Source organism: Trichosurus vulpecula, chromosome 6 (genome assembly GCF_011100635.1).
Source record: "Trichosurus vulpecula isolate mTriVul1 chromosome 6, mTriVul1.pri, whole genome shotgun sequence".
Classification (NCBI taxonomy): Eukaryota; Metazoa; Chordata; class Mammalia; order Diprotodontia; family Phalangeridae; genus Trichosurus; species Trichosurus vulpecula.
Genome location: NC_050578.1, coordinates 244,564,894 through 244,853,251, shown reverse-complemented (window position 1 = coordinate 244,853,251; position 288,358 = coordinate 244,564,894). Strand labels below are relative to the sequence as shown.

General features: G+C 39.4%; 1 protein-coding gene across 7 annotated transcripts; it reads right to left on the bottom strand.

The window, feature by feature from the left end:
* Positions 1 to 99,075: 99,075 nt before the first annotated feature.
* Positions 99,076 to 201,666, bottom strand: HIPK3 (homeodomain interacting protein kinase 3). Of its 7 annotated transcripts, none has more exons than XM_036765581.1 (18): positions 201,317 to 201,666; positions 162,603 to 163,680; positions 135,876 to 135,999; positions 131,544 to 131,663; positions 130,579 to 130,665; positions 129,414 to 129,598; positions 127,720 to 127,879; positions 127,298 to 127,397; positions 112,509 to 112,604; positions 110,640 to 110,761; positions 110,297 to 110,421; positions 110,049 to 110,210; positions 109,839 to 109,901; positions 109,257 to 109,550; positions 108,399 to 108,539; positions 106,088 to 106,323; positions 105,678 to 105,805; positions 99,076 to 103,117 (listed from the first exon to the last, which is right to left on the bottom strand). In XM_036765581.1, exons 2-18 carry the CDS (start codon positions 163,676 to 163,678, stop codon positions 102,641 to 102,643), a joined length of 3,696 nt encoding a protein of 1,231 aa, XP_036621476.1. In that variant the 5' UTR covers positions 163,679 to 163,680; positions 201,317 to 201,666; the 3' UTR covers positions 99,076 to 102,640. The 7 variants fall into 7 exon arrangements, with proteins under 7 accessions (XP_036621476.1, XP_036621475.1, XP_036621477.1 ...); XM_036765580.1 differs by having other exon boundaries at positions 110,297 to 110,424; positions 201,317 to 201,535; XM_036765582.1 differs by lacking the exon at positions 109,839 to 109,901 and having other exon boundaries at positions 110,297 to 110,424; positions 201,317 to 201,535.
* Between the last annotated feature and the right edge of the window lie 86,692 nt (positions 201,667 to 288,358).

Here is a 288,358-nt window from a genome sequence, read left to right as displayed (position 1 = left end):
TTGTCGGCAAGTTGTCCCTCTGACTATCCTTACTAAAATGATCTATAGAAATGCTGTATCTACAGCAACTTCTATAAAATGTATACACACACGTACACATACACACGCATGCATGCATACATGAACTCTACCAACATCTGGATTACCAGTCCCATCAGCTTCCCTTACCTTTCTTTAGACCAAATGTCCTCTCTTTCCCCATGCTGGATGGCCTTTGAAAGCATTGAACTTAATTAGAGCAGGTCAGTGCACTAATACCCAGAACATCAGCCTTCGGAGCTAATTAGCCCAATATAATTCAATTTTTCCTAACTGGGCAAATCAGAGAAATACCCTTATTACAAAATAGCCATAAAAAGGGACCTCCTTATTCTCTGCTGAATCAAAGCTATGGAACTAGGGAGAGCCCCACTAGTCGGTGTCTGGGGCTTTTTCCAAGGGGCTTCATGATTCTTTGCTTCCAGGTACAGGGCACTCACACTCTCAATCCCTCTGTAGGGAGAAAAACAAAGATCAAACATGAAACGATACTTCTGGCTAACTTCAAATGCTGCCATCCTTCCCTAGTCAAAAGGCTGCAGAGAGCTCTGTTAATTCATCTGAACAACCTTTGCACAGTCATCAGACAAGCTGCTTTCAGGCCAATCTGGTGACTTTTAAATTAGGTACTGTTTTGAAATCTTTGGGGGAAAAGAAAAAAGGCTGTTGGTTGAAAAAATAACATGTCTGGAGATGTCCGTGGAAGAAATATCACACTTTGTGGCTTTAGATACCAGAAATAGTAGCTGTTATTAACTTTTGTTTTAAAAAAAGATATTTCAGTTTCCACTTGGGAACTTAGTGGTACAAAGGAAGCCCAAAGCTAGCAAGGTACCCAGAAAGTATGACTGAGGAATTCTACATACAGGTTTTTCCTCATGATGATAACTTTACCTTCTTTTTATGAAATGGGAGATAAATGATTAAATGAATCTGAGAATTAATTAGAGTTCACTTGAAGCAGGTACTCCTATTCTGGGGTTCATTAATGTGTTTTTAAAAATATTTTGATAAGTGTATTTCAATAAAATTGGTTTCCCCTATAATCTTCTGCATTTTATTTTATGCCTTTCAAAACATGATTCTGGGAATGGGCCCATAGACTTCACTAAGCTGTCTGCCAAAGAAGTCCATGATGCACAAAACAGGTTAGAATATAACCTCACTGCTGACTCCCTGACCTGAGGCATACAAGGTGAACATTGATACCTGGAGTCTGAGGACAGCTGGATTCAAACCCTGCCTCTGACAGGGTCTCATTATATGGGAGACCAGGGCATATCACCTCTCTGAACTGCAGTCTATTTGTAAACTTCAGGTCATGACATCTGTAGTATCTACCTGGGTGACTAGGTGGCACAGTGGATAGAGCAGTGGGCCTAGATTCAGGAAGACCTGAGTTCAAATCCAATCTCAGACACTTACTAGCTTTGTGACCCTGGGCAAGTCACTTAACCTCTGTCTACCACTGTTTCCTTATCTGTAAAATGAGTTGGAGAAGGAAAGGGCAAAACACTCCAGCATCATTGCCAAGAAAACCCCAATGGGGTTGCAAAAAGTCTAAAATGACTGAACAACAGGAAATAATATCTACCTACCACACAGGGTTGTTGGTAGGGTTTGATGGTCAATAGCTAGATGTAGATCTGAATCTGGGTCTGGAGAGAGAGACAGAGACAGAGACAGAGAGATCATGGGACCAGGGATAGGGATGGAGATGGGGGGCAGAGCAGAAGAGGCTGAGATGAGACAGAGAGAAAGAGATATAGATACAGATAGTACAAAGTGGGTACTCATCATTGGGAACGGCTGAACAAATTCTGGCCTATGAGTCATAGATAATCATAAGTAACGCGTAGAGGCTGGGCGTGGTGTTCTGGCAAATCCAGGGACGCTGGACACCCAGGTGATGCTTACTGTACATGCCTATGAATGTAATACTAATACGCCACGGGAAACAATGAATAGGAAGAATTCCCAAAACACTTGGGAAGATTCCTATGAAGTGATATAATAATTCTAATATAACAACTCTTAGTATTTCTAGAGCCCTTTAAGGTTTGCAAAACACTTTACAAATGTTATCTCATATGATCCTTATAACAACCCTGAGAGTCAGGTCCTATTACTTATTATGCACATTTTATAGATGAGGAAACTGAGTCAGAGGTTAAGTGACTTGCCCAGGGTCACACAGCTAATTAGTGTCTGAGACCAACTTCAATCTCATGGCTTGCTGACTCCAGGTCCAGGGCTCTATCCCTGCACCCCACAGCTGCCTAGGGCAAGAAAGGCAGAACCGAGAAGAATATATATATTATATATAGTTTCTCTGCATATTATATCATATATATATTATATATATAATGATTATTTATCTTACATCATAAGGACATAAGAGCCAACAATACCAAATATGTATATACATATATACCGAATATATATATATATACATATATACCAAATATACATATATATGTATATATATATTTTTTTTTCTTCTCTTGGTGTACCTATGCGCGCGCACACACACACACACACACACACTACAATGTAATCCTAAGGCTATAAGAGCCAACAATACCAAATATGTATATACATATATACCGAATATATATATACATATACATATATACCAAATATACATATATATGTATATATATATATTTTTTTCTTCTCTTGGTGTACCTATGCGCACGCACGCGCACACGCACGCACACACACACACACACACACACACACACACACAACAATGTAATCCTAAGGCTATAAGAGCCAACAATACCAAATATGTATATACATATATACCGAATATATATATACATATACATATATACCAAATATACATATATATGTATATATATATATTTTTTTCTTCTCTTGGTGTACCTATGCGCACGCACGCGCACACGCACACACACACACACACACACACACACACACACACTACAATGTAATCCTAAGGCTATAAGAGCCAACAATACCAAATATGTATATACATATATACCGAATATATATATACATATACATATATACCAAATATACATATATATGTATATATATATATTTTTTTCTTCTCTTGGTGTACCTATGCGCACGCACGCGCACACGCACGCACACACACACACACACACACACACACACACACTACAATGTAATCCTAAGGCTATAAGAGCCAACAATACCAAATATGTATATACATATATACCGAATATATATATACATATACATATATACCAAATATACATATATATGTGTATATATATATATATTTTCTTCTCTTGGTGTACCTATGCGCGCGCACGCGCACGCACGCACACACACACACACACACACACTACAATGTAATCCTAAGGCTATAAGAGCCAACAATACCAAATATGTATATACATATATACCGAATTATATATACATATACATATATACCAAATATACATATATATGTATATATATTTTTTTTTCTTCTCTTGGCGTACCTATGCGCACGCGCACGCACGCGCACACGCACACACACACACACACACACACACACACTACAATGTAATCCTAAGGCTATAAGAGCCAACAATACCAAAATATCCCTGGACTAAAATTAATTGCCATGAACTCTCTCGATTCCAGAGAGCACAGGATGAAACTCATATCCTTCTTCAGGACAGAAGTCACATTTTGCCTCCCTCTTTCAGTTTGTTACATGGGATAGTTCACGAAGGAGCAAGGAACACATTGGGAAATGAATGTGATACGCAATAATAAAAAAGAGAAAGAAAAATTGCTGTCAGCACCTCTGTGAGATGCTAGGAAGGAGGAAGTCTTTGCCATTGAGCTACCCTGGCAAAATAAAAGAGAAAATTGAGGTCATCTAAGTAGCTCAGACAAAAGCCTGAAGGGGGCGTTTCAACTCTCCAAGTGATTCCCTGAAAAATTGCCTTTACTTTGTAGGTTTAGATCTGACCTCTGCTAACATACCCAAATGTAAAACTATTTTTAATACAGAACAAGAAATAGTAGGCCAGATCTTGCCAGGCTAGCAAAGTATACCTTAGAGGTAAATTCAGACTTATTTTTTGAGGGGAAGGAGAGTGGATCACGGCGCATTAGAGCAGAAAGGAACCTTAAAGCTCATCTGACCCAAATGCTTCCCTTTTTTGTTGTTGTCGTTAAGTCATTTCAATCACGTTGGACTCATTGTGACCCCATTTGGGGTTTTCTTGGCAAAGATACTGGAGTGGTTTGCCATTTCCTTCTCTAGACCATTTTGCAGATGAGGAAAATGAGGCAAACAGGGTTAAGTGACTTGCCCAGGGTCACACAGCTAGTACGTATCTAAGGCTGGATTTGAACTCAGGAAGATGAGTCTTCCTTACCTCAGGCCCAGCGCTCTATGCACTATGGTACCAGTACCACCTAGCTGCCCACCCTTCCCTTTACAGATAAGGAAACTGAAGCCTAGAAGACCCAGAGGAAATTTGGCCCAAGATCCCACAGCTAGTAAGTGGCCATCCCAGCCCTTGGACTCTGGTTTTCTGACACCAAGCCCAATGCTCTTTCCACTCTACGCATCCAACCTATTTAGCAACAGACTGTGGGAACACTCTTCTGCCCATTATCCACTGCAATGACTTTAGGGTCCAAGGACCTGGGTTCAAATCTCAGCCCAGACATCAGCTGATGTCTGTTAAACCTCAGGCAAAGCTTTTAACCTCTGTGGGCCTCAGTTTCCTTATTTGTAAAAGAGGGGTAGGTAGGAGGGACCAGATGATCTTTAAGATTCCTTCTGGGGACAGATAGGTGGTGCAATGAGTAGAGCACCGGCCCTGGAGTCAGGAGGACCTGAGTTCAAATCCAGCCTCAGACACTTGACACATTTACTAGCTGTGTGACCTTGGGCAAGTCACTTAACCCCAATTGCCCTGCCAAAAAGCAAAAAAAAAATTCCTTCTGGCTTTAAATCTATGATCCCATGAACAACTCCTGGTGTATCAATGAGTTTAGAGCTAGTGCAAGGGTTCCTAACCTGGGTGAACCTGGATGGAGAAAAAAATCTTTATTTTCATTAATCTCTCATTGAAATTGAGGGTTTCCTTCAATCATCTAGAACCATTATTCTGAGAAGGTATTCACAGGCTTCACCGGACTGCCACAATACAAAGGCACACACAAAAAAAGTAAATTTAGGAACTCCGTTTTGAGTGGAAAAGTGAAAGCTTTTAAAATATATCCTTTTAAAATTTAAATTTTCTGTTATATTTGAATTCCAAGCTGTTTCCTTCTCTCCCTCTCAACCTCGCACTAGAGAAGGCCAACAATTGCCACAGACACATATGTGAAACTATGTAATACATCCTTCTCTGTATCAGTTCTTTCTCTGGAGGTGGACAGCTGCTTCCTTCATAGGTCCTTTGCAGTTGATTTGAATATTTATATAACTCAGAATAGCTTAGTCATCTACATTTACTCTTCCAACAATATTGCTGTTGTTGCATATGACATTCTCTTGATTTTGTTCATTTCACTCTTCCTTATTTCATGTGAATCTTTGTTTTCCTAAAAATCAACCTGCTTGTCATTTCTTATAGCATAGTAGCATTCCATCACAGCTACTCAAATATCCTTAGATTTTTTGGATATATCCAACGTCTAACCTCTTGGCCTGTGATCCCCTAAACTTTCCAACTGGAACCACTTCTCCCTATCGGTAGGGTCAATGTCATCCCTGGCTGTGGGACTGTAGGATCATAGCCCTAGAGCTGAAGGGGCACCTGCTCCAGTCTTTTCATTTTATAGATGAAGAAGCAAGAGCTAAGGGAGCCTGGGAGGACTTGTGCATTCAAGCAGTAAGGGTCAGAGAGGCAGGATTTGTACCCAGATTCTCCAACTCCAGAGTCATTGCTCTTTCCCCTGCTGGCCCTTGGTAGGTGGCATCTAAGGAATACTAACCAGGTGAATAGCTCACAGTCTTACTCTTGCCCCTGCTCTGATTTCAGCATCCCAGACTCTTTCCCTTGCCTCTCTCCAGGGGTTCCAAAGTGGTTTAAAACAAAAAGTAATTTCTACAGGTTTAAATACTTTTATTCCCACCTGCATTCACATACCCCAACTTCTCTTCCAAAGTCAGCTCTTTGAGAAGAAGAAGGAGGAGAAGGAGGAGGAAGAGGAGGAGGAGGAAGAGGAGGAGGAGCAGGAGAAGGAGAAGGAGCAGGAGGAAGAGGAGGAGCAGGAGAAGAAAGAGAAGAAGGAGAAGAAAGAGAAGAAGGAGAAGAAAGAGAAGAAGGAAGGAGAAGAAGGAGAAGAAGAAGAAGGAGAAGAAAGAGAAGAAGGAGAAGAAAGAGAAGAAGGAGAAGAAAGAGAAGAAGGAGAAGAAGAAGGTTGATGATAATGATCTTCACAACAACCTTTCTAGGTAGGTGCTATTATTCCCCCCATTTTACAGATAAGGAAACTGAGGCAAGTTAAGTGACATGTCCAGAGTCACACAGCTACTAAGTGTCTGAGGCTAGATTTGACCTTAGGTCTTCCCAAATTTAGACTCTATCCATTAAACCACTAAAAGAAGACCTGGAAACAAAGTTCTCAGGACCTTCAGTCATGGTGGTGACACTGACATTTTCAACAAAACTGATCACACTACATTCCAGCCAATCTCCACCCACTGCCTCCAAACCAGAGCTCAAATATTAGACAATCCATGGCTTCAGGAAGGTATTCAGCCCACATTACCCATAGCCCCATTCATATTTGCCAACCCTATTCTCTCACAAAGCCCAATCTACCTTGAACCTGCCACCTTACTCTCTCCAATTTGTATCCAGGAGAATACTCATTCTCCAGTCTCTGCTCATAGGACACATATGAAAGAGACACCAAAGCATTATATGACCTATTCTCCCACATCAGGGAAGAGGGCCCTGGGACCATCACCTTGACCTTGGAGATCAGTATGGGGTAACAGATAGTTCTCACTTTTGGGTATCAAACAGTACTATAGTTTACTACATTATGTAGATTTCTGGTAAAATATGAGTTCCTGACTTGTATGGACTGATGCAGAGAGAAATAAACAAACCAAGAGTACAATCTACGTGGTAACAATGACATGATAAAAACTAAACAACTTAGAAAGACTTAAGAACTTTCATCAGTGTAATGACCAACCAAAATTCCAGAGGAGTGATGATGAAGAATGCTCCCACTTCTTGACAGAAAGGTCATGAACTCAAAAGAGGATATAGATTTTTTTGGATATGGCCAGTGGCGGGGGTGGGGGGCAGGGCAGGTTTGTTTTACATGACTACAAATGTTTCTTACAAGGGTTTCGTTTTACTTCTTTTTTCAACTTACAGGAGGTGGGATGGATTAATGCTTGTTAATTGAAAACAAATTAATTAAAATTACTACTTGTTAATAGAAAAAAGTAAAGTAAAATTTACCCACAAAATAATAAAATATGGGGGAGGTGGGAGGGATTAATGCTTATTAATTAAAAAAAATAAATTAAAACTACTAAATTAAAAGTAATGCTTGTTAATAGAAAAAAGTAAAATAAAATTTCCCCAACAAATAATAAAATATGAACTCTTTGAGAATAGAAACTGGTTCATTTTTCTATTTATGTCCCCAGAACTTAGAACACTTCCTTGAGCAGAGTAGACATTTAATAGTTTTTTAATTAAACTGAATTGAATCAAGGCCCAGCTGACTTACTCCCACAATAGGCCTTTCTCAGTTTCCCTAGTTGTTAGATTTCTCATCGCTGGAAAATAAAAAAGTTTTACTGTATACTTTGTATTTGGTTCACATTTACTTATGTGTGAAGTTCTTATACTTCTGAAGTTGGTTTTTTGAACCCAAGTGCAGAATTTAACATTTATCTCTATTAAATTTCATCTTACTGAGTTAGCCCAAACTTTGGGCTTGTCAATTATCTTTCTGGATCCTGATTCTGTCTTCCAACATGTTAGCTAGCTTTCCCAGATAACTCACTTGCTCTCTCTATGGCCCTATTCCACCTTTCAGGAGTGTATAGACCCTGGGAAGGATACAGCTGAAAGGTATGGAACACTGGGGCTGATTACAAGGAGTCTCAGGCTCTAATTCCCTTCTAGTTCCCACGCTACTTGAGGGAAGAGACTGCTTCATTAGTACCTTTGTTTTTCAGTATCAAGGACAGCACCTTGGCACATCCTAAATGCTCACTGGATTGAACAATGCCTTTATGATCTCCAAAGGTTAAACACTCTTTTTTTCAAAGCCACCAGCATCTAGCTTGAGAGCTCACAAAGCACAATATGGCAGAGGGTTTCAGCTCAGGAATAAGCCTTGGGCTCCTGTCTGCTGAGTTAATGAGCAACAAAATGAAATAAACTACACCCTTCGTGAAAAGAGGCCTGTCTTTGGGAGGGTTCCCTGGAACATAATCGCTTTCTATGTCTTGTGAAAACAAACACCAGCCTTTCCCTAAACATAATGCAACCCAGCAGATGTTCCAAACTACATTTCTATATCTGTACGGATAGTAAGATGTAGCGTCACTTGAGTATCCAGAGACAGTTTTTAGCACATTCTAATTTATTTTTAGCTCAAACCTTTGAGGAAGGAGAGAGAAGAATTAGAGTTGGCAGCAGGGTAGAGGGGAAGGAACAGTAGACCAGATCTCAGGAGACTGGGGGGTTAACTCTAGCTCTGACACTTACTAGCTGTGTGACCTTGGACGAATCAGGCATCCTTTGGGGGCCCTAGTTTCTCCAGTGAAAAAAGGGGGGAATTCATTCACTCATTTAGCACTCATTTAATAAGTACCTACTATGTGCCAGGCACTGGGCTAGGCCCTATGCATACAAAGATTAAAAAAAATTAAACAGCCCCTACAAGTAGCCCTCAGAGCAGCTAGTGGATAGAGTGTCAGTCCTGGAATCAGGAAGACTCAGCTTCCTGAGTTCAATTCTGGCTTTAGACACTTACTAGCTGTGTAACCCTGGGCAAGTCATTTCACCCTGTTTGCTCAGTTTCCTCATCTGTAAAATGAGCTAGAGAATGAAATGGCAAACCACTGCAGTATCTGTGCCAAGAAAACCCCAAATGAGTTCACAAAGTCAGACACAACTGAAATGACTGAACAACAACAAGTGGCCCTCAAAGGACTAATGTAGAGATTGGATGTGATGATAATTTACATAAAGTGCTGTATAAACATAAAGGATTTCACAATTATCAGTTGTGATTATTGCTACTAGTTCAATTCAAGCCCACAAGCATTTGTTAAGTACCCACTATATGCCAACCACTGAACTAGGTGCTTAGGATAAAATGACAAAAAGAAAGAAATATTCCCTGCCCTCAAGGAGCTCACATCTGTGTGTGTTTTTTAATTAAATTCCATTTTTCATTAAGAAAAAATTGATTTTCTCTCTCTCCCACAGGAAAAACAAAGCCCTGGTAACAAAAGTGCAATTAAGCAAAACAAATTCCCACAAGAGCCATGTCCAAAAAATGTCTCATTTCACATCCTGAGTTCAACACCTCTGTCAGGAAGGGAGGAACATGCTTCACCATTGGTTCTCTGGAATCATCTGTCATTGCATCAATCAGAATTCTTACTGTGGCACAACAGTATTCCATTTCATTCACATATCATAATTTGTTCAGGCATTCCTCAATTGATGCAACCCCCTTAGTTTCCAGTTCTTTGCTACCTCAAAAAGAGCTCACAAATTTTCTTGTACATACAGTTTTTTTTCTTCTTTCTTTGATCTTTTTGGGGTGTAGGCCTAGTACTGTATCACTAGGTCAAAGGATATACACAGTTACTAACTTTTGGGGCATCACTCTCAATTATTTTCTAAAAAGGCTGGACCAAATCACAGCTCCACCATCAGCCAAACAATGTGTCTACTTTTCTGTAGCCCCTCCAACATTTGTCATTTTCTTTTTTCTCAACTTTACCACTCTGATGGGTATGAAGTGAAACCTCAGGTTGCTTTCATTTGAATTTCTCTAATTATTAGTGATTTGAATCTTTTTTTCAAGTGACTATTGATAGTTTGAAAGGATTTTACTTTGATTGCACCCACTTTGGACCACCCTGGAATAAAGCACTCACATTCACAGACTAGATCCTCAATGGGGCCACTATCTCAGGTTCAAGGTGTTCTGTCAGTCTGTACAGATTGAGTCCCCACCAGCACAGTTACCTTTAATAGTCAGCCAGGAGACCCAATCAGGTCAAAGCAAAGGCATTTACTGAGAGTAAGAACAATTTTCATAAAATAATTCCTTCCATAAATCCGAGGTACACTGTCTCCCAACCACATAAGTGAGAAGAATAGTCACAGATTCAGAGCATACTAGTAGAGAAATACAAATACAAAAGAAACTGTATGTACAAGAAGATTTAGAAAACACATGTGACCATGGCAACTCACACCTGTGGCCCTGCAAGACTCTAATTTTTTTTTCTTTTTATGGTACACTCATGTTGCTCCTCTTGGGTGCAGTTCTGCTATGAAAATCCCCCAGATGGTCACCCCCAAACCTGTTTTTATCTATAGTTCAACCTTTAAGAGACAAGCCTAACTCTCTTCTTGACTCACAGAGGTCACAGTCCTCAGAACTAACTCTTGCCTAGATTCTCTCTTAGGGATCACATCTAGATTTTTAAAGGGCAACCATGGGCAAGGGTGATCATTTGCCAGCCTGTAATGGCAACCACACTGGCATACTCAGGATGGCTGCTAGCACAGGTTCTTAGATCTGCTTTACTAGGAAAGATAGCTGTTTCAGGGGTCAACAATCTTTTTTAATTACATAAAATAAAAACAGAAAATACAGAACAGAGAAATGAAGACCAACAGACATGGCTCTACTGCATGCATCAAAGCAATATTGCTATATACTTTACATCCACCACTGAATCAAGAGAGCCTTTACCTCTAAGCAGTCTGGGAGCTCTGAGCATATGGTCACTCAGAGTCTTGACCAGGGAATCACAAGATCCTTCTCATAAGTGAGCCCTCAAAGCAAAAGCTCACCTCTCAGGATATATACTCTTTTGGCTAATAGGCTCAGAGCCAGTAGGTATCACAGCCCTCAAGATTCAGTGCCTAATTAGCTTAGTACCAAAAGGTATGAAAGCTTTCCTACAAGCAAGTTTCTACTAAGCAAGCTTCCCTTAATGTGAGGCCTATTGATGGTCAGGAAAGATCTCATTCCCTATTAACCTTACACTCCCCTCTAAGTTTATCAAGGAGAATATCACATCTCATAAAGAGATAACAAAGTGAAAATCCTTTTTTCCTTTAAGACTTTAACATGTCATTTGTCTCTGTTATCAAATCTTTATATAATTTCATCAACTGGACTGGTGAGGTTGGGGGAGTGAAGAGCAAGAAATGAGTTGGTCAGTGGTATCCTGGTCAACTCTTCCCCACTCCACAAATCCACCTAAGTGAGGAAACTGTGGAGTCCAACTCTCCTTCTACCAGTCCAGGGTTCTTTATATTATACCATGTTGGTTTCTCCATACTCCAAGCTATATTATTCTGAGGGTCTGTATATGCCCTAAGTCTGGAGCAGATGTACAGAAAAAAAATGTGTTTTGTGTCAAAAATAGCTAACATGTTGGAAGACAAAATCAAGATCCAAACCCCTTTCCCCCATGCAATTCCCCCCTCATTCAAAAGGAACCTTCACATCAACCTCCCAGCTACTATGCTAGCTTAGAGTTTATCTTAGGCAGGTAGAGTCAATCTGGTCACCCCTTATAGAAAGGCTTAGCCACTGCCTGTTTAGCCTACTCCCTACCTCCATCATCTTCCCCACCTCCTTTCCATCCTTCATGCTGCTCTCAAAAATGACTGCTTTTATTAAGTCATTCCCCTGCCCCAGTGGTTACTAATTGCCTACTTCATCAACTCAAAATATCTCTGCCTGGCTTTTGAGGTCCTCCACAATCTGGCCCCAGCCTACCTTATTTCCCACTTCTCCCAACAGGAAACCTTTCAGCCACCATTCTGAAAGCACTACTCACTGACACTCCCTCTTCAGAGTCTTTGCTCATGCCTTTCCTCATAATTGGAATGCCTTTTGCTTATACAAATCTTTACAGAATTATAGAACTTGAAAGTTGGAAGAGATTTTAGAGGCCATCTAGTATAATCCATGCACAAAGGATTCCTCACTAGAGAACATACTACATATCCTTTAAGACCTATCTCATAAAACCTTTTCCAGGAAGTATGGATATATGTCTTTGTCATTGGGCCCTGAAAAGCCCCTTCTCCTTCTAAGCTAATAGAAACTTAAAATTGACAAGCAGGCATAGAGAACCAGGAGAACTGGAAGGCACCATGCTAGAAGGGAGAAGACTAGAATCACCAAGACACCTTCTCAAATCCCCTCCACTACCTTCTTAGCACTGTGGTAAGGCACTGGGCTGGTCTCTGCACAAGCTGAGAGAGTTAATGCACTTCCCCCAAGTTACTAACCTGCTTATAGGAAGCAATCTGGGCATATGAAAGTGTCAGGCTCAGTCCTTTTTATTTATTTATCTTAAGCATTTAAACCACACACTATTAAGTTGGGCTCGATTGAAGGTAGCAAATCAATAACACTCTCTCAGGGGCTGATTGGAGCCTGTGCTTGTCTCTGATAAGCTCCATCAGTCAAGAGTAGCCAAGTTCACATCTGCAACTGTAGTGTTTCCTTGGTAAAATACCAAGTCTATATATAAATATGCTTGGGAGAAGCAGTCCCCTAAAAAAAAAGAAAGCGAACAGATATATTCTGCTGTCCATGGTACCAGGCTCATCCAGTATTCTGTGATTATGGAATATTTATGCTAACAATCCACAACCCTGCAGCAAATGACTGTGCTGCCAATAGACATTCAGCACCACTGAGCAACTCCTTACACCAGAGCCTTTTTACTTGTTTTTAATGTTGGGAGTGGGAAGGGTGCGTAACTCCCCACCCTCTTTCATATTTCACTAAGAAAGGCAGTTCCTGGCATGAAGACATTTTTATTATAACCCATTGTTGTCTTTTTCTTTGTCCCCAAATCCTCCCTTCTAATAGACTTTCCTATTTCTCCCAAATCCTCCCTTCTAACAGACTTTCCTATTTCTCCCAAATGAGAGACTGCCCAAGACACAAGTCAGGATTCTCTCCAACATCAGTATCTGCTAGGTGGGGACCTGCTCTGCATTTGCTCTTCCTATATACAAGATCAAAAAGTGGTGATGTAATCACTAAAAGATGTTAGTCATAAACAGTGTCAGAGATTGCCCTGGAGGACTAATGATGGTTCAAAAGCTCCTGTGTAGAACCATTTCATGAAATAGTTGGAATTATGTGAAAAGTCACCAAACAATTCATAGCCTTTGAACCAGAAACTCCACTATGGAGCATTTACTCCAAGGAGATCAGAGATGGAAAGAAGGTCCTATAGATACCAAAATATTAATAGTGCCTCTCTTCATGTGACTGAATTTTTCAAATTGGGGGAAAATGAGTTCATTGGCTGATGAATGGTCAAACAATGTTATATGATGCACAACATAGGCTTCTACAGAGCAGATGTAATTACCCTAAGAAATTATGCCCATGAAGAATTTAGAGAATCATAAGATTAAAGAATCATAGATTTAGAGCTAGAAGGGCTCACCTTAGAGGGAAACAATTTTAACTCCTTTATTTTACAGATGAGGAAACTGAGGCAGACAGAGATTGAGTGACTTGTCCAGGGTCAAACAGCTGGTAAGTAGCAGAGGCAGGACCTCAACTGAGTCTTTCCCAGCTACAACTCCAGCGCTCTACCCACTATACCACACAACCTCATGGGAAGCATGAAAAGACTTGTATGAAGTGACATTGAGAGAAGAAAAACAGAACCAGGAGAGTATACTCAATAATGACCGTAATAATGTTGCTGCTAAATGGATGTGTTTAATGATGGGGTAAACATTAATAAAGTATCAAGAATAGCCTCAGTCCAGGGGAAATTATCAGAAACCATACCTCCCTCCTCCCAGGAGGGGAATGGGGACTATGGATGTGGAAGGCACTTTATATTGTCAGAAGGGGGTGCTATGTCAGTTGGCTTTGCTCCAATAGTATTCTTTGTTATAAGGAAAGGGTCAAAGGTAAGGGAAAAGGTTAAAGGGAAATGTTATACATAAAACCAAGAGGCAACAATAACATTTTTTTGAAAAAGCAATTATTTTAAAAATAAATTCAAGCATTGATGCATAATATAAAAATGGTTGCTGTAGCTACTACACATTCACTGGCTCACCAGAATTCTTTTCTAGACCAGGGTCTGGTACACAGTAGGCACTTAATAAATGACTGTGATTGATTACTGGAAAGATGCATAGTGTAACTTGTCCTACTTTGATGATTATCTGCTGAAAGAATGAACAAATCAACAAATTATGCTTAATAGGTACAGTCAGTGAGAGAAAGGAAAAAGACGGCATCACCCTAATGAATCTCCGAAGGGAAAAACCCAAGAATGAAGTTGGTTTATAACCAAAAAAGCAGAGGGAGGGGGAGAATGGATCAAGAATAGAGAGCAATGCTCTGCATGTCCAAAGCAGCTTGGAGTCCTAACATTTGTAGAGTATGCAGAAACAAGTAATCAGATTGACAAATCCAAGTTTCTAGCAATGATTATAATCAGGCAGCTGCACACTGGGCCAGTTATTCAGATCTCATAAACCTTACCACAGAGCACCAATACAGTTAAAAGAAAACATAAAGAAAGATGCCTATTTTCTATTATATATGGAAAGAAAAAAGCCATAATGTGACTCCAGGAAAAGCTGCTGGTGAGGGCTGGGGGGCACCTGTAGCCCCCACAGGCTAGAGACTCAGACTCCACCCAGTCTCAGCTTTTCAACCTGTGGCTGTTTCTGCAGGCATGAGAGGAGAAGAAATCCTGATGAACATTCCACATGCCCAACGCACCAGTGTCTCTGTTTCAGATGTCCAAGGTTCTCATGCATTCTAGAGCTGACAGGAGCTTTAGAAGCCACCTCATTCAACTCCTTCACTTTACAGATGAGGAAACTGAGGTCCACTGAGGTTTAGTGCCTTGCCAAAGGTTACACAGGAAGTTAAATGGCTGAGATGGATGCCAAACCAGGTCCTCTGGTTCAAAATTTGCTGATCCTTCAATATCACATAAGAGCAAAATTTAAGTTCTGGCCTCAGCTTCACGACTGCAGGCAAACCTTTATCCTCACTGAGCTTCAGTTTCCTCAGATGGAAGAGGGATAAAGGTGAGTCAGACCAAATGATCTCTGAGATCCCCTCTGGATCTAAGTCCGAGGAGTCCACACTCTCTTTCTTGGTGACCTTCTCGGCTTCCATGGGTTTAATTACCATCTCCATGCTGAGGACTCCCAGATCTATATATCCAGTCCCTGTCTCTCTACTGAGAACATTCCCCATTACCAACCAACTATTGAGTTTGAAAGTAGATGTTCTGGGGACATCCAAAACTCAAAATTATCTTTGCCCCCAAATCCTCCCTTCTAATAGACTTTGCTATTTCTCCCAAATCCTCCCTTCTAACAGACTTTCCTATTTCTCCCAAATCTTCCCTTCTAACAGACTTTGCTATTTCTCCCAAATTCTCCCTTCTGATAGACTTTCTATTTCTTTTAGGGATACTATCATTCTTCTAGTCTGGAGTTTTTAATCTTGGCATTATCATGACTCCTCACTCTGCCTCACTCCACATAGCCAACCAGTTGCCAAATCTTGGTATTTCTACCTCCGCAACATCTCTCACATCTGACTCCTTCCCCACTGATCACTCATCTACCACCTTAGTTCATACTCTTGTTACCTCTTGCACAAACTACTAATTGTTCTCTCTCTTACCCCCCAAACCATCTTCCACACTGCTGCCAAATGAATTTCATGAGCAGAACAATGACCAGGTCACTCCCCTACTTAGTAAACTTGGATGAGTCCCTGTAGCTTCTAGGATAAAATGCACATTCTTCTATTTGGCTTTTAAAGCTCCTCAAAAATAAGTTTTGCACAATTGCACATCTATAACCTCTATCAAATTGCTTGCCATCTAAGAGAGGAGAGAAGGGGGTAAGGAGGGAGAGAGGGAGGGAGGGAGAAAGGAAGGGAGAGAGGGAGGGAGAGAGAGAATGAATGAATGAATGAATTTGGAACTCAACATTTTTTTAAAAAGAATGTTAAAATTGTTTTTACATGTAATTGAAAACATAAACTAACATTACAAATAAAATAAAATAAAGCCCCTTACAACTTGGCCCCAAACTATCTCTCCAGCTTCATACATTGAAGTCTTGTCCATTACTCCCCTTCTTACACTCTATGGTCCATTCCATATGGCCATATATTCTTCTTATATTGCAATCCATCTCTCCTCTCCATGACTTTGCATAGGCTGGCTCTCATGCCTAGAACACCCTCCTCACCTTAGCCTCATAGAAATCCTCACTTCCTTCAAGACAACTCAAACATTATCTTCTACACAAATCCCTTCCTCACTCTCTCAACTGCCCAATGCCTTCCTTTCCTTCATAGCTACCCTGTGTTTAACTACACTGTATTACTTCTTATTCATCCTGCCTATACCTGTATGCATATGTATGTAAATAAGGCACATCATCTCTCTCAGTGGAATTTAAACTCCTTGAAAGAAGGGATTGTTTCATTTTCTTGTCTTTGTGTCACAGTCCCTGTTTCTAGCACAGTGCCTGGCACACAATAGGTGCTTAATAAATGCTTGATTGATTAATCTTGCATCAGCCACTTACTATCTACATGACCCTTGTCACTTAACCTCTCTCAGCCTCAGTTTCCTCATCTGTAAAACGAGCTGGAGGAGAAGATGGCAAACCACTCCAGCATCTTTGCCAAGAAAAACCAAAATGGGGTCATGAAGAGTCAGACATGACTGAACAACAAGTCATTTACATATTGTCTCCTTCATAGCACATTATGTTCTAGAGCAGGGACTGTTTTTGCCTTTCTTTGTATCCCTAGTACTTAGCCCCATGGCTGGCACAGAGTAAGGGCTTAATAAATGTTTGCTTGACCTCCCAAAACTACCCGAACAACTTTTGTACAGTTCCAAATGAAATATTTCCTTATATCAAACCTAAATCTGACTCCCTGAAATTCCACCCATTATTCCTTGTCCTTGTGTCCTCAAGTCAAGATGACTGGGTCTATCTTCCCTCCCCTCCCCAGGCAGCTATCACATTGTCCTCATCCCATTTCCCCCTTTAGCACTAGAAGGCATGCCAGCCAGAGGATGCCTCAGCTAATGTGACAGCTGGAAAATGTCACAGCACTTACAATACACCGAATACCGATAAAGGCCAAATCCTCACCATGAGGGCATTCAACAGTTCTCCCATTTGGAAGGAGCTTTGAAAAATCCCATCACCAATCCCTGTTCCCTGCTCCTCCACCCTGGCATAGCTCCCCTATAACAGATGCATGAGCAGACGCCTACAGACTGGGGAGGCCAATGTCATGCCGCTCAGACCTGCTGTAGCTTCGGCAATGGCAAAACGGCTGGGCCAGCCTTGGGAAGGCATAAGATTAGGAGAAGGGTTACTCCAAAACCCGCACGTTTTCACTGGAGAGGACTCGGAAATGGTCATGCCTGCTCTGTCAGGATGGGGGCAAGGGAGAAGGGACAAAAATCCGATGTTCTAAGGCCTTTTCTCTCATCAGGGGCCTGAGCTGCCCCATTACCAGCTGGAATGCTGTATGTGTCTCCTAGGGACACTTGTAGGTGCAGACTGATGTCTGATGGGCATCATTCACAGAGGAAGGCTGCTCAGAGAAATACCAACAAGTTCACATGTAATTACAGAGCTAGAACAGGAAGGCCCTTTGGGTCATTTTATCCAACTCCCTCATTTTACAGATGAGCGAGCCAAGACCTAGAGAGGGGATGGGACTGGCCCAAGGTCACACAAGTGTTAGGTGACAGGGCTGAGATACACTCAGGTCCTCCGATGTTCTGATCATGCTATCCCCCAAAACCATACTTTACAAAGCCCTTAAGGCCTATTACCTCATCTGATGATAACAAGAGCTCCACGAAGGCCAATAACCTCCCCAGCTCAGGTCAATAACTATGCCGAGTACATAGTAGGTGCTTAATAAACGTTCATTGACTGTTCATTGACAGTAGGACAAGTGAGATGGCACCCATTTTGCAGGTAAGGAAATGAGCTTATTAAGAGATATTAAGGGGCTTGCCAACATCAATTGGGTGACCCTACTCTGTATCCGACAGTCAAAAAGGCTGGACCTCTAACACTAGTACAGCAGCCAGAGTGTTAGGGGAACAAACTCAAGCCTGAGAGTCAGGAGAGCTGGGAGTTAAATATCACCTTGGGAGGGGTCCCAGGGCTAGCTCACCTCAGGACCTTCCTGGCTACTAGGTGAGTCTGGGCAAGGCCCACAACCTCTCCGGGCTTCACTATTCCCTTCAATAAAACAAGGATAAGAATTCCTGTAGCACTGAGCTTCCACATGATTATTATGATGTTCAGATGAGGTCATGCCTAGAAAACACTTTGTAGACTTTCAGGCACTATGGAAATGCCAGTTATTATTATTATAACAGAAAAAGCATTCTTCTAACAACAAGAAGGAGCATTTATTATGTACCTACTTGTTCCAGGCACTGTGCTAAGCACTGGGGATACAAAGAAGGCAAAACCACAGTCCGTGGCCTCTAGGAGATTATGTTCTAATGATGGTGGGGGATGGGAGAGAGACAACTCACAAACAATGATGCATGAGCAAGATAGAAATGGGATAAACTGGAGGTAGCCTCAGGGGGGAGGCACTTCTTATTCTGTGTGATGGAACTGAGTGAGAAACGGCCCGGAGACAAACTATTTGCCTGCTATTATATGGGGTGTCCCAAAAGTCTGAGTGCAGTTTTAAGTGTTACTAGCTTAACACCGGACTCAGGCCAACAGTTTGTCTCTCCTAATAATGCTGAAAACTGCACTAAGACTTTTGGGACGCTCCATGTATTAGCAGGCAAACCATTTGTCTCTCCTGATAATGCTGAAAACCGCACTCAGACTTTTGGGACACCCTGTATTTAATGTTCTATGGGCTATAGTGCACGAGAAGACAAAATAAGCCACTTTTTGTAGCCGAATATAAATATCAGGATGTGAGCTTATCTTCTGCATCCTCCCTGAAGGCTTCTAAAATACAGAATATTCTTTCTAGTGTTATCGTTCATTATATATTCTTTATATAAAGGTTTATTCTTATCTTTTTTGATGGAATTCAGCTAGAAACAGTCCAAGAACCAGTCACCTTCCTTCTATTATCCTTCTGTGCGGCGTGCACTACAAACTATTGCCCAGGCGGAGAAAATGGCTGTTTCTGTAATTGAAGAAGAATATTGGGATGTAAACTCATCTCCTACAAAGCCACTGAGAGCACCACAGGGACAACTCCGAGAGCCAGCAGGATAATGGGGATGATCCGTGCCTCGTCTTGCTCCCACACAGCTGTAATTTCTTCCCGTCCATGTGGGGTGGCCCAAAATCTTAGCGCAGTTTCAAGGCATTAAAGCTTAAATGGGGATGAGCTGTATTTTGAACGCTCATCATTCCACAGACTTTTGAGGTGGTGCATGTTCAGCACAGTGACGTCGATGAAAAATCCTATCATTAAAAGTTTATGGATCCATGTTATATAGAGGGGCAGTTGGGAGCAACAGTTCTCTCTGGGTTATTATTGTTATCATTAGTATCTTCAATAGCACTCCCATTTAAGAAAGGGTGATTTAAAATCTCAGCTTCCCCCCTCCTGGCACATTTACCTTGCAGATGGCAGCTAGGGAGTAGATAGAGCACTGGACCTGGAGTCAGGAAGACCTGAATTCAGATCTCACCTCAGACACTTCCTAGCTGTAGACAAATCACTTAACATCTGTCTGCCTCTGTTTCTTCATCTGTAAAATAAGGATTATAATATAGCCTGGTCCTCCAGGGTTGGTTTAAGGATCAAAAGGGATAAAAATTGCAAAGTGCTTTGCAAACATTAAAGTGCGATGCCGTAGTAGTAGTAGTAGTAGTCATCGTCGTCCTCATCATCGTGGGGTACGAAGATGTCCAGTTACAAGCTAAGGCACCTAGGTAAGTATATCGGCTGGAGTGTGGGACTTGGGGTCAGGAAGACCTAAGCTCAAATCCTCCCACCTTAGATACTTCTAAGCTGTGCGACCCTGGAAAAGTCACTTAACCTCTGCCTCAGTTTCCTCATCTGTAAAATGAGGATTAATAATAACACTTACTTCACAGGTTTGTTGTGAGGACCAAATGAGAAAACATATATAAAGTGCTTTGCAAACCTTGAGGTGCTACATAAATGCTAGGTATTATTATTACAAAATGACCAAGGAGTTATAAACTGATCCAACCATTCTGGAGAGCCATTTGGATCTATGCCTAAAGGGCTATGAAATTGTGCATACCCTTTGATCCAGGGATACCACTGCTAGGTCTATATCCCAAAGACATAAAAAAGGGAAAGGGACCTATTTGTGCAAAAATATGTATAGCAGCTTTTTTTGCAGTGGCTAAGAATTGGAAATCAAAGGGATGCCCATCAATTGGGGAATGGCTAAAGAAGTTGTGGTATATGATTGTAACGGAATATTATTGAGCTGTAAGAAATGACAAGCAGGATAGTTTTAGAAAACCTGGACTTACATGAACTGATGCACAGTGAACTGAACAGAACCAGGAGGTTATACATAGTAACAGCAATATTGTTCAATGAAGAACTGTGAATGACTTAGCTATTCTCAGCAATATAATGATCCACGACAATCCCAAAGGACTAACAATGACAGCATACTGCCCACCTCCAGAGAAAGAACTGATACTGTCTGAATACAGACTGAAGCATGCTATTTTCACTTTCTTTCTTTCATTTTTCTTTTATTTAAATCTTCTTATACAAAATGACTAATTACCAAAATGTTTCACATGATTACACATGTATAACCTATATCTGATTGCTTACCATCTCAAACAGGGAAGAGGGGAGGGGAAGAGGAAAGGATAGAATTTGGAACTCAAAATTTTAAAAAGAATGTTAAAAATGTTTTAACATGTAATGGGGGAAAACTGTGTGCGTTTGTGTATATGTCTGTCTGTATGTGTGTGTATACACACACACACACACACACACACACATATTTTTTAAAACCAAAGTGACTAAGAAGAATTCACACCTTGATCTTAAAGGACACAGCACAGTGTAGACAGGCACATGGTTAGTAAAGCCTGGTTTATTTGTCTGACTCCAAACCCACTTTTCACAAGCTCCCAGTTGAAATGTAGAAGACACATTGACAAAGGATCCCTTAGGCTCAGAATTAAGGCAGGTTTGCTTCCCACTGAGGAGATCTTGATATATTTGTATTCTAGCTCAGCCACAAGATTCCCTGTCATGAATGCTAGCTCTGGAAGGAACCTTAGAGACTACCTGGTCCAGTACTCTTATTTGGCAGATGCCCAGGGAGAAGTAACCTGTCTAAGGTTAGACAGTTAAGTTAATAGATGGATTCTGCTTGAACAAAGTCCTTGAGAAAGAAGCAAATAATTCAAGTCAAAATAGACCTTAGCTTTAAGGGAGATTCATCTCCTTCAAAGGTGTATTTTATCGGGAAATAGGCTGGTTCTAGTTAAGCCAAATATCCCGGTTAACTGAAAATTACCAGATATCTTATTATTGAATCCCGTGTCTCAAGAGCTAGGACACGATTTCACACCAAGACTTATCCTGAGCATAACTTAATCTGTCTTTGATGATTCAGAAGGCACGTAAGGGACTTGAAGTTTTACATGGTGACAGTAATCTTCATGGATGTTAATTATCGTCATAATTGATGTGTGAGCACACAGGTTAATTGAAATTCCATTTAACAGAATGCCAAATAATCACCATTATTATTAAGAACTCCCAACACGGCAGGCTTTCTACTGAACCACCCCAGCGACACAAGACCTTTTCAATTATCCCTGCCCTGGAGATCCCTACTTTCAAAAGGGACAGATGTAGAAAACAAGATGTAGAATCTGGCCCAAGGTATGACTCAGAGGAAACTCACATCATAGTCCACCCCTATTATGACTGATGGTGTTCATATTATTCTCATAATTGTTATTGAATATACCTTGAGTACCTAGAAGGTACTAGCAATGAGAATCAAAAGGCCAAAGTAATAGGGAATTTCCACTTATTTACATAGCTAGTGAAGTACTGGAGGCAATCACTTGTGAGAGGTAAGCAGCGCAAATTTTGTTACCCCCATTTCGCTGATAAGGGAACTGAGGTTCTAAGGGACTGAGTGGCTGGCCAATGGCCATATAGCTAGTAAGCATCTGAGGCAGCTTTGGAACTGGCGTCCTCCTCAGTCCAAGTCTGGCAGATAGCTAGGTGGCTCAGTGGACAGAGTGCTTGGCCTGGAATCAGGAAGACCTGAGTTTAATTAAATGTGACCCCAGATACTTACTGTGTGACCCTGGGCAAGTCATTTAACCTCTGTTTTCCTTAATCCACTGGATAAGGAAATGGCAAACCACCCCAGGATCCATGCCAAGAAAACCCCATGAACAGTATGGGTCCACGAGGTCATGAAGAGTTGGACATGACCGAACCACAACTTAAGGTTTGAAAAATGCTTTACATATGTGATCCTCACAATAACCCTATGAAGTAGGTACTATTATTAAGCCCCATTTTACTGATGAGGAAACAGGAAGGTCAGCCCAACAAAGTTAAGTGACTCTCCTAAGGTCATACAGACAGTAATCCCCAGAGGTAGTATTTGAACCCAGGTCTTCTGGCACAAAAGCCAGTGTGTGAAGCCTCTTTAACCCAAAATGGGACTGATCTACAACCCTAAAAATCATGGTGAAAAGAAGGGGACAAAATGGCCCACTTCTTGCTCACTGGAGGAAGTTCAATCCTTTTGAGACATTTCTTTCTCAGACAATCCCAAGTACGAAAAATTACTAAACCCAGATGTGCTTATGTTTATAAGACTTCCCTAATACTGTGCAGTGGGAAGAACAATATATTTGGAATCAGAAGGCCTGAGTTCAAATCTCTCCTCTGTCACTTACTAGCTCTGTATTAGTAGGCAAGTCCCTTAACTTCTCGGGGATCTCAATTGCTTCATTTGTCATATGAGGGGGTCAGATTTGATGATCCCTGAGGTGCCTCCCAGCTCCAAATCTATGAGCTTATATCTATCTGGACCATTAACTCCCAAGAATAACACACTTAACTGTCTTCACCACCTACACAAATCAAGTAATAGCTCTTCTTATGATAACCTAAGAAGACACATTTCCAATATCTACTAGAGATAATGTCATGTATACATATGGATTTTTTTCTTCCTGAGTTGGTTTACATAAAATATTCATGCAAAATAGTATAGGCTGATTTAAAACATCATCACTTGCCCTGGTGATTCTTCCAACACAGGAATGATTAAAAGTCAGCAGCTGATGGAAATTAAATGCCCCTCGTTTAAAATGTCTGATGGATCAACCTTGAACTTGAAAACAACTCTAAGCAGCATACAGCTGAAGCTAATGTGTTTCTTTATTATAAGCTACCACACCTTTTCAGACTTACATTTATAAATGAAGAGATCTTTCTTCCTCCCTCTAAGGTTGGAGAATAAGGCATGATTCCTCCAGCATTGGTTGGCAGGCTCATCTGAACCCCCAGCATCACAAATAAAATAGGGGAGGGGGAATATCCCCATAGAGGCACTATATGCCCTTTATTTTAACTATTTCTGAGGCTTTTCCCTCCTTTCACACTTTTCCTTAGCCCTTCTCATTTGATTACAAAAGTGTACCACAATTTATACAAAACACCCATTCCTGTAAAGTATGGTGTAAATTAAACCGGATTTTAGAGGAGCCAGTTGGGAGAACATGCTATTTTTTAATCCTATGGCTAAATCTTTTGTAAAGTTAACATCCAACTCTCCTGCATCTCTTGCACAAAGCTTCATTTTCATATATCACTTAAATCAGGAAAAATCCCCACAACTATAGGAACTAGCAGAAAGAATGATCACCCAGGGAGAAAAAAACACAAAATTTATAGATGTGTTTAGAGAAGTATAGCATCATGGGAATAACAGAATGTCAGAGCTGGAAGGAAGCTTCAAACTGTATTTCTTCAAACCTAACATGCCATCGTGGCATGATGGATAAAGCCCTAGGGAAAGAGTCAGAAGACCAGGATTTGAATCCCAAACTGCCTACTGATGAGGATGATGAAGATGATCATGATGAAGAAGATGACGACAAAGACGACGACGATGACGACGATGAAGATGATGACGATGAAGAAGAAGATGATGATGATAATGAAAAGGATGAGAACAATGAAGATGAAGGTAGTGATGATGAAGATGAGGAGAAGGAGAAGGATAACTAGCATTTATATAGCACCTGCTACTGTGCTCGACACTTTCAAAGTCTTCATTTGATGATGATGATGATGATGATGGGAAAACTATAATTAGTAGTTATAGCACTTTAAGGTTCACAAAACACTTTATACATGTTACCTAATTTGAGGCATGTGCTGTTATTATCCCTGTTTTACTGAAGAGGGAACTGAGACTCAGAGAGTGAGTGACTTGCCCAGGGTTCTGTGCCTTCTCAGTGTCTTCGGGGAGGGGGAGGGGTCTTCCTGATTCCAAATCCAGTAGTTTAGCATTTCCCCTTTCTTGTGCCTTTGGTCCTCATTTTATAAAATGAAGTGGTTAAACTAGATGACCTAGATGGTTAGAGCCTTCTGAGTTCAAAAATAGTACAAGTCTATGAAAAAATGACAGTCAATAAACATTTATCATGTGCCAGGCATTGTGCTAAGTACTGGGGATACAAAGAAAGGCAAAAGACAAACCTTGCCCTTAAGGAGCTCATAATCTAGTTAGTGGGGAGGTAAATACATGACAGAAACCCCACCACTGGAGGGGGAAAAGCAAAGATAAGAGGTACAGATTTATTCTTGTTATTGTGCAGTCATGTCTGACTCTTTATGACTCCATTTGGGGTTTTCTTGGCCAAGATACTAGAGTGGTTTGCCAACTCCTTGTCCAATTCATTTTACAAATGAGGAAACTGAGGCAAACAGGGTTAAATGACTCGCCCAAGGTTACACAGCTAGCGTCTGAGGCCAGATTTGAACTCAGGAAGATGAGTCTTCCTGACTCCAGTCCCAGCACTCTATCCACTGTGCCACCTAACTGCCCCAGAGATAGAGAGAGACACATGGCAAATGATTATGGGATTTGGAGGTTAGAGGAAGCATTTTGATCATCTATCTCACCTCTACAGTTTTACAGATGAGACGACTGAGTCCCAGAAAGGATTAGTACCGAACAAGGTACTCAGGGCACCCAGCATCCTTCCAGTCACACAGGTTCGCAACCGTGGAGCATCCTTGGCTCTTCCTTCCCCCCAGTCTCCCATGTCTCCTCAGCTACCAGGCCTTATCTATTCTGCTTTTACAACATCTCATATCTGTAGCCTGTTTCCTACTGCACCACAACCACCCTAGTTCAAGCCCTGATCTACTATTTTTTACTCCTAATTAGTCTCCCTGCTTCCAGTTTCTTCCCTCTTCAATCTATCTGCCAGAGAACTGCAAAATTTCCTTTTCTAAAACAGATGTCTAATCATGTAGCCCCCTCCTCAGAAATCGTTGATAGTGCCCCACTGTCCCTAGGATCAAGGTTCTTAACCAGATGTCCACAGATAGATTTCAGAGAATGAGTGAACTTAGATGGGAAAAAAAATCACATCTTCACTTTCACCTACCTTTGGCTTCCTTTGTAATCCTCTGAACTTTATTTTATACATTTAAAAACATTATTCTGAGCAGTCTATAGGCTTCATCAAACTGCCAAAGGTGTCAGTGACATATAAACAGTCAAGAACCCCTGTCTTAGCTTCAATTCTGTTTGGGGGGCTGGGAAGGGGAGAGGGTCGGATCACTTAAGGTACTTCCCTTTATAACACTGTGATTTGCTGTCTGTGTGACCTTGGGCATATAACCTTAACCCTGAAGTAGCTTAATTTTTCCAGGCCTCACTAATATCCACAAAATGGGGACTTGGACTAAATTGGGATATTATAGTATTAGGACTAATATTGCTGGTGTTGTTATCATTGTTGGTGGTGGTGGTGGTCTTTCATTTTCAGAGGACCAATGACATGCCAGGGTAATGTCTTGACTTGGACATGAAATGAATTTAGGTGAAGCAGAGTTGCACAAAGTCATCAGCCTCACTCTCTTTTCCAGAGTCATCAAAGTCTGGTGGCAAGACACAAGTCAGGACATTGGTGATGGCCCGGGATACGGTGGATGACCTTGGCACCTTCAGTGTCCGACCAAGCTCTGGGTGCTCCACAGTTCTGCTTCAGTTGCCTTCGTGTCCATTGGAACAAATTGTTCTCATCCACCCATTCCACCTGGGAAGTCTGCATGCATGGGTTGACACCCCACTAACTCACCAATAGGTTTGAGGCCTGTGGGTTACCCTCAACCAGGTTTAGCCCATTTGCCAATATAGTTTGCCACGCCACTGCCCATGCTACAAGGTCTTGGAGCCATAGGTGAGAGTTGGGTAACAAATGGACCCCAAAGGTGGATAAGCAGCCTTGCAAAGTGGTGCTGGTCCTCCCTGAACACCCCATACATGTCATCTCTAAGGGCCTTCACAACTCTAAATCACCTTATCCTATGAAATGAGGAGTCCAACCCATAAACAGAGAGAGCTCAAGAAGAAATCAATCTCAGCACTCCAATACAAGGTTACAATAGAGTTCTGTGGATTCTTTTCAACTCCCATCCCCAATTGTCCTGTGAATGGATCTTTAAAAAAAACTGTTATGGAAGTAAAGCACAAAGGCAGGGGGAAACTGAAATGGACAGATGTGCTATTAAAGGCTTTTACATTTCCAAGGAAAGAAATGCTCCTACCAGAGATGGAGACTGTTGGAGGGAGGAGAGGGACACAGAAGCGAGGAGGAGGAAGAAGAAGAGAAAAAGGGGAGGAGGAGGGGGAGGAGAAGGAAGAAAAGAAGAAGGAAGAGGAAGAAGAAAAGGAGGAGGAGGGGGAGGAAGAGAAGAAAGAAAGAAGAAAAAGTGAAGGAAGAGGAGGGGGAAGAGGAGGGGGAGGAGGAGGGGGAGGAGGAGGGGGAGGAGGAGGGGGAGGAGAAGGAAGAAAAGGAGAAGGAAGGGGAAAAAGAGGGGAGGAGTAAAAGGAGGAGGTAAAGGGGGAGAAAAAGGAGGAGGGGGGGAAGAAGAGGAGGAGGGGAAAGGTGAGGAGGTAAAGGAGGGGGAGGAAGAGGGGAAGAAAAGGAGGAAGAAGATGGGGGAGGGGGAGAAGGACCACACAGGCTGGGAAAATGACCTTGGATTCACTTCTGTAAGATTAATGCTGTTTGACAATTTAGTTTCACCTTCTGCTTCATCCCAGTAAAATCATAATCCAGGGCTGGGTGACAACCTGGCCTGGCCCCTAATGAAATTATAGTGTTAACAATAGCTCCAGTAGAGAGCAGGGAAGGAAGAGGCTCTTTCAGGGGTGCTCTGACATCCTTAATCTTTAGGAAAATAGGTAGGGAGAAGGGGAATCAATGTTTGAAAGTCTTGAGAGTGGATGCGTAACACCATTATCTAATGTGAAAACCGTGACTGATGGGTCACTATCTTCTTGACAAGGGACAGTGCACTCGGCTAAGTACGGTGACCAGGATAAGGCAAAGAGAACACCAGGGATGAAAGCCAAGAGGTCGACCTTGGAATCCCTCTCTGCTTCTTGCAGCCTGCTCGGAGGAGGCTCAGATTTCAGAGAGGGATCAGTTTAGACATCCCATAAGGTCTCTGCCAGCTAGGAAATTCTACAATGATTTTATAGCTAAGAAATCTCTGCTTCCATCAAGCCAGTGACCTTGGACAGGTACTCAGTCAACTCCTGTCAAGTAACGGATCCTAACAATAACTGACATTTATATAGTGTTTTCCATGTAATAATAATAAACAATATTTACATGGTACTTACTATGTGCCAGGCACTGGTCTAAGCATTTACAATTATTATCTCACCTAATCATGAGAATAATGGCTAACATGTATATAGCACTCACTATGTGCTAGGCACTTTACAATTATTGTCTCATTTGAGCCTTAACACCCCAGGGAGGTCGGTGGTATCATTAGTCTCATTTTACAGATGTGGAAACTGAGGCAGGCAGCAATTAAGTGACTTGTCCAGGGTCCTTCCTGACGCCCCACCAGAGCTTGGTGCACTATGGCGCCCCCTAGCTGCCCCCTAGTGCAGATTGCCATGTGCTCTGCAAGTTGTGAGTTCCCTAGGGTCCCGAGAAGGTAAGGGTCTTGTCCAGGATCCAATGGTCAGTCCATGCCAGAGGTAGTACTTGAATCCAGATCTTCCAGACTCTGAGCCTGACTCTCTTTCTATTCTGCCAATTAGTCTTGAGGGTCACAAGAGAAAACACCTGAAATCAAAATCAGCCCTCAAGGTTATCTATCGTGAAGGCTTCACTTTACAAAGGAGGAAGATCACACCAAAAGATAACTAGGAACCCAGGTCTCCTCACATCCAGTGCTCGACACTATACAGAGTGTTCCTAAAGCCTGGACATGTAGGACACGTAGGCAATTGACAGCAATGTGGAGTTATGCATCAAGTTCACATGAATCTTACAAAGCGCATCACAAATGATGGAAATCATATTGAAGATGTTATTTGTTAATATTCCAATTAAATAAAATGTTGTTGAAATTTCATTCATTTCATTTCTTGAAAATAAGTATTTTGCCTATGAGTCCAGACTTTAGGAACACCCTGTATTACACTGCACCCCTTCTCAAGGACTTGGCTTCCCCATCTGTAAAATGGGGCTGATACAGATTATACAATGAACATCATATAAGCAAAGTGGCTTTTAGACTGCTAGGAATCAAAACAAAAGACAGATGCAAGTGTATTTTTAGATTATGATTTCCCATAATGTCATCGAAAATGGAGCTCCCATTTAACTATCAAATTTCTAAACCTATAATACAAAATAAATCCTCCCCCTAGGGTCCTTCAACTGATCTTCTGCCTTCCTATATGCATGAGAGATTCAAAGTATCTCTGTTATTCTCTTTGAGCTGCTGAAAACATTCATCTCCTTAAGGAACCCAAAAGAGGCTGTACATGTTAAGACTAACAAAAGCCACAAGCCTGGCATTAGTGGCCCTCATTCCAACAATGATTCACTAACTAGGGAGATGAAATAGATGGGAACTGGCCTGGCAGAGGGGCAAGAATGAAGGCCATGAAGCCAAGAAAGAGCTGGGTATGAATCTCACCCTGATACTGACTGCCTGTGTGATGAAGAAAGGAGAAGGGAAGGGAAGACAATAAGCATCTACATGGCACTTCCTCCATACCAGGCACTGTGCTAAATGCTTTACAAATATCTCATTTGCTCCTCACAACAACTGTGAGGTAGGTGCTGTGGTTATCCCCATTTCACGGTTGAGGAAATAAGGCAGACGTAGGTTAAGTGACTTGCCCAGGGTCACATAGCTAATGAGAGTCTGAGGCAGGATTTGAACTCAGGTCTTCCTGACTGTGGACCTGGTGCTCTGTGCAACTTTGGCTGAATTCCTTCACTTCTCTCTGCCTTGGTTGTATCATCTAGTGAGAGTACTTCATTTGATCTCTGAAATCACTTCTAGCGGCTAATAGTCTAGGATTCCAACTCAGAAGAACTTGGTTTATCTAGCTGTGTGCCCTTGGGGAAGTCACTTATCCTGTGTCTCATTTTGCTCATCTATAAAAAGGGAATAATATCTGCTCCATCTACTTCATAGAGTTGTTGTGAGTATAAAATGAGATCATGAACGCTGAAAGTGTCTTTAAAAAGCAATGCCAGGCTCTCAAAGCCAAAGTGATTACTGAGCTTTGAAGTGGTTGCCAATTCATCTGGATTCACTCAATTTAAACAAATGTCATATGTCAACACAGCAGCTCTTTAAGCATGAAATAGGTCTTCTCATTGGTCCTCTTCATGATCTCTATGAGGGGACACAAGCACCTTGTAGACTTGGTGGTCTCTCTTTAGCTAATGAGGCTGTCCTGGGAAACGGGCCGGGTTGTTGTTGTTCGTCCTTCACTTTCAAAGAGGACCAATGACATTATGTGGGATGTCTTGACTTGCTCATGCATTGGATTTAAATGAGGCAGAGCTGTGTGAAGTCATCAGCCTCACTCTCTCTTCCAGAGTCATTGAAGGCCAGTGGCAGAACAAAAGTCAGAATGACTGGCAATGGCCCAGGACACAGTGGATGACTTTGGTGTCTTTGATGTCTGTCTAATTCAGCAAAATATATATTAAGCACCTGCTACATGCAAGGCACTGAGAATACCAAGACGAAAACAAAGCAGCTCCTGCCCTTGCAAAGCCTACATTCTACTGAAGGCAGATAGTACGATAGAAAGAGGGCTGGATTTAGAATCAAAGGCCTGGGTTCGAATTCTGCATAGGAGGTGGTGTTGGAGCTGTGCTTTGATGGAAGCCAGTGATTCTATCAGGCGGAAGGGAGGAAGAAAAGCCCTCCAGATCTGCTAAGATACAGAGGTGGGAGGTGACATGCCACATAAGAGAGAGAAGATCTAAGTATATGGGGACATACAAACCCCTAAGGAAATTTCCACAGAGAATGTATAAAAGGTGTAGGAAATCCTCAGACAGCTATTTTGGCCTCGCCTCTAACACCGGGCAATAAATTGATGACAATTCCATAAAGGGTGAGATGGAAACCACCAACCCAGCTCTTCAGTATTACCAGTATGTGAAATACAGCCGGTGATCAGGGACAGGAAAAATGGAGGGTCCCCGGGACAGATTCATAACTCACTGAACTCAAAGGGCAAAGTCAGAGCCCAGTCCTATGGCAGGAATATAAAAATATGAATTCTATTAGAGGCGGCTAAGCAGTGAATCATGTCTCTGGTTTTCTGCTTGTCACTTGTAAGCCTGAACCAAAATGAATGAGCTTGATTTATCAAAAGAAAAATAGTTTGCTATTTCTCCTATGTAAATCTGGGAGCTTCAGTAAAAAAAATATTCTTAGATGCTAAATTTTTTCAAGCACTGCACCAGAAAATGGTGTAGGGGGCGGGGAGGTATGAAGAAGGGAAATAAACACCAAAAAATTCACAATGTGGTAGAAGGAGTACTGGACTTGAAGTCACAAGACCTGGGTTCAGTTCCTGACTCTGCCGCTTAATACACCTGTGACCCTGAGCAAATCATATTCTTTGAGCATCAGTTTCCTCACTTGTAAAATGAGGGAATAGATGTGACTAGATGACCTCAAAGTTTCCTTTCACCTTTAAATCTATGATTTGATGAGTCTATAATTATTTGTGATAGTGGAGGGGCACAAATAAACAAAATTCTTCCCCAAAAGATCCATCATGTATCTGGAGGGAAGAGTTGTTCTTGTTCAGTGGTTTGTCATTTTCTTGTCCAGCTCATTTTACAGATGAGGAAACTGAGGCAAACAGAGTTAAGCAATTTGCCCAGGGTCACGTGGGTAGTAAGTGTCTGAGGCCAGATTTGAACTCACAAAGGAAAAGATACACACCTATATCCAATCTGATCTACACATCCTCCAACAGTTACACACTTAACCAAAAGCGCCCTGAAGGCAAGGGGTGTCATTTTTTTTTGCAACCTCAGCACCTGACACGGTGCCTAGCATCTTGCATGTACCTAATAAACCCTTCTTGACTGATTTAGCTTCCTCTGCATTCGGGCCCCACCTTCAGCAACCTGGGAACTTTTCAGTCAGTTTGGATTCCTTTCTCCCCAGCATCCATATGCTATGTTGACAGATTCCAATAGTTCTACCTCTCTGATCTTGCTTGTATCTGTCACCTCTCCTATCCATCCCCACTGGCACCACCCTTGTTCTGGCCATCATTACCTCTCATCTGGACTACTACAATGGCTCTCTGAATAGCCTCCCAGCCTCCAATCCCTCTACTCTCCAATGCATCCTGTACGCAACGCCAGAGGAATCTTTATACTACTTTGCTTTTATTAAGCACTTAATAAACAGTTGTTGCAGTGAGTTAATCATAGCTCTTACAGCACTCCCTCGCCCCCTAGGGGAAAAAGCCTTCAATAGCTCCCCATTGCCTAGCCAAATAAAATAAAAACTTTTTAACTTGGCATTCTACCTACTATGACTAACTCACTGCAACTTTGCTGGTATCTGTTCTATGCCTTCATGGGATCAGAGACCTGGAGGTGCTAGAGGTCATTGTACATATAAGGCAATTGAGGCCCAGAGGAAACAAGACTGTCCAGCTAGTAAGTTGTGCATTAGCACAATTCAAATCCAGGACTTCTGACTACAAATCCAGTGGACTTCCCACTATGCTGCACTGCCTCTATACTGATCAGATCCTATTTTAAATGATATTTATTTGGATGCCTGTCTAATCTCCCCTAGTAGAGCCTAAGTCCTTTGCAGACAGGGATGGCTTACTCATCTTTCTAGATCCCAGAAGGGGATCGTCATAATCTATATCTCGCCACTGGACCCAGGTGGCTCAAGAGGATAAAGTGAGGCTAGTGACCTTGCACAGCCCTCCCTCACTTAAATCCAAATTTGCAAGTCATAGCATTACCTTCTTGATGTCATAGTCCTCTTGCAGAACGAAGGACAAACAACCACCTTCCCCAGAGCACCTAATTATAGTGCCTTGCATGTAGTAGGTGATCAATCAATGTTTGTTCAGTGGATGAATAAATAATGAAGACATGATGGGAATGCATTTCATAAAGTTCATATATGCATTTCTTTCACACTCTTGTTTCTTTGTGCCTCTAAATCCCAATGGCAGAATGGGCAGATGAGAATAATTTGTTCCAGGGGCCATGAAAGTAGCTGAAGCAGATGCTGTGGAGTGCTTAGAGCTTGGTCAGACATCCAAGATGCCAAGATCATCCACTGCATCCTGGGCTATCACTAGTCACTCTGACTTTTGTCTTGCCACTGGCCTTCACTGACTCTGGAAGTGAGATTAAGGCTGATGACTTTGTGTAACTCTGCCTCACTTCAATCCAATTTACAGGCAAGTCAAGATGTCACCCTTGATATCACTGATAGTCTTTGAGAATGAAGGATCAATAGCAACTCCCAATGACCCCCAGTGAGGCCCCTTCATGGGATCAACAGTCCTCAGACCAGGAAGGAAGCTTAGGAGCCACCTAGGCTACCCCATATTTGAACAAGAATCCCCTCTAAAACATTCCAAACAAGTGTCATTGAGCCCTTGTTTGAAGACCTCAAGCAATGAGAAACTCACCACTTCCAAGACCCTTTCTCCTTTGGGGTACTTCCAGTGCATGGGAAGATTTTCCTTACACCAAGCCTCAGTACCTCTTCTACTCATTGCTCCTCATTGTGCTATCTGGGTCAACCAAGACAAGTCTAATCCTTATTTCACCGGTACTCAAAGACAGCTACCATGTCCCCTCTAAGTCTCTCGGCTAAGCCAGAACTCTACCCCCAATTCTTTCAACTGATCTTCATATGGTTTAATCACAATGTAATTTACCATCATCATAGGTCAATGAAAAGAATACTAGTTTTGGAGTCAGAGAGCCTGAGTTCAAATCCTAGCTTTGCCATTTACAGGCTGGATGACCTAAGCGACTAAGTGGCACAATGGATAAAATACTGGGCCTGGAGTCAGGAAGATTTGAGTTCAAGTTTGACTTAAGATTCTTACTAGCTATGTGACCCTGAGCAAGTCACTTAACTTCTATCTGCTCAGTTTATTCAACTGTAAAATGGGAATCATAATAGCATGTCCCTCATAGGATTGTTGAGAGGATCGACTAAGATAATATTTGTAAAGTGCTTAGCACATTGCCTGCCACGCAGTAGGCACTTAACAAAGGCTTAAGAAGGAAGGAAAGAAAGAAAGGAGAGAGGAAGGAAGGAAGGAAGGAAGGAAGGAAGGAAGGAAGGAAGGAAGGAAGGGAGGGAGGGAGGGAGGGAGGAGATAAGGACTCATTTAAATCAGGAAGCATTCTAAGAGCTTAGGAAAGACCCAGAAAGTGCAAGGGTGACACAGGTGTCTCAGAAATGCTTTTGGTGCCAAGCAAAAATGAACCAAATAAGAAAAGGGTAATTCTGGAGGACGAACAACAGATGGCCAGATTGCAGGAAGAGGAGGCTTGAGAATGATGGCACTTTGGCCAGGATTCCATGATGAGAGAAGGATTTTTGAATGGGATGATCTCAGTTTCACCAGATGGCCAGCTAAACTCCTGGGTCCTGAACTGCTGTGGTCAGTTGATTCAGCATTAACCATAAAAAGTCTGGAGAATTTTACCCATCTGATTTAATCTGAGATTGTACTAATGAATGGGGCAGTGGAGAGAAGGATATGACCCTAAGCAAAAATATTCATGAAGACAATCAGGGGTGAGGCCACAGGATGGGGAAAGACTTCTTTTACCTAAGTGACCATATCAGAGCTGAGCTCTATAATAAGAAAAGCCAGGAAAGCTGAGAGAGAGGGGGAGAGAGGGGGAGGGAGGGGGAGGGAGGGAGAGGGAGAATCAGAGAGACACGGGGGGAGGGGGGGATGGGGGGAGGGGGAGAGAGACAGAGACAGAGACAGAGAGAGAGAGAGACAGAGAGACACAGAGAGACGCAGGAGCTAGAAGACTAACTAAAGAGTAGCTCTGAGATAAGAAAGGATAGAAGGAAATCCATCATTCCCCCAGATTTTTAAATGGCAGATGCTAGGCTCAGTGCACTAGACTGGAAGCCAGGATGACTGGGATCGGATCCCCCCTACACACACACACACACACACACACTGGCTCTTTTATCCTTGACAAGTTATTTGTCTTCTCAGGCCCCAGTTCACTACCTCCTCACAGAATGGGGATAATGCAGGAAAAAGTCTTTGTATCCTTAAGGCAGGATGAAAAATATTAATAAATAACTCTCTTGAAGAGAAAAGCTGAGGTTTCTTTCTTTGTCTTGTTCTGTTTTGGACAGCGAGTTCAATGAATCAACCGTGTAATAGCCAATGAGATCTTAGGAATCAGTAAAGTGATTCCCGCTTTGTTCTCTGTTCTCTGTGGTGGCCAGGTCCCTTCTAGGTGGCTGTGTTCAGGTGTGCGGGCCATATTTAAGGAGAGAAGCCACCATAAGCAGATATGAGGATGGTAAAGGGTGGGGTGGGAGGTATGCTGGAGAAACCTGCTCCCAGGGGATTGTTTAACCAGGAGGAGAGCACCAAAGGGGGAGGGGGCAGCAAGACAATCCATCCTCCCCTAGAGCGCAGAAGGATGATTGAAGAGTGGAGAAAAGTGGTGAAACAAAGAATATTGGATCTGAACCTAGAAGACCTGGACTTGAACCCCAGCTCTGTCATGCGCTGCTCATGTGACCTTGGACGGAGTCACTTGGCCTTTCTGAGCTTCAGTGTCCTCATCTACAAAAAGATGAGCTTGGATCAGATGATACCCAAGATTCCTCCCAGCTCTGTGACCTATGACCCCATGAAGACAAAAAAAAAGAGACGGGTGGCAATTTCATAGAAGGAAAAATGTCAAAATTGTAAAAAAGTGAAAGGGACTTGGAGTGGAGAATGTAGAAGAAGGTGGGTCTCCCTTACTAGGTCTCCAAGCAAAAGCTGAAGTGCCCCTTGGCGGGGAGGGGGGGGGCAGGAATTGAAGCAGAAATTCCTGTTCACAGAATGAACTGGATGGCCCTTGAAATGACTTTCCAACTCTGAGATCAGAGACTTTAATTACTTCACCAATGACCAATGACCAAATTATTTTACCAAGAAAGGAACTGAAAACCATTGGCAGTATGATGATAAACTAGTTCTATTCAGCAACACCAGGGCAAATTTCCCCAGCACCCAGTAAGGGGGCAGCTAGATTTCAAAAAATCAGAATTTGGAAAGAGATAGCAATAGAAGGCAGTATCCAAACCCAGTGGACGAGAAGCAGCTGAAGAATCCTAAAATATGATCATCAAGGGCACATAGTAGGTATTTAATAAATGCTTGTTGCTTTGGCTTGACCTTAACAGAAAATAAGACAAGACAAGAAGGGGTGGGGAGTAAAAGAGCAAGCAGGTATGTAGTAACCACTTGGGCAGCTAGGTGGCAAAATAGATAGAGGACTGGGCTTGAAATCAGGAAGATTCATCCTCTTGAGTTCACGTCTGCCCTCCAGACACTTCTTAGTTATATGACCCTGGGCAAATCACTTAATCCTGTTTGCCTTGCTTTCCCCATCTATAAAATGAGATGGATAAGGAAATGGCAAACTATTCCAACATCTTTGTCCAGAAAAACCCCAAATGGAGTCAGGGGGAGAGTTGGACATGACAGAAATGACTCAACAACATAGTCCTGCTATGTACCAGGCACTAAGCTAAGCACTTTACAATTAGCTCACTTTATCTTCGCAACAGCCTTGGGAGATAGGTACCATTTTACAGTTGAGGAAACTGAGGCAGGCAGAGGTTGAGTGACTTGCCCAAGGTCACACAGCTATTAAGTGTCTAAGGCCACATTGGAATTCAGGTCTTCCTGACTCTAGGTCCACTGCACTATCCAGTTGCATCACCAATGCCTCAGATTAGGGCACACATACATACATATGTAAGAATACAAAAATTAAGAAATCATGATGAAATATAGGAAAGAAAGGAAGTGTTCAAACAAAAAATACGGGGAGAGTTAAGAATAGTTTTCCTTTAACAAATATATATTAAGCACAGGGAACCTGTGTATAATTTAAAGTCCTGGGAGTTGATTAGTGTACATAGAATAAGAATGACTTGCCAAGGACCACCAAGTTAACAGGTGTCACAGGCAGGATTTGAACCCAGACCTTCTGACTTCCAGACCCAGGACTCTGTTCACTATGCCATGCGACCTCTCTTATTAAGAAGGGAAAGTGTGAACAGCAGACCTCATAGGGTTGTTCTGAGAATCAAACAAGACAATAATTGTAAGGCACTTAGCACAATACCTGACACATAGAAAGCAATATAGCACATTTAGCTATTATTATTATACAAAAATGGTGGAGACAACAAAAGGAGTCAACAATCTTCAGTGGTACCCTCCCGTTAACCAGTCACGGAATCACAGACCTAGAGCTATAAGAGGCTTCCTATTCTAACCCCATTTATTTTAGAAATGAGGAAACTGAGACCCAAGGAGCTTAAGTGAATTTCTGAAGCTAGCAAGCACCAGATGCAAAATTCGAACCCAGGTCCATTGACTTTAGAGCCAGATCTCCTTCTCACTATAGTCATCCTTAATCTGCTGCTTGAGCCGCATAGATACAATATCCCAAATGCCTAGCCCTAGCGCCTGAAACTTGTTCAATAAGATTGTGTTGCTGATTGTCTAAGAGAGAGGTAAAATTGGGAAGGATATCATGGGATCTCTGAACTGCTATTGGGGCATGTATAGCTCCACAGGGAAGGGATCTAGAAATTCTGCTTGGAGAAGGGGATCTGAGGGCTCGACCTATAAACTTGAAAAATCTTGTGGAAAAGTAGGACCAGAAAGCATTTCCATACAAAGGGCTACATAGCATCTGTAGCATTGCCGAAGTTTTCTTCCAATGATCTTTAACAAAATGAAAGCACAGTTTCATTAATTAGAAAGTAATGATGCTACCACGATGATGGTTTTTTGCTAGAGAAACATGAATTGTACATGTTCTGGTCGTAAAGAGTACCAAGTTTAAGCTAAAAAGGAATTTATTTGAGAATGAACCATAATCCCTTTTTTGCATAGTTATGAAGACACTGGATACATCTGGCAAAGAACCCTCAATTAAACAAGTAAGAATGATCTTCTAAATCAGGCCCCTGCAGATCCCCAGGGAATTGCCAGCAAAGCTCTGTATTGATGGAGCTAATGGCTGTGTTCTAGGAGAAGTGATGGGCTTGCTCGAGGGCCACCTGTGGATTCCTCCCCAAGTTCCCCTAGTGACTGTAGAGTGAATTTTCAAGACGGGTCTTCTTGGAGGAGGAGAGATTCAGCTCACCAATGGGAATGTTAGCAGTGGGCAGTCCCTGGCTTTAGGACCCTCTTGCTAATATCATAGAAAGGAGCGAGCAAGAACCAGACACTTATGGGACCTCTAGCTTGTGTCTAACATAGTATCACGTCATGCTAGTCAGGAAATCAGAAAAGGAATTGGATTTGGATTCACATCCTCCCCCTTCTACTATTCTTTGGGTATTATTTCACTTCTGGAGGCTTCAGTTTCCTCGTCCAGAAAATGAGGGAGCCAAACTCAGTGGCAATCTCTGCTTAGACTACAATTGTGTGGGCTGAAAATTGGCTCATTGACCATGAATGAAGGGCAATGATGAGTAACATAGGATATTTGGCTGAAGGTAAAATTTAGTGGCAGCTAAGTGGTGCAGAGCTGGAATCAGGAGGACCTGAGTTCAAATCCAGTCTCAGACATTTACTAGCTGTGTGACCCTGGACAAGTCACTTAACCCTGTTTGCTTCCATTTCCTCATCTGTAAAATGAGCTGGAGAAGGAAATGGCAAAGCACTCCAGTATCTTTGCCAAGAAAACCCCAAATGGCACCCCAAAGAGTTAGATACAACTGAAATGACGGAACAATGATAACACAACACAGATCACAGAGTCAGAAAAGACTTGCAGGGCAGATAGTCCAGTCGACCCTTTTTAGAGACACCCAAGATCAGACTGTCCAAAAGGCTTAGTGCAGTTTCGATTTTTCATCACTTTCAGGACAACCTCTATAATAATCTTTCCACACCACTACTTTGCATCACAAATAATTTGAATTTTTATTTTTATTAACAATAATAATAATAGCTGATATTAATGTAGCACTTTAGTATTTGTAGCGTGTCTTATGCACTTTATCTCATTCACTAGAAACTGCACGAGGAGAGACTGATTTTGCCTTTCTTTATATCCCCAGATCTGAGCCTAGTGCCTGACCTGAAGTGAGCACTTAATAAATGTTCACTGACTGAGTATCGCTGCCCACAAACCTTTGAAAGAGGGACTAGTATCATGTCCATTTTCCTGACATGGAAGCTGAGGCTCGGAGAGGTTTCTGACTTGCTGAGAGCCACAGAGTTTTGAGTGACTGAGGAAGGATTCAAGCCCACGTCTTTCTAAAGTCCTGCACTCTCTCCACTGTGCAGAGAAAAACTACACTGAGAGACTCTAGGTGGGTCTGAGTGTTGCTTCCTATGAAAATCAAGTCTGATGTAGATGTCTTAAAATAGGCAGAAGAGTTAACAACATACAGTAAATTTGGTATGAATATGCAAAACAAGGTGATGGCAGCCAGAAGATGGAGCGGTATTATTATCCCTAATTTACTGATAAGAAAATTGTGCCTCAGAGGGAAAGGGGGTTAGGCAGCTATCTCTGAGATCCAGTTCTATAACATAGGGTATATGATATAGGCAGTGAGGTCGAATAGTGGAGGGGGCACTAGCCCTGAGTTCAAATCCAGCCTCAGATTCTTATTAGCTGTGTGACCCTGGGCAAGTCACTTAACCTGTCTATCTCAGTTTCCTCAACTGTAAAACCTACTCCCCCCCCCAGGGGAGGGATCAAATGTAAGGATCAAATGAGATAATGTTTGTAAGGCGCTATGCAAATTTCTAGCTATTATTATTACAAAGAGCAAACAAGACCACTGGGTTGTAGATTTAGACACTTTGCAAACCTTAAAGTGCTACATAAATACTAACTTACTATCATGATAATGAAACAGAAATGGAAGAAACACTTTCTGAAACACGGAGTTAATGTAATCCCACATAAAACAACACTGTTTACTTCTAGATAGCTCAAGGAAAGTTTTTGTTTTGTTTTAAGGTCAACCCAAACAGTGACTGGCATTGAGAATTTCCTTTTGGCTTTTTATGAATCGATAGAGAAAAAGGAAATGATAATTATTAATAACATACTATTAGCAACCAAATACTCTATTTCCAAGCAGCATGGAATGAAAAGCCTTCAAAATATAGAGATCTAGCCAAAGGATTCAAAGCCATGAGGGAAGAGAAGGAGGTGTATAGGATCCCCACCATCTTCTCTACTGCTGGAGTTATGCTAAGGATGCTTTCAGCAAGCCAACTGAGACTGAGCTAATACTATAACTACAAAATTATTCTATCCACCTGTACAACAGTCCACCAAACATTAAATATTAATGAATAATAGCAGGATAGTGACTTGCCCCAGCACCATTTCTATCTGAACTCCATTGAAGTAGATGAGAACAATCTTTTGAAAATGATCATAACAACAATAATATGGTTTATTAAACACTTCCCTCCCAATAGAGCTCTAAGGTATATAATCTCTATAATCTCCATTTTACAGATGAGGAAATTGAGGCTTAGTGAGGTTGTATGAATTACCCAAATGGGGTCACAAAGAATCAGATACAACTGAACAGCAACCACAACCAGGCTAATAAAGGGCAGTGTCAGGCCTCAAACTCAGCTCTTCCAATTCAGACAATCAAATCATGCTCTCCAACCTTACCAAAACAGGCCTTAGAAAGGAAAAAAGCAATGAGCAGAAATGTTTCTTTCAACCCAGTGAGAAGAAATGTTTCTTACTGATCACCGTTAATTCTGTATAATTGAGCCTATGAATAAAAGAATCTGACTTCTTCTAATGAATTGTGCTCAGTTGAGAATCATTGGCCATGATACAATGTGCTAGTAGAGAAATCCTTAAGAGATTCAGCCCCATCACTAGCCCATTGCACACTTGTGTGACCACAGGATTCTTGTCAGACCATCAATCACAGCTTTGCATGGAATTTCTGCCCATTTCCCAGAAATGCAGAGTGACCTGAAGTTGTTATACCCTGCCGGTATCCACTGACATGCTTCCCCAGGCCATGTTTCTGGGCACAGGCTCCCCTTGGCATAAGAAAACTAGAAGCATTGGGCATTTGGAGTACCCCAAATGGACACCAACCAACCAACCAACCAACCAACCTGTATTCATTAAAGGCCTGTTATGTGCCAGGCTCTTTGTTAGCTGCTAGGGATGCAAGTGTGTAACGGCAACCACACTGGCATACTCAGGATGGCTGCTAGTGCAGGTTCTTAGATTTGCTTGAGTAAGGAAAGATAGCTGTTTCAGGGGTCAACAATCTTTTTTAATTAAACAAAATACAAACAGAAATAAAGACCAACAGATAGGGCTCTACTGCCTGAATTAAAGCATTACATCCACCGCTGAATCGAGAGAGCCTTTACCTCTGAGGGTTCAAGGGGTTCTGAACATACAGCCACTCAGAGTCTCGACCAGGGAATCACAACATCCTTCTCACAAGCAAGCCCCCAAAGCAAAAGCTCACCTCTTGGGATATATACTCCTTCAGCTAATAGGCTCAGAGACAGAAGGCATCACAACCGACTCATTGCTTAATTAGCTTATTAACAAAGGGTGTGCAAGCCTTCCTATAAGCAAGGTTCCCTTAATGGGCTCCATGTGAGGCCTATTAATGGGCAGGAAAGCTCTGACACCCCCTCCATTAACATTACAAAGCACCAAAAATGAAATGGTCCCTACTCTGAGAGACCTCATTCCCCGGGGCTGCCAAGGTGGGGCTGCCAAGATCACAGAAGCAGGGATTTAGAGCTGAAAGACCATCAAAGGCAACTCCCCCATTTTCCAGCTGAGGAGCCTGAGGCCCAGAGATGTAAGGTGATTTACCCAAGGTGATGCAGGTAGGAAGTACAAGAGGTAGAATTTAAACTCAGGTCCTCCGATGCCAAATCCAACCCTCTTGCCATTTCATTCTGCTGCCCTTGATGTTATGTTTACTTGCCTCTTTGACCTTGGAAAAGTTGCTTAATCTCCCTGGGACTCAGTTTCCTCATCTGTAAAATGAGCTGGAGAAGGAAATGGCAAACCACTCCAGTATCTTTGCCAAGAATATCCCCAAATGGGGTCACAACTCAAAGCGACTAAACACCAATAACATGAGTACCTACCTCAAAGGGCTATTTCGAGAATCAAAGAGATAATGTTTTGTAAACTTTAACATGCTTTGTAAACGCTACCAATGTCTGGTAGCACTGGATTCTGCAGGGCAAGGTGACTGGCCTAGGGTCACCCAACTAGCAAGTTTTAGAACCTAGAAGCCAGCCTAGACCTCTTCACTCCAAGGCTGATGTCATTTCATTAACCCCACTGCTATTGCAAAGCAACTTAGAAATTTGTCTTAATGAAAGCAGTCTTTGCTGGGCCAGGGGAAATGTCATCTTCTTACACTGCAAACCCCCCCCACACACACACACACACTTCCATTCTGTTGGTCTTTCCCCAACAATAATACTCAGACACCTCAGTTATTAATAAGATCAAAATGGAAAATTACAAACGATGACTCCAGGATGCTGACTTTTAAATAAGCTTTTCATCTGGTTTAATCATATGCAAAATTAAGCTCATAATCCAGATTTCACTATTCTATTCCAAACAAAGCCTCATTATTTGATAATGAAATACCCAGGTTCTCGGAGATCTGTTTTTACTCTGGGTTCTTTTCCACAAGCACTTATGGGCTGTTCCTCCTCTTAACATATTTTCTTTTTTTTTAACATTCTTTTTTAAATTTTGAGTTCCAAATTCTCTCCAGCCCCTCCCCCTCACTGAGAAGCCAGGCATTATTATACATTTTAACATATTTTCTGCCTAAGATTCATATTTTATCTTCAGAGTTCTTCAGCTTGCAGCTTCCATACTCTTAATAAAATGAAGACAATGAAATATTTTTTCTTTTCCCCAGCAAACTAAGTATGGGTAGTGAAGGTTTATGAAGCACCTACTGTGTGCCAGGCACTGCACTAATGCTAGGGATACAAAAAGAGGCAAAAGACAGTCCCTGCCCACAAGGAGCTCACAATCTGGATTAGAAGTGAGGAGACCAGGGTTCAAATCCTGACTCTGCTCATGAGCAGCCACACGACCATGGGCCAATCATTTTACTTCCCTCCTCTCTCATCCCCTCTTCACTCTTTCTTTCCTTTTCAATTACAAAATGCGTCCAAAAAAACCCTTTTGCTCATGATAAAAACTGCTCTCTACCTTCACAGAGAGAACTGATGAATTCTGAGTGCAGATTGAGGCAGATTGGTTTTTTTTCTCTTTCATCTTTTTTCTTGTCTTTTTTTATTTTTGGCAACATTGCTAATATGAAAATACATTTCGTATGACTTCACATGTATAATGGATATCATATTGCTTGCCTCCTCAATGATGGGGGAGGGGCTGGAGGGAAGAAGGGAGAGAATTTGGAACTCAAAGTTTTAAAATGAATGTTAAAAAAATAAATTTTAAAAAACCTTTTTTCCCAATTAATTTCCTCTCTTTCCCCTAGACCACTTTACCTGATCTCTGCCTTGACCAGTCAATAATCTGCCTGGTGGTGTCCTCCTCCCTGTACACACAGAAATGTAAGCTCCCTGAGGACAGGAACAGTTTCATTTGGGGCAGCGCCTGATGCACAGTAGGCATCTAAAAAACGTTTGTTGAATAAAATTCAATTTGGAAAACTTGGCCCTCATAGCTCCTAAGCATCTCCTGGTTGGCTCTTCCTCACACAGTAACCATGGTCTATCCCCATGGCAGAATTCAATGCTTTGAAGCTGGATAAAACTCTCCACAGCATTGGTGTAGCCTTCGTTCCAGACCTGGGTTACTTCCCTCCACCCCAAAATGAAGCATTACAGGAGGACTTTGCAATAACAGCCAATGAATTCTTGACTTTTAAAACAAATTCCTTCCTCCCCTCATCTGTTGTGTTTTCATATGTACTCTTTCATCAGGAAAAAGTATCATGGCACAGGGGAAGCAGTGAAAACTTGGAGTTCAGAGACCTGATTTTGAAACCCACCTCAGCTATGTGACCATTGTCAAGTAGCTTAACCTCTCTTCCACCTCCGTAACTACAATATGAGGGTTTGGACCTGGACTGCATAGCATCTGAGGATCCTTTCAGCCCTAGCCTATGATCAGGAATTTGGGGGCCATAATAATTGGACTGTCTTCTTCACTGGTGAGGAAGATATTGTGTTGTGGTTGTTGTTATTTAGTCCTGCCTGGGGTTTTCTTGGCAAAGATCCTGGAACGGCTCATTTCACAAATAAGGAAACTGAGGCAAACAGGATGAAGTTACTTGCCTAGGGTCATACAGCTAATTAGTAAGCATCTAAGGCTGGATCTGAACTCAAATCTCCCTGACTCCAGGCTTGGCATTCTTTCCACTGTCCCCACCTTAGCAAACCTCAAAATCCTATAAACCTATAACTAACTAACTTGCAGGCAGGGGTTAAATTAAAGTTTCCTAAGCAATATCCAATCCAACTAAACACTCATTTATTAAGCACCTACTATGTATGTAAGTCACTGTGCTAGCTACTCGGGATGGAAAGACAAGATTAAAAATAAACTTTGCCCTCAAGGGGCTTGTGTTCTTCTGAGGGGATAAACTCATTTAGAGGCAAAAGTAAACATAATACAGTTTGAGGAAGGAGGGAACGGTAACAACTAGGGGGCTCAAGAAAGGCTTCTTTTGGGAGATTGCATCTGAGTTAAGCCTTGAAGACAGCTAAAGATTCTAAAAGGCAGAGGTGGGGAAGGAGTGAGTGCATTCCAGGCACTGGGTAGGCACAGCCTAAGCAAATGCACAGACATGGAATACCATATTCAAGGAACAGCAAATGGCCAGGTTTCCTAGGATGCAGAGTGCATGACAGGGGAGTAATGTGAAATCAAGTTGGAAAGGTAAGCCAGAACCACAGCATGAAGGGCCCAAGCCATCAAGCTTAGGAGTCTGAATTTTACCCCATCGATCAGAGGGAGTCAGTAACTTCTTGAGTAAGGAGTGCCATGGTCACTCCTGTACTTTAAGAAGATTGCTGCAGCAGCCCTGTGGAAAAGGGGCTGGAAATGGCAGAAGCTAGAAGTGATATGGATACAAACGGTGCCCTAAAGGTTAAAAAGCCCCGTAGCTTATCCTGTAACTTGAGAGTGTCCTAAAGTCCTTTCTCCCTTATCTTGAAATACCATAAAACTTCTCCTTAACCTGTACCAAAAGAATTGCTTTTGTGTCCCTTACCCTGTGTCCCCCTGTCCTTTAAGCTTTAACCTGTGTCCCCTGCCATCTTTAAATCTTTAAATCATAAAGAATTCCCTTTGTCTCCCTAATCCTATGTCATAAAATCCTTTCTTGTCCTGGGTCTTTAATCTTCAACCCCTATAAAAACCTCTAAAACCACATCATTATGCTGAAACCTCTATATAAGCGTAACTTCCCCAAATATTGGGGTCTTACTTAGCTTTCTTGCTAAGGAGGCCTGTGTTGCTCTCATATAATAAAGCTCCCATTGGCTAGAGAGAAGGCCTAAGTGAATTCTTTCACACAGAACCACTCTCCCAAATCTGACCTCAACAGAAGCAGGGAGACCAATTAAGAAGCATGACCATGGATTGTTAGAGCCAGAGGAACATTAGACATTGTTATTCAGATGGTGACATTCACCTTTCTCCTCTTAGTGGAGAAGTGGGGGGGGGGGGGGTTGCAGGTACAAAATGTCATATTTATTGACACTTTGAAGAAAGAAGCTGGAGTATATCTGGAAACAGCTATTATAAAACCAAAAGGCATCAACTAAACTTACTTTTTTAAAAGAATTTTTAAAAAACAGATTATCGATTTCAATAGGTTTTTTATCATATCATGAATAGACTGGATCTACCTAAAACCAAACGAAGATAACCTCCCCATGCTACCCCAAGGTAGGACCTTGTGAGCCCAAGTAAGACTGGAGAAATGACCTAAGGCTTGAGGTAGCTCAGAAGGCTTATTTACATTGACGAAACTTGGCTTAATATGAGGCTTACTCTGATACTAGACAGTATTTAAAGGGGCTTCTGATTTCCCCACTAAACATCTGGGAAAATTTCCTGATAAGTTAAAGGAGAAAAAAAGCAAGGGAATACAGAAAGGAAAAGAGGAGAGAAGAGCAGATTTAACAATGTGTATAGTTCTGGCTTATAAAAATTAGGGGGAAAATGTATTGGCGGACCCTAAAATGAGGCATTTCTTTGAATGAAATGCATGCACATGTGTACACACATACACACACAACTCCATTATAGAAAAGATACTCCAGGCAGAGGGCACAGCCTGTAGAAAGGTTGGGGGGACGGTGAGAGAAAGGGTTAGGGGAGGGGAGAAAATAGAATGCTCCAATGTGCAAATAAATTGATGTGTTAATGATCCAGCTTCTGGTCATATTATATACATATACATATACGTACATGCACACATATATAGATACATATATGAATATATCATACTTCTTTGAACTAGAGTAATATGAGTTTAGAAATCCAAGAAAAATGTTTTAGCTTAACTCCAACTATTCTCATCCACATAAGAGAGGCAGCATGATATAGTAAATTAAAAACTGGCATTACAGTCAACACACATATTGGCTGTGAAACCTTGGCAAGGTCAGGACTCTAGGCAACTCCAGTGCTTTAATGCAGAAATGGTGCCCACTGCACTGGCAGAGGGAGCTTCCTCACTGGGGAGTTCCTATACCTGTGAAATCACAGATTCAGTCATCATCCTTATCCTCTTCCACACAGACCCCAGTTTGGAGACCTTTGTCACCAGAGCCAGGGCTGCCAGGCAGTTCATAAAGTCCATCTACCCAAGGAGTAGCAAGACTGCAGACTATATCCAGAAGTATATAACTCCATGAAGGCAGTAATTGTTCTTTGCTTTGTCTTTGCACCCAAGGCACCTAGCCCAATACCTTGCACACAGCAGATACTTAATAAATGCTGGTTGAATTGCCTTGGTGGAGAGGGTACCACTCCCATGAAATCACAGCTCCTCCTAAGCAAAGTCCTGAGTATTCATGGGAGCACAGATTTAGAGCTGAAGGGACCTTAGAAATCATGTAGTTGGGGCGGAGCCAAGATGGCCGCATGAAGGCAGCATCTTACTGGAGCTCTCTCACAAGGTCTGTCAGATTCCCATAAAAAAGTGAATTTGAGCAGATCTGAGAGAGTCAGAAACCGCGAGCAGTCTGCGTGGGGCAAATTTCCGAGCCGGGAGAGTCTGAAAGGCCGGAGGAACGAACCTGTAGGCTCGGAGAGTGCTCGGTGCGGAGCTGCTCCAGACCAAGGCGGAAGTGACTGGCCGGGAAATCCACGTGGGAGACGGGCTAGGAGAAAGCTGGGCGCCCGAAACCGGCGGAGATCCCCAGGACTCCCAACACAGGACGGCAGTCTGTGGAAGGACGAGAGGCAGCGCAACGCCACCGGCCGTGAAAACACCCACTCCTGACGCTTGCAAAACCCAGGAACTCGGCTTCTTGAACTTCCGGAAGACTCAATGACCAGGTAAAAGGCTCTAATCCCTCCCCCCCTCACCCAGAGAATTCCTCGGGAAAAAAAAAAAAGAGAACTGAAACAGAGGAGAAAGTAGAAAGTAGGACAAATAGTAGAAGCCCATTAGTCCCAGAGGGGCAGAGTCGGCAGGGGTCAACACCAAGGGCACAGACCTAACCTTGCTCCCCCAGGGGAAGTGCCAGACATCAGCTCAAACAACAAACAGCTGAGACGATTGCTGAAAAGCAAGTGCTGGAGAGCACCCACAGGGAGTGAGACGCCAGGGAGCCAGACCCCTCCCCCACACCTCAGGAAACTGAAGGTTATAATTCTAGACTCACAACCCCCAGAATAAGAAAGCTGGGACAGAAAGCCCTGAGACCCACAGATAGAAATTCATTGTAAAGCCAGCAAAAGGCAAACCAACATGAAGAAGAACACAAAAAAACCGAGGACAATAGATTCTTTTTATGGAGACAGGCAGGATCAAAATATCAACATAGAAGAGGATAGAATGACACGGTAGATACATCAGATACCTCAAAAGTTAATATGAACTGGTCTCCAGCCCAAAAAGCACTGCTGGAAGAGCTAAAGGAGGATTTTAAAAACCAAATTAGGGAGCTAAAAGAAAATATGGAAAAAATGGAAAAAAGGGAGAAAAAATCCACTGATGAAATCAAGTCCCTAAAGAATAAGATTGGCAAAATGGCTACGGAGATTCAGAATCTAGAGAGAGAAAAGGACACCCTGAGAGGCGAAATCAACCAATTGAAAATGGAGGCTCAAAAGCAAAATGTAAACACTAACTCATTCAAAATTAGACTTGAGCAAGTGGAAGCTAATGAATCTATGAGGCATCAAGAAGTAATAAAACAAAACGTAAAGAATGAAAAAATAGAAAAAAATGTGAAATATCTGATTGGCAAAACAACTGACCTGGAAAATAGATCCAGGAGAGACAATTTGAGAGTTATTGGTCTACCGGAAATCCACGATGAAAAAAGGAGCCTTGACAGTATCTTCGAAGAAATTACCAAAGACAACTGCCCAGAGGTCCTAGAACCAGAGGGCAAAATAGTCATTGAAAGAATTCACCGATCACCCCCTGAAAGAGATCCCAAACTGAAAACACCAAGAAATATTATAGCCAAATTTCAGAGCTATAAACTCAAGGAGAAAATACTGCAAGCAGCCAAAAAGAAGCAATTCAAATATCATGGAACTACAGTCAGGATCACTCAGGATCTCTCAGCTTCCACATTAAAAGACAGGAGAAATTGGAATATGATATTCCGAAGGGCAAAGGAGCTGGGACTACAACCAAGGATCAACTACCCAGCAAAACTAAGCATAATTTTCCAGGCAAGGCGATGGACATTCAATGAAATAAGGGAATTCCAGACCTTCCTGATGAAAAGGCCAGAACTCAATGGAAAATTTGATCTCCAAATACAAAACTCAAGAGAGACATGAAAAGGTAACCAGGGGGAAAAACCCCACAAACCTTATTAACCAATAAGGGCAGATTGTTTACATCTGTATGTGGGATTATATCATCTTATGTATGTTTTTTATGTGTGTATATATATATATATATACATATATATATATATATTTCTACATATACATATATAAGTCATTCTTGTGAATGGTACAACTATTATGACAAATGAAAGGGATATACATAGGTTGTGAATGCCTGTATAAATTAACTGATGTAAAGATATAAAATATAAATAAGAGATATAAAGGGAGGGCTATGAGGGAAGTGGTAAGGAGGTAGTAGAAAAGGGTAAATTACACCAAAGGAAGTGGCACAAAAACATATTATAGTAGAGGGAAAGAAGGGAGGGAGAAGAGCAGTATTGGAGCTTTAGTGTCATCTGATCTAGTTCAAGAAGGGAATAACATACTCTGATAAGTTTAGAAATCTAACTTGTCCTACGGGAAGTGGGAGGGTAAGGGGGGAAAAAGGGAGGGGGGTGGGCAGAAGGGAGAGGAGAAGTAGCAAGTGGGTAACAGTAAGACAAGGGAGGGGAATAAAGAGGGAGGGTTAACTGAGGAAAGCGGCGGTCAAAAGCAAAACTTTGTTGAGGAGGAGAAGGGGAAAGGGAGAAATAAAAGCATAAACAGGGGGAATTAGGATGGAGAAAAAGACACAGACAGAAATCATAACCCTGAACGTGCAGGGGATGAACATTCTCACAAAACAGAAGCAGATAGCAGAATGTATTAAAAACCATAATCCTACAATATGCTGTTTACAAGAAACGCATCTGAAACAGGGGGATACGCATAGGGTTAAGGTAAAAGGCTGGAGTAAAATATATTGTGCCTCAGCTAAAGTAAAAATAGCAGGTGTAGCAATCCTAATCTCAGACAAAGCAAAAGTAAAGATAGATCTAATTAAAAGAGATAAGGAAGGACATTATATCCTGCTAAGAGGCACCATAAACAATGAAGCAATATCATTGCTTAACATATATGCACCAAGTGGTAAGGCATACAAATTCTTAGAGGAGAGGTTAAGGGAGTTACAGGAAGAAATAGACAGCAAAACTATAATATTGGGAGACCTCAACCTCCCCCTTTCTGAACTTGATAAATCTAACCTCAAAATAAATAAGAAAAAAGTTAAAGAGGTAAACAGAATTTTAGAAAAGGCACATATGATAGACCTCTGGAGAAAACTGAATGGGGATAAAAAGGAATATACTTTCTTCTCAAAAGTACATGGCACATAGTCAAAAATTGACCATGTACTAGGGCATAAAAACCTCACAATCCAGTGCAGAAAAGCAGAAGTAGTCAATGCATCCTTTTCAGATCATGATGCAATAAGAATCATTTTTAATAAAGTACCATGGAAAAATAAGCTAAAAACTAATTGGAAACTAAATAATTTAATTCTAAAGAGTGAGTGGGCCAAAGAACAAATCAGAGAAACAATTAATAATTTCATTCAAGAGAATGACAATGATGAAACAACATACCAAAACTTATGGGATGCAGCAAAAGCAGTTCTTAGGGGAAGTTTTATATCTCTAAATGCCTACATGAATAAAATAGGGAAAGAGGAGATCAATGATCTGGGCATACAGCTGAAAAAGCTAGAAAAAGAGCAAATTGAAAACCCCCAATTAAATACCAAATTAGAAATACTGAAAATCAAAGGAGAGATTAATAAAATTGAAACCAAGAAAACTATTGAATTAATAAATAAAACAAAGAGCTGGTTTTATGAAAAAACCAATAAAATTGACAAACCTTTGGCCAATTTGATTAAAAAAAAGAAAGAAGAAAATCAAATTACCAGTATAAAAAATGAAAAGGGTGAGGTCACCTCTAACGAAGAGGAAATCAAAACAATAATTAGGAATTATTTTGCCCAACTGTATGCCCATAAATTTGACAACCTTAGAGATATGGATCAATATCTACAAAAACATAAACTGCCCAGACTAACAGAGAAGGAAGTGAAATTTCTTAATGACCCCATGTCAGAAAAAGAAATTGAGCAGGCCATCAACGAACTCCCTAGGAAAAAATCTCCAGGGCCAGATGGTTTTACATGTGACTTCTATCAAACATTTAAAGAACAACTAATTCCTATACTTTGTAGACTATTTGGGAAAATAGGTGAAGAAGGAGTCCTACCAAATTCTTTTTATGACACAAATATGGTACTAATACCCAAACCAGGTAGAGTTAAAACAGAGAAAGAAAATTATAGACCAATTTCTCTAATGAATATTGATGCAAAAATTTTAAATAAAATATTAGCAAAAAGATTGCAGCAACTCATTACGAGAATAATACACTATGACCAGGTAGGATTTATTCCAGGAATGCAAGGCTGGTTCAATATTAGGAAAACTATTAGCATAATTGACCATATCAACAACAAAACTAGCAGAAACCATATGATCATCTCAATAGATGCAGAAAAAGCCTTTGACAAAGTACAACACCCATTCCTATTAAAAACACTAGAAAGCATAGGAATAAGTGGAACCTTCCTCAAAATTATAAATAGCATCTACCTAAAACCATCGACAAGCATTATGTGTAATGGGGATAAACTAGATGCATTCCCAATAAGATCAGGGGTGAAACAAGGATGTCCATTATCACCCCTACTATTCAATTTGGTACTAGAAACATTAGCTGTAGCAATAAGAGAAGAAAAAGAAATTGAAGGAATTAGAATAGGAAAAGAAGAAACTAAATTATCACTTTTTGCAGATGATATGATGATTTATCTAGAGAATCCTAGAGAATCAAGTAAAAAACTACTTGAAATAATAAACAACTTTAGCAAAGCTGCAGGATATAAAATAAACCCACATAAATCCTCAGCATTCCTATACATTACTGACAAAGCCCAACAGCAAGAGATAGAAAGAGAAATTCCATTCAAAGTTACTGAAGGCACTATAAAATATTTGGGAGTCTATTTGCCAAGACAAACCCAGGGCCTATATGAACATAACTATGAAACACTTTTCACGCGAATAAAATCAGATCTAAATAAATGGAGAAATATCACTTGCTCATGGTTAGGCCAAGCTAATATAATAAAAATGACAATTTTACCTAAATTAATTTATCTATTCAGTGCCATACCAATCAAACTACCAAAAATTTTTTTTACTGAGCTGGACAAAATAATAACAAAATTCATTTGGAAAAACAAGAGGTCTAGAATATCTAGGATATTAATGAAAAGACATGCTAGAGATGGTGGCTTAGCCACACCAGATATTAAACTGTGCTACACAGCAGCAGTCATCAAAACTGCCTGGTACTGGTTAAGAAACAGGGGTGTGGATCAGTGGAATAGGATAGGTACACAAGTAGGTGAAATCAACAAGTTTAGCAATCTACTCTTTGATAAACCCAAAGAGGCCGGCTTCTGGGCTAGTAATTCACTATTTCACAAAAACTGTTGGGAAAATTGGAAAATGGTAGGGCAAAAACTGGGCATAGACCAATATCTTACACCATATACCAAAATAAAGTCAAAATGGGTTCATGATTTAGGAGTAAAAGTTGATACTCTAAGTAATTTGGGAAAGCAAGGAATAGTTTACTTATCAGATTTGTGGAAAAGTAAAGAATTCATGACCCAACAAGAGATAGAGAGCATTACAAAATGCAAAATGGATAATTTTGATTATGTCAAATTGAAATGTTTTTGTACAAAAAAAGCCAATGCAACAAGAATTAGGAGGGAAGCAGAAAATTGGGAGAAAATCTTTGCAACTAGTATCTCTGATAAAGGCCTCATCTCTAAAATATACAGGGAGCTGAGCCAAATATATAGGAATACAAGCCATTCCCCAATTGAGAAATGGTCAAAGGATATGAACAGGCAGTTTTCAGAGGAAGAAATTAAAGCTATCTACAGGCATATGGAAAAATGCTCTGGATCGCTGCTGATTAGAGAAATGCAAATCAAAACAACTCTTAGATACCACATCTCTCCTGTCAGATTGGCTAGAATAACAAATCAGGAGAATGATAAATGCTGGAAAGGATGTGGGGAAATTGGAACATTGTTGCATTGCTGGTGGAGTTGTGAGCTGATCCAGCCATTTTGAAGGGCGGTTTGGAACTATGCCCAAAGGGCTATAGAAATGTTCATACCCTTTGACCCAGCAATACCACTTCTAGGGTTGTATCCCAAAGACATCACACAAGCGGGAAAAGGACCCATATGTACAAAAATATTTATAGCAGCTCTCTTTGTGGTAGCCAAGAATTGGAAATCAAAGGGATGCCCATCAATTGGGGAATGGCTGAACAAGCGTGGTATATGAAGGTGATGGAATACTATTGTGCCATAAGAAATGGGGATGATGCAGTCTTCATAACAACCTGGAAAAACCTACACGACATAATGCTGACTGAGCGGAGCAGAGCCAGGAGAACGTTGTGCACAGCCACAGATATATGGATTCCGTGAGGACCAACCCTGACATACTGCACTTTTCTCAGCAATCTAAGGGGCAAGGACAACTCCAGGGGACTCACGATGGAGAATGCTATCTTCATCGAGACAAAGAACTGCGAAGTTTGAATACAGACTGAGGCACACTACATGCTCGCCTTTTTTGCTTCTCTTTTATTTTTGTTTTTGGGTTTGTTTTTTTTTTTTTTGGTTCTGTTCTTTCTCATGATTCATTCCATTGGTCAAAATTCTTCTCCACGACTTGACTAGTGCATAAATTAATTCAATGCGAAGTTATACATGACAGTTGTATGAGACTCCATGCCGTCTTGGGGAGGGAGAGGGGAGGGAGGGGAGAAAAACTGGAACTCAAAACTATGTAGAACCGTGTGTGGTAAACTAAAAATAAATAATCTATAAAAAAAAATAAAACACATTACCAAGGGAAAAAAAAAAAAGAAATCATGTAGTCTCCACCTCCCCCATTTTAAAGATGAAGAAACTGAGGCCTTAAGGGACTTAGCTTAGGTCACATTGGTCATAAGAAGCAGAGTCACATTCTTCTGACTCTTTGAGGGCTTTGCCCAGTCAAAGGGAAAGGTAGGATGGGGAGAAAAGGGCCTAGGAAGTGGCAGAGGGCTGAGATAAGGGAAACAGGGGAGCTGTCTTTTAGCCCCTCAGCTTTCCCTCATCTCAACCCTTCCACTGACCTGGTGGCCTTTGGCCCCTGGGGGCAGGACAGATGAATAAGGGACAAGATTACCTAATTAGCCTCCAACTAATGGGATTCTGAGGCTAGTTTCTATCCTGGAATCTGTGACCCAGAGAAATAAGGAGATGAAGATAGAAAACGCTAAGGGATGGCTTGAAGGAGAGAAGATAAGGGAACATTTGGTATCTATGAAGGAGAAAATACCCAATCATCCAGAAGATTCTGTGAAGGTGAAGAAACTCAAATTATAGGAATTAAGGGAAATTGGAAGAGAGGGGAGGGTTGAAGAATGAGGAGGGGGGAAACACAGCTAGCCATGAAAGATCAAGAGCCTTCAAAATGTAATTATATGGCGCCAAATAGTGGAGGACTGTATTAGCAAAAGCTTTGACACAAATACTACATTGTTTCTCAGAAATGAATCTATTTTCACCACTATTTTTCAATGAAATTTGGCTTTCAATGAAAGCAAAATGCCTGCTTTGTAACAAGGAAAAGCAACGTTAGCAATAAAAAATAAACTCATTTATTTTGTATCCAAAGCTCTTCGCAACCCAGTCCCTTCCTGTCCTTCCCATGCTCTTCCTCGTTACTCCTCTCTATGCATTCTCCACACTCTGTGGTACAGCTACACAGATCAGCTTGCTACTCCCAGCACTCTATATCTCCCATCTCCTGCACCATTGCCCTAGGGGGCTGCCTCCCACGCCTAGAATGCTCTTTCTTGTACCCCCTCCTCTTAGGTTCCTTCAACACTCAGCTCAAATGCCACCTTCTGTAGATGATCCTTCCCAGTCCTCCCAGCTGCTAGGGCCTTCCCTCTAAGAATACCTCCTAGATAGATAGATGGATAGATAGATAGATAGACAGACAGATAAATAGATAGATAGATAGATAGATAGATAGATAGATAGATAGATAGCTACATAGATACAGATTTAAATACTGTATCTTGAATGTACCAATTTTAACTTGTGTGTAAAAGATGTATATTTGTGTCTGTATGTATATGTGCATATACATATATGTATATACACATATCTTGCATGTGCTGATTCATGTATGTTATCTCCCTTATGTAAGCCCCTTGAGATCAGGAACTATTTCACTTTTATTTTTGTATCCTGAGCACTTAGCAAAGTGCCTGGTATATGGCAGGTACTTAATAAATGCTTGTGATGATGATGTATGTATGCAGCAAATTTTTTTAAAAGTTCCTTCATTTCCATATTCTTGATTTCTGGTCTCATTCATTATAATGATTTCTACATTAGCGTTTTGGGATTGGAGAGAAAATGGGCTGGTCGTTGGGTAAAAGTGAGGGATGATAGGTAAACATCAGACTACTGGAAGGCCACTGGCATGTTAAATAGATCCTCATGTCAATATAGGAGAAAACAAATCAGAGTTGCTCCAAATGATCAGGCAGCCATGGGTTGCTATCTGCATTGATGAGGTAACAGATCTCTTGGAGTGTTTTTGAGAGTCCCTGAGATGAGCCCCCAAACCTTTCTGGGGCTTAGGGTCTAGTGGTTTGGTATATCTCTGCTCTTCATCCATTCCCTCCTCCTCCCTGTCACCACCACCCCTCTTCCTGGGCTTTCCTGGAAAAATTCCTTGCCCCATATCACCTAGATAATGTCTACCATCTCCATGTCTTTGGAGAGATGGGAAATCAATCCAATTGCATAATCAAGAATCCACCCCAATATAACCCACTGTCCTCACCTGAGATATCCATCAGCCATCCTGGTGTGAAGATAAGACCCCAGGCATTCCACACAAGCATGAGGAAGAGTGATGGCGAGGGGGAGAAGGGGGGCATGCTGAGTCCAGATGTCCTGTCCTCAGGGCCATTAAAAACATACTCTGACATATGCTCTGGCCTGAAGATCATCCTACTAGAGGTTTTGGTCTTGGTCTGTCTTTCTCTTTGTGCATGCACGTGTGTGTGTGTGTCTGTCTGTATGTATGTATGTCTCTGTCTCTCTACCGCACAGAACCCCCCAAAGCAGGGATCCTTTCAATGGCAAGAACATTTATGAAACAGTATATCTTCGCAGAGGAAAGCACCAGCACTGGGCTCTTCCCCTTACCTCGTTGCCCTGCCCCTACTGAGCTTCCACCCCTGCTGGTCTCCTTTGAGGAATTAAGCCTTCCCTTGGGTGACTTAAAACCTGTAATAAAAGCCCACTGCTTTAAAAGCATCACTGGCCTGACTCCTTGCTGAAAGCTTCCTTTGCGTCCCCGAACCCAAGGAACAAACAGACAACCCCTCTAGAGGCTGTTGCAAAGCCAAACACCATAACAGAGTTGCCAAGGCTGAAGTTAACCGTAAGTAATGAGTGAATGCAGTCTAATTCCCAACCCTCTGACTCTCTTTTCGTTGAGAGTATAGATTTTAATATGCACCTGGGAAAAATAACTGGGAAGCTGTATAGCCATTGTCCTTGGGAAAAAAAGAGGATAATTCTCAAAGCCAGGCAGTGAAGCGCTGAAAGCTCCATGCTCCAATCCTCGGGACACAGCTCTCAGCATCACAGGGACCTCAGAGGGCATCTGGTCCAACCCCCTTATTTCACAGATGCAGAATTGAATTAAGCTCAAGCAAGTTTCATAACTTGTCCAAGGTCACATAAGTAATAAGGTAGGATTCAAACCCAGGTCCTCAGGCCCTAAAGACAATGATCTCTCTACCACACCATCCCCCATGCCTCTAATGATGGAACTTGGCTGCAGAGGCATCCTCAAAGCACAGATTTCCCCAATTCCAACCAACACCTATTAAAGACTTGCTAACCACAGGTTATAGTGCTAACTATACAAAGATACAGAGATCAAATAAGACAAAGTCCTCACCTTTACAGAGTATACAGGTGACCCCAAAGGTACATTCCAATCTAATGTTTACTTGTGCTTCCCTAGACCCCAGATGCCATCTCTTACCTATAGACAGTCCCAGAAACCATTCTCCAAGGCTGGAATGTACTCCTGCTCCCCACCTGCCCATGCCCTTGCCCCTCTCCCAGTCTCTCCCTTAAAGGCTCAGCTCAAGAGCTCCCCACCTTCCTCCACTGCCCCTCCTCAGCTCTTTTCCCTCCTCAAATTATTCTAGATTTCTTTTTTTCATTTCTCATTTGCCAGTTTCACTCTCCACCATGTATCACACTTGTCTGCATGACATCCCCATGGTAAAAATAAAAGCCTTCTGAGGGCAACGGCTGTTTCTTTTGTTGTTCCCATACGGCCTTTCGAGTGTGTTGAACATAAGAGCTACTTAATAACTATTTGCTGAATCAAACTTAATTACCTCAAGACAGATGCAAAGATCAATGCATCAATGAAAAGCATTTCTTAAGCTTAATGGGAGCTAAGCACTAGAGATAAAAATCAGTAAACTGAGACAGTCCCTGACTTCAAGGAGTTTTCTTCCCAGTAGGAGAAGGCAACATATATAGGGAGGGAAGGGCTAGTCTGGGGCATCACAGGGCAGTCGGGTATCTTGCCCTCTCCAAAAGCAAAGGTAACATTGACTTGATTGTTGTGCCCAGAGCAAAAGGTATAGGCTAAGAAGAAGGATGGGCACACAGCCAGGGGCAGGGCAGATATCAAGATGAGCCCAGTGGGTGGCTAGAGGTGATGTAAAGCATGATCTCACCTACAGATGGCTAGGTCATCATATCATAGAGTTAGAGAGTTCCATATCTACTCCAATCTCCCTCATTGTACAGGTGAGGAAACTAAGGGCTAGGGAAGTCAGATGACTTGCTTAAGGTCACACAGGTAGCAAGCAGCAGAGGCAATCTTCTTTAAAGGTCTAAGAAAAAAGGCCTCAGATATTTACTAGCTGTGTGACCTTGGGCAAGTCACTCAACCCTGTTTGCCTCAGTTTCCTCAACTGTAAAGTGAGCTGGAGAAGTAAATGGGAAACCACTCCAGTATCTTACCAAGAAAACCCCAAATGGAGTCACAAAGAGTAAGACATAACTGAACAACGTAACAAGGCACAATGGACACATTTTGAGCAGAGGGAGAGATTATGGGAGAGATTAATCTGGCCACAAAAGAATGGCTAAACTGGAGGGGGAAAGAGTATAGATGGAAAGACCTGTTAGTAGGTTACTACAGGTCAGGGGAGGGAGAAGGTATATCATCAGTGGGGGCCTCAAGATCTTCCTGGATCTTGATTCTCATCCAGTGATGACATCTCCCTCCCAACTTTGTGTCATCTATAAATTTGATGAGCCTGACATCTAGGCCTTGACCCAACTCAGTGAAAGAAAGGTTAAACAGTGCAGGGACAAGCACAGATACCCAGGGGACTCCACTGGAGACCTCTGTCCATCTTGACCTTGGCCCATTAACAACTATTCCTTGAATCTAGTCATCTAACATGTTTTTTATTCATTTCATTCAATTATTATCTCATCCACATTTCTCCATTTTCTCCACAAGGAGAGATAAGACACTTTAAAAAAAAAACAAAGCTTTGCTATAAATGTAAGTAAATGTATATCTACCCCATTCTCTCCATGTGCTTATTTAGTAATCCCATCCCAAAAAAAGGAAGGAGGTGCATCAGATTTGCAGAGGACACAAAGCTGAGATAGCTAGCATGCTGGGTGTTAGAGTCAGAACCCAAAATCTAATCAGATGAAATTCAATAAGATTAGATGTCAAGTACAAAAAATCATCTTCATAAGTAAATAATAATAATATTAAGTATTTATACAGCACATTACAGTTTGCAGTACCCTTTTACAAATGATCCCATTTGATCTCCACAACTACCCTGGGAGGTAGATGCTATTATTATCCCCATTTTCCATTTGGTGAAACTGAGGTAGACAGAGGTTAAGTGACTTTCCAAGGGTCACTTGGCTAGAAAATGCCTAAGGTGACATTTGAACTCAGGTTTTCCTGACTCCAAGACCAGTACTCTGTCCACTCTTGTTGTTCATCCTTCAATCTCGAAGAGGACCTATGATATCACCAGGGTGATATCTTGACTTTGTATGAATTGGATTCAAGTGAGGCAAAGCTGAGCAAAGTCATCAGCCTCACTGTGTCCTCCAGAGTTACTGGAGTCCAGTGGCAAGATAAAAGACAAGATGGACTGCCGATGGCCCAGGACGCAGTGGTACCACTCAGCTGAAGAGCAGAAGGAAGGCACTGGGGATGTTAAGGGTTACCAAAAGTTTCATCGGTAACTTGGAAAAGAATCCTTTCCATAGAGGCACAAAGGGCCAGACTGCAGAGGAAAAATGGTAGACTACTTTTCCAAGAAGTTTGGTTGTAAAAGAGAAGTGAGAGATGAGACAGAAATGGGTAGGAGGGCCAAAGGAAGCCCTTTTTGGAAGCACAGAAACTTGAGCACGTTTGCAACCAGAGGGCAAGAAGCCAGTGAGGACTGAAGATGTGAAATGTGCCCTCCTTGAGGGCAGACGCTGTTTTATATCTTCTCTTATATCTTGTATTCACCAACCCTAGACTATCCCTGTCACTGCCTAGACCCAAACTCTCTTACTTAGCTACTACTCCTCTGGCTGTGTAAGTTCCCTGAGGGCAGGGATTGTCGATTTCATTCTCCCGTGGGAGCCCAGCACCTGGAACTTAGAGGTAATTGATAAATTCCTGTTGATTGATTGATCAGAGCACAGGTAGAGGAATTAACCTTGACAAGAAAGAGGAGCCAATGAGGGAAGACAATCAGAAGTTTGAGATGGCTGGGTGGCTCAATGGATAGAGCTCTGGACAATCTGAAGCCAGGAAGACCTTTGTTCAAATACTGCCTCAGAGGCAAACTAGCTATGTAACCTTGAGAAAGTCACTTAGCCTCTCTCAGGGATCTACATAGTGCCCGCCATTGTGCTTAGTGCTTTTTACAAATATTATCTCACCTGATTTTCACAACAACCATGGGAGGTAGGTACTATTATCATTATTATTCCCAATTTACAGTTGAGGAAACTGAGGCATGCAGACTTGCCAAGGATAACACAGCCAGTAGGTATCTGATCAGATTTGAACTTGGGACTTCCCGAGTCCAGGCCCAGTGCTCTTTCCACCGAGCCACCAGCTGCCCCTCTTTTCTTGTCTGTAGAGTAGTAATAGCACCTACCCCATAGGGTTTTTGTAAGGATCAAATGAGGTTACATTTGTAAAGCATCCTATAAACCTTAAAGTCCTGTATAGAGGCTGGTAAAAATGTTTGAAAAGATTTAAGATTTGGAAGAAGGGAGCTTAAGATGGTGGCTTTGATCTCAACTGAGATGGGAGGTTAGGGCCTGGGAACCCATGGGAAATAGGGTGAGAATGGGGGCCTGAGGAGAGAGAAATAAGTATGAAACAATTACTGGGAGAATGAGCTAGAGAATCAGGGACCCCAATCAAAGGCCCTCTGTACAACATTGTCAGCCCGGCTGAGTGTATGCATCAGAAATTTATGGTGGGTGAAATCAGCCCAATTACGTGCCATTCTCCAGAGGAGCTGAGTGGTCCAGAAGCTAAAGAAGAGGAATTTGGGTGGTGGGGGCTACCCAGCTTTGAGGATCAGCAGTGCAAGAGCAGCAGGGGGTCAGGGGACAAGGGCAGTTCTGGCATCCTGGTGCTAAGAGCTGGTTTGGAATAGAAATGAGAGATTAGAAGGCAGAGTCTAAGAGGCAAGATAATAAGAGAAAAACTAAACTAAAATTGAGACAGGAGCTAAGTGTGTGTGAGGAGAAAGTGAACAAAGTGGTAAGGGAGAGATCTAGCAACTATTGGTGATCCAGCTACAATGGAACTCAGAGTCCTGGGGAGAAGATCAAAATAGCAAGGGGCCCATAGAGAACTCTAAGGAAAAGGAGAAGGCGGCTCTAATTACAACATAGGGCTTTACAGGTTTTATTGTTGTACTTGAGTCAATGGGAAGAGCACTATCCACTTGGGGTCAGGAAGACCTGAGTTCAAATGCTGACTCAGATCTTTATTAGCTGTGTGGTCCTGGTCGAGTCACTTACCCCGTCAGCCTCAGGGGTTTCAACTGTAAAATGAGCATGATAATAGCAGCTACCCTACAGAGGTGTCATGAGGAACAAGTGAGATAACATATGTAAAGTGCTTCACTAACCTTACAGAGCTAAATAAATGCCGTTATTAATGCTGTTGTTACTCTCTCCTCCACTGTTAGCCAACGAATCTCTTCTACCATATTTGCTCTATACCCACACCCACACCCATACCCACACACACACACACACACACACACACACACACACACACACAAACAAAAAAAGGTGAGGTGAGACAGCCAGGCAAAACAGGAAGTACAAATCAGAAAGCTTTAAACCTTAGCCATGTGAAAGAGAGAGGATGTTTACCCAGAAAAGGATCGGATTCAGGATGATCAGTGGATGAAGAAGGCGAGGGACCAGGAGGCAATGGGCTGGGAATGAGTGAGGTCATCCTACGAAAGCACTGGTTACTGCTCGACATATATGATGTCTATTTGATGGCCATAGAAACAAAGGCCCGCGTTGTTAATGGCAATATTCTTCCTAAGATCTTATACGACTAATGGGCAGTGTCCAGAGAATTAAGATTGAGAATCACCCAAAAGACAATAGAGAAACACATGGTGAATATCAATAGGCTACAAGATGCTACAAATGAAGTATTAGGCAGAAGTAGCATGAAGGATGTCATTAGAGAAATGTATGACCTGAAAAAAAAAAGTGGGCGAGTCACATAGTTAAAAAGAGACAGACTACAGGCTCTGCTGGTATGACCGCAACATCGGAACTTGAGGAAGGTCCCCTGGCACATTGAATGGAGCCCCTGTGGTGACATTCTGGGAGAGCATGTAGAGTTGTTCAGGATGGGTAGGCATGTATAGTCCCTGAGCTGCATAGTTGGATCAAGTGCCCACATTAACAGCTCACAGAGACCCTGGAGCATCAAAGGATATTTGGTTGGCCAAACAACTTTCAGTACCTAACATTCTTGGCCCAAACCCAAATACAAAACAAAAAGCCTTCAATACCAGTTTACAAAACCACCGATTTTATCAGTTCAAAAAAACCAAACTCCTTATTCCAGTCTGATCTAATGAACCCGATAGTCCTTACATTTGTCTCCTATTTTGATTATAGCCCGTGCCAAACATATATCGCACAAACTATTGCATGCATAAAATCTGGTGCCAAGAAACAGATTCCTTTATCACAACTCCTCCATCCCCAAGCCTCTGTGCATGAACCAATCTCTATTCAAACCCTCTTAACTACCAAGGATAATCCCAATTTCTAAGCCAGGACTTGCATGGATAGGTAAAATCAGTTTTTCATGTCAAAGAAAGCTCTACTATAGCTTCTAGCTAATTAATAGGGTCCCATGGTCTAAAGTCGGGAAACCGTACTTGGTCTAGAGGACCTGAAGTTCAAGTTTGAGCTATTCCACGTTTAAGGGAATCTCTATTCCACAGCCCCGGGGTGTGTGATCATTTCAGCATGGATTAGTGTATTCTCATTGTGCTAGGGAAAGCAGAGACTGGTGCTGCTCCTAATCAACTTGGACCAGCAGTCCATAGCTTTTCAAAACTGGCTATATTCTGAAAGCAGACAATGAATGCCTGCTCTTTCCCAAGCTGAAGAGAATCATTCTCATTTCATTAATAATAATAAGTTTCAAAACAGGACAACGAACAGCGTCCTCAGCCTTTAGAATAGACTTTTAAAAACTGTGCTAAAGGATAACTATCAGAATCTGGGAGGCTAAATCAGGCAGGACCTTTTCTCTTTAAAAAAATTACTGTAAGCCCTGCTACAGAGCAGAGTCGGGTCAGTCTCTAGGGTCTCTGAAATATCCTTGGCAATTCCAGAGACTAACATCGCTAAAGAAAATGATGATTCTCTCCTGACAAAGTCAAAGCCAGAAATCCTGCTTTGGACAATCAAATGGAATTCAACTGAAATCAGTGGTCCTTGCCATTAATCAGACTGAAGGAAGCCAGTGTGAGTGGGGAAGGTGGGTTGGGGTGGGTTGGTTCCCTACCCTGAAATAGGATTCTCTGCACCCTTTGTGTACGGCTCTTCTAGCCAACACACTCTATTTCATGGGGGTGAAGTAGAGCTGCTAGGCGACCATCTGGAAACAGTAACTTGCATGGAAAGCAAAAGGAATGCATTACACTCGCACACATATGCACACATACACACACGTGTGGCATTCTTTTCATCCTGGAGGCAGATTGCTGACAGTCGTGTTCCTGCAACAGATTTGCAGGCAAAAGCAAAGAGGGGAGCAAAGCAAGCCTGCAACTCCAGGGCTGCAAAAATCCCTCCCTCCCTCTAATCCCTGCCAGCCCCTGGGCGAGCCGGGACCAGGGCCCCGAGGTGCTTACCGGAGTTGGCTGCGCGGCCGCGCTCGGCCAGCGCCAGCAACAGCAGCAGCAGCAGCAGGGGCGGCAGCGGCGGCGGCGGCGGCAGCGGAGGCGTGGGAGGCGCAGCCCGGGCCCCCGGCCTCGGGCTGCCCGGAGCCCTCCCGGGGCCGCTCGCGGCCCGGCTGGCCCCGTGCGCCCCCGGCCCCGCGCCCCTCTGGCCCTGGGGAGCCATGGGGGCACCTCACACATCAATGCCGCCCGCCGCCGCCGCAGCCGCCTCCCGGTCCTGGTCCTCCTGGAAGCGCCGGGGCTGCAGAGCCTAGTCTCTTAGCCCGACGTCCGCGCCCCGGGACGGCCAGCTCACGGGGCATCTCGGGCCATGGCCCCGAGGCTGGTGTGGCTGCTGCGGGAGGACGCTGCGCCGAGCTCGAGCTGCCCAAAGCTTCAGCGCGCTCAGGGCGCGGGCAGCATCCAGGCGCCCAAGCAGCAGCCGCGTCCTCACCGGCCGAGAGCCGGGGTTCCCACGCTGCTGCCGCTGCTGCCTCCTCCGGATCCTCCTTCCGCACCCAGCGAGCCCCAGCGAGCCAGCGCACAGCGGCCACGGGGAGGGTGGCGGCCCCGGGGCTCTGTCCTGGGAGCCGGAGCGAGTGGGGACGTGGGCGAGGTGGGCAGGCGAGCGCTCCTCCGGGTCTCCTGCTGCCCGCCTCAGCGGCCAACGCAGGCTGGTTTGGGGGTTCCTCGTGCGGGCTGGTGGGGCTGCCTCTCCGCCCCTCCGGCCTCACACTCGGGCTCGGGCTCGCTCTTGCTCTCCGGCTCACGCTCTGGGGCTGGAAGTGCTATTGCAGCTGAGAAGCGGCGCTTCATTGACAAAGAAATCACGTAGCGAACAGAGCCAGGGAGGAAAGGGAGGAAAGAGAGACGCGCGCGCCACCCCCCGCCCCTTCCCACGCACTCTCTCTCTCTCTCTCTCTCTCTCTCTCTTTCTTTCTCTCCCTCCCTCTCTCCCCCCTCCCCCTCTCCTATCCCCCCTTTCTCTCCACACACACACACTCACGCACGCACACACACACACACACACACACACTCCACTCCCACATGCGTGCATCCCTCCCTGCTCTTCCAAGCAGCTGAGGCAAGGAGGCCCCCTTCTGGGCTCTCCTTTTCCCGCTGCAAGGTGTCTTGCTTCTTCTGTTCACTCTCCCCATAATTCTTGATTTGGAGAAGAGCCTGAGTGGGTTGAGGAGAGGAGGCCTCCTGTTCCAGGTAGAGGTTATAAAGGGGCCGTTCTGCAGAACGAACCGGGCAGCCACAAAACCCTCCACCCCGATGTAGGAAAGTGCTTTGCAGACACATTCTCCGGTCTATCACGTCTCACAACGAGGAAGCAAGCTTGTCCTCCTCCCCTCATTTTACAGATGAAAAGGCCGGGGGAATGGGCCTGAGTAAATCGAACGGACAAATATTTATTTAGTATCCGCCTCATACAAAGCAATGTGCTAAGTAAGCACGATGAGAGAAGACAGAAAAGAATCTAATCCAATAGGCCTTTTCCCAGTGCCTCCTATGGGTTCAGGGCTGAGTGCTGGGGATACAATGCTAAAAACCAAAGGGCTCCCATTCGAGATTTCATTGACAGAGGATGCCTGTCACCCTGGCAGGATGGTGACTAGTTCAGGGCCCCACAGCCATCAAGAGACAAGCTCTCTCTCCACTAGACCAAACTGCCTCTCTGAGGAGATGTACTCTGCACACAGGTAAATACATACTTTATTTGAGGACACAGAGACCACTGAAAACTAGGGGAATCAAGAAAGGTTTCTCCTAGGAGCTAACACATGAATTTATCTTAATGGAAGCCAGAAATTCTGAGTGTGAATAAGATGGGGGCAAAGCATTCTGGGCATGGGAGCCTTCAGTCTGTGCTAAAAGCATGGCCATCAGCAAGTGCTAGAAAAATGGAGGTGAAAGACGGAATGCTGGGGTCAGGAAAGATCAAACAGGCCAATCTGGCTGGAATGTAGTATGCATGAAGAGGAAGTTCTAGCATAGGCTAGAACCAGCTCATACATGCCTTTAAATGCCAAACAGAGAATTTGGAATTTTTTCCTGGAGTTGGCAAGTGAGGACTGTGGGAGGTGAGGGAGAAGGAAGATGATGCTAAGTTTGGGAAGCTGGATAGTTAGAAGGATGATCATGTCCTCAACAGAAGTAGGGAAAGTCAGAGGAGGAGGTGCAGCTTGGGTTGGAGGGGGGGAAGGATCATGAGATCCATTTTGGATGTGATGGGTTTGAGGACGTCCTATAGGACATCCAGTTGGAGATATCCAATTGGTAATTGGTGATACTGACTGGAGATCAGGGAGGTGATTATGGCTAGGTATAAAGATCTGGTATTCATCTACATAGAGAGGACAGCTGAATCCATGAGAGCTGAGGAATTCACCAAGAGAAGGTACAAGAAAAAAAGAAAAGAAGGCCCCAGATAGAGCCCTAGGATACACTCTCTGATAGGGAGATGGATATGGTTGATCCAGAAAAGGAGAATGAGAAGGCTTAGTTGGGGGAGGAGCAGCAAGAGAGCTTAATCAGCATAATTGTTGTTGAGTCATGTCCGACTCTTCATGACCCCATTTGGGGTCATTTTCTTGGCAAAGATATTGGAGTGGTTTTCCATTTCCTTCTCCTGCTCATTTTACAGATGAGGAAACTAAGGCAAACAACATTAGATGACTTGCCCAGGGTCACACAGCTAGTAAGGGTCTGAGACTGGATTTGAATTCATGAAGATGAGTCTTCCTGACACCAGGCCCAGTGCCCATTCAGCATAATAGAATGGCTAATAGTATCAAAAACTACAGAGAGGTCAAGAAGAGTGAGGAATAAGAAAAGGCCTTCAGAGTTAGCAATTTAAAAATCATTGGTAAATTAGTGGTGAAGGCAGAAGTGGAGTTTCAAGGGATGGAAAAGAGAATGGGAAAGGGAAAGTGGAGGCAGTGAGCATGGTCAGCCTTTTTTTCCCTAGGAGCTTGACTGTAAAAGGGAGGAGAGATATAGGATGTTGATAGCTCGAGGGATACTAGATCAGAAAAAGAGGGGTTTAAGAATAGGCATATTTGTAGGAATCAGTCAAAAAAATCCAATATATAGAGAAATATTGAAAATGAGAGAAAGGGGAGGATAAAAGGTTTATGCTGTAGGAGAATATGGGGGTGGGGGTAAAGAGTGCAAGTAGAGGGAAGTACCTTTGGGGAAGAGAAAGGCCACTTCTTTGTCAGAGGCTGGAGAAAAAGAGCAGAGAATGGGGGATGATGCTTTAGGGCTTTGAAATGTGGGACGGGAAGAAAAAGATGCTCATGAAGTATACTCTCTGTTTCCTCAATAAAGAAAGAGGCAAGTACAAAGATGGAAAGGGATGGGGGAAATGGGCTGATGTAGGATGTTTGAGGAAAGTAGAGAACCCAGCACGATTTTGTTATGGGAGGTCATGGTGAAGACGAATAACTTAGGAGGATGAGACACTGAGAGATGAAAGGCTAGATGATTATAGTGAGATAGAAGTATAACACCTCTGGGCTCACCCCACCCCCAGCCCACACTGGCATTGGCAGATTGAGCCCCCAGAGGAGGAGGGCAGCTACCTAGGTGGCACAGCAAAAAAGAGCACTGGGTCTGAAATCAGGAAGACCTGAGTTTGACTCTAACCTAGAAAGGTTATCTAGGTGGTGTAGTGGATAGAACTCTAGGCCTGGAGTCAGGAAGATCTAAGTTCAAATGTGGCCTCAGACACTTACTAGTTGTGTGACCCTGGGCAAATCACTTACTCTGTTTGCCTCAGTTTCCTCATCTATAAAGTGAGCTAGAGAAGGAAATGGCAAAGCATTGCAGCATCTTTGCCAAGAAGATCCCAAATGGGGTCACAGAGAATCAGAAAGGACTAAAAAAACTGAACAGTTAAAGAATTTGAATCTGGCCTTAGACACTTTCTCGCTGTATGACTATAATGCCAATGTGATGCCCATAGCAGTTGCTATGACTATGCGTAGGTATTTCCAGGGTTGGTTTGAAAATTCAATAAATTCTCTTTCTCCAAGACAAAATCAAAATATTTATTTGGAACATTACTATTAGGATACCAGAAGGCAAGATTTAGCAAGGTACTTATCACCAATCCAGAGAGCACCAGCTGCTCCTCCCTCTGCCTGCTTCTCTCCCTCTAAGCAATATAATATATACTGTTTCCAATCAAACACTTAGCACTTCATTGGCTTAGTGCTGAGAAGCTTGGAAATCAGCACTTAATTGGAAAGGTGTGGAAACCCCTGTGGCCTAAAGCCTAATTGGCTCTGCTTCAGAGCTCCATGTGAGGCCTATTAATGGGTAGGGAAGATCTTATATCCCATTAACCTTACAATGACCCTGGGCAAGTTGCTTAACTGTCATCTGCCTCAGTTTCCTCAACTGTAAAATGGAAGATAATAATTGTACCTACGTCTCAGGGTTATTGTAAGGACCAAATAAGATAATGTTTATAAAGTCTCTAGTACATAGAAGTCACTTAATAAGTGCTTGTTTCTTCTTTCCCAAGGTTCAAGGGAGTAACCCTGTGGGTGGCTATCCTGCTAACTTATAGCTCAAAAGCCCCCAACTGTGCATTTCTCCTTAACAAAAGGCCAGTAGACTCAGCTATCAAGCAAACATGTTTACTCAAAAGACATAGCAAGAACAGTAACTATAAAGCATTTCCCTCGAAACCTGGAAGACACTGTCCCACAAATGCACACAGCATCCATGAGAAGAAGAGTGGTCACAAATTTGAAGAATAAGGATAGTGAGGCACACGTGTATAGAATACCACATAGCCAATTCAACTCATGACTTTAGAATGCCAAGATCGCAATAGACTTTCTTTCTCTGGAGGATTCTCTTGAAGTTCACTGTGGGGAGTGGTTTCAGTGAAAGTCAAAATCTAGCCACTGCTCAGCTAAATTTCCTCCTTTCAGAGGACAGAGGGTCTCAGGTGCACAAGTCATTCCACTATTGAGATGGAGCAAGCAGGGTCATGTGGCAACTAGGCTCTTCTCAGAGTCAACAGTATCTCTCCTGGCTGGGTCAATCTCCTAGTCTCCCTGGGACCACTTTTCATTGGGCAGCATCAGTCCTTCACTACCTGCAGCCACTTGCTTGGTTGGGTGTTGCTACACCCTCTTTAGCTTAACTGCTATAGTCCCTTTCATCTGTCATTCCACTATGATCTTTAGCCTAGGATTGGCAGAAGTCTCTCTTTTCTGACCCCCTCAATAGCCTCAGCTCAGATGTTTGTCACCTCCAGGAGGAGGAAGTCTAGCCTCTCCCATTGGACATTCCTACCTGGTAGAGGGCCAGTTCCCACAAACAGGTACCCTTCCTTGGCTTATGGCATATTAGTCCCAATTTAGCCAGACTCCTATTGAGGTTTTATGCTCCAATAGCCTGGGACAAAGTTAAGGATGTGCCATGGTACCCTAGAGGCAAGTTCATTTCTCTTTTGGTCTCATGATATAGAATTGAGCTATTCAAGCTTCAGACCCTTTCCAAGATATGAAATTATTATTATTTTTTGCATATGAAGGTCTTCTTTCACAATTCAATGTATCTATCTTTTCACACTTCCATACCTTTTAGCTTTTCAAAAGTGTCACTGGGAGGCATTATTATATCCTTCCCATAGTTTAAAATCTGAAGACCCTGTAAATCACTTGGGAGAAACCATTATTTGTGTGAGCATTCCAGACTGTAGCATTTCGTACTGTGCTGTAGTGGTTCAGTACAAAGTACAATATAACCTCAAATATAGCATTCATCATATGCAATCATACAACACATAACAATTATATAAAATAAACAAATATATAGGCCACATGTACACATGAGAGAACCTGCTAGGAGGCACATTTATTAGAGTGTTAGACTTGGAGTCAGAAAAACCTGGGATCAAATCCTGCCTCAGCCTCTTACAGGTGTGACCCTGGGCAAGTCACCAAATGTCTTTTGGCCTCTGTTTCCTCATCTGTAAAATGAGGATAACAAGTATACATGCTTTACAAGGTTATAAGGATAAACTGGCACGTGTAAAGCACTTTGCAAATCTTAAAGCATTATATGAATACTATCTTTTTGTCATTATCATCATTATTATTATGTAGCAATTTGTATCAAAGAAGACACGTTGTGTACCAAATATTGCACACTGGTGTCCGTATCAGCCCTGTATTCACAATAAAGAGACATAATTCATTAGCAATAATGCATAATATAGTGAAAGAAATAATAAAGTGAATTGTACTCACACACAAAACACATATTATCCATACTTCATCCATGTATTCCATCTGCTGTAAAAATAGCTTGAAATTTGTCCTGATGCATCGTAACTAGTTCTGGTCACCAGCCAAACAAGTCCTGGCACTTCTACCAAGATGTCCTCAGTTTGTGGATAATTGACAATCATCATTCTGTAGTCTCACTTCTGAGTTTATTTAAGCTCACAATCTCCTATGGTTATATTAGGGTCCACAGGAGCCTCTACAACTGGGGTATCTTATTCAAAGTTTGATCCTCCCTTAGCATCTGAAGAGAAATTTCTCTATAGCTGGGTAATATTCCATTGAGTTCCTTGTGTCTGATGGAAACTCATACCCAATTCCATTCTCATAAAAATAACCATCTGCAGAGCTACTTACTTAGCTCTGTCAATCTCTCTCCAACAGGTGTGTATGTAGGTTCTTCTCAGAGTTGTTTGACTGAGTGTCCATCATTACTTTCTATTGGCTCATTGGAAAGTACAACTGATTCCCCCAAAAGCAACAGATGAGTCTGGGGTATTATCCCTGTAGAGGCCTAACCGTTCTCTGGGGCTCCTCTGTAAACAGGAAAATTTTCCAGTTTTTCCATGAAGTGGGACAGCATGACTTTCTATCAGGCTGCTATCTCATGTATCTTTGGCACACCAAGATTTCTTAGCAGAGTACTGTCATCAGTATGGAGATAGACTCTGGCATTGTATAATCACTGGGGCCCATTGTTAATCAATTAGACTCCTCCAACCTCTCTCCCAATTTCCTTTCTCTTTGTATCCCCAAGGCTTAGCACAGTGCCTGGAACATAGTAGGTGCTTAATAAATGTTTATGGAAAGCCTAATTGACTGATGTGCCCTTCAGAAAGGGATGAAGGGGGGCAGAGCCAAGATGGCGGCTGGAAAGCAGAGACTTGCTTAAGCTCTCCCCCAAATCCCTCCAAACACCTTGTAAAAAATGGCTCTGAACAAATTCTAGAGCTGCAGAACCCATGAAATAGCAGAGAGAAACAGGTCTCCAGCCCAGGAGAGCCTGGATGGTCACTGGGAAGGGCCTATTGCATGGTACTGGGAGCGGAGCAAAGCCCAGCACGGGCTGCACCAGGACAGACTAGACCTGGAGTCAGCCAGCCAAAATAGGCCTTGGGACAATGAATAAGTGAGCTGTGGCAGTTACCAGACTTCACCCACAAATGCCAAAGAGTATGTTAGAGGGAAACTGTGGGATCGAGTGCAGAGTGGTCTGGCCACCAGCCCTGGGGGTGGTGGAGGTGATGCAGTGGTGGTGGTGGCAGTAGCAGGAAGCTCCTGAGGCTGCTTCCAGAGCTCCAGCATCAGCTGCTTCCTGAGTCCCTGGCTCACACAGTGGGAGGAATCTCGCAGCAGATCAGAGCAGGAGTGCAAGGAGCACTTTGTGAGCACAAAGGCAGACTCTCTTGCTGTGCCCTTCTTGGATCTGTATTGTATTCCTGGTTGGCGGTTCTTGGAGGAGGAGGAACACTGCAGCGACAGAGCCTGAGGTGACAGTGGAGTAGAAGTAGCTCTGAAAACAGCAGTGCTTGGACCTTAAAGCTTGGGACAAAGTACTCTCTACTCTACAAGCAGTCATATCCTGACAAAAAGCTCAAGGGTCAAGTAGTTGACTGGAACATGAACAGGCAACGAAAATGAACTCAGACTCAAACGCAGACTTAAACTCAAACTCTAGATTCCTTTTTTGGTGACAAAGAAGATCTAAACATACAGCCAGAAGAAGTCAACAAAGTCAAAGAGCCTACCTCAAAAGCCTCCAAGAAAAATATGAATTGGTCTTAAGCCATGGAAGAGCTCAAAAAGGATTTGGAAAAGCAAGTAAGAGAAGTAGAGGAAAAATTGGGATGAGAAATGAGAGTGATGCAAGAAAACCATGAAAAACAAGTCAATGACTGGCTAAAGGAGACCCAAAAAAATACTGAAGAAAATAACACCTTAAGAAATAGACTAACCCGAATGTCAAAAGAGTTCCAAAAAGCCAATGAGGAGAAGAATGCCTTGAGAGGCAGAATTAGCCAAATGGAAAAGGAGGTCCAAAAGACCACTGAAGAATATACTACCTTAAAAATTAGATTGGAGCAAGTGAAAGCTAGTGACTTTATGAGAAATCAAGATATTATAAAACAGAACCAAAGGAATGAAAAAATGGAAGACAATGTGAAATATCTCATTGGAAAAACCACTGACCTGGAAAATAGATCCAGGAGAGATAATTTAAAAATTATTGGACTACCTGAAAGCCATGATCAAAAAAAGAGCCTACATATCATCTTTCAAGAAATTATCAAGGAAAACTGCCCTGATATTCTAGAACGAGAGGGTAAAATAGAAATTGAAAGAATCCACCAAGAGCCTCTTGAAAAAGATCCCAAAAAGAAAACTGCTAGGAATATTGTCACCAAATTCCAGAGTTTCCAGGTCAAGGAGAAAATAATGCAAGCAGCCAGAAAGAAACAATTTGAATATTGTGGAAACACAATCAGAATAACACAGATCTAGCAGCTTCTCTACATTAAGGGATTGAAGGGCTTGGAACATGATATTCCAGAGGTCAATGGAGCTAGGATTAAAACCAAGAATCACCTACCCAGCAAAACTGAGTATCATGCTCCAAGGAAAAATATGGGCTTTCTATAAAATAGGGGACTTTCAACCTTTCTCAATGAAAAGACCACAACTGAATAGAAAATTTGACTTTCAAATACAAGAATCAAGAGAAGCATGAAAAGGTAAAAAGGAAAGAGAATTCATAAGGGACTTACTAAAGTTGAACTGTTATGTTTACATTCCTACATGGAAAGATGATGTGTGTAATTCATGAGACTTTTCTCAGTATTAGGGGAATTGAAGGGAATATAGGCAGAGGGCACAGGATGAGTTGAATATGAAGGGATGATATCTAAAAAAATGAAATAAATTTAAGAGGTGAGAGAGGAATATATTGAGAGGAGGAGAAAGGGAGAGATAGAATGGGGTAAATTATCTCACATAAAAGTGGCAAGAAAAAGCAGTTCCTGTTGGAAGGGAAGAGGAGGCAGGTGAGGGGGAATGAGTCAATCTTACTCTCATTGGATTCAGCTTGAGGAGGGAATAACATACACACTCAGTTGGGTATCTTATTCCACAGGAAAGTAAGGGGAAGGGGATAAAAAAGGGGGGATGATAGAAGGGAAGGCAGATAGGGGGAGGAGGTAATAAGCAAATACTTTTGAAAAGGGACAGGGTCAAGGGAGAAAATTGAATAAAGGAGGACAGGATAGGATGGAAGAAAATATAGTTAGCCTTTCACACATGAGCATTGTGGAAGTGTTTTACATAAGGATACGTGTGTGATCTATGTTGAATTGCTTGCCTTCCTAGGGAGGGTGGGTGGGAAGGGAAGAGGGGAGAGAATTTGGAACTCAAAGTTTTAAAAGCAGATGCTTAAAAAGAAAGTTTTTTTTGCATACAGCTGGGAAACAAGCTATATAGGGAATGGGGCATAGAAATCTATGCTGCCCTACAAGAAAGTAAGGGAAAAGGGGATGGGGGGGAGTGGGGTGAAAGAAGGGAGGGCTGACTGGGGAACGAGGCAATCAGAATATATGCCATCTTGGAATGGGGAAAGGGTAGAAATGGGGAGAAAATTTGTAACTCAATATCTTGTGGAAATCAATGTTGAAAACTAAAATATTAAATAAAAATGATAAAAAAAAGAAAGGGATGAAGGCATACGCCCTGCTCCATGGGAAAAGTTTCACTGTTCCCCTAATATATAAGTATATAAAAATATATACATATTTTTTTAAATATATACATATTAAATACAAGGCGATTTCAAAAGGTGGGAGATGATACTTGAACTGAGCTTTGAAGGAATTTTAAGGGGAAGAAGTCAGGAGGGAAGACATTCAAGGCATGGGGAGACAATCCCCTGCAAGCAACCAGAGTGAGAGACAGAATGTCGTATGTGGAAAACAGTACAAAGACCCATCTGCTTGGCCTGAAACAGTACTGTCTAATAGTCCTAGAAAGGGAAGCTAATGTCCAGCCATAAAGGGCTTCGCAATGTAAGAAAGATGTATTTGTATTTGATCCTAGAGGTAATAGGGAGACACTAGGGCTTGTTGAGTGGGAACGTGACAGTGGTATAGCAGAGGGAACCAGTCGGAAGGTCTGGGTTCAAATCCTTCCCCTGATACCTATGTAACCTGTGGTATAACAAAAAGGGAAGGGAAAAACGCATTTCTTTTTAAAATTTATTTATTTATTTTTAGTTTTCAACATTCACTTTTATAAGATTTTGAGATCCAAATTTTCCCTCTTCCTCCCCTACTCCCTGCCCAAGACAGCATGCAATCTGATATAGGCTATATATGTACAATCATATTAAACATATTCTTCATTAGTCATATCATGAAAGAAGAACCAGAATGAAAGGGAAAAACTATGAGTAAGAGAAAACACTAAGAGAGAGAAACAGCGAGAGCGTATAAAGCAGATAAACACAGCACACAGGAGGGCAGCTAGCACAAGTTCACTCTTGATCTGGTCAGACAGGAAAGACAGCTTTGAAGGGGTTAATAATCTTACTTTATTCTTGTCTAGTCTTCTCACAAAAGTTGCTGCTAAATGAAGCACAAACTCCTAGAGCATTCCCTAATCACCCTTCTCATAGCGGCTGGGGAGAAGGCGGGACAACTACCCCTACGTCTGGATAGGGTCAATGGAGACAGGGACAACTTGTACATTCCCCTAAATCCCCTCAAGCCTCAATGGCGACCAGTTGAGACAAACACAGATTCCCCACCAAGTCTTGATGGGGGCTGGTTAAGGCATACAGCATTCCAGCTTGTGCATGCAATCCTAAAGGGTTCCCCACCTCACTGACCAGTGCCCACCTGCTTTATAGGGCAACAGACAAAGAAGGTATATTGCCAGCAATAGCCTCACAAGTTTACATCACCTCATCCCTGTATCTCACTGTGCATTTGCAGTGGGTATTTACAATTTAAGCACACATGTTTATATTATTTATCATATATAATGTTGTATAATCGTGGTAGAGATATTTTGAATCATGAGCCTGGGAAACAGATTGTTATGGCCATGGATCCTGGGAAACAGAACTCCAAGAAATAATAACAAAAATCCACTTTATACACACTAAAATCCACCTTACTTACACTAATATTCACCTTACTTGCAGAGCGTAAGAATAGTGTGCTTTGATCTGCATTCAGTCTCCATAGTTCTTTCTTTGGATGTGGATGGCATTTTCCAGTATAAGTCTTTTAGAATTGTCTTATTGCATTGCTGAGAAGAGCTAAGTCTATCAAAGTCAGCCATCATACAGTGTTGCTGTCACTGTGTATGATGTTCTTCCGGTTCTGCTCACTTCACTCAGCATCAGTTGATGTAAGCTTTTCTAGGTTTTTCTGAAATCTGCCTGCTCATTATTTCTCATAGAACAATAGTATTCCATTACATTCATATGCCACAGTTTGTTCAGCCATTTGATGGACATCCCCTCAATTTCCAATTCTTTGCCACCACAAAAAGAGTTGCCATCAATATTTTTGTACATGTGGGTCCTTTTCCCTTTTTTATGACCTCTTTGAGATACAGACTCAGTAGTGCTATTGCTGGATCAAAGGGTATGCATTCTTTTATAGCTATGGATATAAAGGGTATAGCATAGTTTTGGCTATAGTTCCAAATTGCTCTCTAGAATGGTTGGATCAGTTCACAACTCCACCAGCAATGCATTAGTGTTCCAATTTTCCCACATTTTCTCCAATATTCAGCATTTTCCTTTTTTTATCATATTAGCCAATTTGACAGGTGTGAGGTGGTACCTGAGAGTTATTTTAATTTGGAACAAGCATTTATTAAGTGCTGATTATGTACCAGGCACTGTGCTAAGCACTATACATATATAATCTCATTTGATCTTCACACCAACTCCATAAGGTAGGTGCTATTATTATCCCCATTTGACAGCTGAGGAACCTGAGTCAGAAGGAAGTTAAGTGACTTGCCCAGGGTCACATAGCTATAGATTTGAAATGAAAGGACCTAGTTCTGCCGCTTGCTATTATGTAACCTTGGAAAGTTATCTTACCAGTACAACCCGCCTGACAAAGTTGTAAGGCATTTTGTAAACCTTAGAACTTTTTTTGTAATTGCTATTATCATAGCACAATGAGGCAGGTGCCACCTACCGGACCAAGCCAAATAAAAGTTCACCTTCAGAGACATATAATTTGCTTTCAAGCACACAGAAGTAAAGGAGAGCTATGTTTACGGGAAATTCACATTAAGCAGTTATTTTTAAGTGATTTTGATTGAGTCTCATAGACAAACCACAGGGTTGTTTGTTTTTTAATGAAGGTTAGTGGACTAAGGTTTGGAAGAATGAATATAAACCTCGCCCCCCAAGTGGACAGTTGTCAACCCTTCGGTTCCATTCTAATGGTCATATGGCATTTGTTTGGCTTGTTCTGGACTGTTCCCTTCTGAGCATAAAAAAGAGCTGGCATGTAAATTAAAATCCAGTTAAAGGTGATGGAGTAAATCGAAGTGCAATATCTACATCAGCCAGCAGGAGGCGCCACTAAGTCCAACTTAAGCAGTGCCTTCCTTGTTAGAATGGAGTAAGGCTCCACCTTTCAGCAGGTTTTAACATCCTTCTGGCCAGTAGAGGGCTCTCAAAGCCAGAGCTGATTCTATTCATGGTGGGATCCATTGCTTTTGCTTTTCCTTATTAGCTTTCCCAGATCTACCTGTAACTACTTGCTGAGTTCACAGTATAGGATAGATTAATAAAGATATTAAAATATATTAATTGCTACAATTATCCTGGCTCTGCCCCCACCCCTTGGAGTGACTTCTGTTCTCATTGTACCCAATAAATTCAGACAGGCAACATATGGGCCGCTATAGATTTAATATATGTATAATTAGAGTTAAAGTAAACAGATGCTCTCTCACGCTTCCCACTCAAATAAGCGTCATTAGCTTTCTCTTTCTTTCCTTCTCTTTCCCCTACCCACTCTTCTGTACTAGAAAATTTCCCATGCACTCCTATGGTTCATAAAGTATGGTGGGGGAGGGAGAGGACTCCTGCAGCATTGCTCAGGGGACAAAGAAAGGTGAAGCAGCCTCTTGGCCTCAGTATTCACTGATGCTCCAGGTCTGTGGCAGGCTCCCAGTGACAGCAAAGTATAGCATCCTTTTCTCTTGTGTCTTGCAGCATCACCAATCCACCCAGAAATTCCTCAAATAAGGTCATAAATTATGGCCCTATTTCTTTTATAATGTCCTGTGTTGCAGAAGGAATGAACAGGATTACCGAGAGCTTTATGATGGAAAAGTCCCAGAACCCGCTTCTCCTTGCTCCCTTCTTAGGATCACCCAGAGCCTTGAGGCACTCCAGAGGATAATGAGGTGATAAGAATGCAAGATTCCCACTAGGGTTGCAGTCATTGTCGGAAAGGCTCAGAATTTCGGAGGTGGAATAGACCCTGGAAGTTCCTGTCATTTGTCAGATGAGGAAAGGGAAGCCGGGGCAGTGGGGGTGGGGGGTGGGGGGCCAGGGGGGGTGCGGTGAAAGCGTTTGCTCAAAGTAACAGAGCAAGTTAGGTAGAGAGCTGACCAGGATCTAGGAGGCAGAGTGACATGGCAAAAAGAATCATGGGTTTGCAGTCAAAGGTTCTGGTTTCCAGTCTCTGCTCTGTGGTTTATCACCTACATCACTTTGGGGAACTTATGTAACCTCCTGAGATTTAGTTTCCTTTTTCCAACTCAAAACTAAAGAACTAAAAGGTATAAAGAGATAATCTAGGTAAAAGCCGTTATTTTCCAAGGCAGCTACACAACGCAGTGGACTAGGAGTCAGGAAGACCTGAGTTCAAATCCAACCTCAGACATTTCCAGGCTAACACTGCTTTCATCATAAGAGTGATGATGAACTAATATGCAGAATAAGAAATGCATTTTGGATATGACCAATGTGGGAATTCATTTTGTTTGACTATGCTTTCATAATTATACATTCTTTCTCTCTTTCTTTTTATCTTCTTTCTCCTTCCTTCCTTGTTTCTTTTCTTTCTTCCTTCTTTCCTGTCTTCCTTCCCTCTCTCCCTCCTTCCTTCCTTCCTGCCTTTATTTCTTTTTTCCAGTGAGTGGGGGAGGTGGAAAATGAAAAAATGAATGCTCGATAACCCAAAAAAAAATCTATCTGCTTCAGTTTCGTCAATTGTAAAGTGAGGATAATACCTCATTTTACCTCCCAGAATTGTTGTGAGGCTTAAATGACATAACATTTGCAAAGCACTTTGCAAATCTTAAACCTATATATGATAAATGTTAACTATTATTATTAACTTATAATTCAAAGTTGTTGTTCAGTCACTTCAGGTGTATGCAATTCTTTATAACCCCATTTGGGGTTTTCTTGGCTAAGATACTGGAGTGGTTTGCTATTTCCTTCTCCAGATGAGGAAACTGAGACAGAGTTAAGTGACTTGCCCAGGGTCTCACATCTAGTAAGTGTCTGAGGTCCAATTTGAACTCAGGAAGATGAGTTTTTCTGACTTCAGGTGTGGTGCTCTATGCACTATGGCGCCATCTAGCTGTCACAGTCCAATAGAGAGAATAAATTGTGCAATCACCATATGAGACTATGTAATCTCTCTTAATTTGAGTGTGAAATAACACTCCAAAAAATGATGAATTCACACTGTGAAAATCTGATTCAAAAAGTAATAAAAAGTTACCCAAAGTTACTCTTTGATCCAAACTCCCATGCCCATATCTTCATGCCCGGGAGAGACAGCCTCGTCTCTTAGAATGATGGGAAGGGCAGCTTCAATCTGACCTGCCTCCATTCTTTGTAAACTTTGCTGTATTAACGATTCGTTGCTCCCTTGGGGAGATAGTTCTATACATCATTTTAAGAGACCTCACACTTGGTGGTAGATTGAGAGAAGGTCTGAATGAAAGCAAAAGAAGATAAATAATGCTTTCCCTTCTGAGATTCCATACTATATATTTCTTGCATGTCCATCGTAGTTTGCCTGTTGTTAGAATTCGAGCCCATGGGCTATTTATGGCCATATTTTTGAAATGTTCCAAATCACAAATCATTAGAGAAATGCAAATTCAAATGATTTTTTTCAGATTGGCAAAGCTGACAAAAAAAGAAAATGAAAAATGTTGGAAGGGCTATGGGAAAACAGGCACACTGACGTGGTGATTTGTTGGTGGCAATTTGCTAAACAGGAGACTTGGTGGATCTGTGAATTGATTCTGGAAGGGAAAAACCATTCCGGAAGGAGAGTTGGAAATCTACCCCAAAAATTACTAAACAGCACATGCCATTAGATCCAGCTAGACCACTGCTAGGCTTTCACTCCAAGAGGTCAAAGAAAAAGGAAAAGGTCCCATAGGTACACAAATGTCTTTAATAGCTCTTGTTTTTGGTGGCAAAAAACTAGGAACTGAGGTCATGCCTAATTGAGGAATGGTTGAATAATTTCTGGCATACGAATATTATGGAATACATCAATGTGCTGTAAGAAAAAAAGAAAGAGATGATTTCAGAGGATCATGGAAAGTCTTGTGGGAACTGCGACAGAGTGAAGTGGACAGAACCAGGAGAGCAATTTATATTACAACACCAATATTGTAAAAACGAACAATTCTGAAAAACTTAGGAACTCTATTAAACTCTATTAAACTAAATAATCAACCATCATTCCCGAGGACCAATAAAGAAGGACACGTCATAAGAATGATGATCAGCCAATATGCAGAATAAGAAATTCATTTTGGATATGACCAGCATGAGAATGTCTTTTTTTTTATTATGCTTTCATAATTATACATTCTTTCTCTCTTTCTTCCTTTCCTTTTTTCCTCTTTTCTCCTTCCTTGTTTCTTTTCTTTCTTCCTTCTTTCCTTTCTTCCTTCCCTCTCTCCCTCCTTCCTTCTTTCCTGTCTTTATTTCTTCTTTCCAGTGAGTCGAGGAGGTGGAAAATGAAAAAATGAATGCTTGATAACTGAAAAAAATTTTAAGGAGAATCTGAGCTCTTTGAAGGCAGAAACCATGTTTTTGCTTTTCTTTGTTTTCCCAGCAATTAACACAGTACTTGGCACTTAATAACTTCTTGGTGTTTCTGCTGCTGCTGAAATCATGTCAAATGGATTCATCATTTATTATTTATCCTGTACTACTATGTAAAAAGAAAACTTGAAAGTAACACTTGCCAGGGAAAAATCATTGATTGAAGCATCTCAAATTGGCCATGAATCCACAAGCAGTTTTACCTGACTACTCTGTAAGAGTCATTGTGCCGGGTACTGGAGATAAAAGACAAAAAATGAAAATGTTAACTCAATTATCGACAGGAGGCTACTTTCCACTTTGATGCTAGACTAGCCAATCACAAAACCTAGCATGAATTGTGCCCCTTGGCCACCTGGTGGCTCATTCTCATGGCTGTCTTCAAACTCCTTCACCCAGAATCAGGAAAAATGGGCCCAGCGGTTGCAGAAGCACCAGCACAGGGCCACGCACTCGACTCTGTGACAACACATGTCCCAAAGGCTAGAGGGAGGTCAAGGGTCACTTGGTTTTTCCAACAACAAAATAATCAATCAATAGGTATTGATTAAGTGTGAGCACTGTGCCAAGAACAGAAGATACAAGGACAGAAGGAGAATGGTTCCTGACCTCAAAAAACCTGTATTCTCACGGCAGGTGGAGAAGCCAGGGAATGGGATCATATACACAGATAAGTATGTAGAGAATATAGACTAAATAAATACAACAGAGTTTTGGGGATAAGATGCCATAAAGAGAAGGGATAACCAGAGAAGCCCTTATAAAGAAGGAAACCAGTGATTCTAAGACAGATAGACAGACAGACAGATAGATGGATGGATAGATGGATGGATGGATGGATGGATGGACATATGGATAGATATATGGATAGATATTCACCTGCCACAGAGGGATGGATGGTCAGATAGATGGATAGATCAATGAATGGATGGATGGACAGATGGATAGATATATAGAGAGTTTTTATTAAGCATTGGAGATACAAAGAAAAGTAAAAAAGACAGTCCCTACCATTAGGGAAGACAATACATAAAAGGGACATGGAAAGCAGGGGTGGTCAGAAATATCCTTGAGAGACCAGGCTTTCAATCCAAGCAAAAAAAGGAGGCTCTTCAGGTCACATACATAAAATTTGTTATTAATATAATAAAAAATAATCACTTTTCTCGGAGGGCTGCAAGGCAAAGGCATCTTCAGGGTGAGGAGTCTAGGGGCAAGGAAGTGGAAAAGTCTAGGTTCTAAGAGGCAAAAGTGGGAAATTGATGCATTTCAGGAGTGGAGGACAACCAGTGAAAATGTGCAGAGCCAAGGGATAGAGGTCCCATGCACAGAACATTGAGTAAGCCAGGATGTCTTGGACATAGAGAGTGAGGAGAGTAGTAGAGCATAAGAAGACTGGAAAGATACGAAATGGCCCAGATGTAAAGAACTTTAAACGCCAGCAAAGCTTATACATGATCCTAGAAGTAATGGGGAACCACCAATGCTTTTTGAGTAGCAAAGTTACATACTTAGACTTGCATTTTAGGAAAAATCCCTTTGGCAACCATATGGAGTATTCATTGAAGTGGGAGAGATCTAAGGCAGGGAAGGTCATTACAAAAGTCCAAGCAAGATGTGAAGGCCTGAACTAGGGTGGTGGCTGTGTGAGTAGAAAGGAGGGGACAGGTAGCGCCATGGTTGCACAACTGGATGACTGGGAGGATGGTGATTCCCTCAGCCTTAATGGGGAAATTCAGACAGGTTTGGGAATGGGGGGAGAAAGATAATGATTCTGTTTTGGACATGTTGAGTTTGAGATGCCTTTGGGACATCCAGTTTGAAATGTTCAATAGGCAAGTGATGAGAGACTAGGATTGGATATGTAAAGATGGGAATTATCAGCTCAGAGATGGTAATTGAATCCATGTAGGGCCATGTAGAGAAGAGGGCCAAGGGGGAATATTTGGGGTTATTCCCAGTTAGTGGGGGTGACATGGATGACGAATCAGAAAAAAGGGTTGAGAAGAAAATGTTAGATAGGAGAAGAATCAGGAGAACATTGTCTTGAAAACTCAGAGAGAATATTCAGATATAAATTGTGGTCAATAATATCCAATATAACAAAGAAGTCAAGGAAGATGAGATTTGAAAAGAAGCCATAACATCTGACACATACAGCCTGCATCACCTTAGGTAAATCATTTAAACACCCTGAGACTTAGTTTTCTCATCTATAAAAAAGGGGAAGGGGTAATGTTGGATTAGATGACCTATAAGGTCCTTTCCAGCTTAGATCTGTCATTCTGTGATTTGGCAATTGAGAGATCATTGGTAATTTAACTGTTGTCAAGGTGGCAAAGTGGATAGAGCACTGAGCCTGGGGTCAAGAAGACCTAGGTTCAAAGCCTGCCTTAGGTACTTAATAGTTCTATAACTTTGGGCAAATCTCTTAACTTCTCTTAGCCTCAGTTTCCTCAACTTTAAAATGGGGATAATAATCGCCTCTACTGCCCAGGGTTATTGTGAGGCTTGAATGTGATAATCTTTGTAAAAAATAAAGTACTTAGCACAGTGTCTGGCACATTGTAAGCACTGTATAAATGCTAGCTATCATTAATTTTAGAGGGAACAATTTCAATTAAGTAATGAGGTCAGAAACCAGATTGCATTGGATTTTATGTTTTTTAATTAAATTTTTATTTTATTTTCAAACTAAGATCAGCTCTCTCTCCTTCCCACCTCCCTCACATTGAGAAAAGCAAGAAAAAACCTCTGTTGCAAATATGTATAGTCAAGCAAAACAAAATTTCTTATTGGCTATGTCTTTTAAAAAATTAACCTCTATCTATACTGAGTCAATCACCTTCCTCTGTATCAGGAGATGGGCACCATGTTTCATCATGAGTCCTCAGGAATTGTGGTTAGTCATTGCCCTGTTCTGAATTTTCAAGATTTCTTGTTCATAGATATATGGGCAGGCAGAGAGAGAGGGGGAGAGAGAGGGAGAGGGAGAGGGAGAAGGAGAGGGAGAGAGAGAGAGAGAGAGAGAGAGAGAGAGAGAGAGAGAGAGAGAGAATATGTTTTAATTAGTCAAGATCCAACCTCTCACCCTCCAACCCCAATCACCACCCCCATACCCTGTCCCAACTGAGAACACAAGAAAAACAAAACCCATTAACAAACATGTATAGTCAATCAAAACAGCTTCCTACATTGGCCATGTCCAAAAAAAAAAAAAAGACATCTCATTCTGCACTTTGAATCCTCCACCTTTCTATCAGGAGGTGGGGATCATGTTTCCTCATTAGTCCTCTGGAATACTGGTTGGTCATTAAACTGGTAACAGTTCAGCCCAAAAGTATTCCATCACATTTCTATAATGGTAACTTACTCATCCATTCTCAACCGTTGGGCACCCCTGCCAATCCTCATTCTTCATCACCTCAAAAGAAGTTATAAACATTTTTGTACATTCTTGCAATTTGTTTTGCTTGGGACTAATCCTTCCTTTGATCTACCCTCCCTCTTCTTCCCTTTCCCTCCTAATTCCCTGTTGAGTGAAATGTATTTCTGAACCCAACTCTGTGTCTTACCAGTTCAGATAAGAGTGAAGTTCAAATGTCAGCTCTTCCTCCCTGCCCCTCCACCTTGCTTGTCTGGATGTCTACTTGGGATTATGAGATAGTTTTCCCTTCCTTCCCCACCTACCCCACCCCAAGGTATTCCTCTCCTCTTTTTCCATTCTTTTCTTAAGGTCATTAAGACATAACAGAACTACTCCCATGCCTTATCTAATTGGACTCCCTCTATAAATCCTGATGATGAAAGGCATCAGAGGGGATGCATATATCATTTCCCCATATTTGAATGTGAGTAGTTTGTTTAGTTCTTTATCATTGTTCATCCATATTTACCTTTTTATGTTTCTCTTCCCTCCTGCGTTTGAACTTCAAAGTTTCTCCACAGCTCTGTTCATTAAAAGTCCATTTTCCCCCCTGTAGCATCATACTCAGTTTTTCTGGGTAAGTTGTCCTTTGTTTTCTAGGATATCATATTCCAAGCTCTTCACTCCTTTTGAGTTGTGGCTGCTAATTTGTGTGTGATCCCGACTAAGGCTACTCAGTGTTTGAATTCTTTCTTTCTGGCTCCTCGCAGCATTATTTGTTTGACCTAGAAGCTCTGGATTTTAGCTATGATGTTACTGGGAATTTTCATCTTGGACTTTTTTTCGGGAGGTGAAACACTTTGCCCTCTGGTTCTAAAGAAGTCTGGACAATTTTCTTTTAAGATTTCTTGAAATATGATGTCTAGGTTCTTTTTTATGGTCATAGAATTACTGGGTTTTCTTTCTTTTTCCTGTTTTTTGAAAAAAAAATACAGTTGTGGGATCAGGATGTATCAGGTTCAGATTGTTGCTAATCATTTTACATCAGCCACCACTGTAAGACTGGGGACCTTCCCCTCCCCAACCTCAGCCTACCAACTGAGGGCAGATGAACCAGCAACACCTGAAGGGAGCCATGGACCTTTTCCTTCCCCAATACAACCCTCATTAGTATACTGTCCAGTTGTCACCAGATACAAGATGCCCACTTTCAGCTGGATGCTGATTTCCACATTCCTCTCTCTACCAGTGGCATCACAAAGTCCCACTCCCCTCTAACCCTTGGACCTACTATCCTCTTAGTGAAAGCATGTCTATCCAGCCCTTACTCCTCAAGGTTCTCAGGGCCTTGTCATCTTTCCTGTTACCATCCCTGGCCCTTGTGCCATGAATTGAACCTGAGCATGAGCAGTCCTTTATGTGGTATCTCTCCCATTTAGTGTGACCTTCTTGACAGCAGTGATTATGGTCTATTTGTATCCCTGGTACTTAGGACAGAGCTCAGCCCATAGTAAGGGCTTTAATAAATGCTTTTGTATTCCATTCCATCACCTTCTCTACATCTTTTCTATATTCCCTTGTATGCATCATACCTCCTGTTTTATGGCTTCATCAATCTGGGGCAGACAGTACAAATGAACAATGAGTTGTGCTCAGAATTAAACAGAAGAGTGGACTAGATCATCTTCATGGAACCACAGCGTTCCTTCAATGCTCCCCATCTTCTCCTACAAATAAAAGCTCAGTCTTTCAGTGCCAATAATCTAGTGATGTGGTTTGCCTACAAATTGTGGAGCTAAACAGTCTCCAAAGAATAGAAAAGAAATTTCACCCAGAGAGGTACATGGAGGATGGGATGTTGTTGTTCTTTCCCTTTAAATACTCTTTCTCTTCCTTTACTCAGGGCTGTTCGATTTGAGTAATTACTCCAAGCAGTCGTGCACTTCAATAAGTCCACATCTAAATTTATATCCGGGTCTCGCTTGCTTTTTTCAGCACAACATTTACAGATGAGGAAACTGAGGCAAACAGGGCTAAATGACTTCCCCGGGGTCACACAGCTAATTAAGTATCCAAGGCCATATTCGAACTCAGGAAGATCAGCCTTCTTGACTTCAGACCCGGCACTCTATCCACTGTGCCACCTAGGTGTCCCAGGGGGATGTAAAAGAGGTTGCAAAATGTAACCAACAAGGAAATTTGAAGAATAGAAATAAAAGATTTCAATAGGGAAATGTATGATAGGAGAGAAGGTGGGCTTGTCACAGGGAAGGCTGATGGGTAGGTATCCCAAGTGATCCATTAATATCCTCTCAGGAGAAAGCAAAGAAGGTCTCCCACATACTGGGTGGATTCCTGTAGCAGCTCTGTGGAGAGTGGGGAAATTTAAGGCAGGGAGACCAGGTAAGAGGCTATTTCAATAATCCAGGGAGACCAGGTCAGAGGCTATTTTGATAGTCCAGGAAGACCAGGTCAGAGGCCATTTTGATAGTCCAGGAAGACCAGGTAAGAGGCTATTTTGATAGTCCAGGGAGACCAGGTAAGAGGCTATTTCAATAATCCAGGGAGACCAGGTCAGAGGCTATTTTGATAGTCCAGGCAAGAAATGGTCATTTGAGTGAAGAGAAGATGCGTGAAGAAATAGAATTGACAAGATTTGGCAACTGACTGGATTTGAGGGGCCAGGGAGAATAAGGAGCCAAGGATGACTTTCCATGCAATAAACAATCATTATCCATTGTTTCATGGAACAATAATCACTTTGACCTTCATTCAGCTAATTCTTTGATTACTTCAGTTAAGATTGTGGGAACCCTGTAGAATTCAAAATCATTAGAAAACGCCTTCTCCCTCTGCTGGTCACAGTGCACTACTACTGTATTTAATTGAATATAGAAGAGAAAGGAATTTAAGAGATTATCTAGTCGAGTAGTTTATAATTTGTGAGTCACTGACCCATATTCGAGTAAAGGAATGTGCTGTATCATCATACATTCTTCAGTCAGTAGACACTAATGGTGCAATCAGTATCACATACAAAGTCAAGACGTTTTTAAAAATCGTTAAAAGGGTTGGAAACCATTGATTTAGTCCAATACCTTCTTTTAACTGGATGAGAAAATGGACATCCAAAGGGAATAAAGGAAACGTTCAAGTTTATACTGCTAATTAGATAGCAGAGTTGGAACTAAGTAGGTCCCCAACTCAGAAACCAGACCCCCAGTGTATACCACACTGTTACCAGTTTAAAACAAATTCTATAATTAACAAATTTCTTTGCTTATGGATAGTTTACATGTATTTTAAGAATCAGTAAGCAATTACCCATCGTACTAATTTGAATGTGCATCAAGCACTGCTTTGGACTAGTGGGTATCTAAATTCTTCCCAGCTCTAAAATTCTATCATTTTGTAGTACCTCAAAAAGTAGAAATATTCACTGTCTCGAACCTAGGCTTTGGTTTTAAGGTTGTGAGAAATGCAATTTTGGGGAACACTGGACCTCCCCAAATTGTGAGAAATGCGGTTTTGGGGATCACGACTTCCTAGACAGGGCCAAGGTCCTGAGGAAGAACCCTGTGATAATCCCTAAGGAAGGTTGTGCAGACCACAGGACTCCCCAAGGAAGACCAAGTGGTAGCCCCCCTTAATCTGTGGGGATCACAGGGCCTCCTAGGGGTCAGACCCTAAGGAGGACCCAAGTGATGGCCCCTTAGGACGGCGGTAAGATCACAAGGCTCCCGAGACAGGGCCAGAAGTCCCAAGTGATGTCCCCTTAAGAAGGCTCTGCAGACCACAGGGTTCCCCAGGGAAATCCTGAGTGGTCACCCTCTTAACACCGCAGTGGGGATCACAGGACTCCCCAAGGCAGGATCAGAAAGTAAGCCCTAGACAAGCTTCCGCTGCTCATTGCTTTCCTTTCCTTAACCTTAGGAAAATCCATGTGATTTGCCCATTCTCACCCAAAGAACTCAGGAGCAGAGTGGGCAGAGGAAGGCATTTGTTATGCTCCTCGAGAGAGAGCAGGTGTAGTGCTCACTGGAACACACACCAATACAGCTGCAGGAGCAGGGGTAACCATTCCCTCCACTCCTGCTAGAGTTATGGTTAGTTTACAATCTTTATTTTTTACATAGTTTTCCTAGGTTATACAGTTCATATAGGTAGGATAATAAGGATACAGAAGCAAAAGTGAAGTTAATTAGATTTTCCTTGTCTTAGTTTAGGATTAATCTACATTCTTTTACTTCCCCTACTTTCCCTCTTTAACATGCAAATTATGCAAATCAGTAGGCCTGGATTCTTGACCAAGATCAGACCCTAGATAAGCTTGAACAGGTTCAAGTGGGTTTGGCCTCTCTAATTCCCCTGACTGCCTTCTCAAAAAGCATGCGCATGCGTACAAGCCTCTGACCTCTCACCTGACTGACCTTGAGGCCTGGTTTCTACTAAAGCTGGGGTGGGGGGGGGGGCGAGAAGTACACCTTTAGTTCTGTAGAAACAAAAATCCTCCTCCCATTTCTTACAAGGTCATAGCAAAATGTGGCATTTGTGTCCCAGAATTCCAAAGAACCATCACGGACTACACATGAAATGAAAATGAGATAGCTAAGGCAAAACAATTTGTTAGTTTGCTCAATTTCTCTACCTTATTAGTCTATATTTTGCTGTGCCTTGGTAGGAACAGTTAACTTCCATGGTCATAGAGTACACCCCTAACACTGTGGAACTGCATATTTAAAAAAATAAATAAATGCTTGGTCCCTCTATCTCACCCATGCTGGAAATACAAAGCGTGTTCATGGGCTGATTCCACTCTGATGAGCACAGGAGCTTTTGATCTACTATATTTCTGACTTGGGCCAGTTCACCCCTTCTTAAGCAACCTGGTACACCCACACACACACTCCCAGGGGCTCACTATATTAATTCCCAACCAACTGAAGACAGCTTAGCCTGTTGCAGTTCAGAACCAAGAGGCCCACCAGCCTCAGTCTCCCAGTGGCTGGGATTACAATAGGCAGGACCACAACCAGCTTGGAGCACCTTTGAAAATGGAGTCGATTATAAAAAGTTACTAATAGGACAATGTAGCTCCAAGGAAGAGCTCCAAAACTGGGTGGATTAACTAAGACTTTGGAATGACAGCTACCTCAATTTATTTTGTATAAAAGTGCTCCCTAAAGAAATAAAGAACAGCTCAAATAGATGGAGGAATATTCATTGCTCATGACTGGGCTATCTCAATATAATTTTTTAAAAATGACAATACTACCAAAGTTGATTTACACTTCCAAAGCTATCCCAATCAATTTAACAAAGGAATACTTTATAGAACTTGACAAAAATAATAGCAAAAAAATATATTTGGAAAAAACAAAAGACCTAGAACTAAAAGATCTAGCAATGTCAAATTTGAATACAAACACATCCCTACTCATGCATATTGACTTAGAAAACCACAAATTAACATTATCTATGTCAGGTTGTACTTTTAATTATTTTGTTAAAGATTTCCCAATGGCATTTTAATTCAGTTGGGCAGTACTGGGGAATTTTGCAGACAGCATGAAGATTTCAAGCTTCCTCTAATCTAGAACATCAAGGGAAATGAAGAAAAATGCAAAGGACAAAGGGAGGATAGCTCTTCCAGACCTCATACTATGTAATAAAGCAGCAGTAATCAAAACCATCTGGTATTAATGAAAAGAAATGCTAGGGAAGGTGGCCTAGCCATAGCAGATATTAAACTGTACTATAAAGCAGCAGTCATCAAAACTACCTGGTACCAGCTAAGAAATAGAGTGGTGGATCAGCAGAATAGGTTAGGTACACAAGACGCAGTAGTCAACAACTATAGCAATCTACTCTTTGATAAACCCAAAGAATCCAGCTTCTGGGCTAAGAACTCACTACTTCACAAAAACTGCTGGGAAAGCTGGAAAATGGTAGGGCAGAAACTGGGCATAGACCAATATCTTACACCATATACCAAAATAAAGTCAAAATGGGTTCATGATTTGGGAATAAAGGCTGACACTATACGCAATTTGGGAGAGCAAGGAATAGTTTACCTATCAGATTTATGGGAAAAGAAAGACTTTATGACACAACAAGAGATAGAGAGCATTAAAAAATGCAAAATGAATAATTTTGATTATGTTAAATTGAAATGTTTTTATACAAAAAAAGCCAATGCAACAAAGATCAGGAGGGAAGCAGAAAATTGGGAGAAAATCTTTACAGCTAGTGTCTCTGATAAAGACCTCACCTCTAAAATATATAGGAACTGAGTCAAATTTATAGGAATACAAGTCACTTCCCAATTGAGAAATGGTCAAAGGATATGAACAAGCAGTTTTCAGAGGAAGAAATTGAAACTATCTATAGGCATATAAAAAATGCTCTAAATCACTACTGATTAGAGAAATGCAAATCAAAACAACTCTTAGGTACCACATCTCTCCTGTCAGATTGGCTAAAATGACAAAACAGGAAAATGACAAATGCTGGAGAGGATGTGGGAAAATTGGAACACTTACATTGCTGGTGGAGTTGTGAATTGATCCAGCCATTCTGGAGAGCAATTTGAACTATGCCCAAAGGGCTATAAAAATGTTCATATCCTTTGACCCAGCAATACCACTTCTAGGGCTGTATCCCAAAGAGATCACACAAGTGGGAAAAGGACCCATATGTACAAAAATATTTATAGTGGCTCTTTTTGTAGTAGCAAAGAATTGGAAACCTAGGGGATGCCCATCAATTGGGAAATGGCTGAACAAGTTGTGGTATATGAACGTAATAGAATACTATTGTGCTATAAGAAATGAGGAAGATACGGACTTCAAAATAACCTGGAAAAACCTACATGATATAATGCTGAGCAAGGGGAGCAGAACGAGGAGAACATCATACACAACCACAGATATATTGATTCTGTGATGACTAACCTTGATAGACTTGGCTCTTCTCAGCAAAACAAGGATCAAAGACAACTCCAAAGGACTCATGATGGAGAGAGCTATCTACATCCAGAGAAAGAACTATGGAGTCTGAATATAGATTGTGGCAAACTGTTTGCTGTCCTTTTTTTCTTTTGTTTTTTTTTTCTCTTTTGTTTTTGGGGTTTTTTTTGTTTTGTTTCTTCTTTCTCGTGATTCATTCCATTGCTCATAATTCTTTACAACTTGACTACTGTGTAAATAACTTTAATGCGAAGTTATATGTAGAAGACATATCAGATTCCATGCCTTCTGCGGGGGAGGATGGGGGAGAGTGAGGAAGAAAATCTGGAACTCAAAATCATGCGGAATTGAGTGTTGTAAACTAAAAATAAAAAAAAATCTTTATTTAATAAGGTTTAAAAAAAGAAAAAAAGAAATAAATACACCACTGGAAAAAAAAAAGAAAATGCACAGAATTGGGAGAGTGTCTTGTACAGAGCATAACAAGGAGGCCAATGTCTCTGAATCATAGAAGAGAGAAGGTGGTGAAGTGATAAGAATTCTGGAAAGGTAGGAAGCAGTCAGATTTTTTTAAAAGCCAACCAGAAGATTTTATATTTGAGCCTGGAGGTGGTGATGGTTTATTGAACGTAGTGGGGTTTAATTGAATGGGATGGGGTAGAAGGGAGCACATGATCAGATCTCTGCTCCAGGAAAATCACTTTGGTAACTGAGTAGAGGGTGGACTGGAATGAAGAAAGACTTGAGACAAGAAGACCGAGCAGCAGCTCCTAAAATAGTCCAAGCATGAGGGGATGAAAGCTTGCACCACAGTGGTGGTAATGTCAGAAGAGAGAAGGGTAAGTATACAAGAAATGTTAAGAAGATATAATCACCTGGACTAGGCAACAGATTGGATATGGCAGATACGGACAATACCTAGGTTATAAGCCTGGGCAACTGGAGAAATAGGAAAATTCAAAATGGGGCGGGGGGAGGTTTAGGAGAAAAGATAGGTGTTTAGCTTTGGGCATGTTGAGTTTAACATGTCCATAGAACATCCAATTAAATATATGTAGAAGACTGGAGATCAGAAGAGAGATTAGGGCTGGACAAAGAGATATGAGAATCATCTGCATAGAGATAATATTTGAATCCATGGGAGCTGGTGAGATCACTAAAAATAATATAGTGGGAGAAGAGCACACGGGAAAGAGCCTTGGGGGTTAGTGAGCACGAGCAGAATAAAGATCCAGAAAAGGAGACTAAGGACGGGCCAGACAGATAGGAGAGCCAGAACAGGGTAATGTTACAAAAACCTAGAGAGTATCCAGGAGAAGACGGTGACCAACAGCATCAAAAGTCGCAGAGGTGAAGGAGAAAATGGATTGAGAAAAGGTCATTCTGCAGGTTTGGCCATTAAGAGATTCAACTTTGGAAAGAGCAGTTTCAGCTGAATAATGAAGTTGGAAGCTAGACTGTAGTTAAGAAAGTGAGAGGAAAGAAAGTAGAGATCGCCACAATGGGGAGGAGAGATGTAGAATGATAGCTGGAGAGGATCAATGGATCAAGTGAGGGTCTGGGTTTGTGTCTGTGTTTGGGTTTATTTTTTTAAGATGGAGAAGACATAGGCATGTTTGTAGATGACAGGGAAGCAACCAGTAGACAGTAAGAAAACCAAGATAAAAGAGAAAGTGGAGATGATAGTAGGGACAACCTACTGGAGAACCTGGTAGGAGAGAGGATCTAGGGTGCATGTGGAGGATGTTGTCTTAGAACAGATAAGGAGCACTTCTTTATGAGACTGGGCTGAAGCAGGGCATAGCAGGGGAAGATGTCTGAATGATGCAAAATTAGCAAGAGGAGAAGAGGCGCTCTTGGTTTTCAGTGAAGTATGAGATGAGCTCCTCAACTAAGAGGGTGAGGGAGGGGTGGTCATGAAGGTTCGAAAGCTTGGAATGCTTTGAAATAGTTGCTGTGGTGGTCAGGATAGCGAATCAATTATGAAGGTGTAAAAGGATTGTCTTGACTGTGAGTGCCCAGTTGATGTTATGGAACATAAATTGGTAGTGGGTCTAGTCTATGCCCAGGTTTCAGGATTTTCTCCAGCTCTGTTTAACAATAAGAAGGATGGGCAGGAGGAATTCAAAATTGAGTCCTGGCAGGGCATGATCTGTAATAGGATAAGGTGGCAAAGAGGGCAGTGTAGAACTGAACTGCTTCACCAAGGGATCAAGATGCGGAAGGGAGGAAAGTGTAAGGGTGATAGACTAGGAAAAAAACCTAAGGGGTGGAGGGACTGGAGGTCATGATAAGGATGAAGGGTTAGGCACCATAAGGTGGAGAAAATGATTAAAATTTGGCGATCAGCTAAAGGAATTTCAGAGTTCCTGAACACAGAAGTGGAACACTTTGGGGGAATGCCCAGATCAAAGGTCAAAGGTGAGGCCGAGAGTAGGTCATGGGAAATGCGTGACCGAGGAATTAGGAAGTTAAAGGTCTTGAGAGTGTCATCAATATGTATGTGAAGTCCCCTAGTGTGGGGGCAGGAGCTGGGGGGTAAAGACTGTGAGCCAGGCACAAAACTCATGGACGAAGGAAGGAGTATCCTGGGAGCTGGTACCCAATGGATATCAGAGTCTCAATTGGGTGATAAATATGGAATAAATGAACCTCAAAGGAAGGAAAGTTACCGAATGATGGTTGTAGAGAAAGGGACAAAGTAGCAAAGGGAAACGAAGTATTACAGGTCTGCCACCATGACCAGTGAAAGTGTAGCCAGTGCTGATGGCCAGGGAGGCCATGTCATCAGGAAGAAACAGTCTCAGCGAGTGCAAGGAGATGGAAGAATGAAATCAAGATGAAATCAAGCTTATTAATTATGGAGCAGACATTCCAGAGAGCACAACAGAAAGGATGGACAGTTCTGGAGTGGGATGTTGCAGGGCTCTGAGTTGAGAAGGGTGGGAGAAAGGGAGCAGGCAGTGGGAAATGGGAGACAGAGATTGAACAATGACTGCCAGAGAGGATTAAAATCTTTGGGATGGGGAGAGGATGGCAGGGTGGGAGTACGCTAACCAGTGAAGAATGAATTCAAGCAGATCATCAGTGACTAGATATTGAGGGAGGCAATCCATTGCTTCTCCCTAGCTAATATACTGTCCCAATTCATCTTTTCATCCATGTTCAAATTTCCCCAGGTATCCCTCTTTCATCCCATCTACCCCTAGCAGAGGACTTTGCTTCGTATTTTACTAAGTGAATCGAGGCTACCTCTTCTAGCATCATTCATGTATTCCGCTGTTTCCTTCACCCATCTCACACAGAGGTGACCTCTTTCTTTGCCAAGTCAAAAGCCTTTCACATGTACCCTTGATACCCCATTCCATCCTGTCCTCTCCGGCAGACTGACCCCTCTATCATTCTCACTCTAATCTACTGGATCCTTACTTAAAAACACAAGAACCTTAATCTGACCACTCCCGTTTGTGATCATCCTTTATCTCTTCTCCTCTTCATGCCTACTTGAGAAAGCTGTCTATAATCAGCACTTCCATTTTCTTTCCTTTTACAGACTATAAACTCCTTGGGCAGGGATTTTCTTTTGCACATCTGTGTGCCACCAGTGATTGGCACAGTGCCTGGCACATAAGGAGCCATTGATAGTTGACTGACAGTGACTGCCTTACAGGATTCCACAGGACTCTACGACCTGACTTCTAAACTCATCATTCTCCTAATTGTTCCCACCAAATGATCTCTTCGATGATCGGTCAATTGCTAAATTTAATTGCCTTTTCTTAAACCTTCATCCTTCTGGAGTTCTCTGCAGCTTTTGACATTCGATCAGCCTCTGAACATTCTCTCCTTTCTAGATTTCAATGACATTATTCTCCTATCTACCTAACCAAACTTCTCCAGTCAACCATGGGTGTCTCTCAAGGCTTTGTCCTGGGCCCTGCTCTCCAGCTACATTATTTCACTCAGTGATTTCATCAGCTCCCATAGGTTCAATCGTCATCTCTATGCAGAAGAAGCTACCATAATAACAGCTAGTATTTACATAGCCCTTATTATGTACCAGGCACTGCCCTAAGTGCTTTACAACTATCTCATTTGATCCTCACAACTACCCTGGGAGGTAGGTGCTATTACCATCCCCACTTAACAGATGAGGAAACTGAGGCAAACAGAAATTAAGTGATTTGCCCAAGGTCCCATAGCTAGTAAATGTCTGAGGCCAAATTTAAACCCAGATCTTTCTGACTCCAGGACTGGCACTCCTTCCCCTGTGCCACCTAGCTGCCCCTCTCCTGAGCTCCAGTCTCACATTTCCAACTGCCTTTTGGACATCTCAAACATTCAAAGCAGAACCAGTTATCCTTCCTTCTCAATCCTCTCCTCCTCTGAACTGTTGAGGGTACCAGGCTTCCAGCTTTGTGTCATCCTTAGCTGCCGAGTTTCATTCATCCCACACACCCTTGTTGGCAAGTCTTGCCACCAAGCGTCTACCTTTCTAAGAGGTCTCATATAGGATGTATATGTATCCTGCTCTCCATTCATGCAGCCACTGTGTCGTGGGACCCCATTACCTCACATCTGGACTACTCCCAATCATCAGTGACTGGAAAGAAGTCTACTGAGGGAGACAGTTGGTCTTCCTACCTTGGGTTTCTCATCACTCCAATTTATCCTCCCCTCAGCTGCCAATCTTCCTAAAGCACAGGTCTGATCGTGTCTAACACACACTTCCTCCCCTACCCCCATGCACACTCAAACTCCAGCAGCTCTCCAGGATCAAACATAAAACCTTCACTTAACTCGGAAAGTCCCTCACAACTAGCCCTATGCTTTACTGTCCTCTGGAAGTTCATGCACACTCCTGACTCGGTCTTTTTGTTGGCTGTTGGCTGTTGGCTGTCACTTGTATCCTGAACACAACCTTCAACTCTGCCTCCTGGCTTCCTTCGAGAAATAGCTCAAAAACCATCTTTTGAAAGAGGCCTTCCTGGTCCCTCCCATCTACTCTGTATAGATCTTGTATGTACATAATTATTTGCAGCCTTTCCCAATAGACTGTAAGCTCCATGAGGGGAGGGACTGTCTTTTTGTATCCCTAGTGCTTATTAGCACAGTGACTGGTACATAGTAAATATTTGTTGATGCTTGTGACCAAGAAAGCTCATGTATGGCTGGAATATAAGATGAATACATGGGAGTAAAGTCTAAGAATACTGGAAAGGTACGTGTGTGTGTGTAGGGGTGAGAAATAAGTTGTAAAAAGGGCTTTAAATGTAAGGGAATTTTAGATTTAATCCTGGAGATTACAGGGAGCCACTGGAGCAAACTTAAGTAGATGGAAAACATGGTCAGAGTTGTGCTTTAGGAAAATCGTTGTCAGGAGCAGTAACTCTCCATTTTCTATCGGTTTCTATTCCAAGGAGCATCCATCATGCCTCCTCCAGGAATACACTGATCACCTGAAATCTCATCCCCATGCTGACTCAGTTTTAGATACTCTTAAGCCTTCTCAACTCCTAGTTGCCTCTCCTCTCTAACTAGAGTAGAAGGAGAATTTCCTCCCAAAGCCCTCCCTTTATACAGGTCTCAGAACTTTTTCTATTAGGAGCTCCATTTGTATTCCACAGAATATCATGCCTCTGCATTGGGTACCCCACAGAAATCCTTCTCCTTCCTCCCCTATTAGATTGTGAGCTCCTCAAGGGCAGGAACTTCTTCTTACTTGTATCCCTAGCCCTTAGAACAATGCCTGGAGCACATATAGTGAGCACCTAATAAATATTTATTGAATTGGATTATGAGGAGACACTTGAGACAGGGAGAAAACTTGCAATAAGCCAGGCGTGAGGTGGTAAGGCCTACATCTGGGTTGCCGCTGTGTGGAGAGAATGTATTCCAGAGATACTACGAAGAAGATATGGCAACAAACTGGATTTGTGGGATGTGAAAGAGCTGAGGATGACGGAATTTGCAAGCCTGAGCGACTAAGATGGTGGTGGTATCCTCTACAATAGTCCAGAGGCTTTTGGGGAGGAGAAGTTGAGGTTTGTTTTGGGACATGTAGAGTTTGCAATGTCTATGGAACACCTTTGAAAAGCTTCCTGGCAGTTCCAGATGTAGACAAGTGGAGCGGCTTGCCTCGAGTTCTCTTCCAAGTTTTAAAGCAGGAATTGGACAATTGCTTGCTACTTATGCAACTGCTTTAGATGATCCCTGCAATTCCCAAGGACTTCACTAATCCAACAATAACAGAAAAAATGCAATCCAAAAGCTCTAAGGCTTTACCTAATGCATAGCAAACCGACAACAATGAGAAAAGATGGAAGTACTCTACCTTGGCGAGAGTGGGGATATAGAGTCAGCATTAACATAGTGTTGGTAGAGCTGAGAATTATTCCAACTATTCTGGAAATCAATGTGGAACTAGGCTAAAAAAAAAAGGAAAAAAGTGACTACAATGTCCATACCTGCAGCTAAGTTGTTGTTGTTTCAGTCATGTCCAATTCTTTATGATCCCTCTTTATGGAGTTGTTTTCGACAAAAATACTGACGTGGTTTGCCATCTCCTTCTCCAGATGATGAAATTGAGGCAAATAATAGGGCTAAGTGACTTGTTTGGTCCCACAGCCAGATTTGAACTAAGGAAGATGAGTCTTCCTGACTCCAGGCCCAGCACTCTATCTACTGCACCATCTAGCTGACCCCCTACTTCACCCCACCAAAATCAAAGATAAGACAGGGAAGTCCCATATACATCAATATATTTAGAGCGGAATTTTTTTTTTTTTGTGGTGGTGGTAGAAAAAAATTGAACACCAAGTAGATGTCCACATATTGGGGAATGCTTAAATAGTGATATGTGAATGTAATGGAACATTGCAGCATCATAACAAATAAATGTGGAAAATCAGAGATGCCTGGCCCACTAGGTGCCTAATAAATGTTTATTGCCTGACTGACTGAAGTAGAACCAAGAAAACAATATACATAATGTAGATGGAAATTCTGGATTAAAAAAAATGGAATGCTGTGAAATTATAATGTCTAAAAAGCTTGGAGAAGAATTGAGGGAATGGACTTCCTTCCCTTTTTTGCGAATATCAGGGACTCTGGATATGGAATATTTTAGATGCTGTCAGGCTCAGCTAATGAGCTGGTTTTTGCTAAACTGTTCTCTTTTTTTGTTCTGGGAAGAGGAAAGGGAAAAATATTCGGAAATTAGTTTTATAAAAACAAGGTATCAGAAAAAATTTGCAGAGAAAAAGGGGGCTTACCTCATTTTTAAAAGTTTGAATTCTTTGAAAGAATCAGGAATTTTCTGGTGTGTAGATAATCTTAAAAGGTGTTAACATGAAAGACACATAAAATACTCCTTCATATTAAAATTCAAAGAGCATGTACACATATTTATGTTAATAAAATATGGCTAAAAACATCTAACTCTAACCACAAGCAATGCTGTGACAGCAATAGCCACTATACCATCATCACAGAAATTGCATCCCAGCAGCAAATTCATTATTATAGTCTTCTAGGAGAAAAAGCAGGACCACATCTTAAGTGAGCCATACCTGAGACAAAAGAGAAACAGGGAGATGGGAACAGAGTGAGGGCCAGAGGGGGCAGTCACCAGAGTACAGGGACTTCAGTGTTATGAGAGACTTGATAAAAGAAAAAAGCAAAGTTCTATTTGAGGAGCCTGGATTTTAATTATGAAAACTTATATTGGAAAAAAACACTTCAAAAATGGAAATCAATAAATGATTATATACGACAGATAACCAAGCTATTTCTTCATACTATTTTTTTTTCTAAAATTTATTTTGGTACTACTGGTAAGTAGGGTGTACTTTTTATTTTACTTACAAGAGAAATGTATTTAAAATGTACTGTTTAAATACATTTTGATTTTTAAAACATGTAAAAAAAAAACCTAAGTGATCCACTTTAAGATCACAGAAGTCTTCTGAAAATGGCTAGTATGACACTCAAACTGAAATTTGAGTAATGGATAGTGATGAAGACAGCTACAAATTATGGACAGTGGCCAAAAACCAAACAAATTCCTCTAAAAAAAAAAAACGAAGTCACATTTAGAAGGACTATAAGACACTGAGAATTTTTTTGCTGTAACTTTCAAAAATAGTTTGGATTCTTCCAATTCTTCCAAATGCCAAGGCTACATCTTATAAGTCAAATTTCTCTTTTAGCTTAAGAGAAATTGGGTAACTTTAGGATATTTGATTAATAATTTTATCTCTAATTATCTTTTTTAAAAATTCCATTACAGTAATGTTGAAAACTAGTCACTGATTAAATGGGTCAGACAAGTGATTTCTTCTACAATCCCAAAAGAATAAAAAAAATAGATGAACTTAACTATTCCTGGTACTCTCTATAGTAGTTTTCAGCACAGTGGCATCGGCACCAAACAAACCACACAATCCTAACTCTACCTGTAAGATTGGTACTGTCTTACTAAATGAATATGTGACTGTCTTAAAGTGAATAATCTCTCATTTAAAGTATGTAAGCGCTACTTGTGTTAGCGGAAATAAAAATCAGCCAAGTGTTTGCTGCGATGTATGTTTTAATTCAAAGTGAGTCTTGACAGTGATACACCAGAAATTCTTATTTTTGACACTCACCAAAATATAGTCACTTGAAAAACCCGCTTTTTGTGACAAAGTACAGAAGGCTTGGTCACATTGAAATCACTGAGAACTAGAGAGAAATACTATCGCAAACTCGAAGACACATTACAGCCATAAAAATTTTTTCCCAGTCCGTATTGTAATATTGCACAGTGCAACTGCTACATGACAAACTAGTGTAGCATAGAAATAAGAGCAAACCAACCAACCAATGAGCGAGAGAGGAAGAGGGTGGTGGGAATGGGAAGGGAAGGAGAGAGAGCCACAAGTCTACAAAGTGTTACACGGGGAACAGTTAAAATTCAGTAATCAAGTCTACATCATTGGGCTTATTCAAACAATATCTTCCTACACCTTGCAGTGTGATTTAACTTTTACATAACAAAAATCAAGTTAAAATTAGCAGTAGAAATTTAAAACATTAAAATCAAAAGATTTAGCTGATACAGTAGCATATCTGATTAAACACCCTGAAAGATAAAAATTCATCAGGCATTTTTATAAAAATAATTTGCAAATTAAAAATAGTATGCAAATATGCAACTCTGTAGTCATGCAGTGTTTTATTTAAAAAGGCATTAAAACCAACAAAGAAAATGTTTATAAATGGTTTAAAGAAGGGTAATATTTTTCCAGAAGTTTTTTTTAAAAATCCATGTTTAATTTAGATGAAAGAATTTCCAAAGAAATTTGCATTTCTTCAAAATGCAAAAGATTTTCATGATTACAATCCATAAAGAGTAGCATACTTAACTGGGGGATATCTGTAACAAATGTTATTATATTATAAGACAACATTAAGGTTTTGAGTTCACTTGTCAATGTAACATCATCACAGCCTTACAACTTAAAGCACAGGAAAATAAAATACATCAGAGCAATGAAAGTTGCATGGCCCCAAACGAAAAGAAAACAGTTATTGTTGGTGTCCCCAACACAACCATTGCCAGCAATGGATTCTGCATGGAGAAAATCTGATTCCCAGGACCAAGTGGCAGAAATCAACTATCTGCTGGATTATATAAATAAAATAAGACTGTGAAGGCATATGACAAGTTTCATTTAGATATTTTCTTGACTCCATATATTTATGCTTGTTTGCACGTGTAAATTATATTTAAATTCATCTCAGGCTACTCATTTCTTGATGTTTATTTTATATACAATTATCTTTGTATAAAATGCATAGAGTTGATTACTAAAAACACTGAAACTTGTGGGAAAAATTAAGCTCCTTCATTTTCAGTGTATCTAAAAATGTACTGCTGGTATTATTTTGTGATCTAATACTGTTATTTGTTTTTGTTTAAAAATCAATTTTAGGCACATTTATTTCACCTAGATAGTCATTAAATAAAACACTGCTTGTGTTAATGGAGTAAAGAAAAATATATCCCTTATTAGCTTACTGACAATTCGGTAAGACAGCTGTACTAGTGGTATGAAAGTCATTCATTTAAAGAAATGCTCTAATTTCAAAACATTTGGGGAGTTTTAAACTCAAATGCTTTGTTTGCACTGTTTATTCCAGTAAATGCTCTAAAGACTGTATTCCAGATTTTGTTTCTTAAAAAGAAAGTTAAGTCAAGCCTGCAAGATACAGCTTCTCGAGTGTCTACGCAATGCCAGTATGAAAAACGTAAAATAATTAAGTTACATTGATATATCCCATTTATATGCAGCGATGAGTTCAAAAGTTAATGTTGATAAAATACTGATGCAAGTAACACACCCCAAAATAACATAGGCAATCATCTTCCATCATTTACAATACAGTAGTTACAATGACACTCCAAACAAGAAAGCAAAGTAGAAATCAAAATCCCCACTTCTATTTCACTCAATCAGACTTAGACAGAAATTAGAAAGCTAAATAAGAACTAGTTAATCATCTAATTTCACAGCTATCTGAAGTGGCAATCATTATATAGCAGCTTATCTATGATACATTCAAGATAAATGATACGATTTATTACTTGCCCATAAGCTAAAACACAGCCTCATTTTAATATCTTTCCCTAAATCCCATCTCTAAACTATGATATACTTGAGGTCTATGCAAAAAAGTAGCTACCTTTTTATAGGAAATGGATGATTAAGTCTTTGGTGCTGCAAAAGCAACTTCATTTAAACAGAACCACACACAATCACACATACACACACAATCATACAAACACACACACACACAAAAGAAAAAGAAACCCAAGACACACTTTGTGGGAAAAAAAAAAAAGCACGTAAAATTTCTTGTCCCTGACGGAATGTATTAAATAAGCACACACCACCAACAGGCGAAAACAAACACCATTGTGTAAAACAGTTAAAAGCTCTCACATGCATAAATGAAGGATTTCACACAAAGGACTCACATCTTTTCAAGCTTCAATAGTAAATATTCTGCTACTACTTATTAAATACTGCATGGTTTGCTCAAGCTAAGATGAAACCATATCATGAATCAACAAGCATTTTGTACTTCCTTTCCTTATCTAGTCCACGTCATGCCTCCTGCACCTCTAAACGTTTTAGGAAATCCACTTAGAACGAACCCTTCCAAAATAAACTCCTTAGATTGTATTGCAGTTCCACTAAGCGTTATAAAATGCTGAGTTGTGAGAGTTTACTTATCACCTACCCATAAGATACTGAATCAACTTTTCATAAGCATTACTAGCTGCTTGCTTTTCTTGAAGCTAGATCATTAAAAAAAAATCAGGCAGCAGAATTTGGCTATAGCAAAACACGCTGCCCTCTTGATAAGGAAAAAAATACCCACTACCAAAAACTATACCACACAAAACCAAAAATGAACATCACTCTATCAAAAAAAAAAATCAGCAGATCTGAATTTTAAGTGCTGCAGTCCTCAACATTTACATATATGTAGTAACATTAACAACCTCAAATATTTAAGGCACTATGTGTGGGAACAGTTTACAATGCAGCTGAGATTATTAGGACAACATTTAAGAGCAATGTCTAGGCAACATTTTGCCCATGCAAGACACATGCAAACGTGAGAACAATAGCTCGCCTTTTTTAGATAAGTGACCCAACATTTAAATACCAAGACATAGATAATAACACAGACAGTTTACTTGTACGCTGCACGCCTGACGCGTGTGCATCTGTTGCTCTAAATCTGTACACTGAATGGCTTCCCAAATGGAGACGTGTCTTGCACTAAGAAGGCAATTTTATAAAAAATAACAGGAGCAAAGCCAGACTTTGGCTCCCAAAAGTCACCTGTCTAAGTAACTATAGAAGAGAATGTGACCAAAGACAAGTTATACCAAGTGTGCAAAACACATTAAAAGTGAGTTTTTTTTTTAAAGCTCAAAGTTGTTTAAATTGCACCCAAGTCTACATGATTCAAAAAATAATTTTCTTGTGCCATGGCTAATATTTATTAAATACCATGTTTTTGTTTTTAATCCAACATTTTGCGTCACTGAACTTCCTCAATATACTGTATTTGAGTTCTCACATATATGGATATTGGCTAAGTTTTGTTGGACTCAACGGAAATCCAGTGTAAGCAGGCGATGCTGCGATGTAAGAATGTGGTGGGAAGATTGGTTTGTACTGAGTCTGATGAATGGTTGGGGAAGGTAGCAGACGGGGATTTATTCCCACTGGGACTTGGTGAACTATGCCGTTGGGATGAGAAATACTGTAGGTCGGATGCTGTAATATGGGTCTTGAGGTACACGGAGAGGCCAAGAGGTGGGTGACTGGTGCAGCAGTAGCGAGGGGTGCAGCTGGAGGGTACGGAAGAAGAGCAGGCTGCCCTGCACGGGGCGCAGTCCCAGCCAGAGGGGCACGCACCACTGTGTGGCTCGGGCTCCCCTGTGACAGGGCAAAAGGATGACTGCTCACAGTAGCTGGAACGTAAGCTTGCTGTCGCCGATGTCCATAGTTTCCATTCCACTCCTGATGCCCAGATCCAAAGTGTTGAACCTGTCCGCGGAGAAAAATGACTAAATGTTATACATAAGAATAAAATTAATTGTAGAAATGTGGCAAAATTAAGACATAAGTTCATGGAGGAGTATCATATGTATGGCCTGGACAGATCACAATCCCTCTGCCTAAATAAGACAGTACTTGTTAGCTGAAGGGGCCAAAAGAAAAAAATCATTCCCTGATGGCTAATCCTTCGAGCTAATTATCTCTGAAGTTAATTAGGCTTGCAAGTCTTTGGATGCAAGACACATAGTGCATTACCAGGTCTACGAAGGAAGACTTTAGAGCCTAGTAGGCAAGACCCTGTGCTCTGATGGCACAGCCAGGATGAGGCACTGGAGTAGAATTTTAGAGTCCATATCTTCATCACTGATTAAGCAGGGACATAGGATTTACAACTCTAAGGGGACCTTGGAAGATGATCTAGTTCACTCTCCCTCATTATAAAAATGAAGAAACTGAGGACTTTGAGGCCTGGAAGTCCACAACTGTAATGGCTAGGGGCATTACAAATTCATGTTATCCAATCTCAACTGGACCCTTACTGCAACAAGGTAGTCTCCCCTCTTCCTCCGATTCCTTACTTCACTTCCCAAAGAAGTTGTATGAAATCTCTTTAGCCTTACCCCTCTCAGCTGAGGGCCTTGCACCTTGCACCTTACTAAAAAAACCTGACACCATTCAATTGTCCCATTCTCTCCTCTTTTTCCTCAGTCTGTGACAAAGAGGTAGGTGGTCCTTTTCCTTGCCAAGGCCAACTCCTCATCGATACACTGGCTGTCATCCCTTCTTTCTTCTCCAAAAGATCGCATCCTCAATCATTACCCACTCCTTCAAATCTTTAGCCTCTTCGTTACAACTGTTTCCTATCCTGCTGCCTTCAGACATGCTCAATCCTCCCCAATTCACAAAAAGTTTGTATCCATCCTACCATCTCCTCAAGCCATCATCCTAAACTTCTCCTCCCTTTCTCAGCCAAACTCCTGTCCCCATTTCCTTCTGCTTCCCTTTACTCCTCAAAACTTTGTAATCTGGCTTCTGACCTCAACCAAAACAGTTCTCTCCCAGGTGATCTTACCGATCTTTTCTTAGTCCCAGTTCTTCTGAACACACTTGCTGCATCTGACATTGTGGGCCGATGGTTCCTCCTGAGTATTCCTCTGTCTGGGTCTTTAGATACACTCTTCTCTCCTGGTTTCCCTCCTATCTGTCTGGCCACCCCTCCTCCACCTTGGCTGGCTCATCACCCATAACTACGAGTATCCCCTAAGTTTCTGTCCTAGACCCTCAGGTCCAAAAAGTTGGTAGTTATCCTGGACTTCACACTCTCATTTACCCCATATATCCACTCAGTTGCATCTCCCATTCAACTCCTTTCCCCCCACTCACACAGATACCATTTTACTTTAGGCCCTCACTACTTCTTGCCTAAATTATAACAATAGTGTCCTCACTGGTATCCCTACCTCAAGTCTTAGCTCACTCCAGCCTATCCTCCACACTGCCACACTCCACAAATGCCCATGGCTCCCTAATGCATCTAGACAATAAATTCTTCTATTTAGTATTTAGAGTACTACACAACATGGACTCAACCTCTCTCAACTTTCTAAACATTATTCCCCCAAATCCTGTGATCATCTCTGTTTCTCACCCCAGGTCTCATCTTCAAAGCCTTTGCACTGGCTGCCCCTCCATGCCTGGAAGGGCCCTCCTCCTTACCTCCACTTCACAGAGCTCTTCTCTCCCTCCCTGATAGCTCAGGTACCATCTTCTGAATGACCCCTTCCTGATTCTCCCAATTGCTAGTCCTCTCCCTCCCATACTACCTTGTCTTTAACCATTTTGTATATATTTTTATTTATTCACTTTATACTTAAGACTATAGGAATGTGATTCTTATGTATACGTCTTGTCTTCCCTAAGAGCTCACTGATAGTAGAGACTGTTTCATTCTTTGTCTTATATCCCTACTGCCCAGCAAAATTCCTGGCATGCAGTAGGCACTTAATATCTGTAGATGCAATAACTGTCAATTAAGTGTGACCAAAGTCACCACAGAGAGGTGGTGAAGAACTGGGATTCTTTCCTAGGAGCTCACACTCCAAACCCAGTGGTCCTTCCATCAAACCACAAAGAAAAACAAATCCTGATTTATACATAATCTTGCTATTTTTAAAAAAAAAAATGCTTAAACACTAGGACAAGTTAAACATAGTAACTAAGCACTAGAAGAGTGACCTAAGCACCAACAATGCAACCTATACTAAGTGAATCTGAATACTGAGACCAAAGTGCTTAAAACAAAAAACAAGAGAACAAAAAAATCTTATCATCTGAAGACCAGAACTTTTTATAGAAGTATTCACGATCTAAGGATCCTTAATCTCATTTTCAACTATTGTGCCTATCATACTTGAGTTAAGATAAGGAAAAGGGTGGGAAAAAAAAATCTATCAATGTGCTACACATATCTAGGGCCTTTTCACAAAGTAAGACACAGCTGATGAATTACAAACCCAATAACAACAAAAGAGTTCATGAATAAACACACCTGACTGAAATTTAAATGTTGCTGCTGGGATGCCGCTGTCAGTTTTTGCTGACGGTTACTCATAGTAGAAGCCTGGTTTAATCTTCCAGGAGCAGATCGTCCTTTTCCTGATGGCTGACATATGGAATCTGTCAATAAAGAAAATATTGCAAAGTTGGTACATTTCCTTCTCTAAGAAAAATCTGAATGGCCTTTAGATTTCTTGGTATTCTACATAGTTACCCAAAATCTTAAAATTAAGAAAGAAAAAGGCTTTTATGGGCATAATTTTCCAGACCTTACAATGGCATAGGAAACTAGTGGAAAGAAATAATACATCCGCAACAAGACACTTGTTTCAGAAAGAAAATTTTTAGTCCTTTCAAAAAGGACAAGAAGAAGGGTCAAGGAGAGAGAAGAGCCCAATTTACCTGTATTTGCCATATGTTCATCTGAATCAAGTCTATTTTCTAGTTTCACTGGAGGTACTACCACAGTACAGACAGCTGGTTTGGTTTCTGTGTCAACAGCTGCTACAGACTCTGTAATCTGAGTGGAGTCTTCTACAAAGCTGCTGTCTACAAATGGACTGTCATGTCCTGAAGAGTCTGAGGTTGGGGAGCCATCCACGGTATCACAGCCACTCTCCTGTTCATCATCTGACATGCTAAAACAAAAGGCATTTTATGACAATATTTTCTCTAACATCAGTAGTAAGCATAGCCTATATGAAATCTAGGTACCAATCAGAACATTTAATCCCAAACAGTTTATTCAGGATATGATACAGATTTTCATGCTTATCATGTAGTCAATTTCTTCACATTGTTTCTATAGTAGATCCTTATCAAACAGTTGAATCAACTGAATGTCTAATTCTCTACATTCTTCCTCCCTTAAAAAGGTTACCATCCTCAATTCTTTGCCTTTCCATAATATCCAGAAGGTTCCATGGGCCATGTGAGCTAAGCCTTCAAGGATACCAATAGATATTATGGGAAGATAGATAACTAATGAGTTAAAATTAGAATGGATTTTTTTAAGAATCAGCTGTAACTTAAATAATCACATCCATAGTGTAAGTAAGGTGGATTTTTGTGTGTGTGAAGTGGATTTTTGTAATTATTTCTTAGAGTTCAGTTTCCCAAGACCCATGGCCACAACAAGTCCCAGGCTCACAGTTCAAATCATCTCCACCATACTTGCGTAGCATTATATGATGATAAATAATAAAAACATGTGTGGTGAAACTGTAAATATCCACTGCGACTGCACAGTGAGATACAGGGATGAGGTGATGTAAACTTGTGAGGCTACTGCTATTTGTCTGTTGCCCTATAATGCAGGGGTGGGCACTGGTCAGTGAGTTGGGGAACCCTGAGGGTTGAATGCACAAGCTGGGATGCTGTGTGCCTTGACTGGCCCCCATCAAGGCTTGGGGAGAATCTGTGTTTGCCTCTACTGACCCTCACTGAGGCTTGAGGGGATTTAGGGAATGCTGAGGTTGTGCCTATCGAGATGTAGGGGTAGGTAATTAGGGAATGCTGTAGAAGTTTGTGCTCATTATCAGCAACCTTTGTGAGAAGACTGGAATAGAATAAAGTAAGATTATTAACCCCTTCAAAGCTGTCTTTCCTGTCTGACCAGATCAAGAGAGAAACTGTGCTAGCAGCCCTCCTCCGTGCTGTGTTTATCTGTCTTACACACTGATACTGTTGTCTGGCTGGGATGCTTTCTCCCTCTTCTCAACTCCCATAGTACTCACTGTATGTACCAACTATTACATTACCAATTACTATAGTACATCACACACCATATAACTTCATATGTATAGTCCTTGTGTCCCTGTATAGATTATAATCTAGTTTAAAGTGAGGAAATCTTTATACATCTTTGTAACTGTTACAACTAACAGTACCTTGTTCATAGAGTAGTATGTACTTACTAAATATATCTGCTAATCCGGTATTGAGAAAAAAACAACAAATACATAAAAATAAGTTTGAAATTTGAACTTAAATTGCAGCTGCCACTAAAAAAATCATTTGTTGTTTCGAGCTGAAGTCAATTTATTTCACTTAAGTTTCTGAATAGTTTTCCGAGTTAGCTAGTTACACTGATAAGAAGAGGCTCACTGATGCTAGTTACAGTATGCATATCTGTTGAATGAATAAAACATTAAAAATACGCCTCTGTTCAAGAGGCCTGAGCAAAGGAATATTCACAGAGCAATGCTAATCAATCACCACTGCCAGGAAATAAAGCAATTCAAAGCCTCTCCCACAAGACAACGGGGCAATTAATATATTTAGCTTACAAAGAAAGCACTTTTTTCTTTTTCAATTTTATCATACATAGTTTGACATATATTTTATTCTTAAGGTAAATAAAAGTGGCACATGAAATAAAACTTGCTAATTGAACTTCTCCATGCTTTCAAAAATCATGTGGCATTTAACAGAACTTTATTTCTCACTCTTCTAAAACAATTTAGAAAATTCCCACCACTAAGCAGATTTTTTAAACTCTGACTAATCCAGTTTATTTGAGAGAAGTCGCCAGTACAATAACAGAAAGCCGGTGTGCTGCAGAGTCCCTTCCTGTCTGTGGTCCACCATGAGCGCTCATTCACAGGCCCAGCATCCACTGCACTTCCCAAGTCTCAGGATGTTTAGTACAACTTATTTTTAAGGAGCATGACCTAGGTGTGGCCCTTCTGCTGAGTTTTTTTTTTTTTTTTACCTGTTCGGTCTCTTGCCAGGAGATGGGCTGGACTGGTCAGAGGAACTGGTGCTTAAGGTGCTATCGGGGCTGCTTAACGAACACATGCGATCAATATTCAAAGTGCTCTGACAAGCTTCACAATCTAAACTACCTTTACAGCTGAAACAGAGGACAGAGAACATAGGTCAAAGAGGCTGAAAGTAAAGACTCTTTATTCCCATTATACAGTTGGAAATATAGGCAGTCACCCAAGGAAAGTGACCTTGAAGGACCCAGAAACTGCTGCATTCTTCCTATTAAATGCTTTCTACTGTCTTTCCATTTTTGAAGACCCAGTCCTTTCATGTACAGAATTTCTATCATTATTAAAACAGCAGAGAAGCATTATGGCGTAGTGGACAGAGAAATGGCCTCAGAGTCATGAAGACTTGGGTTCAAATCCTGCTGGCAACACATGCTGGCTGTGTGACCCTGGGCAAATCACTTTTCCTCATAGTGCCCCAAGAAACGCCCTAACTATAAACTGCAGCAAAGCTGTTGATGGGCATTGACAAAAGTAGTTTCTCACTAGGATCTCCCTTCATCAACAAAATCACAGGTCTAGACCTTCATTAAAGGAAGTTCAACGGAACAGGCTAATTTTACAATTAACTTTCATCATTAGTTCTGAAACAATGAAATCTGAGTCTGGGGAGGATAAGTGTAGTCAGAGTCCGACAAGTAAGGATTTTTCTACATCTGCCTCCAAGATCCTAACAGACAAGGAATATAGCTGAAACAAAATGATCAGCTTTTCCCCCCACACTAGAGGGCGCCACTCTCTTTAAGGAACACCCTGAAGAACCGCAGGAATAATTTTCCTTTTAGGACACTTACTTTCTGACCGAATGACTTTGTGCTGCATCTTCCTCATCAGTGTCACTACTAATGGTGATCACACTCACTACAGGGCTCGGGGTGTCTGTGATGAGGATAGCCTCCCGCTGCTTGTCCAAGGTCGATGAGTCAGGGTCCTCCCTCAGCGATGCTTTGCAACCATTTCTTTCTTCTTCTGAGTTATGATTGTCCTGTGTTTCTATGCAACTAACTCGCTCAACTGCTTTCATATTTATTATCTTTGGAGAAATAAACGCTGAATTGGGGATATTGGTATTCTGCAAAGAATTACTCCTGTAAAAAAATCAATCATTATTCATTTCTATAGACTCATTTAATTGACATTTTAAGGTATCTTAATAAACAAAATACAGGATCATGCATATGATATACATTCACATACAGAACTTAAGTCTTCACACAAATATAAAGTATAATCATTATTAATATAATTACTATTAATATGGTAAAATACAGTCACGCCCAAATCAAAAGGCCATTTTTGTAGATATATTTTAATGCTCTAAGTTACTAATGTCATAGGCAAATAATAGATCAAAAGTGCAATAAAAGCAATCTTACCAAGTGAAAGCATTTATTTCCTCTCTTCCTGGCTCCCATTCCATTAGTTTTACCAAAATACCTCTGAGAAATTAAGAAGGGAGCTAGCTTAGTGTTTGTTTTTAAACAAACGAGATTATTTCTAATACAACACAAGTGGTCCTTTTGTGCACATGCAAAATTTAATCCCCAAATGATTAAACCACCTACCCAACAACACTAAATACCAACCTGTTCTGACAGAGTTTATTTTTCTTTGTAGAAGCAGGCTGAGGCCAGACAACATGTGCAATGCCCACACTGATTGGCTGAGGGGCCGAAAGAGTTATCTGACTGGCTAAAAGAGGTTGAGGGATCACTGAGTTATAATGATTGCTGTGTGAAATCATTTTCCTGGGGAGAAATTTTAGAAATATTAAAATAATTTCTGAAGGAAAATCAATTTTGAAAGATTTGCAAAACTCTCCTTTTTAACTTACCCCCAGTCTCCAAGTCTTTGTGGACCTGCCACAGTCTCAGAAGTCAGTGCTACAGTAGAAGGACCTACAGGTGTTACTTGCTGCCAGGGGGGTACCAAGATCTGCTGAGTTCGATTAGACCAAGTCTGCTGAATAAATAACCATACATAAAACAATGAGTAATCCTTTGCACAAACTTAAAAACTTAAGAAAAAGCTAACGTCAAAATCCAATCATTTACAGAAGTATTCAATCACCATAAACACTAGTTTCCACAAGTTTTCATGGTCATAGGGCTAATCTAGTAGAGGGAGATTCATAAGAAAAGGAAAGAAAATAAATTTAAAATACTAAACTGACCAACCTGAGAAAGAACACCTGGTCGGATCTGTAATGGCTGAATGGCCGGGGCCTGAGTTACCAGTGGAACCGCATTATCTACCCTTAATGAGTAACTGCCAGCTTTAGCAGGGTTTGTAGGAATACCTATGAAAGAGAAAATCTTCATAAGAACTACAATGAAGAAAAATGAAAGCATTTAAAAAATACCAACTAAATTCAATTGGATGGGATTAATAACCACCATGGTAAGTTCTCTGCACACAAGCTTTTCATACCACTGACAAATGCAATTTGTTAGAAAAGAGGTGTCCACTTATTCAAGCACTTGATTACCAGTTTCTTTTTCAAACTGATTTAGCTCTTTTGTTAAAAATACATACTGCAAAAAAAAATATTTCACTTTCAGCCCGCAAAAGTTTATCATTTCCCTTAAAAGTTAGCTATTAAGGCTGCTGCCTTTTTCTTTTTTTTTTTTTAAAAGAGCCTTAAGAAGGATCCTGGCACATTGGGTAGATCTCCTCTGGTTCAACTACAAATACATGGACAAGAATCAAACAGGATGAGAATAAGGGTTATGATCTCCACTAGTAGAGGGAGTACCCACACCAGTTAAGATCATGGAATTATTTAAATACTGAAACATCACAGCTTAGTTTTATTTTCCACATTCTTCTGGCTACCATGTGAGTGGAAGATTTTCCTAATTGCCTCAATGACCCAACACCAAACACCATTCTTTCAAAAATAGATGATGTATCTAGTTGCAATTTTCTTACTATTTTACCATTAAAACTGTGACATCGGGACCTTTCTGGTAAGTCTTATACAGTATTCCTGTTTCTTTTTTAATTTAATGTAATATAAACAGGAAAGCATTAGGGAAAAGTGGGATATGTACGGTATATCAGAATACTCAAAGGATCCTGTCTGATTGTGGGCCTACCTGATTTTCTTCTTCCTCCTCAAAAATATCTCTAACAAAAGTTCCCTTTAAGATACTTGAAAAATGGCACGAAAACAAGAAATGACTTTTTCTACTGTTTCTCATATAAAATTGGGATTGTAAGTCAATATGCCCTAATCCTAGGAAAAAGAAGAAACATTGAGAGGCCAGTGATAAAAGTGTCACCTCTTCTCTAATCAAAATGAAAATGAGGTGGCTAGGGTTACTAGTAAGCTAGAACATAAAGTAAAGCTAGTTTAAAACAAAAAGTATACAAAACACCAACAGATTGCATATCAGACAATAATGAAAAGAGATTTTCTCTTAAGAAACAAAACAAATTTCTTCAGCAAATAGATGCATGCAGGATACCCAAGAATCAAAGATCCAAGTAAAGACACTAAAATTAATCCACAAAACATTATTGTTAATGTCTTAAACACAGCAAATCATTTTGTAAATATTAAGCATCAAAACAATTTTATGTGACAAATAAGTAACATGATCTCCAATTTACAGCTATAAGAGACCTTTAGTTACAGTTCCTAAGATTGTACGAGATAATAAACTAGAATAAACACTTCTCTAGACCTCCAGTCCATCACATGAGTTACTTTCCATATGGACTAGCAAGCACATTTCAAATACAACCAATCCCTGGAAGCAACTTATCATGTGATTTTCTGGACAGTCTAGACAGCCAAAATGTGTTTTCCTTTTCTGTTAAAGTGTAATCTTGAAAATTTTATTGCACAGAGAAATCACATATAGTAATCCCAAGAAGCACATTAACATCGTGTTCCTTTGTGTATTTTCTTCACACAGTCCTATGTACTATGGCTTGAGAATATTTTGCCTCTGTATAACTACTAAAGATTCTTTAAGTATCTCATAAGTAGGTGTGAATTATTTCAAGAAAAATCTATAGATTTTTACTGATCTTCTTACCCCTTCCAAAAAGCATGTCTTGATCAGCAAATTCTCCAAGGAAGGGAATATAAGCACACCCAGGCACTGTAGGTACATTGCAGCAATGAATAATCTCTTCAGAGAAAAAAGCAGAATTCACTTTGATAAGAGTAATAGGGCAGAGCCAATTATTCTCAAACCCACCATACCAAAAACATCAAACCCTAAATTTCAAAATTTATTACCCACAAAAGCCTTCTTTTGTCAAGGCCACTATGAAATCTGACTTTCTAGCAATGAGCAAGATTTCAATTTACTAGAAATCTATTAGGTTAGCTAAAATCTTTACTACTGGTTAATTAGGTTTGCTTTAATAAACATTTAGAAAGTATAATCAGTGCTATGGTAAAAGAAAGAAGAGCACTCTGCTGTAATGCATTTAAATATCTCAAGTAGTAATTCATAATGTTACTTTTCATAAACAACTGCAAACATTTGTACAAAGAACATGACCTGAATTCAGATACTATTGAAAGATGCTAAAAGCCATCTGTCACTAAGTAATAACATATTCCTCAGTCTCATATCTAACTACTTTTTTGATTACTGAAACTTAAATACACAATAAGAAACATTAGAAACTTAAATATAGAAACTTAAAAACAAAATAAGAAAAAAAAGCATGTCATGTGCACAGCAGAACATGAGAAGATTCAAAATATACAGCTATAAATTTCCATTTCAAGAAAGCCTATATGATAAATACTACAGGTTGTATTGAGAGCTATCCAACTTTTTCTTTGCTTCCTTGTTAGTTTTCTTTTGTTCTCTGCTGTGTACTTTTTACATTGTTCTTTTCCCCCTGCTTTCTCCACCCAGAAGGCTACAATTAAGCAGATATATTTATACAGATATACAGATACACACATACATACGTGTGTGTGTGTATATATAGAGAGAGACAGAGAGCGAGACCCCTATACTTTCCCTAACAAATGCTACTTCTGATCTTTGTTTTTATGTTTGTGTGTATCTCTTATTTCCTAACCCTCCTAACTCCTCTACTTTACTTCTACCCACTACCTTGCCCTTCACTTAATTTACCTGCCCCTTCCAAAAATCCCTCCCTTATCTTCCCATTCCCAAAAATCTAAAACCCGTTCTATACCCCTCCTTTAGCCTATTCCTTCGCCCTCCCCTCTAGATATCCCTCCCTTATCCTCTCCTCTCTCCTTATCCCCTTAGTGTTTTATTTCTTTCTGAATTTACAAGACTTTTATACTCTTCCAGATATATATGTATTGTTCTCTCTTGAACTCATTCCTAATGAGAGTAGGTTGCAGAACAGCCATCTTCCCCCATCTAATTCCTCTGTGTTTGTTCTTCCTCTCTCACTTCATTTGTATAAAATAATGACTCATTTGTATAAAATAATTACTTTTTAAAGTCATATCATACTCAGATCTACGCAAATCTTTCTTATGATGTACCCAATTACTAATAACAATTTTATACATGCATTTTACATTTTACATACAATAAGCGGAAAACAGTCTGTCCTTTGTAATGGGTCTTTGATATATACCTTATATTTCTCTTGGCTCTTGTATGTCAAATCTTGTATGCAGTTTAGGTTTGGTTGTTTTTTTTTTTTTTTTTAACAAAGTACTGAAAGTCTGACAATTCATTAAATGTCCTTTGTGTTTCATTCAGGATTATGCTTAGCTTTGCTGGGTATATTTTCAGCCAGAATCCCAGTTCTTTTGCTCTTCGATATAGTGTTCTAATACTTGTGGTCTTTCAGGGTCACCACTGCTAGTTCTTATGTGATTTCTAACTGTGGCACCACCATATTTAAATTGTTTTTTTCTTGTTGCTCAAAATATTTTATCCTTGAGCAGGGGGTTTCAGAATTTGACTACAATATTCCTATGGGTTGTCCTCATAGGATCTCTTTCAGGTGGTAATCTGTGGATTTTTTTAATTTCTACTTTCCCCTCTCATTGTAATCTTCAGGGCAATTTTCTTTAATTATTTCTTATATGATTGTATTAAGATTCTTTTTTTTAATGATAGCTTTCAGGTAGTCTGTTTATTTTTGTATTTTCTCTTCTTCATATGTTCTCTAGATGAGTTGTTTTTCTTAGGAGATGTTTCACATTCTCTTCTACTTTTTCATTCTTTATAATTTGTTTTTTTTTATTTCTTCACTTCTTATAATTTGGCTGGCTTCCTCTTGCCCAATTCTGATTTTCAAGGAGTCGTTTTCTTCCTTAAGATTCTGGATATTTTTTAATTGGTTGACTTTTTCATAATCTTGTTTTTCTTGGATTGTTCTTATTTTTTTTACTTTTTCCTCAATCTCTATCATTTGATTTTTAAAGTCTTTTTAAATTTCATCTACGATTTCTTTTTAAGCAGGTGACCATTTGATGTTACTCTTCGGGGTAGAAGAGAGTTACTTCGGGGTGGAGCCAAGATAGTGACTGGAAAGCAGGGACTTGCCTAGGGCTCTCCCCAGGACCCTCCAAACACCTATAAAAATGGCTCTGAACAAGTTCTAGAACTGCAGAACCCATGAAATAGCAGAGGGAAACAGGGCTCCAGCCCAGGACAGCCTGGATGGTCGCTGGGTGAGGTCTATCACACCGAGCCAGGCAGAACAGGCCGTAGCGCCCTGAATCAGTGAGCTGTGGCAGTTACTAGACTTCTCAACCCACAAACACCAAAGACAATAGAGAAGGTTAGTGGGGAAAACTGCAGGGACATAGTGAAAGGAGTTTGTGGCTGGCCACCACCCCAGCAGCGATGGAGGTGGTACAGCTCTGAGGCTGCTTACAGAGCTACAGCTGCAGTTGCTTCCTACCCCAGGCCCACCAGATGGGAGGAATTAAGTGACAGATCAGAGCAGGAGTGCACAGCCTGCTTACATCTGAGTCCAGGTCTCCGTTGGTGGTTCTTGGGGGAGGAGGAGTGCTGGTGTGGCAGAGCTTGCTGTATAGAAATAGCTCTGAAAACAGTAGCCCCTCAAGCTTGGGACAAATTACTCTCTACTCTGCAAGCAGTCATACCCCAACAAAAACTCAAGGGTCAAGTAGTTGGCCGAGAACATGAACAAGCAGCGAAAATGGACTCATATTCAGTCTCAGACTTTGGAATCTTTCTTTGGTGACAAAGAAGACCACAACATACAGCCAGAAGAAGTCAACAAAGTCAAAAGGCCTACATCAAAAGCCTCCAAGAAAAACATGGAGTGGTCTCAGGCCATGGAAGAGCTCAAAAAAGGATTTGGAAAAGCAAATTAGAGAAGTAGAGGAAAAATTGGGAAGAGAAATGAGAGTGATGCAAGAAAACCATGAAAAACAAGTCAATGACTTGCTAAAGAAGACCCCCAAAAATACTGAGAAAACAACACCTTAAAAAATAGACTAACTCAAATGGCAAAAGAGCTCCAAAAAGCCAATGAGAAGAATGCCTTGAAAGGCAGAATTAGCCAAATAGAAAAGACCACTGAAGAAAATACTACCTTAAAAATTAGAATGGAGCAAGTGGAAGCTAGTGACTTTATGAGAAATCAAGATATTATAAAACAGAACCAAAGGAATGAAAAAATGGAAGACAATGTGAAATGTCTCACTGGAAAAACCAGTGACGTGGAGAATAGATCTCAGAGAGATAATTTTAAAATTACTGGACTACCTGAAAGCCATGATCAAAAAAAGAGCTTAGATATCATCTTTCAAGAAATTATCAAGGAAAACTGCCCTCATATTCTAGAGCCAGAGGATAAACTAGAAATTGAAAGAATCCACCGAGAGCCTCCTGAAAAAGATCCCCAAAAGAAAACTCCTAGGAATATTGTCACCAAATTCCAGAGCTCCCAGATCAAGGAGAAAATAATGCAAGCAGCCAGAAAGAAACAATTTCAGTATTGTGGAAACACAATCAGGATAACACAAGATCTAGCAGCTTCTACATTAAGGGATTGAAGGGCTTGGAATATGATATTCCAGAGGTCAATGGAGCTAGGATTAAAACCAAGAATCACCTACGCAGCAAAACTGAGTATCATGCTCCAAGGTAAAATATGGACTTTCAATAAAATAGAGGACTTTCAACCTTTCTCAGTGAAAAGACCTGAGCTGAATAGAAAATTTGACTTTCAAACACAAGAATCAAGAGGAGCATGAAAAGGTAAACAAGAAAGAGAAATCACAAGGGACTTACTAAAGTTGAACTGTTTTGTTTACATTCCTACATGCAAAGATGATGTGTATAATTCATGAGACCTCAGTATTAGGGTAGCTGAAGGGAATATACATACATATATATAGACAGAAGGCACAGGGTGAGTTGAACATGAAGGGATGGTATCTAAAAAAAAAATCAAATTAAGGGATGAGAGAGGAATATACTGAGAGAGGGAAAAAGGGAGAGACAGAATGGGGTAAATTATCTTGCATAAAAATGGCAAGAAAAAGCAGTTCTGTAGGAAGGGAAGAGGGGGCAGGTGAGGGGGAATGAGTCAATCTTGCTCTCATTGGATTTGACCTGAGGAGGGAATACCATACACACTCAATTGGGTATCTTACCCCACAGGAAAGAAGGAGGAAGAAGATAAAAAAGGGGGGATGATAGAAGGGAGGGTAGATAGGGGGAGGAGGTAATCAAAAGCAAACACTTTTGAAAAGGGACAGGGTCAAGGGAGAAAATTCAATAAAGGGGGATAGGATAGGAAGGAGCAAAATATAGTTAGTCTTTCACAACATGAGTATTGTGGAAGGGTTTTGCATAATGATACACATGTGGCCTATGTTGAATTGCTTGCCTTCTTAGGGAGGGTGGTTGGGGAGGGAAGAGGGGAGAGAATTTGGAACTCAAAGTTTTAAAAGCAGATGTTCTCAAAAAAAAAAGTTTTTACATGCAACTGGGAAATAAGATATACAGGCAATGGGGCACAGAAATCTATCTTGCCCTACAAGAAAGGGAAAAGAGGGTGGGGGGAGTGGGGAGAAGGGAGGGCTGACTGGGGAATGGGGCAATCAGAATATATGCCACCTTGGAGTGGGGGGGGAGGGTAGAAATGGGGAGAAAATTTGTAATTTAAATTCTTGTGGAAATCAATGCTGAAAACAAAAAATATTAAATAAATAATAATTTTAAAAGAATGACCAACAAAGAAATTTTTTTTAAAAAAAGAAGAGGGTTTCTTTGCTTCAGTATTCTCTTCTCAAGATAAACCTGGTGTTCTCTATTCCCATAGTAACTCTCTACAGTTGGATTCTTTCTCCTTTGCCTTTGCATCTTTTTATTTGTAGTAGCTTAGTTTTTATAATCACCTCTATTACTGGAGTCTGGGATATGGTGCCTCTGGCCTCAGATCCACCTTCAGTTCTCCCTTCTGGCCTGAACTGGAATCAAGATCTCCAGCCTCCTGTCAGTACCCACAGCCAGTGGTGTCCCCACCCCACTGTTTCTGCACTTACCAGGCATGTGCTGTGTCTTGCCCCCCTGTGTCTCTGCAGCATAGCTGGGCCAGGGGTTCCTTGTCAGCAGAAGTTCCCTTGATTTTCCCTGGCTCAGATGCCCAACAACCCTCACTGCCCAGAGGTAAAAGTTCTTGTGCCCTCCAAAGCAGCCTCCCAACCCAAGTAACCCCAAGGCTTTCTGCTTGTTGTTTAAGCAAACCTAGGACCTAGCCTGGAGGTGTTTACTCTTCACAGGGACTATACTTCATCCTGGGACTTTTCTTCAGATCTCTGATTGTCTGAGGAGGGCCCCTGTTCTGTCCCTACTCATTTATTTTTATTGCTCAATATTCGCCCTGAGGTGCTATTTCATCTTGTTTATGGGGGAAAATCTTGAGAGCTTGGAATTTTCTGACTTACCCTGTCATCTTCCCAGAATCCTCTCTTTATATCTAACTTAATATTCAATACTGAAGAATCAACTGTGTCATTAACTAAAGATCTCATTATCTGTTCATCAAAACCTAACCAACTTCCATCCTTCCCTACTTCTATTGAGGGTCTCCCAATCTTCTAGTCACTTAAATTCTTAACCTTGGAGTTATCCCTGACTTTTTACTTAACCCATGTCTTGTCAATTGCCAAGTCTTCTCAATTCTACTTCTATAACATCTCTTGCAAGTGTCTCTTTCTCTCTCCCCAGAGCCACCTTCCCCTTCACATGAAGCCCATCTAGCATATGGTACTGCTTGTAACTGAACTTTCTGCTAGGGTCTAATCACAGATCTTGAGTGAGAAAGAACTTCAGAAGCTTTCTAGTCCAATAAGGTCATTTTAGTTCCTTAACTTTTATTTTTTTCATTTAACAAATTTTTTTTCCTCCTTTCCACCCCAACTCCCTTATAGAAAAAAGCCTTTGTAACACATGCAGAGCCGATCAAAACAAATTCCCACAATGGTTACGTCCAAAAATTTTGATCTCATTCTGCTTTGAGGGACCTTAACCTCAATATTAAAAGGCAACTAGAATGTTTCATGATCAGTTCTCTAGGACTGATTGGTCTCTGCATAGATAAGGGTTCTCAAGTCTTTCCAAGTTGCCTCTATGATGTTTTTGTTGTCACTGTATAAACTATTTTCCTGATTTTACTCACTTTACTATGTATTAACTGATGTAAGTCTTCCCAGGTTTCTTTCACCATTTCTTTCCATACCACTCATAAACCATGATTTGTTCAAGCCATTTCTCAAATCGATCAGCAGCCCCCTCCTTGCCTTGGTTTCCATTTCTTTGCCACTACAAAAAGAAGGCTATACATATTTTTGTACATATGGCTCGTTTTCCTCTTTCTTTGATCTCTTTGGTGTATAGGTCTAGAAGTACTATTGCTGAGTCAGAGGGCATGCACACTTGAGTAACTCTGAGCATGATTCCACAACGCTATCCAGAACAGATGGACCAATTCACGTCTACCAACAGTGCATCAACATTCCTGTTTTCCAGCTGCCCCAACATTATCTGTCGTTTTCCTTTTTTGTCAACTTTGCCCATCTAATGGGTGTGAGGTAGAACATCATAGTTGCTTTAATTTGCATTTATCTAATTATTAATGATTTAGAATTTCTTTTCACATAGCTGTTGACAGCTTTAAGATGATACAAATGAGGTCCAGGCAGGTTCAGTGAGTCACAGGACCCCATATATGGAGCTGGAAGCAATCTCAGAAGCCACCAAATCCAACCCTCTTCTTTTACAGATAAGAAAACTAAGGAGGAGAAGTTCCATGTCCTGCCCAGGGTCTCCCAGGTATTGTCAGAGGTGCTAGCTGAACTCAGGTCTTCTGATCCCAGAGTCAGTGCTCTTTCCATTCAATCTCATTAGCTCCATGATGTCCCTTTCCTTCTCCATTCCAAGCTCCATTCCAGCAGCTAAACTGATATTCTGAAAACCCATGCCTGACCTTGTCACCTCTGCTTTGGGTTCCCTAGAGCCTCAAAGACACAATACACAGTTTTTTCCTTGTCATTTAGAACCCCTCAGAGGTTCCCAAACTTATTTGGCCTACCGCTCCCTTTTCAGAAAAAAAAAAAAAATTTCTTGGCACCCTCCTAGAAATCTACTTTCTTTAACCTTTCAACAGCTTTTTTTCCTTAAAATTTGTGTCATTTCAAAAAATATTTAATTTTCTTTAAAATGACGCATCTTAAATTTAATAATTTATCGTAAACTTGTGGGTTCTTTCCTACACTGAAATTTTGATGATGCAATGCCACATCATGTAATTGTATAGTATCATAATTGTAAACAAGCTGTTATGAATACATACTCCTGCCCATGCATGCTGGACTTCCCGACAAGGAACAACATGCTCACATGCCAACACTTGCTTGTTCAGAACTGTAGGCGGATTTGACCACCCATGGGTTATAACTTTCACTTCGTGTGTTTATTTGGAAAATAATGTAATCACTGCAACTTTAACTCTGTTATACAACAGATGAAACATATACAAATGGTTTTTCAAATTTTTCTTCTCTTCTTTCCTTGTGTTTCCACCAACCCTTTGTTTTTATTGAATGCCCCCGAACTGCACCTGAGGCTACTATTGCCCCCCCCCCCACCATTCCAGCACCCTCTGAGGGCTGGTATCGCCCACTTTGGGAACCTCGGCTAAAAGGTGGCTCTCACCTGTCTTTGCAGACTTTCTACCCCTTACTCCCTCTATTTGTGGCTAAATTGGCCTCCTTACTGCTCTCTGGACATGACACTGTCTCGTTTCTCCCTCTGTATCTTTGAACAGACTGCTCACCTGGACTCCTGCCCCTCCTGTATCCAACCACTTCCCACCCTCCCCACCCCTCTACCCCCAGCCCTTTGGAGAGCTGATTTCAGGAGCCCCTACCTCAGAGAGGCCTTTCCTGGTTCTCCTCATTGCCACAACTCCCCCAGCCTCAAAATTACTCTGTACTTAGTGTGTTCTCTCCTGCTGCTTCTTCCTGGTAAAACAGCAGCTCTTCCACTTCCGGGGGTGGAGCCAAGATGGCGGCTGGAAAGTAGGGACTTGCGTGAGCTCCCTAACACATCCCTCCAAAAACCTATAAAAAATGGCTCTGAACAAATTCTAGAACTGCAGAACCCACAAAATAGCAGAGGGAAGCAGGGATCCAGCCCAGGACAGCCTGGATGGTCACTGGATGAGGTCTGTTGCGCATGGAGTGGAGGGGAGCAGGGCTCAGCATGGGAGGCAGCAGGACCAACCAGACCGGGAGTCGGGCAGAACAGGCCCTAGCATCCTGAATCAGTGAGCTGTGGCAGTTACCAGACTTCTCAACCCACAAACACCAAAGACAACAGAGAAGGTTAGTGGGAAAAGCTTCGGGGGACAGAGTTCCGGGTTCGGCCACCGCCCCAGGTGCAGCTACAGAACTACAGCTGAAGTTACTTCCGGCCCCAGGCCCACGTGGTGGGAGGAATTAAGTGGCGGATCAGAGCAGGAGTGCAGAGCCTGCTGAAGATTTTCGTCAGGTCCAGGTTGTGGTTCTTGAGGAAGGAGGAGTGCTGGTGTGGCAGAGCTGGCTGTATAGAAATAGCTCTGAAATCAACATCGCATCCCCTCAAGCTTGGAACAAAGTACTCTTTACAAGCAGTCATACCCAGATGAAAAACTCAAGAGTCAAGTAAGTTGGCTGGGAACATGGCCAGGCAGCGAAAACACACTCAGATTCAGTCTCAGACTTTGGAATCTTTCTTTGGTGACAAAGAAGACCAAAACATACAGCAAGAAGTCAACAAAGTCAAAGAGCCTACATCAAAAGCCTCCCAAGGAAAACATGAACTGGTCTCAGGCCATGGAAGAGCTCAAAAAGGAGTTGGAAAAGCAAGTTAGAGAAGTAGAGGAAAAATTGGGAAGAGAAATGAGAAGGATGCGAGAAAACCATGAAAAACAAGTCAATGACTTGCTAAAGGAGAACCAAAAAAATACTGAAAAAAATATTGAAGAAAACAACATTTTAAAAAATAGACTAACTCAAATGGCAAAAGAGCTCCAAAAAGCCAATGAGGAGAAGAATGCCTTGAAAGGCAGAATTAGCCAAATGGAAAAGGAGGTCCAAAAGACCACTGAGGAAAATACTACCTTAAAAATGAGACTGGAGCAAGTGGAAGCTAGTGACTTTATGAGAAATCAAGATATTATAAAACACAACCAAAGGAATGAAAAAAATGGAAGACAATGTCAAATATCTCATTGGAAAAACCAGTGACGTGGAGAATATATCTCAGAGATATAATTTTAAAATTATTGGACTACCTGAAAGCCATGATCAAAAAAAGAGCTTAGATATCATCTTTCAAGAAATTATCAAGGAGAATTGCCCTGATATTCTAGAGCCAGAGGGTAAAACAGAAATTGAAAGAATCTACAGATCGCCTCCTCAAATAGATCCCAAAAAGAAAACTCCTAGGAACATTGTCGCCAAATTCCAGAGCTCCCAGGTCAAGGAGAAAATACTGCAAGCAGCCAGAAAGAAACAATTTGAATATTGTGGAAAAACAATCAGGATAACACAGGATCTGGCAGCTTCCACATTAAGGGACCGAAGGGCTTGGAATATGATATTCCAGAGGTCAATGGAGCTAGGATTAAAACCAAGAATCACCTATGCAGCAAAACTGAGTATCATGCTCCAAGGCAAAATATGGACTTTTAATAAAATAGAGGACTTTCAACCTTTCTCAGTGAAAAGACTAGAGCTGAATAGAAAATTTGACTTTCAAACACAAGTATCAAGAGGAGCATGAAAAGGTAAACAAGAAAGAGAAATCATAAGGGACTTACTAAAGTTGAACTGTTTTGTTTACATTCCTACATAGAAAGATGATGTATATGATTCATGAGACCTCAATATCATAGTAGCTGAAAGGAATATGTATATATATACATATATGTGTGTGTCTATGTATGTATATATGTAGGTATATATATATGTATATATGTGTGCGTATGTATACATATGTATGTGTATGTATGTGTGTATATCTATACACACACACACACACACACACACACAGGGCACAGGGTGAGTTGAATATGAAGTGATGATATCTAAAAAAATAAAATCAATTTAAGGGATAAGAGAGGAATATATTGAGAGAGGGAGAAAGGGAGAGACAGAATGGGGTAAATTATCTCACATAAAAGTGGCAAGAAAAAATGGTTCTGTAGGAAGGGAAGAGGGGGCAGGTGAGGAGGAATGAGTAAATCTTGCTCTCATCGGATTTGACCTGAGGAGGGAATACCATACACACTCAATTGGGTATCTTACCCCACAGGAAAGAAGGAGGAAGAAGATAAAAAAGGAGGGATGATAGAAGGGAGGGCAGACGGGGGGAGGAGGTAATCAAAAACAAACATTTTCGAAAAGGGACAGGGTCAAGGGAGAAAATTCAATAAAGGGGGATAGGTTAGGAAGAAGCAAAACATAGCTAATCTTTCACAACATGAGTATTGTGGAAGGGTTTTACATAATGATATGCATGTGGCCTACGTTAAAGTGCTTGCCTTCTTAGGGAGGGTGGGTGGGGAGGGAAGAGGGGAGAGAATTTGGAACTCAAAGTTTTAAAAACAGACGTCCAAAAACAATAACAACAAAAAAAATTTTTTTCATGCAACTACGAAATAAGATACACAGGCAATGGAGCATAGAAATTTATCTTGCCCTTCAAGAGAAGAAGGGAAAGGGGGATGGGATGGGAGTGGGGTGACAGATGGGAGGGCTGACTGGGGAATGGGGCAACCAGAATATATGCCATCTTTGAGTGGGGGAGGGTAGAAACGGGGAAAAAATTTGTAATTCAAACTTTTGTGAAAATCAATGCTGAAAACTAAATATATTAAATAAATAAAAAAAAAACAGCAGCTCTTCCATGGCAGGGGCTGTTTTGTTTCTGAGTGCCTGGCACATAGTAGGCATTTATTAAATACTTGTTGAACTGAATTGCTCTGACTATGCTATGGAGTAAAAGAATAATTCAGGTTCAAGGGGAATGGAGAGTTCAGAAAACTACCCAAAGGACAAATTCAGAGTTACCTTCCAACCATGCTGTATATATTTGTGTATGTAACCAAATTATTTACATTTTGCTTTCTCCATTAGTGTGTACACTCCTGGTGAGGGCAGGGACTTTTTTTTTTTTTTTTTTTTGCCTCTCTGTATCCACAGCACTTAGCACCAGGCTTGGCAGCTAGTAAGCACTGAATAAATGTTTGTAGGTAACTGTGACCTAACTACTCCTGCTTTCTTCAGTGGTCAACCTCAAATGTTTACACCACTTATCCCACAAGGAGAAAACCATTTCTATCTAATGATAACCACATTTAGCATTTATATATGTAATATATGTAAATATATTATGAAATTCTAGATAATCAAATAATGCTATTATTATCTATCCCTAAAATGACGGTAGATTCAGAAGTCTTCATTTCCCCTTGTTGGGAAAGAGTGTATTAGTCCAGATGTCCTTAGAAGCCTTTTCCCCCTACAATCTGCCTGTCCTTTAAAGAAAACTCACAGATTAAGTTTTGTCATCTATTCTAATTCAAAAGAGTAGTGGTGTACCATTCAACCTATGTCTGATTAATATCAAGTAAAATCCATGCCCTTCATCTGTCACCCACATTAAGCAATGGTGACCTACTTTTTATCATTTATAAACCACCTTAAATGTTGAAAGAGTACTTTGCTAGACACTAAAAAAAAAACTATTACACATAACCTCTGGAGTTAGGTAAGATATTATTGATATAATCTCTAAATTTCTCAAGTTTCTAAGGGATAAGATGCAAATAAGTTTTTGCTCTGATTTTTGTTAATAACTTAATTATTAAAACATTGGAACCAAGGGCACAGATACTGTAATATCATAATAAACACCTTTACTACAAAAAACTAACCCATTTCTTGATTGAAAATTAAAAATGGAAAGTGCTTTTCCACAAAAACACTGATATACACGAGTTCTGTGCCTTTTGGTGATACCTCAAGAAAAAACTGCATATGCTAAGGATCATACCATTCAAAGATGTTTTGAGCTGGACTTGGTACAAGTGTTTCATAGCCAAAAGGAAGCAGGATCTACAGGGATAGCAAGCTGGACTCAAGAGCCAAGAAGATCCAGCTTGAAGTACTACTTCAGATGGCTACCAGCTGTATGAATGACCCCAAATAAGTCACTTGACTTCTCAGTGAGCTATTTAATTCTCTAGTTTACAAGGTGCAGATTGAGGGGCTGCCTAGATGTTCCTTCACCTGGAATTCCACTCCCCATATAAATAGAATCAACATTCCCATCCTTATGCCTCTCCCGAGAATCAAAGACTTTTGTAACTAGGGATCTTGGAGACTATCCAATCAGTCCTACATGCTAATTTTAGAAAGGCATTCTTTTGGAGCAAAACTAAGACCAAAACTCAAGCCTCCTGACTCTTGGTTCATCGCTCTTTTCCTCTACACATACTGGATACTGCTTCCATATTATTTTAAAATAAAATAGTATGAAAGAATACTATCACAAGGGAAAGACCTGAGAACAGTAGAGACTTGTTCTGGGTCCCCCTTTTCATATAGTCTTCCAAGTTTTCTGCTGCCACCACTGAACGATATAAAGAGATCCACAGCTTAGGGAGTGAGAGGTGGTTTATAGCCCACTGAGAACTCCACTACACCTCCAGGGGAACCAAAAGATTGCCATCAAACAGAGAAGCAAATCTTGTGCCAATGAGTTATAAGCTCCTAACAGCATTTCTAAGGTACTTTAAGGCTCCCAAACCTACCACACATTGCCATAAATAATTTCTTCACCACCTATGATAAATTCAAGAGTACATAGTCATGCATACTAATGATCGCAAAATTAAAATATGTTTTAAGTTGGATTTTAGGCAGACATTTCATAGCTTAGGGTGGCATCATAATGAAACATTTTATAAACTGCAGTGCAGCACATAAAAATTTTAGCATACCTCTTCACAGAAAGAGTTACATGGAAATATAATCATGTCTCATCTGAACAAATAAGTTCTGTAATTTTACTAGTGGAAACTCTTTCACTAGCCTTTAGTATACCTTAGAACATATACTTTTATTTACTATAGTTAAAACTGTGTAAAACCATGGAAAACTGATTATGGTTAGCTGTCCTTCATTCTCTAAAAGGATCAATGAATCACTATGTGGGGGTGAAGGTACAATATGTCCAACTGTGGCTGATCAGACCAATATGAGCTCAGAGGCTCTACCACAGGTTGGGCACAAACAGTTCATATGAACATCTGGAGTGTAGATGTCTCTAAATTTGCCCATCTCATATTTCTCAAATACTAGGATACCTGGTGGTTAAAGCTGAGCAATTTAGAACTGTCCTCTGTTAAAATGAAGTAGCTTAGCGAGTTCCGAGCTTTAGACAAACCTACTCACATCCTCACACTGAAATGTTGTAGTCCCAAATAGTGTAATTCATTGCACACTTATACGTTTAAATAAGGTAATAATACAAAAGAAGTACCAATTAGAGAAATGATCTTCAACTAAACCTCTTCTTTGCCTTTAAATACAAAAAAAACAATCAAATAGATTGTAAGTATAAATGAAGTGTAAATATAAATGAAGGACCATGAAAAAAATTATTCCATTTAAAAAAACTTGTCAAATCATTTTTTCCATTACTAAGTAACTACCTGGAAAAACCTCCTTCTCACTAAAATTCCAGAGCACAGGTCATCCATCAAAATATTAAAGATTTTATGAGTACTTAATGCAAAATTTAAGGTCCCTAAAAATTAATAGGTGGTCTTCTGGCTGAAAACTGATCATCTTGCTACCAATCTGGAAATAATCCTCTGCAAAACTGGCCAGGCTAAGTCCTTGGAAGACAAAAACAGAGTCAAAGGCTGGGCCTTCAAGAACCCCCACACTACAAGGAGGTAGGCATGAGGCAAGATTCTGGTGGACAGTATCAATGAATGACACCATATACAAATTTGAAAACCTAAAAGCAGTAATTCTCCAAACACACATGGCTTTCAAGTAGCACATAACTGCCAAACTACCTGCAAGCTCTTCTAGACCACTAATTTCTATATAGGCACACTACTTGTGGCACCAGGTTCTTCAGAGCATACTGAAGATGTGGCATTTTTGGTTAATGGCATCTATAAATGTAGCTTCAGGGCCAAATAACTGAGCACTAGAACCCAGAAGCTATACAAAACAGAAAACAAAATTCAAAAAGACAACAACACCTAGAAATTATGGAATATAGGCATAGGCCAAAATCAGAAACACAATTTAATAGAATACCTTGAATTGCTGGTGGGCAGATAATCAATGTCTGCTGGGCAGTCCCAGTCTGCACAGGCACTCCATGGTGCATAACTGAATGGGCAGATGTGGTTAATGCCTGAAATATTCAGAGTGAAATGGCTTTGTTCAGATCAATGTTTCCATAGCTATATGCATACAATTTTTCTAAAAATCATACTATTTCCCAAGATTGCAATTCCTATGGAGTGATAAAATGGACCCAGTAGTGAGCACAATAGAGGCTGATAAAACCCAAAGGCAGAAGGTTAGATTCTAAATGAACTAGAAAAAAAATTGGGAGAAGCAGAGGGAACTGCTTTAAGAGAATAAAGGCATGAAATTTCTATATATTCCTAAATCTAAATTTGAATAATTTAAAAAGGATACATAGATACAAATTCTTAAATATTTACTCTTACCTGGCTTCTTAATGTGCCTATTTTGGTGAAATTTGCAGTCAGATTAGCAGCACTGCCTGAGGCAACTGGTCTCATAAGTGAAGTTTTATTGCGATTATTTGTGTCGTATGAATTTGAGTGAAATTTGCAAACATCCATAATATGAAAACAAGATTTTACACTGCAAAATAGAAAAGTAACTATAAGTACAACTGAGTGCACAGTATTTAAAAATAAACATACAATACATAAGAAGCTCTCAAAAGAATAAGAAAAAAAAGTAGAAAGCTCACATGCAAAGAGGCCCAGTAAGAATGTACAAGGGATATTGTTAATTTCCAAAATAAAAACAAAAAACATTCATTAGAAAATACGATAGAAAATTTTAAAAGTCAATCAAAGCAATTTTATTGCTGTAATCTTTTTGAAGATAGTAAAATAGTAGTAATAACTATTTTGTATCCGATATTCAGTTTCCCCAGAAAAAGAATTGTTCCTGAATTTCTAGACATCTGTCTGAGACAATCGTCTGATGTATGTGGGTATCTTACTATTTTTAAAGTTTTTCAATAAAGAAAGGCAGTATCTGGTAGTGGATAGAGCCAGGCCTTAGACTCAGGAAAACCTGGCTTCCAGTCCCATTTCTAAAACATAGATATGTACAATCCTGGGTAAGTCACTTAATCTCTCAGTGCCTCAAGCAAAAGTTGAAGATGTCCATTTGTAGAGGAGGATTTCCTCATAAGGAGATACCTGCAACAATAAAATCACTAGCCTCAAATGAACCTTCCCGTTCCCCCCCATTTCCCACCCCTCTCAAAGTGCTAAAATGCAAAAGACGTGAACATTTTATGGAGTTTTTCATCTAGGCTGCCTGTCTTCGGTCCATTCCCCACTTTTTTTTTTTTCCAAACATAGCAGATGAGTGTTACAGTCACACCATTTTAAAGGCACAGTTATTCCCACAGGGTCCCATTCTGTGTATCTTCATACGTTCCCATACTTCCAGCTCCCTCATTAGGGAGGGCCAAGGTTGGGGAAAAGGAAAGAGATCAGGAGAACTTGACACTAACTGGTGTTACTGGCACCCAGCAAAGTCCATAGTTAAAATCATCAACCAGCATCTTTTATCACATGACTGTCATTCTTCCCTTCTTGTTATGTAACAAAAATGAAAACACACACACATATATATGAAAACAGGCGTATATATGTGTGTGTATATACATAAGTATATAATTTTGGCTCTAATTACACGTATGATCTTAGGCAAACGACAGATGATAGAACTAGAAGGATCCTTGGACATCATCTAATCCTAAGGTTGGCAAATGATGGCATGAAGACCAAGTCTAGCCCACCATATGTTTTGTATGGCCTGAGAACAAAGAATGGTTGCTACATTTTTAAATACAAAATTGCTGACTCCTAACCTAGTCCTAAACCTTCAATTCACCAATGAGGAACATGAAATAAGTGATACACCAAATATCACACAACTAAATTAGTAGCAAGAGCCAAAATCAGACACCACAGTTTTTTTAAATCACAAAACTCAGAGCTCTATCCACTACACTTACATAAGTACTTAAAGAAATTAAAGCTCACACCAAGCACCAAGTGTGGAGTTTAGAAGAGATGACTACTATCATTTTCTAGGAAAATATCACACTTTTCCCAGAAATATATCAAAAATATATTTGCCCAGAACATACTGGTTGCTATGAGGGAAATCCAGAAGATGTTTCATGTTAACAAAAGGATGGTTCAATGTTTCAACTGGAGTGATTCTCAAATCAGCATCAATCAGCAACATTTTCTTCAACAGACTAACAAATTCTCTTCTATCAGCTTTCTCTGCCAAAAGATCAATTCCTTCTAAATCCATCACTGTGTTCACCTGAAAAACCAGAATTTCAAATGAGAAAACAGAGAAGAAAAAATACATTTACACTAGAATAAGAAACTGAAGAAAGCCATATGTTGAAAATTTTTATAATCAAAATTCTCTGACCCACAGAGGAAAAAAGGACCCACAAATATTGTGAAGGTTTAAAAAATGGCACAGAACACAAGGGATAACGACACCTTGAGATTAAATGGCATAAAGTCTATTCCAGCGCCACAAAGGATTCATGACAAGTGCTTCAGAGCAATATCCTACTCTCCACATCCCCCACATCCCTGATCCTCACCCCACCCACCCCCAGGCAGCTCAGGCTAGTTTTTCCTTAAAAGGTATCGAGACCTTTCTCAAGAATTGGTTGGTTCCAGGGACTAAAGGCTCAAGTGGTTCCTTTCTGCTCATGTTCTCACTTCCTGAATACAAAGAAGCCTGAAGGAACTGGAGGGTTCTCTGATACTTGGCTGGTGGATTGTGACAGGAACTTTGTTCAGCTGAATCAACTCAAGGAGTTCTCAATACTTCTCCTTGTTGAACATCCTTTTCCTGCCATGACTAAGTAAATCTCACTTTGTCAATTCTTGAATGTACTATGAACGTCTCATTTTGTTTCAATGTGGAGCCTAAACTACCAAAGGACTGGCCTGAGTCAGACCCAGAAGAACAAGTAACAAAATTAACTATTAAATAAATTAATATTTTTTCATACAGCAATGTAAGAAAGAATGACAGAAAGTAACTTCAACTGAAAAAGTGAGTATCTAATTTTTAAGTTTGACAAGCAAAGTCGCAACTTAATTTTTTAAGGTGATCAAAACCAATTAGATTTTGATCAATTAGGGTGGACAAATTTATTCAAAGCTACCACCAAAGCTATCAAATTCAAACTAAAAGAATGATTAATGTATTTTACCACACCAGGCATTTCAAGACCATCATTTTAAATACATAAGGCTGGCAGAGATTATGGTACTCACATGCACTATGTCATCCAAACTGTTGAAAATATACTTTCTGGCTTCTTTAGACTTCATTCCTGTCTCTGTCTCATGCTCTTCAAGAGTCTTATCCAATAAATAAAAATAACAGTTTTATTTCTTTTTCTTAAAGCATAAACATTAAAATATTTTAAGTATTCTAAGGCAGTAGAAATTTAAAATAGCATATAGTAATTAGCAATAATGTATAATATGAAGATTAAAGGTAGAATGAATAGGGAGAAAACTTTCAAATGCTACAGAATTATATAAACACAATGACTAAGAATGAGCAATTCTCAAGTCAGTGATTCTTACAAAACACCAACCGACTTCACAAGAACAAGGTAAGTTACATGAGTTATATATAAATATACATATATGTGTATATACGCATACACACACACACACACACACACACACAGAGTAGATCCAATCTTTGTTCCCCACTCTCGAACATTAATTTTTTTGTGAGAAAAGCATATAATCAAAAGAAATTACAAATACAAAATACAAAAGTGTACCAAGGGGGAAAAGATCAGTGACTCTGTTATCAGCTTAGAGAATGGGCTGATTCTTAGTGGAGGAAGAAAGGGGAGAGGGGAGGGAATAATTCAGAACTGAAAAGGAAAATAAAATTTTAAAAAACCAGCAGGAAAGCAAAAAAAATTCCATTTAAATTAACTACAAAATGGTACAAAATACTTGAGAGTCACTTTACCAAGGCACAGTTTGGACAAATATGACAACTATAAAACATCTTTTACAGAAATAAAGGAAGACTTAAATTAGAAAAAGAGAAACGGAGTAAGGAGAACGAGAAGGAAAGGAAGAGGGAGAGAAAATAGGCTGAGTTAAACTGGGAAGGCTTCTTAAATTGCAACAGATGGAGTAGGGGGAAAAAAGTACAAGAGGAGCAAAGGGTAGTTTAAGCAAAGAAGTTTCTTAAGATTTTTATTCATTACCTTTAATCTCCAACCTGAATGTGAAATATCTGTTTCCCTACAAAAGAATCTTGTAGATTTTGTCCCCACATTTAACAATTGTTCTCCTGGTAAACCTTGAGTCTGTGAAATGTAACGAATCTGAAAAACAAACAAAAATTACTTAATTAAGGTTCAATTTTGAATCTTGCAAAAAAATTTAAAAAATTAAAAATCAATTTTGAATCTTGCTTCATCATGGCTTGTGATCTCATCAGTGTGGGTATTCCCTTTTACCAACAAATCATGATCCCTGTACAACTTAGCAAATGTTCAAGAGCTTCTGTGGCCAAATAATTCATCACTCTCCGCCAACTTGGCAGAGAGCCTCTTTGAACTTACCCAAGGATAATGCTCAAACAACAAAACTAGGGAAAGTTACTGGGCTTATATCTGAAGCCTTTCCAGCTTGGTAGGACCTTTCAGAGCTAACGTTCCACTAGCATAGCCTTCGAGAACACCGGATATACTCTGTAGTATATAAAAATACCTATTTAAAACTGATCTATTAAGAAACTACTATAGAAGAAATTAATACAAAGACAACTGGAAGTAAAAATTTGTGGAAATAGACTGGGTAAGACTTGGCAAGTGATTGGACTAAGATTGGAGGGAGAATGATTAGAGAAGAAAAGTTAAAGATGACCTCCAAGACTGCAAACCTTGGTGACTACAAAGATGGCATACTCAGCAGAAAGAGGAAAATGTAGAGGTTAAATGTTACTCAGACTCGAAGGATGATTACTATTTAAAGGCAGAAAAAACAAACATGAAATTCAGTTTAGCTGTAGCTTTTCTCTTTAATGAAATATCAGGCAAGCTGAGGGTACTATGTATCATCCCCCGACTGCATTCAATGGAGGAGGTGTTGAATAAATACTGGTAAAGAGAAAAGCAAAAGATTAGATATCATGAGAACTAGATGAGACGCTAGTCTTCACTGTGCCATTAACCTGCTGTGGTACTATGGAACAAGCCTACTTGTCTAATCGGCTCCAGTTTCTTCATCTATAAAATGAGAGAACTGAGCTAAACAATTTGTAAGAGCCCTCTTAGGTCTCATCCTCTAGACAGTCACTACCAGAAGAATAGAAAACAAATAACATCTATTGTACACACAACTCTGTTGAAGAGAATTCATTGGGGTGGACTGACTTAACACTGATAGACTGGCTAAGACATCACAGCTTTTTTGTCTTATTTCTTTTTGTACCATGCAAATTCTTTGAAATGACCTTTACCACAATTATATCTACCTTCTGAATAATGACTAAAAACGCAATTAAAAAACTAATAAATTTAGACTAGATGCTAAATTATTTCCTGTCACTGGAGTTGCTTTTATCAATAACTCCTTTATAACAAAACAGAAAGTTTTTCCTAAACCCCTGAGTTATTCTCTCTCCTCCTTCTCTCATCTATTTATATGATTTGTGTTCACCTAGTGAAAAATAAGTACCTTGGGCACAAAGACTGTTTTCTTATGTGCCTTTGTACATTTGGGCCTAGACAGAAAGTAGCACACACTTAATAAATGTTTACTACCAGGAAATAATATAAATTATCTTCAACATTATTATCTAGTACTAAAAAAAAATGAGCTTTTTTTCTTTAAAAAGATTAAAAACAGGCCAAAAAGTATTGGAAAGTATATGACTTTTTCTTCAATTTAAGTTTAGACCAATCTAGACAACATTTTAAACTCCATCAGAAATTTCATGGGTCAAAATACCAATATTTACTGAGTGTATGCATCTAATGAAAGGTACTACTTGTTTTTATTGTCTAAATTTTTTAAAATTCTGAACTTAAAGCCAAATAAAATAAGCATTTCCACATACAAAAAGAAAAAGAGAACTGTTCATTAAAGTGTAATGGCTACTACATATAGCTTATTTTTATTTTTAAATAAATAACAAATTTCACAAGTAACTTTCAAAGACATTCATATTACCTATGATTCTTTCTAACCTTCCAACAATTCATCTGTTATTTTTTTAAAGTTTTTAATGAGCCTCTTTCCTTGCTTTTTAGCTACTCTGTCGCTAGCCCCAGTCTGACACCCAGCCACCCCAGATTAAAAAAGAAAAAGAAAGCTGTTGTAACAAATATACACAATTAAGCAATCCACAATGGAAATGCCTGAAAATGTGTCTCATCAAGCATCCTGAGCCCATCACTTGTCCAGAGGTAGGCAGCACACTGCTTCATCATCAGTCCTCTGGAACAGCAGTTGGTCAATGCACTGATCAGAGTTCTTAGGTCTTTCAAATTATTTGTTTTTAAATAATGTTGCTGCTATACCAATTGTTCTCTTGGTTTTGTTCATTTCATTCTGAATCAGTTCATCATCAGTTACTTTTAAATTATATGAAGGTTTTTCTTATGTTATTTATAATCTTGGAACCAAGTACTATAAATAGAAGCATAAAGTTTGTACAACACCATTGAAATAGTGTGATTGTCTGTCCAGACCAATCAAACGTTGAAAAGAATTTCATTAGTGACACTCTGTGAAACAAATCTTACTACACTATTATTTAAACTGTTTTTATTATCTTCAAGAATCTGTGCAATACTTTTTTTGGATTATATTTTGTTATAAAGCCATAACTAAAACTGGTTGCATAAATCTAGTGAAAAATATTCAAGAGTTAAGAGGAATTAATCAGACAGAAATTCTACTTGAGTAAAAGCAAAGATGGCAAGCTCATGATTATCCAATTTGCATAAGACACAAAGCTAGTTCAAGTGGTCTTAACGAAGATGGTGGATGAGAGAATAAGGATCAAAAAATATCTTAACAGGTTGGAATGATAGACTATTATTTAATAAAGTGATATTTAGTAGGACAAATGTAAAGTCTTACACTTCAAAGTTTAAAAAATAAGCTTTAAAAGTAAAAGATGGGGCAGATATGACCAGAGTAATAAGTCTTCAGAAAAAAATCTGGAAAGAGATGAGTTAGTGAAAAACAAACTTAATGAGTCAACGGTATGACATGGCAGCCAAAAAAAAAAAACCCAGCAAATTCAATTTTAAAACTGCATTAAGAGAAACTTAGCATACAAGGCAAAGGATGTCATAGTCCTGCCTCACTCTGCCCTTGTCAGACCACATCAGGAAGTAGGAGTGGGCCTTGGGGAGGAGTATGACATTTTAAAAAGGAGGTTGATAAAACAGAAAGATGGCTAAGATGGCAGTGGGCTTCAATATCATACGATATGTACATCACTTGAAGGAACTTGAGTTGTTTAGCCTGGAAATGAAAGGACTTAGGTAAGACACATGACAGTTGTAGCTTCAAGTGTTTGAAAGGCTATCACAAAAAAAAGGATTAGACTTGTTTTGCTTGTACCTAGGCAACAGAAATAGAAGAATCAGTTGTTTGTTACAAAGAGCATGTGGAATAGTCAATGCAAAGGCATGGAAAAAGTGAGGAACAAAGAGAAAGCCAGTATGTTTGGATCAGAGACTGTAGAAGAAGGAGTAATATCAAATGCAACTGGAAAGATAAATTTGAGCCAGGCTGCACAGGAATTTAAAAGATAAAAAGAACAGTTTGTAGTTTATCCTAGAGACAACAGGAAGCTACTAGAGTAGACCGAGTAGGCAAGTCACATGGTCAGAGATGCATTTGGGAAAAATCATCGTGAAATTGTATATAGATTGGACTGGAGTGGTGAGAGACTTGAGGAAGGGAGACCAGTTAGGAGGCCACTGCAATAGTAAAGGCAAGAAGTGAGGAAGGTCTTAGCTAAGGTGGTAGCTCTGTGAATGGAGAGAAAATGTCAGATACAAGAGATGTTTTGGGGTAAAATTGTCCAGATTTGGCAAATGACTGGCTATGAAATGTAAGGGAGAATGAGGAGTCAAAGATAATGCAGAAGCTCCATCCTCAAGGGATGGGAGGATGGTGATCCCTTTGACAGAAATAGAAAAGTCAGGAAGGGGGAGAGAATGGATGTATGATTCTATCATTCCCACAAGTAAAAAACAGAATAAAGTAAGAAAAAAAAAGCCATATTTCATACACTAAATATAGCTAACTCTGACTGGACCCCAAAAATCTTGTTTTACTGATATCTTGTTTTTACATCACCTTCATATGGAAGAAATATATTCACATGGGAAAGATGTTTTTTCCCTTATTCTGCAAACTATGGCTTGATAACAGGTATTTTAAAAAGGGAAAAAAAATTGTTCAGCAAAACCAACACATCAACCAGGTCTGACAGTAAGAAGTAGGTGTTTGTGTATTATTTTAAATTTTATATTTAACTTTACTGGTAAATATCGTAACAGTTCTACTACCTGGTCATACTCCAGTGCTCCTGGGTATAGTGGCCATCCAAGGAACAGCTCAGCAATCACACAACCCAGTGACCACATGTCTATGGCTTCACAAAATGGTAACCCCAATATGATCTCTGGAGCTCTGAAAGTCAAACAAAGTACATTTGTAAACTTACTAAATTAAAACCAAAATCGAAAAAAAATTATTTCTACAGTTTTATTACTTTAAAATGGCTTTAAGTAAAATATCCACTGATATGAGAGAATGCCGTGCCTCTTTCTATTTAAAAAATGATAAATATGGTCTTTCTCCATTGTAGTTTCTTGAGATTCTCTTACTCTCTAAGAGCCTTTGCAAACCTAAATGTCAAATCATAGACACTCTTTCCATTAATACCCTCTTTGTGCCAGAATTCCCTAGAACACATACCTAAAACCAAATAAAAGGTATCTGATAGTCCAAAGTATCTGTCAAAGACCCTGCAGTTCAAATCTTCATATTTAATTTTAATAAATTTACCTAGCTTCCTAAGTCACAGCAGATTATAAGCAGAAAATTGAAGGAGAGGGAAATGAAACCTTTAGAACCAGTCACTAGAAAGTAAGAAAAATAATAGTTTAAAGTTGACAAAAAGAAAAGGCAAAAAAATCTCTCTCAGAACACAGTAAAATAATGGATAGTCATGATCATAATTGTGAATGATCATTAATTTAAAAATAATTAAATTTTAAAAGGCTAGAAAGTACATAGTTTAGAAAACCTATCAGAATGGTTAAAATAAAAAGCCTTTTGGCCTTTGAAAGAGCACTTTTATTATCTGTAATTATATCCACAGCCAACTACTCCTGCATTTCCCAAGAACACCCAACGATACCTCAAGTTAAATCTTGATCTGGTCTTTACCAGAATGCTAGACACAGAATCATAACCACCTTCATAATCCAAAGTGACTCGAAAAGATCTATTAGCGCTCTCCTTTTAGAATCTCGGTCACCAGGGAATTTCAGACTAAAGCACTCTTTCACCCCCAACTAAAAAGTCAATCTTTTTTGCCAAAAACATATTACAACATCCCCCAAAGGTGAATTTTTTTCAGAATAAATATTGTAAATCCTCTATTTTCCCATGTTCTACAAAAATGAATGCTGTTTTAAGTACTTTTGTATATGCACAATATGATGATAATGGATATTCATTATTTAACTTAAGATACCATAAGGGCCAGAAGTAACTTCAGAATCATGAAGAAATGTTAAATTATTTTTCTAAGACTCTTAATGCAGGAGGTCTTGACCTTCTTTGTTTCATGGACCCCTTTGACAGTATGGAAAAGCTTATGTAGCTCAGAATCACGTTTTTTTTTAATCATGCAAAATATATTTCCATATTAGCCATGTGGCAAAAAAGGCAAGAAAAATAAAGAAATTGGAAAAATTATGTTTCAATCTGTATTCAGACTCCATCAATTCTTTCTCTGGAGACAGATACCATTTTTTATCATAAGACCTTCAGAACTGTCTTGGATCACTGTATTGCTGAGAACAGCTAAGTCATTCACAGCTGATTTTCATACAATATTGCTGTTATCCTGTACAAAGGTCTCCTGGTTCTGCTCACTTCATTCTGCAGTTCATGAAAGTCTTTCCAGGTTTTTCTGAAATCGGTCTCCTCATCGTTTCTTATAGCTCCACCATATTCCATCACAATCATATACTACAACTTGTCCAAACATTCCCCAATTGATAGGCATGTCTTCAATTTCCAATTCTGTGCCACCATAAAAAAGCTACTATAAATATTTTTATACATATAGTTCCTTTTCCTTTGACCTTTTTGGAATATAGATCTAGTAGTGGTATTGCTAGGTCAAAGGGTGAAGCACTGACTCTAGGCCTAGTGCTCTATCCACTGTACCACCCAGCTAACTGCCTTTCTGAAAAACAATTTGTTAAGTCTGTGTACTTAGTAGTTGCCTCCACTTTAGACTTCCTCTGGATCATTAACCTTAAAGCTCACAGATACCCCCTGAAGGCAAGAGGGTTGACTGGAATCCTTTCTGAACTGGACAGGCAGAACAAGGTTTCTACCATTCTCCTGGCTTATCATCAGAGCTCCAGACCACAGTCTCTTGACCCTTCTCAATAGCAGTGTTCTTAAAAAAAAAAGTCTTAAAGTACAAAAAAGGAGACCTTTCTTCCTGAGCATCCTCTGCAACTGAAACTAACAATGTCTTACCTGTGCTTCATTTCTTAAAAGATCTATGATTTAGTTATTCGTATTGCCTGCATTAAAACAAATAGTAACCCCTTCTATGCTCACAGTAGATGGTCTTAGTGAGTTGCAAGAAAAAATATATATCATCCTGTTACCAATACGGTGATGAGTCTCTCCTAAGTCCTCAGATGACAAGCATTACAGAAGTCTTCTATCTTGGTAGGACCTACCAGAATTTTAGCTTCAATATATCATTTTGAAAACCCAGGTTATCCCTGTACTTTAATGATCCGTAGGAGGTCTCAGGTGAAGGCAACGAGTACACAGACTTACTGAACTGGCTTTCAGAAAAGCAGTTAGCTGAGTGGTACAGTAGGTAGAGCACTAGGCCTAGAGTCAGGAAGAGTGGAGTTCAAGTTCTACTTCAGACAAAATAGCCGTATGATGAGGTTAAGTCACAACCTCAGGCTCAGTTTCTTCATCTGTAAAATGGGAATAATAACAGACCCTACCTCACAGGGTTATTGTAAGGATCAAATGATACACTTTGCAAACTTTAAAAGTTCTACCTAAATGTTAGCTATCATCATCATCATCATCATCATTTATTTTATTGAGGTTATGAGAATAAGGAGTTTCATGAAGACTAAATGTCCTTTTGATCCATTTCCAAATCACCTGTATATGCCATGTGCAGGATTCTGGGAAACAGAGGAGACCAGAACAATTTCCTCAAGGAGCTTACATTCTAATAGAAGACTTGTTACTGATGCCAATCAATTTTGAATTGTCTAGGTACAGTCAGATCTGGGCAGGGGTGGGGGAGTGGGGAGAGGGGGAGATTTTTATTATTCAAGTTTGCATAGTCTTAAATCCATTGAGGAAAACCTTACAATGTCCTTTATCTTCATAGAATTTCTGAACTGGAAGGGAACTCTGCACTTCCATCTAGTCCATCCTGTACCAGAACAATTTCTTCCATAACAGAACCAACAAGTGTTCATTCAACCTTTAAAGACTTCCAATGAGAGAGAATCCATCATCCTATGAGGCAAGTAATTTTATTTTGGCATAGTTATATTTGATAGGTAGAAGAGTATGTACACAGAATGGATGTGGAATGTTACATACACAATCAATCTGCTGATTAGGTTTATGGAGTTTTTTCTTTTAAAAATTTTTATTACACAGGAAGGCTCACTGGGGAGAGAAGTTAGAAGTATGTTCAGGCATTAATGTAGGAAGAAAAGGCATCCAAAAGGAGACCCAAACAGAAGGACAGCTATGAAAGTCACAGGTTGAATTTATTATTAAAAAAAAATTAAGTTGTACACAATAGATATTCATAGTTTCACATATAATCCTCCTTTTCTGTTTCTACTTTATATTTAGAATACTATTTTATTTGTTGTTTAAGTTCAGGCTAAAAAATGAAAATAAATATAAAAGGAAACAATAAAGCTAAAAAGAAAAAGGTATGGTGTCCTACAAATAATACTCAACAAGTGCTGGCGAATCAAGTGTTCTATTACCAAATCAATAAATATAATCATTATTTCAATTTTCAAAGTATGAAAATGTTATTAATGAACAACAGAGAAATCTAAAGAAGCACAGAAACTTGCATAAAACTAATTTTTAATCAAAGTTATATTTCTTTCCTCTCCTAAAAAAAAAGGAAAAAATATTACTGCCCTAAGTGAGCTCTATGGTATAGCACAAGACAATCTGTGATTTTTTTTTTGCACAAATTCTGATTAGTTTTCACATTTCTAGGTTAATCAAAATGACAGGTTAAAATTGCAGCATTACTAAATGCCATCAAATATTTTCTAAATAAATGTAACTGAAACATTAAGCTACTGTTTTAGCATGCTTTTTAATATTATATAATTCTTTTAAAAACATCACTCTGCCAAGTTAAAAATTTCTTAACATTTCTCAAAATTATATATTAATTGGATTGAAGCTCTGCCATTGGTAGGTTATCTGCAATACCGATGTTTCTCTTCCTTTCTCTTTAGTTGATACATATTTTGATTTTAAAACTAGCCAGGTACAATAAAAAAATAAAAATACTGATTTTATAACAGCTCTATTTGACATTTTAATTAAATCCTTTCATGATTCAAACATTTCTTTATAGTTTTTTACATTAAATACACTATCATCACTTTAAAACATCCTACTATGAGCTACTGTGATCCCAAGAAAAATTAACCTAAATAATTTTACTCAAGGGTAAGTCAAGTAAAAAGTATTTATTAAGCACTTTCGCTGTGCCAGGTACAACGCTAAGCACTGGAGGATACAAAGAAAGTTAAAAGATAGTCCCTGTTCTCAAAGAGCTTACGATCTAATGGAAAAAAAAAACATGTAAACTATGTACAAACACGATACATACAGGGTAAACTTGGAATTAATATCAGAGGAAAGGCACTAGTACTGATGAGGACTATCAAAGGATTTTTAGCTGGGACCTGAAGGAAGCCAAGGGAAGACAGGAAACAAAGATGAGGACACAATTAAAGGTATGGGACACATCCAGTAAAAAGGCTGAGTCATGTGATATAGTGTCTCACGAGAAGAACAGCAAGGAGGCCAGTGTCACTGGATGGCAGAATATGTTGAAGGGAAGATGGTATAAGAAAACTGGAAAGGTAGGAAGGGTCAGATTTATATTTGATTCTGGAAATAAAAGGAAGCCACTAGAGTATATAGACTGGGGGATGATATAGTCAGACCTGTATTTTAGGAAGATCAATAGGATAACTGGGTAGAAGACGGACTGGAATGGGGAAAAACTTGAGGTAGAGAGACCAAGCAGAAGTCTACTGCAACAAACCAGGGATAAGGTGATAAAGGCCTGTACCGAGGTGGTAGAAGTATTAGAGGAAAGAAAGGGGCATATGTTAAGTGATGTCAGAAGGGCAGAATCAACAACACTTGCCAACTGATTAGATACTGGGGATTGGTTGGTGTTTGTCCTCTGTGCTTGAAGAGAACGAAAATGACATCACTATGTCAAGGTCAAGGTACCATGTGTCTGACTATGGCTGATCAGATCAAGACAAGATCAGAAGGCTCTACCACAGGTCAGAAACAGCCCACATGAACATCTGGAGTGGAAATATCTCTAAATTTGCACATCTCACATTTCTTTGGAGCTACTGAAATTCTGCTTTGCTCAAAGAGTACTCCTCTTTCTTTGATGCGGGCACACCATGCCAGGTGGCCCTGGGCTAGTGTCTACCATGTCTCACAATAGATTCCAAAGATCTTCAGAGAGACCTTGAGAATGTCCCTGTATCAGTTTTTCTGACCTCCATGTGAGTACTTGTCTTGTGTGAGTTATCTGTAAAATAGTCTTTAGACAAACATACATTTGGTATTCAAACAATGTAGCCAGCCCATCAGAGCTGCACTCTCTGCAGTAGAGTTTGAATGTCAGTTTAGCTGAAGAAAGAACCTCAGTATCTGGTACTTTATCATACCAGGTGATCTTCAGAATCTACCTAAGACAATTCAAATGGAAGCAATACAATTTCCTGGCACAGCACTGGAATACTGTCCAGGTTTCACAGGCATATAATAATGAGGTCAGCAAAACAGCTCTGTAGACCTTCAGTTTGGTAGTCAGTCTAATACCTCCTCTCCCACACTTTCCCTTAGAGCTTCCTAAACACAAAGCTAGCTCTGACAACGCATGTGTTAACCTCATCATCTATGTGTACATCCCTGGAAAGTATATTACCAAGATAAGTGAACTTATTCACTATTTCTTCATTTGCTATAACCAATGGTTCCATGTATGGATGGTGTGGTGCTGGCTGGTACAGAACCTCTGTTTTCTTGGTGCTAGTTGTTAGGCCAAAATTAGCACAAACAGCTGAAAATCAATACATACTTTGTTGCATCTTGGCCTCAGAGGCTACACTGAGTGCACAATTATCTGTTAACAAAAACCAACTCTCCCTCCATTTTAGTCTTGCCTTATAGCCCTTTCAAGTTAAATAATTTACTGTCAGTACAGTGGCTGACCTTGATGCCATTTTTATCCTTGTTGAAGGTACCTGACAACACTGCTTAAATACACCATGCTAAAATCATGGGAGCAAGCACAGAACCCTGCTGGTAAACAGGAAAGCATGGTCCATTGTCCAGAACCCATGCAAGCACGCCATCATGAAACTGATGTACTACACTGATGAACTCCTCCAGGGAGCCAAATTTTGACATGATTTTCCACAAGCCCCCAATACTGACAGCATCAAGGGCCTTGGTCAGATCAATGAACATTGTATACAGATGTCTGTTCTGCTCCCAGCATCTCTCCTGAAGTTGTTGTGCAGCAAACACCGTATCAACCATTCTGGGCCCTTTCTGATACCATACTGGCCTTCAGGTAGATGACCATCTTCCAGATGAAGGATCAGCCTATTAAGGAGGGCTCTGGCAAGAATCCTGACAGCAATGACTAAGAGAGAGCCACCCACACACCCTACCCACCCCTGAGATTATCACAGGACAATCTATTTCCTTTACCTTTATAGAGATGGACAATGGAAGCAACCTTGAACTCCTAGGGGATAAGTTCCTCTTGCCATATAAGTCAGAAAATTTCAGTCAGCTTTTGTATAAACAATAGAACACCACCCCCCATACACACACACCTTGTAAACCTCTGCTGGAATAGAATCAGCACCAGGTGCTTTGCCACAGAAGAGGAACCTAAAAGCATTCAAAAACTCTTCTTCAGTTAGAAATTTGGCCAGGGAGGGACTGACTTCGGCTTCAGGTAAACAGTCAATTGCTTCAGAATTGACTGATGACAGTCTGTTGAGAACACTACGGAAGTCTTCAACCCATCTCCCCAGTATCATGTCCTCATCACTAATCAATATGGCTCCATCAGCACTGAGTGGTTCAGATGCACCATAGGTCTTTGACCCATAAACAGCCTTCAGGGCATGATAAAAGCACTCTGGATTATTACTATCAGCATAAAATGGAGTATTATCTGCCTTCTTACTGAGCCAAGAATCCTGCATCTCTCTAAGCTTTGCTTGCACTTTACTTTTCAATGGTGGATAGAAAGAGATGAACTATCCTGCTGGTAAACTCTCTAGAGTTCTCATTTTTTGTTTAGGAACTTCTAAATTTCCCCATCATTTTAAACAAACCAATATTGATGCTTGTGATCATTCTGGCCCAGATGAGTAAATACAGTGCTGTACATTAAACCTCTGAAAGCTGCCTACTCCTTTTCTACTCCACTGTTGCTAAATGTGCCTTGACTCAGCTTTCCCTCCAAGTTAGCAATGACCTGTTCACTTCTGAAAAGTGCTCTAATCTGTTGACATTAAGTCTTCTGATAGTCATCTAGCCTTGGGGGCATCACTTTTGTGGAAGACAAGTTTTTATCTTGGAAAAGATGAGTCTATGATCAGTTCAGCACTCTGCACCACACATAGCCTTTATCACTCTCATCCTGTCTGTCTCTTCTTCTATCACAGTCTATTAAATGCCAAGGTTTGCTGCAAGGATGCCATCTACAAAGTTTTGCTGCATTTAGGTAAACAGAAGACAGTGATGGGGATGAGGCTATGAGATACACAAGTCTTCAGCAGTAAGTGACCATTGCTGTTGCTGTTTCCAACTCTATTCCTCCTACAAGGACTCCCTGACATGTCTGGTAGTCTGTCTCTACTCCTACATTAAAATGACCCAGAATTATAAACTTGTCTTCTTTTGGCACATTGATGATAAGGGTTCTCCAGGTCTTCGTAAAATTTTTCTTTGACTTCATCAGAGTTCATCATGTTGGGAGGCTATGCATTGATGATGGCAGTGTGACTCTTTCCTACAAGTGTCAATAACATTCTCATAAACCAATCGTTCTCTCCTTTGGGTAAGCATACAAACTTGCTGACTAGATTAATTCTGATTGGCAAAACCTACACCAGCTTCACAGAACTACCCTTCGTTACAGCCACTCCAGAAAAAAAAAAAAACCATGTATCCAGCTCCAACTTTGGAAAAATCTTCATTTGCTACCCTTGTTTCAGTCAGGGGCTGCTATATACCTGCTGAGTACTCTCACAATAAGAGCCGTTCATCTTTCAGGTCTACTGGATTTCATGTTATCCATAGGCATGCACATCGTATGTTAACGATGAGAGGAATCATCTTTGCAAAAATTTTTGTACCTTTTTGTGTGTTTCAACCACAGGGCTGAATCCCCGCCTGTTTCAGTAAGCAGGCCAGGGCTGGGTAAAGCAGACAATTTTTAAGTCATGTTTTCTAGCCACCTCCTCATACCAGGGGGTGAGCAGTGCAGTTCTTCAAAAATCCTGGGGGCTGCTGCATCCCACTGCTGCTTCAGTCCAGTGAGAAGACAACTATATGGCCTGGGCCACCTCTATGCAGGGTTGGGACTACAGCTGCAGTGTATCTGCACCTGCTGCTTTGTCACTTGCCTGTTGCCCCAGGACTTTGAGGTAGGTAAAAATGGTAAAATGTTACGGGTGGTGTCTTTTGATTAGTGCATAAATTGGATTTAAGTGAGGTCTAGTTGCACAAAGTCAAAGCCTCACTCTCTTTTCCAGAGTTATCAAAGTCCAGTGGCAAGACAGGTCAAGATGACTGGTGATGGCCCTGGATGATCTTGGCTTATTCGATGTTTAACCAAGCCCTAAGTGCTCCACAGCACCTGTTTCCGCCACCTTCATGGCCACTGGAACAAACTGTTCTCATCTGCTGGCAGAAATCATCACATGATTGGGGTAGAAACCCCCTAACTCACCAAAAGGTTTGAGACTCCTTGGTTACCCTGTACCTGGCTTAGCCGGACTATTGAAAAGGTTTATTAGAGTGTAGCCCTGTGCATGCTGCAGCTTCTTGGAGTCACAGGTGAGAGCTGGGTGAAACATGTGGAAACCAAAGGTGGAAAACAGCCCAGAAAAGGGCTCAGCAGCCCTCACACCAAAGGTACTAGTCCTCTCTGAACACACCCTACATCCTATGTTGGGGGTAAGAGAAAGTTAAAAAGTGAAGGATGACAACTAAGTTGTGAAAATGATCCAAGCAACAGTAGCTGAATGATTCTCTGTTTTACAGCAGGTGCACTTCAGATGCAATGACCAAATCAAACCAACATTAACTGCTATTGTACAGCACTGTGCTTGACAATATGTTTCACTAAGAGAGGAGAATTACAGTTTCACAAAAAGAAGAATCTAAGGGAAGAGGTTTGAGCCATCCAGAACTTGCAGCTGATCATCCTACAATATTGCTATTACTTTGTACCTATTACATTTCACTTTGCATCAATCCATGTTAAATCTTTCTAGGTTTTTCTGAGAGCATCCTGCTTTCATTTCTTACAGTACAACAATATTCTATCACAATAACATACCACAATTTACTTAGCTATTCCCCAAATGATGTGCATCCCTTCAATTTCCACTTCTTTACCCCCAGAAAAGAGCTGCTACAAATATTTTATGCGTGTGTGTATGTGTGTGTGTATGTATGTATGTATGTATGTGCACATATGTCCTTTTCCTTTTTGTTTTTTTATCTCTTTTGGGATACAGAGCTAATAGCGGTATTGCTGTGTCAAAAGGCATGCATGGTTTTATAGCCCTCTGGGCATAATTCCAAATTCCTCTACAGAATGGTTTAATCAATTCACAACTCCAACAACATTATGTCTCATTTGATGTCTCGTTACGTCTCATTTTTCCCACTTCCCCTCCAACATTTGTCGTTTGCCTTTTCTGTCCTATTATCTAATCTAATAGGTATGAGGTAGTACCTCAGAATTATTTTAACTAGCATTTGTCCAATCAATAGTGAGTTAGCATATTTTTTCATATGAAAACTGATTATATCTTTTGATTACTTATCAACTGGAGAATGGCTCTTATGTTTATAATTCTGTGTTAGAGAAATGAAGCCTTTATCAGAGAAATTTGCTTCAAAATTTTTTTCATAGTTATGACTGCTAACTGTATTTCCCTCCATCCTATTCCCCTACCCATTCTACTTTCTCTCTTCTTTCACCTTGTCCCCTTCTCATTAACCCTTCCCCCATTCTGCCTTCCCTATCACCTCCCTACCTTATCCCCTTCTCCTTCTATTTTCTTGCAGGGTAAGATTTCCATACCCTCTTGCCTGTGTATCTTATTTTCCAGTTGCATGGAAAAACAATTTTTAACATTCGTTTTTAAAACTTTGAGTTCCAACCTCTCACCCTTCCTCCTTCCCCACCCACCCACACTGAGAAGGCAAGCAAATTGACACAGGTTATACATGTGGAGTCATGCAAAACATTTCCATAATAGTCATGTTGTTTCCTTTCACCCTGTCCCCCTTCAAAAGCGGTTGCCTCTGATCACCCCCTCCCCCATCTGCCCTCCCTTCTATCACCCTCCCCTTTCTTATCCCCTTCCCCCATACTTTCCCGTAGGGTAAAGATAGATTTCCATACCCAACTGAGTGTGCATGTTATTCCCTCAATTCCAGTGAGTAAGATTCACTCATTCCCTCCACCGTAAAAGCATTTTCTTGCCTCTTTTATGTGAGATAATTTACCCCATTCTACCTGTTTCTCCTTCTCCCAGTACATTCCTCTCTCTCACCCCTTAATTTTATTTTTTAGATATCATCCCTTCATATTCAACTCACCCTATGCCTTCTGTCAATATATATTCCCTGCAACTACCCTAATAATGAGAAAGGTCTCATGATTGAGTTTTATATGTAATAAACAGGCAAAACGAGCTCTCAATAAATCACTCTAATACACGATATTGCTCACAAATATGCCTGTCCAAACAGATTATTTCACACCTAAAATAATCTTACATTCTTTTTTAAACATAATTTTCCTTTTAATTTTTTTGCATTTATTTAGTATTTAATTTTTCCCCAGTTACATGTAAACAACAATTTTTAACATGACAGGGAAAAAACTAACATTCAATGACATAGAGGTATTTAATGCATTCTTGAAAAACGCTAGAGCTAAATAGAAGATCTGACTGCTCCAGGTTTGCTGGGGCCCGGTCTGTGCTGGCATGGCCCGCACTAAACTGTGCTCCTCTCTCAGCCTGGTGCAACAGACCTTTCCTGTCGACCCTCCAGGTTGTCTTGTGGTGGAGAGTTGTTTCTCTCTGTCTTTTTGTGGGTTCTACTGCTCTAGAATTTGTTTAGAGTCATTTTTTACAGGTATTTGGAGGGATTTAAGAGAGAGCTGTGGCAAATCCCTGCTTTTATTCCACCATCTTGGCTCCGTCCCAATCTTTCATTCTTTAAGCAGCCAAAATACCTAGTAACTTTTTCCTCAGATCTGACTTAACAAATGAAGTCAAATGTCAATCAACTCCAAACATGAACCACAATGCTAATAATAAGAGGAAAGAATGTAAATGGAAAATCGCACTGGACTTCAAGTCAAGGAGAAATGGAACAAATTTTGCCTCTCCCACTTAAGTCAAATGTTTAGAACTCAGAAATTCACTTTTCTACTAAAAAAAAAAACCGTAATAATTGGGGGCAGTAGGTGGTACAGTGAATAGAGCACTGGCCCTGGAGTGAGGAGGACCTGAGCTCAAATCCAACCTCAGATACTTGACACTAGCTGTGTGGCCTTGAGCAAGTCATTTAACCCCAATTGCTTTGCCTTCCCCCCTCCATAATAATTGGTAGGCATATTCCTACCAATAATCTAAAGATGTACCACCCACTTAAAATGTTTTAACAAAACCTTTTTTTAATATACAAAATTTAAACAAATAGAAAAATAAAAAATTAAGGTTAGCAATAAACATTTTGTATCCATCTTAAATGCCACTGCTTGAGGCATTTGATACAGTTCAATACTTTGAATGCTCCATGATTTCACTGATATCATAGCCTTCTAATGGTACAGATGAGTCAGTCAGTTAGTCAGTCAACTAGCATTTACTAAGAGCCTCCTACATGTCTCTCATTCCATGTCTTCCTATAAATCCTTCATAGTGGTTATTCCCATGGATCTCTTTATATTATGAGAATACCAATAAAGCATGCTGGTCAGTCACTACTACATATATTTGCATCTGCATGTGCTTTTCACTCTTTCAAATACTTTCATCTGGACTACCAAATTTATCTCCTTGCCTGAAAAGTCTCCCCACTCCAATCTACTTCTCAACACAGTTGCCAAAGTGAATTTCCTTTAAAAAAAAAAAAAGCAGTAACAAAAATGGTTAAACTCATTTATTTTTAGTTTTATAATCTTTCCCTCCCACTACTCCCTCACTGAACACACCCCACCCCAACACCGCCCCTCTCCTGCAAAAAAAAAAAAAATCATAAGCATGCATAGACTAGTGAAACAAATTCCCAACATTGGCCATGCAGAAAAATATGTCTGTCTCTACACTTCTTTCCAGTGAGCAGAATGCTTCATCTTTAGTCCTCTGGACTAGCGGTTTATCATTGCATTAATCAGAGTTCTACAATCTTTGAAAGTTGTCTTTCTCTACAATGTTGTAACTGTATAAAACTGTTCTGTTCCACATCAATTCAGAAGTCTTCTCAGTTTCCTCTGAAACTGTTCATTTTGTCATTTCTTAAAGCACAATAATATTCATTACTTGCAGATACCTGAATTTATTTAGACACTCCCTAAAAGACAGTCTCTCTTAGTTTCCAATTTGGGACTAGTATGGAAAAAAACCACTGTCAACATTTCTGTACATATGGGTCCTTTTCTTCTTTCTGTGACTTCTCCGGATATCTAGTTGTCAAAGTAGTAGCACTAGGTCAAAGGGTAGGCACTGGTTAGTGACTTTTCTGGTATGCAGCAGGGACTCTCAGTCAGATATGAGTTGGACTAGATGGCCAACTTCAAATTTTATGATTGCTAAGAAATACTGTGGATTTCACAGACAGATGAGTTAAGCTAGCTAGCTGCTAATTACCTAAGTTTGTACGATTTAGCACACTTTGGAATATGTTACAAAGCGTTTTTGCTTTGTTTGCAATACTCCAGGCAACATAATAAATTAATAAAAATATTGTTATACTACTTCTCCTTTTTCAATGAGAAAGAAAATCTTTCCAAAACATCAGTTCCACCAAAAGAATAGAAATCACATCATATAACAAAGTGTTTTTTTGTGTATATGGGTTTGCTAATATAAATGTAACAATTCTTTGAATTTGGGTACATTTATTTTTGGTGTTATTTTAAAATTTTCTTCCAGTATTTTCAGTTACATCTTGAAATATAATCAACATATAAGCCTCAGACTTGACATCTCTTAAAATACAGTTTTAGCCACAAGCTAACTATATTACAATAAAAAAAACTTCACAGCTATATTATCTTTTACATATGCTGTGTAGTGATCCAAACTAAAAACCCAATAGAAAGTAGTAGAGATTGTTAACCACCACCACCCCGCCCAAGAAGAAAAAACAAACAAGAAAATCTAACAAACATGTCAACTGAAAAAGGGAAAAAACCTAGAAAGGCATAAGCTCAAGATCATATACCAATAATAATTTTTAGCCAAAACCAGAAAAGTTAGAAAAGCTAACAGTTTAAACAGATACAACCTACTAATGGCTAGGAAATGTTTCCCTAAAACAGTGAATGGAGAAGCTGTATTATCTTTAAATACAGCACCATAAAATGCATTTTACTTACCAGTAAAAGGCAATAAATCTACTGTTACCAAATACTTTGTGAAAGAATCAGCCATGGTGGAAAATAAAACTGATATAACTTAGGTTTGCAAAACACTTTAAATAATCACATTTTATTTTCTCAACCCAATTAGTACCACCAGCATTCTATGTGAATTTGGAGGCTGAAAGAGGTGTAGCGGTTTGCCCAAGGTCCCTACAGCAAGAGTAAATGAAGAGATATCAGTTCTATTTAATTAAAACCTATTGGCTCCAAGGAAATGACAAAAGCTAAGATGTGTACAAGAATCTCTACAAAAGCTCTTATTTGGCCTTGCCAGGGGAGAAGAGTGCTGCTGAGGAAAATGCAAAAGCAGCCCATAAGGAGGATATCTATGTTCAGAGCTCAAATAACATCAGAACTCAAAACCACCAGACAATTTTTCCCCAGACCCTGTTTCCTCGCAAAAGAAGGAAGCTGAGTACACAGTACAATAAGATCACGGGTATTGATTCACAAAAATATTTGTTAAATTTAAACAGCAGCATGATAGGTGGTACCAACTTCACTGGGTGTAATTTTCTTAAGTTCTATTTTTTCCTTGGAAACTTTGGTTTTATATTTATGGCACTTGAATAAATAAGTGCTGTCAAAACCCAAACATGACAAAGCATGAAAGCCAACAAATCAGCCCACACCAGTTAACAGAAAACATTATTTTGGAAAACAGCTGTTCACAAATATGGAGAATGAATTTACTAACATTTCTTTTCAAGCCAAGAACTATGAAGTTACATTATCAATGCTTTACATTTCCAAACTGAACTGAAACAGAGTATAGTAGAAAAAGTACAGGGCTGGAATAAAAGAGCTACCTGAGGTACAAGTCCTGGCATTGCCAGGATACTCCCAGGGTATCTGGAATGCTACACAGGGTCAGAAATTTAGAGCTGAAAGGGACCTCAGGTCATCTAATTCAATGCTCTAATTTCACCAATGAGGAAGGTAAGGCCCCACAGAGTTGAAATGCCTTGCCCAATTTCATGTGGGCATTAAGTAGTTGGGTTTCAAATCCAGGAATCCTGAGTCTAAATCCAGCACTTTCCCACTATCTCAAACTACATCTCTCTCAACTGCTTGCCATACCCCTCCCTCCAATCCATCCCACAGAGTGGTCAAATTAAACTTTCATATCATTCCAGTCTCACTGCCTACATATTCATGTTCATACCCTTTAGTCTAGCACCAAGACGCTTGATTATCTGTCCTGAAGCTTCCTTTTTCAGCAGACTCCTCCCCTAAATATATGCTATACCACCGCCAAACTGGACTACCTGTCATTCTCTGAACAAATTTAGCATTCTGATCACTTTTCACACACTATTCATTCTGCCTAATTCCACAAAGACCTTCTCTCCATTAAATTTTCCTTGAGTCTCCTCTTTGGAAGTGATGTTTGCTTCTTTTGAACTCTTGTAACCACATGCTACATTCTTACCACATACCGCTTTTTGATTCATTTTTATTTCCACAACTTTCATGCTATATTTTATGTACTTTATATCCTTGACACCAAGGACCTATTATCTTTGTGTTGTCAATGATGCCTAGTACAAAATGGGCAACTTAATAAATATTTAATGATCATAAAACAAATACTGAAAATGTATTGTAAATACATGTAAAGTATTTCCAACTTTACAACATACTACCACCTCTTATAATTCAATATCAACTGAATGAACGGAATAGTATAAGTCTTATGAGTTCAGAGGAAAAACAAGTTACCATGGGAAAAGAAAGAGAAGCTTGATTTATGGAAGAAGCAGGGATAACTGCTCTGTTGACTTTAATATTAAGAACCCAAAATATTATAAATTACAAAAGATTACATATGATAAATTAGTAACAATTTGTGGTTTTCCATAATGGATCACATGCTTCTATTCTATAATTCCTGGAATAGGCTTGACATCTCCAGTTTTGTTCCAGGCCTGTGCATCTGAGAGCACATGCTACTGCAATATTATGTTTAGAAACCTACTGCATCACAAATGTCCCCACTACAGCTGCCTCTAAAGCTAAAAGGAACCGTGATCCCTGGGGCCAGGGAGAAGAGACAGTTTTCCTCACCAATAAAATGAAATGACAAGACTAGATTTCAAAAATCCCTTCCAGCTCTAAAACTCTATGATTTAAATGACTCTAAAATGAAACGCTATCAAATAGCTGACCTGAAAGTTACTAATGCTTCTTGAAGATCGTATGAGTTAGCACTGTGCTGTGTACTGGATGAGAGAGCTGGATGTGGGTCCAAAGCCTGCCTCTGATATTTACTAGCTATGTGACCCTGAGAACAAGTAACTTAACTTTCATGCACCTCAGACAACTCTACAATATGATCTACAAAGCAGCAGAGCAGTTGGGATCTACCTCTATTGGCAAAGGGAGTTTCCATACTGGGATTTCTTCAGCTAATAAAACTAAAGATCCTTTACTGTAATTGCAAGCTCTAACCAGCTATCAGAACATATCATACATTCAAAACCTATTAGGAATCCAGAGATGTTTTCTTTGCAAGGGTTATACCATAATACAAAGTCATTTAAATAAAAAATAAAATTCTTGATTATGTCCAGCACATATACCATGTAACACTTCACCAACTACTCCAACACTAGTTCTCTCAATGGCTATTTTTTTCTTACATGTTTTTAAAGCTGAGTATGTTAAAGCAAAAACTTATCTTGCTGTCTGGTTAGGTTAGTGTTTATAAAATTAGTAACTCCAACTTCAACTTTGCTCTATTCAGCATTTGTAAAGGACATGTCACTGTACTTTCCTTGGTTTTTACCTTACAGATTCCTCAGATGCAAACCATCCATATTATCATACTGAAAACGACAGTAACATGCTAACTCAGAGTTGAGCATGCTTCCCCAATGCTTTTTTAAAAGAGCTGAGATGTCACTGATATGGAAACTCTTTTTACTGGTGTTAAGTAGATATCCACAAAAATTCTACTCCAATTCCTCATCATGTGGTGGGTATAAATTTGAGATCTCCAGGTTCTAGCTGCGGTTACACAAGCTTTGTTAGACCCTAGAAAAGGCCATATCTGAATACAGGTCTACAGATCAGTCCTACATAATTTCAGAAAGATCAGAAAGTTAGCCACCATAAAATGAAGTTTGGGGCCAAAAGAATTCATGAATATACTTACCACAAGAATACCTATTAACAATATTCTCTCTCTCTAGCAACAAGGATGTAACCCAGCCTGGGAAAGAGTACAAAAACTTGTTTAAAATAAAAGCTACACTTAGCTATACCAGACCAATTGTCCAAACAAATACATTTCAGCCTTCCCTAAGTAAAATGACGGTACCAGAACAGAACTGGAAATAGAAAATACTCAGAACGTTTTGGAGAAAAGTCAAGAAAATCTTTAAATGATACTTCCATCACAAAGCTTCCTACTACAGGACTAGTTTAGAGACTGGTGAGACAGGAAAAGGGATTTTTTCTTCCTCCTCAAGATATTTGGAGCCAATGTTATCAGGACCATGTTACAAACAAATAAATGTTTCTGAATACATCACAGGCACACAACAACATTCTGATCATTCCAAAATAGCACTCAAATCATTTGACTGATCCTTGCAATCTCTCCAGGTAGAAAGCACTATACAAGGGCCAGCGATACCGAAGGCCTAGCTATGACAACCAATGCCCAAACTATTACTACTAGTCTTTCATTAGGTCTCTGATTTACACTGAAAAGAATGCACACATACACAAAAGCGAGCAGGGATTCTGGAATAGGGACGACCATAACATCAAACAACCTGAGTAGCAACATATTGTAATATTTTTAAAAGTAGCTTAAAGAAGAAATCCAACTCATAATCTACTTTAAAAGCCAGGAATCTAGGGGACAGCTAGGTGGCACAGTGAGTAGAGAACGGGCCCTGGAGTCAGGAGGATCTGAGTTCAAATTTGACCTCAGACACTTGACACACTTACTAGCTATGTGATGTTGAGCAAGTCACTTACCCCCAACTGCCCTGCCTTCTCCCCTCCAAAAAAAAAAAAAAAAGAGCCAGGAATCTTTCTGAAAAGCAACTTTTAAACCTGACAAATTTTTATCATGTTCAGACTCTGAAATAATCAATATACAAGTATTAAGTGACCACTACTTTCCAGGCTCTACGTTAATGTTACAGGGATACAAATACAAAGAATGAATTCATCACCCAATCAAACACAATGGACACGATTTTACCAACATTAAAAGACACAGCCATCAATTCTATTTTAACTCCAAAGTAAAAAAAAGACAACTGCTATCAGCTACAATTGCTATACTAGGTGATTTTCTTTAACTATTTCTGGTGAATATATTTTGTGAGAGATCTGTTTGTGTGTTATAACAAAATGTATCAAAGATAATCTTTAAAAATATCAAATGGACTTGGTCTATATGATCCTAAGCAAACCATAACCAAAGCAATTTTAACCAACTTAGGACCTTTTTCACTGTATGTAAACTGTGTCTACTTATCTTTCTATAAGAGACGCAAGTTCTAGTTCTGGTTCCCATAATTAACTGTGCCAGTAAGGAGAAGTCATCTGGTTCTACCACTATCTGTGTAAGTACACACAGACAGACAGACAGAGACACACACACACACACCATATGACATATTTTGAGTACTAATTTTTATGTCACTCAAGATTTTCTTCTACAATGAATTTCTCTCAGGAGAAGAATCTATAGGGGAAAATACCTGTGTTGTGTCTATATCTTCTCTTTTAAATGTATTTTGACCTTTCTACTACCCAAGGAAAAGGATTTTGAAATAATAAAGGATAGAGGATGCTCACATGTGATTATTTTGTAAAAATACACTATACTTACCATAGGCAAGAAAAAAATTGCAATTTTGCTTTGAGTTTGATTCTTAACATTCCATTCTCTTTAATCACAAAAGTTGAGCACATATTACATTCTCTCTAGTAAGTAATACAATCTTGTTATACCAGCTGATACCTAAATTATTTACTAGCCACTGAATTGGCACTATTCCATTCTAAGAGTTACTCCAACTAATAGCATCCTGGGAACTGAATTCCACTCTCAATTAGAATGCTGAAGAGTCAAAAACACATAGAAACATTAGTGCTCAACTCCCTCCTTAGTATAAACATGAAATTTTACTATCATACTTGAATTTCATACTTGAGCATGAGCAAATGTCACTTTTATAAAAGGGCAAAGACAAAAAATTAAACGTGGTTTTAGACATTCACAAAAAGAATGCATATGAGCATAAATGAAAAAATGTTGAGGTTTCCTCCCTCCACAAGCTATTTAATAGGCATAAGTAATTCTGGACTCACAATCTCAAGATGATTTAAAAAAGGCTTGCATTTGTAGCATACTTTATAGGTACAGACTCTACAATTAACACAATATCACTATGTTAGTAAGCCTTTAAAGATATTTTTCACTCCATCATTATTTGGCATTTTGATATTATATGGCTTTATGCTCTTAACATCACTCATTCAAAGAAGATGAGTGAGAACTATTATCTGTTTTTAACAAATGAGTAAAACTAGTAATGGGGAGGTTAAGTAACCTGTTCAAAATTATATACGAGTCAGTGGCAGAATTAGATTTGAATTTAAGGCTCCTTATTTCTAGTACTACTCAAATTCAATTGAGTCATATTAACTTTTCTATAATGTTACTAAGAAGGCTCTCTGATTTTTTTTTCTAAAAATGACTATGAGGTAAAGACAAAAGTTATCTATGAAATATTTTTAAGGGCTCTTTAAATCAACTACATTGCTTTATCTTCATATAAAATTGGGGGTGGAAGAAGGTTCTCAGTAGGCAAAAGAGTCACTGCAGTGGATGTTAAATAAAAATAAGAAAAAAAGTATGAACTGTTTGAATAGAAAAGAGCAGCTATACTGTGAACAGAATATGTACTTCTGATATTACAAATACTACAACTCTTTAGTTTTGTTTATCTAAAATTATAAAAGTAGAAAGTCACTAAGTCTATTGAATCATAGAATTTCAAGCTGAAAAGGGCTTTAACTTTATCTAATCCAGTCCTGCTCTGATACTATTCCCAGCAGAACAGAACTTAGAATACGGCAAATTATTCTTTGGATTCTACCAAAGTAGATTTAATTACTGAAGTATTAAAAGAATCCCATTCCTATTTCATACTTATATTAAGGGCTCATAGCATGAATCCATAAGCCAGTGCTATTAAATGGCATGACTTTAGCATTTGATAATGTGCCTGCCCTGTCCTAATTAACTAAATGAATAGCCATCCTTGATCAACAAGCTGAAACTTCTGTCAGAAAACCTGCACTATACAATGCTTTATATGCATTTACTAGTTCTGTGACTTTGGACAAGTGACTCACACAATATTAGTTCTCAAGTTAATGATTCTCCCTAGGAGCTCTTAAAATATAGGAAAAAACTTCTTAAAAGCTAACAATTACTCTTGGTAATAAAGAGGATGAGTATAAGCACAACTTAATATTTTGCTGGACTTAATACTATTTTAATATCCTAGCTGCCTCATATAAACACAATAGTTACATAAATAGGTGAATCTGCATATTAAGAATTATAGCATCAACATAAGCAAGACATACTAATTTGCAGATTGATGGTGATAGTGATTTATTTATCTATGACTTACATATTGGTCCAATTTTAAAAGGTAAATGACTCCTATTCCCTCAAACATGATTTAACAACCCTCAAATTATTAGGTCAATGTGAGATTTCAGTCTACAAAACCCTTCAATTTCTGATAGGCAATACACAATCAAGAGAAATGTTCACAGAGTAGGATATACAAAGAAGTAATGTGAAAAAGAAACAAGTGTAAAAAATACTTTTGCTGTTAATATGCCTATTTTTCCAATGATATATAGTGCTTTTATTACCTAATAGTTTCTCCATATCGATATACCTAGAAATGAAAGCAATTTTTAAAAGTATGACTGAATGGGAAAAAAGTCTCCTACCACTGTATCTAACTTAAAGATTTCACCTTGTGCTAAAGACAAACAAAAATATATTTCAAGATGAGCTAAAATTAGTTACAGAAGTTGGAAAGCTTTTTCACGAAAGCTACTGTTAATATGCTTCTGCTGTCCAATAAAAGGGTTGCTGTGTATTAAAATGTTTAAAAGATGTTTAAAGCAAACGAACGCAACAACTCCAGGAAATTGGTCATGGCAGCTAATAAAAAAATTGAAAAATATCAAAAGGGATCATGACAGCATAAGAGAACTAAAAGATCAAATGATGATTAAGTCCCCAATACTACATCATTAAATAAAACTTACTGAATAGCAAATAACTACAACATACCACCAAAGGATTCAGTAAGTTTAGACTTTGCAGTAATATTCTTTAATATTATTTTTTAAAAATTATACATACAGTTTTTAAACTTCAGGGGGAAAAAAAGAATCATGAGTGGAATTTTGGCATGAAGTTAGGATAATATTCCCCCCTCTCCCACCTACCCATTTATAATCTGCTTTTCTTTTAATTTAAAGATACAAAGCCAATGCCAACTTTTAGAGATGGTCAATGATCAATCTAAATTATATTTAGATAACTAAAATAATTAACTGGGAAAGAAGAGAAATGTTTTGAGAAGAATGCCAAAATAAGGCAACTGCATAATTAACAAGAACAAAAATTATATTTAGTGTTGTTTTAAAGTTTCTATAATATGAATTAAACATATATGTAAAAAACCATTTTAAAGCAGGTTTATTTTTTTCACTATATTATTTTCTTTTGAAAGGTTGAGTGAACACTTCAGATACTTAGCATTAAAGGAAGTATTTTGATAAATATTCCTAAAGTAATATTTTTAGCATGAAATCTTATTCTGTCTGAAATTTAAAAGTTAAGCTTTTCCTTCCTTCTCATCCACATAATTACACACCAAATCTAATTTTTATTCTTTTTCAAATTTTTTTTCGCTTGTGCCCAACACAGATCATTATGCTATATATAATATATACAAAAATATACATTACAAATATACAAAAATTGTATGCTGAATGAATGAATATAAATGGGTGAATACCATCATAAAAAGGAAAAATTTTCTCTGAGAATATTACCAAATTGGATAACAACTTGTTTGTACTATAAAGAAAAATGATGACTTGATCAGATAAAATAGTTTATTTGAAAAGCCATGAATAAATTTTGATTTGCAAGGCTACGGTAATAGCAGTTCTCTGAGCCTTGTAGTCACTAAACGAGGCTCCTTTCCAACTAGTAAAGGGGGAGGAAGAAGAGGTGGAGAAGGTTCCAAATTTAGGAGTAAGAGATCTGGGATCTGGGTGTGGCCTCTAGATGATCCTGGAGGAGTCATTTAAATAGCTGATGCTCAGGATTCTCAACTGTCAGACTATCAGTCCTGCCTTTCACATAAAGAACAAGGTGAGGATCAAATAAGAAAACCCCAATACTGCTCAGTTCTGTGATTTTTTCAGCATGTGCAAGACTCAGCATGGCAGCTCCCTTCACCAACAGACAACCTGTCCATGGCTTAACAAGAAACATTCAGGTTATGTGACTTGCCTAGGGGAAACAGAGTTATTAAATTTCAGAGTTAGGATTTGAACTCCGGTTTTCCTAATTCTAAACCTACCATTCTATCCTCTCTACATGTCAGGCTGCATCTATCAGAAGAGATAATGTACACCACTTCTAGGTCTGTATTCCAAAGAGATCATAAAAATGGGAAAGGATCCACATGTACAAAAAATATTTACAGCAGCTCTTTTTGTGATGGCCAAGAACTGGAAATTGAGGGGATGCTCATCAATTAGGGAATGGCTGAACAAGTTGTAGTATATGAACGTAATGGAATACTATTGTGCTATAAGAAATAATGAGCAGGTAGATTTCAGAAAAACCTGGAAAGATTTACATGAACTGATGCTGAGTGAAGTGGGCAGAACAAGGAGAACATTGTACAGTGCAATGACTAACTTTGATAGACTTAGCTCTTCTCAGCAATGCAAGGATCTAAAACAACTCCAAAAGACTCATGATAGAACATGCTAGCCACATCCAGAAAAAGAACTAAGGAGTCTGAATGCATATCGAAGCATACTATTTGCTCTCTCTTTTCTTTTTTTTTAATTGTTTTTTCTTTCTCACGGTTCCTCCCATTGGTTCTAATTCTTCTTTACAATATGACTAATGTGAAAATACATTTAATATGAATGTATATGTAGAGTCTATATCAGATCGCATGCCATCTTGGGGATGGATAGGGGAGAAAATTTAGAACTCAAAATCTTATGGAAGTGAATATTGAAAACTAAAAATAATTTAAAAATAAAAGGTGAAAATGTAAATGAAAATGCTGTGAAAATATATAATTGAACATGCAAAGCATTACAAAATGTTAATCTACTACAATGTTTATAAATAAGTGATTTTGCAACTGTTTTGTATGTATTTTAATTCTGTAACATGTTTTTTTGATGTTATAACTGCCAATTTAGCATTTAATATGGTCTGCTAAACTAAAGGACTTTGTACTAGGCTATCCAACACAATAATCTTCCTTTTTCTGTAAAATTTATGTGTAAATAGCTAGCATTTATACAATATTTTAAGATTTGGAAAGCACTTTACAAATGTTATCTCATTTTACCCTCACAATCACTCTGGGAAGTAGATATTATTTATCCCCATTTTACAGATGAGGAAACTGAGGCAGACAGAAGTTAAGTGAACTGCCTAGGGTCACACAACTAGTATCTGAGGCAGGATCACTGGGGTCTTCTTGACTAAGGATCCACCTCCCTGCACCACCTAGCAGTCTCAAAGAAGAATTAAAAATAGTATGAGAAAAACTGTTGAGAACATGAACTATCTGTGGTATAGCAGACAAGATAAATTCATGAATTATTAAATTGAAGTCAAAAGTAAAGGCAACTCAAAGGCTGCATCAAGAAAACACAAAAGTTCTTAGTGAAAATCAGAAAAGTAAAAAAAAAATCAAAAAGGGGTACTGTGTTTTGTTATTTCTGTGTCCCCACTTTCAAACAAAAAGGGGTAAATGGGAATTAGGTCTTGAAATGACCCAGAATATTACTGTTAAAGTTCACTATTTTAAAAAAGAAATTCGTGACCTGAATCCAGCCACTCTACCTCACAAACATGTATGCAAAAGCCCTCCATGTTCCTGACAGTAGCCACATTCATAAGTATAGCAGCTGACTTTAGAACATGCTGACCTTGAGCAATCAATGCCCTTAGCAGCATGCACTTCTGGCTTCTTTCACTGTAACAGTGAGACAGCCTCACCATCTATAGCAGTCAACAGTCTCTGGCCACCACCCCCTGCCTATTTTAAGATATTCCCCCACTACATTGCTGTGATGCACAGTTCAAAGTGATAGAATAACATCTGTGGCTATTCCTAAGTGCAAGCTGTTTACAGGGGGATTGTGAGCATTTGTGCTCACACTGCTTCTCTTCCCTCAAGGTTTCCTTGTTAAGGTTAGTCTCTGAAGCTCAACTGCCATTTCCTGTTTACACTATTTTTTAACCATCAAGGTGTTAACACACAACAAGGGGGTTAAATTTTCACTTAGGCCCCATGTGAACTAATGTAACACAAAGGCAGAAGAGCTAGCAGCAGCTAACTCCTGGTATTCAAGTTCTAAACATCATCATTACATTTTTGTAAACTACTAGTAAAATATATTACTGGCCAGATGATGTTTTTCATATAACACATAACCACAAGTTGAGGGTAAAAAATATAACCTATTCCCTCCTCATAACTCTATTTAACTAGTGCAAATGATGCCTTCAAAATTTAGGTCTAATTATACTGGGATAAAGAAAAATTTCCAATCTTTTTCCTTGACAAGTGTCAAGGTGTAATTTGATAATTACACCTTTCTACTCAGAAGAGATCTTGCTCTTTAAAAAGATCATATGATTATCAAGATTCTAAAGATCAAGAAAATTATGATTAATTGTCTGTATGTACATATATAAACACATAATTGTACATTAAAAGTATTTAAAACATATTTTGGGCAATTTAATATTGATATCTTAAATTTTTTTAATAATTTAACAATTACTCCATTGATAAAATGTAAATTCTAGATAAGACTACCTTAGTAAACTTTACTAGTTTACTATAAAGACTACCAGTGCTATGTTAACAGTATACTATGGAAAAATATTTTAATTTAGACTTTTTAAAAATATTTCACATTTTGACCACTCAATAAAAATTAGATGGGAAAATGTATTTAGGGCCCATTTCTTCTTAAAGCCAGGTAATAATACAACATTTCCAAGTTTAAAAAAAAATCCAGATACTAAAAGGTCCTTAAATCTGAGCTACTGAAGAATTCAAGACCCAAATATAGTACTGTCATGTAAATAACAGGTGAACTAAATACAGGGACAAGGCAACTAGAAACTGAGTTAGAAGAAGTTAGGAGAATCTAGTAAAATCTCAAGGTAGAAGCTATGAAGAAAAAAGTTATTATCCTAACTTACATTGAGACATGGTAGATATATTTATCTATACCATGCCCCCCACCCCAAAAAATTCTACGTTTGAGTCTCATGGTTAATGTTGATTAAATTGAAAAAGAGCATAAATATTTAGAAGAAATGTTTAGATGAATTTAATCAACTTGAGGACCACTATTTCTCAGCAAAACAAAATGTATTCTCCTTTAGATAGATGATCTTACTTATATATGCTCAAAGCATGTATTATGAGTTGATTTTTCAGTAATAGTTATTAACTTCTGCTAAACTGTTCCCAGGCTTGGCCCTTTCTAATCCATCAGGACACCACTGCACAAGATTATTGACCTGTTCTTGTGGGGATCAAAACCAAGAACTTCAACTTCACACTCTAGTACTAGCAAAAATAATTTCTACATTTCTATACACATGACAAAATCATGTTTAATGTTAGTTGTAAACTATATATCATGAGGATGGATGCTCTATAAATGACAAGAGAAAAACGCCCATGTTAAAGGTTTAAATTGAGAAATCATTAAGGAAGGAACAAGTCCATTCATATATTAAATATATTTTTTATTTAGAAAACCTTTAGAAAAATGGTAAATAGCCATTTATTGTCAGACATTAACCAATCAACAAGTATTTATTAAGAACCATCCTAGGTACTAAGGAATAAAAAAAGATGAATATGAAAACAGTCCTTGCATGCTCCCACAAAAAGAAGTGGTAGGTGAAGGTTGAGGTATCAGGAAAGGCTCCCCAAAGAAAGTAGTACCTCAGGGTAAGAATTTTGAAGATGAAGGGGTGTAGAGTGCCAGAGCACTCTCAGTGCACAGCCTAGTAGCTTTCTAGCCCAAGCAAAGCCATTAACCTGCCTTCACCTCAGTTCTGAAATAAGAATGGGCATCCTTGCACTGCATGTTTCACAGATGTTGTGAAGAAATAGTTTGTTCCTACTAAAGCACCATTGTCTAATGTGAGCTAATATTATTATAAATCTCGACACCATCAACCAGAAGCTTAAATCCCAACTATCCATTTTTTAAAAGCAGTCTTTGTGCTGGGAGGACCTTGGAGGGCAGAGGGTGTGTGCTGTGCTTTTAAGGGTATTAAGAAATCATCAGACCTTTCTGTGTATACATATCTGAATTTCTATACATGTCTTAGAAATGCTTTTCCAACTCTGGAAACATGACTTCTTAAAACACAAACTGAGCATTCCTTTGGTAACCAAAAATAGTTCCCACCTACCTGTAGTACCGAGACTGTAAATATGTAGAACAAACAGTCTTTGATACGTGGCTAGCAGATCCAAAGTCTATTACTTTAACCCTGTATGGCTGTCTCACAGGATCTACCAACATAATATTCTCTGGTTTGAGGTCAGCATGAATTAAACCAAGACTTTTCAGTTTTTTCAGTGCAGTGGCTACTTGTTGAAGAATAGGTCGTATTACTTTAAGTGGCAGAGGACTGAATTTATTTTGCTTCAGAAAATCATACAAGTTCTGTTCCAACATCTCAAAGACCAAGCAAGTATGGTTACGGTGTTGAAAGCATTCATAAGCTCGTACAAAGTTAAATTCATCAGCATTTTCAGTACTGAGTCTTGATAATATGCTCACTTCTATCTGTCCTTGGCGTGCATAAGAAGGATGATTCTTCAGAATTTTGATTGCCACGATCTCATTTGTCCCTCTTTTCCAGCATTTGACTACCTGGCCAAAAGTCCCTCTCCCAAGAAAATCCAGGACTTCATATGTATTTTTCAGTGAACATAAAACTTCATGCTGTACTAACTGATAATCTCCTTCTCCACTGGTACAACTCTGTTTTGATGCTGCTGTAGTTGTAACAACCGTCACTGGATTTCCCATGTTGGTTTGCAACATTGCAGGCAGTATAGACAGTTCATCAACAATCTGCATTGCGCCGCTTGGATTCTCCAGCTCTTTACTCTTACGCTTCAATCCCCATCGCTGGGCACTTTCCCGAGTCCCAGATGGAGGTGCCTCCACGTGACAGGGCTGTGCCCGCACGGCTAGGACCTTGGTAGCACCTGCAGTGTTTTTAAAAGCAGTAGTATTTGTCTGCAACAAAAAGTTATGTCCTCGTGATCTGTTCAATGGTATCTTTGTCTGAAAAGTACCTTCCTTAATAGAAGGATGAGAAATTCCAAAGTTTCTACCATTCACATAGGTTTGGGGATAGGTTTTCTCATGGTATACACAACTGCTTGGCTCTACTTTGAGTTTTTTCACACTATAAAAGGCACTTGACTGAGTTTGATAAACATATGGTGGGTAGACCAAGACTTGTGAGGCCATACCTACAAAGGAAAAGGAGAAAAATAAGAAATAATTAACTTACAATTCATGAAGAAAGTCAATTGATGTGAAAAATTACTGTTAAAGTTCCTTTTAAAATGCACAAAAGTAGATACACTTCTAATATACATAAACATTTCTATGTATTAAAATTTCACGAGCATAAAGTTTCATCTGCATTCATTGTACTGTGCAAAGGAGATGGCATGGATGTCCTGAACATGCCTCGAGTGGTTCTATGTCTTCAAACTACTTACAAAGCCTGCCAAATTGAAGCTTTACTTTTTACCCGACAAGATTAGAAAGTAAGGGATAGTGTAATCAGATCTGTAACTTCATCAGTCTAAGGAGCTCCTAGTGAGGACCTTCTTCTACCAATGTAGATCTTACTACCAAAACTTTTCCCTCTTCTCACCTCTGAATTATTTCCTTTGAGTCTTTCCATACCTATTTTATCTCCTGTAAAAATCTTTAAATATTTATCAAATATCAACAGGAAATGGATATATGTGCAGATAACTATAGATTCTAGGCACAAAGTCTGCTAATTGGAAGATGATTTTACAAAGTATTTAACTATAACTTATCATTTGAACATAAGTATAAAGATTGGACCTAATGTTTACTGGCAACCAATCTAGAATTTATGTATAATGCAATCAGTATAATATCCAGCCCATCCAAATACACAATATAGGAATAACATAAAACAACAAGTTTACAAGAGCTCTTAGAATATTTCAGTTATAGAGTTCAGTTATACCTGGAACACAGGTATTTAGAATATCAAAAGAAGATGAATAAAGCCGTTTAAACAAATCCTGCTTTGGCCACTGTTCCATGTCGCCTACTCAAATAAAGTCCTATTATTTCTAATAGAGAAATTCTTTATCTTTCTCTTTATCCGAAATAGTCTTATCCAAAATAATCTTATCCCAAAGTCACATATAAGAAAAATAGGTACATAAACCAGATATACTCTTGTAACTCAAAACAATATGCCAACAAAACAGAAGAATATATGTATATATATGCATATATATACATATACATTAATATAAAAACATACATGTATGTAAAGACACACACACACACACATACAAACTAGTAGAGTTCTCATGTAAGACTAACTCTGTACCAATGCTAAGTAGCAGTTCTAACAGAGAAACAGCAAAATGCTCCCCCACCTCCAGCCCCCACTCCACTATCACTTATGAATCTCCTGTCCATCTGGTATAACTTGAATACAAAGTCAATCAACAGACAGCTTCCATTGATACCAAAGACACTGATATGAAATAATAGTCAAAATTATGATTCTTAAAGAACATCACAAGATACCTTGAAAAAAACTCCACCTTATTTCTTATACTTCCATAGCATCTATTTTTATAATTCCCACCAACTTGAGGAGCAGGGTTTATGTGAAGTCTTAATACTGATAAGAAGCTGAAAGAGGTATGTTTTAGGTTCTTCTGGGCTTTGGAATATTAAAAACACATGCATGCCATTTTAAAAAGTTTTTAAATGCCAATTACGTGCAAGGATCCACCTGTAGGTGCTAAGACAGAAAGATGAAGAACAGTAGTGCAGTCCCTGTTCTCAACTAGTTTATAATCTAATAAGGGGGTGTTATGTATGCACAAGTAAGCACAGCATAAGGTAGGATATGAGAAGGACAAATGATAAGTCAAATGGCTCTAAGAAATATTGAGACCAAACAAACACTTTTAGCTGAAGAAAACCAGGAAGAGCTAGCACCTGAGATGGGACCTAAAAAGGAACATTGGCAGGAATATGGTGAGAGTCCACTGGGGGCAAGGGGATCATCTGAACTAATGCAGAGATGCAAGAAATGGCAGGACCTGAAACAACTGTTAAAAGTCCAGTTCTGGAGGACAAGAATACACAATGACAGAGTGAAACAAGGATGAAAAACACTTTAGAGTCGGATTAAGGAAGGTCTTATATTCTGGGCTAGAGAATTTTATTCCACAGACAACGAAACACCCAAACATTTTTTTATTATGGAGATTACTGTGTTATATGAAGGATGGATTGACAAGGAGAGAGACTAGGGACAAGAAGACTTGTAAGAAGACATTTACAATAGTCTAGGCCAAGTATTCTACCCTTTTTGATCACACACCCCAAATATAAAAAATTCTGAGCACACATCCCTCACTGTGTACATTTATTTATTTAGGTATTATATTTGTGTGCTGCTATACTTGTAATTAGGTACATCCTAAAATTTAAGCAAAAAAAATTTTTTTAAAGGATAAAATAAAGATAAAATACTTGATTCTAGAGTCAATAGGAAACTGATGGAATTTAATAAGTAGTGAGATAACACGGTCAGATTTTCACTTTAGGTAATCGGTTTGGCAGCTGTGCGGAGAATAAATGGGAGAAGGGAAAGACTTGAAACAGAGAGCTCCTAATTAATTAGGAGGCTATTACAATAGTCAAAGCAAGATGATGAGAATCTGAGCTAGGGTGATTGCTATGTGAAGAGTGGAAGCTGGATTAAAGAGATACTGTGAAGACAGAAATTACAAGTATGGTAACTGACTATGTAGGTGAAAACACTGAGGTTGTGAACCTGGGTGACTGGAAGTATTGACAGCAATAGGAGAGTCTGGAAGATGGATGGATTTGAGGAAAAAGATAATGATATCTGTGATCCAAATCCCAATACATTCATGCCTGGCTAATCCTGTGTGACTCACTAAGTACCACACAAAATGAAAAGCTAGGTGACACAGTGAGTAGAGCACCAGCCTTGGAGTCAGGAGGACCTGATTTCAAATGTGACCTCAGATGCTTGACACACTTATTTACCTGTGGGACCTTGGGCAAGTCACTTAACCCCAATTACCCTGCCTTCCCCGCCTCCAAAAAAAAAAATCTTCACAAGTTCAATGTGAAGGTAAATGCAGAACCTACATTGGATTACATGCCGTTATGGTGGAGAAGGGGGGAGGAGGAAGGAGAGAAAATCTGGAACCCAAAAAGTTATGGAACAGAATGTTGTAAACTAAAAATAAAAGAGAAATTTGTTCAAAAAAAAAAAAGAAAGAAAAAAAAGCGAGAAGGCAGAGCTCTTATTCACTGGCCTCTACCTCCAAAACCAGAGCCACCTTAGAAAATGATCTGGGAGACAGGAGATGGGGCAGAATTTTTATCAAGACCATCTCCTATTGATTTAAAAAAAAAAAAAGCAGATGCCATGGGGAAAAGGAGCAAGCATTTATTAAGTGCCTACTATGTGACACTATGCTAAGTGCTTTACAAATATCTCATTTGATTACCACAATAACCCTATTAGGTACATGCTATTATCTCCATTTTATAGTTGAAGAAACTGAGGCAGACAGCAATTACATGACTTACCCAAGGTCACACTGCTAATAAGTGTCTGAGGCCAAATTTGAACTCAAGTCTTCCTAACTTCAGGCCCAACTCAATCTGCTGTGCCACCTAGCTGCAAAAGGGCCACCAAGGAGTTTCCACACAAGAAAGAAGAGAAGGTAAAATGTACTGGGAAAAGATAAGGGTAGATGTGTTTGTGTTGGAGACAAATTCCATTACTAGCTATGTGCTGAGCATGGGAAGTAACCTATCTTCCCATTTTCCAACTGGTTAATCACACACACACACACACACACACACACACACACACACACACACACACACCCTTGGAATGAGGTCCCAAATCCCCTCAAGTGATTTCCCTGACTTCCCAGGGAGCCCTGTCCTGACTCTGGAGACCACTAGCCTATAATAGTTTCCTATAACTCAATAATATTTATTTTTCTTGCCTGGTTTTACTGTGGAGCTAAATTAAATGATTTGATGAACACAGCCATTTATAAAAATAAGAAAAGGCTTTTTCCCCCACAGTTTTGTAGTACCTACACAAGAATCTTACTGACACCTCAATATAAAACAAAAGCAATCTTGGACTCTGAAGATGACAAAGAGTACAGATTCTGGCAAGCTCCAGAAAGCTTTGAAAAGCTTCCAAATACTGTGCTTTCAATAGCCTATGCCAGCTTTCTGAAGGAAAGCATAGCTAAGTATAAAGCGGTTCATCACTACTTAGACTGGCCACTCACTAATGATGAATTCTGAAACATGAAACAAAAAAAAACTATAAAATAGCCGCATTCTACTTCTACAGTGCTGGACAAGGACAAACACAAAAACAGGCAGCAGGTGCTTTGAACAAATTCAGACTTCAGAGTCAATAAACATTTAAATGAGATGTTTCCCTAACAACAAATGGCTTAACATATTACTAGAAGAAACAAACCAACCATATTATATTGACATTTTCAGTATAAAGAAACCTGAAGACCCTAAGTTGCAACAAAACAGAAAGAATAGCTTACAGTTTCTCCTTAGAGAAGCAATAAAGAAGTTGGAAGTTTTGTCATGAGCACAAAGGCTACAAGTATCATTTCATGGAACAAATGGTCATATTTCTTTCAGGGTTCAAGATGAGGAATGGAAAAAAAAGACCATTCAGTCTTAATCCAACTGTAGCTTAAATGGCAAAATTAGTTGCTGAGGAGAAATTTTACGAAGCCTGTAACAATATCCTCAAACCAAGTAAATAAATATGTGAATATTCAGTAACTTCAATGTTAAGATAAGCATGGAAAAAAGGATGGCAAAAAATACTGTTCATGATTAAAAAACAAGAAGCCAAAGGTTTGTTAATGGAAGCTTCATACTTAAAGGAAGCTGTATACATCTGTTACCATTGACTGACCTTTTTTTTTTTAAACCAGTACCAACTTGTTTTGATGTTTACTACTTCGTAGTACACAGGTTTGATGTTTGGTACTGCTGCGTTCCCTTCCTTGCTTCTCCCCCATTTTATTAATTCCCTTGATATTCTTGACTTTTTGCTCCTCTAGATGAAGTTTACCATTTTCCTAGCTCTAAAGTAGGAATACTTTTTCAGGATAGAAGGAAGGTGTTGACATGGTGAAAAAATGAACATAAACTGCCTCTAAAAAAACAACAAATTTATTTTTAAACTTTAGATTGATTATTTAAAATATTCAACAGCAAGACATACTAATACATGAGTTTTATTTTTCTTGCCTTCTTAATGAGTGGGAGAGGGGAAGGAGGTGAATTCAAAACTAAAAATAAAATTGAATGAAAAAATATTCTATCACACTTTCTTTTTTACTAACTTTTAAAAAATGAATTTAAATGCATAAAATCATAACTTTTTCTGTCATTCTCTCCAGGTCTCTATCAAGAATTTTTTGTCCATTCACATATTCTATCCCAGTCTTGTATTCCGCACTTTTGGTTCTACTTTTTTTCACTTTGCCTTATTTCATAAAAGTCTCTCCAGATTCTCTTACATTCTATCCTAATAAGGGTATTTAATTACATGAAAATACTATGATTTAAATACATGAAAGTATCAAGATTTAAATTTTTTGTTGTTACTGGATAGTGGGTGGCTTCCAGCTTTTTGCATGACAGCACTGGGAAGAGAAGGCCAGTCTTGACATTCAGAAGAGTTCTGTTCTAGTTTCTTTGGATATATGCAGCTATGTGACTATGGTCAGGGCAATATTTGGGCTTAAGATTCCCAGGAAACTCTCTAAGACTAGAAATTACATATTTGTGCTAATCTGCAGCACAAAAGATTATTTATAAACCAGGAAATTCCTCAAAAATCTCGAATGGATCTATATTCTTATCAACTTATATTCTCTCCCAACAATACAAATTAAAATCCACCCATGCCTGCCCAATTGTATGACTCTAGTCTACGTATTGCCATAAGTTTCATAAAAGGTGGGAGTAGAAGGTTTCCATTCTTGAGGACGAAGATCTTCCTCACACTCCTCTGATTTATACAGTGTACAAGCAGAGTCCTCTAGTTGCCCATTTGTCCCTCATCCTGGCTCTGACCAGACCATTTTTTTCCCTTCTTGTAACTTCCTGGGTATCATAGTCCTGTTCTTTAAAGTTCCTAAAATTCAGGAAGTGATTTTCTACACTAATGAAATCACAAGTTTAAACCAACACACAGCCAACTATTTTGCAATTATACATCATCTCCAACAAATAGCTTTTTTGTATAACATTTTTGTTAACACTTTCAGGGCGTATTACCAACAATGGAATCAGCAGGTTAAAGAGAATGATCTTTGTAATTCTTATTATTTAATGTTCAGATTGCTTTTCAAAAAGATACTGCAAAATTGTAATTTCATCAGGAATGAATACCACCTGTTTCTCCACAAATTCAAAGGTTATTATTTCATTGATTTTAATTATTAGGCTAGCTCAATACTATTTGAATTTGCATCTCCAGTCATTATTTTTTCAGTTATCAAGTATTTATTTTCTCTACTTTCCATGAGATTTAAATGTATAGTCAACCAAAACAACAAATTTTCACATTACCTATATCCGAAAATGTATACCATTCTGCATACTAGTCCATCATCTCTGTGTCAGGAAGTAGGCAGCATCCTTCATCATTTGTGCTCTAGAACTACGGTTGACTACTGATGAGAGCTCTGAAGTCTTTCAGAATTACTAGTTTTTAACATACTGATTTTATAATAAAACTGTTCTCTTAGTTCAGGCTCACTTCACTCTGCAACAGTTCACACAAGCCTTTCTAGGTTTCTCTGAAACCACCTCTTCATTTCTAATAGCACAATACTATTCCATTACATTCACATACTATAATTTGTTCAGCCATTTCCCACTCTTTATCACTACATAAAACGCTGCCACAAATATTTTTACATATAAAGGACCTTTTTCTCTTTCTTTGATCTCTTTGTGGTATAGCCCTAGTAACGGTATCACTGGTACAAAGATCACACACAATTTAGTAGCTCTGGGAGCACAGTTCCAAACTGCTCTACAGAACAGATGGACCAATTCACAGATCCACTAAACACTGTGCATCAGTGTGCCTGTTTTCCCATAGCCCCTACAATGTTTGGTCAACTTTACCAATCTGACAGGTGTGAGGCAGAACTGCAGAGTGGTTTTAATTTGCATTTATCTAATTATTCATGATGTGGAGCATTTTTTCATATTCTATATCTAGCTTGGATTTCTTCCCTTGAGAACTGCCTATTCATTGTTTATCAAATGGCAAATGGCTCTTAATGTTATAGATTTTAATTACTTCCTTGTATATCTTGGAAATGGGACCTTTTTCAAAGAAATGTGTTGCCAAGATTTTTTTCCATTTGAACAAAAACTTTTTTTTTATTTTATATAATCAAAATTGTCCATTTTATTTTCTGTGATTCTCTGTCCCTTGTGTAGTCATGAACTCTTCCCCATCTATAATTCTGAAAGTCTTCCTTGTTCTTTTTATTTATGATATGACCTTTTATATTTAGGTCCTGTACCCATTTAGAGTCTATCTTAATATAAGGTGAGAGGTAGTGATCTAATTTAATTTCTGCCAGACTGCTGTCTAGTTTTCCTAGTTTTTGTCAAATAATGAGTCCTTACCCCAGTAGCTGGGGTCTCTGAGTATATCACATACTAAGTGAATTACAAAGCCTGTACCTGTATGCTGTATACATCTGTTCCATTGACTGACCTTTTTTTTTTTTTTAAACCAGTACCAACTTGTTTTGATGTTTACTACTTTGTAGTATACAGTTTGATGTTCGGTACTGCTGTGTTCCCTTCCTTGCTCCTCCCACCCACTTTATTAATTCCCTTGATATTCTTGACTTTTTGCACCTCTAGATGAAGTTTACCATTTTCCTAGCTCTAAAATGTAATCCTTTGATAGTTTTATTGTCAAGGAACTGGATAAGTAATAAAAGGACTATCGTAATTTTTATTCTGTTTGTATTATTATATATTCTATGTTCTACTATTATATATTATATAGAATCATGTATTATATATTAGCAGTTACATTATTATATATTAATATTATATAGAATTACATATTCTATATGTAATATATTCTATGTTGTACATATTCTGTAATCTATTATTATTATTTTATCCTAACCAAGAGTAATTAATTTATTTGATTATTTAGAGGTCAATTGCTGAAAAGTTTTTGGCATCGTATTCATATAATTCCTATGTATATCCTGTTATTTTTACATCTTGTAATTATTTTAAATGAAATTTTTCTTTCTCTCCCTAAGTTTTATTTATAATATATAGAAATGCTCACAATTTGTGTAGGTTGACTTCATATCTGGCAATTTTGTTGAAGTTGCTTCAATTAATTTTAATTAATTCTCTAGTGTTCTCTAAGTACACTATCATATCAGAAAGTGTCAATTTTGTTTCTTCTTTGCCTGTGCTCATTTCCTCAATTTCTTTTTCTTTCTTTATTTTTGCAGTTTACATTTCTTGGAGGAAAAGAAGGAAACAAGCATTTTGTTCATTGTACTTCCTCCTATTTAACAGAAAGCCATTTTCCCACCATAGTAGATAAAGTCAGTTCATTAGTTCACTTTTTTATATTTTGTGTTTACATCTATTATTCAAGCTAGAATTTATCATACATATATGAGATGTACTTCTAAATCCATTTCTTACTAAGTTGCTAACCAAGTTTTTCCAAGTATATTTGTTAAATACTAAATCCTTTCCCCAGGTTTTTCTTCCCTCTACATTTATAAAATACTAATCTTCTGTGTATATTTGGTTATATGACTGATATCTCTATTCTATTCCACTGAACGATTTCTTTTTGCCCAAGTCCAGACAATTTTGATAACTAGCTTATAACATATTTTAAAGGTGGGGAATATAAGATCACTTTGGTTACTTTTGTGTATTTTTATTTTTTCCCCAGCACCTTTTTCTTCCATATAAATTTCCTAAAATTTTAATCTAATTCTATTTAGAAATCCTTTCATGTTCATTGATATTACGTTAAAATGTAAAAACTAAGTCTTTTGGGGCAGAGCCAAGATGGCAGCTGGAAAGCAGGGACTTGCCTAGGGCTCTCCCCCAGGACCCTTCAAACACAAATAAAAAATGTCCCTGAACAAATTCTACAACTGCAGAATCCACGAAATAGCAGAGGGAAGCAGGGCTCTACCCCATGACAGTCTGGATGGTCGCTGGGTAAGGTCTATCACGCACAGAGATGGGAGCAGAGCCCAGCGTGGGCCACACAGACCAACCAGACCGGGAGCCGTGCAAAACAGGCCCTAGAGCCCTGAATCAGTAAGCTGTGGCAGTTACCAGACTTCTCAACCCACAAACACCAAATACAATAGAGAAGGTTAGTGGGAAAAACTGCAGGGACAGAGTGAAAGGAGTTCAAGGTTCAGCCACTGCCCTGGGGTGGGAGGGGGGGCTGGCTGCGGAGGTGGTACAGCTACAGAACTACAGCTGCAGTTGCTTCCTGCCCCAGGCCCACCTGGTGGGAGGAATTAAGTGGCAGATCAGAGCAGGAGTGCACAGCCTGCTTAAGATCAGAGTCCAGTCCCAGTGGGTGGTTCTTGGGGGAGGAGGAGCACTGGTGTGGCAGAGCTGGCTGTGAGAAATAGCTCTGAAAATAACAACGCATCCCCTCAAGCTTGGAACAAAGTACTCTCTACTCTGCAAGCAGTCATAACCCAACAAAAAGCCCAAGGGTCAAGTAGTTGGCTGGGAACGTGAACAGGCAGTGAAAATGGACTCAGATTTTGGAATCTTTCTTTGGTGACAAAGAAGACCCAAACATATAGCCAGAAGAAGTCAACCAAGTCAAAGAGCCTACATCAAAACTCACTAAGACTCACTAAAGTTGAACTATTTTGTTTACATTCCTACATGGAAAGATGATGTCTATAATTCATGAGACCTCAGTATTAGGGTAGCTGAAGGGAATATGAATATATATATATATATATATGTGTGTGTGTGTATATATTCATATGTATATGTGTGTATGTATGTACATATGTATCTGTATATATATACAGAGGGCACAGGGTGAGTTGAATATGAAGGGATGATATCTAAAAAAAAAATCAAATTAAGGGATGAGAGAGGAATATACTGAGAGAGGGAGAAAGGGAGACAGAATGGGGTAAATTATCTTGCATAAAAGTGGCAAGAAAAAGCAGTTCTGTAGGAAGGGAAGAGGGAGAATGAGTGAATCTTGCTGTCATTGGATTTGACCTGAGGAGGGAATACCATACACACTCAATTGGGTATCTTACCCCACAGGAAAGGAGGAAGAATATAAAAAAGGGGGGACAATAGAAGGGAGGGCAGACAGGGGGAGGAGATAATGAAAAGCAAACACTTTTGAAAAGGGACAGGGTCAAGGGAAAAAATTGGATAAAGGTGGATAGGACAGGAAGGAGCAAAATATAGTTAGTCTTTCACAATGTGAGCATTGTGGAAGAGTTTTGCATAATAATACACATGTGGCCTATGTTGAATTGCTTGCCTCCTTAGGGAGGGTGGGTGGGGAGGGAAAAGGGGAGAGAATTTGGAACTCAAAGTTTTAAAAGCAGATGTTCAAAAAAAAAAAGTTTTTGCTTGCTACTAGGAAATAAGACATATAGGCAATGGGGCATAAACATCTATCTTGCCCTAAGAAAGTAAGGGAAAAGGGAATGGGGGGGGAGAGTGGGGTGACAGGAGGGAGGGCTGACTGGGGAATGGAGCAATCGGAATATATGCCATCTTGGAGTGGGTGGGGGAGGGTAGAAATGGGGAGAAAATCTGTAATTCAAACTCTTGTGAAAATTAATGCTGGGGCAGAACCCACAGAACAGCAAAGGGAAGCAGGGCTCCAGCCCAGGACAGCCTGGATGGTCTCTGGGTGAGGTCTATCCCACACGGAGCTGGGAGCTGGGAACGGAGTGGAGCAGAGCCCAGCCTGAGCGGCGTGGAACAACCAAACTTGGAGTCAGGCGGATGGGGCCCCTAGCGCCCTGAATATGTGAACTGCGGCAGTTACCAGACTCCTCAACCCACAAACACCAAAGACTGCGGAGAAGGTTAGTGGGAAAAGCTGCAGGAGTGGAAGGAGTTCGCAGTTCGGCTTCCAGCCCCGGGGGCAGCGGAGGTGGGGCAGTTACGGTTGCTGTTGCTTCTGGCCCCAGACCCACCTGGTGGAAGGAATTAAGTGGCGGATCAGAGCAGGAGTGCACAGCCTGCTGAAGATCTAAGCCCAGCCCGGGCTGGGGGTTCTTGGGGAAGGAGTAGTGCTGGTGTGGCAGAGCTGGCACCTCCCCCCCAAACGTGGAACATAGAACTCGTTAGTCTACAAGCAGTCATACCCCACTGAAAAACTCAAGGGTCAAGTTAGTTGGCTGGGAATATGGCCAGGCAGCGAAAGCACACCCAGATTCAGTCTCAGACTTTGGATTCTTTCTTTGATGACAAAGAAGACCAAAACATACAGCCTAAAGAAGACAACAAAGTCATAGAGCCTACAACAAAAACCTCCAAGAAAAACATGAACTGGTCTCAGGCCATGGAAGAGCTCAAAAAGGAGTTGGAAAAGCAAGTTAGAGAAGTAGAGGAAAAATTGGGAAGAGAAATGAGAAGGATGCGAGAAAACCATGAAAAACAGGTCAATGACTTGCTAAAGGAGACCCAAAAAAAGACTGAAAAATACACTGAAGAAAACAACACCTTAAAAAATAGATTAACTCAAATGGCAAAAGAGCTCCAAAAAGCCAATAAGGAGAAGAATGCCTTGAAAGGCAGAATTTGCCAAATGGAAAATGAGGTCCAAAAGACCACTGAAGAAAATACTACTTTAAAAATTAGATTGGAGCAAGTGGAAGCTAGTGACTTGATGAGAAATCAGGATATTATAAAACAGAACCAAAGGAATAAAAAAATGGAAGACAATGTGAAATATCTCATTGGAAAAACCACTGACCTGGAAAATAGATCCAGGAGAGATAATTTAAAAATTATTGGACTACCTGAAAGCCATGATCAAAAAAAGAGCCTAGATACCATCTTTCAAGAAATTATCAAGGAGAACTGCCCTGATATTCTACAGCCACAGGGCAAAATAGAAATTGAAAGAATCCATCGATCGCCTCCTCAAATAGATCCCAAAAAGAAATCTCCTAGGAATATTGTCGCCAAATTCCAGAGCTCCCAGATCAAGGAGAAAATACTGCAAGCAGCCAGAAAGAAACAATTTGACTATTGTGGAAACCCAATCAGAATAACCCAAGATCTGGCAGCTTCTACATTAAGAGATCGAAGGGCTTGGAATGCGATATTCCGGAGGTCAATGGAGCTAGGATTAAAACCTAGAATCACCTACCCAGCAAAACTGAGTATCATGCTCCAAGGCAAAATATGGACTTTCAATAAAATAGAGGACTTTCAAGCTTTCTCAGTGAAAAGACCAGAACTGAATAGAAAATTTGACTTTCAAACACAAGAATCAAGAGAAGCATGAAAAGGTAATCAAGAAACAGAAATTGCAAGGGACTTACTAAAGTTGAACTGTTTTGTTTACATTCCTACATGGAAAGATGACATGTATGATTCATGAGACCTCAGTATTAGGGCAGCTGAAGGGAATATGCATATATATATATATATATGTTTATGTATATATATAAGTGAATGTGTATGTATGTATATATCTATGTGTATATGTATGTATGTGTATGTATGTATATATATATGTGTGTGTGTGTATATATATATGTAAAAGAGAGAGAGCAGACACAGGGTGAGTTGAAGATGAAGGGAAGATATCTAAAAGAAATAAAATGAAATTAAGGGATGAGAGAGCAACATACTGAGAGAGGGAGATAGGGAGAGATAGAATGGGGTGGATTATCTCGCATAAAGGTGGCAAGAGGAAGCAGTTCTGTGGGAGGAGGGGAGAGGGCAGGTGAGGGGGGAATGAGTGAACCTTGCTCCCATCAGATTTGGCCTGAGGAGGGAATACCATACATACTCAGTTGGGTATCTTACCCCACAGGAAAGAAGAGGGAGGAAGATAAAAAAAAAAATAAAAGGGGGGGGATGATGGAGGGGAGGGCAGATGGGGGTGGAGGTAATCAAAACAAACACTTTGGAAAGGGGACAGGGTCAAGGGAGAAAATTCAATAAAGCGGGATGGGTTGGGAAGGAGCAAAATGAAGTTAGTCTTTCACAACATGAGTAGTGTGGAAGGGTTATACATAATGATACACATGTGGCCTAGGTGGAATTGCTCGACTTCTTAGGGAGGGTGGGTGGGGAGGGAAGAGGGGAGAGAATTTGGAACTAAAAATTTTAAAAACAGATGTTCAAAAACAAAAAAAAAAAGTTTTTGCATGCAACTAAAAAATAAGATACACAGGCAATGTGGTGTAGAAATTTATCTTGCCCTACAAGAAAGGAAGGGAAAAGGGGATGAGAGAGGAGGGCTGACTGGGGAACAGGGCAACCAGAATATATGCCATCTTGGAGTGGCGGGGGAGGGTAGAAATGGGGAGAAAATTTGTAATTCAAGCTCTTGTGAAAATCAATGCTGAAAACTAAATATGTTAAATAAATAAATTTAAATTAAAAAAAAGAAAATTAATGCTGAAAACTAAAAATATTAAATAATTTGAACTTTTAAAAAAATTAAGTCTTTTTATTATATTAATTTGATCTATTCATGAATACTGAATGTCTTTAGACTTATGTCTTCCATTAAGTAATTATTATTAAAAGTTGTCCTTATGTAAGTCTTATATTACGTAATTAGGCTAATTCCCTATTATTTTTCTTATTTAACTGGGTTCTCTTTTCATGACATTTTCCTTATACTTATTATTAGTAAATAAGAACATAAATGATTTTTATTGGGTAATCTTGTATCCTGCTGCCTTTGCTGAACTAATTTATTGTCTCCATTAACTTTTTAGTTAACATGCCTAGATTTTCTAGATACACTATCATGCCATATACAAATGATATTTTTAAGTCTTCATTTCTATTTCCATTAATTAATCCTAATAGTATCTTTTTCCTTTCTTGCTGCAACTGCTATAATTTCTAATACTATGCAAACTTAAGTGATGATACTTGATATTCTTCTTAACTTGTAAACTTGGTTTTGTACCTGTTATTAATGAAAATGCCTCTTCTGTTTCTTCTTTGTCTATTGCGTTAAGGCAAATATTTTAAATTGTGTGGCAGGAAAATTCCCCTATTGCATTTAATGCGTTCATCATGAATGAAAGTCAATTTTATAAAAGATTTCCTGAATGTTATGACATAATATTTTAAGTTAATAACCTTTCTGATATTAAAACAGTCTTACATAGCTGGTTTAAAGTTTACTTCACGAATAATTATATTACTACCATATTCTGTTGTCTAAAATTTATTATTTCTAAACCTATATTTTTTAAGAAAATTGGCTTTAAAATTAAAAAATGCATTTGCCTAACATAAAGTAAACTGTGATTTTTCTTTGGAATGATGAATGGGGGGGGAGGGTTCAGCATGGAAGAAGAGGAATTCTCTGATTACATATCTTACTTCCTCCTCCCAGACCAGCCAGTTTAAATTCTACTTAAATTATTAATTGCTTTTGAATTCATATATTTGTGAAAAATCACCTATTACCTTTCATTTCTCTAATTTGTTAAGAATTTAGCCGTGCAAAGTATTCCCTAATAGAATTCTTTATTTTATTGTTTGTTGTGACCCTTTCTTTACATGGTGGCAGAAAAAGCCTTTAGCCAAAGGTGGGAATTTGGTCTCATCTGGAGAGAGCCAGGAAAGTTAGAAGGTAACTTAAAAACTAGTCAGAAGACAAAACATAAACATAAGGAAATGACTAAAACATAGCCTGTAGAACAAAGGCTAAGTACCAAAGAAGTGAGAAAGAAGTGAGAGATTACTTATTTAAATAAGTCAGGAATAGTTATCCTCCTTTCATCTGAAGAGCATTCCAGGGATGGGGGAGAGGCAGGCAATGCAAATGCACCAAGCAGAAATGAAAATCCTATGGGAGAAAAAGCAAAGGAGGAGGGTAATGCTGGGCCTTAAAGTGTATGGATTGGAGGAGAGAAAAGTCTTTAGAAGAAAAGAATGGCAGAGTTGTCCACTGACTAGAAGAATAGCTAAAGAAACTGTGGTACATGAATGGAATGTAATATTACTGTGCTGTAAATAATGAGTATGATCAATACAGAGAAGCATGGAAAGACATGAACTGATACAGAATGGAGTCAAGAAGACAATATACACTGACACAACATAAATGGAAAGAACCACAAAACAATTGAAAAGTAAATGTTGCAAAATTACAAAGAACAAAGCACAGCCCTAAAGAGATATGATAAGACATCTCCCTCTACTCCTTTGCAGAAGTGGGAGGTCCACTGACATGGAACACTGCATATGTTTTCCTTTTGTGTTTTTTAATGTATTGATCAGTTTTGCTGATGGATTTTTTTTTCACTCTTCCTTTTTGTTTCATTAAAAAAAAATTCTTGTTATATGAAAGGATTCTCTAGAAGCGGGGAGGGGGAGAGATACAGGGGAAAAGTTAGATTATATAAAAAGAAAAGCTAGACCAAAAATTGTTTTAAATCCTCCAAATCACTAGTGAGAGGAATACACATGAAAATGACTCTGAAGTTCTACCTCACTTTCATCATATTTTGCAAGATGACAAAAAATAAAAAGGAAAATGAAAATTAACAGAGGGTATGTATGATAACAGGCACACTAATATACTCTAGATAGAGTCATGAACTGGTCCAAAAGTTCTGGGAAAATAATTTAAAATTAAAAATTACCCCAAAAGTCACTACTAACTAACCATACCCAGCCAGGCCACTACTATGTATACAATATAGCAAAAGAAAAAAAAAGACTGAAAGGACCCATTTGTACAAAAACATTTACAGCATCATTTTGTTTCAGGAGAAAATGAGAAACAGAGGGAATACCCATCAACTGGACAATAACTGAATAAATTATAGTATATGAATGAAACATCCTTGTGCCACAGAACTATATGTATAAAACAATCTAACACATGGATTCAGAGAAACCTAAGAAGACTTGCATAAATTCATACAAGTTGTGAAATCAGCAGAACTAGAACAATTTATATGACAACACTATAAAGGAAAAACAGAACTCTGATCAATACAAGAATAACCATGACTCTGAAAGACAGATGATGAGTCATACTTCTCACCTCTTGGGAAGTAAAGTGATGAACCAGAAGTGTACAATGAGACATACATTACAGACAGAGCTAAAAATGTGATTTTTTTTGTTTGTACTTAGGAGGACAATCTTTTTTTTTTTTTAATGGGGGGGATGTTATAGGGAAAATGAAGGGTAGTGAAAGTGATGCCAAAAAAAAAAGTTTCAATGAAACGAAAAGAAAAGAAAGAAAAAAAGAGAAAAAACAATCAGGGCAACCACCACTTTAATTCTATTGGGCTGATTTTTTTTTAAACTTGTAGATAATAGAAATTCGCGGCTTCATACACAATCCTTTTTTTCTCTTTGAACATGAATACATGTTGGTGTTTGTCAAGTTAATAAAAAAGAATTTTCAAAAAACATATAAAAATAAAACCCCCTAAATTAATCTTTTTTAAGTTCAAATTTTCCTTTTCCTTTTTTTCTTTTTTTTTGAGAGTAAAATCAACTATTTACCGAACTTTAACCAGGTACAAGCTGGGAGACTACAAAGCTAAACCAACTTAGGAATTACCCATTTCTCCCTCTCCCTCTGCCTCACCCATTTCTTTTTTATCAGGTTGCCACCCACTTAATTCCCAACCTGTTACTAAACAAAGAAGTTACAAGGTAACAAGATTTTCACCAGCATAAGATGTGTCTCTAATGAAAACATAACCAGCGTCTCTAAAACCTCAATTTATTATTAAAGCTTTACAACCAGATGTCCATTTCCCTATAAAATGCTCAGAACTATGTCATAATATAGTCATGTCTATTCCACAATATTTCAATACTCTCACACTGTAATTACACACCAACTGAAGTGCTAGAATTTCTTTCTGTAAACTGGTATGTATGGTAAAGAATGAAAAAGTGTACAAGAAAAACTAAACCCACACAAACTATGAGAATCCAGGTGGCTTTTAACAGCCCCATTCCAAATGTAAATAAATGTAAGGAAATAAACCCTCCAAATCTAGAAGTTATACAATAACTTAAACAGATTTGGATAGATTAAAAGGAACTCCATAAATATTTATGCACTTTATTTTTGGTAACTTTTTTTGTTTTTAAGAAAACCAAATCCACTCAAATTTTAGGGCTCATGAATACTTATTATTATAGCTATCTTTTCCTCTCATTAGTACCCAGGATTTAATTTTCAATAAATTCACATTTCATATTGTGTTTTCAATTTTTTAAGGGATGGATTATTTAATCAAGTACCTTTTTTAATGAAAAATTAATTCAAGAGGACCTGGCCCAGATATACTGAGAAATCACTTAAAGACTATTTGCAGCCCGTAAAAACGAGAAAATAAAATGAAATGTCTCAGAAATGTTGATTCTTCTTCCCCAAATACCAAACAAACATGATTTCTCATCCTACTCTAATGTTGCTCATTTCCTCTATCTTTAAAATACAAAGTAAAAAAAGACAAATGGTGAAGCTTGGAGATAAGAAGGTATAAAAGATCTAAACATTTTTTAGTACATAAACCATAACACATCCTGAAGATTCATAAATTATACTTGCAGATGTGCATGCTGAAACATGTAACTGAAAATATGCTCAGGTCTTGGGCATTTTCCAGTGGTATTGTGACCAAAGCATCCAGAGAATGTGTTGACTATAACACAATCAGCACATTAAATAACAAGCTTCATCTGACTTTGCAAAACATTCCAACTTTTGGAACAAAAAAATGACATGTTGGACATTTCAAAGTTGCTGGAAAATACATTGTCACACAACTAGCAGGGATGTCTTATTGTCTTATCTACTCCACTAAGGCTATACTCACCAAAATAATACCTGGCTGACACTTCCTTAAACGTATAGTCACTCCCATTCCTAAATGTAAGTTCCTTGAGGACAGGAACTGTCTTCTCTTTTGCACAGCTAGATCATGATTAACATAAGCGCTAATAAAGCAAAGTGTGATTTAGTACAAATTGTAAAATGATATCAGATCACGTTTCGTGTGAGGCAGTCAAGGGTTTTAACATTGCTCCACTGTCAAACTGCATTTTCCTATCCTGGAGTATGGATGTGATATGCTGCTACATATGATGTTACCAAGAGTTGTGTTAACAACAGCATGCCATAATACCAAAAGTTGTGGTTATTCTTTTTATAAGCCCTTAACAAAATGAACAAAAGAAATATTTTAGAGGGATACACTGCCAATGCAAAAAAAGAAGAGGCTTATTATACTAGAACAAAAATTTGATATAATTGAATGGCATGAATGTGATAAGGGTAACTCCAAAACAGGATGAAATGTTGGAATGCCTGACTCTATGATACAGAAGATTATAAAACACAGGCAGAATAAAAGAAAAAGTCATATAGAATGAAGATCACAGGCAAAAAAACACATTCTTCTTAGCAGAGCAGTCATTCAGTTTATTTATACTACAAATTTATTTAATCCAAGAGAAGAAAATAGAAATAAAGTGGGTAATGAAGAAACTTTTACTTGCAAAAGTTAGTTGGTTGGAACACTTTAAAAATCAACTTCAATTACATAATATTAAAATTATCAGAGTCAGCCAGTACACATGAGGAAGAAGGTAAATACTCTGATGTTTTGAAGAAAATAATCAAAAACAGTAAATATACACTGATCAACACATTTTTATAAATGTGGATTAAATAGGTTTATTCAGGAAAAGGACACCTTCAAAAACCTACATTTCTAAAAAAGAAAAAACTTGGACTTAAAGCATCTAAACCATAGCATAACCCTTCTATTAGAAGGTAATGAAGGGGATTTTAAACTAATATCAATGCTTGTTTAATCACTCTTGAAATTCTTCCATGCTGAGAAGTTACAATCATCTATCACTTCCAGATCTTTGGTGGTCAAATAAAAACGCATGGGTGATTAAAGATGTTTTTGAAAATATTTTTCAAGTTATCTAGCACAGCTGTGTGAAAATGTTGCAAGGACAACAATATCACATTTAAAGCATTACTAATTTTAGAAAACGTCTCAGGTAAGCCAACTATACTTGATTTATGGTGTTAGAATGTAAGCATATAAATTCACTGAGATATGGACTAAGCTCTTTGCACCTACCAGTGATGTATGAAAATGTAAAGAGACAGTTCAGTTTAAGCTGCTAAAAGATTTTAAACAACAATAAAAAACATTTCATCACATTGTTAATGTAGGCTTATATCTAGGTATGATAATCTATAATTTAAAAATTTTCATTTTCTTAAATTTTGCTCTGTAAAACTATTTTATAATAAACTTTAATCAGAAATGTATTTTATCCTTTGCTATTATATTGATAAACAGATAGAGACTTTAACATTTTTAAATTTTTATTACCTATTTCCATTGGGCTGGAATCAATTACCATATTTTACATAAAACTATAATTTCAAATCGTGAGAATCTCAATATTGCAATTATTCACACTAATTGAGACCTAGCTCTATTTGCATCCCCAATATTCAGCACAGTGCTGGCACATAGTAAACATTTAATAAATGTCTTTTTTACTCAATTCATTTATTCTTAAAATTCTCTATAACTAAACTATATTTGACCTAGGAATGTTTGAAAAATGAGGACAAATAGAAATTATATGTATCTAAGATGTCTTCACCCCAATCTACAACTGAAGTAACTAGAATTACAAATATTGAATAATTCATTAAAACAAGATCAAATGTCTAATATGGGGAGGGTGAAAGAGGGAAGGGATGGGGGAAAAAAGTTAAAAATATGCTAACTCTGTTAAACATACTCTCACAGTGGCAATAAAGAGGCAAGAACTTTAATGAAGAGAATCTCCAAATGCCATAAAATGAGCCTATCTAGAGATCAATTTTATGTAATTATCTAATTTTTTATTTATTCAATACTGTATTTCTAACAAAACATTTCAGTGTCCTGTTCTAAAGTGAAACATTCTTTAAAAGCACTTAAGTTTGAGAACAGAGGCAAGATGGCAGAGGCAGAAACCCAGCTGAACTCTCCCAACATTCTCCTCCAAACTTTAAAATAACGTCTCAAATCGAATTTTTGAGGTGCAGGGCCAAGAAAAGGTCAGAGTGAAACATTTTTCCAACCTAGGACAACTTAGGAGGTTGGCAGGAGAGGTCTGTGACACTGGGTGGAGGCCAGTTCAGAGCACATGGAGGGGCAACACAGGTGGTGGGCCTTGGAAGCAGCTTTGGGAACGTTCCTCCCAGAGAAGATAAAGGAAGGGGGATGGGCAATTGGTCAGAAAGAGATTACAGGGAAGGCTTTGCTGGCACTCGGTGCAGGACCTTATGACAACTCTATTGCCCATACATAGTTCTAGGCCACAGTTCCAAGGTGGAGAAGAGTGCTTGTGGTTGGTCACAAGGAAGCAGGGGTCCTGGACACAGGTTCAGGCCAGAGAGGAACACTAGTGTTCTGTCACAAGGGACGAGGGAATATGGTCACAGTTCAAGGACCAAGAGGAACACTAGCACATGCAGCTACAGGAAAGCAAGGGCCCTTACTGGATAAAGACTAGAGCACAGAAAAGGAGAACAATGATCATACCTCTTCCTGAACACACCACTTTGGAAGCACCAAAAGCTTACAGGCCCCCAGAACTAACTCTGAAAACAGCAGCATGAAAAAGCCTTAAGATTGGGGTGATCCCTTCCCACCCCTCAATGAGCAGGACCCAACTTTTAACTTAAAGTTCAAAGTCAAAGAATACACCGGAAAAATGAGCAAACAAAAAAAGAACTTGCTCATAAAAGGATACTACAGTGGCAGGGAAGACCAAAACACAAACTCAGAAGAAGACAACAAAGTGAAAACAGCTCTAAGCAAAACCTCAAAGAAAAAAAAGCTGCTAATTGGACACAAGATCAAGAAGAATTCCTGAAAGAGTTAAGGAGATGAATGGTAGAGGAAAAATTAGGAAAAGAAATGAGAGTGATACAAGAAAATTATGCTTGGTAAAAGAGGCACAAAAAATATACTGAAAAAAATATCTTAAAAAATAGAATTGGCCTAACAGTAAAAGGGGTACAAAAGCTCACTGAAGAAAATAATTCCTTAAAAATTAGAATCAGGCAAGAGGAAGCTAATGACTCCATGCAACATCAAAAAACAGTAAAATAAAGTCAAAAGAATGAAAAAAAAATTGAAGAAAATGGGAAATATCTCACTGGGAAAACCACTGACCTGGAGAATAGATCCAGGAGGATTACTGGACTACCTGAAAGCTGATCAAAGAAAAAGCCTAGACATCATATTTCAGAAATTATCAAGGAAAATTGCCCTATCTTAGATCCAGAGGGTATAAAGGAAATTTAAAGAGTTTGCCAATCACCTCCTGAAAGAGATCCAAAAATGAAAACTCCCAAGAATACTATAGCCAAATTCCAGAGCTCCCAGGTCAAAGAGAAAATGTTACAAGCAGCCAGAAAGAAACAATTCAAATACCATGGTGCCAACAAGCAGGATCACATAATATTTAGCTGATTCTATGTTAAAAGGAGCAGAGGGCTTGGAATAAGATATTCTGAAAGACAAAGGACCTAGGATTACAACCAAAAATCACCTACCCAGCAAAATGGGAGTATAATCTTCCAGTGGAAAAAATGGATATTTAATGAAATTAAAGACTTTTAAGCATTCTTGATGAAAAGACTAAAGCTGAAAAGAAAATCGGACATTTAAACACAAAATTCAAGAGAAGCACAGAAAGGTAAATATGAAAGACAAGTCATAAAAAAATTCAATACAGTTAACTGTTCACATTTGTATATGGGAAAAAGATACATGTAATGCCTAAGAACTTTATCATTATTACAGCAGTTAGAAGATGTCTACATATAGAGCATGGGTCAATTACGTTGGGATGATCTCAAAAAAAAAAAGTGAAGAGGTGAGAAAGAGGCATACAATGGCAGAAGGGGAGAGAAGGGAGAAATTATCTCACATAAAAGAGGCCTTCAAGGAAGAGTTTTTACAGTGGAGGGGACAATGGGTGGGGTTGGAGAGACAATGCTTGAATCTCACTCTCTGTCAATGAAATGGGTTCAAAGAGGGAAGAATATGTGTGTATGAGCATATATGTGTGTATTATACACACACAGACACAGACACACTCAACTGAGTACAGAAACCTATCTTACCCAACAGGGAAGTAGGAGGGGAAGGAGATGAGAAAGGGGGAGGGGTGTTATAAGTGGGGGGGCGGGGTGTGGATAAGAGAGACAGTGGTAAGAGAAGAAACAGACTTTTGAGGAGGGACAGGATAAAAAGAGAGGGAAGGAAAAACAGAAAAAAAACAAGATGGAGGAAAACACACAGTAATCATAACTGAATGTAAATGGCATGAACTCACCCATAAAACAGAAGTGTACAGCAAAATGGATTAGAAATCAGAATTCAGTATGTTGTTTATAAGAAACAAACACAATTGAAACAGAAAGACACACACAGAGTTAAAATAAGAGATTGGAGCGGAATCAATTACACTTTAGCTTAAGTTAAAAAAAAAAGGGCAGGGATAGCAATCATGATCTCGGGTAAAGCAAAAGCAAAAACAGGCCCAATTAAAAGAGACAATAAGGAAAACTACTTTTTGCTAAAAGTTACCATAGACAACAAAGTAATACTGAAAATTTTTACGGCATGTTTCTCTGATAAAGACCTTATTTCTGAGTCAAATTTATAAAAATAAGAACCCTTCCCAAATCGATAAATGGTCAAAGGAAATGAACAGGAAGTTTTCGGAAGAAGACATCAAAGCCATCATGTGAAAAAATGCTCCAAATCACTGTCAATTAGAGAAATGCAAAATTAAAACAACTCTGAGATACCACTTCACAGCTATCAGAAATGACAATTGTTGCGGGAAAATAGGCACACTAATGAACAGCTGGTGGAATTGTGAAGTGCTCCAACCATTCTAGAGAACAATTTGGACAAAGGGCCATAAAACTCTGCATATCCTTTGACCCAGCTATACCACTACAAGGTCTGTATCCCAAAGAGATCAAAGAAAAATGTAAAATATTTATGGTCATTCAGTCATTTTTCAGTCATATCAGACTCTTTGTGACCCCATTTGGGATTTTCTTGGCAAAGATACTGGAATGGTTTGCCATTTTCTTCTCCAACTCATTTTACAGATGAGGAAACTAAAGCAAACGGTAAAGTGACTTGGCAAAGGTCACATAGTCAGTAAGTATCTGAGGCTAGATTTGAAATCAGAAAGATGAGTCTTCCTGACTCCAGGCACAGCACTCCATCCACCTGCCCTAACAAAATATTTATAGTAACTCTTTTTGTTGTAACAAAGAATTGGAAATTGAGGGGATGTCCATCAATTGGGTAACAGCTCAACAAGTTGTGGTATATAATTGTAATAGAATACTATTGGGCTATAAGAAATCATAAAGGCAACAGTTTCAGAAAAACCTGGGAAACCTACATGAACTGATGCAAAGTGAAGTCAACAGAGCCAGATCACTATATACAGTAACAAGAATATTGTAATTATGATCAACTGTAAAAGACTTAGCTACTCTGATCAATACAATGATCCAAGACAATTCTAAAGGACACATGATACAAAATGCTATCTACCACCAGAGAGAGAACTTAGAGGAGTGCAAAATGAAGTATATAATTTTTTTCACTTTATTTTTCTTGCTCTTTTTGTGACATGGCTAATATGAAAATATATTTTACATGATTTCACATGTATAACTGGTATGATATAATGTGATATTTCACATGTATATTGCTATTGCTTGCCTCCTCAATGTTTGGGAGAGTGGATGAAGAGAGGAAGAGAATTTGGAACTCAAAAAATGTTTTTAATGTTAAAAATGAATAATAATTTTTAAAATGTAGAAAGATTTAAAAATTAAGTTCCTTTAGTCAAAGGCATTTAAAGAACTATAAAGTGAGTGTATTTGTATATATATCAATTTTTATAAAAAAAAATCAGAGAGACTTAAAGGGGAAGGGGTAGAAAATTCAATAATCATCTTTTCAACTGCATATACTTGGAAAAGGTACCTGATATTTAGACAACATCAGTCTCTAGGAAGATCTTGAGGCCTGGAAAAATAAATTGTCAAAACATGGTTAACTATATTCTATGTCTTGAAAAGATTATTAAGGTCCCAATGTAGCCTACACTACTGTGTTTCTATAATTATATTTTACACAACTTATTCCAGATTTGGGGTAACTATCCATCCCATTTGTTATTTTTTAAAAGCAAGAAGTCTTTATAAACCTTCCACTATAACTTTTCTAAAAGGACTGACCACACACGATTGCTTCATGAGATGATAACCAAATACAAATGAGAACATAAAGGCATTTAAAGTACAGATTCATAGGAACTTGGAGGAGAGGCAGTTAGTCCAACCCCCTCATTTTAAAAATGAGGAAACCTAAGACCACAAGTTCAATGAATTAATCACCCAACACTGTAAAGACAGTAAATAACAGACCCAAGATATAAATCCAAGTCCTCTAATATCAAATCCTGTACTCTTTCCACTATACCACTGCTATAAAGTATCACAAAAAAATTGCGCACCTTTCTCTTGCCCTTCCTCACCACAGATTTGAAAGAAGGGTCAAGTATGAGAAGTCCAATGAGAGCCAAATCAAACTCAAGAAAAATTATGATCGGTAAAGGAATCTTAAGTGATTCAATATATTTAAAATAGTACAGTATTAGGAGTTTCATAAAATTCATTAAATTTAGATAATCATTTATCATGGTCAATATTAATGATCAATTTTGATATTACATGGGGGAGTGGAGTCCCAAACGTCGAGAGGACATCAATTTTTTTTTCTGGCCAATGACTTTTTTATTTAAAATAAATTTGCATTGATATATTTTGTTTTTTATCAGCTACATTTCCCACCATATCCCTCCTCCCATTCCTCTTCTAAAGATCCATCTTTCATAACAAGGATTTTAAAAGAAGATGACAAAAAAGTACAGAAAATTAGTCAACATACTGAAAAAGTGTGACAGGGCTATATGCCCTGTTCCACATCTCTGGTCTGCAAAGCCCTGGGTAGAAATGTCTTCTCGTATCTCTCCTTTGGAGCCAAATTTGATCATTTAATTTTAAAGCATGAAGTTTTGTTTCTTTGTTGTTCTTTCCATTTACATTGTTGTAGGCATTAAGTATATTTTTCTCCCTTTTCTTCTGGCTTCATTTTGCATCAATTTGTACAAGTCATGACAAGATTCTCTATTCATCTTACTCATCATTCACATGAGTACAGTAATATTCATTATTCATGAACTACACTTTTTTAGCCATCCCCCAAACCAATGGCCATTTACTTTATAATTCTTTACATTGAAAAGTGTTGCTATATTTTGTTGTATATAGTGTCTTTCTTTTTGGTTTTTCATCTCCTGAGGACATACAGTTAGCAGTGGAATCTCTGAAGGAAATGGTGTGAACATTTTAGAAGGATATCAGTTTCTAAGCAAAAGAGTGATTATCATTGCTTTTAAGCTATTGGCTGACTAATTTTGGCAAAAGAAATTTAGAAATTTGGATTATATGACATACTGCTGAATCAAATAAATCTTTATTTTGCTTTTCCTAGATTCTTTTCCAAACAAAACAATGTATGATGAAATCTCAAAAAGTATATTCTTACTGAAAAAACTTGAAATCACACAGAAAAAAATCATCATAAGAATTCACCAGGTTACCACACAAATCTATGAAAATAGAAGTCAAAGGGAAAAAAGAAAATGAAAAGACATTAATATTGATTTTGTTGAATTTCAATAATCAAACTAACCAAAAAAGAAAAACAGCAGAATTCATTATATGCATTTTACAGATCATTCTTTCCTCTGAGCAAAAAAAAAAAAAAATGGTACTTAGTTCTTTCATTAATAAAGAAATCCAAACACTAGGCTCTTTCTTATTATTATGAGAATAATCAGAAATCATAAAATAACCCTAATGAAAACATCAGCATGGGACACTGAAGAAAAATGGATTTAGAATCAGAGGTTCAAATTCCAGCCCTGCCATTTATTATCTCTACCCTTTGGAAAAATCACTAAACCTCTTTGACCAAGTTTCCTTCTCAATAAAATGGAGGGGTTGTATTAGCCTCTAAAGTCCCTTCCAGTTCTAAATCTATAATACTAACCAAATAATAACTGTATTAAATTAAACTATTAAAAATTCCAAAATTAATTTATTGGTTAGGCAATAAGTAACAGCTGAAGTACAACAACAATGGATAAGTCAGATTTCATCAACCTCAGTGTTACTGACATTACATTGTTATACTGTTTCTTACAAAAGTTTTGCAGATTTACTTAACAGCCATGAGAAGAATGATAGTAAATGAGCACTATAAATTCTTAAATTTATAAATTACAATAAAATGTTAATGATATATTTTTTAAAAGTTTCAAGATGTCAATTTTATAAAAATGCAACAAATGCTATAGTTAAGAAATGAAATCAAGCAAGCATTCTTCAAGAAAACAAATATGCCAGATTTTTGCCATGTGTAGCATGCCCAAAGTTTTAATCTACTAGGTATAAAGGTATCTTCTTCGAATATGGAGGGAGTGTAACAAAGACTTTTCCGCTTTTGCTTACTCATACTGGATGCTGAAAATTTTTAATGTACAAAGTAATGAAGTGAAAAGAGTGATGAACTTGGAGATATAGGACTGATTTTGAATTAGTTCTTATTCTGGGGTCCATGAACTTTTAAAATATTTTAATAATTGTATTTCAACTTAACAATTTCATGTTATACATCTGACAACATTATTCCCAAGAAGTCCTTAAGTTTCCCCAGGCTGCCAAAGGGATACATGCCACAAAAAAAGGTTAAGACTCCTTGCTCTAGATTTATGACCTAAAATCTCACATCAGACCTTTTCCAAGAAACCTGAGCGTACTGTGTCTCTTCCTTCTCCCACCTTATCCAGTTACCAGGCCCTATCAATAGAAATACAGGGAGTCACACTTTGCCCTCCAACCAAAGGGTCCAGCTCTGCCTCCTGAACACATATCTCTGTCCTCCTGCCTCCATGCTTTTTCTCACACTGTTCCCTCCCTATGCCTGAAATGTCTGTACTCCTCTTTTTTTCCTATTCATTCTTTTAAGTTTGAAGTCGTCTGTGGAGTCTTCCCAGATTCTCCTAGCTCCACATCCATAACACTCTCCTTTTCCCACTTTGATCTCACATTGTACTGTTTCGAAGCTCTTGAATACAATTATTTAATATTGTGCATAGCTATATTAGACTGTAAAACCAAAACATGTGCCACATCTTCATTAAATTTTTTGCATATGTACCAGCACCACAAAGTTCCACAGAGTAGGTGCTTAATAAATTATTTTATTTTCACTCTTTAAAATCACTTAAAAAAAACACAATTCAACAGGAAGTGCTATTAAGGCATCAAATCAAAAATAAAAGTGGATAAGGCACTGAGGCAATTAACAAGCATGTAACCTACAGGCCATGTACTTAGTGCTGAAACACAAATGGAAAAACTTACATTAATTGATTCGCAGTGAAGTGAACAGAACCAGACCATTGTACACAGTAACAGCAATATTGTTTAATGAAGAACTGGGAATGACAGCTATTCTCAGCAATACAATGATCCAAGACAATCCTAAAGAGCTAATAATGATAGCATACTATCTACCTCCAGAGAAAGAACTGATATTGTCTGAATACAGACTGAAGCGTGCTATTTTTCACTTTCTTTCATTTGAGTCTTCCTAGATGAAATGTTTTACATAACTGCACATGTACCACCTGTATCTAACTGCTGTCTCAGAGAGGGGGAGGGAAGAGAGAGAGGGAAGGACAGAAGTTGAAACTCAAAATGTTCCATGAAAATTGAAAAAAAAAGTCACAAACATTTTAACTGTGAAATAACAAGAATCTTAAAGCTTTTGAATTTTCCAATCTAATTCAATAAGCACTCGATCCCTGTTATATTTAAGCACCTACTATATACAAAGCACAGTACTAGGCATTGTTGATATAAACAGCAAACAAAAAACAGTTCCTGCCCTAGAAGAGCTCACATTATAATGGAGAAACATACAGTTTGATATAAGCAGGATAATTTGAGAAAGCAAAGAGCACAAATAACTACAGAAATAAAGAAAGGCTTCACATAGAAGGCAACACATAAACTAACACCCCTGGGAGAAATCTGGAGAGTAGATTCCAGGAGTGGAGGAGATAAGCTATATAAAGGCATGGAAGTGGAAGATGAACTGCCAAGTATGGGAAACAGCAATTAGGTCAATTTGGCCAGACTGAAAGAGGAAGGGTATGCAATGAACCAATTAAGATAGCTAAGAGCCAGATAGTAAAGTACTTTGAATGGCAAGCTGAAAACCAATCCTCAAGAAGACGGGGAGCCACTAAAGGTTCTTGAGCAAGGGAGTAATATGGCAAGCTTTAGGAAGATTGTTTTAGCAACTGTTTGGGGATATATGGAACAGGGAGAAAATGGAAGCCAGGAGACAAATTAGAAAAAAATTACAGGAGTCCAGGTGAGAGGGGATGAAGGTTTGAACTAGCTGGTGGCCATACGAACAGAAAGAGGGTAGATGAGGGAGATGTTGTAGATATAGACTCTGGTTGGCAAATGACTGGACATGGTAAGGGAGAGAAGAGCTGGTGATGACTTCAAGGTATTAACCTGAGCAAGTAGTGTTGCCCTTAACAGAAATAGGGAAGTTTAGTGTAGAGATGGGTTCAGGGAAGATTTCAACGGGTATACTGAGTTTGAGCTGCTTATGGGACACCTAGTTGAATGTCCAAAAGAATGAGTCAAGACTACATAGCTCATGGAAGGGTCCAGGGCATTACCTTACTGGTACAAAGATAACTGAACCAAGGAAAGCTGATAATATCACCAAGAAAGTATTGGAAAAAGAAAGGAAGAGGGCCCAGGGCAGAGCTTTGCAGGTCCATCAATAGTTAAATGGTTGATGATCCAGCAAAAAAGACTCAGTGCACAATTTCATTAAAAACTAGAGAGTAAAGAGAGAGTATAAATGAGGAGGGGGCAGGCACACTATCAATGAGACAGAGGATTTTAAAAGTTTGAGAACTGAGAAAAGTCCATCAGATTTTGCAATTGAGAGATCTGGTAACTTTGGAAAGAATAAGCTCATTGATAAGCCTAAAAAAGTGAAATCAGAAACTAGACTGCAAAGTGTTAAAGAGTGAGAAGAGAGGAAAATGGAGGCAGTTGAGTGCAGGCAGCTTTTTCTAGAAGGTCTGCTATGAAAGACAGGAAATACAGGATAATATCTTGTGGGAATGGCAGGGTCAAGTGAAGTTTTTTTTACACTGAGGAGACCTGGGTATATTTGAAGGAAGAAGATTGGGAGCCAGTAGAGAGGGAGAGAATAAGGATCAGAGAAAGAAGTAAGATGATTGAGACAGTGAGATAAAGAGGACATACAAGCAGAAGGGCTATCCTTGACAATGGCTGGGGAATGATGTCGAGGACTTCTGAAGTGTGAAATAAAGGGGAAATATTTCCTCAGGAAGTAGGAAGCAAGGTTCTCTGCAGAAAGGAGAGAATGAAGGAGGAAATGGTGGTATAGGAGAATTAAGGAGAAAGAAGGTTTGAGATAGTTACTATGGGGAGTACTACAGAAAGTCAATTAGGAAAGAATAAAAGAATTGCCAAATGCAGCAGTGAGGGCCAAGCTAAGATCAAATAACAAAAATTTGTAGTGTACCCACTCAACATGGTTGTGAGGCTTCCTCCAGTTTTGTTCAGCAGCCTCTAAATATTAGTAGGTTTGATGGTGGGACTGGGATATGGAAAGGCATGAGTGGGGCCAGGGCAAGGAGGAAAAGGATTTTGGAGGAAACAGTAAATTAAACTGGTTAACTATAGGGTCCAGATTGGGAAAGAAAGTGGGGCCTGAGCAGTGAAGGATGAACTGCCAGGAGGTTGTCGTAAAGATGAAACACAGGTTTAGAAGGGCTGAAACACAGGGAGAGGAGGACGGAAGGAGAGCTGAAAAATTCAGGAGTAGAGGGCTTCAAGTATCAAATGAAAAACGTACTGTCTTACAGAGAATCAACAAAAATTTCTGATCTCTGACAGCTAATAAAGCTTCAAGATGGCTATCGAAACATGATGGGGGTGAAGGGAAGGAATCTGTTTAGAACTCAGTGTCATTAAACTGAAAATAATTTAAAATTTAGATCATCTATGCCATAAGATCAATTTTCAAGTCTAAATACACTTTCCATTGACATATTTCAAGTCACATTAACTTTGATGATGTAATCAATTACTTTACTATAGCTATAAGCTGTAATCACTATTAAATTTGCAATTCTACTTGTATATAAACAAGTAAACAGTTTTGTTGTGGTATAATCATTATACCTCCAAACTATAATTAACTATTATATGAATTCTTTTTTATTTTCACTTTCAAAAAGACATGGTTCTGTTGTTTAACACAACAGTTTTCTAGCTATCCATCCACAAGCATCTGAGACTAACCAACACCTCCAGGTATTTTTAGATTATCACAAAGCTTTACACATCTTACAGGCAAACTGCAAAAAAATCCTTCCACTAAATTATTTCACTAGAAGAAGAGACCTTACTTCATCTTAACAAAAGTTTAGATGCAGATTTAGGGTCATCAGAAACAAAACTTTATATTACACTATACAATGAACAAATTTCTCTAGGATATGCAATTCCATTTTTAGCATGGAAGATATACCTGGCTTTATTAATTATTTAAAACTGGCAATGTTATACATTCGGAGTCATATAGTCTTCCAAACTCATAAGATTCTTTTTGTGTTATTTAACAGATGACAAACCAGTGTGTAGAAACATAAACAAATATCATTTTCAAGCTCTTAAAGGACTGTTTTATAGAGTTCTACAAAGTCCTTGCAGGAAGTATTTCAGAGTCCACCATTCTACAAAATTAAGTTTTTTCTTTTTTCATTTAAGAGAAAAAAGGAAAATAACTTGGAATTGTTGAAATTGTTTTAATCAACTCATTTTTAAAAATGTCTAAAATGGAACTATTTCACAAATCCAAACAGATTTTTCTTTTTTCCTATCAGGTTTTAGTTTATAATTTATGGTCTTTCACAAATAGTCAGAAACACATTAGAAGAAATAATCACAGATCAAAAAATTGACTTAAAAAAACCCTCTTTTTTCCATAGTTATAATAGCCAAACTGAATTTTACTGAACATGTGAATGAGTTCCACAAACAGTTACGTAAAATACAAAAAGGATTTACATCAGAGTCTTCTCCCTATGCTGGTGATCTCCACCTCACCTCATCCCCCCCCATCCCAATCTTTGATTGAGTGATGCTGGCCTCCTAACTGTTCCCTAAACATGATACTACATCACCTGACTCCAAGCATTTTCACTGGCTGTCCTTCATATCTGAAATGCTCTACCATCTTATCGCTGCCTCTGGATTTTCTCGGCTTTCTTCAAGTCCCAGCTAAAATCCCACTTTCTATACAAAGTCTTTGCCAACTTTTCTTAATTCCAGTGCCTTCCTTCTGTTGATTATTTCCAATTTATCCTTGTACATATAGTTTGTTTGTAGATAGTTGTTTGCATGTTGTCTCCCCCATTAAACTGTAAGCTCCTTGAGAGTAGGGACTGTCTTTGTATTACCAGAGCTCAGTACAATGCTAGGCACATAGAAGGTGCTTAATATTTATGACTCACACTAGCTTTGTTGTAAGAAGTCCTTCAAGACAGATCCTTCCCTATAAGAAAGGATACCGGGGCAGCTGGGTGGCTCAGTGAGTAGAGCACAGGCCCTGGAGTCAGGAGGACCTGAGTTCAAATCCAGCCTCAGATACTTGACACATGTACTAGCTGTGTGACCTTGGGCAAGTCACTTAACCCCAATTGCCCTGCCAAAAAGCAAAAATAAAACACAAAAAAAACAAAGAAAGGATACCAGTAAAGGAGGAGAAAGGTCCACATCCGTCTATATTATTCATAAAGTAATTCCTCTTTTTCTTAGTAACTTTTTTTTAATCTCCAGTGACTTAGTAGTCACATTTCTAAGAGTGATACAATCTTTCACACCAATTCCACTGATATCACAGAAGGGAAAAATGCATGGCAAAGTAAACTGCAGTATTTTTCCTTTAAATAATATGTGAAAAGTAAACTGACTTCTTAAAACCAAACTCCCTAGTAATCATTTTACCTCAAGGGAAAACAGGTCAAAACAAAAGAGACAGGCTTGGTAAAGCACTTAAATTACCACTAAAAATTTTCTAAGCAACACATAAAAATAGGAATCATAAAAAAGGAAAAAAAATCAGCTTAAACCAAACAGCCTAATTAAAAGATGACTACAATAGCAACAACAGAGTAACAAAGTTCAAAACTTGTCAAATGACAGGTTGTAGACTAGCCCTATGTTTTAATTAAAGCTCCCTGTTTCATGTGTTAATTAAGCTGCCTTTACCAACAGCATAAAACTTTTAAAAACTGTACTCAAAATATCTTATCATTCCAGGTACCGCACCTTAAGTAAATCCTTTCCAAGCTGAAGAAGTAATCCAAAAAGAGGAGGTAGGGAGAAGTGGAAGTAGAGAGGAAGCAGGAGACTGAAAGAAAAGATGGAAGTAGAAACCAAGGAATATAACACCAGAGACAGAGATACTAATGCTATTTCAACTAGACTGATCATTTAACAGGTGTCATTGGCCTATTCTTATCCTTCCAGCTCCCACAATTGCTCACTGACTTTGTCTTCATAAATAAATGAACTTTGATCTCCAGAAATTTGAGATTTTAGGTCAAAACGTATTTCTCATGTTTTTTCTCAGATCAACCCAACATCCTTGGTCTCTTTTCAGGATCTTTCACATATTTATTGACAGTATGTTTCACCCACATAGAAACTGTTTGGAGCCAGCCAAAAAAATACCTTATGTTTAAGAATTTTAAAAATTTGGCCCTTGGTTCACATAAATGAAAACACACTGTATGCCATCAAATAAATGGTTTGGATCTAATTAACAGCACATTTAAAGGTCTAACAATTTGGTCCTAACTTGGCTAGAAAAGAAATAAAAGCTTTCAGAAATACTGACTTGACGTCAAAAAAAAAATAACTGTAATTGTTTTAAGTAAATAAATCTTCTCAATAACCTATAGGGAGGCTTTAAAAAAAACTGACACAGCTATCTCCCAATCTCAAGTCATATAAATACAAATATCCATGGCAAACCAGACTTGAAACCATAAAAATATGATTGGCTCAATCTTCCATCAGTTTGTAACACCATACAAGCAATGTTTTCATAATCCCAAATGTTTTGTACCTTAATTATGGCAAACTGAAATGACCAATACTACTACCTTGGTTCAATTTTCATGGCACATGGGGACAGTTTAAATAACCAAAGAGAGTAGCCTGACCTGCTAAAAACACAGTTATCTAATTTAACTAAAATATATGCAATATAGCTTTTATTCACCACACAAATGAAAGAGTTAAAACTCAAAATAAGGAAATTACAAAGCTACAAAAGTTATGCACTAACAGGTAATTTTTTTCCCAAAAGCACATTTAATTTAAAGTAAATCAACCAAAATTAGTGGACTATGCTCTCATAAAATGTGGATTCTAAATACCCTCCCCCCATATCCTCCACTGATACAGAAGTCATCAATCCCTCAAAAGTTTAGCTCCAAAATTGTATCATCACTCACTTGATAGTAACTCCCTAAAGTATTACCTAAGAGGTGGTCTTTTTCTTTTTCAGCAGCTGGATCACAAAGCAAAAAGAGCTTTAGAGAAAATTCCTATTGACCTAAATTTCCCCTATAAACAAATGGTCGACCATAGTAAAGATTTTAACAGTTTAAGGCAATTCACATTATTTAAGAGGTGAACAGCAATACCATATCATGCTTCTTGAGGATACTGCCTTTAAAAAGAGAGACACAGACAGGCTGCCTCATTCTGGACAAGCTGAAGTTCTACTTTGTCTTCAAGAATGGCTTCCATGTAGAGCATATCACAATGGAGGTCATAAAGGCTTAGAAGGTCCATTTACAGGGATCGTTTCAGAGAAAAAGACTGTACCTTAGTACAGTATTAGAGCAAAAGAAAAAAGGTATTCTAAGCTTTACTAAGGCAAGACATTAGGAAATTAGGAGAACTGAAACCCTGGAAATTTACAACACCCTAATTTATTTTGGCAACATTATAATAATGTAATTATAAAAACAAGAGTAACAAATTAAATATACTAAGTTACAAACTCCTTTGACCACTAAAGGTTCTGACATAAATTATGCAATGACATCGTTTCATTTTGTAACCCAAATCTGAAGATTCCTCAAAATGCTACATCTTCATGCTTCCGAATCAAATTAGGGGGACTTCCGTCCTAAACACAGATTTGACAAATTGCTAGTGTACAGTAAGAAGCAGAAGATTAACTTTTTCTATGTCATTAAAAGAAAAGACCAAAAGACAAGGACAATGTTGACTTAAAAGAGAAAGAAAAAAAGAAAGAGAAAAAAGATTGGGGGGGGGAGAATTTTATAGCTATGTCATCTACTCATTAACTTACGGAACATTAATGAACACTTCCAGGTTTCTGAAACTGATATTTTCCCCCTTGCATTCTTTCCCACACCTGTCTAAACCCATATTGTCTTATCACTGAGCGTTCATGCTTCAGATATTTAAAACAAAAACAAACAAATCAGGGCACCGGTGTACCGGTCAATGTTAGCTTGAAAGCTGTTTCCTGAAGTTCCTACAAAAGACTGATTAAAAACAAGAATCTATGGCCATCATATCAACCTAATTACAATTATTTCATTTTGTAGTTTTCTGCAAACAGAATCACACAAAAAGCAACATCCCAGACTTAAAGCATCATTCTGAAAATATTAACAAAAGACTCCCACCACAACATTATACATGAATGTGTACCTAAAATTTCAGTCCCAGAAGCTAACGACAAGGTTTATTTTAAAGTCACAACTAGTGAAAAAGTTCATATGAAAATAAAATAAGGCTGATTCCCTATCTGCTTGCCTGGCATGTATGTTTAGTTATCTTCTGAGTTGTTGTACGAATTCAAGCTATTTAATAAGTAAATATGATCATAATCCATTACATTCTGCTCTGTTCTTTCATGCACAACTTATCTTATTCTAATACAATTCTAATTGATTCTATTTGGTTGAAAATTATTTAAATGAACTTCAATTATTATGCAGTTCTCCTCTGCCTAAACTGCAGTTAACAACATATGTGAGACATTATTCGAAAAGTCTCGAATATATTAGTTTTAGGTGCTTGGCACACTTTATATCCTGACACTAGTGAACTACCAATTTACCTTTTCACCTCTTCAACATTAAAATAAATTTCAAAAACCAAAAAAGTTTTAAAGTAAAAATTGGAGGATGTGAAAAAAACCACCACTACCTAATCTTATCTTCATATATAATGTACCACACAGTCCATAAATGTAAAAAATACCTTGTTGATTTAATGGTATCTTGCAACTTTATTTGGTTTTCTTACTTTTAGCACTCAGAAAACAATAATGTGTAAGTGGAACTATAAAACTAATTAATGGAATTTTGTTTACTTTAAATACTAAGTATAATACTTGAGCTCAATTATGACCTATCAAGACCTTATCATTGCTCATTGTATAAAATTAGCACTGCAGTTGCAACCATAAGCAGAATCTGGTCTTATCAAGTATATGGTAGATGGGAGAATCCCAAATTCTTAAAAGTCAAATCTCAGGAGCTACTATGAAAGGAGGCTCTAAAATATTATCACAAAAATTACCATGGAGCATGTTCAAAGTTGTAATCAAACAAGAAACTTCCTTCTTTGGGAAAACTCATCTTTAATATTAAGCAATATGAACTTCAGAAATGAACTCTGAAGGAAAAAAAAAAGTTTTCACCCAAGTACTTCCACTTAGGGAAGTACCATCAGCAGAACAGACCTAAAAAAAAAAGAAAAGAACTTAAGCAGTTCTTTCAAAATTACAAGGTGAATATATAAATAAAGCCACTATTTAGTTCCCCAAATGCCCCAAGTACAAGAATACAGAGCTTCCAAGAGAACAAGCTTTCTTTTAAGCCCGAAGCAACTAGTGAACATGACAGGTGGAGAGAGGCAATTCCTCACAGACCTACCACGAGTTCGTGAAAACACTGGTTCTAGGGACTTGTTATGTTATGACTTCACTACTGCCAGGTCCAAAGGAGTTTAAATGCTGACTGACACCCAATCCAACCCCACCCCCCACTCCTTTTTAAAGTGCAAATCCCTCCACTCTTCGCGGAGATCCACGTACCATTTTAAGGCGTCCGCCTCCCTCGCGACAAGAATAGGGACATATTTTTATACCTTTGCAAAAATTTCTCTCCCCGCCCGAAAGTGAAGCGGCGGCGGCGGCGGCCCCAGTAAGGGGAGAAGTTGAGACAACAGCGGCAGCAGCAACAGCCACCGCCGCCACCGCCGCCGCCACGCCTTCCCCGGCCCCGGCAATTGGAAGCCGAGCAGCAGGATCACATTTCTCTTTCACAACAATCACACACACACGCATCTCCTGGGGAGTTTGACACACTCCATCCCAACCGGCTCCTCCGCGCCGCCGCCGGCAGGGGCAGTCGGGGGGCTCCAGCCCCAAGGGACCTGGGGGGGAAACGGTGCGGGGGAGGGCTTTTACGCGGGGGTCTAGGGTAATCACAAGGGGGTAAGGCGTGGGGGAAGGGCTTTTACGAGGGATCTAGGGTAACCACAAAAGGGGGAGGGCTCGGGGGAGGGCTTTTATGGGGGCGGGTCAAGGGAAACGGCAAAGGGAAGGTGCAGGGGGCGTTTTTATGAGGGGGTCTAAGAAAATGGTAAGGGGGAAAAGTGGGGCGTTATGGGGGTTCTAAGGCAAATGACAAGGGAAGGAAGGCGCACAGGAAGGCTTTTGTGGAGGATCTAGCGTAATGACAAAAGGGAGTGGGGGATTTATGGGGGGCTCTAGGGTACTGGTGAGGGTGGAAAGATGCAGGTAGAGGGTCTTGATGGGGAAAGGGGATCTGGGGTAATGATTAACAAGGGGATCGAGTTTTCGAGGATGAGACAAAACTTTGAGCGGCCACTAAGGAAGGGAGGGCTGGTGTCGGCGGGGGTTGCCCGCCACGTTCGAGTTCAGGGGTCCCCGGGAGCAGCACCCCGCCGCCAGACGGGGGCCCGCCGAAGTCCCCTGCGGACGCTCCGGGCGCGGGCGTACGGGGAGGAGGCCCGCCCGGCCCAGCCGAAGGAGACGCTCACTGAGGTTCAGGGAGCTGCGGGGGGGCGGGGGAGGGGAAGGTCAAGTTTGGCCCCGGGGTGCCAGGCTGGGCAGAAGCGCGAGCGCAAGGGGTCCTCACCTTCCTAGAGGCCGGCGCGCTTCCCTCGGCTGGCGGCCGCGGCGGCGACCCGGGGCATGTCCGTCGTGGGGACGACCACGGAGCCAGGCGCTTCAGCAGGCGGCACCACCCAGCCCGGGCTCAGCCCCTCTCGGCGGCCGCTGCCATCTTGGGCCGGCGGCTGAGACCAAACGGCGGAACGACGACGCCCCGGCCCCGCACCCGCTGCTGCTGCTGCTGCTGCTGCTGCTGCTGCCGTGGCGGAGCCCCGCGGCCGCCCGCCTCATCTTCCTGCCCGGGGGCGCGGCGGGGCGCGGGCTCGCGGGGCCTACCGGCAGCGCGGGCTTCCGCGGCCACGGCGGTTGGGGCCCATGCGCGGCGCCCGGGCGCGCGCGCGGGAACGAGAACGAGGCGGAGGCGGCGGCGGGAGCGGAAGGCGAGCGCAGCACGGCCCTTGGGATCCCTGCGCAGCTGCCTGCTGCTGCCGTCCAGCCTGCCGCTCTACCCACTACCGCCGCCGTCCCTCAGCCTCCGGCTCCTCCTTCCCTTCTCCTCCTCCTCTTCCGCCCTGCCTGGCCCGAAAGCCTTCGCCCTTCTACTCTCGCCGTCGCCTCAGCAGCGCCGCCGCGCGCTGGGACCGAGGGCTTCCCAGCATCCGAGCTGGCCAAGCTCCCCTCGGTGCGCGTGCGCGGGCGTGCCCGAGCGCGAGCCAGCCCCGCCCCCTACCATCCGCCTCCTCCGGAGCGCGAGCCAGCCCCGCCCCGCTGCCCGTCCTCCACCACCGCACCCCACCCCAACCCCTACCCCTGCCTCGGCCCGAGCGGGAACAGTCCCTCCTCTTCCTCCACTCTTCCCGTCCGCGCGAACCCGGGCGTGAGCCGGCCCCTCGGACTCCCTGCTCCCTAGCACAGGCGCGAGCCGGAGCCGCACCCTTGTCCCAGGCGCGACTCCAGGGCTGGTCAGCCTCCCCCTCCCCACCGATGCCCTTGAACCCTGTCGGGCCCACTCCCTCCTCCTTGGGAGCATTGCCGAGAAACCTCGTCCTCGTCCCTACGGAGTGGGCGCTCGCAGGCTCCCGGAGCTGCGCCACGCACCAGCCCCGTCTGGGGCTGGGGTCTTGGTCTGGGAGGGGTGGGGATGGGGTTCCCCGTGTGCATGCACGCCGTCCCTTGCAACGGTGAAGAGTACGAAGAGCCTGGGGAAGGAACACCCCCAAGAAAAGGACGAGAGATGCGAGCCTTCTTTACCCTGAGAGCCTCCGTCCAGAGCGGCACCATTCCTTCCTTCCTTCTTTCCTTCCTTCCTTCCCGTCCACGGTCAAGTGCGTCCGAAAATCCGGCGCCAGAGACGGGGTAGACAAAATGACCCCTGTGTAAACATACTCGGAGAAGACCTGGAGTTCACGAGACCCTTACCCCGAAACCAAGGAATTAACGAGAGCTTGCAATGAAGTAGGACACTTCTACCCCCCTGTGAACCTCCTCCACTTTTTCCTCAGGAAACCAATGGAATGACTCATCTCAAACCACAAATTCACAGGTCTGAGCTAGAAAGGACCTTAGATCTTCTAGGCAAAGCACAAATGAGGAAACTGAGACCCAGAGAGTCCAAAGGACTTCACAGGCTGAAGAGACCTCCAGCCACGGAGAAATTTCACCCCAGTCGATTGTCTTAACGCATTGTGCTCTTCCACGGCAGCCGGTCTACCTCTCTTTTTTAAGAATCATAAAATTCTAAGATTGCAAGACATTTGAGACCATTCAACCCCACTCGTACTTTTAGAAATGGAACCAGCTAAGGATTTGCTCAAGGTCATCCCAGCTGGCTAGTGGCGGGGTCCAAGGCTAGAAATTAGGGTTTCTTTCCACTGGCCAGGCTTGTATTACATTTAGCAACCCTTCTAAATTCAGGAACTCAGGTGAAAATAGTGGGATAATAAAATAGCACCTCTCTTTGTTTAGATTAGCATCTTCTTCATTGGAAATTCACAAAGTTCTATGTTGTCTTACAGAGATGAGGTTAGGAAGATACCATTGGTTGGACTAGGTGGCTGCAGGGATCCCTCCCAACTCAGATTCAGTGATTTGGTGAATGTTTAACTTTTAGATTTGAACTACGATACCAAAGACCTTCCTTAGAAATCCCAGCGCCCTTCATTCCGTTTCCTACAGCCTCTTACGAGCTATCTGCACGCCTGGAATTTGCTCCCTCCTCAACTCTACCTCTCTGAATTCTTATCTTTCAGGGTTCAGCTCAGATGCCACCTACTCCAGAAAGTGCCCCCATTTGCCCCCTAGCTAATGTTCCCTCCCTCCTCAAATTACTCTGTATTTACTTTGTAACCAGCTCTCAAGCTTAAAGAGCTTTTCATGTGCTGTTGTTGAGATGTGACATCCAATTGGTGCAAAGAGTGTATGACGGAACAAATTGGCACAACAGCTTTAGAGAAGAGAGATGTTATTCTTCATTCTTTCTTGGAGAGACACGTGTGGCTCCTGGTTCTCCGTTAGGAGGGACTCATTGTTCTGGTTGGTGCTCTGGGAGTTTAGGTTCAGTATTAGAATAAAATTTGACACAGATCATCCAACAGTTAACAAAAGATTTGCTTAGCCATTTGGAGAGGGGAGACATAGTCAACAAAAATAGTCCTTGAGGACAGCAAATTGATTATGCTGAGCCGAGCTGAATGCCTTGCCTGAGGTGCCCCTCATTTCCCACAAACTCTGTATTAGAAGTCTTAGGGCAGGGGTGGGGAACCTTCAGCCTCGAGGCCACATGTGGCCTTCTAGGTCCTCAAGTGCATCCCTTTGACTGAACTCAGACTTTGTTGAATTTGGTCAGTCAAAGGGACGAACTTGAGGACCCAGAGGGCCACATGTGGCCTCGAGGCTGAAGGTTCCCCACCCTTGTCCTAGGGGCTTCCTTGTTTTGTAGTAAATCAGAAAGTAATGCCCACAGCCTGGGCTTTTCATTTCCTCAGCTAACCAAGTCCTAAGGATAGTCTCAGTAAGTTTTAAGGAGAAACTTACCCAACTTCCATGGTGGCAGGGGTTAGAAGTTTGTTCCTACCACACCCACGAACAGAAAAAATAAAGAATTTTGGGAACTGCCAGGTGTAGAAGAGTGGGCACCTAAACACATCTCTGATTTCTAGTTTATCCCCCCCCAAAACTTCGGGGTTTTGGTAGATCTGAAATAGTTTGCTCCCATCTAAAGAGCTCATTCAGTCTATATTTTCTGGTATAATCTAAACTATAGTTTCTTTCATTTCTGTTTGCTCTCATATAAATGGATTTACGTGCACGTGTTTACATTCAAATTTACACAATTTGAGATGGCCTTTGGTATAACTAGCATTTAGTGGGGAATCAAACCCTTTAATATCCCTCTGAAGGATAGCAACAAAGAAAATTATTTGAACCTTAAAAAAAATCATTTCCCTAGCCCAGAAATATTTAAGGATGGGGGGTGAGGAGGGGAGACATAAAATTTTAGTCTTTACCCTTCTCTCTCTCACTGGCCTCACAGCCCCCTCTTCTACTCTACTATAGACAGGAATCAGAATCTCCCTTGGAGAGGGTTGTGCAATATTTCAAAGATATTCATGCTTTCCCAGAATTTAGACAATCCATGTGGACAGATACTTTCTACACAGGCAACACCCTACATTTTTATTTGTAAATGTACTTATCCTTTCTTTCTTCCTTAGTAGGAAGTAAGCTCCTTATCTTCAACTAGGCAGCTATGGATAGAGCTTTGGGCCTGTGGTCAGAATACAGTCAGATATGTGAGAAATGGGAGGAGGAGTTTTGTTTCCACAGAACTAAAGGTGTGCTTCCCCGCCCTCCCCCACCCCAGCTTCAGCAGAGACCAGGCCTCAAGGTCGGTCAGGTGAGAGGTCAGAGGCTTGTACACATGTGCATACTTTTTGAGAAGGCAGTCTAGGGAATTAGAGAGGCCAAACCCACTTGAACCAGTTCAAGCTTATCTAGGGTCTGGTCTTGGTCAAGAATCCAGGCCTACTGATTTGCATAATTTGCATATGTTAAAGAGGGAAAGTAGGGGAAGTAAAAATATAGTTTAATCCTAAACTAAGACAAGGAAAATCTAATTAACTTCACTTTTGCTTCTGTATCCTTATTATCCTATTTATATAAATTGTATAACCTAGGAAAACTAGGTAAAAAAACTATGTAAAAAAAAAAAAAAAGATTGTAAAATAACCATGACTCTAGCAGGAGTGGAGGGAATGGTTACCCCTGCTCCTGCAGCTGTATCACTGTGAGTGTTCCTGTGAGCACTACACCAGCTCTCTGAAGGAACGTAATAAAATGCTTTCCTCTGCCCACTCTGGTCTTGAGTTCTTTGGGTGAGAATGGGCAAATCACATGGATTTCCCCAAGCTCAAGTGAAGGGAAGCAACAGACAGCGGAAGCTTGCCGGGCTTATTCCTGGCTCTTGTCTTGGGGTATCCTGTGATCCCCACTGTGCTCTTAAGAGGGCTACTGCTCTGGATTCCCTTGGGGAACCCTGTGGTCTGCACAGCCTTCTTAAGGGGCCATCACTTGGGTCCTCCTTAGGGTCTGACCACTAGGAGGCCCTGTGATTCCCACAGATTAAGGGATGGCTACCACTTGGTCTTCTTCTGGGAGTCCTGTGGTCTGTACAGCCTTCCCTAGGGATTATCACAGGGTTCTTCCTCAGGATTTTGGCCCTGCCTAGAAAGTCCAATGATCCCCAAAGCTGCGTGTTCTCACTATTTGGGGAAGTCCAGTGATCCCCAAAACCATGTTTCTCACAGATATATCTGAGTCCAAATCTGGCCTCAGGCACGTGTTAGCTGTGGGACCCTTGGCAAGTCACTGAAGCTGTCTGCCTCATTGTCCTCAATTATAAAATAATTATAAAATAATATCATCCACCTCCCAGGGTTGTTATGAAAAGCACTTAGCACAGAGCCTAGCACATGCTGATACTCATAGCTGGAGGACTGTATCTGCTTTATCTCATCTGATACAACAACCTTGTGAGATAAGTTCTTCAAGTATTATCATCCCCATTTTACAGATGAGGAAACAGGCTTCAAGAGGTAAACAGACTTGCCCAATGTCACAATAGGATAGTTAGTAGCAGACAAGAAATTATAACCCAGATTTCCTAATTCCCACTTGGTAGTTTCCACTAACCCTTACAGCCTTAATTTGAGAACTGAAACACATTGCTCTCTGGCCCTATTGCCTGGAGGAATATTTGTATTTACAAACTCCTCTGTCACTTCCTTATTGTGGTTCCAACTTCTCTTTCCAGGATGATTATACATTACTTCCTCCCCACCCCCACCCCAGTACTCTAGATCCAGATAAACTTACCTGCTTGCTGTTCCTGGTATAAATCATCTCCAGGCACAGACACAGGGTATCCCTAATGACTGGAATGCACTCCCTCCTCATCTCTTCCCCTTGAAATCTGAAGTTCCTATTAAGGCTCACCTCCAGAGTCATCTCCTACAAGAAACCTTTTCTGATTCTTCGAGTTGTTGCTTCTCCCACCCAAACACTTTGGATATATTTCATACTTACATGTTGCCTATTAACATTCACTCTAGCCCAATTAATCATGAAAACCTAGACATCTCCATTCAATAAACCAATCAAAATTAAACCAAGTATGAATAAATCCCTAACTTGAAAGACTCATAGGGGCTTCAGGCCATTGGATGAAAGCAGACATGCTCATAGATTTAGACCTAAAAAGGCTTTAGAGACCTATTAGCTGGTCCAGTGTATAGATCACTGGGCCTGGAATCAAGAAGACTCAAGTTCACAACTGGCATCAAACATTTACTAGCCATGTGACCCTGGGCATGTTATTTAACCTCTGATTGCCTCAGTTTCCTCAACTGTAAAATGGTCATAATAATGGTACCTCTTTAGTAGCATTGTTGTTAGGATCAAATGAGATAATATTTGTAAAAGCACTTAGCTTACTGTCTGGCATACAACCGGTGCTTAATAAATGCTTATTCCCTCCTACTCCCACCCCAATTCATGGATAAGGAAACTGTAGTTTATCAAGTGAGCTTAACTGTGATTTCCCCAAGGTCACGAGGGTCTCCAGAGCCACTCTTCTTTCCACCAGAGGATGATGCCACACACCCTGGAAATGTCTTGTGATGGATTAAAAAGAATTAGTCGAACAATACTAAGTGCTTTGGGAGGGGTGGAGCCAAGATGGCGGCTGGAAAGCAAGGACTAGCATGAGCTCCCCGCAGAGTCCCTCCAAAAACCTATAAAAAATGGCTCTGAACCAATTCTAGAACTTCAGAACCCAGAAAGTAGCAGAGGGAAGCAGGGCTCCAGCCCAGGACAGCCTGGATGGTCTCTGGGTGAGGTCTGTCCCGCACGGAGCTGGGAGCGGAGGGAGCAGAGCCCAGTGTGGGTGGCGCGGGCCAACCAGACCAGGAGCCAGGCGGAGCGGGCCCTAGCACCCTGAATCAGTGAGCTGCAGCAGTTACCAGACTTCTCAACCCACAAACACCAAAGACAACAGAGAAGGTTAGTGGGAAAAGCTGCGGGAGTGGAAGGAGTTCACAGTTGGGCTACCAGCCCCGGGGGCAGCAGAGGTGGGGCACTACAGAAGTACAACTGCAGTTGCTTCTGGCCCCAGGCCCACCTGGTGGAAGGAATTAAGTGGCGGATCAGAGCAGGAGTGAAGAGCCTGCTGAAGATCTAAGCCCAGTCCGGGTTGGGGGTTCTTGGGGAAGGAGGAGTGCTGGTGTGGCAGAGCTGGCACATCCCCCCAGGCTTGGAACATAGTTCTCTTAACTCTACAAGCAGTCATACCCCGCTGTAAAACTCAAGGGTCAAGTTAGTTGGCTGGGAATATAGCCAGGCAGCGAAAACGCACCCAGATTCAGTCTCAGACTCTGGAATCTTTCTTTGGTGACAAAAAAGACCAAAACATACAGCCAGAAGAAGTCAACAAAGTCAAAGAGCCTACAACAAAAGCCTCCAAGAAAAACATGAACTGGTCTCAGGCCATGGAAGAGCTCAAAAAGGAGTTGGAAAAGCAAGTTAGAGAAGTAGAGGAAAACTTGGGAAGAGAAATGAGAAGGATGAGAGAAAACCATGAAAAGCAAGTCAATGACTTGCTAAAGGAGACCCCAAAAAATACAGAAAAATATACTGAAGAAAACAACACCTTAAAAAATAGACTAACTCAAATGGCAAAAGAGCTCCAAAAAGCCAATGAGGAGAAGAATGCCTTGCAAGGCAGAATTAGCCAAATGGAAAAGGAGGTCCAAAAGACCACTGAAGAAAATACTACCTTCAAAATTAGACTGGAGCAAGTGGGAGCTAGTGACTTGATGAGAAATCAAGATATTATAAAACAGAACCAAAGGAATGAAAAAATGGAAGACAATGTGAAATATCTCATTGGAAAAACCACTGACCTAGAAAATAGATCCAGGAGAGATAATTTTAAAATTATTGGACTACCTGAAAGCCATGATCAAAAAAAGAGCCTAGATATCATCTTTGAAGAAATTATCAAGGAGAACTGCCCTGATATTCTAGAGCCACAGGGCAAAATAGAAATTGAAAGAATCCACAGATTGCCTCCTCAAATAGATCCCAAAAAGAAATATCCTAGGAATATTGTTGCCAAATTCCAGAGCCCCCAGATCAAGGAGGAAATATTGCAAGCAGCCAGAAAGAAACAATTTGAGTATTGTTGAAACACAATCAGAATAATCCAAGATCTAGCAGCTTCCACATTAAGAGATTGAAGGGCTTGGAATATGATATTCCAGAGGTCAATGGAGCTAGGATTAAAACCAAGAATCACCTGCCCAGCAAAACTGAGTATCATGCTCCAAGGCAAAATATGGATTTTTAATAAAATAGAGGACTTTCAAGCTTCCTCAGTGAAAAGACCAGAGCTGAATAGAAAATTTGACTTTCAAACACAAGAATCAAGAGAAGCATGAAAAGGTAATCAAGAAAAAGAACAGGAAAAAGAAATTGCAAGGGACTTACTAAAATTGAACTGTTTTGTTTACATTCATACATGGAAAGATGACGTATATGATTCATGAGACCTCAGTATTAGGGTAGCTGAAAGGAATATGCATATATATATATATATATATATATATGTGTGTGTGTGTGTGTGTGTGTGTGTGTGTGTGTGTGTGTTTATGTATATATACGTATATGTGAGTGTGTATGTATGTATATATGTATGTGTATATATATGTGTATATATATATTTATATATATATAGAGAGAGAGAGAGAGAGAGAGAGAGAGAGAGAGCAGGCACAGGGTGAGTTGAAGATGAAGGGAAGATATCTAAAAGAAATAAAATCAAATTAAGGGATGAGAGAGGAATATATTGAGAGAGGGAGATAGGGAGAGATAGAATGGGGTAAATTATCTTGCATAATAGTGGCAAGAAAAAGCAGTTCTGTAGGAAGAGAAGAGAAGGCAGGTGAAGGGGAATGAGTGAATCGTGCTCTCATCAGATTTGACCTGAGGAGGGAATACCATACATACTCAATTGGGTATCTTACCCCACAGGAAAGAAGGAGGAAGAAGATAAAAAAGGGGGGATGATAGAAGGGAGGGCAGATGGGGGTGGAGGTAATCAAAAACAAACACTTTCGAAAGGGGACAAGGTCAAGGGAGAAAATTCAATAAAGGGGGATAGGTTAGGAAGGAGCAAAATATAGGGAGTCTTTCACAACATGAGTATTGTGGAAGGGTTATACATAATGATACGCATGTGGCCTATGTTGAATTGCTTGACTTCTTAGGGAGGGTGGGTGGGAAGGGAAGAAGGGAGAGAATTTGGAACTGGAAGTTTTAAAAACAGATGTTCAAAAACAAAAAAAAAAAAGTTCTTGCATGCAACTAGGAAATAAGATACACAGGCAATGGGGCGTAGAAATTTATCTAGCCCTACAAGAGGGTAGGGGAAAAGGGGATGGGAGGGGAGTGGGGTGACAGAAGGGGAGCTGACTAGGGAACAGGGCAACCAGAATATATGACATCTTGGAGTGGGGGGGAGGGTAAGAATGGTGAGAAAATTTGTAATTCAAACTCTTGTGAAAATCAATGCTGAAAACTGAATAAAAAAATTGAGAAATTAAAAAAAAAAGAATTAGTCATGGTCTTTGAGGCCATGAATAAACCGCAAAACCATCCTGGATTTCAAACATTCCAGTTGTAGGCCCATTGAGTGATAGTCATATCCAGCAGTGATGAAGGACTCCTGAAACAGAATTTCCTTTTCTCCTTCTCCCTATTCCATTGACCTGATGACAACTTTGTGAACTTCCAATGGTGAGAAGAGCTGGAGTTCCTATTCATATTGGTAACAATGTCCCCAAAGCAACAGCAGCTAAGAGATACAACAAAGACAAATAAGACAAACCAAGGAAAGGCAGCTTCAGGACTCAACAAAGGCACTGATACTTATAGCCCCCCAGAGAACTAAATCCAATGAAAACTTCTTAAGGTCTCCACAAAGTAAGAAGAGCTTTCCCAGAAACCAGGAACTAACTGTGAATTTACCCTTTGGTCACATGTACTCTCTAAATTTGCACCTATTCTTTTTCAGAACCTTGTGTGTATAAGGAGAGAGTTTGCCCCCTGTTTGGGGAATGGGGGTTATTTCTGTACAATTGTCTTTGCATACCTACTTAGTAAGCAATCTGTCTAAAATTAATTGTTTGACTGATAATCAAGTGGAAGCACACCAATAGGGGCTTGTAAGCAACAGTTAAGAAACTTCCAGCTAGGGGAAATTGGAGGAAGAGGTAATCAGAAGCAAAACACTTTTGAGGAGGGACTGGGTGAAAGGAGAGAGAGAATGGAAGGGGGTGGAAAAGGATGGAGGGAAATGCAGTTAGCAATAGTAACTGTGAAAAAAATCTGAAGCAAATTTCTCTGATAAAGGCTTCATTTCTCAAACATGTAGAGAACTGAGTCAAATTTATAAAAATAAGAGCCATTCTCCAATAGATAAATGATCAAAAGATATGATCAGTTTTCAGATGAAATAAAGCTATATATAGCCATATGAAAAAATACCCTCACTTGATTGCAGAAATGCACATTAAAACAATTCTGAGGTACTACCTCATACCTATTAGATTGCTTAATAGGACAGAAGAGGGAAACGACAAATATTGGAGGGATTTGGGGAAAGATGAGACATTAATGCACTGTTGGTGGAGTTGTGAACTGATTCAACCATTCTGTAGAGCAATTTAGAACTATGCCCAAAGGTCAATAAAACCATGTGTACCCTTTGAGCTAGCAATACCACTATTAGCTCTGTATCCCAAAAGAGATTAAAAAAAAAAGGAAAAGGACCTATATGTACAAAAATATCCATAACGGTTCTTTTCTGGGGTCAAAGAATTAGAAATTGAGGGGATGCCCATCAATTGGGGAATGGCTGAACAAGTTGTGGTATGTGATTATGATGGAATACTATTGTACTATACAAAATGATGAGCAAAATGCTCTCAGAAAAACCTGGAAAGACTTACATGAGCTGATACAAAACAAAATGTATTGTATACAAAGTAACAGTAATATTGTAAGATGATCATCCCTGAATGACTTAGTTCTTCTCAGTAACACAATGATCCAAGACAACTCTAGAGGTCTTAAGATGAAAAATGCTATCCATCCCCAAAGAAAGAACCGATGGTGTCTGAATACAGATTGAAGCAAACTTTTTTTGCTTTATTTTTCTTGATTTTTTTTGTCTATGTTTTCTTTCACACCATGACTCTTCTGGATATGTTTTCCATGACTATACATGTATAACTTATATGGAATTGCTTACCTTCTCAATGTGGGGGGGGAGGCAAGAGAAAGGGTGAGAATTTGGAACTCAAAGTTTTAAAAACGAATTTTGGAAATTGTTTTTATATGTAAGGGGAAAAATAAAATACTAAATAAATTTTAAAAAGCAAAAAAAAAAAGAAACTTGCAGCCACTCAATTCCTTGCTCTTCTAGGTATCTAGTCCACCAACATAAGCCTGTGTTTAAAAAAGAAAAGAAAGAAAAGAAAAAAGAAGAGAAAACAAACACAGAAAGGTTGCTACATACACATGTTGTTTTCCTCACCTCTCCAATAAAAAGTAAGCTCATCAAGAGCCGGGACTGCTCTATTTTCTATCTGTATCTTCAGTCCCTAAGACAATGGCTAGCCCAAGGTAAGCATGTAATAAATGTTAACTTGAATTGAATTTTTTGGAATGGAAAAGTTCACATTAATAACCACTCACCATTTTACAACACTTTAAGGTTTGCAAAGCACTTTTCCGTACTTTTCTACCACTCCATGTTGTTTAATGTAAGTGTTATCCCCATTTTGCAGATGGGAAGGTTGAGGCTCAGAGAAACAAATAACATGCTAATGGTCACATAGCTAATAAGTGTCTGAGGTAGAATTTGAACCCAAGTCTCCTGACCCTGTATCCAGCATTTTTTCCACCCCACCATGCTGTATCTCACTGTCTTCACAAAGGGGAATAGAACTTGCAGGATGATCATCTCCTCACATTTTTCACTATTGTCACCAGGGCAGTACTAAGGGAGAAGAGAAAACCATTGCATGCTTAAGAAGACATTTTTATTACTTGCTGCTTCCCAACCTATGACAAGAGTATCTTAGGTGATGCCTTTGAAAAAGGAGGGGGAAATCGTAGGCTCCTCATCAGTTGTAAATGAAATTTGGGCTTTTTTTTAAACATTTGGTTCCTCCAAATTAATAGATATAATGATGAGAAGGCACCTCCAAAACAAATAAACAAAATTGTGCCTAGGCTTGGGTGAGATACAGCATGTAAAGTATTCTTTTCCCTTAACCTCTGGTTAAATAAATTGGTTGAAATAGTTGAAGAGTAGAAAACACCAAAAAAGGATAAATAATTTAAAGGGAAAAAGGTTAACATAGCAGAAAAAAAACTCACCCCTAGAACAACAGAAAATATGTTCTCTAAGTACTTCCAGCTCTCAGGCTCCTTCAGACCAATTCTCCAGAGATGAGAGACCTTTAGAAGGAGGGGTTCATGCTCCATATTTGTGATATTGTTCATCTTTTAAATGCAATCATCTCTAAAAATGAGAAGGGAACTTTTAAAAAAAAAGAAAGGTAGAATTATCTCAAATGTTTCCCATATTTATTTGTGTCTCCCACTGCTACCATCTTAGTTAAGATTATTATCTCCTCAGGGCTCGACTATAACTGATTTCCTTGGCTCTGGTCTCCTTCCAGATGCCCCCACCCCCATTCTAGTCCAGGGCACTCCAATCCATCCTGAATGCTATTGCCAAATTCATCTCCCTTTGATCTCTGTGCTCTCCTGCTCAAGAGCCTTCCCCAGAGCTTACTGGAAAAAGTCCAGTTTCTTTAGCTTGGCATACAAGACCAGTTACCATCTGACCCTAGCCTACCTTTTCAGCTTTGTCTCTTACCACTCCCCCGTAAGTTACTCTGCGCTCTAGCCAAGATAGTCTATTCCCCACTGGGCAGGCACACATGCCTAGTGTTTTCCTAGCTCATGTCATTCCTTTCATCTTGGCTGTAGCCACCTCCCACTCACTCACTAACCTCACCATAGTCATCTCTTAAGATGTTAACCTTTCTTCAAAGTTTAGTTCCATTCTCACCTCTTTCATTAATCCTCCCTTGAGATCCCCAGCCTGGAGTCCAACTTCTACACCAGTGGTGACAGACTAAAACAGAAACTAGGGCCACTGAACTGTACATAAGGATCCTTTCAGGACATATTGACTTAGAAAATTATATATTAACATTATCTATGTTCTACTGTATTTTTACTTATTTTGTTAAACATATCCCAGTTACATTTTAATCTGTTTTGGGCAACATGCAAGATTGTTGCGGGGAGCATGTTTGACACTTCTGCTTGACACTACTCATTAATTTATCAATGATTCTTTTAACAAGTATTTATTGAGTACTTACTGTACACATACCACCCTTCCCCCAACAGATTATAAGAAGCTAGAGGTCAGGAACCATTTTTCATTTCTGTATCCCTAACATAGTGCCTAGCACATAGTAGGAGCCTAATAAATGCTTGCTGAATGAGTGAATGATCATTATCCATTTTTAGTTCTTGGAGGCAAAATAAGATACTGGACAGAGTTCTGGACTTGAATTCAAATTATATCTCTTGGCAATTATTAGTTGTAACTCACCTAACTTCTATGTGCCTCATGGAACCCCCTAGCAATTAACTCTACACTGCCTTCTACATTGCTGGAAGGAGCTCCCCACACTTAGGAAACCACTAATATTTTGCAAATTCTCATTTTTTATTTTACCTACTGGATGTCAAACTCCAAGAAGGCAGAAACTTGTTCTTATTAGTCTTTTAATCCCACCAAACCTCCACCAAAATCTTATCCTGTTGCCTCATCATGCCATAGAGATGACCTTGAATTCACCCATGCTTAATAAGGTCTGAACCCTGGCAGGTCCTAACAAACCTAACAGGGAGTATAGGGGCAGTGATGGATTGTCTGTCTGTCAAGTGAGGACTAACCAAGCTAAGTTTAGAAAGGCTCATTTCCAAAAGTTTGGCCATCAACTGATAAGTTATTTTTGACCCAGCAACTCATAAAGACTTTCAACTAGGGTATGAAAGGATTACTCATACCTATAAAGTCACACCTGTTTAGCAGTATTGAAGAGGGGAAGAAAATGAAAAGAAAGAGTCTGAATTTTGAAAGTTCTTTTATGTACCAAAAATTGTCCAAAGAGGGAGAAGGAAACTGTCTAAAAATAAGAAATATCAGTCTCACATATTCCTCAGATCCATCCCTTCCTTTAAACTCCCACTTCTACTATTAGCATTAAATCTTTTCTCATCTCAGCGCTGGACTGTCACTGGTTTTTATCTTTGTGTCCCTAGTTATTTTTTCTTTTGGGGGGGGGTGGCACGGGGATAAGGCAATCAGGCTTAAGTGAATTCCCCAGGGTCACACAGCTGTTAAGTGTCTGAGGCCTGATTTGAACTCAGGTCTTCTTGATTCCAGGTCCAGGGCTATATCCACTGAGCCATCTAGCTCAGTGCCATCCCTTTGCACATAGTAGGTACATAATAAATGTTTCTTCCATTGTTGTGGAGCCCAAAATTTTACCAATCATGCTTATCATCTGTAAAATTGAATGTGAAGAAAATTTTTATTAGAATGAAAGCTATCATCTTTTAGATATAAATTAACTGCATTTATCCCACAGCCATACCTATTGTAAAGACAGTGTGCTAATTGGTCACCACAATTCACTTCTGGAAACAATGTCAGATTGTCATGATCATATTTCCTCACAGGAATAATGCCATAATTGTCTGTGAAAATCCTAATTGAGTACTCAGCATCAAATAAATCATAGATATGATCAATAATATGTCATAAAAACATGTAAAGTTATTATGCTCCAAGTCATGGCGATCATCCTTTCCCATGTCTCTCATATATGACAAATCAAACTGAGGCCCACACAGGTTAATTGACTTGTCCAAAGTCATATTACTATATCTCTGCACATCTGTAATACAACCTGATCCCAAATTTAATGGTTTTTTTTAATATCACACTTGCCTCCATGAAAAAAGCCCTTAAAATGGATATAAAAGTACTATGTTCATTGATTGTATGAAATGTCTCAGTATACCACAAAGTGTATAAACAATTCATAAAGACACAACTATTGTATTATAAACACAACTTATATAAAACAAATATGCTAATGATAAATATCTAATTCATAATATAATTTTGTTTTGTCTCATTTATTTAGAGGGCATTTTGCCAATGATTTGGATGGCCAGACTCCCTTTGAAAAGCTATCTAAAGATGTCCGAACTGGTTCCTTCTTTTTTCACTTGATACTTTTCATGTGCCTTACAACCTTTTCTATGACCATAAAAAAAAAACCCAACTATTGTATAACAGGGATGTTTCACACACCATCCCTCAACCTCAATTAATTATTATATTAATTAATTAATAATTGTTAATTAATTAATAATGTTAATTAATAATTAACAAGCTTCTCTAAGTCCTGATATCTTTATCAGTAGAAAATACCTCTTTCATTAAGTTATAGAATGGATCAACCTGTAAATTAGGTGTAAACAATTCCTAGACACCTCTATTGAATCAACCAATCAATCAAAGATGTAAATTAGGATCAATGAGTGAAATTCTCCCAGTCATTAGTTGAAATCTGATGACAAATCTTTTGTGTTTAATTTAAAGGATTAGGCATGCCTCTGAGCCCAAATCCAGATAATAAAAAGGGATTGGAGGGATGGGGGGAAGAGAAGGAAGTGAGCTCAGAGGGAGAGTTGAACTCTCCCTTAGCCCTCAGCCATTGACTATGTCACTGGAGAGCCTGGATCAGTGATAGAGGTTACATCCATCCAGGAACTAAGAGAAGACAAACTAGATAAACTAAGGAAAGATGCTTTTAGGGGCCATGATCTATTTGGACGCAAAGAGAAGTGCAGCTGCAGGACTCTACCAAGAGCTGTGAATTATGCTTTGCCCCATGTGCTCTAAGCTTCAGCTTACTTTCCAAATGACTGTGTGAATTTGTAGAAGAGTCAGACTCCTGGGAGAATGTTTTTGTAACAATTTTTGCTATACCACATTTTAGAATGACCCTTTCTAATGAAGTATGGTCGGCTGGTAATCAATGGGGAACACACTAGATGGGGGCTCATAAGTGATAGAGTTAGAAATTAACCCCAAACCTTTAGGGATACCCCTAAGACTATGGGGAGAAATAGTTAATAACACTTTAGGGACCTAACCTGCCTCTGGGAATTGATGTCAGGAGAGTGAGCTCAGAACAGATGCTACAATTATATTATCTGATTATTTGAAGGTAGCAATAAAGACTTTATAGTATTGGGAGATTTAGAGAGCAAGAAATTCCTTCCAGATATAAATATATAATCTGTGATTGTTCTCAGTTTAACCCAACTACAAAAACAAGCAAACAAATAAACAGACAAATAAATAAACAAATAAACTTTGGAGAAACATGGAAAATTCCAGCCTAAAAGAGATACAAAGAGAAACAATTCCAATGAGAAAGAAAAACCTAATAAAATTGCACATAAAACTCATTCGTCAACTTAGATTTTAAAATTTTATATGTGTGCTTTTGGTGAAGCTGTGAACTAGTCCAACCATTCTGGAGGACAAATTGGAACTCTGTGCATACCCTTTGACTCAGCAATACCAATACTAGATCTATACCCCAAGGAGATCAAAGAAAAAGTGGGAAAAACCATATGTACAAAAATATTTATAGCAGCTTTTTCTGTGGTAGGAAAGAATTAAAAACTAAGGGGATGCTCATCAATTGGGGAAAGGCTGAACAATTTATGGTATATAAATGTGATTGAATACTACTGCACTATAAGAAATGATGAAGGAGATGATTTCAGAAAAACCCAGGAAGACTTAAATGAACTGAGACAAAGTGAAATGAGCAGAACCAGTGGAACAGTATACACAATAACAGCAATATTATAAAAATAGTCAACTGTGAAAGACTTAATAACTCTGATCAATAGAATGATCCACCACAACTCCAAATGACTCATGATATAACATGCTATCTACCTCTAGATAGAGAACTGATGGACTCAGAGGGCAAATTGAAATACATTTTTTCTTTAATTTTTCTTGCCTTTTTTTCAGAACATGGATAATGTGGAAAAATATTTTGCATCACTTCACATGTATAATGAATATCATATTTCTTGTCTTTTCAATGAGCGGGGAAGGAGATAAAAGAAGGGAGAGAATTTGGAACTGAAACTCAAAATTAAGTTAGAAAATACATGTATAAAATGGAAACAAGGACAGTTAACAGAGGATGAATACAAAACAACAGCAGGGTTCTATAGAAAGACTACCAGAGGGGCAGCTAGGTGGTATAGTGAGTAGAGCACTGGCCCTGGAATCAGGAGGACCTGAGTTCAAATCCAACCTCAGATACTTGACATACTTACTAGCTGTGTAACCTTGGGCAAGTCACTTAACCCCAGTGACCTTCCCTTCCCCCTCAAAAAAAGAATTAAAAAAAGACTACCAGAACCACTAAAACTAAGAATGAGCTGAGGCAGACAATCAATAAATTGAATAATGAAAATGGAGGTTTTAGCTGTACTAGGGAAAAAATAAGAATAAAACCAAGGAGAGGGGAAGCCACTTGGGATGGATGAGACAATGGATGATTAAGAGAAGGCAGAATTACTCAATCTTTATTTTACCTTTATTTTTGATTCCAAGGAGAACCCTTGGACTGGAAGGGAAAAAAGGGAAAAAAGAAAAAAAGAACACATAGCCAACTTTGACGAGCTCAAGTCTCTAGGCCAAGATTAAATACTTCTTCTATCTAAAGAATTAGGAGATATCTTTGTGGAGCCACTAACAGCATTAATTGAAAGAATGGTGCTATGTCACCAGAGAAGGGCAAATGCCATCTCAGTTTTTTTTAAATGGAAGAGAATAAAGTCTGCAAATTACAAACAAGGATCTTTGGTTTAGATTTCTGAAACAATTTTAGGATTCGTTACTAAAAGCATTAAAGATAAATATCTTTAAAGACAGAGTGGTGATCACAAAGCAACAACATGGCTTCATCAAGCATAGGTCACTATTCATGAATTTGTGAATTGGTCCACCTATTCTGGAAGAAAAATTGTTATTATGCAAACAAGGAACTAAACTGTTCATCTCCTTTGACCTAGAGATCCCATTACTGAGTATTTGTCCCAAAGAGGTCAAAGACAGACATGAAGGTACCACATACAGTAAACTATTAATAATTTTTATAGTAGTAAAAAAAAAAGACTAGAAGCAAAATGGCAACCTAACAATTAGGTAAGGACTAAACAAATTTTGGTATATAAATGTAATGGAATGCTATTGTACAGTCAGAGGCAATGAATATGAGGAATTCAGAGAAACATGGAAAAACTTGCATGGACTGAGGCAAAATGGGATAAACAGAATCAGAAAAACAATATATACTCATTTTAATATGCTTTTAGCTAAACCCAATTAAATTATTCAGAAAAGTAATTACATTTTCTGCAGAAGCCTTTTATTGACAACTAGGAAGAGAAATAGGGAGGGACTAGGTAAATGAGGGCTCAGCCAAAAAAATTTTTGATTTGTGGGCATGTAAATACCCCTAGACCTATGGCAGAACCTGAGTGAGCCTACCAAGAAAAAGAAAATAAAAAAAAAAAGCAGGTACTAATGAATGACAATTAGCTGCCTTGATTGTGTGATGACCAACTATGAATGACTTAGCTCTTCTCAGCAACACAATGATCCAAGACAAGTACAAAGAACTCATGATGAAAAATGCTATCCACATCTGGATAAAGAACTGAGGGACTCTGAATGCAGATTGAAGCATACTTTTTTCACTTACTTTATTTTTCCGTGTGTATTTTTTTTCCTTTTGATCTGTTTCTTCACAACTGTGACTACTAAGGAAATATGTTTTACATAGTTGGCATATATATAACAGTATCAAATTGCCTACCTTTTTAGGAAGAAGGGAAGGGAGGGAGGGAGAAGAATCTGGAACTCAAAATCTTGTTAAAATGAATGCTAAAAATTGTCTTGACATATAATTGGGAAAAATAAAATACTATTAAAAAAAGGCAAAATGACTTCTGAAAAAAGAAAATGTTATCATTACTAGGGTAGTTTGAAAGAGTATACATAGATAGAAGGCTTAGGTTAAGTATAATGGGATAATCCTAAATAATAAAATTGGGTAGGGAGAGGTAAAATGGAGCAATTTTTTAAAATACAAACAAGACATGAATGGAAGAACTGTTAATGTGGAAGAGAGGAGGGAATGGAGGGCAGGTAGTACTAGCATCTTATTCTCATCAGAACTAGGTTAGAGGCAATAACATATAAGGGTATAAACATTTTCTTAATTTACAGAGAAATAAGAGGGTGAGAGGATAGGATAAGGGAGGGACTGTTAGAAGGATGGGTAGATTAAGGAAAAGGAGGGCAAGGGGAGAGGATAAGGGAGGGATTCTTAGAAAGGGGGAGGATTAGGGAGGCAGTGGTCAGAAGTAAATTAGCTGTCTGAGGAGTGATAGGGTAAAAAGAGAGGTAGAGAAGGATGAATAGTGAGGGAAAATAGGATGGAAGAAAATACACTAGTGATTATAATTTTGAATGTGAATGTGATGATTTCACCCATAAAGCATAAACAGCAGAATGGATTAAAAACCAGAATCCAACAATATTCTGTTTACAAGAAAAACATTTAAAAAATGAGAGCTACACATAGAGTAAAAACAAAGGGCTAGAGTAGAATTTATTATGATTCTGCTGATGCAAAAAAAGCAGGGGTAGCAATCATGATGTCAGACAAAGTTAAAGCTAAAATAGATTAAGTTAAAGCTAAAATAGATTTAATTAAAAGAGATAAAGAGGAAAACTATATTATGACAAAAGGTACTATAGGTAATGGTGTAATATCAGTACTAAAGCTGTATGCACCAAATGCCATAGCATCCAAATTTTTAAAAGAAAAGCTAACTGAATTATAGGTGGAAATCAACAGTACAGCTACAACAGTGAAGGTCTTCAACCTTCTCCTCTCAGAACTAGATACATCTTAAAAATACACAAATAAGAAAGGAGTCTATAGATGAATAGAATCTTAGATAAACTATATGTGATAGCTATCTGGAGAGAACTGAATGGGAATAGAAAGGAATATACTTTTTTCTCAGCAGAACATGATACATTTACAAAAAATTGACCATATATTAGGGCATAAAAACTTGATAGTTAAATGCAGAAAAATTAAATGCATCCTTTTCAGATCATAATGCAATAAAAATTATGTTTTAAAAGGGTCCATGGAAACAGATTAAAAATTAATTGGAGACTAAATAACCTAATCTTAAAGAATAAGTAGCTTAAAGAACAAGTCATAGAAATAATAAATAATTTTATTAAAGAGAATGATAATAATGAGACTACATACTAAAACTTATAAGATGCAACAAAAGCAGTACTCAGAGGAAAATTCATATCTCTAAATGCTTATATCAACAAAATAGAGAAAGAGTAGATCAATAAATTGGGTATGTGATTTTTAAAACTATGAAAAAAATGAAAAATCCCTAATTAAGCACCAAATTGTAAATCCTAAAAGTGAAATATGAGATTAATAAAGTTGAAGGTAGGAAAACCATTGAATTAATAAATAAAATCAGGAATCTATTTGGGGGAGGGGCAATGAATTGGATAAACCATTGGTCAATATGATTTTTTTAAAAAAGAGAGTAGAAAACCAAATCACTAGTATCAAAAATGAAAAGGGTGAATACACCACCAATGAAGATTAAATCAAAGCAATCATTAAGAGTTATTTTGCCCAATTATATGCTAATAAATTCAACAATTTAAGTGAAATGGAAGAATACTTACAAAAATATAGACTGCCTAGATTAAGAGAAGAGGAAATAGAGTACCTAAATTAACCTATTTTAGAAAAAGAAATCAAACAGGCCACAAATGAGCTTCTTAAGAAAAAAACATCAGAACCAGATGGATTTACAAGTGACTTCTACCAAAAATTTAAAGATCAACTAATTCCAACATTAAATAAATTGTTTGGATTAATAGGCCAAGAAAGAGTCCTCCCAAACTCCTTTTATGAAACAAATATGGTGCTGACACCTAAACCAGGAAAAGGAAAAGCAGAGAAGGAAAATTATAAACCACTGTCCCTAATGAATATGGATGCAATAAAAGTAAATAAAATACTGCATAGGAAACTACAATAACATATCACAAAGATTATACATTGTGACCAAATGGAATTTATACCAGGAATTCAGGGATGGTTTAACCTAAGGAAAACCATTAACATAATTGATTATGTCAGCAACAAAGTAACAAAAATTATATAATTATATCAATAGATGCAGAAAAAGCTTTTGATAAAATGTACTTCTTCCTATTAAAACATTTAAAAGTATAGATACAAAGTAATTTTCCTTAAAATGATAAGAAGCATCTACCTAAAACCATCAGCAAGCATAATTTGTCATGGGGATAAACTAGAAACCTTCCCAATAAGATCAGGAGTGAAACAATATCACTGATTATCACTAATAATATTCAATATTGTATTAGAAATGCTAGCAATAGCAATAAGAAGAAAAATAAATTGAAGGAATCAGAATGGGCAATGAGGTAATAAAACCAGCTCTTTTTGCAGACAATATGATATATTTGGAAAATCCTAGAGATTCAATGAAAAAACTAATTAAAACAATAATTTTAGCAAAGTAGTAGGATATAAAATAAACCTGCATAAATCATCAGCATTTCTATACATCACCAACAAAGCCCTGCAAGAAGAGATAGCAAGAGATACCCCATTTAAAATAACAATAGATAGCATAAAATACCTGAGAGTATACCCACCAAGACAAACCCAGGAGCTACATAAACATAATTATAAAATTTTTTTTATATAAATAAAGTCATGATGACACATGACACCCACAAGGTTATCATGAGAGATTTCATCAAATATTTTGCTAAAGTCCAGACTTAGTGTCTCCATGACATTCTTCCTGATCAAAAAGAGAAATGAGATTATATTGGTCTGACCAAAACCAAGTCACTATATTCTTTCCAGATCATAGTATACGTATGGTATTATGTTCAGTTCCAGGTGCCACATTTTGGAAAGAAAACTGATGAAGACAACTCCAAAAGACTCATGATGGAAAAAGTGATTCACTTCTAGAGAAAGAATTATGGGTTCTGAACGCAGATCAAAGCAAACTATTTGCTCTCTGTCTTTTTTGTTTGTTTTTGTTTCTGTTTTGTTTCTTCTTTCTTGTGATTCATTCCCTTGGTTATAGTTCTTCTTTACAACTTTACTATCACGGAAATATGTTTAGTGTGAAGATATATGTAGAACCTATATTGGATTGCATGCCATCTTGGGTGGAGAGGGGGGAGGAAAAGGAAGGGGGAAAATTTGAAACCCAAAATATTGAAGAACTGAATGTTCTAAACTAAAAATAAAAATTAATTAATTAATTTTTAAAAGGGTAAACAGGAAAGAAAAAAAAGCACAGAGGGGAGGGGAATGAAGCTGAGGTGTCCTGGGCTCATCTCCAAAATGGAGGTCTCAGAGAGAACTCACCAATGGGAGAAGGGGGCCAAGCATGGTGGAGGGGTGTTCCAGGATGAGAAGGCCCCAGGTACTGAGGGCAGATTCACAGTGAGAAGTCAGATGTGTTCCACATACTAGGAAAAAGGTGCTGTTAGAAGGAGTTCCCTCATTTGGGAGTTCCCTATATCCCTATAATGAAACAACAGATCCCATCACCATCGTCGTCATCATCATCATCATCATGGTTGTCATCACTATTTCATTTATCTCTTCCTATATTCAACGAGCTCAGATAGAAACAGAACTGAGGCGAGTCCCTGCCTGCCATTGTTCTTCTGGGCTGAATGTTTGGCAGACAATTGTGCAGGTTGAATAAAAGGATTGTTTTTTGTACCTGAATAAAATTGTCAGCTTATCTTCTGCAGGCTCCCTGAAAGTGTCGCTGGACAGTTCCAGCAGCAGACAGGATGGTGGAGGTGGTATGGACCTCATCCTTCTCCCATCTGGTTTTAATGGCTTCTACAAGATCTCTATATATTGAAAAGCTCTTTGTTGCACCTCCATTGTTGGTTAGGAGTATCTGGTATGATGATAGTTATTAAAAACATTCTAAAATTTTGTGGACAAAAAACTGAAACAAAACAAAACAAAAATTGATGAACGGGAGAGTGTCCAGAGGAGGGCAACAAGGGTGATGAAGGCCCATGAGTTCATACCAGGTGCAAATTAGTTGAAGGAACTGCGGGTGCTTAGCTGGAAGAAAGTCATAGGGAGAAAACGACAGGTCTCTGCAAATATTTGAAAGCCTGTCCTGTAGAAGAGGGATTATATTTGCTGTGCTATCCCAAAGAGCTAAGGAGGAAAGTGTGGAAGTTTCACAGTGTGAAATCTAGGCTCAAGGTGAGGAAAAACTTCCACAATTAGCACAATCCATAAGTGGAACAGGCCTTTGTCTCCCCTCTGAGGAGGTCTTCAAACAAAGGCACAGAAATTGTTCATAGTCAGACTATGTTGCTCAGCACATCGTGAAGATCTTCAGGTAGGACTAGGGAGCTTCTGGGACTCCTTCTAATTCTGGGATTTTGTGGCTTTTTCTTAGGGAAGATGGCCTGGCTTTTCATGACCACTTTATGTGTTCCCAAACCACCTCCAGATTTTCTCCAGGAATTAGCTGTAATATTGGTCTTCTTCCTACTCCCTCACTATCCCTCCCCTTCAGATATAGCATGCAGAAGAACACATTCTTGCATCCTCATTGGCACACCTGTATCCACTTTGAGGCAATGTAATTAAAAATGCATGGGGACCTCCCAGCACCCCCGGATGAATTATGAAACCAATGAGTTGGGTTTTTTTTCCTGTATTTAAACACACTCACATGTACAACCACACACACACACACACACACACACACACACACACACACACACACACACACACAAATATCCAGTGATTCTTGAAGTACAGCTCAGTGGTATTTCATCTTTCCAAATGAGGAAACTCATGACATATTAAAGGATATCCTAAAGCAGATATTTCTAAGAGTCAAAGATATCATCTTGGGCTTGTATAGAACTGTTGGCCTTCTCTTCACAGTGAGCTCTTTCAGAAGGATGATGAGTAATTGTGTGTGCGTGTGTGCATGCAGAACATGTGATAAATATCCAATAAATTAGAGAATGGTGTTTTAAAAAATCTCTTGGGCACAGTGTTCCTTTCTGCTAGATAAACATCTTGCTAAGGGCTAATGTTCTTTTGAAAAATTTTCCCAAAGTGAAATTACAACAAGTTGGCACCATTCAGAATATAACATTCCTTTCATTCCCCTCTTGTAAGCAACAGAGTAATATTCAGAAAAAGAAAGGAATCTGAATGAATTTGTAAACACTAAGGATTTTTTTTTAAATTCTTATTTCGAGTCTTTGGCCCAAGACTAAACTAGCTTCCGGGATATTATTTAATTTTTAAAAGATGCTTTTTGGAGGTGGGGGGAAGGCAAGAATGTTTGTGTTGAAATTTTGTAGACCATAACTGCTGAAAAATCCAGCAAGAGTATTCATAGTTCAGCAAAGTTTGGGCTTTTGGCCAAGTGTTACAGAGTACTTCTAGCAGCCACTGAAACACTGTGGAAATTGTGTTACTGGTTTGCATATGTTTCCAGTAGTCATGTTGTAACAGGGGCTGACTTTTACTTTTATTTGTTTCACTCTGTTTCCACGTTTCAAAATTTTAAAGTTACTTATGTTATTTAAGCCAGTGTCCACAAGGTAGAAGATCTACTTCTAAAGCTGACAAAGGATACTTTAGAATAGCAGGCCTCCTGGAATGATCCAGCAGACAAGATATAAAGATATTATCTATCATCTCCTATCTAGGACCATCCCTGCAAACTGCTTTATTTGAAAATTTCTTAAAATTTTACTTATAGAGTAAAAATCATCTTAATGAATTCAAACAAAAGCCTCTCAACCAAGAGACTTAGATTTAGGTCCATCTAATTCTGTATAAAACACAGGTTTGTAACTTTTTTTGTATTATAGGCCTCAATAGTAACCCTGGTGAAACCTAGGGATAGAGATAGGAAAACTGAGGCAGGCAGAAATTAAGTAACTTGCCCAGGGTTATACAGCTAGTAAATGTCTGAGGCAGGATTTGAATTATACAACTATAATGGAAGGAACGTGGGGATAATTCAATTAGATACAATTGAATTCAATTGCAATAAATATTTAACATAATACAGGAAAAGCCCAAGTTTGCTCTGTAAAAGACTTTTAAAATCAGAGGTCTTCAACCTTTGGATTTCTTATGACTTCTGGAAAAGGTCAAGGAGGGAAGAGGCAATGAGAGTTACCAACACCAAAAACCAGAGAACAGTGGGGAATTGCTAGCCATCCTCTATGATGGAAATCCTCATGAGCCCCAGAGAGCCAGGGCATATAGCAGCATAGCACGTCTTGAAGCTCAGACAAGTAAAGCCGATTGACTGCAGTTGGCATGTTTGAGACACCTGTTTTAATCATTACTACTTTCCTGTCTCCCTCTAACCCATGAAGAGTGTTACAATGTTCTCCTCTAATATGATCTATAGTGCAGTCTAGACAGAAGAATAATGGCAGGGTCTGTTAAGCCAGCTTAAAATCAATCAAAAAATAAACAAATAAAAAATAAAATCAATCATTCAATACAGATTTCTTAATGGTCTACTATGCGCTGGGAGCTGTGGAAGTGCTGGAGATACAAAAAGAAGCAAAGGACAATCCTTGCCTTCAAGGAGCTCACAATCAAATAAAGAGACAACAAATGAACTAATATATACAAACAAGCTAAATACAAAATAAAAAAGAAATAAGAAAGAGAAGGCACTAGACTTAAGAGGGTTTGGGAGGGGAGAATTGTAGAAAGGGGGATTTTAATTGGGACTTAAAGGAAGTCAGGGAAGCCATTAGGTGGAGATAAGGAGGGAGAACATTTCAGGCATGAGTGCACCCAGAGAAAATGCCTGGAGCCTGAGAGATGGAAAGTCTTGTGAAACAGCTAAAAGGTAAAAGGAAAGACAAAATCCATCCAATAATGTTGCTTGCCCTTTGTACTTCCATAATACAATTCAACCAATATTCTGTAAAGTGCTTTAAGAACTTTTGGAGTACAAAAGCACAATTTCAGAGCCTTGCTTGGATTTTTATCCTGCTCACTAGCTTGCGTAACCTTGAACAATCCGTTTAATGTCTCTTATATTAGTTTCTTGATCTATAAAATGAAAGCCCCAGACTAAACATTCTCTAAGTTTCCTGCCAGCTCCAAAATTCTATGAACTATGAGTTTTTACCCCTTTCCGGATCTGTGATTTCATCAATGTAGGGAACTCTAAATGGAGAAATCCTCTCCTTTAATATAGATCAATGGTCATATTGCAATGTATAGTCTTAGAGAGTTCACTCTGGCAGTAAAGTGTTAAGTGACCTGCAAAGGAAACAATGGAGTCAATACGAACCTTGACCTTCCTAATTCAGGAGTCGTCAGTCTATTGTCCGCTGTACCTACAATGCCTCTCCTAAAATACTAAATATGCTATGAAAAAATTGTCTTCTACTACTCCAATAGGAGGAGGAAGAAGAAGAGCAGGAAGAGGAGAAGGAGGAGGAAGAGAAAGAGGAGGAGAAGAAGGACAAGGAGGAGGAGGAGCAGGAGGAGGAAGAGGAGGAGAATCTCCCCATAACTCTATTTAAACCTGGAATGAGTCACAATGAATTCCAACCTTTCTACATTAAAGGACTTGCATCTAGATAAGAAAAGTCCCCATCAGAATAATAGATAACATTCATATAGCCCCTACTATAGGCTGGCACTATGCTAAGTGCTTTGCAAATATTATCTCATTTGATCCTCACAACAATCCTGCTGTTATTATCACTATTTTACAGATGAGGAAACTGAGGCTAGTTTTCACATATGTGCCCTCTACATGTTTTCTAGGTGTGTCCATGGAGGTTAAGTAACTTGTCCAGGGTCACACAACTAGTGTCTGAGGCAGGATTTGAACTCAGATTTTCCTGACTTTGGGCCCAGCTCTCTACCCACTGTGCCACCTGGCTACCGTTAACACTTTGTAATACAAACTAAAATTTCCAAGAAAACCTGAAAGATCAGAACTAAGATGAGAAAACAAAACACAAGTATTTTAAATTCTGTGGCTAAGACACTTCTCTCTAGGCTTTAGTTGCCTCATCTAGTGAACTGAAGGAGGTGGATATATGAAAGTGTAGAGCACTAAGATCCCTCTTATAAAAAGTAAAAAATCATGCTGTAATGAGGTACTTGATCATGGTATCCTATATCTGCCTTGGTTCCCCTTGAAGGAGGGCCTAATCAAGGTAGGTTCTTATTCCCAGAAAAGCCAAGACTCAGTGCTTTCCAGGTAACTCTTCATTTTTCACTAGCAGCCCTATTTGGTTTATACTCCACAAAATATCATGCTTCCCCCCTTCCCCCAGGATTCACTTAAAATCTCCTCGCCATGCAGACTGACTGAGTTGATACTTCACTCCTCCTCAACTCCTTCAGTTGCCTCCCACCTCTGACTGGAGGGCTAGAGGGTAGAACAATAAACTCCTCTCAATGCATTCCTTTAAAGGGAGCCCAGAATATTCCAGGTAAGTCTCCATTTGGATTCTGCTTGGTTTCCACCTCATGAACATCCTGGTGCCCCCCACCCTTTCAACATTCTTTTGTGTGTCCTCCCCCTTTAGATTATAAGCTCCTTGAGGGGAGAGACTGTCCTTCTTTTTATTTGCAGAGTGCCTACCACACAGTAGGTGCTTAATAAATGCTTATTGAATTGAATGGACATAACTAGATTGATGTAAGGAGTAGCCTTGGTTTAATGGTGACTAGATCTTTAGTTTTCTGAGGACAGAACTTTCCCAAGGGTATGCTCACTTTACCATAGTTCTCTTTGATGAATAATTCAAGAACCATGTAGCTCTATCCCCCTCTAACTCAAACTTCCAGTTTGTACATTAAATTTAAAAGTGTCTCTGAAAGATTTTAGCCAAAGATCCAAGGTTTGGTTGCTTTTCTTCTACATGATCTCTGAGGTCTCTTCTAGCTCCAAATCCTGAGATCTGGTACAAAGGAAAAGGAGGCAGGGAAGCAGATTGAAAGATGGAGTCCCACCTTTTGCATTATGGATTAGAATATACACTCCCTGAGGACCTTTCCTATATTACTAACATTTTACTACTCCAGGGACCCTCAATTTCATTCTTGTGTTTCCTCCAACACTGCAAGTGACAATACCACCACAACTTAGGAGATGGATGATCTTCTAGAAGAGTCAAGTGGGCTAAACAATTCGGCACCTGAAGTGAACATGGCTAAGAGCCTCTCTGAGTCTTGCCAGCCTGGATCTCCAAAAACAGACATACAGCCCATCCCTGGACCCATATTCAAAATCTTTCTAGCTGGATAGGGTCTAACAGAAGATATCTTTCCTTTCTTCCATGTTTTGAATTGCAAGATACAAGGAAAACATTTTTGACTACTCATAGACTGATTTATTCTTTTTCTTTTCTGACCACTATAAGGCTGCCAGGGTCACAGTGTGTGAGATTTAAATAGGCAGACAGATAGACAGACAGATGAATAGATGGATGGACAGATGGACAGACAGAATTTTTTAAAATTTAATTTCAAAAGGGAAAGAGTTTTAGTGGTGGGAATTTCCATGATAGGAGTACATAGGATAATAGTCCTAGAGCTTGAAGGCATCTCAGAAGTCATCTAGTCCAATTCCCCTCATTTTATAGACGAGGAAATTGAGGCTCATGAAAATTAAATGTCTTGCCCAAGGTCACAAAGGTGGTAAGCATCACAGGTAGGATTTGAACCCAGGTCCTCTGATTCTAAAGGCACTATAGTTTACAACTCCCATAAAATTACAGAACATGACCAAAAAAATTGTACTTTCACCTGTGAGAAACTGACATCTAAGAATCCTGAATCCTTTTTGGAATACTCCGCTACAAATGGACACCACTGCAGGAATGTCTTCCTGTTTCCAGCAAAACATAGCAACAAAATGAACTATTGTTTCATTTTAAAAGTTATGAAACCAAGATGTTCAATTTGCAAAAAGTTTTTCCTTTGAAGTGACAGTACATTGTACTGAAGGAAATACTGAAGGCTTACTGGAAATTAGAATCTGTTGCTACCGTTCTTAAAATGTTGAGAAATTTTGTAAAAGTGGCCTATGGGTCTTTTCTGTTGGTTGCGTTGTCCTCATTCCAAGGCCATTAACTCTTTGTGATTTCTTTTTAAAAGGAAATGAGGCCATGAAGTTAGTACAATGAAAATTATGACATCCATTGTTAGGGATGAGCTGTGGGATTTGGGGGTCCTGGTTTCATCACTGGAGGGACCAGAGTGGAGTGACAACTCTCTGCAATTTAGAGTCTTAGCGAATTCCCTGGGGCACTGAAAAGTTAAGTCACTTGTGTAACAAAATGTCAGAGGCAGCACATGAACCCAAGTCTTGATGACTTTAAGTCTATCCTTCTAGCCACCATACTGCCCCTCTAGAAATGATATAGTTGAGTTTAAAGTGCCTCAACACAAAGAACAATGGAAGAAGACTGGTTTTTTTCAAAAAATTTTTTTAAATTACATGTAAAAACAATTCTTAACATTTAGATTTTTTTATTTTATTTTGAGTTCCAAATTTACTTCCTCCCTCCCTTCTCCCCTCATTGAGAAGGCAAGTGATTTGATATACATTATACATGTGCAGTCATGCAAAACATATTTCCATATTAGTTGTGTCTTGAAAGAAATCACAAAACAAAAACTAAAACAAAAACCAATGGAAATAAAGAAAGTAAATAAAAGTATACTTTGATCTGCATTCAGACTCAATCAGTTTTTCTTTAGAAGTAGATAGAATTTTTCATCATAAGTCCTTCAGAATTGTCTTAGATCATTGCATTGATCAGAATAGCTAAGTCATTCACAGCTGATCGTCATATACTATTGCTGTTTATTGTATGGTTCTGCTTACTTCATTTTGCGTCAGTTCATGGAAGTCTTTACAGATTTTTCTGAAAGCAACCTGCTCATCATTTCTTACAGCATGATAGTATTCCATCACAATCATATACCACAGCTTATTTAACCATTCCTCAATTGATGGATATCCCTTCAATTTCTAATTCTTTGCCACCACAAAAAGAGCTGTTATAAATGTTTTTGTACATATAGGTCCTTTTCCTTTTTTAAAAATTTCTTTGGGATACAGACCTAGTAGTGGTATTGCTGGGTCAAAGGGTATACACAATTTTAAAGCCCTGTGGGTATAGTTCCAAATTGGTCTCCAGCATGGCTGGATCAGTTCACAACTCCACCAAGAGTGCATTAGTGTCCCAATTTTCTTACATTCTTTCTAACATTTGAAGAAGATTGTTAACTGTCCAAAATATAGTTCTTAAACACTGTGAAGTGTTCCTTTAAAACACAAATGCATTTATAATTAGTTACATTAGAGCATTTTCCCACTCAGAAAACAGAAAAAAACATATTGGATAAATCCAGCCAGAAGAGATACAGCTCTGAGAAGAAAAAGGAGAGGACAGAATAGTCTTGAAGAATTCTAGTGCCCTTTTTCTGTTGACAAGGGATGGAGGAGGAAATACTGCTTATGTTTACATTCATTTTGGGGTGCTGGAATAAATTGTTGTCTTTATTCATTGCAAGAAACTAAACAGATTGGGAAAATATTTTAAAGAGTATTTGAAAGCTACTGGGCCTGATTTTTTTTTTTTTGCCTTCCTATTTGTGTTTGTGGTTAACCACATTTCTGGAATCTTATGACTTTTTTTAATGACAAATCCTGAAACTTCCAACACAGCTTCTGACAAACTCAACCTCTAAATAGATTTGCCTCCTCTCCTGTTGATGTTATCAGATGCAAAAACAGAAAATACACTGGGAGGTTATTTATGGAAAAATAGATTGAGATAGAGCACCCACTTTTCTGAAGCAGCAATTTCCAGTCTTTATCAGAAAGCAGGAATTTGCAGACTTTTGAAAGTTCTTTTAGAGAGAAATCTATTGCTTTCATTAAGACTGAATAGTGAATCTCCTGGGAGGATAGCCCCAGCAGAAGTTTAAAAAGCAAGAGGAATGAAACATATGGATTTCAAACTGGAGTAAAACTTAGAAGTCATCTAGTGTAAGGCCCTCATTTTATATGTAGAGAAACTGAAGCCTAGAGAGATAACATGACTTGTCTAAGGTCATGGAGCTAGTGCAATGTCTCTGAGCTCAAATTCAAACCCATTGCCTCTGACTCAGAATCGTAACTAAGAATTTAAAGTCTTGGGACAATTCTGTTGGGCAGGGAACAAAGATGTGTGGAGTGTTTAAAGAATGGCCTCTTCTACATGTGGTTGAGGTAGACTAGAGACATATGTCATGGCAGTTAAAAACAATTAGAAACCTGGGAGGTCAGAATTTTCAAAGGGAACAAAGGTTGGAGTCAATATTGTGAATCAGGCACTGATCTTACCAGCAGGGATTCAATGACCTGGAGGTCCATAAAGACTTGGACAGGACAGAGTGAAATTTAATGAGGACCAAAAGATGGAAAAATGTGACACTAGGCCTGGGGTATAGGATCACAGATTAGAACCAAAGCTATTAGAGGTCATGTGGTCCTATCTATTCTTTGTATACATTTGTTATGGTTCAATTGTTTTTCAGTCCTATCTGATTCTTCATGACCCCATTTGGGGTTTTCTTGGCAATCTGGAGTGGTTTGCCATTTCCTTCTCCAGCTCATTTTACAGATGAAGAAACTGAGGCAAACAAGGTTAAGTGACTTGCCCAGAGTCACAAAGCTAGTAAGTGTCTAGGCCACATTTGAACTCATGAAGATGAGTCTTCCTGACTCCATGCCCAGCACTCTGTCTATTGTGCCACCTAGCTGCCCCTCTTTTCACAATTCAAAGTCTGGCCAGTCATTTATAGGTAATGTAACCCTAGCAGCCCATTAGTATGGGGCTCTCTCCTCCCTGATGAAGACCAATTCTCCATACCTATGTGAGGGCAGGGTAGAATTGGCAAGAGGGATAGAGGAAAGCGCCAGGTTCTTTGAGGCTCCACAGTCCCTTCCAGTGCTTTCTGGCTTCCAGCTTCAAGCAAGAGGATGGAAAATGCCAACCCTGATTCAGGTGGCTGAAGAAAAAGACTCTGGGAGGACATGAGAGGAGCTGGCAGTTTCCATCATCCTATCCATGTCCCTATCCACTGCTTGCTGCACCAGAGAATCCAGAGAACTTCCCCTTGGATGAGATCTAGGGCTCTCTCTTGGTTGATTTGAGCTGCCAGCTCTCAACGGGAGAGCTCCTTCACTCTCTATTATCTGATATATTCTCCTATGTCTACTTTCTCTGATTTCCGTTTTGCTATTAATTTGAATAAATGAGTTTTTTGCTAATTGCCTCATGTGTTCATTGATGGGAAGCTTTGGTTATAAAGCTTGGGTCTTGCTTCCTCCCAGTTAATGAAACAGTGATCAGAAGTTTAGCCTGAACTTGAAAATTGCATCCTCTAGACCAGGGCTGACCACTCTTAGGTTATCTTAGGGCTGCATTAAAATGAAATAATTGTTCGAGGGTCACACCCAGAACAAAAAATACAGTACACTAATAGAAAGTGGGGAACGTATGTCATCAATACGATAGGCAAAGGCATGAAGCACGAAAGCAAACACAAAATAACAAGGTGAAATCATAACAGTATAAATGTAAGTACATTCTGACTAGTCTGCATTGTACAGATGGAGCACATCCCACAGATGGATTGAAAACTCCATGCGATATGTTCCATTCATAATACTGCTTAAAAACACCAAAGAAAATTAACACCAATGAGATTATTTATTAGTGATGGAATTAAAAAATGTAATACACATTCCATGCAAATTATTATTTTATTTTTTCACTCATGAAAATTAAAACCCACAGGCAGACCACATAAAATTGCACTGAGGGCCACCATATTTTGGCCAGCCTTGCTCTAGACTAACAGTGTTTGAAGAAGCAGATAGATGTAATTCTATTCAGACCCTGACCTCTTGCTTACCCTCCTGGAAGGAATTAAAGTCTCCTTTGGAGGAGGATGGGGGGAGAAGAGGCTAGAGATGTCTTTTCTATCTCTCTTTGAACCAAACAATGACAGCCCCATGCTACATGTGGTAGGGACAGCTCTTGCTACACTAATAAAGGCAGGAATGCAGGCCAGATGGGTGGGGGATGACCTTACCTGTTTCACTTGGTTTTTATTCCACCCAAATTCATTTGCATGCCAAGCTGGAGAGGGTCTGGTGAATTCCTAACCCTAAATCAGATTTTTGGGGGTCTAGAATAAAGAATGGAAATTCAGCCCCAGATTAAGAACTTAAAAGAAAGGACTTAATCTAAACCTAGGATTGTTATATTGGATCTTTTGTCCAGTAAGCCCTTTGGACTGGGTGCAATTGCTCATAGTCTCTGGCTATGGCTAAAGAGATGTCAGTCTGCCCTAATCAGGGAAAAGCTTTCCTTAGCAGATGGGAACTGTGGTGATTGGCAGGTAGTCCTGAAGACTCCAACCATGTTAACCATCAGAACCAGAAGCAACCACAAGATCAAGCAAGGACTCTCTGCTGGGGAGTGTATGTCTGTGGTGGGGGGGGGGGGGGGAAGGAGAGGTAGTACTTCCAGCAGAAATTATAGCCCCTGCTCATCAGGGAGCAGGCCAGAATGGGTAGAACGATGACATCACTAGGAGAAATTGATTATCAGACAGCAAAGAAGTCTTAAGTAGTCTCCTTTAATCCTAGCCACACATATCATCTATTTTTGTACCTCACTACATGTGTGTACTATAAATGTCTAGGTATAACCATGGATGACATATATACATGTAGGAGACTGTGCCTCATATAGGGGAGGAGGAATAATTTACTGCTATTTGCCTTACACGGATATTTCATTAACTACCTTTGCTTTTTAACCAGTTACTTCCTCTGGATGACTAGTAAAAGAAACCCATCAGTGGGGATATATGAACTATGATTTTAGAATAGCTTGAACCTGGGTTGGATGTTCTGGGAGCCCCACAAATGAGCCCCAGAGGCTATCTTTTTTCCTTTTTTATTTGTTTAGTATTTTATTTTTCCCCAGTTACATGTAAAAACAATTTTAACATTCATTTTTAAAACTCTGAGTTCCAAATTCTCTCCCTTCCTCTGGTTCTGCCCCCCCCCATTGAGAAGGCAAGCAATTCAATATAGGTTATACATGTGCAGTCATAATAGTCATGTTGTGAAAGAAAACATAGACAAAAAAACTTCAAGAAAAATAAAGTTTAAAAAAGTAAGTAAAAAAAGTATGCTTCAATCTGCATTCAGACACTATCAGTTATTTCTCTGGGGATGGATAGCATTTTTCATCATAAGTCTTTTAGAGTTGTCTCGGATCATTGTGTTGCTGAGAATAGCTAAGTCATTCACAGCTGACCATCTTACAATATTGCTGTTACTTTGTACACAGCACATTTTGCTTTGCATCAGCTCATATAAGTCTTTCCAGGATATCTGAGAGCATCCTGCTCATCATTTCTCACAGCACAATAATATTCCAGCATAATCACATGCCATAGTTTGTTCAGCCATTCCCCAATTCATAGGCATCCCCTCAATTTCTAATTCTTTGCCTGAGAAAAGAGCTGCTATAAATATTTTTGTACATATAGGTCTTTTTCCTTTTTTTAACTCTTTTGGGATACAGACCAGATGCTATATTTAGAAGAAGAAATTGAGGCCTTAAGGAGTGGAAAGCAGAACTAGGATTCCTACTCAGCTATCCGACTCAATTAAGGGATCTTTCTGTAATACTTCAATAGTGGAAGGTTCCAAAGGATATATTCGAACAGGAGCTCAAAGGAAGACAAACTGGCGAGTGATAGGGCTGAGTTTACAATGCACAAAGCAACTGCTGGTAGGACCAGCATGAGATGCCTTCCCCAGTGATTTCCACTATTCCTTCACTAGCTGATCTCATGCTGATATCCCATGTGATGAGAGTTCTTCCCCCTGATGGGGTTGGGGGCAGCAGCCTGAGAGAATCAGGAGGGGGAGCTAGCAAGGGACTGATCAGGCAACCAGGGAAGGGGCAAGGAAGACTCCTCTTCACAAATATCACAAAAATCACTTTCCCAGGGATGCCATGTTTGGATTCTTCTCAGACTCCAAAGTTAGCATGCATTTCCCTGAATCACACTTCTTCTCAAGCTTCCATTTTGTTCCGCATCCAAATAACAAAGTTCTACTTTATCTGAGATTTTATGCAGACAGTTCCAAAGAGAAGGCTTGCTTCCCACAGACATGTTTGATCCTTTCAGAGGGTTAAGCTTAATCTAAGGAATCATTCTGCAATCAGGGTATAGCGTGGATTAATGATGGATTTCTAAGCCACAAGCTTAGAGTCAAGATTGGAAGGAAATTCTTTCCAAAATATCATAATGTTCTGGTCTTTCCATGTTTCCTGAAATTTCCACCATTACTCACACCATTGGAGAAATAATAATAATAATTAACATTTATATTATGCTTTATAGCTTCTATAGGGGTTGAGGAGGAGGAGGAGAACAGGCTGGATTGCTTTTTGGGAAATAACAAAGGTCCTTTAGTGATGCCAAGCTTCCCATGGAAACAGAGGCCCATTTGTTTAATACATACATTCCACTGGTGTTGCTGTATAGTAGAGACAAATGAGGCACCATGGTCTCTAAAGAATTAAAAATGAATATCATAAGGAAGGAAATGGAGAGATGGGAGCATGGTGGGCACAAACAGCTACAAGATACAGCATGTGCCAAAAGTCTTAGTGTGGTTTTAAAATTTAGTAGCTATGGTAGCTTAAAATGTTGATTCTTTGGTAGGTTAAAACCACACTAAGATTTTTGGGACACCCTGTAAAACCAAATGAGGAACTTTGGTGTACAGAAGTAACAGACACCATCCAATAATTGTATGATAGGCAGAGAAGATAGGTTAGGGACTGGGAAGAGGTGAGAAATGGCAGGTGAATAGCCACACTGTTCCACCAGTACCCCATAATGTTAGGAGAAAGTGAGCAAGGCCTGCCTCCAACACATTGGTGGACCCCCTGTAGCAAATGTCTGGGAGGAGGTGGACTAGTCATATGGGATGGGCAGGTTAGGGTGGGTCACAATCTGACCCCCCGGAAGAATCTTTGAAATTGAGGACTATGAGAAATGAATCTCTGAGATGGACGTGATCATTCGTTCATTTGAGTATTTTACCATTTACAAAGTATATTTCTCACAATTCTATAATAATCAGCCTAATCATGATAACTGACAACTGACAACATGACAACTGACTGTTGTTGTTCAGTCATTTCAGTTTGTCTGATTCTTTGTGATCCCATTTGGGATTTTTTTTTTTGCAAAGATACTGGAGTGGTTTGCCATTTCCTTCTCCAGCTCATTTTACAGATGAGGAAACTGAGGTAAACAGGGTTAAGTGACTTGCCCAGGGTCACACAGCTAGTAAGTATCTGAAGTAAGTCATAAATTCAGGTCTTCCTGACTTCAGGCATGGTGCTCTATCCACTGCACCATCCAGCTGCACCCTTTAAAGTGTATATCACATATATGACTGTGTTTTAATCCTCACAACAACCCTATGAAGGAAATATTACAGGCATGACTGTCCCCATTCTTCAGATTGGAAAACGGAGGCTTGGAAAGTTTAAGTGCCCAGCCCACAGTTATCAAAAGGTCAGATTTGGGCCTCAAACCCAGTCCTTCTGGCTCCAAGTACGGTGTGCTTTCCACTCCACTGAGGCCACCACATAGGTTCCACAGAACTTAATGAGGGCAGAGGCTGTAATGGGAGCTCTCTAGCTGAAGGAAATTTGGTTTCATAATGATTGGTAACAGGGCAAAGGCGAGGGATGGCATACGGATGGCCAGAATGCCCTCCCAAGCTGGGAAAGTGGCCTGGGGTGGCCATACACCAGGAGGCTTAAAAGTTCCAAGTCAGTGGGATGACCTAAAGTTTGCTTTGCTCTTCTTCTTCCCCACCTGTGCCCCAAACCTGGGAGGTCACTGGCCTCTTGGATGTTGGAGTTTTTGATTATACAACCACCTCTTTTTCTGACACTAACGCCTCACTCTGGCCTGTAACCTATTGACTGGCTTATCCATTCTGTTCTGAGCTGTGGCTTGATAGCACTGGGTTCCTATGGCCACATAAAGAGGAATTTCTTCTTTGCCCAGTTGTCCCAAACCCCAAATTAAGGAGAATTCCATCAGTATTATGGATGGTACAGCTCCAGCCTTTTCCAAGCTGTTACTTGGGCTCTGCCCAGTGACAGGGCTGGGCGGGAAAGAACACACCCCATGCCTCTCCTTTATACACTGTGCCACTAATGCTTTCAAATGAACAGTTTAGCAGATTAGCTAGCCAGAAAGGCTCTGGAGGAACGGAAAATAGGACAAATAAGTTTTACCGTGCTTGTTGCTTGACTAGGTGAGTGACAGAGGAAAAGGATCACAATGTGAGATATTTGGCTTGTAAAGGATTTGCCTGAGAGGAGCATTGTAGTAGCAGAGGTTGGAAAAATTCAATTACATTCATTTAGGTTGAATAATCATACATAAGACATCTGCTATGTGCAAGGCACTGAGTTACAATAATCATAATAGCTAGCAATTATATAGCACTTACTATGTGCCAGACACTAAGTTATGAGCTTTATAATTATTCTCTCATTCGGTCCTCACAACAACCCTGAGAAGTAAGCGCTACTATTGTCCCATTTCACAGATGAGGAAACTGAGGCAAACAGAGGTTAAGGTAGTTTGCCTAGAATCACACAGCTAGTAAGTGCTTGATTTGAACTCAGGTCTTCCTGACTCCATTGCACTACCTCAAGATTCAAGAGAGAACTGGGGCGCTCTAGACGGGGGACAGGATGCGCTTAAATGGACATCAAGGACTTTCAAAGAGGTGGGAGGGATCTAAAAACAGATGCTTTCTGTTCCATTGTTTTGCATCTAGTATATCTTTAAAGAAATATACATAATTTTAGGAAGTGCTGAACCCAGGACTTTAGTCTCTCTTCTACCTGGCAGTAATCCCTCCCTGGCAGTTAACTGGACACTTATGAGGGCAGCTACTCCCAATGGTACCCCAGGTGCCTTGAAGAGTTAAGGCCCCTCCCTTCCTTGCTTAGGTACTAAGTAGAAACTGACTCAGCTTTTCTTGGTTTAAATACAGACAGGACAGAGGAGCTGTCTGTAGATTCCATGACCCCTTTAAGCCCCTCCCAGACTTAAGAAGCTTTGCCTCAGTTTGAAACTACAATGTGCCATCAAGCAGCCATGTGGGAGTGTAAGAACATAAACCCCAGCTCTCTGTGAACATCCCTTTGGCCATCTTGAGCACTTATAAGCCTAATGAGAGGCCTTCCTTTAGCAGATAAATGATCCTTCCTTCTCATGTGTAACAGATACAAACATTTCATAAAAGACAGATGAAGGAAACCATCACAGTGCTGAGTAGTCATTAATACCACGGAAGTAAGTGTTGTTCTTTGGTTGTTGGAGAGCTGCTATTAAACACTTTCAATCCACTTGCACCGTCCTTAATTAGATAGCAAGTGATATCATTTTTAATGATATTTTATTTTTTCCAATTACATGTAAAGACAATTTTTAACATTCATTTTAAAAAATGTATGAGTTCAAAATTTTCTCCCCCTCTCTCTCACCTCCCCACTCCCTGAGATGGCAAGCAATTTTATTTAGGTTATATATGTGCAATCATGCAAAACATATTTCCCTTTTAGTCATGTTGTGAAAGAAGAAACAGACCAAAAGGAAAAAAAACCATGAAGAAAACTAAGAAAATGAAAAATAGTATGCTTTGATCCGCATTCAGACTCCATCAGTTCTCTCTCTGGAAGTGGATGGCATTTTTCATCATGAGTCCTTCAGAACTGTCTTAGATCATTGTATTGCTGAGAAGAGCTAAGTCTATCAAAGTTGAAGTTAGCACAATACTGTCGTTACCGTGTACAGCGTTCTCCTGTTTCAGCTCATTTCACTTGTACCAGTTCCCGTAAGTCTTTCCAGGTTTTTCTGAAATCAGTCTGCTCACCATTTTTCTTATAAAGTGCTCCCATTATTAAAAGATTTGATTTTATTCAACAAATAAAATATTTTAAATAAATACGTTGGGTAAATAAACTAGATACTTCAAAAACATTAATTCGCCCAACATTTATTAAGTCCCTGCTATGTATAAAACATGTTACTAGATGCTGGGGATACAAAGAGAAAAAAAAAACAACAAAATAATCCTTTCCCTCTTGATAGACTTAGCTCTTCTCAGCAATTCAATGATCTAAGACAATCCCAAAAGACTCATGATGGAAAATGCCATCCACATCCAGAGAAAGAATTATGGAGTCTGAATGCAGATTGAAGCATGCTATTTTCTCTTTTTTTAAAATTTCTCACAGTTTTTCCCTTTTGTTCTGATTCTTCTTTCACAACATGACTAATGTGGAAATATGTTTAATATGGTCATACATGTATAGTCTATATCAGATAGCATGCCGTTTCGGGGAGTGGGGAAGTGAGAGGGAAAAATTTAGAACTCACAACCTTATAAAAATGAATGTTGAAAACTAAAAATAAATAAATAGATGAATTTTTTAAAATCCTTGCCCTCAAGAAACTTACATTCTACTGGAGAGATCTGAAATATATACAGATAAGTACATACAAGTACATTTAGATACAGAGATGATAAGATGATGTAATTTCAAGAGGGAGGAAAGTATTAATCATGGTCCTGTCATTGCCGTGAGTCCCAGTAAGAAAGACTCATGAAAGACTGAACATAACAGGTGGCATCTGATCTATGTTTAAGAGGAAGCTAGTGATTCTAAAAGTCAAAATGAGGAAGGAGGGCATTCTGGGCATTTCTGTGCAAAAAGCAAAGAGGGTTGATATAGCATATGCTATAAGTTCCCTAAAAATATTCCAGTTTCACTGAAAGTCTGGGTCTACTCGGTTATGAGCAACACATTCTGAGTAAGATTATGTGGAGTTCACAATTATTAATGATGCTCCCAAATTCTACCTGGTTTATGGTGGATGAATTGCTCCTAAGTGAGAAACATCTCCAGGCCTAACTAGTCTCAGCTATTCTACCTACTAAACCTTCCTTCTTAATACTTTCCCAAATAAACATATCATAGGATGGTAGATTCAGAGGAAGAAGGAATCCTAAATACCATCTACTAAACCTTATTTTACAGATGTATAAAGAGGAGAAAGGAGAGAGAATGTTACATCATCATCATCATCCTAGCTAGCACATATATCATATAAATGTGTAAATTATGTATATATGTGTATGTGTATTATACACATATCTATGTACACATACATATATGTATGTAGTACTTTAAGGTTTGCAAAATGCTTTACAAATATTATCTCATTTAATTTTCACAACAACCCTGGGAGGTAGGTGCTATTATTGTCCCAATTTTGTAGATGGGGATTCTGAGGCAGACATAGTTTAAGTGACTTTCCTAGGGCTACACAGTTAGTAAGTGTCTGAGGCTAAATTCAAATTCAGGTCTTCCTAACTCTAAGTCTGGTGTTCTAACCACTGCGCCATCTAACTGCGAATCAAGTTTCTTGACCGAGGTCACTCAGATGATCAACGTCACATTTGAACTCTGGTCCTAACTCCAAATCCGGCATTCTTTACACTTTATCACATACAGAATCTCAGAGTTGAAAAGGAGCTCGGAGCTCCTCTAAGCTGATCTCTAACTGAACAGGAATCCCCTCTTCAGTATCCCTGATGAGAGGTTCTCCAGTTTCTGCTTGATGGTATCTAATGATACCAAAGATACCACCTCCCAGCTCTTACACTTGCTCCCTGTGTGAATTTGAACAAGCTTCTAATCCCTCTGGAGCTCTCAGTTCCCTTATCTATAAAACGAGGGAGTAGGATTAGATGATTTCCAATGTCTCTTCTGGCCCTAGAGTCCACAGTCTTATTATGATATTAAGGCAACTCATTCCACTTCTGGACAGTTCTAAGTGTTAGGAAGATGGTCCTTATATTGAAATGAAATCTATTTCATTAAATGCCTTTGCTGTGAACTAATTACATCTTCTGGCTGATTAGTAAAAGTAAATATATCTTTGGGGATTGCTAAGCGATGGGTTTTGAGCAGATGCCCAGAGAGGAGCCTGAACTTTAGGTAATAATACTAATAGCTAACATTTATATAATGCTTCGTATGTGCCAGGCACTGCGCTAAATGTTTCACAATTATTGTGTCATTTGATCCTCCTAACAACCCTGGGAAGTGGGTGCTATTATATCTCCATTTTACAGCTGAAGAAACTGAGGTTAAATGACTTACCCAGGATCACATGACTGAGGGTGTCTGAAAGTGGATTTAAACTCAGGTCCTCCCCACTCCAGACCTGGCACTCTATCCACTGCACTGCATAGCTGCTCCTGAGGGATCCACTGTTCAAGTTGAGTTCCCCAAGCTGAGTTGAGTTGGGTTCCCCAGACACTACCTATGGAAGAGGAATTTTATTTGTTATTCTTGGCCCCCAGAGTGCAGAACACAGAGCAATGAATGGATGAGTGGAATTTGGTCTCATCAGTCTTTGACTTGCCTCTATTGGTAGTCTTTCAGCTTCCCTATTCCCATCTCTATACCCATTTAGCTCCCAGTCCCTCACCATCTTGTTGCTGTTGCTTCTTCCAGCTATTTGCTCTCTTAAAGGCAGTGCAGCATAGTGGATAGTGCATTGGACTTAGTGTCAAGCAACCGACATTCAAATCCTACCTCTGATGTTAGCAGTTATGGGAACCTGTGAACAAGTTGGTTTCCTAATCAGCAAAATGATTATAGTGCCTCTAGCACCCACAGCATGGGGCTACTTTAAGGTTGATATAATATTATAAGGCGTAGAAAGTGCTCTGCAAACCTTAAGGCAGTTTACAAATGTCCTCTCTTATACCCTAATTGATGCTGTCAGTTCCCAAGCAGCTGGACCCCTGAGAGATTACAGAAGAAGTATAATCTGTATTATAACCCTGTCAGAATTAAATAGCCAAGGCTAAAATGCCTCTGGGCTATTTGAAAGTTTCCAGCTCTTTCAAGGAGGCCCAGGCTCTGAATGCCCCGGGACCATTTTGAGGTTTTCTGCTCTTCTACCCAAATCCCACAATCCCATCTTCTGTACAAAGGGACCCACTGGTGCCTCTGAAGACTCTATTCATCCTATCCTGCCAAGAGTCTCCATTTCCTATGCCTAACTTGAGTTAGAACAAATTGGTCCCATTCATCAGTTCTATTCCCCTGTGTCCAAGTAGTGTGCCTCCCACTGAGTCATTTCGGGTTTGGAAATGTACTCGTGTCCCCTTGCTATTTGCTTTTCTGCCTTCCATTCTCCTCCTCAGCATTAGACCACTCCATCCACATTCCTCAGGAGCTGCTCTGCAGGGAGGGAGGACAGCGTGTGTTTGCTTGCTTGGTGGGGTAACATTTTATTATAATAATTAGCTCATTTTAAGCCTAAGGGGCAATACAATAACCCCTAAGGTTTACTTGGTTCCCTGTCCTTTAGCTATAGAGAGTTTATTTTAGATGAAAAGTTCTGACTTGTCATAATTACTCTGAGCCCCAAGTTAGGAAAATTTCTAATCCTCAGGCAGAAGTTGTTCTCTGCCTAATTTACATTTATCTCTACATCTCTACATACATCTCTAATCAACCTCTGGTTTCTTAGTGGTTGAGACAATTTAGTTTCCTAGAATCATTTGGGTAAGACATAACAAATGATATTACATATCTGTGAATAGTAAGGTACTAGGAGGGGAAATTAAGGAAACATTGAGCTGATCCTTTGTTGGGACTTCCCTCACCTTGGGTTGTCCTTTCCAAGATGCCTGTAAAACCAAATACTCCTCTCAACATCTCCTTCATAGTCACAGCTCAGTACTTCCTTTGCTCCAACCTATCCAATTCAGTCTCAGAATCTCCTCCCCACCCTCACCCCCATTCTAACATAGTTTTTTCTCTTTTATTCAAATAGCTTAGGTTGTAACTCAGTCTTTTATACCATGGCTTTGATTGATTCAAGGAGCTATATAAGCCTGGGACAGCTAGGTGGCACAGTGGATAGAGTGCCAGGGCTGGAATCAGGAAGACCTGAGTTTAAATCTGACCTCAGACATTTACTAGCCATGTGACCCTGTGCAAGTCACTTAACCCTCTTTACCTCAGTTTTCTCATCTGTAAAATGAGCTAGAGAAGGAAATGGCAAACCATTCCAGTATCTTTTTCAAGAAAATCTTAAATGGGGTCATAAAGAGTCAGACAAGACTGAAACAGTGAACAACAATACAAACCTAGTTGACACTCTATTTTGACTATTTGATTCCATCAAAAATGGTTCTCACCTTGTCAAGGAACAGAGCCAAGTGGGAGAAGTTTCAATCTCTCTCTCTCTCTCTCCTTCTCTCTCTCTCTCTCTCTCTCTCTCTCTCTCTCTCTCTCTCTCTCTGTGTGTGTGTGTGTGTGTGTGTCCCTTCCAATTTTGAGGTATAATTTCTATTATACTTTCATTGGCAATGCAAAGAGAAAATTGTGCTTTAAACCAGTTTCAGCATCTCAAGGGCCCAATCCATGTGAGGACTCCCTCCACTAAGCACAGCCTCTCTATACCTCCTTCCTTACCTTTACCTCTTTTAAAATCCTCAGCTTCTTTCAATACTCAAATCCTGCCTTTTGCAGAACTTCTGACTCCTCCAAACAAACTGAGCCTTCCCTTAAAAGGTTAACTAACTTGTACTCTCCATGTTGTTAGTGTACTTATGTATTTACATGCTCTCTCCCTCATTATTATGTAAGTTCTTTGCCAGCCGGAACGCTTTATGTGTTTTTGCCTTTTTAAAAATTCCTAGCCCTTAGCGTAGTATCTGACAAATAGTAGGCACTTAATAAATGTTTATTGATGGTTTGATTATAATATTTAATAAATGCTTGGAGAGATTTACTATCAGAAAGTTGGCTATCAAAAGATAACACTTTTTGGCCAAAGTAACCTGTGAAGATTATCAAAAAGGTGTCATCTCTTAATAACCAACCTTTCAGGTAACAAACTTCTCCAAACTTTAGCTACGTCTGTCCTTGGCCAACAGAGGTTCCATCTATTTCCTGAAATACATTTGAAGGCTTGTCAGAATGGTGGAACATGCCAGAACCTGCCACACTCTTTTGGCATAGCCTTCAAGAGCCCAAGGTTATCATAAATAGGATTTCAGTGTATATTTAAACCAATATTCAAAATTCTCTCATATGCTTATGAAATTCCCATTAACTCAGTAGGAAAAATGTAAAAAAAATTCAGACTTTTATTTAAAGTTTGTATCTTCAACACAAAATTCATTCATATGTATTGGATTCATTAGTTTTCTTCCCTTTATTAAATATGCATCTATTATTCTGAGCCTCTGGTTATATATACACAATGAAAGCATACCAATTCAATTAAATCCAACAACTAAGATGTTCCCCAAGCAAAGTCAAAGAAGAAAAGCTATAGAAATGTAATAAACAAAGAAAGAACACAATAGCAACTGACACCTGGGAAAAAGCTGACAATTCCAAAACATAATGAAGCTACATTAAACTATGTGGCAATAAATGAGTCCATTTCCAATCCACCATATATACCTCTAATATTCCTACAAGTCACACCATGCCTTTTGGAAAGAAACTTTCATATATTCAGACAGTTAGATTATTAGAGTTGGAGGAAACTCTGTTCCTTACCATCTGGGTGACCTTGGGCACATAGCCGAATCTCTCTGGAGGCTAGCTCCTCATCTGTAAAGCAAGAGGGCTGGACTAAATAGTCTTTATGTTCCCTTGCTACTTTAACTCTATGGTCCTATGCCTATCTAACCCATTCATTTTACAGATAAGGAAGCTAACACTCAAAGAGACAAATGTATTTGCCCAAGGACACATGGGAAGTTAAAATAACTTGGTATATTCAGCCTGAGGAGGAGTCTTAGGAAGGATACACAGTTGCCTTGAAGAATTTGGAGGGCTGTTACCAGTCCTTGTTCCCCCATGTTCTGGGTTCTCTCTCCCTCAGGAATTTCTCTGCTGTCCTGTTTTTGAACCTCAACGACTGAGAGCCCTTGACCTTTTCCATGATACCTTGTGACCTTCACACCATGTTAGCACCTTGTTAAAAGTCCAACCATGGTATACTCATTCCTACAAGCTTTCTGAATGAGCCTACAAAAAGTCTCTCTGACTTACATGGGTTTGTCACTTGCAAATGATCTTAAAAGAACTGAGCAATGAATGTGGCCACATTTTCCAGGCTTCAAAAAGAGTTCATATCACGCTCAATTATTCATTGTTGGATTGTCTTCAGTGATTGGAAGTTAAAGGACAATAGCATATAAATATTTAGCAGAACACAACGGAGTTCATTTCAGAGCCCTGCTGAACAACATATTCATTTCCTACATGTTCTAAATGGTATATTAAAACTACTCAGAAAAGGAGAAAAAAAAGTCTATTTATAATCATATGTGTTGATTCCTCTCAGCTAATTCCTTAGCCTATCATAATCTTATAATAAGGGATGACTGATCCGTGCAAGGTATTCTTAACAGCAGAATAGGATTGCCCTGGGAAGATACTATATGTATGGCCATTATCCCAAAATATTGCTTGAGTACATACAATGCTCAAGGCTATGGGTTGAGTATGCAAAGAAATGTGACCCAGTCTCTTTGCCCCTGAGATGCTTATAAGGCAGTTAGGGGGATATTTACATAAAAGGTAAAAAAATGGGGAACAGTTTCCGAATAATGGCAACCTGCTTTGTTTTCAGGAGTTGGTGCCTTTTCTTCTTCCAGCTGCCTCCATGGAACTAAGATAGCTGAGTAGCTTTAGCTTTGGTTCTATCCAGTCCATTGGGTAATTCCCTTGGAGCCGCCTGGTATGGGGGCAGAGATACAAATTAAATATATATACCTGATGCTGTTGGTGATAAGGAAACAGAGGTGCCATTGGATGAAGCTAAACCACAGTGGTAATCTTGGTTTGCTTACACAGTCCATACTGTCTTTGGGAAAGAAGAGCAAACTTTTCTGAGTGTCTGTACCCCATCAGTAGACACTGATCCACCAGAGTAAATTTGTTGTAAGTAAAAAGCTTTAGATGAATATCCTCACTTGGTCTCAACTAAGAGGGCTGTGGGGGAAGGGGATTCTGACCCCAACAGTGTAAGCCAACCAATTCATCCTCAATAAATGAGATTGAAACAGGTTTAGGTGCCTTAGTAGATGTGTCCCTAGCTCTCTCAGTGGTTGTGAGAGGGCACATTCCCATATTCCACAGGAAGATACAGTCGAGTCCCAAATAAAGGCTTAACACCCTATAAACTCATCAAGTTTAAGACCAATAATAATAACTAACATTTACATTGCACTTACTATGTGCCAGATCCTGTGCTAAGTTCTTTACAATTACTATCTCATTTGATACTCGTAACAAACCTGTGGGGGAGGTGCTATTATCTCCATTTTAGAGGTGAGGAAACTGAGGCAAATGGGTTAAAGTGACTTGCCCAGAGTCACACAAGCTAGTAAGTATTTGAGATTATATTTGAACTTGGGCCTTCCAGTGCTCAACCCACTACATCAAAATACAAAGGATTGCAAAGGAAACCAATTATATTAAAATATGTTTATAAATTTTTTTTAAAAAATTAACAGACTCCAGGTTAATAATCCCTGATTCCAGTCCAACTCTGTTTTGCAGATGAAGAGTTTGGGCAAGGGGGGAAAGGAGGGAATGGCATAGTCAGGGTTTGGGCCCTGGTCACCTGACTCTTTGTCTAATGCTTTTAGCATTAAAACATATGTCTCAACGTATGTGTGAAAGCATTTGATATGCTGTAAAAGTCCTAACAATGTAAGGGAGTCTTATTATTACTCCTTGCAGTGACTTTGAATGTACAAATGCCCTGTCACCACAGAAGCAGATCCAAACTTGTCAAGAGTTCAGAATCCCAGAGTTGCCTGGAACTCAGAGAAATCCAGTGACTCTCCCATAAACACAATTCCTGGAACTGCATTACTGACTGGATCAGCTTTTCTGATTTTACTATCCTCAGTGACTCTGATCTGCCCATGCCAGTGATCGAACATCCCAAGGGCACCAGGTGGGCCTACCATTGTTCCCATTCTTGTCTTTTCCTATGCAAACGTCACTCCAGGTGTGAAAGGGGCATACCTTTATAACCCTTGAATCTGACCACCCATTCTGAAGTGGTCTAGCTCGCTCTTAACTCTTTCAGTTATCTGCCCTTCCTTCTTGTTATTTCATCAAGTGGATTTGGGGGGACTCAAGAGATCTGGTCCCCTAATCAAACCCTCTCACCCAACTCACGTATACCAGAATAGTAGAAATTAATCAAAGCATGTTAAGATCCATCTTCCTTCAGATGCTGAACCCAGCCCTCTGTGACACACTTATGGGAGATCACGGACAGGACTCATGCCAGAGAGCTGGGAATGATTTGGTTGTGATCTTAATTACTGGATGGACTACCTTCATGGGTGATATCAAAGACCCATGGGAAGAGCTGTATGTCTAACATCCCTGTACTCTGTCCCTCTGATTGGAGGGCTGAAGGGTGGAGCAAAAACCTCCTACCAAAACCTCCATTTATAGAGGGCTCAGAAGCTCAGCCAACTCTTCATTTTCCACTAGCTGCAATCCTTGGATTCCACTCCCCCATCATCATCATTTCTCCCCCCACCCCTTTCAGCTTCTCCCATTAAACTGTAAGCTCCTTGAAGATAGGAACTATCTTGCTTTTTCTTATCTGTATCCCCAGCCCCTACCTAGCACATGATTAAACACTAAACAAATGTCTATTGCATTGTATTATTATTGTACTCAACTAAAGGAATAATAGCAGAACTAAAGCATGGTCTTGTCTGCTTAGAATTAAGACAATTTGCCTTGACATGACTTTGCTTCCTTAGCTAGATTTTGGAAACCCTCCTTTACCAATTGACTGACCAAATGATCCCTTCGAAACCACCTTAGGAAAAAGAGAAAGGGAGAAGAACAGAGAAATCTAATTCATTGGTTTTACAAATTAGTTATCCTTAAGCATGTTCTCACTCTTAGAGTTAGAAATATACATTTTTAAAAGTCTATTCTTGTTAGTTTTCTCAAGGGTTAAACACATCCATCCAAACAAAAATTAAGGAAAGATGTACTCCCACCACTATTATTTTATATTTTTAGGTTATAATCTGGAAAGAGAATCCCCCCCTCCTACCCCCAGCAATTTGTCCATCTTAGAGGCAATAGCATCTAGATGAATCTTGACAGCAGTCGGCAGGATACAGCACTATCTATAGTAGTGTAATTCTCTATGTGGGAAGGTGTCAATTTTATCTACGATATTTCCAATAAGCCAGAAAAAAAAGAAAGAGATGCCGAACTAAAACTAGAGTAGAAACTTCTGATAGGAAAAAAAACCATTTGTAGTTTCCAGCAATGAAAAAAAAAAAAAAACAACTGTGCATCTAAGTCCAAAAAAAAAAATACTTGTAGCTTCCAGCAACGAAAAAAGAAACTGTGGATCTAAGTCATGACCAATTAAGTCTTGTAAGATTTGCAAATTAATCCTTTCCTTCAGAGCCAGGGCTACTGCTCTTCTTATGAACTATTTATTAACTAATCCTGACTTTCTAGTGTTTTGAAGGCCATCCCCAGACCCTATGGGCCCAGCATTGTTTCCTCAAGCTCAGCTGAGAAAAAGATAACTCCATCGCAATAAGAAACCAAATTGCTTCATTTCCATTAGGCTTTTTTTTAATTTCATTTTTGAATATACAAACTGTTTCCTCCTGGAGAATGACATCCAGCTAGCAAAACACCAAAACCAGAGTGGGTTCTCATTCATTGGGAAGTAGCCAGGCAAATTGTGGTATATAAACGTAAAGGAATATTTTTTTGAGCTTATATAAAATAATAAATACAAAGAATTCAGAGGGAATTGGGGAAGACCTATATGAACTGATGCAAAAGAAAAAACGCAGAACCTAAAGAACAATATATACAATGACCATAATCATGTAAAGGAAAACTAACACCCAATGATAATAGAATGCCGATTCTTGCAATGTCTTTCCTAGATTCCAATGAAGTGACTATGATGTTTATTTCCTTCTTCTTGATAAAGGTTGTGGACTTGTGGACTATGGCTGTGGAAAGCCGCATGTTCTGTGTGATACTTATATATGCTATCAAGTGTGGCTGATGTTTTAGTATTTGCTCAACTTTCTCTTTATTACAGGGAAAGGTTCTGTTGGATGAGAGAGAAAGATACTGTGAAGTAAGTGCTATAAAAATAAAACATAGCATCCATAAAACATTTTAAAAGGGAGAGAGGAATAAGTATCCATGATATAGAGTCAGGTTTTTCTATCTACAACCACATGTCTCTTGTATGTACCTAGTTATTTACATGTTGTCTCCCCCATTAGAATGCATGTTCCTTGAGGGCAGGGACTGGTTGTTTAGTGTGTTCTGTGTGTGTGTGTGTGTGTGTGTGTGTGTGTGTGTGTGTGTGTGTAGGTATGTGTTTGCCTTTCTTTTAATCCCCAACTCTTGGCACACTAACTGGCACTTATATCCTTAATAGTGACAATCCTTTCAGATTACTTGAACCCCAATAGTACCTAAAGCATCCAAACTGCTTTTGCTCTATTCTAAAATTGCCCCTTTCTGTGTCAGCAACTTCAAAGACCAGATAATATTGACAAGGGGTGTCTTTCCTGTTGGTGACAGAATGTCTGCAACCAGAACAGTGGGATTTCTCTTATCCTGATATTCTAGAGACATTTGCATCTTGTGATCATAATCTCTAAGTGACCCTACCTTGTCAATTGTCTTGTTCAACTAAGAACTTCCTTTCTTTGATATGGAGATCATAAACTGGAGTTGGGATTGTTACTTAAACCTTATCTTTCTAATTCCATGATCATATATCTGCTAGCTTCAAGGGAATAAACTGTATGAATTTATATATCACCTAGCCTGTTTGCCTCCTTTAATCAAACTTTTAAGTCAACAATAGAAATTCTTAAACTGACCAGATACCCAAGGCTCCTGTATCATCTTTGAGCCTTTGGCCTCTCCTGAATCAAATTTTCCAACATTTTTTTCTCTATTCCTTCTCTATGTACATCTCTGAGTTAAAGGCACTGAGTTTTAAGATATATGTTAATCTTAAAAAAAGATGTCTAGCATTGGGCCCCTTTGGTCATAATTAAACAGCTGGAAAGAAGGTTGACAAATTTAAAATGTCACTGACACATGTTTTTCCTCAAAGGAAAGTGACAATATCACCTTGAAACAAAATTTAAACAATACTCTTTGAGATGTTCAGCCCAACTTGAATTATTCATTGCAGATTAAGGATAGTCAAAAGAAGTGTACTCCTAGAAGAGCTAAGTTGGCAAAGGCTGGGAGAGCTTATTATTTTTTTATTTACAAGTGGACAGGATGTGACAAAGAGGACCCAGAATGCAGCAGGTGGAGGGAGAAGGCTGCATATAGCCTTACAGACACAAGAAAAGAAAACATATGAACAGATTAGAAAAAAAAATAGATTAAATGTTTTCTAAGCTACTGCTTGCCTACACTCGCCAGCTGAAGGCTTTAAATAATTAAATCCCTCTAGCAACTGCCAGGCCCAACTGGAATATTGAAACAAGGCCCGAATTCAGTTTGAGCCCAACAGGTGCAGCCTAATCATGCCTCCTCCATTCAACTCCCGATCTATGTTTATGCCCGGGGAGGACGTCTTATTCTTAAATTCAGCATGGCATTAATTAAATTAGCCTAAGTGTGGCTTGTTTTGTCCCATCTTCCAAGATCAGATTACCCACAGACAGACATCAGTCTATTTTCCTTCATGGAAATGTTCAGCATAAGAGGGAAAAATACAAAGAAGACTATTTTTTCAAAACCACTTTTTTTCCCTAGGAAGGAGATTTCTTCTTGCTGAATTCTTGGAAACTGAATTAACAGCTAAGGAACATTGTTTTACCATTGATCATAAATTAGCCTCTTCCTACAATGGGAGCTATTTATGAAGACCCCCTCTGAGCTCCTCTTAGCTGAGAAGGGTGGAGTTGGGGGGTTTGAATCCTGGATCCATGGTTTACTAGCTATGTGAAATCCCTATACCTCTCTGAAACTGTTCTCTCATTTGTAATATGTTGATAACTATGCTTTTACAACCCTTCCTCAGGGTTATTGTGAGAAAGGAACATGGAAAACCAAAAAGACTATTGTTTTTATTACTGTAAGATTGTAGATCTAGGCTAGATGGGAACTTAGAAGTCATTTATTCAACTCCACCCTTGTACATGAAACAAAAGACTGGCCAAGAGGGGCCCAGTCCTTGTTTACCATCTGCCCAGCCCAGCCCTGCAAATGCATGATGTTGTATAACGGAGTCTTCTGCCTCCCATTATAGGGCATGCACAGATATTCTGGAACTGTTTCCTTTCTGCTTAACTTTGTTTAAAATTCTTTTAATGGTTCTGGAGCCAGAGTTGAGTCTGATGTCTCTCTCCCTCTCTCTCTCTCCTCTCTCCCTGTTTCTATTGCTCTCTTTCTGTCTCTGTCTCTCTGTCTGATACTCTCTCTGTCTTTCTCTCCTGTTTCTCTCTCTCTTACTCTTTGTCTCTGTATCTCTGTTTTACTCTCTGTCTCGTACCCTCTCTTTCTTCTCTGTCTCTGTGTATCTCTCTCACATACACTCTGTCTCTGTCTCTGTCCTCTCAGTCTCTCCTCTCTCTCTCTCTCTCTCTCTCTCTCTCTCTCTCTCTCTCTCTCTCTCTCTCTCTCTCTCTGCTCTGTCTCTGTGTATGTGTCTCTCTCTCACACACACACTCTGTCTGTCTCTGTTTCTCTACTCTCAGTCTCCTCTCCCTCTCCCTCTCCCTCTCCCTCTCCCTCTCCCTGTCCTCTCCCTCTCCTCCTCCTCTCTCTCTCTCTCTCTCCCTGTCTCTCTCTCTCTCCCTGTCTCTCTCTCTCTCTCTCTCTCTCTCTCTCTATCTTCATCTTTCTCTCTCTCTCTCTCCTCTCTCTCTCTCTCTCTCCCCTGGCAGCTTAACAATGAGGAAAATGAACTGCTGCTTAAAAAAATACATTAGTCTGTTGCTCAGCAAACCCCAGTGGCTCTCTACCCTTCCTAGGATCAAATACAAACTCTTCTTTTTATTCATTAAACCCCTTGACAGCCTGGCTCCAACTCACCTTTCCAGGCTTATCACACGGCACTCCCCTTCATGCATTCTCCAGTTTAGCCAAACTGATTCTCTTGCTGTTCCAGACATTTAACTTTCTGTCTCCTCTCCTCAGAGCCCCTGTACATGCCGTCTCCCATGGCTGGAATGTTCTCCCTCCTCACCTTTGTTTCTGAGAATCCCGTTTCCTGGAAAGTTCAGCTCAAGTAACAGGCCCCTCCTGATCATACCACTCACTAGTGTCTTTTATTTGCTTTCACATATTTCACCCATGCTTCCATATGGACAAGAGGCCTCCCTGTGAGCTACTGGAAGGCAGGGACAGCTTCATCGTTTTCTTTGTGCATAATTGTTTGCGTGTTGTCTCTCCCATTGGATTGGGACCTCCTTGAGGGCAGGGTCTGTCATTTGCCTTTCTTTGTATCCCCAGCACCTACCACAGTGCCTGGCATACAGCAAATGTTTAATAAATGCTTGTTGATTGATTAAGAGAACAACTGACATGTATAGAGAAACTTAAGTTATATATGTGTATATATATATATGTGTGTGTGTGTATGTATGTGTATATATATATATAACTATTTATATATGTGTATATATGTATATATACACACACATACACACACATATATAATCTTATTTAAGCCTTACAACAGCTTTGCGGAATCAGTACCACACCTACTGTTATCACCATTTTACTCATTAGGAAACTGAGGCTAAGAAAGCTTGGCTCATTTGGCTGGAGTTACAGTCCCAAAGACCACTTTTCTATTCTTCCTGCATAAAGAGTACACAGCTAGTTCTCAGGTCAATGCACGCAGAGGCAACATTCATTCCAGCTCCCCCAGATTGGTACCACACCTTCCTTGCTCACAACAATAATGGTCAACACTGAAGTAATGGGAGGAGTTAAAACACCTCCCCATTTCCACCAGTGTCCTGGCCCATAGCAAAATGAGAGGAATTAGCTTACCCCTCCCCATTTCTACCTCTATCCTGACCCTTAGCACTAATGGGAGGAATTAGCTCACACCTCCCCATTTCCACCTCTATCTTGGCCCATAGCACTAGCTGTGTAACCATGGGTAATCACTTCACTCTCTCCAAGCCTCAGTTTCTTCATGTGTAAAATTTGGGTATTCCACTGCATAACTTCCAAGGTCTCTCCCACTTCCCAATCTATGATCCTGTGATCCTGAGTTCCAGTGCTGGGTCTCCTGCCTCCAGATCCAAACCTCTTTTCACTAACCACATGGGAAAAAACAGTTTTGGTGAGCACTGTATGAATACACAGAAGCAGATATCTGTCTTCCTTTGTTTTTGCTCCTACGGTTCCATCTCTGATTCTTCCCCTCCCCCTCTATTTGCCTGCTGCTGTCTGGCCCACACATGCGGTTCCTTCAATTCCTCCAAGGCGAGAAAATAAAATCCATTTAGTCTTTTGGAGATGGTGACAGATGAGCCCTTCTTCCATATCAATTCAGTCATGGAGATGCATTGATATGTATTAATTTATAATAAATACAGAACCAGCTCTAGGAAATCAATGGTCTCATTTTGAAAGCCATCCTGGCAGGTAAATGCATGCACAGGCACGATCGAGATCACATAACCACTGGTAGAAGATACTGTTCGTTCTTTGGTGCTATCTTTGGTGATGTTTGTGAAATTGAGAGACTCACTTTTGCAAACGGGAAAAAATGAACTTTCAGGGGGCTGGAGTTAGCTGGCACTTTACACAAAAGAGTTAGCCCAAAGTTTCACTATCTGGATGTCCACTTGGCTAGGGTGGCTTGTCTGCCGTGTGGGTGGCAGTTGGTGGGGTTGTCTCCCTGGGGTTATGAGGTCTGGGCTGGAAACATGACCAGTAGTCTCGTAGGGGCTTCCGCTACAAGGCCTGTTTGCCTGCTGCCTGTTCCCTAGCATTTCTGCCATAATAGATAGTTGTAAAGGCTATGGAAAAAGTTGAAATTTGTCACATTCACTAGAGGCCCAAAAAGGTCAATGAGTCAGTTGTTTCGGTCACATCTGACTCTTCATCATCCCATTTAAAATTTTCTTGGCAAAAATACTGGAGTGCTTACCTTTTGCTTCTCCAGTTCATTTTACAGATGAAGAAACTGAGGTCAACAGGGTAGAATGATTTGCCCAGGGTCAGATAGCTAGTAAGTGTCCGAGGTCAAATTTGAACTCAGGTCTTGCTAACTCAGGCCTGGTGCTCTATGCACTACGGAGATGCCTAGCTGCCCTACTTGTCAGATCTTCACTGTGAGGCTAATCCCTAGGTGGAAATCCAGTTGTTAATGGGGACATTATTCAAAGTTACAGCCAACTCCACTTTGGAGAGACTCCATTTCTGGGAATAGCTTAAGGCAGAACCATAACTAGCAATTTTGGCAACAGGAGTACAAAGTAAGCAAGTAGCAAATAATGCGTCCTCATCAAGGACAAACAGCATGAAAAACCTCTCAAACCAAGTTTGTAATTTATGATATGATAACAGCAGAATAAAAAATTGAGACAAATTCACTTAAGCAAGAAGAATTACTTGGTTTCTAGCTGATGAAGGAGTGTATGTGTTTAGTTTTTTGCACCCTCTAAATTTCAGCAGCCTGGACCATAGCCCTCACTGTACTGCCCTAGTTATATATAGCCTGAAGCTTTGGAGAAATTGAAATGATTCAATTGAAATTGAAAATTTAAATGACCACATTATTATCTCTGTAGTAATCGGGAAAACCTCAGGGTATTGTTAATTTCTTTTCTCAGATCCATTTTTTTTTAATCACAGGCTATCTCTGCTTTGGACATTCCTTTACCTTCTCAGCCCTACTTTCTCCTGCCTGAACCTGGGACTCTTTCTTGCTTCAAATTTCCAATTTCCTTGGTGGCTCCTGGCCATGGCATCACAGTTAAAAAGCTAATAGAAAGCACATTCCCCTCCCCATCGAAGCTCTCGCCTTCTTCCAGATATCCAGATTGCTTCGATGTTCAGACTAAAGTGGAGAGGAATGACACAAGGATTCCAATGACAAATTCAAATGACAAAAATGACAAAAATCAAAGGATGACACAAGGATCAAACACAAGCTTGACGTAAGGATGCCTTGAGTCCTGGAGACAACCTACAGCAGGCCTTCCATAGACTTACTCCTCTTGCCATGGCCTGGAAACTTCCTTGCTCATCATCTATCTTCTCTGTCCCATTCTGCTGCTTCCCTCCTGCGCCAACAAATACAATCATAATTACTGGCCTCTACATAGCACTTCCAGGCAGTGTGCACAGTACTCCACAGATATTATCTCATGGAACCTCACAAAAAAGCCCAAGAGCTAGGTGCTATTATCACACCCATTTTGCAGTTGAGACAAACAAGAGAGAGAGAGACAGAGGTTAAGCGACTTGACCAAGCTGACAGAGTTAGGAAGTATTGAGGCAGCTAGGTGGTGCAGTGAATAGAGCACCAGCCCTGGAGTCAGGAGGATCTGAGTTCAAATGTGACCTCAGACATTTGACACACTTATTAGCTGTGTGACCCTGGGCAACTCACTTGACCCCAATTGTCCTGTCCTCCCCCCTCAAAAAAAAAGTGTCAGATTCAGACTCAGGCCTACCTGACTCCAGGCCTGGCACTCTGTCCACCTACCTACATTTTGTATCCTTTCTTCATTCCTCCTTCCTTTCTGTACTCTTGGCCTTAGGTATCTCCGGTTAAGCCACATAGCTTTCTCTTGTAAGTTAAAACATGGTGGTAATAAATGCTTATTCCTTTGCATCACTGGTCCATCTAATTCTCCTCCAAACTCCTGCCCCTCCTAAAAAGGTTACTGGAGCAGAGCCAATGATGGGCTCTTCAGCCTCTATTTAATTGGGGTGGATGCCTGTCATATCTTAGACTAAGGCAGTGTGCTATGGTATATCAAGGTTTGAATCTCATCCCTGTCCCCTCGCTGCCTGTGTGGTCATGGCCAAATCACCTGGACCTCCTTAGGCCTCAGTTTCTTTATCTATAAAAGGAGGGCATTGGACTAGCTAACCTCTGAGTTCCCCTCCAGCTCTAAATGTGTGATCTATGGCCCAAATTCTCTTTGGAATGTTTTCTTTTTTCTTGGCCCACTCTCTATCCTAGCTCCTCTATAGTTTTTGAGAAAAACATAATAGTTCTTTCAATCCGGTGTGATTTCTTTTTTTTTTTTGCTTTTCTTACATTTACTGATATTAATAACTTTGCAGATAGTGACATATTCATGGGATTTTTAATAGAAAGAAACCTACACTCATAGGCAAATGAAAATAATTAGCCTTCTCTTGCATAGGTACATCTCTAAATCATATTCCTTCCCTCTGTGCTCTAGTCCTGGGATCAGGAATAATCAAGTCAGTGAACTTAGTAAAATAGCTTCATTTTTCAGTCTCATATACTGGATCACAGGTTCTCCTTGAAAGACATAGTATTTTGGTAGAGAGTAAAACTATCCAGGTGGTCTCTCTTCTCAGAAAGCTGAGCACATGAAAACCTACAGGGTGCAATAGGGGAAAATATATTATTTGCATTAAAAAGGATTCTCCAGTGAGATTTCTAAGTTCTGTATATATTATTCCACTAAGCTCTAAGAAAAACCAAAACCAAAATTGTGCAACCTTCTAATTCCCCAACCTTTCTTCTCTATGCTTACTAATAAGTGAGATGTCAAATGCTTTAAGTCCTGGAAAGAAAAAAGTTTTAGCATCATTTTATAGGAGAAGTAACTGAGAGATGGAGATACTACTACTATTCAAGCTGAATTATTAATCCAAATAGTCTGATGGTCAACCCTTTTAGCATAATTTATGAGTCTGACAATACTCCATGAATGCAGCTTTCACACCTATCTCCACCCTGGTAAGACCTAGATGAAGATAGAAAACAAGTTTTCCTAATATCTACCTTTGGGCTTTAATTCCTATTTCTAGCCCCATTTAAATGGGGTTAAGATAAAGGAAAATATAGCAGTGAACAGGCTGTTGGAAAAATTAGATTTAAAAACTTATGGTATCTTCTAAATGAGACCTTTGGAGAATATACTTTTTTTCAGCATTACATAGTACCTTTCCAAAAAGAGACCATTTGCTAGAACCCAGAGAAACTATAAACAAACATAAGAAAACAAAATATGAAACAAATTCTTTATAGACCATGACACAATAAAAATATATATTAATCATTAATATAAAGATCATTAGAAAGAGATTCAGAACTAAATTGAGACTAAATAATGATATCCTTAATAATGACTGGGTCAAAAAACAAATCACATAAACCATTAAAAACAACACAAAAGGAAATGAGACATAAATGATGAAGTTTGGGAGGTTGCTAAAGAAGGAGGAAAAATTATGTCTCTAAAAAAATGAATGTAACCCCAGTCTCAAAGACCAGTGGTATCAGACTCTATCCTTATTGATGGAGATCAATGTCTTGCACCAATGTAAGGGACAGGGCAGAGAGCTTCAGTCTCTTCAATCAATTAATCAGTCAGTCTTCAAGGTTTCCAGACTTTTTTCCTTCAGCAGCCTTGAAATAGGTTGACATCTTCCATCTTCTTTCTCAAGTGCCTTGGAAAAAACTTGAAGAAGACCAAAGGGACCAAAACTCTCCTTTGTGTTCCCACCAACTATGCCCTGCCCCTCACACAGACTCAGGGCAGTGATCTCAATTGAGAATAGGGTTCCATACCAATGGGCTTTGGCTCTGAGGTTACATGCATTTAAAAAAGAGGAAAAAAGAAAAATAGGATTAATAAACTTTCTGTGCTATTAAAAATAGAAAATCAACAAATTAACTATTAAAATAAACACAGAAGAAGAAGAAATATAAAAAATTAGAGGGGACATTGACAAAATGGAAAACAAAAAGATGATAGAAACAACATACAAAACAGACAGCTGATATTTTGAAAATAATAACACTGATATACTTCTAAGTAACCTGATGCAAATAAAAAGAAATAGAAAATTCAAATCACCATTTTAAAAAATTATAAGGTGAATTTACAATGAGTGGAGAGAAAATAAAATGGTACAATATCCTTTGACCCAGCAATACCACTTTTAGGGCTGTATACCAAAAAGATCATCCAAATGAGGAAAGGACCCACATGTATGAAAATATTTACAGCAGCTCTTTTTGTGGTAGCAAAGAATTGGAAGTTGAAGGGATGCCCATCAGTTGGGGAATGGCTGAACAAGTTGTGGTATATGAATGTAATGGAATACTATTGTGCTATAAGAAATGATGAGCAAGCAGATTTCAGAAAAACCTAGAAAGACTTATATGAACTGATGTTGAGTGAGGGGAGCAGAACCAGGAGAACACTGCACACAGTTACAGCCACATTGTGTGATGACTAACTTTGACAGACTTGACTCTTCTCAGAGAATTCCAAAAGGCTTATGATGGAAAATGCTATCCACATAAAGAGATAGAACTTTGGAGTTTGAACGCAGATCGAAGCATACTATTTGCTCTCTTTTTTTAGTTTTATTTTGTTTTGTTTTGTTGTGTTTTGTGTCTTCTTTCTCATGATTCATTCTATTGGTTATAATTCTTCTTTACAACATGACTAATGTGATAATATGTTTAATATGAATGTATATGCAGAGCCTCTGTCAGATTGCACACTGTCTTGGGGAGTGGGGAGAAGAGGGAAGGGGAGAAAATGAAAAAAAAAAAGAAAATGGCACAGACCAAATGTGTCAAACACATTGCCTACAGGCTGGCCCAAACCAGATTAAAATATATTTGGGAAATATTTATCAAGATAAATATAATAAAACATAGATAAAATTACATTTTAAAACTAAGGCAATATGCAGCCTGATTGGATCCTAAGGCATGGACTAATGGTCCCCATTTCTATTTGGGTTTGATACTACCGATGTAGACTGCTTGTTACGTTTGGCCTCAGAGGGAAAATGACTAGAAGTTACAAAGACGCAAATTTAGGTTTTTACTTCTAGAAAAACTTCCTAACAATTAGAACTGCCAGAAGTGGAATGGAATGCCTTAAGAGGTGGTGGGCTATCCCCTCCCTGGAGGTCATCAAGGCAAGGCTGTACAATTGCTGGTTGAGTATGGTGAAGTGGGGATGCCTTTGTAGTGTCTGTGGCTACACTCTAGATGGCTGCTGAGGTCTTTCTTACTCTCAAATTTTGTGATTCTATGATTCTTCTTTTATCACCATTTTGAATGCCATTAGACACCAGAATGTCACTATTAGAAATAATAATAGTAGGAAGATCATTACAAATGTCAAAGTTTAAGAATGGAATGACAAGGCTATTTGGGAAATCAAAAGTCACAATAGTTTAGTCATGGAATTTTTAAAAATTTCTCATGATGACATTAAAGTAGACAAGTTAGTGAAAAAAATAAATAGAGAAGAAAAAAAGCAAACAGATGGTTTCCATCTTTGGCTATGTAATTCCATCTCCTGGAGGGATGCTTCATGCTTCATTTAAGGAATGATGACATCACTTGGATCATTTTCAGCATGAGAGATGACCACAAATAAAGCCTGTTGTTGATAAATTACATATTTTTTAACCCCATAAAGAAATAAAATGTAATTGCCAAATCTGCAAAATACTAAAGAACTTAGTTCTAGGACAGACCTGACAGGTGAGTTATCTAGACTGCATCACAGTTGAAGAAACAGACCCAGAGGAGTGAAATGAATTTTACATTGGTTCCCAGAAAAATTCTAAAGACCAATTAAGAAAAGTTTGGTTTTTTAGTACTTATAAAAGGAAGAAGTGAGTATCAGACATTCCCCAAATAATGGGATCCCATCCCTTTTGTTTGTTTGCTACCACAGAGTTCTGATATGAATATTTTGCTTTAATTCAACTTTTCTTTCACTTTTTGACCTCCTAATTATTCAAAATTGTTTTCTAGATTGGTGAGACTCTTACAGCATTGTCATCAGTATATTAATGTACCAGTTCTCCCATTTCACTTTTACAGTTATTTCTGTCTTATGTCATCATTGCCAATTTTCTGAATATGTGGTAAGACCTCAGAGTAATGTTAATTTGTGTTTCTCTCATTATCAATGACCTAGGGCAATATTTCATATGGTTGCTGATGTGTAATTCTTTTGTTAACTGTTTATATCCTGTGACCACTTTTCTTTTGGGGAATAGTTCTTGATCTTATATATTTATATTCCCTGTCTTAGATTTTTATTAGAAATATTTGATGTAAATATTTTCCCAGTCAAAAGATTCCTTTCTTATACTAACTGCATTTATTTTGCTTATGCAAAAGCTATTCTTAACTTTTATATACTCAAAATTGTCTATATTCACTTTTATAATAACCGTGATTTCTTGTCTGGCTATTAATTTTCCCTCTCCTCATAATTGTTAAACATCTTTTCTTCTATCTGCTTCCAAAATTTTTTGTGATAGTATTCAGATCACATATATATTTAAAACTTATTGTGGCATACGATCTAAAATACTACTCTAATTTTTTTTAACAAGTTGCTTTCTAATTTTCTCAAAAGTTCTCTTCAAATAGGCTATCCTCTTGGAAGGTTTTGTTTTGGGGTTTATTTGTTTTAAATTTACAAACTTTTATTTTTGGATTGGAGTTAAACAACTTTTTTGGATTGCGGTTAAATGACTTATCCAAGATCACACAGCTAGTAAGTGTCTGAGGCCTCATTTGAACTCAGGTACTCCTGACTCCAGGGCTTATTGAACAGTGGGCTACTGAGTCCAGATGTTTCTCATCTTTGCTATTTTAGTCTGTTCCACTTAGCTATTTTTCAATTTTTTAACCAGTATCAGATAGTTTGAATGATCACTGCTTCATAAAATGCTTTGAGGCCCAGAATTAGTAAACCCCCTTCATTCCAATGGTTTTTTTTTCAATTCCCTTGAGATTCTAGACATTTTGTTCTTCCAAATGTATTTTGTTATTATTTGGTCTTGTTTTATAAAATAACTCATTGGTTGTTTGATTTATATAGCCCTAAATCAGTAAATTAATTTAGGTTGTATCATGATTTTTATTATGTTGGCATTGCCCCGCCATAAGTAATGAATATCTAATCGCTAAAGTATTTCTTTATTTCTGGAAAGAGCATTTTGTCATCCTATTTATATGTGTCTTTAGTGAATCCCAGGAAGTATATTTCAAGATATTTTATGTATTTAATAGTTCTTTGAATGTAATTTCTCTTTCTATCATGTTCTCCAGGGTTTTGTTAAAATGTGAATTACTGTCTTTTTTGTTATCGCCATTAAAAAAAAAACTTATTGAGTGGGCTTACTTTGTATCTGGCCATTTTGCCATTAATTTTTCACAATGAATCTTTTTACTGATTCTCTGGGGGTCACCAATCTAAGGCCCTGGCCAGTCATGCCACCTCCCCCTCCCAGTTGTACTTCTGATTTTCCAGACTCCACTACCTAGTCCCTACACCATATCTTTCCCTCCCTTCCCCCTTTTTCATATCTCTTTTTTGTATTATCTTCTCTCATTAAAATGTAAGCTCCTTGAAATCAGGGACTATCTTTCTTTTGGTCTTTTTTATTTTAAATACTTGATAATTCCTTGTTTTCTCCATGCCTATATCACATGTCTCTCACCCCACATAACCAATCAGATGCCAAGTCTTACCAATTCTACCTCTATACCATCTCCCAGGAATAAGAATAGTACAGTATATATGGATCCATGAGGACCAACCCTGATATTCTTTGCTCTTCCCAGCAACGTAAGGTGCAAGGACAACTCCAGGGGACACACGATGGAGAATGCTATCTTCATCTAGAGAAAGAACTGTGAAGTTTGAATGCAGATTGAGGAGCACTACATGCTCGCCTTTTTTCTTCTCTTTTGTTTTTGTTTTTGGGTTTTTGTTTTGTTTTGTTTTGGTTTTTTTTGGTTCTGTCTCTCCTTTCTCATGATTCATTCCATTGGTCATAATTCTTTTCCACAACTTGATTAGTGTATAAATTAATTCAATGCGAAGTTATATGAGATTCCATGCCATCTTGGGGAGGGATAGAGGAGGGAGGGGAGAAAATCTGTAACTCAAAATTATGTAGAACCGTGTGTGGCAAACTAAAAATTAAAAAAATAAAAAATAAAAAAAATAAAATAAAAAAAAAGAATAGTACAGTAAAAAAACGAATACTGTATTTGGATATAGAAGACTTAGAATTTGGATGTTTGGGCCATATGGAAAATGAAAGAATTGGACTGGAGGACCTCTGAGACCCCTTCCAACCCTGAATTTATGATGCCATTAACTCTAGAATCAAAGACAGACCCTTCTGTCGATCATTTAAAGCCTTTTATACCCTGACTCTAACTTGCATGTCTGACCTTATCACTTATTAATTTGCTTCATGCAGTCTTTGATCCAGTCCAACTGACTTCCTCTCTGTTCCTCACAGAGAACATTCCATTTTCCATCTCCATACCTTTGAACCAAGAGTCCCCATGCCTGGAATATACTCTCTCTTTCCCTCTGCTTCTTAGAATTCCTAGTTGCCTTCAAAGATCAGCTTCATACATAAGGCCTTTCCTACTGTATAACGATAGAATGGAAGTTCCCCTGAAGGCAGGAACTATTTTTGTCTTTCTATCCTTAGCACCTGGAATAGGATCCAGCACATAGTGGGTACTTAAATACTTGTTAATTGATTACAGAGGTAGAAAGAGCAACTGATTAACTGTGAAAAGTGAAAGTAAAGAGTTAATGATGATTCCAAGGCTACAAAACTAGGTGACTGGATGAGAGATGATGCCTTCAACAGAAATCAACAAGTTAGCAAGAGGGGAATGTTTATGGGGAGAGATAACATGTTCTATTGTGGATATGTTGTATTTGAGATGTCTATGGAACATCCATTGGATCCTCCTTATGTGAGATAATATTAAATGGAAAAAAGGAACACACAAACAAACATCTACAAAAATGACAACTCTGGAAAGCAGTTTGGAATAGTAGAAAAAGCACTGACTGAGCTAGGAGAAGGGAAACCTGGGTTCTAGTCTTGGTTCTGCTACTAACTAGCTTCTGGGCTCATGAGCCAGTCACGTCCCTGTCCTAACTTTGGGTTTCTGTCTTCTTATCTCTACCATGACAAGGTTGAACTGGATGGTTTTTGGTGCTTTCCAAGAGCTAACATCTTATGATTCCCCAGTAGAAATACACATGTATGCACCAACAAAGAAAAGATCAAAGGAGAAGGAGAGCTGTAAACAAAGTTCCATGTTCACTGGGTTCTTTTGGACACATTCCCAGAAGGCTGAGTTGGAAGGAACCTCAGAGGGCCCCTTAGGCCTCTCTGTACTTGAACGAGCCTTTTCAATGGCAATTGCTCATAATTTTAAACAAGCATTATGTACACATAACAAATAATCCTAGGGAGAATACTTTCAAGCGATTCTGTCTCTTGCCATGGTGGAACAGGGGTAGCCATATGGAACTCTAAGTACACACAGGAACACGTCTTCTTCTGAAGCCAGAGATCACAGCTGGAATTGGTGCAACTAGGACTAAGGGAACAGAAGAAATTGTTCTTGAAACTTTCTCCCATCATGGCTCTTGGATTACCACCCCACCCCCCCAATGCCAAGAGACAGCTTGGATGAGTGACATCCATATGACATGTAGTTTCTGTTTTGTTATGAGCCAACATACACCCAGGGAAGCTAGGTGGCACAGCGGGTACAGTACCAGGCTTGGAGTCAGGAAGATTCATCTTCCTGAGTAAAAATCTGACCTCAAACACTTACTAGCTATGTGACCACGGGCAAGTCACTTAACCCCTGTTTGTCTCAGTTTCCTCATCTCTAAAATGAATTGGAGAAGGAAATAGCCAACCACTCCAGTATCTTTGCCAAGAAAACCCCAAGTGGGGTCGTGAAGAGATGGACATGATTCACCAACAACAAATACATATCTGTATATAAATTTTATCTCAAAATGGAAAAACTAGGACTTTTTGAAGCTGTCATGCCTCAATATTGCACGCCCTCATTTGACTCTTATGGCAAGTTATTTTTCTCCAATTCAGCTTTCAGAGGGGATGGTGATCCATTGATATTTTGAGGTTTTTCGCCAAAGCACTCCTGCCTAACTATTCACAAAGAATTCTGTGCAAATCAGCATTAATCAGGGACTCAAGAAGCCTAAGTGTTTTCCTGGAAGAAAGATAGGCATTAACTCTTCCAGCCATACTATACCAAATGATACTTTGAGCTGAGACCTTTGGTCTCTTAAGATTTTCTTGCCCTTTCTTCTTCTCTAAGACTGCATTAAGAGGCAGGGCACTAGAGTCAGAAAAGTATTGGTCTAGGAAGGACCCATATTCGAACCCAACCTCTGACGAGTACTTGCTGGCTATGCGACCCACCAGCCAATTTTCTCATTCGTAAAAGAAAGATATCCTCAAGCTTGTCCTATCGAGCTACCAGGTTTATTATGATGAAAGAATGAACTTAAAGAAGTTCATGAGTCTGTAGAGTCATCAGTGTGAGTGTTCCCTTTGAAGGGAATGTCATGGAAGTAGAGTCGAGGCAGCTAGATAACATGCTGATAGAATGCCAGGCCTGGAGTCAGGGAGACCTAAGTTCAAATCCAGCTTCAGATACTTACTAGCTACGTGACCATGAGCAAGTCACTTTAACCTCTGCCTGACTCAGTTTCTTCATTTGTAAAATAGAGATAATAATAGTACCCACCTCCCAGTGTTGTTGTGAGGGTGAGATATTTGCAAAGCACTTTTTAAGCCTGAAAGCACCCTATAAATGTTAGTTATTTATTACTGGTGGTAGTAGTAGTAGTAGTAGTACTTGTAGTACTTGCAGAACATTTCATCAGGGTGTATATGGAGGGAAATGTCGTAAGGCAAAGGACATAAAGGTAAAAGATCTAAAATAATTAACCTTAATTTATCAAATTAGCAACTAAATTTACTTTAAAAATGAGACGTCATGCCAAATTCTTTTTGAGACATTAGGGTGTGCCTGGGTACACCCTGTTCACATGCCTGTACAGGGTCCTTGCCTTTTTCTCTTATGCAACTCTTGTCTATGTTTTCCCATAAATCCTCCATTGGGAGTTCACTGCACATGTTGAAGGCCCTGCTTGACTTCTCTTGGCATTGTGTGGATACCAATGGAGCACAGAGACCGTCTGTAGGTTATCCCTCTTCTTGTTAGACAGTGGGCTTATCTCCTTTCCATATATCCCTCCAAAGAAATTCTTTGCAACCCTTTTCTTTCACAGTTCTTTGTCAGTAATGGGTTACAGCCTCATGCCCATCGTGAGCCTCTCCAGGGCCCTTTGTGTGATCCTCAATTTTAATTCTTCAGGGACTACTGCATTCCATGCCTTCTAGTCAGTGGTATCAATACTTGATAAACATTTATTAAGCATCTACTATGTGCCAGGCACTGTGCTTATCACTGGAGATACAAATATAAAAAAGACAGTCCCTTCCCTCAAGGATCTCACAATCTAACAGGAGAGGACAACACAAAACAGGAAGCTGAATTGCAGGGGATTGGGAGGGGCAGGGGGTATGGAGGTACTGATGAGATGTGAGTACCAAAGCTGATGTAATCTCATTGGATGACAAGAATGGTGTGCTGCTAATGACAACTGGCTCTCAGAGGGAAAAAATGTGTGCACTGCAGCTTTCAAGTTTAATCTCCATTATTACTATTTTCTCCATTACTTTCTAAAGTCTAGGCCAAAACAAACCAGTAAATTAAGCCCTGCTTTGTAGTGTTTGTTAATTTCCAAAGTGTAAATGCTCACACTGAAAATTTAACAATCAGCTCTCTGGAGTTTGTTCAAGAGCTCCAGCACATTACTGCTTCTAGCCATATAGTATATTACCTGAAGAATATTTAAAAATGGACCACTGTTTTAGGAAAAAGCTTAGAGTCATGAAACCTGTAATTGCCTCTGAGAAATTGAGGAAAGCTATTAATGATCACCCTCTCCAGTAAAACCTTAAAGCACTACAGAAATGTGAGGTATTGCTTTTTCAGTAATAGGATCATATCGTTTCATCCATGGTGTTTGATTAATTCTACCATCATATAGATGGACCACAGCTACTCAGATGGAATAATTATGCAGCAAAGTTAAAGCTATGGCCAAAAAGGCATAACCTCTGATGCTGATTTCTGATGTCAAATGAACAAAGTTAATATTATGAACTCACTGTCCACAGAAAAACATTTTGATTTCATTTTTCTTATTCTGTAGCAAGATCAAAGGATAACCAGTGGAATGAATGAATGCATGCAAAAACATTTATAAAGTACTTACTACGTACAAAGCACTGTGCTCAGCATTAAGAATAGAAATAAAAGCAAACAGGACAGTCCTGCCCTCAAAGAGCTTACACTCTAAAAGAGGAAACAGCAAATGCAAAAGTATAAGCATTGGTAAGAGGAGTTGGCAAGGAAGGAGGCATGTAAGAGGTTTGGAAATGGCCAGAAAATAGCATGACCAGGTAAGTTAAGGCAAAAACTTGCCAACCCAAGGCCATGGTCAAGGGTTGGGAATCCAAGTCGCAGCGGGGAGAAGATAAGGAGGAGGCTGTGTGCAGGCAGTCAGCACGGCTTAGAGATGGCCCATGTGTTCTACTGGATTCCACATGATGGGAAGACAATGAAAGGAAAGCCCTCAGCGCATTGGGTGGGCCCTCTGTGGCAAACTCATGGAAAGACATGAACAAAGAGGCTAGGAGTATGCTAAGCTCTGGGGATACAAATGCAAGCAAAAAGAAAGACAGTGCCTGCCCTCAAGGAGCATATATTCTAAGTGTGGAAGACAAGACATAAAAGGGAGCTGAAAGGTGGCGATGGTACCTTCATTGGAGCATAGCAGTGAAATCCAGAGAAGGGAGGATGGCTGGTGTAGACTCTTCTTAAAATAGATGGTACAGGAGGAACTCCACAGTGGGAGCCCACAGAGAAAGAGGGAGAAGACAGCTGAAATATGGTGGCAAAGAGTCTCATATTCTATAGTATGACAACATTCAGTGCAATCTTATAATAATAACATTATAGTCTGGATGGTGACTGATACAAAAACAGCATTGCAAAACTTTCACAAAGCAGCACATACTTGGACTTCATTTTCTGCCAGGAATAGTACTTATAGGGAGGGAATGTGCTATCTCTGGCACAAGGAGTTCTGCTCAGAGTTTGGAGAGAAGGAAATGTCTTTATACTTCAGTGACTAGAAGGAAAACACTTGTGGAAAAGATAAAAAACAAAAGGAATGAGGAGTGTATGTTACCAAGGAGTGGGAGGAGAGGTGGTTGGTTAGAGAAGTATGCCAATGATGTCATAGGTTTGAGTCCCACATGGATCAGCCAATTTTGTCCTGTCCCTACATCTATGAAATATATCCCTAAGCCCTGCAATCTGGCCTACAAACATGTCAAATCAACATGCAATCAATTAATGTGCCAGGCACTAGGAATACAAAGATAAAAATGGGAAAGTTCTTGCCTTCAAAGAGCTTATATTCTCATGGGAGCCCTGGTTAGAGAGGGTGAATGGGTAAGAGCAAATTACTTACCACTACTCCAATATGCTAATGTGTCTGTGAGCTAAAAATGTGGAAATTCCCACAAATGTGGGAAGGTATAACTCTTGTTTATGTCTTTCCATAGATTTACCACAGGAGGTTCTTTTAATATGCTAGGGGCTCTTCCATATTCCTTTTTTATGGTACAGTACATAAACTATCCATCAGTTATCTCTTGCTCTCATCACGCGGTCAGTCCATTGGTTTTGATAATCAATTTCTCTGTTGACTTTCTTTCCTGTAGCTCTCCCTCATTTACTCATTGAACCCTGCCCCAAAGAAAGGTAAATTTTGATGGCCAGAAGCTGCCCAGTTAACTCGGGGTTTACTGACTAGATTCCTTCCTCTCTCTCTCTCTCTCCTCAAAGACCAAACCTTAAACCTATTTCACTCTGGGGCTCATAGATTGGACCACAATAGGTCCCTGCCCAAGTACCACTTAATAGCTATGTCCTGGGCCCTCCTGGCTCAGAGTGAATGTCAATAGTAACTGTTTCTCTTTAGACTAGCAACTCTGAGAGTCTTCCCCTCCCAGCTTGCTCTTTTTTTTTTTAAATTAAAGGAGCCATTCCTTGACTTTAAGAGGCCTATTTACTGAATGAGTGCTACCTCACTCAAAGAGAGAACCCGAAAAGGCCTTAGCCTAAAAGGGTCTGGGTCTCCCATTGCATCCTGGGCCACCTCCAGTCATCCTGATGAACATCTAGCTGCTGGACCCAGATGGCTCTGAAAGGAAAAATGAGGCTGGTGATCTTGCACAGCCCTCCCTCCGTCAAATCAGTCAACTGCAAGTCATGTCATCATCTCCCTGATGTGATGGTCCTCTTTCAGAATGAAGAACAAACATAACCTGTGAACCTTGCTCACACCCATCACATGCCTCTCCATTGCCTCCTTAGTGGTATTAATTTTTAGTTCTTCAGCAGCTATAATGTTCCCTGATTCATAGTCATACAACAAGGTACAATATTGTTATTAAAAAGGTAGGCCTTTATTTCTGGGAGAAATTTGGGATCATTAACAGAACTTTGTAATTTCCTGCAAGAAGCATTCCAACTGACTTTCCTTCTCCTGTTGGATTTATAGTACATTCATTGCCCATTTTCACTGTCTGTCCAAGACATATGTCCTGACAGGCAAATTCTAAAGCTTATCCACCTAACTGCATGTTGTAATCTAGATAATGGGCATGCATCATGAATTGTCATTGCTATGAGGTTTTATACATAGAAGGATAACACTCAGTTAAAATGCACACATTGCTATCCCCTAGTTAGCCCTTATTATCTTATGAACCAATACAATTTAAAGAATAAAGACAATTTTTTAATGTATGATAACAAAGAAATCATGGAATACCACCATCTCAGACGGATTACAATTGAAAGTAACCCAAAGAGTCATGGAAAGATGCCTGGTGGGTATAAGTGGGCTATAGCACATTACTGAGGATAATTCTTTTGCAGAAAGTAATTTAAAAGATATCACTAAATACATGTATGACTTTTAAAGAAGGTACAAGGAGGGTATTATGTAGTGAGAGGGATAGATAATAGATGGACAGCCCAGTGATTCTGGTATCCGGGAGATATTAAAAGAACTAGGGAAAAAGTCTCAACCATTTGGGTGGATACCCTATGGAGCAGTGATGTCTAATTCAAATCGAAATAGGGGTCACTAATGTGTATATAAAGATCCCTTTAAGCCACATATTGATTTAGTTTTAAATTTTAATGTTATCTATGTTTTATTATATTTTATTTATTTTATTAAATTTTCTGAACCACATTTTAATCTGCTTGGGCCAAGTGTTGGATACCTACATTTATGTAAGACCACACTTATGGAGGATGATACGGACAACACACTGGCCTTCATGATGATCCTCACAAAATATACTCCTCTCATTTTCACTAATCCCCATCCCCATGCCTGGGATAATCTCCCTCCTCATTTCTACTTCTTGGTTTCCCTTAAAGTTTATCTCAAAGACTAAGCTAAAATCTCAACATTCTGCAAGAAGCCTATCCTGGTCTATCTTAATTCTAGAGCATTCCCCTCTGAGATTATATCCAATTTTTCTGTATACATTTTGTTCTTATATAGTTGTTCACATGTTGTTTCTCCCACTACATTGTGAGCTCTTCGAGTTCACAGACTGGTTTCCCATTTGTATCAGAGTGCCTGGAATATAGTAGGTATTTAATGAATGCTTATTGACTTGACAAGAATGGCATTAGATGAAACGGCATGGATGGGTTGGTGTCTACACATGTTGTTTCCCTCCCAGCATAATGTAGTTCCCTGTTTCATACCTCCACTGCTAAACAGAGTAACTGGCACATAATAGGTGCTTTCAAAAATCGTTGTAATATGACAAAAAACAGAAAAGCATGGTAAGAGGTATACGAACTGATGCAAAATGAAGTAAGCAGAACCAGGAAATATAATATACACAACAACAACATAAACGGAAAGAACAAAAAAAATTGAAACTGAATGCTATGTAATTATAGCACCCAAGCTTGGCACAAAGACAAGGTAGAAGTAGGCACCTCCCCAGCTCTTTGGAGATGTGGTACACTGTATATAGTGTCAGACTTTTTCTTTTCTTTTTTTTTATTTTCAGACTTTTTCAATGTTGTTTCAGTGTTGGTTAGTTGTGCTACATTTTTTTTTCTCTTTTTCATTTTTTTATCTGTGATGATTCTCTGAGAGGGACAAAAGGAAGGGACATATTGGGAAATGCAGGTCAAGTACAAACAAAAGACACAATAATCTTTTTAAAGGTTCGTTTAAGTTGAAATAAATCAAATTACACAAGTGGGAAAAAAATGTCCACACTATAGAGATTCCAGGTGCATTGAAGTAAGACAGAATTTAAAAAGTGATTTTAAAAAAATCAATTCTCAATCATTCAAACTCAAAACTAGTCATGGTGCATTGCAGCTTCAGCATGCATGGTAGAGTACCAACCATTTTGGAGTATATTTTAAAACACTTTAAAAATAGACCCTCGAACTGATATTTTGGTTCCTTTCACATGAGCTTTTAAAAATATTCGCCCATCCCTCCGCATAGCTCCAGTCATGTGTTTGTTCACTTGCTAGTCTTTTTTGTAAAACAGACCAAATATAAAAAGCAGACAGAAAACTGAACTGCTGGGGTGGGGAGCTGGAGGAGACTTGGTGTGCTGTTTCTATGTATAGATGTACGCCCCGTACTTGCTAAGAATTTTACTTAGGACCGATTTCATGTATGCCTTATGGGCGCCTTTTAAAAATTAGAAATAGAGATATTCTAAGAATGTTCCTCATGAATCTCAGTAATCTTGAGCTGGACAGCAGCTATTTGGGTATCAGGAGTGCTTCACCAAACACTTTAGCTCCCAAAGGTCTAAAATCAACATACATAGTAAAAAACCACACATATTTGGTGGCTATTGAGATGATTGATTAGGGAACCTGAATATTTTCCAAGATGGCCCGATTATGGAGGCAGCTAGGTGGCACAATAGACAGGAAGCTGGGCTTGGCATCAAGAAACCCAGTGTCAGACACTTACTAGCCACGTGACCCTGAACATGTCCCTTAGCCTCTGTTTGCCTCAGTCTTCTCAACTCTAAAATGAGGGGAATAATAGCACCTGCCTCCCAAAGTTGTGAAGATCCAATAGTTCTAAAGCGCTAGTGCCTGGCCCATAGAAGATGTTTAATAAATGTTATTTCCTTTCCTCCTACTCTGACTATACAAACCAGTTCCAATTTGTATGAATAATTAAGCCCCTGAAATAGTTGTATGTATTCCAATCTGTACTTTTCAAAATTAGAATTATGTAAAATATGATCATTGGTTTCATCTCAATGGAAACATGTAATACAAATAGTGCAAATTCAAATAATACGATTCACACTCAGGAGCTAGCTGCGCAATAAAGACAATCATAGCCTCTTATATATCTAGGAATCCTCAGTTTCTAGAGGAGGCCTTTCCCCATCACCGTACTTATTAGTGCTTTCTTCCTCATTTATTTGCAGATATTTGGAATTTATGTATCTGCATACCTGTAGTTTCTCCTTTCCCCACCCCAATAGGATGTAAGTATCTTGAGGTTAGAGACTTGGATTTTTTTTGTTTGTGGAGCCTCAACACCTAGCACAATGCCTGGAACATAGTAAGCATTTAATAAATGTTTTTTGAATTGAATCAAACTGAATTGGGTAGAGTAGCAAAATCCTCCCTTGGATTTTGAGAAGGGAAGCTGTCTTCCATTTGATAAATATATTCAGATTGGGTTCTAGCATTTTGAATAGGTATTTTTATTGGATATATATATACATATATGTAAGTATATATATATACATATATATGTAAATATATATATATATATATATACATATACATATATATAATCTTTTTTTCTCTCTCTTCTAACCAATCTAGCTTGCTTAGGTCTTTGGTGGAGGCTATGTTAGTCCGCCACCTGGAGGAGTAGTGGGAAAATTACAAGAGGCAAATTTCTCATCCTAAAATCAGTGTGATGAAATTTTGTTGTAAGTATAGTCATAGTCTATGAGTTGTTCTGTTAGAGATATTGAATGATACATGCAAATAGTAGCTGTGAGGTCTGGTTGAAAATGCTCATCTAGTAGCAAAATGAAGGTCTTTTAGAAAGGGTTGTTCTCCCTCTTAGCATACCATCCCTATTATTTCCATCTATATTTCTTCCTCTCCAGGAGTTCCCTCAGGAGCTAGTTTAGAACTGAATGAATATGACTGACAGAGGAGAACAGATGAAAACTTCTATACCTCAAAGATCTGGGATTTTAATGGCTTGGGTTCTTGTCTACCTTTCAGATTTTAGTCCCTATTCAAATCAGCAGATGGTCATCAAGAGTTGCTTTGGCTTGAGAAATTCATCAACCTAAGGCAAATGTGATGATGAACCTCTTTACATTCACTTAGATTGTTCTCCTGGTTATAGACTCTTAGTCTGTCCCTGCCCAGACCTACACTCAAAGCCTTTCCAAATTGGAAAGATCTACCACAATTTATGATCCTCTCACCTTGGAGAGTACAGTGTCAACTCTCTCCTATGATAAGGCATCAGAGGAAGAAGACATTATTTAGTACTAAGCAAAGGTATAGAGGAATGAGCACTGAACTAAGAGAAGAATCAGGTTTAATGTAATTGATCAATTGTACCAGCTGGGAACCTTCCCAGGGAGTTCTGTCTTTGTATCCCTGACACATAGTAGATGTTTATTAAAAGCTTATTGATTTTTGTGTTCCTCCCCTCAATTCATTCTACACTCCAGCTGTACTGCGTGAACAAAAGCAGATCTAGTTCAGTTATTCCTTCTACATCACAACTTTCCCCATAGCAATTTTGATATATTGGGTCCCATATATTGCAGCTTGGCATAAGAAATTAAAGGGGAATTTTTTGGGAGTTTTGTGGAAGTCACAGACTGCACTTAAAGGCCAACAGATGACAGGAAAGGTTTAGAAACTCAAAAATACATAAAATATATGTACAGTAATAAATAGCATCAGCATACTTTTCTTTTAATACCATAATAATTCAGATTTCTTCTCTGGTATGAAGAGAGAGCCAAAAAGAATCTATGCAGATTTTCCAGATCGCACCCCTAACTCCCATGATATGGAAGGGGTAACTTTACCGTAGGTTTACCGTAGGGCTCTTGTCTAGTTCTGCCCCTTTTCAACCAAGTGACCTTGGAAAATCATTCTAGTTTTCTGAGACTGTTCATCCAAAAAGTGAGGGCCTGGAATGTTAGGGGCGCTCTGGGCCTGGGCCCCCCGAGAGGGTAGTGAGACGCCAGAGAGTCTGGACCTGCTGACGCGGCAGTGCCCGTGTGGCTTCCACCACGTCAGTACCGGGGCGGCTCTTACTGGAGGAGCTCCACCCTCGGGGAGGAACTGGGGAGGAGCCAACCCGAAACACCCAATATAAGGCGCTCCCCAGAGAGGGTCAGTGGGATTTGTGTGAGATTTCTGGTACGCCATGCAATAAAGCTGTGTGTGTGTTGACTCCGGTGTTCTGCCTGGTGATTCTCCTCTCGCATCCCCCGAGAGGAGCCGGAGACGTCCGAAGACCCGAGGGCAGGGTGAGTGATAGGCGGTAGTCGGGGAGTACGGGGTGCCAAAGTGGGGCACATCCCGTCCGGCCGCCGACACTGGAACAAACTAATAATAGCAACCACAGCAACAATAAACAAGTCACATTTATATAGCACTTCAAGATTTGCACAACACTTCCCTCACAACAATCTAGGAGATAGATGGCATAATTATTATTTTCCCCATTTTGCTGATGAAGAAATTGAGGCTCTGAGGTGTTAGTTGACTTGCCCATTGGTGAAAAATGTGAACCTAGGCCTCCTAATTTCAAAATGTAGTACTCTGTCTACTGGCCCCATAGCACTATAGAAGTACATAATACCAATTTGGAGCAAGAATTAGAAATTTAGAGTCTGGAAAGACCAATGCAAGTCATAAGTATAGTCAAAAGTTAAATTAACCCTTTGCACAGCCTAGAAGTATCTAATGAGGTCATTCATTTTGTGATTAGTTAGCACAATAACGGTCAAGCTCAGGCTATTGAAATTGAAATTAGCAAGGATTCAACCATTCTGGAGAGCAGTTTGGAGCTATGCCCAAAGGGCTACAAAACTGTGCATACCCTTTGATCCAGCAATACCACTACTAGGTCTGTATCCCAAAGAAAACATTTAAAAAAAAGGGAAAAGGACCTGTATGTGAAAAAATATTTATAGTAGCATTTTTCATGGCAGTAAAATATTAGAAATTGAGGGGATGCCCATCAATTGGGGAATGTCTGAACAAGCTGTGGTATATGAATGTGACAGAATATTATTGTGCAATAAGAAATGATGAACAGGCAGATTTCAGAAAATCCTGGAAAGACTTGTACAAACTGATGCAAAGTGATATGAGCGGAAACAAGAAAACATTGTACACTGTTTTAGCAACATTGTATGATGATCACCTATGAATGACTCAGCTCTTCTCAGCAACAAAATGATCCAAGAGAAGTACAAAGGATTCACGAAGGAAAATGCTATCTATATCGAGATAAAGAACTAACTCTGAATGCAGATTGAAGTATTTTTTTTCACTTACTTTATTCTTTCTCGTGGTTTTTTTAAAAATCTGTTTCTTCTTTTACAACTGTCACTAATATGGAAATGTTTTACATGATAGCACATGTATAAACTATATCAAACTGCCTACTGTTGAGGGTTGGGGAGATAAGGTCCAGGAACCCCAAGACTGGAGTTTCCAGACAGGGTGGTTGAGGGGGAGTACTCCTCAAGGACCTGAGTACTGGAGAGGGTCTGGGCCGTCTGGAAGGAATTCACGGACTCAAGCATTCTTTAAGTCAAGGCGGCAAAGATTTATTACGTTTTACAGCGGACAAGAGTTCTTAGGGAACCTGCAACCTTACAGGGGTGCAGTTAAAGTTTTTACAGGATATTTGATGGTAAAACCTGCCAAATGTGTTAATTAGTTGTTTTGGGGTGGGATTAGGAAGTGGTTAATGGGCGGTCAGTTCTTAAAGGAACATGCACTTTTTGTATCTACTGGGCAGGTACCTTACCCTGAGCTCACAGGGAATAGCCCAAGGAGGGGCTAGATGGAGGTGTGGTTTTAGCCCTTAAACATCATTAAGTCAACTAAGGGTCAGGGATGACTGGAAATATCCAGGCTGCTTCCATCAATGTCTTGTTAGACAAGATAAATGTAAGGGAGTATACATATATCTGGGGCTAGCATGCACATAATAGGCCAGTGAGTAGTGAATATCTCTATGACCCAGTACATGGCCAGTTCAGCACGTACACAAGGAGTCCAAACTAATGAACTCCATAAGTACAGCTGGCTGAAGTATCAGGAGGAGAGATAAGGGCATACTGTCCTGCTTTGCTAGAGAGAAACTGCTAGGGCCAATGTTTTGAAACTAGGGAGAGATGTGATTTTGGAACTGGATGTGATTTTGGAATTGGGTTCCAGGCACAGGCACCCAAGCAGAGGCTAAGGAGAAATGTGATGTTAGAATTAGGGTCAAAGCACAAGCACCCAAGCACTCCATCATTACCAATTTCAGAAGAGGGGAGGGGAGGGAGGGAGGAAGGGAAAAACATTTGGAGCTCAAAATCTTGTAAAAAGAAATGCTAAAAATTGTTTCCTGGTATGTAATTGAGAAAAAAATATAATCCTCTTAAAAAAGAAATTAGCAAGAATTTATAAATCTGGGCTGCAAATTATCTTCTATTTATTTACTGATTTACAAAATCTATCTCCTTCAATAATAACAATAATAATAGTAAATAATATTTAAATAGTGCTTACTATGTGGCATTATGCCAAGTACTTCACAATTATCATTTCATTTGATCCTGATAACAACCCTAAGAGGTAGGTACTATTATTATCCCTGTTTTACAGATGAGGAAATTGAAGCAAATAAAAGTTAAGTAACTTGCCCAGGGTCACCCAGCTAGAAGGTTTCTGAGGTGACACTTAAAATTAGGTCTTCCTGACTCTAGGCTTGGTACTCTATCCTTTATGCCAGCTAAAGTATACATTCCTTGATCATGAGTGTGGTTTTCCTTTTTTTTGTTTTTGTTTTTGTGCCTTAGAGCTTAGCAACAGTACAGTTGTTAGTCATAGGCACTTAATAAATGTTTCCTAAACTGAATTATGCAAATCATCTGGCTGAAAGTATTTACAGAGACAACCCAGCATTTGAATTTTTTAAAGAAACAAACATTTATTAGGCGTTCACTATATACAAAGAGCTATGCTTAGGACTGGCAATACAAGTCAAAAAGGAAGCTGGCCCTTGCTCTCAGGGAGCTCACATTTTAATGTGGGATAAAATGCATATGGAAGGTTTCAGCTGCACTTCAAATGGGAAAATCCCATGATCCTCTAGGTACAGCAGCAAAGCAGGTGGTGATTGCCCTTCACTTACACCAAGTATGTTTAAATCTTAAATAAAACTCACATTAACATTCAATTGTACAGAGAGAATATTTAAAGTTTTCCATAGCATTCCACAGTTACTTTAAAAATAATGAAAGGGTCATTGGAAACGCACTGATGGAAAATTGTTCCTCTTGTTTGGAATTCCTCTGAATAGTTTGGTGATATGTCATATAGAATGTGGGATCTTTTTTCATCTTTCTTTTCCTTTCTTTTTTACTTTAGGCTAAATATTAAAGTGACTCATGCCTATGTATGAAACAAATGTAAATATCAGGAGGGTGGATTCCCTAAAAGGAAAAGTCATCTGCAATATTTAAAGCAAAGAACCTTTTTAGAAAATTATTTTAGTCATTTATTATTAGCAAAACATTCTTCAGAGCCTAGAGCTAGGTGCCAAAAATTCTGACCTGAGCAGGTTCTGCTGATGCAATGTGGGCCATGGGCTGCCTCTATATGGTTCCTCAGCAGGGTATAGCCTTCTGGGGCCTAGAAACATCTAAAAGCCAAGGCCTTGACCACAAGGTTCCTGGGTTCAAATATGACCTCCGATAATTACTAGATGTGTGACTCTGGGCAAGTCACTTAATCCTATTTGCATCAATTTCCTCATCTGTAAAATGAGCTAGAGAGGAAAATGGCAAACCACTCTAGTATCTTTGCCAAGAAAATACCAAACGGGGTCGTGGAGAGTCAGATATGACTGAAACAACTGAACAAGAAGTGCCATTTTATCATTATTATTTTTTATTATTGCTGGTTTCTCTTTTTCTGGTTAATAATTTGGTATAACAGACACTGACTGCCCAGGTGTTCCCTGAACAAGACACTCCATCTCTTACCTCTGAGCATTCTTTCTGGCTATCCCCTATGCCTAGAACACTCTCCCTATTCCATTCTGGATACTGATCTCCTGGCTTCCTTTCAGTCGTAACTAAAATCCCACCTTTTTTGAGGGGGGAATGCAGGGAAATTGGAGTTAAGTGACTTGCCCAAGGTCACACAGGTAGTAAGTGTGCGGGTCAGAGACCACTACTCACATTAAAAATAGAGACCATTCTTGAGAAAAGGCAAAAAGGAATTTACTGCTTTCTCATGAGAAAGGACACACCTCAGCGTGGCCCAAGATGATACCAGCACGAGTGTGTGTGTGTGTCTTGCATACAGCTCAAAGCAAGTTATATAGACCCTAATACGGAGTTCCCCCACCCCCTACTGGCTCCTCTTCCCATTGACTGGATTTGGAGCTCACATTCTAAACGCAGAATCTTTTCCCAGCAACAGAGAACAAAGAACAAAAAGACAGGTCTGAGACCAGGAAAAAGGGAGTAAAAGCTAGATAAACAGGACCTTGCAGGTGTCTGTTTACTGATGTAATATCTTAGCTCCACTTTCTCAGTAGAGCAGTTTCTAAAAATATAGAAGGGATGCAGGTGGATGGCAGGAGAGGTAAGGTCTTGTCCTATACTGAGTGGGCTTCACTATTTCAGCATTCCACTCATAAATGTGTCAAGTGTCTGATGCTGGATTTGAACTCAAGTCCTCCTGACTCCAGGGCAGGTGGTCTGCTCACTGCATCACTTTAGCTGCCCCTTAAAATTCCACCTTCTACTAGAAGCCTTCCCCAATCCCTCATTTTAATGCCTTCTCTCTTTTAATTATATCTTACTTATCCTGTCCATAGCTTGTTTTCTATATATTTGTTTGCATATTGTCTCCCCCATTAGATTGTAAGCTCCTAAAGGGGAGTGAACTTTCTTTTGCCTCTTTTTATACCCCTAATCCTTGGCATGGTGCCTGGAACATAGTAGGCATCTAATAATTTTTTTTTGGTAAAATTTTGAGTTCCAAATTTTTCTCCCTCCCTCCTTTTCCTCTTCCCTCCCCAAGACATGAAACAATATGATATAGGTTATACATATACAATTGTGTTAAACATATTTCCACATTAATCATGTTGTAAATGAAGAATCTGAACAAAAGTGAAAAGCCATGAGAAAGAAAAACAAAAACCACAAAAATGTGAAAATAGTTTGCTTCAATCTGCATTCAGACTCCATACTTCTTTCTCTGGATGCAGTCAGCATTTTCTATCACGAGTCTTTTGGAATTGTCTTGTATTACTGTATTGCTGAAAAGAGGTAAGTCTATCATAGGTAATCATTGTACAACGTTGCTGTTGCTGTGTACAATGTTGTCCTGGTTCTGCTCAGTTCACTCAGCATCAGTTTAAGTAAGTCTTTCTAGGTTTTTCTGAAATCTGCCTGCTCATTATTTATTTATTTATTTAAATGAATGATTTTTTGATTGATTGATTGATTTTCCAATCCTCTGAGTCTCAGAAGGGGCAAAGATCCTCAGACTGTGAAGAAAACAGATGAGCAGAGGGAAAATCGGAAGCAAAGTGACAGAGTCCAGTTTGGTAACTTGCTACAGTCTGGAGGTTATTCTATCTTAGATTTTCTCTTTGTTGATAAGGTGTCAATTGATGGCCCAACTGTTGCTTCTCAGGGAGGATGGCAGAGATGACAGAGATGAAGAAAGAAGTACTAAGAGCCCTGTGTCTTTGTGTGTCCATGTGTGTGAATGTGTGAGTGTGTGTGTGTGTACTAATTGATTTTTTGGTAGTTAATGTCCCCCCCTAAAAAAATTATGTTGCATTAATTTTGAATATATTCTATATTTATTCATGTGTACATGTTGATATCACCAAAATGAAAGTTTCTTGAGAGTAAGGACTGTTTTCTTTTTGTCCTTTTATCTTTAGAGCCTAGCACTTAGTAGGCATTTAAAAAGTATGTGTTGAATTGGATTGGTATTAGTTGAAGTATATTATCACAAATAATTTTGAATATATTCATATCGATTTATCATTTTATGTCCATAATGAAACTTATTTTTTAAAAATAATTTTTAAAACCCTATAGAGTACCCAAAACACTAAGTCTCTGGTGGCCTTTGTAATATGTTGATATAGTGACACATATCATCATATTATGTATGATGTTTTAATAGTGATACGAAGTCTCTGATGGCCATTGTAATATGCTGACGCATATCACATTATGTATGATGTTTTAATATGCAGTATGTTCATGCTTTGAAGCACAGTGCATGGCACATAGCAAGTAATAGCTTAATAAAATCTTATTGACTGACTGAGGCTGAAAGACCCATAGAGTTGTTTGTGTGTGTGTATGTGAGTGTGTGTTTCCTTTACCTGCCAAGGTTGCAGATTTTGTATATTTTCTCAACTGATGCCATTCTCAGTCACATCGTTCTGTGAGTCCTCCATAAAGGGCTTCTCCAACCTTTTGGCTATATTTCTTTATGTTAAAACTTTGCACATACAGCTTCCTACTAAAACTAACCCCACAACTGGAGAGCTGTCCTTCAGAAGAAACGAAAGTGACCTCCCCAACAACCCCAGACCAGAATGGAAGTGTTCTCTTCCATTCCCAACCTGCCCCTCCACACCTCTCGCCACATACAAGCACGAGCCCACACACACACACACACACACACACACACACACACGGACGCAGACACAGACACACAAAGATACAGGGCTATTAGTACTTCTATCCTCATCTCTGTCCTCTCTGGAATCCTCACTGGGAAGCAACAGCTGGCCATCAATCGACACATTATCAGCAAAGAGAAAATCTAAGATTGAATAAACCCCCAGATTGCAGCTAGTTATCAAACTGGACTCTGTCACTTTGCTTCAGATTTTCCCTCTGCTCATCTGTTTTCTTTGTAGCCTGAGGATCTTTGCCCCTTCACTAGGAAATAAACTTTGTTTTCCTCTTTTTTAAAAAAATGTTTAAGTTGGAGAAAAGTTAAAAGTAGGCTGGCCACCAGGCAGGAGGTAGCTTGGCCACAGACTGCCTGCCTGCTAAGGGATTGCAAGTTACAGTCTGGGTAAATGGAGGTAGGACCCCCTCCGAGGAAATCACTGATCTTTGGAAATATTAAGGAGGGCATCATACTGGAAAATGATTGTTTTAAATAATGTATTGGTCTGAATATAGAGTGTGCTTTCCCCCCAGATCTGGCTTTTTTAAAACCTAAGTGCAATCTATAATTGTGCTATTGTTATGATATAATAGAGAAAAGAGAACAGGGATGATAAAAAAATGAGGAAAATATCTTTCTTTGAATTGAAAGTGATATTAAAATATGAAGGCTTTACAGTAAATTTGTTATTTTAATTTTCTGTAATTATTTTTTCAGTATGTATTTATCTATGTGCATATCTGTATATATACACATGTACACACACACACACACATATATATATACACATATACATATATGTATATGTAATTTTTCCGCCTTTCAAAGAGTTCTAATTTTAGGGCCATAGCATAATTTGAAGCAATATGCTTATGCAACACTTGAAAGTGAAGAGCAGACTTACTGTTCTTTTATGGATTTACATGTTGCTTTTAACATTTAATTTCTATTTTGAGAGGCAGTGTGGGTTAGTGGATAGAAAGTAGGCCTCTGAATGAGGAAGACTTTGGCTCAACTCTTTCCTTTGACATACACAGGCTCTGAGTACTTGAGCATATCTCCTAACTTCTCAATGCCCTAAGCAACTCTCTAAGACTACGAATTGCCAGGAAGTTGTCAAGCTTCATTGCTCAAAATACTTTCCTTAATGGAAGTCCATAAAAAAGAGGAAAGATTCAAACTTTGTCCCTCCACCCTCCACCCCCAAAAAAGGTATATGTTAAAGTTGTTAGGGAGTGTGTGCTGTATTTTGTCCACATAGGTTATGTATGTTTGCATGGGTCTGTCTAGGTTTGGCTTGAAGAGAAACATGTCTAGTCTCTCCGAGGGAGACTTTGATTCCTGACAGGAGGGGAGCAAGAGGTTGGGGCCAGAGAGAAAACAACCCACATACAAAAATGTAACAGCTTTTTTGGAAGTGACAGAGAATTGGAAGCTAAGGGGGTGTCCATCATTTGGGGGTGGCACAATAATATGATATGAATGAATACATTATAGTAATATAATAATAATTTGTTTATGAATGTAATAGAATATTAATGTGCCATAAAAATGAAGAAAGGAGCAGGTTCAGAGAAACATGGAAAGATTTGTAGGAAGCGAGATTCTATTTTTTTTTTTAGTTTTTTTTTTGGAGGCGGGGAAGATATGGCAATTGGGGTTAAGTGACTTGCCCAAGGTCACACGGCTAGTAAGCATATCAAGTGTCTAAGGCCATATTTGAACTCAGGTCCTCTTGACTCCAGGGCAGGTGCTCTACTCACTACACCACCTAGCTGACCCTGGGAAGTGAGATTCTACAGCTATCTATTCATGCCTCCTGCTAAGCCACATCTAGACAGATTCATGTGAACACATATAACCTACATGGGCAACACACACACACACACACACACACACACACACACACACACACACCCCTACGCAGGTATTACTTCTTTTGAGCTTGAATTCTGCATTTTACAAAGTTGCATGGTGAGTACAATTCAAAAAGCCTGTGGACATTTAAAAAACACACCCAATCAAGTTACAGAATTGGCAATGAATGTTTTTTCTTGCTTCTGGCAACACACAGTCCAAATATTCCCTTTATGAGTTAGCATGACAGAGCATGCTTTGTAAACTAAAGCAAACATCAAGGTAGCCTGGAAATGCGAAAAGTCTGAGAAATTTTTCCTTTGCTGTGTATCAAGGGTTGAAACACTGGACTTTGGACTTAAAAAGTAAATGGAGCAGAAAAAGAGTCAAGAAGATGAATTTGCTTGTGATAAACTCATTTCCAAAGAAAATGTCACTGAGGTTCTGGTAGACTTTTCCAGGTTAAGGCTTCCAGAAAAGTACATAGCTATAGGTATTACATAATGCAATCCCAAATTCTCCCCTATACACAATTGACATTCTAGCCAACCCTTTCAATCTGGTGTTTCCTGAGTCTGCATCCTTTCTCCCTTCTCTACGCCATGGCACAGGCTAGTCCCTTCTTCATGCCTTGGCAAAGGCTATGCTATATGCCTGGAATGTACTGTCTCCTCATACCACCTTCATAGAATCCCTTAGTTTCCTTCAAGGCGTAAATCAAGTTGAACCTCTTATCGCTAGGGGCTCTTAACTGGGGGGTCCATGAACTTGTTTTAAAAAAATTCTTTTTGGATAAATGCATTTTGATATAATTGGTTTCCCTTGTAATGCTACGTATTTTTTTTTGGATGCATTTAAAAACTTTATTCTGAAGTGTCCATATGTTTTAGCAGATTGTCAGAGAGGTCCATCACACCTACACACACACACACACATGCACGCACACACCCAAAAATAAGAAAAGTCATAGGAAGCTTTTCCTAGGGCTCCTGATTGTTAGTACTTTTTTCCTCATCAAATTAGATTATATGACTTATTTGTATAAATATTCTATTCCCTCCCATACCCCTGCAATATAAATTCCTTATGGACAAAGATTTTTTTAAAATTAATTAATTAATTTTTAGTTTTAGTTTACAACATTCAGTTCCTCAAGTTTTTGAGTTTCAAATTTTCTCCCCTTCCCTCTCCTCCCCCCTCCCCAAGACAGCATGCAATCCAACATAGGCTCCACACATACCTTCACACTAAACATATTTTCACAACAGTCAAGTTGCAAAGAAAAACTACAAGACTGGTTTTGTTTTTGTATTTGTCCTTGTATTCCCAATACCCAAGATAGTGTCATAAGTAATGGGCCCTTAATAAAGGTTCATTGAATTGAATTCAGAATTTCAAAGCAATTTTATTGAAAAGTTGGAAGCTGTTGGAGATCTCCCAGTTATGATTAATAATTCTTAATTTGCAAATCTGGTACTATCATAATTAAATTTTCAAGTCAATTCTGTTCATAAACATTTATTAAGTGTCTACTATGTGCCAGGCACTGTGTTAAGGGCCAGGGATACAAAAAGAGGCAAAAGACAGTCCCTGCCCTCAAGGCATGCTCATGGAACTGCAAGTCTTACATTTATACAAATATGTTTAGCTAAATCGTCTGGAAGGGAAAGAGGGGAAAGCCCAGCCAAAGCTGACAGTAGTCATTGAATTTAATTATACCCAATCAAAGACTGAAAGAGTAGGCAAGTGCTACTGATAGTTTTGTTATCCAATTATAGGTTATTAACTGTGTAGGATGTTTAAAATTATGTGGGTTTAGACTTCAAGAAGTGTATAAGCACAAATTATACTGCTTGTCTCTTGCTGCTATTTTAAGAAGTAACGCATCATTGCCTATATACACTACGTATCTTAGAAGATCCTTGTACGCCCCAGAATAGCCTCTGCTCAGGTAAGGAGGTAGGTCCTATGGAAAGAATAATCACTGTTAGTTCCAGTACTTGCAAGGGAGCTGAAGGTCCTTTAAGAGATACAGCGAGATAAAACATTTATTTAGAGTGTATTATGTGCTAGACACTGTGCTAGGTGCTGCCAAATACAAACATGAAAGAGGGTGTAAAATTCTGATGTTCGCAAGGGGTAACCGTGTTTGAGAGTTCAAATTAAAACATTTTTTGTGAGACATTTCCCTTTATCCCTCCCACTAAAATTGGACTGCTAGAGCCAAAGTAAAAATGGGTTACAAATGCTTTGACTTGTGAAGCCACCAGTCATTGACAGATCTGTAGAGGAGTACCCATTCCCAAGACAGATGACTCTTCCCTTCCCTACACTCATACTTCCAACATTCATGCACCAACACTCCCCCCTCCCCACTTTGGTCTTGGCTTGTAACCTTTTCAAGTTTGGTGATGATTGTGCACTCAATGCAGCCTCTGAAGCCGAGATGCACCAAAGCATGGACCAATTCTCTGCTGCTTGTGCTAATTTTGGCCCAACAATTAACACCAAGAAAACACAAGCACTCCATCAACCAGCACCACACCATCTATACGTGGAGCCATCAGTTACAGCAAATGAAGAAGCTCTGAATGCTGTGGATAAGTTCACTTACCTTGGTAGTGTACTCTCCAGGGATGCACACATTGATAGTGTGGTTGACACTGGCATTGTCAGAGCAAGCTCAGTGTTGGGGAGGCCCTGAAGGAAAGTATGGGAGAGAAGCGGTATTAGACAGATTATCAAACTGAAGGTTTACGGAGCCGTGGTGCTGACCTCATTATTGTATGCCGGTGAAACCTGGACAGTCTACCAGTGCCATGCCAGGAAACTGAATCACTTCTGTTTGAATTGTCTTAGGAAAATTCTGAAGATCACCTGGCAGGATAAGGTACCAGACACTGAGGTCCTTACTTGAACTAAACTGCCAAGCATTCAAACTCTGCTTCAGAGATCGAAACTCTGATATGCTGGGCACGTTATTCAATGCGAAACATATGCCTGCCAAAAAGACTGTTTTATGGAGAACTCACACAGGGCAAGAGTTCACATGGTGGTCTGAAGAAGCGATATGAGGACACTGAGTGAGATAGTGAGAGAATAAAGTGTGAAGACTTCACAGGGAATACATACATACATAGATATATATATCTATATCTATATCTATACATATATATAGACATATATATATATATAAATTATATATATAAAATATTTGAGAATCAATATTCACAGAAAAGGGAAATGGGATAAGTTTGAGGCCATGAGAATTTGATTACTCAGCCATTAGGAATATCTTTTTCTTTTCCCTGAAGTTTTTGTTCTTCTGGTTCTGGTCTAAAGGTTTACCAAATAAGAATAGGGTCACTGTGACCTGCTTTCCTTTACTGTAAAAGAAAGGAAAGGGTCTCCCTCTCCCCTTACCTTATTCTCCTTCTTTAGATTTATAGATGCCACCTCAGCAATAATTATTAACTTGGGGAAGTGGGAGTTGGATTTTTTTTTTTTTTGTGCTTGATTTCCCAGTTCTTTGTTTCAGATTGTAAGCCCACTTCTCAGCCAATGATGAGAAGGGACAGAGGCAGGCAGGATTTTCTTGCGTTAGGAGTATATTTATTGATGTTTTGTTCCTTGTACCCTGCCTCCTCCTGCTAGGATGCCCTTCTCTCGCAAGAACTGAATAAAATTTATTTCTGTTCCCACCCTGAGATGGCTCTTTGTTAATTTTTTTTTTATAATTGGTGAGGGTCTTTCACCCCACACAGACACTCTCAAGGTGTCTCTCAAGAACTTTGGAATCGGTTGTGTGAAATGGGAGACACTGACACAGGACGGAACAGCATGGCATGCCCACATTAGAGAAAGTGCTGTGCGCTATATGCCTTAAAGCAGAATTGAAACGGCTCAAAGGAAATGCAGGATGCACAAATTTAGAGAATCTACCCAAATGTTCACAGGGACTATTTGTGCCTGACCTGTGTGGTAGAGCCTTCCAAGCTCGAATTGGTCTCATCAGCCAGGGTGGGACACACTGAAGCTTGACTCCAGCATAGAGATGCCATTTTGGTCTTCTCTGAGAACAAAGGACAGCAACCAACTAACCACTTCCAACATTAGCCATAGACATGGCGGAGGGTCTTAAACGTCTAGCTGAGTTATATTTCTGGAGCAGTGGCAAGTAACTGAATATTTTAAGCAGAAGAGGACATTAAGAAAATGAATCTGGCAGAGATGTATAGAGTGGGTGGAGGTAGGGAAGCAATGGTTATTTAAAAAGCAGAGAAACTTTGAAAAGAAACTGTTTCATCAATCCAATCGTAGCCCTTTGGAGAAGAAAAGGACCTTGTCAATGATCACCTAGATCAAACCCCTGGATGAAAAGTTAAGTGACTTGATCATAAGTCACTTATAAACAGCAGAATTATAAACAGAATTTAGGTCTTCTGAGGTCCCTTCCAACTCTGACATTCTTTGATTGTCCTTTTAGGTAAATGAGGGTGGGCATCCTCCACTCCCATAAAAAAAAAGAAAAGAAAAAGAAAAAAAACACCGAGATGAATCATTTAGGAGGGGGAGGGTAAAAAGCATAGACGACATTGAACTTGTGAAGAAAAAACAAACCTTGGTAACAAGAGCCCTGGGACGGTACAAAGCGGGGAATCAGGAGGCTGGGGTTCAAATCCTCGGTCTGGACCTTGTTACTTCTGGGACCCTGGGCAGGTCCCTTTAACAGGGAGTAGTGGTCCAGTTCTAGAGCCGGTTGTTAAAAGAGTGAG

Coding starts and splice junctions, on each gene's coding strand:
- HIPK3 (XM_036765580.1), bottom strand. CDS start 163,678: ATGGCCTCACAAGTCTTGGTCTACCCACCATATGTTTATCAAACTCAG. Junction 130,666..131,543: donor ATTCAGGTTGGAGATTAAAG/GTAATGAATAAA, acceptor TTATTGGATAAG/ACTCTTGAAGAGCATGAGAC. Junction 112,605..127,297: donor CTGCCCACCAGCAATTCAAG/GTATTCTATTAA, acceptor TTTTCTCTGAAG/AGATTATTCATTGCTGCAAT.